This window comes from Diceros bicornis, chromosome 20 (assembly GCF_020826845.1).
Source record: "Diceros bicornis minor isolate mBicDic1 chromosome 20, mDicBic1.mat.cur, whole genome shotgun sequence".
In the NCBI taxonomy this organism is placed as follows: Eukaryota; Metazoa; Chordata; class Mammalia; order Perissodactyla; family Rhinocerotidae; genus Diceros; species Diceros bicornis.
Window position 1 is genome coordinate 48,278,394 of NC_080759.1, and position 288,358 is coordinate 48,566,751.

Sequence of the window (288,358 nt, forward strand, 5' to 3'; positions counted from 1 at the left end):
TGGTTAGTGCCTGGACAGGAGGATCTACGATCAAATTCAGATCTTCCTGACTGTGAAACCCATGCCCTTCCCACTTGAGGAGGGTTTTATCTGGGCTGAGCTGCAGATAGGAGAGCTGGAGTTTGAGAAGATGAACAAAGGCATGGATGTGAGGGTTTGCTTGGAGCGTTGACTCAGTGAAGAGCTAATCTGACTACACCTGAGAGTTCAGATTACGGAGCAGCTAATCTGCCTAAAAAGAAGTACAGCTTTAAGAAAGAGATGAACCTGGGCTTTAGAAGGTGGTTTATGATTATTTAGGTTTGGCTGTGCATCATTGTAGGTGCTTGGGTGGGGGTTACATGTTGAAGGCTGTGTTTTAGAGGAGAAGTGTACAAGATGGGTTGGAAGAGGAGGTGGTACAAGGCTGCTGCAGCTCAGACAGGCACCAAGTGATGAAGCTTGAACAGGGATGGTGGCCCTGAGACTGGAGAACAGGGATATGGGCATGAGAGTATTTAAGAGGAAGGGTTCTCAGTGGCTGTTGACAGACTGGAGATGGATGGGGAGTCCATAAAATTCATCATCCAAGCCAAGACACCTTTGAGAAAGAAAGCGAAGTGCTATTAATAACCATGCCAGACAGCAGGCATAAGCCAGGACTGTCGTGGGCAAACCTGACATATGGTTACTCCAGACAGAGAGAATGAAGGAGAGACCAGAAGCAAAACTTTAATATTTCTTGCCTTGGGGACAGTGGGTTACTGTAGATGACAGGGCAGTTGTAAATGCTACTTCTTATGCCAGAAGAGTCTCTTTGTGATCTCCACCTGTCCTCCCCACAGGACTTGTGGGGACTCAAACAGCCCCACACGGTATGGGTTAAGGAACAGGCTTAACTCACAAGGTGTGTTGCCAGGGCCTGGGCGCTCTCTGGGACCCACTGGGATGGACATTCCTGGAGAAGGAGCCTCTCCCCTCCAAATCTGTCACCTCCTTTCCTTACAGGGCAAGAGCAAGAACAACCTCATCAATGGGAGAACAAGCTGTCTGTAGGTACACTGGCTGCCAGCAGTCGGCAGAGGTTGTCTCAGAAATCCAGCTGCCCAGCACCTGGGGAATTGGAGGACCCAGGGGAAGCTGGCTCTGGAAGCGGAGGCCAGTGAGCCTGTGGGACTCTGGGTTCATGTGCGTCTTCTCCTTGGCCTCCCAGCCAGGCTCTTGTCCAGGCAACCCAGAGTAAGCTCCCAAGGCCGTTTTTGGCGTAGTTCCACCTGTGGCACCAGAGTACCTGGTTTAGGGCAAGGGTGGGGCAGGAGTGAGAGTGCAGATGGGGCAGAGAGAAACCATCAATTTTCAATGAATTAGCCTACAAGCAAATATACTGAACTGTGAATGATATTAAGTACAATCTTAAAATTCCTTTGATGGTTCAGAAGGCCCTTGAGTCTTGTAAAGCTTAAAGGTCTCCAAGAACGCCCCTGGCTGTGCAGTAAACATCCAGCGGTGCCCATTTGTGCACAGTCTAAGAGGACACACGTGACACAGCCTGACTGCACGTTCTCAACATGGCCTGGGCCACTCTCCCAGCCTAAAGGGTTGATAGGTTTTGCATCTAATTTCTAATGAGCTAAAATTAGTAACTGACAAGCCAAATACACACTCTAAGAGGATGTCTGTTGGATGTAACTCTCATAGCTATTCCGTTATACTCCACTTATCTAATTTTAGCTTAGAGAATACCCCTCGAGACTGGAGGCCTGATTTTGAGACCTGGATTTCAAGATAATGATACCACAGTTTGCTTTGATGATGGAAGTCAAGCTGGAAATCTTGGGACCTCAGAGGACTGTTTTGAGTCTATCACTTCCTTGGTAAAAACAAACACATAACAAAGAAACTCACAAACTTCAGGAACTCTTCATTGCTCACAGGACTGCATCTAAACTTGGCGACTGCTACTCAAAACTCTCCTCCATCGGATCTGTTTATCCAAAAGTCTCATCACATTCTCTGCTCCACGCAGTCAATCTGATCCGGCCAGCGCCTCCAAACTCATCTCAGCCTTGCCTTCTGCCAAGTTCTCTCTGCCAAGGCCATTCCCTCTGCCTGGGTCTGTCTCTTGCCCAGGTCCCCTGCTGCTCTCTGAGCTGCAGACCCCTGTATCCAACTGCCTAACTGACATTTCCAAAGATGACCCAAACCTGTCCCTCCTCCCCTCCCCTTTCTCAGTGAATGACAAGGACAAAGTCTCTTCCAGTGTCTCTGCCAGGCTCTAATTTATCCACTTTCCAGGGACACCTTTCCAAAACACAAACCAGGCCACTTCACGCTCCTGCTGAAAGCCCACCAATGGCCCCAAAGCTCAAACTCCTTAGCAGCACACAGGGAGGAGGCCTGTTCATCCTCCGTCCTCCAGCTCAGAACCCCTCATGGTTTTCTCCGGGGGCCAGGCTGGCTTATCTCCTGCCTCTGGGCCATGCATCTCACACTTCTCCATTCCCTTCACCTGGCCACCTTCTCCAGGTTCCTCTTCCCTTGCCAATGACCTAAGCACCACGAGGGAGATAAGCGGTCCTGCTTCTCTTACTGTATGCCCACGATCAGGCTTTAATGAATGTTTAATGACCAGTGAATGAAGAAATAATGAATGAACGGTACAAAAGTGCAGCGAGGCAGAACGAGGACCATACAGGCAAAAAAAAAGAAGAAGAGGCTGCAGACTAGCATATTGGTTTGCAACCTTGGGAGTTCCCCCAGTGAGATCGGAAATTGGCCTGCATACACAGAGGGCAAGGAAAGACCGAAGACAGAGGCAGACCACTCCAGATCGGTAGGTGGCAGGTTAATAAGCAAGGAAACTTACATACCAGGCTTGTCCTGGGTGGCTGTGGGGCGAGTAGATCTCCACACCCACCCGCCAGAATCTTAAGAGTTTGTAAAGAGGGGCCGGCCGGGTGGTGCAGTGGTTAAGTTCACGAGTTCCACTTTGGTGGGCCTGGGTTCGCCGGTTCGGATCCTGGGCACAGACCTACTTAGTGCTCATCAAGCCACGCTGAGGCAGCATCCCACATAGAAGAACTAGAAGGACCTACAACTAGGATACACAACTATGTACTGGGACTTTGGGGAGAAAAAAGGAAAAGAGGAAAAAAAAAAAAACTCGCTTGAAATGGGAATCAATTAGCTGTGCAAAATTCAGTCCCTGAGGTGATCAATTATTAAAAAAAAAAGAGTTTGTATAGACGCCTTAATGGGGTTCAGTCACGTACACAGTCCAGATGGTCTCAACAACACCATACTCCCTTGAGGCTGGGCCCTTCAAACAGCTCCCACTATGGGAATGGTGGGCAGAGTGTACATTTCAAGGACAGGGGAGGGAGTGAGGAGCCTCCGATTGCCCGAGCTCAAGGGTCAACCTGTGGTCATGTCCTCTTGGTGACCTCCTTCAACACAGGACCAGAACAGTGGCTAGTCTGCTGATTTGGTTGTAACTGCCAGCACGGCAGGAAGGGGTTGGAAGTTAATGTCCTGCAGACATCCTTGCTGATTATGTGTGTTTGTGTGTGCTGATATGTGTGCCTGTGGATAGACAGATAGTACCTTTTCAGGATATACTCTTGTTGTAGTGTGACCTCAGTTCTCTTTGATTAACCATTCTGAAGCCCTAAAAGAGCTCTCTTGTGTATTATTAGGGAGCAATACCTAACCTGGGTACCCAAGCTGGTATATGGATGGCCACCATCTTGGTGTGACGTTGTTCATTTCTGGTAAGCACCTCCCTTACAGAATGCTTGTCAAACGTAGACTATTCTAGTTTGGATATTTCAGTTCTTATAAGCACAACAGATAGTCAACCCAAAACAGAAATAGCCAGTTTCTTCTGTGAGCTGGGCCTTGGAATCCAGGCACAATCTTCCTTCCCATTTCCTCCATGTTGCTGTTGTGTGATACTCCTATTTCTCTCTGCATAGAGTGAACTATCTAGGTTCTCTTGGCTCAGTGACAAGAAAATTAGGGAAAGTCAGGAGCAAGAAGTAGAGGATATGGTTAAGAACAGGAGGGTAGAATTGCTTTAATAAAATTATCAGCACAAATATAATCTATTGCAGGACTAATAAAAACACCATGTCTGCATCGCTCTTTTGATTTAAGGAGTCATGGACCTACAGTAGGATTCTAACATGAAACATTTTAGGGAAAAAAAAGTAATACTGGGGCATCTCTCTCTCATTATAAGGCTTCGCTTGATGTTGCCTGTGTGGCCTCCTGGAGTGGGAATTAATTATTCATTATTTCTCTCTCCTATTACAAGCTTTCTAGCTACTTTTGGAAGAGAAAGGTGAGTGGCCTCTTTTAAGAGTTCCTATGTGCATTCTGGCTTTCTTTGCCAGAGCTGTGTTATTTTCTAAACTGTCTCTTAGATTCAGTGGCTACAACTGTTTTCTCTCTTTCTCTTTTTCTTCTGACACACTCCCAGTTTCCTTGTTTCCCCTGGATATACATTGTCAAATCATCTAGCTCATTAGTGTTAATCACTCTGTTTCCAATATACAGAGATGCAAAATTCAGAAGAGAATCTTCAACAGTAAGGTTATCCACATTTAGAAATATGACATCTTCTTGAAATTAGGGGACAAGGTTTATTTTAACCATCATTAGCATTATTTTTATGTAGTCTTAGCACTGAATAAATCACTTAAGGCATCACAAAGATAATTAGACAAAGAAAGAACACCCAGTAACACCCATTTATGTGTCTATACCAGCATCTACTCCTGTAACATTATTTGTCAGTAATTATTAGAGGTCATAGGTGGAAAAGACAGTTTAGAACAATCAGTCCAGCTTTTTATGCAAACCAGTTTTGTGTAGCATTTTTTCCATAGTACAGGAGTCCCCTCTTATCTGTGTTGGATACATTCCATGACCCCCAGTGGATGCCTGAAACTGCAGATAGTACTGAACCCTATATATATATATATATATATATATATTCATATATATACATACATATATATATATATCTTCTATACATACATTCCTTTTTTTTTTTAATTATTTATTTATTTTCCCCCCAAAGCCCCAGTAGACAGTTGTATGTCATAGTTGCACATCCTTCTAGTTGCTGTATGTAGGACGCGGCCTCAGCATGGCCGGAGAAGCGGTGCGTCAGTGCGCGCCCGGGATCCAAACCCCGGCCACCAGCAGCGGAGCATGCGCACCCAACCGCCGAGCCACAGGGCCGGCCCAATACATACATTCTTATGATAAAGTTTAATTTATAAATTAGGCACAGTAAGAGATTAACAACAATAACTAATAATAAAGTAGAATAATTATAACAATATACTGTAATAAAAGTTATGCGAATATGGTCTCTCTCTCTCAATATTTTATTGTACTGTATTCACCCTTCTTCTTTCGATGCTGTGAGATGATACAACGCCTACGTGGTGAGATAAAGTGCAGTGAATGATGTAGGCATTGTGACCTAGTGTTAGACTACTATTGACCTTCTGACCGTATGTCAGAAGGGGGATCATTGACCCATGATGATGCCAATGGTTGGATGTCAGGAGCAGATGATGTAGATGGTTGGGGATCCAACAAAGGGATGATTCACATCCTGCATGGAACGGAGCTGAATGGCATGAGATTTCATCACGCTACTCAGAAGAGCATGCAGTTTAACACTTATGAACTGTTCCTTTCAAGAATTTTCCCTTTAATATTTTTAGACTGCAGGTAACTGAAACCGCACAAAGCGAAACCACAGGTAAGGGGGATTACTGTAATTTTAACAAAGAGAAAGAAAAAATTTCACATAGCTGTGGGTAGGGAGCTTTATCATTAAATAAAGATGTGTTGCAAACCACATATAGCAACTCGAGTTTACCTTTTATGTGTCTTGGTTGTCAACATCTTTCAGATCCTGACAACAATAATTAGAATGCCGGGAGAGAAGGAGAACGTGAAGAATCTTGCAAACATGTTTCTGGAAGCACATCCACACTGGTTTAGACAATGGGGATGTCTGGTTCCTCGTCTCTTCTGCCCTGCCTTCTCTCCTCCAGCCACAGAGTCCAGTGACGAATCTTAGAATATCGCAACCCCTGGGCTGTATCCAGTGCCACACAAAGGCCAGATTACACAATATAGCATCATTTATCTTTCAAAAGCTCCTCCTCTAGTGCTAAGAGGTGGAACCAACACCTGGGAAAAGATAGTCTCTCTTTTGTGGAAAAAAAATACCTGAGTTGTTGCCACCTGACTTTTTCATTGCCTCCATGGCCGCTTTCTATCAGGCTGTCAGAATGACTCTCCTCAAAGGCAAATCAGAAATGCCCGAGAGCCTGCATTGCCTTCAGGTTAAAAACCAAACTTTCTGCCACTAGTGGATCCACCAAGGCCTTGGTGATCTGCTGCAAATACACATAAGGAACTGCGCCTCCACCTGAAACTCCACAACTTCTCCCATGTTCATCTCCCAAAAGAAATTATTGCCACCTCCCCCCAATCCCCACTTTACTTCCCTCCTCCTTACAACTCAGGACACATGCCATCTATTCCAAAAGCCTCCTCCACTCCTTCCCTAATGTTGGATGTACGATTTGAGGAGGGACTCTCAGCCCTGAGTGATTATCTCCAGCACAGCAGTTATAACAATGGCAGTTGGACCCTGCTTGGACTGTGAGCTTCCTGTGGGTGGAAGCCACAACCAGAGAGGTTAGCAAGGCATTGGACACACAGGTGCTCAGCAAACCTTTGGGAAAACTCTAGGAAAATACCCCTTTGAGGGAAGACATACAGTAAAGTGCACACACCTGCAACGTACAGATCAATGAATTTTTACATATGTATACACAGAGGTATACACATGTATAATGACCACCCAGACGAGCATTATAGAACATTCCCCAGAGGCTCCCTTAAAACAAGGGGCTTTAACCGCTCTGGGAATGAGCCCCATTCATCTTGTGAAAGCAGGCTGGCTGCCAGTAGTAAACCCCAAGAGGATACAAGATGCCCTGATGCATCACAGGTAGCACCCTCAGGATGGGGGAAGGGGCATTTTGTTCTAGAGAGAAGTAAGAACGGGGGGGGGGGGGGAGGCGGGGGGGGGAAGGGGAGGGGGGAGGCGGGGCAGGGCGGATTAAAGAATAGAACATTTTAAAAATGCAAATAGTGAAAGCGAGCATGAACAGTTTCCCTTCTTCCCTCCCCCCACACGCACCCAGAAGCCCCAGGGCCAGCAAGGCCGGGTATGGGAGGTCTCAGGATTCCCTGTGTCCCCCTCAAGGCCGCCTTAGCCCTGTCCCAGTGTTGCTGTGACATCGAGACCACAGTGGCTCTGAGGTAACTGCAGTCAAGGCTTGCCAAACCTTGTCTGACACGTGCAAAGCGTCCGGTCTCTGCAGGGGTTCCCCCTCCTCAGCTCCCCGCTCACCTGCACCTCCCACCGACCGCCGTGCGTTTTGAGCCCGATGACCGCCCACGGGTGGAGAGAGGACACGCCTTCGCCCCTCGCTGCGGCCTGGCGTGTCCTCACTTGTAAAAGGAGAGGGCCAGACGCTCCTGAATTGACCCCAAATGTTTTTTAATTCCTTTCTCAGTCCAACATTTACATCATCACGTTATTCCCAGAGTCCTAAAGATCTCTGCTATGGTCGTGCAGCCTGGCCCTGCCAGGGCAGTGGACCGGGGGGCTGGGGGCTGAAATCTGCTGCTGAAATCCACGCCCTCCAAGGTGCAGGATGGGCGAGGGGTGGCCCTGGCTTGAGAAAGCGAAGATGTCCAGTTGATTTTGCCCGTGGCTCTGACTCTCTTTAAATAAGTAACCGGGCGGCGGTCCTCTACTTCGCCCTCCCCATCCCCCGCAGCTGGAAGGGAAGAGGAAAAGGGTCGCACTCCCTGGGTCCCGGGCGAGGCCATCGAGGGGGCCCGCGCTCCCCCGGGACACCGCCCAGCGCGCGCCCACGGCGGGGAGGCCGCCCCGCCCCGCCCCCGCGCGAACTTGGCCGCACCCACTTCCCCCGGGAGGCGCCCCCGCCGCGGCCGGGGCTGACGTCACAAGGCACCCAGCCGCTGGCGCCCCGCGGTGCGCGCCCCGCGCCGGGACCCGCCGCCCTCTCGGCGCCGACACCCAGGCGCGCCCGCGCGCGTGCCCGTCCCCGCCTGGAAGCGCCGCTGAAGATGGCGAGCCCGGCGCCCCCGGAGCACGCCGAGGAAGGATGCGCCGCTCCCGCTGCCGAGGAGCAGGCGCCCCCGCTGCCGCCGCCGCCCCAGGCTCCCCCGGAGGAGCCGGAGGAGGAAGCGCCGGAGGAAGCGGCGGTGGCGGCCGGCGCGGGGCGGCAGGTGGAGGAGGCCGCCGGCGGGGTGGCCGCCGCCGTGACCTGGCTGCTGGGGGAGCCGGTGCTGTGGCTGGGCTGCCGCGCCGACGAGCTCCTGAGCTGGAAGAGGCCGCTGCGCAGCCTGCTCGGCTTCGTCGGGGCCAACCTGCTGTTCTGGTGAGAGCTCGGGGTGGATGGGGACGTCCGGAGCGGCAGGTGACCTTGGGACGCTCGAGGGCAGGCGGAGGGCGCGCCCCGGGCCCGGGGTGGGGGGTGCACGCTGGACACTGCGGAGGAAGAAGTGTCAGCCCTCTCCCACTTTCTCGAACAGGTAGACACACTTCAACTTTCCTCCAGACGCACTGCCCTGTAAACAGTTGCCATCCTGCGGCTGTGTATCCAGCCTCGCATGCGAGGCGGTCGCTGACCCGCCGGCACCTGTACCTACAGGTGTGCCAGGCGTGCTCGGAAACTTCTGCCCTTGCTTTCTAAAACTCTCAGGGCTTGACCTGCTCGCCCGAAGTAGGCGAGCAAACGTGCTTGAACTTGTATTGGTTCTTGCACCCCCAGCAGGCCTAGCTGGACCGGCTTAGGTAGACGCTCAAGACGGCGCCGCCTTCATCAGCCACCTGAGCTGGGCGCTGAATGATTTGTTTTTCCGTTCCCTGAAGGGTCGGGTTTACTGTCTGCTCCCTGATGAGAAGACAAGAGGCAAATAGGTGGATTATGTACATCACCCCGCCCCCTAGGTGTGCACAGTGTGGAAAACAGTCATACTTTTAGGTGAAGTACAGAGAATACACAGGAATGGTCTCTGAAAAGTGCCTGATCAACAGGTTTCTCTCTCCAAAAAGCGCCCTTCACCGGTAAGGGCAGGGGAAGTGTCTGGCTCCTTCATTGAAGGACGAGCCCTGTCATCTGTTACCAGTCTGATGGAGGGTGGAGAAAAGCCTTTGTTTGCAACTGTGTCCTCATAACAAGCCTGACCCACACAGTGCAGAAGGAGCAGAGCTTCGGCAAGAGATACCTCCTTACAGGACATAGATTTCTTACCCTTCAAGTTAGGAAATAAATAAATGCACAAAACATACACAGCCTGCCATTTTCTAGGTTAACTCGAGCAACTTTAAGATTTTTCTGCACATCTGTGCTGGTCCTGGTTTTCTCATAAAACAAACTGTGTCTTATCAGGGTCCCTGAATGTGAATTAACTTTACTTTGGGTCTCTTAGCTATGTATGTTTCTAGAGTTTATTCCAAATTTGTCTGTCCTGTTATGAAGTTGTGATCACTCAAATAAGGAGGGTATATTGTATTATGCTAGATTGGGCAACAGTCCAATAGTCTTAGGGTTGTGTTTCACTCATTTTACCAATGAGGGATATGTTTTTAAACTTCTGTTTCTTAGTTTTAAATTTTATTTATTTAAAAAAATAGCTAAGGGCCGGCCTGGTGGTGTAGTGGTTAAGTTCGCGCTCTCTGCTTTGGCGGCCCGGGGTTCGCAGGTTCAGATCGCGGGTGCAGACCTACACGGGCAGTGTCCCACATACAAAATAGAGGAAGAGAGGCACAGATGTTAGCTCAGAGCTAATCTTCCTCAGCAAAAAGAGGAGGATTGGCATTGGATGTTAGTTCAGAGCCAGTCTTTCTCACACACACACAAAAAACAAAACTAATATAGCCTCATAGTTCAAAAGTTTAAAGGTACAAAAGGCTAAACATTTTGAAAATCTCTTTCCCACGCCTGTCTCTGGCTACCCAGTTTCCTCCCAGAGGCAACCATTGTTACCAGTATCTTTCTTATGTATCTTTCCAGAGAGTGCATATTTCAGCACATACACAATATTCTATGCAAATTGTGGAATACTATCTGGGTTATTCCTCTTCTTAATGTATCTTGGCGATCACTTCCTGGTTCTTTTCCAGCTGCGTAGAATTCCATTGTAAGGATGTCACAAGTTATTTACCTTGTCTCTTACTGATGGACTAAGGTTGTTTCCAAACTTCTGCTATTTCAGTGTTATAGCTAAAGGCCTTGTACCTGCATTATTTTGCGTATATGAAACTATTTCCAGAAGTGAAGTTGTTGGGTCAAAGGGGATGTGCGCTTGTAATTTTGATGGCTGTCACTACGTTATTGCACTTCTTTGGAGTTCTACCAGTTTATACTCCTGCCAGCAATGTGTGTGACTCCCTGTTTCTCTACGCCCTTGCCAACAGTATTTTATCAGGCTTTTTGATCTTGCAAATCTGATATGTGAAAAAAGATATCCCAGTGTGGTTTTAATTTGTATTTCTCTGAGATTGAGCATTCTTTTCTTATATTCAAGAGCCACTGTATCATTTCTTTGCATTATCTGTTTATAAATAACCTTAGTTCATTTTTTTAGTTGAGCCTTTGGTCTTTTTCTTATTGATTTGTAGGAGCTCTTTATATATAAAGAAGTTCAGCGTAATTTCTGTAGTATGAGTTGCAAACATTTCTCTCTTTGATGTATTCTTAATAACATCTATTGAAAATAATGTTTTTTTGCATAAAATAATTGAAAGGCATATTTTGTATTATTCAGGAATGACGTCTTCCATCTAATTTTTTAATGAGTCTGATGGAGAGGTGAACAATGCCCAGGCATTCAATCCAATTATAGCTTTCTTCTTATCTGTTCTATTTCTTCTCCTGCTTGCAGTATCTGCATTCCACACATGTATTTTCTTTGACAGAAAGATAACAGTCCTGCTTTTTAAATTCTGAAATACTTATTAATTGGAATTTCTGATCCATTAATTTTATTAAAATTTTGAAGTGTTTTTCCCCTTTCTTGTTTCTGAGGTTAAAATGCTTTTCAAGGACATTAAGTTTTCTTTAAATAGTGTATTTCTTATCAAGTGATCTTAAATTATGTGACACTCTAACATTCTGTGTCCCAGGAACTCTAAAGCACTGCATTTTCTATGAGAAAAACAAAAAGATCTATGTTAGAAATATGAGGAAACCAAATCTTGTCTTAAGCGATAGTGAAGATGTTTTCATATTAATAAGTATTATTTCTTTTTTGTGGAAATTAACTTTTTTGTGTGTGTGTGAGGAAGATTAGCCCTGAGCTAACATCCGTTGCAATCCTCCTCTTTGTGCTGAGGAAGATTGGCCCTGGGCTAACATCTGTGCCCATCTTCCTCTACTTTATATGGGACGCTGCCACAACATGGCTTGACAAGCGGGGCATCGATGTGCACCTGGGATCCGAACCTGTGAATCCTGGGCAGCTGAAGTGGAGCATGCGCGCTTCACCGCTACACCACCAGGCCAGCCCTGAAATTAACTTTTTAAACATATGTTTTTTAATGACTTAGTACCTTGTACCAGCAATAGCTTTCAAGATTTTGAGTTTGAATTCAAAAGCTCTGACATTTATTACCTGCTCATTATCTGCAAGATTTTAGTGCTGTGCGCCAAAAGGACAAAAATTGAGATGTGGCCATAACAAATGGGTATAACGCAAGGCTTCATAAAGCAAGTGTGGTAGAAGAGAAAGAGAAAGCATGATTTGTTTTGATGTGGTTTTTGGGGAGCAGTGGCATTGTGGATGGAAGAGATTGTGGGGCCTTCGTAAGGAGATATGCTTGAACCAGACCTTGATGGCAGAAATGATTTGGGTAGATCTATGGTTAATAGCATTCCAGCTCTAAGGAATAAAATGAACAAAAGAATAGCATCTTAAAGGTGTACTTAAAATTTTGACTAATGTACTAAACTGATGTGATGGCACGTGTATTAGTAGAGAAAAACAGTGGGAGATGAGACTGGCTGGGTGTTTTGGATGCACGTTTGGGGGCACTGGTTGCCTTGAATGTCATCATGTGTGTTTGGACTTGTTTTTTCTATAGGCGATGGGGACCAAAAAAATGCCTTGTAAAAGTGTCCATGAATATTTTAATGGTTAAGTAAACTGTGGTACATTTATTCCTACGATGGAATTCTATATGACAATGAAAATAAACCACAGCTATAGGCAACAGCATGGATGAATTTTACAAATGTAATTTGGGGCCAAAAACCACACAGTAACATGCAAAATGATTCGGTTTTTAAGAAGTTTTAAAATGTGCAAAACAATATTGATTAGGGATATACACATAGAAGATAACAAAGACATTCTGATCCCTAAAATCAAGAAAGTGGTTATACCCGGGAGAACGAGAAGTGTGATCACAGAGGGGCACATGGAAGGTTCTGGGGTTCAGGCAGTGTTCTGTTTATTGACTTGGGTGGTGGTAACATGGTGTTCAAGTTATAATTATTTTAAAACTCTGTGTGTGTGTGTATGCCTTCTTATCTATGATATATTTTATGAAAAATACTAAAATACTAAATAATGCTAAAAAAATGGTATTCAGTCGGAGCTCAGAGGAGTTTGATAAAACACAGACCACTCATAGTGCCTGTCTCAAGAAGCAGGGTTTTCACAACCTGAAATAGATTGGGCAGCAGTCCAGTAGTCTTAGGGCTGTGTCTCCCTCACTTTACCAATGAGGGACATGTTTTTAAAATTCTTCTTAATTTTAAATTTTATATTTTTATATATATATATATATATATTTTGTGTGTGTGTGTGTGAGGAAGATCAGCCCTGAGCTAACATCCACGCCAATCCTCCACTTTTTTTGCTGAAGAAGACTGGCCCTGGGCTAACATCTGTGCCCATCTTCCTCCACTTTATATGGGACGCTGCCACAGCATGGCCTGACAAGCGGTGCGTCGGTGTGCGCCCAGGATCCGAACCCCGACCGCCAGCAGCAGAGTGCGTGCACTTAACTGCTACGCCGCCACCGGGCTGGCCCCATATTTTATATATTTTTAAAAATAGCTAATACCACCTCACAGTTCAAAAGTTGAAAAGTACAAAACGGTAAACAGTTTGAAGATCTCTTTCCCACTAGCTGTGCAGTTTCCTCCTAGAGGCAATGGCATCAGTTTTAAGTATAAAATACAATGAATCCAGTTAAACAGAAAATGGCCATGTTTTTATTTTTAAAGAATTAACTTTTTTGTGGTATACTGTCAGTAAAATGCATACACTGTAAGTGTACAGTCAAATGTATACACTGATGTAACCACAGCAGCAGTCAAGATCTAGAACATTCCGTCACTCCAACAGGTTTCTTTGAGTCCCTTTCCTGTCAGTACCCGTCCCCGGGGGGGGGGGGGATTGATCTGCTTTCCATCAGTATAGATTAGATTTGTCTTTCCTAAAGTTTCATATAAATGATACCATAGAATATGATGTCTCTTGTGTCTGGCCTTGTTTACTCAGCATGAAGTTTTGAGATCCATCCCTGTTGTGTATATCAATTATTTGTTTCTTTTTATTGTTGACTGATATGCCACTTTATGGATATACCACAATTTGTTTATGCTTTTGCCTGGTCAGGGTTAGCTATTATGAATAAAGCTCTCGAAGAAATTCAAGCACAAACCTTTGTGTGAAATGTCTGTTTTTGGTGAGAGGAATCGTAAGCTCTGACCCATGTTTTGTATGGCCACGTGGCGGTTGGTCTGGATAGGCCAGGGATGAGCAAACTGCCCCTCCTCTTAGTCTCTTTGCTGGTCATAATACATTGTAATGTCTTACAATGCAGCCACCCTTTTGGGGCATACTGCCTCTCCAGCCTAGGAAGCCACTCTGATGTAATTTAGTTTTGAACCCACAGTTGGAGACTATGGCATACAGAAAAGTGTATGCCTAGGCCTTTTACCTCAGAGCATCTGGCATTGCATGACGACATTACCCCCCATTTGTGTAAATAGTAAAACTACAGGAAGGTGATTTGCCTGAGCTGACTACACAGGGGCATACCTGGCAGAAGACCTTGGGTACTCTGACTTTCGAGGTGTCTCAGGCTGGGCATCCATGCATTATGGAATGCCCAGGACCCACTGGAAGTCATCGGAGTGCTGTCCTCTAGAGTTGGTTTGGAAGGTTGCAGGATCCAACCTCCCACTTGGTGTCAAGGCCCCCTCTTTACCATCACTGGCACGTTCCTCCAGCTTGCCTTAGAGCCATGCCCCTCAAAACAGTGGCCCCTGATGGGTAGCATGGGCATCATCATCCAGTTACCTGGGTGCTTGTTAGAGATGCAGATTCATGGGCCCCACCGGACACCTACTGAACTGGAATCCCTGGAGGTGGGGCCAAAACATCTGGATTTCCTCTAGCTCCCCAGGTGATCTGATGCGCACTCAAGTTTGAGAATCACTGCGTTTGAGCACTTGCTGGGATCATGAGCTTTCTTCCCCACGGCAGCATTTCCATTGTTGGACAACTCTAACTAGCACCAACTAGTAAGTATCTTCCTTATACGAGTGGAGCCCACCCGTTGGTTATCTCTGCAGCTGCGCAAGATCTGGGCCCCCTCCCCAGGACAGTCCTTTGTCTGTTTCAAGATTCCTTCTGTTCTCCATTCCTGCTGAGTCTTCTTTCCCCCAGCTGACAACTCCTGGGCTCCTTGCACTGGCTGTTTTCCTGTATGGTTTCCAGACTCTTCTGGACATGCTTCAGTTTATCTGTATTCCCTTGAATGCAGCATTCCTGAGATAGTCTGACCAGTGTGTACTTTGTCCCCTCCTCCTAGACAGCATCCTTCTAGTCACATAGCCCGAGACAGAATTTCTTTATTCTAATTGATAGGAACTCCCTTGACAGTGCTACTATCGATGACTGTTTAGACTCTCGTCAAACTATACCTATATACATATATCAAATGTAGTGAAATATATATATTATATAGTCGAACTGTAACTGTTAAAATTCATAAGGATGTTCACATTAAGCCCCTCATTTAAATCTTACAGCAATCCAGGGAGGCAGATATTGTCCCCTTTGTACACAAGAGGAGACTGAGACCCATAGAAATGAACTAAACTACCAAAGACAACGTCAGCCTGTACTCTTCAATAGATTATTTGCAGTGATGGAAATATTCTACATTTGTGCTGTCTGATATGGTGGCCAGTAGCCTCCTGTGGCTGTTGAGCATATGAAATGGTAGCTAGGGTGACTCAGGAACTGTATTTTTAATTTTATTAAATTTAAATTTAAATAACCACATATGGCTCGTGGCTACTGTTTTGAATAGCACAGCCTCAGACCGTAGTAATGGGGCTGGGTCATGAAGCTGCATCCTCTTTCCACAAATTCACTGTTTTTTTCTATTCCATCACTTTAAAGACCAGTAGGAGACAATTAGGGCTTACGTTTTTCAGTATTGGAGAATTGTACTTAATTCCAGCATCGGGTGAAAATAATTATGTTGGGAGAGGGTTGGTTCTGCATTAAGAGGGATCTTTTTAGCCTATTCACCAGTCTGGTCCCTGTTCCTCACCTTATCTCAGCTCCATCTAGGCAGTCAGCACCATGCATGACTGCCTGTTTCCTGCCCACGTGGTGCTGGGGGTATACCAGAAGCCCAAGATCTGAGCTTGCCTCAGAGAGCTTACTCTCTGGTTTAGGAGACGTGGCTGGTTCAGTGAATTGATTGAAACAGTACACCACAGTTCTAAATTGTATGCCACTGTCTGTAGGGCTTTATAGTTTAGGAATAGTGGAGATCAGGGGGGTTTGGAATAGTTAATGAAAGTTCTGTGCAATTTATTGTATAGGTCTAGAAAAGAGGGTGTAATTGTAAAAGTGAGGTTAGTGGTAAGGACTTTACACGTAGGACGAACCCAGGAATAAACATGGGATGAGCACTGGATGTTGTCAGCATGGGGAAACTCACCTGACTCGCGTCGAGGGTATGTTCTGGGGAGCGGGGAATATGAATTATTAATCTTGGGTGGGTGGCACCAGCACGGGATCTGAAACATTGTAGATGTTTGGAAAGGTTTGATGAACTGAGCTGGACTAGAGGATATTCCCCTAGCCTGGGTAAGGTGTGGCTAGCTTGAGAAGGGTCTTGCAAAATGGAAAGGCTTCAGTTCATTGAAAGTAGTTACGGACATTTTTCATATTCAACACTCGGCAAATGTTTCTTGAGTGTGGCCTCACGTGCTTATTATTAGACACAGGGCTTCCATGCGATCCTATGGAAGGCTGTTCTCTCAGACCTTGGTACCTCACCACCAGGAGCTGGTTGAGGACCTAAGAAATGGGGGCTGTTTTTACCAGATTAATACTCATTCTAGAAACTCATCAGGTTTTTCTCTCTACTGTAATAGCTATAAATCTCATCTTTAGTGATTTTGTACAATTTTATGGTTATGCCGTTTGGGTAATAACTTTACCTTAGCTTCCTTTTGTTCCTCTTTTTTCTTTTTATCCTGTTGTACATGAATGTTTTTTAAGCAGTCTGACTGATCAAAATGAATACAAATAAATGAGGAGTATGGTTATTCCTAGCTGCTGGGGATACAGTGATGACTAAAACACATTCTGATCCCTGGTGAGAGAAACAGATTAGTAAGCAAATAATTCTAATGCAAGGTTGTGCTGCGAGCACTAAATTATCACACATGGGCCAAGAAGAACCAATAGGATTTCCTTAGGCAGCGAATGACTGGTATAGGGTTTGGGGAGGAGACAGGATGATCAGTGCATAAAAAGTGGAAGAGAGCTAATACATATGGAGTAGCCATTATGTACTAGGTGCTCAGTTAATTCATGGAAGCTTGAACAGGGTACACAGTAGCACTCATAAATATTCACTTATGTAGATATAGAGAGAGATGGGGGCAGGGGGAGAGAATGAGATGGGAGGGGAGGGGATGGGAGGGTGGTTTATTTGCTGGAGGAATATCCAGAGTTGAGGTTGAAAGAGAAACATTGGGGCTAATTTATGAAGAGGTTATTATGGGACTGTGCTCAGGAATTTGGACCATATCAAATAAGCAGTCTTTGTCTGTTACCCTAATATAAAGACCATCATATTAGTCCATTTCTTTCAAGACCTCCATTCAGAAATTCAACAAATATTTGTTGAGTGCTCCTACATGCCGACACTGTTCTAGGTGCTAGAGATGTAACAGTGGACAAAACGAGATCCCTTTTCTCATGGAACTTATATTGTAGTGGTGGAAATGGTGGAAGAAAGACAACAGACAAATATACAAAATGCTCGGAGAAGCTGGATGCTAGGGAGAAAACTAAAACAGAGACGGGACAGGGAGTTACAAGGAGGTGCTACTTTGTTGCAGTGGTCAGTGCTGGCCTCTCAGAGCAGTGACCTTGAGCAGACACCTGAAGAGCAAGTCAGGGAATGATCCCAGTAGCTACCTCTGCAGTGGAATGTTCCAGGCGAGGGAATGGTGTGTGCAAAGGCCCCGGGGTGAGAGTGGGCTTGGAGTGTTTGCAGAACAGCAAGGAGTCCAATGTGGCTGGAGCTGGGTGAGCAAGGGGAGATACCGTTAGTTCAGCTTAGAGCTTCATGCAGCAGCTCTGCTGGATTCTGCTTGCTGGCTTTCCATCGGCCCCCCTGGATGAATTAGGGGAGTAAGAGACTGGGGCCGGACACCAGTTAGGACACCTTTTCAGGAGCGTGTGATGGTGAGGAGAGACAGTGGGGATGGAGAAGAGGAGATGGATTCAGGGGAGACTCTGGAGGTAAGATTAGGAGGACTGAGTGATTTCATGGGTTCTAGCAGAGACAGAGGTAGCAGATGACTCAGCCCACGAGGGTAAATGGAGAGAGCCTGGTATTAACCAGTGGGGGTCATTGAGGTTGCAACAGGTTGTGGCAGTGGGGAAGGAGGGTGACATGCCCAATTTTGGGGGTGTTGAATTTGATGCGCCCATGGGCCATCAAGTGAAGTTACCCAAAGAAGTCCCTATGGGTTAGATAGATGGGCCGATGCTCAGGGCACAGGTTGGGTGGAAGTACAGATTTGGATGTGTTGGGGTGAAGGCTTAGGGAGTGCGAAATTTCCTAGGGTACACTTGTTGAGTAATATGAGAGGAGAGCCTGGGGGAGAGTGTGGAGGAAACTGACATTACCAAGGTCGGGGACCAAAAAGAGCATCTCAGAGGGCCGGCCCGGTGGCGCAAGCAGTTAAGTGCGCGCACTCTGCTGCATCGGCCCGAGGTTTGCTGGCCCGGATCCCGGGCGCGCGCCGATGCACCGCTTGTCAGGCCATGCTGTGGCAGCGTCCCATATAAAGTGGAGGAAGATGGGCACGGATGTTAGCCCAGGGCCAGTCTTCCTCAGCAAAAAGAGGAGGATTGGCAGATGTTAGCTCAGGGCCGATCTTCCTCACAAAAGGACATCTTAGAGTCAGAGCATGGTGAGTCCCAGAGAGAAGGGTCCAGAGGAGCCAAGGGAGCCAAGGAGGCTAATGGCCGAAGTCCTCAGCTAGTGTTGGACTTAGCAAGTGCTCCTTCCTGGCCTTCATGAGAGCAGCGTCCGTAGGGCGTGGCTTCCCAATCACACCAGAAGTGAGGGGAGGATTCTCTCTTCCTTCCTCCGCATCACTGCCTCCTCGGTGCACATTGCACCTCAGTCTCTGTGGAGGACAGGACTCTCTACCTGTCCCCTGGGCCCCTGTGTGATTTGGTCCTCAAGCTGGCTCCTAACCTGGCAAACGGGAGTTTGCCAGGCACTTTAGGAAATCCGTTCTCTCTCTAATGGCCAGCTTTCACACCTATTGAGATACCCTATTTTGAATGTCAGAAGCTGCATTTTAGCTGTTTCTATTGCTCCTTCTGGTCCTAACACCCCCCCTGCCCCGCCCTATGCTATCCTCTGTCCACTCTCCAGATACCTGGAGACGCCTTAGTGGGTTCCCTGAGGGACACTGGAATTTGCCGGGATGGGGATGATGGAGAGGATGTTGATGACATGGGGGAGGGAGAAGTGACAGCAGGGGGCTCTGGGAAAGCCTGAAGGGGCTGGGCTTGGACACCTCTTCCTGCAATACCTGAGGACAAGGGGGAAGGTGGGCATGCTTGTAGTGGAAGTGGCCTGGAGTCCTGTGCCTGGACCAATGGCGGCTGAGTTCTCTTTGAAGGAGGATGATGATCTTCTGAGATGGAGGAGGCTGAGGGAGGACGAGACTGGCTATCGCTTTCATGGGGAAAGACGTCAGGAAATCACAAATGATTGAGGGAAAAGGCGCAATTACATTGTTTTCTTGGCTTTTTTAATTTTTGGCCATTTCTTCAGTGAATACCTTTTTATCAGGTTCCTGTATCGTCCTCATAGACCAATTTCTTTTCAAGGTGCTTTTTCTTTCTTTTTTTTTTTTTTTAAAGAGAATAGTACTAAATTTAGTGTTGTGGTCACCCCTCTACTGTATTAGTTTAACAGTAAATATTACATGGGAAATTTCCCATTTGCTAAAGAAGCGAGATCAGATGCATCCATGGTATCCACATATCTTTACAGATATGCTTTTAGAAGCATAAAACTCTTAAGTATTTTCAAAGGTTTTCCAGAGAGATTCTCTACAGTGCTCTTTGTTCTCTGCCAATTTCAGGTTATTTGGGAAGGAAATATTTTTGTCTTGGGATGAAGACGGCACCGCCTTAAGTGAAAACACTTCAGGCGAGATGTGGTGCCTTGCATGCTCCTGATGGAAACTTAGAACTCAAGAAAGAGCTGGAGCCACCCACGGGCCAGGCAGCCTTGTCTCTGCCCAGACACCGACCCAGCCTTTCATTGGAGAGATAAACTCAGCTGATGCAGAGCGCTCACACAAGTGTGGCCACGCAGGGCCACTGGGCTTCTAGATAAACTGATTTGGCTACTGTATAACAAGCCAGTTTTCTTTTGACAAATTTTGGGGCACGCTTTCTGTGGCCTTGTGTGATTTCACTTTGTGATATCTGCAGTGAGCCTTGATTTTAACAGTGACCATTTATTGGGCTCCTACTTTGCTGGGCACTTGACGTAGTTATTCTCTTATTTAATTCTCACACCACCCAGCAGGAGATCATTGCCCCATTTTGCAGAGGACGATGTTGAGGCTCAGGGCATTTAAATCACTTGCCCCAAGATGACAGTATGTAGCAGACCTGGGATTCCAACCAGGCTTCTCTATGTTCTTCCCCTAATAGACTCTGTTACAAGGGGAGGTTGCAATATGAAATGAAAGCATGATTTTTATGGCTTTTCCTCTCTGTCTCCTGGAGGATAAAGTTAATTTACTTCTCAAATTGAAACCTCAGCTGTCTCCCACATAGCTGGTTATCTCTTATCTGCTTTAGGGAAAGAAGTTAATTTATTTTTCCAAGTAAAATTTTGGCACCAAACACAGCATCACTCCTCCATCTCTGTTTTCCGTTTTCGGCATTAATTATCAGGTGTGCATTTCTCTGAGTTGTCAAGTGGTCCACCTCTATCATATTTCAGTTCTCTTCAGTGTTTGCCCTTTTGACCCGGGGACAGCTCTTTCTGTACAGGTAAAATGTTGCGTGGACTCGTGCATCTTCTCAGATGGTTGCACCATGTGGTGGTGTAGAATAGAACCTGAAGTATGTGTAGTTTGGGATGTGAGCCTGGGTGAATTTAGCATTCGAGGAAATGACATCTTGTATTCAGGGAGCATGTCTGCCATACTCTGGGTGGACTTGGGCTGTTGGGCTGGCACGGATGGTGATGTCTTTATTCAAGGAGCACCGGAGGATGTTCAGGAGAACCAGATGGTCCTACTCCTCATCTGCCTCATCTGTTTGCAGCTTCTCTTGGCCGCTGGGCCCATTCCTTCCACCTCTGAGACTCTGCCTGTTCTCAACGTCTCTTCCCCATCCCCTTTCACTGTCAGCAGTCTCATAGTCACCTCCTTGGTGGGTTGCCCTGCCACCCTCTCTGGGTCTCTCTTACCTCTTAATTTCAATTTCAGATCTGCTTATATCCTTCAGGGTACCTGCTACAATCTGAAAGTATTCTATTTTTGTGTGTTTTTCTAATTCTTAGAAATCTGTTAAAGCTCTGTTGAATAGCACTTGGGTCAAAGAAAAAAATTAAAGCTATAATGACAGAATATGTAGTAAATGATGTGGAGAATACTACTTATGAAAATCAATCTCTTTCTCTTCACACACCTTCTCTTTCTCTCTTTTAGATCAATTAATTCCACCAGACTTTTAATAAAAATGCAGCAATCTCTTGCCTTACCTCCACTCACTTCCTAGCCTGTTTCTCAGAGCAACAATAGTTAATTTTCTGCTTTTAGCTCTATTTAGGCTTTTCTAAATAATATCTTGAAAATGCCATTTCTTGGTCTAGCAATCCAAGACATTATTTATTTTTTCCTCTCACTCCGGTTCACATACGCACCCTTCCCCTTCTCCATCCACTGTCATGATGGACGTGGCAATTTGGGGATCAACCCTTAGGACTATGTGAGCATCACTCATACATGAGCTAAGGAGAATTCCACGCTTACAGTTCCGTACTGTACAACTTTATTTTTCTGTTACTCAGCATTTTTGTCTATTTGATATTTTTAACTCTCCAGCATTTCTGGAAATCTCCTTTTGATAAAGGTCAAACATATCAGACCGGGACACTTCCGTCTTTTTTCTCTCCTTTTTTCTTTCCCTTGGAGCCATCCCTCTTGGAGTGCTCAGCCCCCTGTTCTGGTCTCATCTGCCTGTCCCCTGGTCCTGCTGTCCTCTTGGACATCTGCATTGTCATCTGTTACTTCTGGCCTCTGTTACTGGACCCGTGCTGAAAATGGGGCCAGGAGAAAGTTAGCAGCCTGTATGGGGAGGCCCCTGTTTCTTCTCCTTGAGAATATTCATGGTGGTTTATGGTTTCCTTATGTTTGCTCTGAGTTGATCATTTCTGTGTTTTCCCTCTATTGCTGGACTGTCTCTTGGTGAACTCCTCTGCATTGAGGTAGCACATTCTCTGGCTCAGAGAGAGTACATAGGAAATACATGTTTTGAGAACTCGTGTGCAATGTCTTTATCCCACCCTTCCAGTTGATTGCTAGTCTGGCTGGGTTTAGAATTCTGGGTTGGGAATAATTTTCCCTTCAAATTTTGAAGGATGGCCATCCCTGTCTTCTCTCTTGCTTCCAGTGTTCCTTTGAGGCAGACGGATGCTTTCCAGAGCCCCATCTCCTATAGATGGTCTGCACTTGGTCCCACCATCGGTGTATGATTTCTGGGACTTAGGTCAGGAGGGACTTGACCACACTGCTGTGTGATTGTGGCTTGCGCTTTAGAGCTTCAGGCATTAAACGCTTAAAGCATTTCTTTTTGTCTTTTCATACTTCCGGGACCTGGAGTTTGCTTGCCATACAAAAGTGGTGTGTGGCTTTTGTAGCCCCTTGTCTAGGTGGATGGAGTTGAACACAGGGCTTCTCTCTGCCTCCAAAGGCTACTCACACAGAAAACAGCCTGAGTGGTGCCCCCTGGAGTCGTGCAGGGAGGCTGCCTAGCTGGCTCCTGTGGGCTTTGCTGAGTGGTACCCTGGTGGGTGGGTGTCAGGCCTAGCAACCGACCTGGCTTTGTGGGAACACATGTGATCCTAATTGAACCAAAAGGCAGAGAGAATTCATGCCTTGACCTCGTTAGCACAGGGCTCAGAACAGACATCCTAACTTGTCATAGACCAGAATGCGCTGAGTTGAGAGGGTGTAACATTGTAGGTTTGGTTTGTAACATTTACATTGTAGTTTTGGTTTGGAGTTGAATGCCATGTGGGTGCCACTTTCTGCTTATCAGGTTCCAAAAAGCCTCACTGGCACTTTGGCTTGTGTTTTGCTGGTCTGCGTAGCGTTGAAAGAAATGTGCATCCAGAGTAGCAGAACCATAGAACCATAGAATGAATCTATTAAAATCATCTAGGACTCCAAGCTCCCGCGTTCTTTAAAGGGACAGTATTTCATACGACTGATGGAAGGTACTTATTTTTCTGATCAAGTTGCACTAGCTCTGACCTAGTAAACCATGTTATTCATTTTGTTAGCAGCTAAGACCTTTCAAAAGAAGACATCTGTCTGATGAAATAAAAGGTAGGGAATCTTTGCTCCAGTTTAACTCTCTCATTCTATAGATGAAGAAACTGAGTCCCAGCCCTCAGTGAGCTGGTGACAACATGACCTATATGAGAGCCTCCTGATCCCTTTTTGAAACTGTGTGCCGCTGTGTTGAAATGTTGAGCATGATGAAACCTAGGAAGGCAAAACAATAATGTTCCCAAGTGCTGGAATCACCGATCATGTTTTACAGGTCAGGGTGGAGCCTTTGCTGTGTTGATCCAGCCATGCCTTTGGGGGTCTTGAGAGCCTGGAGATTGACAGTTCTCCCCTCTAAAGCTCCTAGCTGTGAGCTTCAGGCATTTGTGTCAGACTTCACCCTCCCTTCTTACCTCCTGTCAAACGAGCCAGTTTGTTCGAAGTCGCTTTTGACAGAAGGAGAATTTTCACTCTCAGTAGTAATGGCTTGCATTTGACCATATCTACTTGAAACAAGATGTTTGACATCCAGCTAGTGGAGTAGAACCTTCTTTCAAATGACGAGGGTAACTCCATCCTGGAAACCCTTTCATAGACAGAATTCTTGTCACTTGAAAATGCGTTAACTATTTAAAGGAGACTTTTTTTTATGTTCCTGAACTACCAGTTGATACCTGTGTTTGCTAAAACAGCAACGAGACCTTTTAAAATGGACACGGTCACTTTAATAGTTGTATTAGTCATCAAACACGACTTAAGGGGTTTTATTTGTTAATAAAGTCTCTTTAAAAGAGCTGTTGACCTCATCACGCTCCCCTATAGCTGGTACTTATAATACAGGGTGTTCACAGACAAAAAACATGCATGTACTCAGTGTTTAAAAAAATTCAAGCTTTCGTGGGATATAAAAACAAAATATAAAAGTAAGGACCAAAGGACAGCACGGTTTAGGGACTGTGGTGCATAAAACTACAACTGCTGTAGATTTGCACATCCCCAGTAGCCTGAGAGGGGGCTTCACCATAAGTCAGTAGACAGCCTCATGGTCTCTCTTCTGGGCTCAGTTGCTCGTGAATTACATAAAATCCAACTCCATCTTTGTGTGTGGAGAAATTGGCTCATAAGTTGGAGGGAGGGGCATTATGTGAAATTCTTCCTGCAGTTGACTTCTTCTGCCCCGAATTGGGTATATCTTGGGGTATTGACTGTGGTATGGAAGCCTTACTTTATCTATTAATTCATCTTTTTAAGAATGAATGTATATTTTTCTTGATACACCTTTTGAATTTAACTTCCAAATACTTTTTGGGTAAATTCAAAGCAACAACTTGCATTGCTATGTTGTTCATAACGTCAGAAAGTTTTAGTGAGAAACTTTAACTAGTTTATTATCATAGTTTATGCAAAATGGTATATTAAATTCTTAACCTTTTTCTTATAAATGTCTAGATATTTAAAGATATTTAACAATAAAGTTTCATTTTGGGCTCCCGTACTAAGTTTATTAGAATGGATTTTTAAATATGATCCAATGGAAATGGAAAATATGACTTAAAAATGGATGTTTTTTCAATTCACTACTATTAGTGAACACTAGCTTTCATTTATCAAAATGGAAACTGATTATTTTCATTAAAAATTTTCACTTTGTAAGAGTGTTTATTTATTTATTTTTTCCCCCAAAGCCCCAGTAGATAGTTATATGTCACAGCTGCGCATCCTTCTAGTTGCTGTACGTGGGACGCGGCCTCAGCATGGCCGGACCAGCGGTACGTTGGTGCGCACCCGGGATCCGAACCCGGGCCACCAGCAGCGGAGCGCGCGCACTTAACCGCCAAGCCACGGGGCCGGCCCAAAAATTTTCACTTCGAATATCACTAAACATCACTGAAAAGTTCACATTTGTACATTTATGCCATGTATGACTAAGACATTGGATTCTGTGTTTTGCCAACTTTTAGCTCCGGTGTTGCCCTTGGAATCTCTGCTGTGTGTGGGTTCTGCCTGGTGGAGACAGGTAGATGTCTTAAGGCTTATGAGCCCGTGACCCAGTAAAGGCTTGCCGTGTGCCTGTGGCATTCAAGAGTGTGACTGTTAGCAAAAGAACCATTCTTGGGCTACAGTCCCCAGAATGCCGTTGCTGATCTTTGGCTTCTGGTTAGAAGAACTCCCAGACGTCTGGAAAGAAGCCCAGACATATATTGTGTATTGGTATGGCTGTCACTGCTTAGACAGGAGGGAGGTCAATCTGCTACCACTCCTGTGGTGATAAGGATGCGTGAGTTGGCCAGGGCACCATCCTCTTTGACCTGACCAACCATATCATTGCAACAGGGCTTTAGCATGGTGGCAAATTAGGAGAGCCAGACTGACTTCCAACAGGTTCTGAGAAGCCAGTTCTTCCCCTAAAGAGATAAAAACTAAGCCAAGATCCAAGGGCCATCCATGTTATCAGTTGCTTCCCAAAAGTTCCTCAAAAATTGTATAGAAGTCTTGATGTTCTGCATACTTTTTTTTTTTTTTTTCCAGTTTTGGCAAGCTGTTCCTGTTATGATAGTGTGCTTTAGGGAGTTCACAATTAGTGATCACATTAATTACCTGCATGATTATTTGATTACGTTAATTGACTCATTCATTCAACAAGTATTGAATGAGCAACAACAATGCAGAAACGAGTTGCTGAGCACCTGCTGTTGGCCAGGCAGTGACCTAGTGCTGGGGTGACATTGGTGAATGGGGGAGGATGGGCCCTTCCCTCATGGGGCTTGCAGTTTGATGTCGGGAAGGGCAAATGATAAACAAATGAACAAGCAAATAAATATACAAATAGGAATCAAGATGAATGCTAGGGAAGGAAAAACTTTACTCTGGAAGGGCAATGGAGGGTGACCTGATTTGATTGTAGGCTGCCAAGGAGAGTGGTTTTCAGCTTTGTTGCTACTGATTGTGACCACTGTCCACGGGGTGGTATCTTCAGTGACTCTTGTGTCTTTGCCAGCTTTTCTTTTCTTTTAAAAAAAATTTTTTTTTAATTTATTTTATTTTTTTCCCCCAAAGCCCCAGTAGATAGTTGTATGTCATAGCTGCACATCCTTCTAGTTGCTGTATGTGGGATGCTGCCTCAGCATGGCGGGACAAGCAGTGCGTTGGTGTGCTCCCGGGATCCGAACCCGGGCCGCCAGTAGCGGAGTGAGCGCACTTAACCGCTAAGCCACTGGGCCGGCCTCAAGCTTTTCAAAACAAGTGACTTTTGCCAAAGAACCCATGTTCTCCATAATTAGAATTGCCAATTCCTTTTGGATGTAGTAGATTTGAAATTCTGATGTCTGACTGCACGGTTGGGGTTATTCTTAAAAGATATGTTAACAACTAACAAAGGGCATTTCTCGGTCATTTGTAAGCAGAGTTTTACCTCTCATTTGCTTCTCATCGGATTGAAATGCAAGCTTATGATTGAAATGTAGATCCTTTTCTATTCCAGGCTCATGGTGCCTGCTGACTGTTTGTGGTGGAACTGAGGGGTTTTCTTTTGTTGTTGGTGTTTAACGTCAAATGTTATAAACACAGAAGCTGAGCCGCTCATTTGGAGAGCTTGATGAGAAACTGTCATCTTTCCTTATCATGTGTTCTTTTATTCTTCACTGCATTGTTTTTCACGGGTGTTGTCTGTCTTGTTTGGAGAGTTAATGTGGTCCTGGAAATCTCAGGTGGAATTATCCAGAGACATATGTTTCCCATTGGAGCTTAGTTAGGGATGCTGAGGGATGGCTTCATCCCCCTTGTTTAATTAGAGAAGGTTGTTAGGGTTGTTTCTAGCACTGTGCACTGCCCGTGTGGGCACACAGAGGGAACCGGGGACGGACAAACCTGTTGGGTAAAGGTAGCACCTTCTAGTGCACCCAGGTGAGTTTTTAAACTGTGTGTGTTGGAGGGGGTGCCTTTGTTGTCTTATAACACATCTAATCACCATTTCTGTTGTCTTCCTATTTTATAGCTCCTTTTTGGCAAACAGTGGGAAGGATTAAAAACAAACCAACATCCCCAGAGATTCACTTCTAACAAATCAGGGTGTATTGCTGTTCAGATCATTACTGTGGCTCTCGGGCTCTCAAAGAGGGCTTGAGGTGGTCGTCTGTGACATCCGCTTATTTCACTCATTCACTTGCTGTGTTTTCTTGATTGGTTCTTTTCATATTAAGAAGATGTGGAAAGGTTCACTGTGTTAGTTTGTCGTTTTCTCTTATCGGGGTGCAAGAAGTTGCCTAATGATGAAGTATCAAGTTCTTACTCTGAAGAGGTCATCTCAGAACCAGCTCCTGGCTTGAATTGTTATGGGCTAACCTTAGACCTGAGTAATCTTTTCTTTGGTTCATTTTCCTTTTACCAATTTCCTTATCTTTTTTACATTTATTCTATGTTATAGTAGATATTTAAGTTCTCTCAATTGCTTTTTGGACTGAGATGTAGAAATAAATGCTCATGGAGGCAGGCAGGAATTTGCACGTGTGTGTGTACCTATGTGTATATGTGGGTGCCTGTGTGTGTGTGCGTGGCTGGAGAGTAGAGGTTCTGGAATGAGGTGAACTGGCTTCTAGCTAGATGAATCCAGTCAAGTGACTTAATCTTTCTGAGCCTCAGTTTCCTCATTTGTAAGAAATAGATACCTCAAAGAATAACAGTAAGGGTTGTGGAAACAGTTGGCTCTAAGACTGTGGTACACAGGCCGTGAATTTGCTCAGGCCAGTGCCCTTGCCCTGTGGTTCTTTTTCAGAATCACAATTTTCCACTTAAAAATGTTCCTTTAGGGGCTGGCCTGGTGGTATAGTGGTTAAGTTCGTGGACTCCACTTCAGTGGCCCGGGGTTTGTGGGTTCGGATCCTGTGCGCAGACCTACACACCACTCGTCATGACATGCTGTGGCAGTGTCCCACATACAAAATAGAGGAAGATGGGCACAGATGTTAGCTCAGGGCAAATCTTCAATCGAAAAGAGGAAGATTGGCAACAGATGTTAGCTCAGGGCCAATCATTCTCACCAAAAAAAAAAATGTTCTATTAAATTTTATGTTACCACTGTTACCACTTATTTGTGCTGTTTACTGAAGGTTATTTTCAAAATCACAAAAGGTAAAAGAAGACATTAAAGTATTGTTTTAAATAAAAATAACTTTATAGCTGAGGGAAGCCTAATTTGTAAATTATCTTGCACTTCAGGGTCCAGGTTCAATTAATTGGGCTGAACGCCTTTGAAGTGGGAGGACATTTTTGTTATAGCGGGATCGTGCTCTCGTGTGTGTGTGTGCACCCTCCCTCTACCTGAGTGGACAGGATAACCTACGTGTTCAAGGGGCTCTGCTTGGCCCGCCCCTCAAACCCTGCTGAGGGATCCTGGAGGTCCCAGGGTCAGGGTCTGAAGTTGGGGGACCCTGAAGAATTGACAGCCATCAAAAGAGATTCATTTTCATCCCAGGTTCACTCTCAGTTTGGACTGTTCTAGAAACAGAGAGTCTAGGGAATTTTGAGGACGGGGGTCTGTGAGGCAGCTGCAAATCCCCTCTCATGCTTGCCACGCTCATATACAGGCATTCCCTCTGTCTCTCTTTCTATCTCTGTCTATTTCTCTATTTGTCTCTGTCTTTGTCTTCTTTTTAAATTGGACCCATAGGAAAGAATCAGAAAGGGCTTTCTTGCCTGGGATGACATAACACAGTCTCTGGCCTTGAGGCAGCCCTGCCAATCAAAATCCAACTGGACAGTGGCCATTGGTGTGCGGGCCAGAGTGGACATTCCTGATATATAATATTGGTGCCCAGATATTTGCCACCGCTTTCTCCTGTCCTCGGGTTTGGGTGCAGCATAACAAGGAGTCATGGCTCCCCATGCGCTGGGGTTGACAGGCCACGATTCACCCGGTGTCATCACTGTTCTGTCACCTGAATGCCTCTGTGGGAACTGTGATGACAAGAGTCCACATCCAGTTCTGGGTATTATGTGGTCTTTTGAACATTTTGGCATTGAATAAGAAAGAAAAGTGGGTGCTGTTTCCTGGGATGGCTACTGGCTCTGGTGTTCCTAATATTAAGGGAATGGCTGGGTGGGGAGCCTCCCTGCCCGTCTTCTTAGACACAGGGGCGTGTTCATAAATGGTGTGACCCTGGGTCAGCCCTGCTGGGCAGTGTAGCTTCAGTCTACTGATGATAAAGAACACTTGATCTTGGCCTTCAGAAAAAAGGCCCTCCCAGGATGACAGAATTACTGATTCAGTGCCCAGTCTGTTTTGTGTTTTGGACATTTAAAACAAATTAGACAGTCGCTTCTCTGTGTCATGTGTTCATTTGGGTCTTTAGTAGGGTGACCATATAACTCATTGTCCAAACCTAAGTATGTCGGGACTAGGTGTAAAGCAGGATACTGTGATCTCTCTGATCTTAAGTTTGTTCTCATCTGCACAGTTTCTTATAGTTTGTTCAGATATTTCAGCCTTGCTCTGTTTTTTTCACTGAGTGTGGCAGCCTGAGGGAATGTCTGTCCTTCTAGCAGGAGTTGAGGAGGAGACAGGGTGCATCCTCAGATCCTTGGTGCTGGCACGGCCAACTGCAGGGCTTGTTAACCTTGACGTAGAAGTAGACCTTGGAGCGGGCAGTTCAGTCCAGACACTTGGCCCAAGGGGTGTAAAAGCCTCCGTCCTAGTTTGGGAACATCATGGACTCAGACTGGGAGGGAGAGGGTGTGAAATCTTTTTGCTGAGCCTAGGATCTTGATTTGGAATGGTCATTCCTAGAGACCCATTTGTATGTGACTATGGTCCTGGTTATTAGGATATGATCTAGATTCATTCACCTGTAAAGGGGTGGGCTGGAGCTAGGGGGTGGAGCCCTGGCAGAGCTTCCCAAGAAGCGAGGAGGAGAGAGAGCAGGGTTGTGATGGGCTGGAGACCCATGCTGACCGACAGGACAGGACCAAGGCAGGGTGGAGGCACAAGGGCTGAAGTTCAGGTCTTTGCATCCTTGGGTTTTCAGAGGGAAGGCAGTCGAAGAACAAGAGGATCATTTACAGCTGTGGCAATGCCATTAGTCTCAGAACTGCAGAGTGACTGAATTCCTTTGGGGGACCCGGGACAGGGTCAAGTCCATTGGAATGGGCTCTTGAATGGAATGTGGACATGAGCTGATGAGTGGTTGACCACAGCTGAATGTGCATTTAAAAGCCAGGAGCTGAAACAGGCTGCAGAGGTTGACTCACCCACCCTGCTTGGAACTCAGCTTCTACTCAGCTGCAGTGACCACCTCGGGTGGAAGGTGCGAGGCAATACGGACGGCAGATGTTATACACTAGGTGGAGCTGAAGAACCCATTGCACTGTCCCGGGTGCTTCTGACTCGATTTGCCTGTGGCTTTTCTCATAGTTCCAATGCAAAGCAGGAGTAGAGCCAGCCAGATTTAGCTTTGCCTTGACCTCACATTGACTTGGTTCCACTCCAGCTGTGCCTTTGGCTTCTCCCACTCTCTGGGCTCAAGAACGCAGACTCCCCACTGTTCCTCCCCACTGTCCTGTGGGTTTCTCCACCGTGCCTTGCTGAGCTGGGCACATTCTCTGAATTCACTGGATTATCACAACCGGTTTCTGCTGGAGCCAGCCTCTTTCCCTCCTCAACTGCAGGGGACCTGTTCTGATCCCTGCGATCCAACATTTGCCTGACTATGAGTGTCTTCCAGAATTTCTCATCTCCCTGTAGAAAGAAGCTCACCCCCTTATTTTTTCTTCATATTTCTCTCCTTTCGTGCTTCTAATTCACTCTTTTGGTTATCACAACTAAAAAAGTACTTCTCTAGAAAAAAAGGCTTGTGAGTTTCATTTACTCAACCATTTGTAGTTAATTGAGTGATTACTTTATCTTGCTCCACTTTCTGATAAGTATCTTCTTCCAAATTATTTAAAACTATATATTTTGTTGATTTTTAGGAAATATATCCCCCTCTCCCCAACATACCTATGTGTTTAAACAGATCTGAAATTGGGATGCATTTTACTCTTCAGAGGGTCATAGTTTATTTGGCAGCTTTTTTCCCCCTTAACGATGCATTATTTAATTTCCCATAGTATCTTTAGTTACTGTTTTTTAAGATCTGTATTAAAAGGCCAGGAAAAATTAAAGCCAACTTTAGTTGAGATTCAGAATTTTGTGATATTACGGTGGATGGCTGCCAGTGTGTCTAACTCTTGAGAAGATAACAGAATTATTTTCCTTGTCAGCAAAATGTGATGGTGTGGACATTGAGTAATACTGGATAAATCATTATGCCTTATGAGGCCCTTCTCTTATGATTAAAGCCACCGTAATATTATAAAGCCAACATACGTAAAGGACTCTATCTAGGCGAAGTCTATGGTTATACTTATTTCAGTAAAGGAAAACAGAACTTGTTTTTGTATCTCTATTTTGAAAGAGTTACAAAGCAAATACTGCAGATTAGTTGCCACATCAGAACTATGGAGGATCCAGTGCTCTTGTCCGTAGACTTTCTTTCTTTGACAAAAAATGTCTATTTTAGCTGTTGACACCATTCAGTTCATAGTACAAAGTGAGTTATGCTTTACCCAAAGTGGGTTAGGTTTTTACACATGGGGTGAACTAAATATTATCCTTTTCATCCATTACCAAAGAAATTTTTCCTGTTTGCTTTTATTAACTATCACTTTCTTTGCGTTGTAAGAAATTTATCCTGTTGAGCCATTTAATTTGGCCTTGCAAAACTCATCATGAGGTAATGGAAGATTTAGTTACGTTTTTGTCAAATGGATATGCAGCTAGTTGAAACCAATTTTTTAGGGATTCGTAGTTAGCTGCTGAGTGGAGTTCCACAGAAGGTTGCTCGTACCTTCACCTTCTTTTCCATCTTGTAAATTGTTCACACATCCCAGTGTCTGTTCTGGTGCTCTGGCCAGCCTGGCCACTTTGCTGTGACTTCCTCCATCGCTGAGCAGGGCCCCACATGCACATGGAATGCTTGAAAATCAATTAAGGGACAAGGAAAAGCTGTGGCCTCAGCAGGGCTTGAATGATCGTGCACAGAAAGCTAAGATGGTAGATTGCCCGAGCGTGGTTTAGTTCCCAGTCTGTCTTTTCTTTGTTGAGTGTCTTCGTGGAGGGAGTGCCCCCCCTCTCACGGACGTGGCTCTGAGCTGTGAATGCAGACTAATTTCATATTAGTTAAAGCCCAGGATTTGATGGAAAAATTTTCTACTTAAAATCATGGTGCATTTCGAAATGGACCTAATTTGGGGATTCCCCTGCCTTTATTTTTTTTACCATTAGTGGAGGGTTGACCCTTAACAGTCTTTTAGGCTTTCTCTGAATCTGCCTGCTTTCCTTACACTCTTTGTCTCTGAGCAGATGGATTTGGTCTTATTTCTTAGCTGACCCAGATAACAGAGGAGAGACTAGTCCTATAAACCATCCCAATAATACCGAGTGGGATGTGGCCATTGGTTACTTGAAAACCAGATTAAAATTTAAAATACTGTTACTGAATCAGAGAAAGAAAGATAAGAAAATGTAGCAGAAATAAAAAACAGGAAGAAAAAAGCAAATAGACAAATTTATCCAATTTAAGAATGAATCAGAAATGATGCTATCCGAGCATGGCTGGAAATCATCCCTGGGCTGTCATAATCACAAGCTGAACCTGAGTCAGCTGGGAGTGCAGTGTTTTTTAAAGCAGTCATCACATTGAGATGGAGAAATTGGACGCAACTTGCTAAAGGAAAGTGCACGTAATGATTTACAGAACTTTACCTGTGCAATAGCAGTTACATCATACAGTATGTCTTTATAAGACAAATGAGTATTTTTATAGACATATAATTTTATAAATTTATAAAATTATACATATGTATAATTTCATATATTTATATGGCATATAATTGTCATACATAATGTTTACCTATCATGATATATATCTGTATATTATAGTTATCATATATAATGTTTGTCTGTCTTGGTTCCCAAAATCTGGATTATCCTTTGTCAGATAAAAGTTATGTTCTAAATGTCAGCTAAAAGAAGTACATATAACTGTTTTAGTAAAAAGAAATGATATTTTCATTTTAACAGAAGCAGTAGTATTTTTTTTCCTTTAATGCGTTGTAAAGAGTCTATCAATCTGTAGGAAGCTGTTTCTGATAGCTGGAGACCTAGGGATTGGTAGTGCTTCTGAATGTTCTCGGTTCTTGTTCATTGATGTGGTTACAAGTCCCTAGGCTAATCTGGATATAAGACAAGGGTCAGTGGCCTTTTTTATTGAACTAAAAACTATTTTAAGGAGAAAAAAAGCCTTTATTGGTCACCGCAATGGGACCTTCCCTCCAAGATGTGATGAGGGCAGGGCCAACTAAATGGGCGATATTGTGTCACACAGAGCCCAGTGTTCAGAAGGCCCCCGCATTTGGGGATGAATGCTCTGCAGTTGCCCTCTTGCTATTCTTAGTACTTTCATCTTTGAATCTGTGTTTTGTAAGTAAAATCCAATGGGACAATGGAGAATGCGCTGGGGCGTGGAGCCTCAGCTCACGTTCAAGGGTTCTTGCCACCGCCTCTCTGCCGCTTGGTGCCATCCTCCTCCTCCCCATCCTCCCGTGTGACTGCCGAGGGACCTCTTCCTAGGGCAGTGGCCAGGTTGCATCAATGGGGGGAGCCTTATTTTCCACTGTGGCCATCTGCCCCTTGTGAGGGGTCCTAGGCACAGGTGTGAGAATAGTCTTCCTCAGGCACATGCCCCGCAGCCGCAAGATAAGGTGGTCGTGGTCCTCTCCCTGGCTGGCAATGCTGCAGTGCATTCAGCAGCAACTGCTCAGGGCCTCATACCCACCTTGGGTCCAGGTCCCAAACATCCCTGGAGTGGAGGTTGCAATATCTTGGGGATCTCCCCTTTGTTGTGGGTTGGGGCTACAGACTGGTGGGAAGGGGATATTGACTTCTCCACCCCCAGTGAGGTCTCTGCATTTTCACCTTGCACTGGATCTCAAAAATTATGTAGCCCCCTGAGTGAGAATGATGTATATCCACAGACCCCCTCTTCAAAGTATGTACTTGATCACTCTGCTTCTCTTGATTCCTTGGACATCCTGCATTTTGACCACAACTCATCTCTTAATAATTGTTCTGCAGCATTCAAGAATTCTCTCACCACCTGTGTGTGGCCATCTTTGCCTCAGAGTTCCTCCATGGGTGAGCTGGTGACCACATGTGAATTCTGTGAATGAGTAGATCAGCAAGGTCACCCTGGAGCTCGGATCTGGCTGTGCCCCATGATGCTCCTTGGCAGGTTCTAATGGTGTTTAGTTCTTCTACTGAGAACTGTTCCATACCTCAAATGGTATGGAGGTATGAGACTTTAGCATCAGCATCAGCTGAGCAAATCAACACTTACAGACGCTTAGACTTTAGGAATGCAGTGGGTTTCAGCCAGAGGTTTAAGAAAATCTGTTATTATGTCTTTGTAAGATGGAGTAATATGGACAAGAATGCAGTGGCAAACTGGCTGGTCTGCCATATTCATAAAGTGCTGATTCATGAATCTAGGTCACTCTGGGAATGGTTGCTGATAGGGAGTGACAGGACTCCGGTACTGATTGACATCTTTGATCAGTGTGGATGAGGACTCATGACACGCAGATATCAAATGTGTGGGTGTCATAAAGCTGGACAAGAGAACAGATGTGATTGATGCCACCATAGAGCCCTGTAGGTTTGAATGATGGGCTGTGTCAAACAAGAACATACTTAGATTCAAAAGTTATATCTGGGAATTAGAATCCTTGGGGGTTTTAGCTGCCTGTAAATGCAGCGTAAGCCAGCATGCTGATAGAGCTGTTAAAAACAAACAAAAAAAGGCTATGCCCAAATGAGTTGAAAACTTACGTTCACACAAAATCCTGCACACGAATTTTTATAGCAGTTTTATTTATTTATTTATTTATTTATTTTTTTTGTGAGGAGATCAGCCCTGAGCTAACATCCGCCAATCCTCCTCTTTTTTTGCTGAGGAAGACAGCCCTGGGCTAACACCTGTGCCCATCTTCCTCCACTTTATATGGGACGCTGCCACAGCATGGCTTACCAAGCAGTGCGTCGGTGCGCGCCCGGGATCCGAACCAGCGAACCCCGGGCCGCCGCAGCGGAGCGCGCGCACTTAACCGCTTGCGCCACCGGGCCGGCCCCAGCAGTTTTATTTTTAATTGCCGAAAATCCGAAGCAACCGAGATGTCCTTCGGTAGGTGAGTGGATAAATAAACTATGATACATCATATAATGGAATATTATTGAGTAATCAAAAGAAATGAGCTTTCAAGCCATGCAAAGACACGGAGGAACCTTAACGACATACTGCTAAGTGCAAGAAGCCAGTCCAAAAAGACTACATACTGTATGATTCCAACTATATGACATTCTGGAAAAGGCAAAACTTTGGAGACAGGAAAAAGATCAGTGGTTGCCAGGGGTTGGGGGAGGAGAGAGGGAGGAATAGGTGGAGCACGGGGATTTTTAGGGTGGTAAAAATACTCTGTATGACACTATAATGGTGGGTACGTGACATTATGAGTTTGTCAAAACCTATAGAATGTAGGTTCACACCAAGAGTGAACCCTAATGTGAACCATGGACGTTAGTTAATAACATACTAATATTGGTTCATCAGTTATAACGATTGTGTCACACTGATGCAAGATGTTAATACTAGGGGAAACTATGCAGAGAAAAGGAGATATATGGGAGCTCTCTGTACTGCCTGCTGAATTTTTCTGTAAACCTAAAACTGCTCTAAAAAATAGTCTCTTAATGTTTTTTAAAAGGCTGTGTAAGTAGAGCTATGGAGTCCAGAACAAAGGGACTTAAGGTGCCTCCTAGTTCCCTCAGTGTGTTGGGACCAGATGCCCAGTGGGATCATTTGGTATGAAGAGCCACCACCTGGAGCCTGGCCAAGGAGGGGTGGGACGCCTCGGGAAGAGGTGAAGGAAGCAGGGAGGTTTGTCCTGAGGAAGACAACACTTCAGGGAGGCAGGAACATGATCCCAGTGTCTGCAGCTCTAGTGGTGACCGCTGGCGTCTCTGAGGAGTGCTTCTAGAACCCTCATGTCAGTTTAGCACACCCTGAGTAGGACACTCTCGCAAATTGGTGTCAGTCCTTCCACCTATTTTCTTGTGATAACAGGTAGACGGAGAGGCAGAAACTCGTGTCTGGGAGATATTTGACAGAGTGCTAAGAGAGCCGGCTGAGAGCTAAGCTGTCTGGATTCACGTCTTGGTCCCACCTCTCCCTAGTCTTGGGGCCTCGGGCAAGTTTCCTAACCTCTGTTTGGTCATCTGTAAGATAGGGGTAAAGGGTAGTACCTTCCTCATGGGATTGTTATAAGGATTAAATGAGTGAATACATACAAAGTTCTTAAAACAGTGCTTGTACTCACTAAACATCAGCTATTTTATTCATCCACAGTTTGGTTCCAGAGCAGCACTCGTGCCACTGGATGGAGGGAGGCACATGTGAAGGGCAGTCCTTCTCCCTCTCAGGTTCTAGTCTCATTGCATTCTTACTGTTCCCTTTGCTTACTCTGTTCCCCAACCTGGAATGCATTTGTCTGTTTCCACCTGGCAAAGTCTGACCTTTCTGGGAAGTCAAAGTTTAAACGCCACCTTCTCTCGAGAACTTTCTCTGGCTTCTTAGGCAATTATCGGCTCTCTTTTCTGCTCCCACAGCATTGTGAATAGTCGTTAGGTTAGACATAGTTGTTTACTTGTCTGCTTCCCCGGATTCACTAGGGCAGGCTGGGGTTTAGTCATCAGTGGATTCCCTGCAGCTAGCCTAGTGTCTGACAGCCACTCGTTATGGAATGAAAACAGAATTTCTCCTTCCCCCAGTAATAGGATACTGCAGGAAATTGGGTGCCGCAAGAAATGTTGAGCTTCCTGATGTGAGATGTATTTCAGCAGAGGTGGGTGATTCTAACTGAGGGAATTCAAGGATCGGTTGAAACTGGAGCATTTCTCTGAGTGGTGCTACAGAGCACCAGCATCAGAATCGCCTAAGGCCAGTAGACGGGGATTTTTTTGATGTCCTAAAAGACAGTTTTCACGTAAAGAAAAGATTGGTTGGAAACGACTTCGTCCAACTACTTTTTATTTATTTTTATTTTATTTTATTTTTAATTTTTTGTTTATTGCAGTAACATTGGTTTATAACATTGTATAAATTTCAGGTGTACATCATTATACTTCTATTTCTGCATAGATTACATCATGTTCACCACCCAAATACTAATTACAACCCATCACCACACACATGTGCTGAATTATCCCTTTCGCCCTCCTCCCTCCCCCCTTCCCCTCTGGTAACCACCAATCCAATCTCTGTCTCTATGTGTTTGTTTATTGTTATTATTATCTACTACTTAATGAAGGAAATCATACGGTATTTGACCTTCTCCCTCTGACTTATTTCACTTTGCATAATACCCTCAGTGTCTATCCATGTTGTCACAAATGGCTGGATTTCATCGTTTCTTATGGCTGAGTAGTATTCCATTGTGTATATATACCACATCTTCTCTATCCATTCGTCCCTTGATGGGCACTTAGGTTGCTTCCAAGTCTTGGCTATTGTGAATAAGGCTGCAATGAACACAGGGGTGCATGTATCTTTATGCAGCGGTGTTTTCAAGTTCTTTGGATAAATACCCAGCAGTGGAATAGCTGGATCATATGGTAGTTCTATCCTTGATTTTTTGAGGAATCTCCATACTGTTTTCCATAGTGGCTGCACCAGTTTGCACTCCCACCAGCAGTGTATGAGAGTTGCCTTCTCTCCACATCCTCTCCAACACATGTTGTTTCCTGTCTTGTTAATTATAGCCATTCTGACGGGCATGAGGTGATATCTCATTGTAGTATTGATTTGCATTTCCCTGATAGTTAATGATTTTGAACATCTTTTCATGTGTCTGTTGGCCATCTGTATATCTTCTTTGGAGAAATGTCTGTTCAGGTCTTTTGCCCATTTTTTAATTGGGTTGGTAGTTTTTTTGTTGTTGAGATGCATGAGTTCTTTATATATTTTGGAGATTAACCCCTTATCAGATGTATGGTTTGTAAATATCTTCTCCCAGTTGTTAGGTTGTCGTTTTGTTTTGTTGATGATTTCCTTTGCTGGGCAGAAGCTTTTTACTTTGATGTAGTCCCATTTGTTTATTTTTTCTATTGTTTCTCTTACCCGGTCAGACATGGTGCTTGAAAATATGTTGCTAAGACCGATGTCGAAGAGTGTACTGCCTATGTTTTCTTCTAGAAGTTTCATAGTTTCAGGTCTTACATTCAAGTCTTTAATCCATTTTGAGTTAATTTTTGTGTATGGTGTAAGGTAAGGGTCTACTTTCATTTTTTTGCATGTGGCTATCCAGTTTTCCCAACACCATTTGTTGAAGAGACTTTCTTTTCTCCATTGTATGTTCTTGGCTCCTTTGTCAAAGATTAGCTGTGCATAGATGTGTGGGTTTATTTCTGGGCTTTTGATTCTATTCCATTGATCTGTGTGTCTGTTTTTGTGCCAGTACCATGCTGTTTTGGTTACTGTGGCTTTGTAGTATATTTTGAAGTCAGGGAGTGTGATATCTCCAGCTTTGTTCTTTTTTCTGAGAATTGCTTTAGCTATTTGGGGTCTTTTGTTGTTCCATATAAATTTTAGGATTCTTTGTTCTACTTCTGTGAAAAATATTGTTGGAACTTTGATAGGGATTGCATTGAATCTATAGATGGCTTTAGGAAGTATGGACATCTTAACTATGTTAATTCTTCCAATCCAAGAGCACGGAATATCTTTCTATTTCTTTTTGTCTTCTTCAGTTTCTTTCAGCAATGTTTTATAGTTTTCGGTATACAGATCTTTCACCTCTTTGGTTAAGTTCATTTCTAGATATTTTATTCTTTTTGTTGCAATTGTAAATGGGATTGTATTCTTAATTTCTCTTTCTGCTACTTCATTGTTAGTGTATAGAAAAGCAACTGATTTTTGTATGTTGATTTTGTATCCTGCAACTTTACCATATTCGTTTATTACTTCTGAAAGTTTTCTGGTGGATTCTTCAGGGTTTTCTATATATAAAATCATGTTATCTGCAAATAGTGACAGTTTCACTTCTTCCTTTCCAATTTGGATCCCTTTTATTTCTTTCTCTTGCCTGATTGCTCTGGCTAGGACTTCCAGTACTATGTTAAATAGGAGTGGTGACAGTGGGCATCCTTGTCTGGTTCCTGTTCTTAGAGGGATAGGTTTCAGTTTTTCACCATTGAGGATGATATTAGCTGTGGGTTTGTCATATATGGCCTTTATTATGTTGAGGTACTTTCCTTCTATACCCGTTTTATTCAGAGTTTTTATCATAAATGGATGCTGTATCTTGTCAAGTGCTTTCTCTGCATCTATTGAGATGATCATGTGATTTTTATTCTTCATTTTATTAATGTGGTGTATTACGTTGATTGATTTGGGAATGTTGAACCATCCCTGCATACCTGGAATAAATCCCGCTTGATCATGGTGTATAATCTTTTTAACGTATTGTTGTATGCGATTTGCTAGTATTTTGTTGAGGATTTTTGCATCAATCTTCATCAGTGATATTGGCCTGTAATTTTCTTTTTTTGTGTTGTCCTTGTCTGGTTTTGGTATCAGGGTAATGTCGGCTTCGTAGAATGAGTTAAGGAGCTTCCCCCCCCCTCAATTTTTTGGAAGAGTTTGAGAAGGATAGGTATTAAGTCTTCTTTGAATGTTTGGTAGAATTCACCAGGGAAGCCCTCTGGTCCTGTACTTTTATTTTTGGGGAGGTTTTTGATTACTGTTTCGATCTCCTTACTGGTGATTGGTCTATTCAAATTCTCTACTTCTTCTTGATCCAGTTTTGGAAGGTTGTATGATTCTAAGAATTTATCCATTTCTTCCAGATTGTCGAATTGGTTTGCATATAGCTTTTCATAGTATTCTCTTATAATCTTTTGTATTTCTGAGGTGTCTGTTGTAATTTCTCCTCTTTCATTTCTGATTTTACTTATTTGTGCCTTCTCTTTTTTTTTCTTGGTGAGTCTAGCTAAAGGTTTGTCAATTTTGTTGATCTTTTCAAAGAACCAGCTCTTGGTTTTATTAATTTTTTGTATTGTTTTTTTAGTCTCTATTTCATTTATTTGTGCTCTGATTTTTATTATTTCCCTTCTTCTACTGATTTTGGGCTTTGTTTGTTCTTCTTTTTCCAGTTCCTTCAGGTGCATTATTAGATTGTTTATTCGAGGTTTTTCTTCTTTGTTGAGATAGGCCTGTATTGCTATAAACTTCCCTCTTAGAATCGCTTTTGCTGTAGCCCATAAATTCTGGCATGTCATATTTTCATTTTCATTTGTCTCCAGGTATTTTTTGATTTCTTCTTTGATTTCTTCGTTGACCCAGTTGTTGTTCAGTAGCATTTTGTTTAATCTCCACGTATTTGTGACTTTTCTGATTTTCTTCCTATAGTTGATTTCTAGTTTCATACCATTGTGGTCAGAAAAGATGCTTGATATTATTTTAGTCTTCTTAAATTTATGGAGACTTATTTTGTGGCCTAACGTGTGATCAGTTCTGGAGAATGTTCCATGTGCATTTGAAAAGAACATGTATTCTTCGGTTTTTGGATGGAATGCTCTGTATATATCTACTAGGTCCATCTGTTCTAGTGTGTCATTTAAGGCCAATGTTTCCTTATTGATCTTCTGTTTGGATGATCTATCCGTTGTTGTAAGTGGAGTGTTAAAGTCCCCTACTATTATTGTATTGCTGTCTATTTCTCTTTTCATGTCTGTTAATAATTGCTTTATATATTTAGGTGCACCTACATTGGGTGCGTAGATATTTACAAGTGTTATATCCTCTTGTTGGATTGTTCCCTTGATCATTATGTAATGCCCTTCTTTGTCTCTTTTTACAGTTTTTGTTTTAAAGTCTATTTTGTCTGATATGAGTACTGCTACCCCAGCTTTCTTTTCATTGCCATTTGCGTGGAGTATCTTTTTCTATCCCTTCACTTTCAGTTTGTGAGTGTCTTTAGGTCTGAAGTGTGTCTCTTGTATGCAGCATGTATATGGGTCTTGTTGTTTTATCCATTCAGCCACTCTATGCCTTTTAATTGGAGCATTTAGTCCATTGACGTTTAAAGTAGCTATTGATAAGTAGGTACTTACTGCCATTTTTTAACTTTTTTTTTTTTCCTCAGTGTTTTAGTAGTCCTTCTTTGTTCCTTTCTCCTTCTGTACAGAATTGATGGTCTCTTTAGTTTGACCTCTGTCTGAAAGCTCTACTCTTTCACTCCCCTCCTCTCTCATTTTATATTTTTGGTATCATATCTAACCTCTTTTTTGTGCATTTGTATCCATTACCCTTTTATCATGGAAATAGATAATTTTTCCTATTTGTGGTCTTATCTTTTCCCCTTAAATCAGTCCCTTTAACATTTCTTGTAACACTTGTTTCTTGGTGACAAACTACTTCAATTTTTGCTTGTCTGGGAAATTTTTGATCTCTCCTTCCATTTTGAATGATAACCTTGCTGGGTAGAGTATTCTTGGCTGTAAGTTTTTTCCTTTTAGCACTTTAAATATATCGTGCCCCTCTCTTTTAGTCTGTAAGGTTTCTGCTGAGAAGTCAGCTGATAGCCTTATGGGGTTTCCTTTGTTTGTAACTTGTCTTTCTCTTGCGGCTTTTAGGATTCTTTCTTTATCTTTAATTCTGGACGTTTTGATTATGATGTGTCTTGGTGTGGGCCTCTTTGGGTTTATCTTGTTTGGGGCTCTCTGTGCTTGTACCTACCTGGATGTCTGTTTCCTTCCTTAGGTTAGGGAAGTTTTCATCTATTATTTCTTGAAATAGACTCTCTGCCGCTTTGTCTCGCTCTTCTCCTTCCGGGACACCTATAACACGGATGTTAGTGCGCTTGATGTTGTCCCAGAGGTCCTTTAGACCGTCCTCACTCTTTTTAATTCTTTTCTCTTTTACCTGTTCACCTTGGGTAATTTCTTCTAATCTTTCGTCCAGCTCACAGATCCGTTCTTCTGTATCCTCTACTCTGCTTTTGAGTTCCTCTAGTGAATTTTCCATTTCCGGTATTGTATTCTTCATTTCTGATTGGTTCTTTTTTATACCTTCCATTTCTTTGTTGACATTCTCACTGAGTTCATCTATTCTTCTCCCCAGATCAGTGAGCATCCTTAACACTCTTAGTTTGAACTCTCTGTTGGGTAGGTTGCTCATTTCTGTTTCACTTAGTTCCTTTTCTGGGGTTTTGTCCTGTTCCCTTACTTGGAATGTATTCCTTTGCCTCCTCATTTTGCCTCTTTCCCTGTGCTTGTGTCTATGTATTAGGTAGGTCAGCTATGTCTCCTGCTCTTGGATAGGTGACCTTATATAAGTGATGCTGTAGGAGGCCTGCAGTTTGCTTTCCTCAGTTCTCAATGTTCCAGGGGTGACCCCTATGTGGGCTACGTGTGTCCTTCTGTTGTGGCCTGTTTGCTCTCCCTGTAGGCGCCCAGGGAGGCCCAGTTATGCTCCTGGCCAGCTGTTGTAATGCTCAGCTGCTTGTAGTTGTTGTAGGCCCTTCAGTCTCTTTATCAGGTGTGGGGAGCCCCAACACAGTTGGCTGCAAGTTCTAATACCACATTTGTATTGCAGTATTTCTTTTAAGTGAGTAGGCCCCCAGTGTGGCAGGTTGTTAGGCTCAGAGGCTTACAATTGCTATAAGCCTCCAGCCTTTAGGTCTCTTGTCGGCTCTCTGAGGATTGCAGCTGGGTGGGGCTGGCCTCAGGCACGGGAGCACCGAATTGTTTCAGGCTTTGGAAGGTGGGGCAAACCCCCTATGTGGGTCTTTGAGAAGCACAAGTCTTCTGCAGCTGACAAGCCCTGCCACCCACAGGTCCACATACAGTCAACACAGTCCTGCCCCGTGTGTGCGCCTCGACCTCCTGAAGTCGACCCAGTCTCTCCATGGCAGGAGCCCCACACTCTCCACCCGCTCCTTGTGCACACCCTGCCCCTCTGAAGTGGGCTCAGTTGCCAGGCTGCAGAGAATCCAGTCACCAATCTATGCAGGCCCACAAGTTGCCTGAGGGCTTGTTGTTGGGTGGGGCCAGTCTCTAGGGTGGGCTGCCTGCCCTGGCTGAGCTGGATTAAGTCGGTGCTCTAGTGGGTGGGGCAGACCTGGGCTAGCAGGCCCCAGGGAGAACTCCAATGGCGTCTGTATCAGCACGCCCACACCAGGCCACAGAAATGGCCGCCGCCAATGTCCCAGTCCCTAGAGAGGTCTCACCTCTCACCGAGATGCACTCAGGGCCTATCAGGTGAGTCTCTTTTCACCACAGCACTGTGCACCTTTCTTTCTGGTGATTTTAGGTTGCTTTCTGAGATGGGTGAGTTTGCGCGCGGGCCCTTTAAGAGCCGGTTTTAATGTCTTTGTGAACCGGGTTTTCTGGGGGTGCTCCCCAATGTTTTAGTAGCAGTTAGATATTCTGCCGCTGGTCTTGATTGTGCTGGGTCCACAAAATGCCCGCAGCGGGGGCGCTCCCCGGCTCAGGGCCCCGCGCCTCCAGGGAGGCTGCGGACCTGTGCGCTGCTCCCCGCGGCCGTGAAGCTGGCGGCTTGTGAAGGCGGCGTTTCTCCTCTCCAGAAGGGAATTTCTGCCTCTTACACCTCAGTTAGGATTGTCCGTTGTTGCAGGAGTTCCTCTCATCCAGTTTTCAGTTCTGTCTCAGGGGTAATTTTTCCACGAGTAGTTGTAAATTGGCTGTGTCCGCGGGAGGAGGTGAGTTCAGAGTCTGCTTACGCCGCCATCTTGACTTCTCTGCCAACTACTTTTTAAAAAATAAATTTCGATTTAGTAAGGTTTCAAATTCAAAACCCTCATTTTTTTTTTTGAGCTTTCAGTTTTAGCTAACGTAACTTACTATTTTGTTTGTAAGTCTAGCAAATTTTTTCAACCATTTTTAAGAGTGAATGATTGGTTTCATTAAAAAGTTTAGTTATACTCCTTTCAACCTTTTAAAATGCATTTGTAAATTTTATATTTTCTCTGTCCCTTTAAAGTACTTCATTATCAATAATTACTAAGGTCGTACCAAAGGGACTTGAGAACCAACCTGAATAAGATGCCACCAGCCGAGATGGGACGCTTGAGGAGCCACGGGGATAATACTGCAGTGGACTGAAGCACATCCAGTATGTTCATAGTAACACACACACACACACACACACACACAAGGAGTGAAGAAAACCAATGTTGTAACCGTTAGAGGATTCTAAGCACTGCCTCATCTTAAAAGCTGGTAAATAAAAAGAAAGAATCAAGTATTGATCCTGCCTTTCCTGTGAGATCCGTCTCTCAGGTTAATCAAACATTGATGAGGGGAAGTTTCTCTTTATAGATGGGATCCAGCTAATACCCAAAGCAAGAATGAAGGGCTCCCCGCCCCGGCCCTGTGCAGCCCCTGAGGAATTAACAGCCAGGCAGTCATTGTCAATGGCTGCTAATATCACAAAAATATAGACACCAGACAGTAAGTGCCTCCTGATGGAAACACACACACCACCTATCATGTAGTTTTACAGGAAAAAAAAATTGAACCTAAATCTGGTCAAGCCTCTAGATCCAAGTACCAGTTTTTATAGTCTGCACAAGGAATAGAGGAAAATGTTAAACTAAACCACAAGGGTACAATGAACGATTGTCAGATTCTGGAAAACTTTACTGGACAAATGTCTATTTCTTCCACAAAAAATTTCAAAAAAAAAAAAAAAGAAAGAGAGCGATGGTGGGAGACCTATAAATTATGGGAAACTTAAAGTACACATCTATCAATTTCAAATGTATGATTTTTTCAGATCCTGTTTCAAACAGTCTTTCAGTGTGTGTGTGTGTGTGTGTGTATGTGTGCATGTAAAAAATGACTGGGGAAATGTGAATCCTGACAGGATATCTGATGACATTAAAGAATTAAAACAATTTTTTAAGGCGTGATAGAGGTATTGTTAGGTTTAAAAAGTCCTCTTTTTGAAGATAAATGGCAATATCTGCAAATTAATTTATATGATATTTGGGATTTGCTTCAAATCATCTTGGAGCCGGGGGAACTTAGTGGGTGGGAATATAGAAAAAACAAGATTGGCCATGAATGGAGAATTGTTGAGGCTTGCTTTGTTATGCTTTGGTCTATGTTTTAAATTTACCAAAGTAGAAGTTTTTTAAAAATTATTTTGTGTAACAGCACAAGTCCTCCCAAATTATTAGGAAATTCCTGTAAGATGAATAAATTAAACTCAAAAGTATTTGTAAGATTTTAATATCAAATCACAAGTCTAAATTATACAACTACATATTTAAATTGGAACCATGAGAAAAATCATCTTAAACAGTATAAATAAAATACCAAATACGTGCAGGTTTTTCTAAATACAAATTATTAATATTAGAGATTCGTTTGTCAAACATTTCCATATTTAATTCTTGGAATTCAAAGACACTACCAAGGAGACAGTTATGTAAGCCCATACAGTTTTGACATCACTTTCTCAAGTGGTTGTTGGGGTTGACTTCTCATCTGGCTGAGGATTCTTAAGCACCAACGAGACCCTTGGCCAAGATGCCAGCTGGACCCTTGCCCAGGATACACAGCATCCCCAGTGCTCTTTGGAGTTGCTATGGCAACACCCTCCAAATGAGGTCTTCTGGCAGCCAGAGCTATGGATCGAAGTCCTCTCATTGCCTAATTTTTCTATTCCTGGAAGTTTGTACTTTCCACTAAGACAATAACTAATGACCTTCACTGCTTCAGTTGATTTTGCATTTCTTTGGGTTTTTTTTTTAAAGATACTTATATGGCTTCCTGGCTAGCTCTAAACTTGGTCTAAAGACCTTTAAACTTGAGAGAACTTTCTCTCTCTCCTAGGGCGGTGCCTGACTCTGCAAAGAAGGCCGTTCTAATGAAATATACTAATCTGACATTGGCAAATTCCCTCTGATGCAGTGTTAAGTTACAACTCGTTTGTAGGCCCTGAGTCACTTTAGTGACCCACAGTCAGCATTTAAACATGTAATAGAATTGAGTGGAAAGTATCAGAAGGTATTAAAAACTGTGAGGATGAATATTATTTTTTGAAACTTTGGTGTCTTTTATATGTATTTAGATGTAAATGAATTTCTTACTGGGGGTCACCATCAAAAATTTTGAAAACTGCCACTTCAGGGTGAGGTGGGGAAAACAGAGAGAGCCTGGCACACAGACAAAAGCAAGAATTAATCATAAACTGATAGTGAGGAGCTAGGCCAAAAAGAGAACAAACACCAAAAATAACCTCGGTTAAAACAAACATAGGAGCGCAAAAAAATAGAGCAGGTAGTGGTCCCATAGTAGAAGAGCAAATTATTGTTACTGAAAACATGGATGTTGGCATTATGGGTTATCTTTCCTGTCTGCTCCTTCCTGTTCACCCTTTTGGTAGCACAGTACCTGGACCAATATAGGCACTCCGTAAATAAATATTTATTGAATATTTGTTGAATGTAAATACTAGTAATTAGACCACCTGTTTCAGAGGACCTCGGGGAGGCACTTGGGGTCTGGGAATCTGTATTTTAACAAGCTTTCCAGGCAGCCGACATGGTGGCAATTGCAGACCAATATTTAAGAAGGTCTGACCCATTCTACCTGCTCATTTACTGGCCCAGGTCACACATGCAGGTAACATTAGAATCAGAGCTTGGGTTGCCCACGTTCTGGTGGTAGAGGGCTTTACCCACAACTTCACCAGCATCTCATGTTGACCTCTGCTCACCAAGCACATTGTGTGATCTTCTGGTAGGTGTCCTGGGCTCCATGCTTCCTCCCTACCCCACCTCGTCCCCTCTGCTGCCCCTAGGCATTTTCCTGAATCAGCCATCATTCCATTTTCCTGCTCTATACCTTTGGCTTTCTCTCTGTTGCTCTAGCGTATCATTCAGGGCCTGCCACAGTCTTCCTCTAGCCTGTCTCCTCAATGTCTTCTCTCTCTATCAGTCTCCCAACTCTCTCCTTTATCCATCTCCTTCTGCAGGGACCACCTCAGACCCCTTGGCATGCCCCAGGCACACCTCACCCTTTTCTGACTCTGATCTTGTGTGCATGTTGTATCCTCCACTTGGAACAGCCTCCATTTTCCTCAGAATTGCATCCATCCTCCCAGACTAAGTTCAAGTGCCACATCTATAAGATCTTCCCTGATTCAGAGGTAATCTTTCCTTCTTTTTTACTTCTCTTGGCTCCTTGCTCATGTTCTGTTACAGCACAGACTGGTTGCCTTGGACTTTGTTAGCTCATCCTGTGTTCATTTCTCTGATGAGGAAGTATGCTCCTGGAAGGCAGTCTTCATGTGTTCTTTACTTCTCTGTGTAGCCTACAGTGCCTTGCAACTGGTATTAAATGACATATCTGTTAATTTGTCTATGAGTGATGATTACATCAAAGCTAATATTAATTGGCAGCTTGACCAATTAACTTGTGTAAAACAGGCTTTGACCTCTGTCTGAAGGCTCAAAGCTCCTTGTGACTTCGCCATTCCATTTCTTTATAAGCCCAATCAAAAAAACGTACTGCAGAGTTTGTGTGCTGTTCATGATAATGAATTCTTTATTTCCCTCTGGAGAGGAGATGGCAGATAGACAAAGAGTAGTGATCTTAAAGAGAAAGGGCTAGCAAATTGGATCCTTAATAACTGCTATTTTTAAGAGATTGGTGGGGTGCGGATAGTAGTTAAAGAAATGAATATGGCATAAAAGAAAAGTGTAAAACAGGGCGGCAAGTGAAGGGCATCTACTAGCTACTCTGTGTGCGTTAGAACACTCTGCCACTCTGCCTTTGTAGCCCATCATGATTCTGTTTCAGATCAGTTCCAGTCTCCATCTGTTAGCAGGGCGATATTTGGGCCATACCCAAGATAGCAAATCCTCTGCCCAAATGAGTGGTTAGAGCAGAAAGCCTAGCACAAAAGTACACATGGCTCAAGAGCTTCTATTTTGCTGACTGCAATGCCTATTAAATAACGTTCATGTGGTCACATTGGGGTGATTTTGAAAAGTGAAAGCATTATTGAGTGTATTTTTGTTTCTATGGTGGAAGCTAAACCTAATTTTACAAAAAAGATAAATATCTGCAAATTGAAATGACGATTTGTCTGTTTTTGGGATTATAGGTTCCTTGCGTTGACTCCATGGAGAGTGTATCACCTGATTTCTGTTATGATGCTTGGACGTGTTATTATGCAAATAATAAAGGATATGGTTTTGTCTAGAACGAGAGGTAAGAAAACTCACAATTCATTTTTATGGCATTTAATTTTCTTAGACTCTGAATGTCTGATCTTTGTGTAAGCGTATTAACCGAGGAGTCCTTTGAAAAGGAACAAGGAAACAGATTATATAGGCGTTGACTTTGCTATTTTTAATGTTTATTAAATATTTATTTATTTAATATGTATTGTGTATTTAACTGATGTTGTCCATAGTCATAGCTACTGCTCCTGGGCAAAGGGTTTGTGTGTGCTGGTTTCTCTTTTGGCTCTAAGCACCATTATTTTAAATACCATTTTGATATTTAAGTAGGCTGCAGTGAGTATAACAGTTAAATATTTATTACATCCCACATGATGAAACTGGACCATTGGAAAATGGACTAGTTTACATAAAAATTTTCTCTGCCTCAATGGAGAAAAACAATTAACTCAGGGCTTAAAAACAATTAAGCAATGGTTAAATAACTTTTAAAAAATGATTGATAAAAACATGAATTAATTTTAAACAGTAGAGTGAGAAATTATTTTAAGTTTATAAAAGTGAAAACTTGAATTATTTAAAAAATTTGGTTAAGGTGTTTTCTGAGTGATTTAACTATATTATAAATCTGAGTCAAACTTTTCTATTCTTGGAGGGGCCTCTTCTGCCAGGATTTGGGTTAGTTTTTATAAATGGGCAAAAATCCCTCCTTGGAACAATTGAGCCCTGTGAACTTAAGTGTGATATTGATTTGATCAAAAATAGCTAAGAGGAGGTTACCATGAGGCATTTGTAACCCCACTAAATGTGACCCCAAACAGAGGGATAATTTTGGGTGGGGCCCATATGGATGGATACATATAAGGACTATCCAGATTTCTAGCCCTGGTGGGGATACCGAGGCCTGCCTGGTGGGAGGCACTTTTTCCTCCCTACGCCAACGCTGAGACCAGGGATGTAAACTGTTATGGATTTACCATCATGATGTTCTACGATGTGCTTTAAATCCAGTTTATATTTTAAGTCTTTACAGTTCTTAAACTAAATCATGTATAAACCATTTTTAGAAAGATTGTTTTACGTTGGTATGTCTCAAAGTTTGAAGGTAATTCCTTCATTCTTGTGTTCTGGGAAGGCAAGTAAATTCTTTTTTGTCCGGTTGTTGCTTTTCATGAATCTGTAGATTTAAATTTATTCTTGTACGCGTTCTTCCTCCTCTCCCTCTCTTCCTCTCTCTCCCTTTCCACCTCCCCCTTTTCTGTTTCAGAGAACAGACACCTAACTCCCTAACTTTTAACCCTAACAGGCACCTGCTCTGATGCTTTCTGTTCATTCTAGATGTGTTAAGGTGGAGCATCTCAGTGCGTAGGGCTTTGTGTAGGGGTCGGTCAGATCAATGTGTTGTGAGTCCCATGTTTCTGCCTTGATTCATAACTCATAGAGGAACGCCCATTTTTCTCAAACAGATTTTGTAACATTTTCACCCTCTAGGATCATTTTAACCCTCTGTTCCCCTCAGGAGAATCTTAGTAGAAATAGCCACTTACAAATTTTATCAGCAGACATTTTAGCTCGATAGAGTAAGCTGACTCTGGGCCAAGCTGAGCATCTCCATATTTTCAGTGGTGTATCAAATTTGGCCCCAGTCTGGGCACAAGTGATAAGGAACACACAAATGTGGAAGGCCAAGGACGAAGTGGAAAGACTTTGTAACTGTCTGTTTCTCACTCTCGGCCCCTCACACAGAGATCATTCCCAGCGTTGACTCATTGGCTTGATGTTCTTGCATGTATGGAACTTTCATACTCACAAATTGCAGGAAGTCTCTACATTGCAAAGATTCAGTCCTTTAAAAAATTAAAGTCGTAGAGTTGGAAGGGTACTAGCCTTCAAGAAGTTGAAGTTGTCTCCATTTCTTAGCTGTGGAGAGGCCCCATCGTAGACTGTATTAGTCTCCTATGGCTGCTGTGACAAATTACCACAAATTTTGTGCCTCAATGAAACAGAAATTTCTTCTCTTATGGTCCAAAATCAGTATCACTGGGCCAAAATCAAGCAGGGCTATACTCCCTCCAGAGGCTCTAGGGAACGGTTCCTTGCCTCTTCCAGCTTCTGGTGGTTGCTGGTGCCCTTGGCTTATAGCCGCATCACTCTAGTCTCTGCCTTCACTGTCACATCACCTTCTCATCTTCTGTCTGTGTCAAATCTCCCTCTGCTTTCCTCTTACGAGGGCACTGGTGATTGTATTGGGGGCCCACTTGGATAATCCAAGATGATCTCCCCATTCCTGACCCTTAACTTCATCCCATGTGGTAAATCCCTTTTTTCATAGAAAGTAACATTTTGCAGGTTTCAGGGATTAAGACCTGATATCTTTGGTGGCTGTTATTGAGCCTACTACGTAATCTGAACCTCTTCATCCTCTAAAATGGGAAAATCATCCTTATGCCACAGAGTTGTGTAAGGGTCGAATAAGAGCGTAAAAGAGAAGTGCCTTGGGCACAGGAGCAGTCTGCTCTGTCCCACTCAGACATAAAATCAGAACAGTGTGGGGTTTGTTCCCTCATCAGTCAGCCTGTGTTGGGCGCCTTTCTGTGCCAGGGCCTGTCACAGGCGCTGGGCTTCCAGTGGGATCCAGATAACACCCCCGGCCTCTCTGCCCAAGTGGAGCTCTCACGCTCCACCCTGTAGGGCAGGCATTTGTCACAGGCCAGTCATTCCGTCAGGGTTTTCACCGGGCGACGTTGCTCTGAATACAGCATTTCTACTGCATGGAGAGAAAAGGAGAAGCATGATTAATTACGGTGCTTTCCCGGCGCTGCCCAGTCTGTGACTGCAGAAACACTGCTGCCTGCTTCGTCCTCTTTAGTGAAGTCTTTTAGGACAAAGACCCATTGGAGCCCTGTAAATAGTTGGCAGGAGCCTGCCTCTGCAGGCCTCTCAGCCCAGGGCCTGCCACGATGAATTGGTCTCTGGGAGGCACAGACTCAGCTTCAAGTTAGATCCAGATGCAGTTACGGTAACTCCATGGCTTCAAGCAGAACTGCCAGCCGCTGTCACTGGATACTTTGGCTTACAGCAACAGCAGCAGCAACAGGGAAAGGGTGACCAAGTCATCAGGGCTCAGGGGAAGTTCTGTCTCTTTCCGTCTCCCTCAACTTCCCCACTTTTCACATTTTTGGCTAAAGATATTAAACTTCTATTGTTAAGAATTTAATTGTATCCCCCTCTCCCTCCATTATTACCTTTAATCCCATCTTAGATGCTTAATATGAAATGGTTGAGCAAAAGTATGGAGATACTTCTTATGAATTACTCATTGTGAGCCCAAGTCCCTGTGTTGAGTCACCAGCATGAGTAACCTCTAGCTGTGATGGACTTCTCTCTCCCACTTATGGTCGTGTGCCTTGATTGTGTGCTCCCTGAGTTAACCCCTTTGTCTGGGCTCTAGGGAGCTCTTCTGCAGTGTGGAAAACTCCTCCTGCAGCCTTAGATGTTTCCTTGACCTCCTTCTCCTTCTCTCTTATTGCAAAAGAACCAGAACTTCCACCCCCAGCTCTCTTTAAGATGCTCTTCAACTACTGCCCTGTGCAGTGGGAGGAGGGCTCAGCAGGTCTCCTCACGACCACCTGTGGAGCATTTTCAATCCCTGTCTCTTTGTGCCTTTCCTCCTAAGGTGAAGGAGGAATCTAAAATCGACACTATCCATTTATGCCACGTTCAGGTCACAGTTGAACATGGACCCACCAGGAATCGTGGCCTATGGACCGAGGGCCTTTATGCACCCTCCATTCTCTGTCATTCTGGCTTGTACTCTGATGGTGTCTGTGACAACCTGGATTTGGTCACGTACTAGTGTGGCCTCATCTTTGACCTTGGCCTTTAGAAGTACTATGTCTCCAGCACCTGCAAAGGCTCAGAGGCAATCCTCAGTGCAGCCTTCTGTCCAGCCCTCCCTGAGCCCTCACTCCTGTTGAAGCAGCTCCTTGCCCTCAGTGTAAGTGTTCCCTGCTCAGCCTCTTGCCACTGCACTGTCCCACAGCTCTGTGGAGCCCCGACTTGCTCTGTGCTCAGTGATTGCAGTGCTGCCGTCCTTACCATTCTAAATGTCTTGTTCCCTTAGCCAGCGATCATACTCATTTCTCCGATTTTTAGTAACAAAACAGGCAAGCAAACAAGCAAACACACCATATTGTTATCTACTTTCTCTGCTCTTGGCTCCAGTGTTGTCAGAGAAATGTCATATGACAGGAAGAGTTGCTGCCTCTAGAATTTAGTGTATCCAGTATTCCAACTTTAGTTGAGACATCGCTAGTGCTCATAATTCCTTGGATTCTTGTGAGTTATTTATTTGCTTTGTTTTGATATGCCATCTAACCCCAAAATATTTGAGGCAGCTTATAAGGAAAATAAAAAACAAGACTAAAAGAGGTCTGGTAGAAGAACAGGAGTCTAACATGGTGACCATAATTGAGCAACTGATTCATCCTTGTGCTTACTGGCAGCCAAGGCAAAAAAGGAAACCAGATCAACTGCACAATTTTATTAAATCTGATGAAAGAATGCAAGCAATTTTGAGAAACTTTTTCCAGGGGCTAATTTTTTTGTTTTTGGTGAGGAAGATTGGCCCTGAGCGAACATCCATTGTCAATCTTTCTCTTTTTGCTGAGAAAGATTAGCCCTGAGCTAACATCCGTTCCCATCTTCCTCTATTTTGTATGTGGGATGCTGCCACAGCATGGCTTGATGAGTGGTGTGTAGGTCCGTACCTGGGATCCAAACCTGCGAACCCCAGGCCGCTGAAGTGGAGTGTGTGAACTTAACCACTATGCCACTGGGCTGGCCCCTCCTGGGGCTAAATTTTAAGCAGAATTTATCACATAGATCTTTGACAGGGGATACTGAAGAACAAAAGGGACAACGTCTTTGGCATTTGTTGGATGGAAAATGCAAAAACCGCCTCACCGCCATTTCTTGTATTAAACTTCATTAAAGCTGGGAGCTGGGAATATAATATCAAGACATAGTCCAATGAAGAAAGTCATTGGGGAATTAAGAAAGCAAGTGAAAGCTAGGTATACATATTTTTCTGTTGATTTCATTTGAGCCTAGATATAAGCTCAAAACACCTAAAGAATGAGTAGCTAAAAATTTCCTTTCTCAAATAACAGTTGCCTTACTTCCTCTTTTGTCCGCACCATTTCAGTGCTCACCTCTGTTATTGGTGCTTTCTTGAGCAGCCACATTTTCTCTCTTCCCTGAACTCTCATTGTTTGTGCTTCTTGGATAGTTCCTCCACTGCCTGCCTTGGTTCGCATTTACTTGAGTGTGTTTTGGCTGCCCCACTGGACAGTACAGTCTCTGTGCAGGACCACGTGTTATATCATGTTCCATCCCCTGTGGTACCTATCCAAGTCTTTTGCGTGTTGGTAGGATCTCAATAAATATTTGTGGACTAATTGCCTGCATTAGTCATGGTACCACAGGTATACGCTGTATGATTGGATAGTGTATAAAATTTAACGATCTGAGCATTCTATTGTAAATAGCTTGGAATATTTTTAAGTTAAGAAATGACTCGGGAGAAAAATACCTCTGTTAAGTTTCACATTTTACTTCTGCTTATTGCAGGTGCACAGCTCTGGAGAAGCCTCACTGAAAGGTAGGGAACTTGCTCTCAGTGTTGTGGCTAATTGTGGGGGGTGAGGGGAGGTGACCGAGCCGCCAAGATGTCTTTATCTCTGAAATAATATTTTAGTGACAGGGACCAGAATCCTACAGTAATTTACAAGAATGGGGAAATAAAAGAAAATACAATCAAATTGAGGACAAGGATAAAATTGGGACTCATTCAAGGAAATAGTTCATATCTTGCTATAATATTGGGCAACATGAATATGTGAATCATAATGTGTGAGGATTGGAAGTGAAGAGAGGGAGGCGTTGTCATTGAGGATTTCCTTCCGGACTTCATTTTGGGGCGTCAGCGACACTGCTGAGTGAGAGAACAGGGCAACACTGAGTTGTGGAACTCTTCTGGAACATTCCTCAAGGGTTAACCATGCTGTCAGTTCAGAGGACTTTGGGGTCGGGGAGACAAAGAGGAGGGGATGAGAGGCTCTTAGGGGTGAGGGTGCAGCAGATAGATGTTGACCGACCTCATGACTCCCGCCCAGCCAGAGGCAAATAGTTCCCTTTTCATTTGCTGTCACCCATCCTGAAGTCAAGGTGCTGATTCCAAATGGAAAAGAAAAGAGCAGGGGCGGTTGATGAGGGGACCATGATTCACTTCACCGCCTGTGCATGTGAAAAGTGGAAAAATGAAGAAAGTATAAGGGTTAAATTCCAGTGAGATGAATTTTATAGGTATTTATTTGTTTTTTAAAATTCTACCTTAAAATATCCTTGTATTACTTAAAGAGAGATGGTTGGGGTACTCAACTTACATCAGAGTGGACCGCATGAAATGAGTGCTCAAAGAGGAAGACAAAATAATGCCATTAAAAATCCTGTGAAAAAATGTAACCTGGTATTTTATATAATGTACCTTTAAAAGCTGTGCTCGTGGAGATGATGCTTATTTCAGGTGAAAAGGCTAAGTTTATAACCAGTTTACAAATGCTTGCTTGTCCCTTCATTTCGGATCCCAGATGTTCATGGGCAGAATGTAAACTTGCCAAGAGACTCAGCAGAGGGAGACATTGGATATAAGAGGAAAAATCTGATCCCTACTGGTTCTCGGGAGGTGGAAGGATGGCCTGGGAGGAAAGATCCCAGGCTCTGACAGTCACTTGTCTTGAGATATTTTCTGGGGCCCGATGTTCTCATCTCTGTGCAAGCATTTCCGGTTCTCTTTATATTTGATAAAAATTTTCTTATGGAATGTAAAGACAAAACTCTAAATTACTATATTTTGAGATGGTTTGGGAAAGAGCCATGTGTTTTGGAATTTGTTGAAGTGTGTTTTGGGTTTTGCTGTTTTCATGCCCCCCTGTGCTTTTCTGCATTGTCATCTTTGAGGAAGATCATTTAAACTGAGAACCATTAAGAGAGTGTCATAGCTGGAAATAGCATCTGAGTTAAGCAGTGTAATTTTGGAAATCAATAGAAGACATCTATGAAGAAAAGAAATTTCATATATAGTTTGACCAGTATGGATTTCTAGAATTATTTTATTTATTTATTTATTTTTTTAATTTTTTGTTTATTGCAGTAACATTGGTTTATAACATTGCAAAAATTTCAGGTTAGAATTATTTTAAATTACAGTTATACCCAGGCAATAATTTTCTTTACTGCCGTAGTTTTATCAGTAGTAAAAGATAAGGAAGAGAGTGGAGCAAACTGAGGATTTAAGACATGGTCTTAAGCAGAACATAAATTCTGACCCAGTGGTTGTATAAATGCAGCAGATGAGAAATATTGCTTATGTTTTAGATTTCTTTTTAAAATGAACAACAAAGTTTGTATTCATGTAAGTGAAGTAATTTGTGAGTTGGAAACAAAAATTTAAGGTATATTGTCAATGGAAATGATGACATAATTTCTAAAATCATAATGAAATATGTTATCGTGACTCATTTAAAATTTTTTTCTGTTTTCTTTTCTAATATTTTAATTTACCCAACAAATAAAGTTTGAAATGCATTTTATATTTGGTTCAAAGCTCCTTAGGACTTAAAAAAAAAGAACTCCATTTTTCAAGCCTTATTGATAGAAATAAAAACTAATGTTTTAACATAGAGACAGAGATCAGATTGGTGGTTACCAGAGGGGAAGGAGGGAGGGAGGAGGGCAAAAAGCACATGTGTGTGGTGATGGATGGTAATTAGTCTTTGGATGGTGCACATGATGTAATCTACACAGAAATCGAAATATAATGATGTACACCTGAAATTTATATAATTTTATAAACCAACGTTACCTCAATAAAAAAACAAAAACAAATTATGCACAATTCAAAAAAAAAACCTCATGTTTTAAAGCGTTTTCCATAATAAAACATTTGCATCTAGCAATACAAATAAGTTTTACCCACACGGGGCAACTTTTAAAATAAAGTCTTCATAAATTAATCAATTAAGTTAGGAATTAATAATTTGATAGGAAAAAAGTAATTTAATAGGGATAGGACTTGGGATAGGATCATTATGGGCCCACATTTTGTTCACCAGCTCCTTGTACAGTAAAGAAATTTACTTAGTTCCTGCAGATACATCTAGGCTCTGAGGAATGATACTTGCTAACCAAAGCCCCCCAAGAGAAGGATATATAAAGGTGAAGGAAATGGATCCATTTCTGCTGAGGAATTAAACTGTCTGGTGGGTTCAGGTACATCAGTTGGTTCTTTCTCTTTTTCTTTAAAGTGGACTTTATTTTTTAGAACAGTTTAGATTTATGGAAAATTGAGAAAATAGTACAGAGTTCCCATATTCAGATAGTATAGAGTCTAGAGTCTCCTCCCACCCGTTTCCCCTATTATTAACATCTTACCTTACTATCATACATTTGTCACAATGAGCCAATAATTGATGTATTCTTATTAACTAAAGTCCATACTTTATTCAGATTGTCCTAGTTTTTGCCTACCATCCTTTTTCTATACCAGGATCCCATCTAGGATACCACATTGCATTTAGTTGTCATGTTTCCTTAGGCACCTCTTGGCTGTGACGGTTTCTCAGACTTTGCTTATTTTTGTTGACTTTGACAGTTTTGAGGAGTACTAGTCAGGGATATTGTAGGATGTGCCTCTGTTGGAATTTGTCTGATGTCTTTCTCATGATTAGACTGGCGTTGTGGGTTTGAGGGAGGAAGACCCCAGAGGTAAAGTTCTCTCCCTCATCCTATCAAGGTACTTACCATCCACATGACTTATCACTGTTGTTAACCTTGATCACCTGGCTGAGGAGTGTTTGTCAGCTTTCTCCAAGAGGGTTATTTTAAGCAGCAGAATTTATTTGGGAAATCAAATTGAGATCAGAAAGCTGTTGATAAGAACAGAACCAGAGGGATTTGAGTGTCTGTTAAAGATGGCGCCCTGTGGCCTGCAGGCCGCTCTAGGCGCCTACCCACCCCTGGCCCACAGTACAGGGCTCGGGTTCTAGTTCTACCCACTGCAGACACACTGGGCCCCTAGTTAAGTGTCTTAGCTTTCTGTAGGGACGGTTCCCCATTTGTCAGGTGAAGAAACTGAGTCTTGCTCCCTAATTCTGGTTGGGGGAAGATTAGACCAAGTGAGTTAGTGTAATTTAAAAGGATTTTTAAAAAGCACTTTGTGCTTTTTGATGCAGTATTCTTTCAGATTTACTGATACTCCCTTCGACTGGTCAAGGCGTCATTGTTCCTTCTTTTCTGGAGCCCTTGCCATCCATGGCCCTTCTAATGCATCTGCAAGTGACTGGTGAGAATTTCTGCTGTGCGCTTTCTCTTAATATAGAAGCTGTTTGAGTGTTGGAGTATGATTTGGAAAAAATCTTAGCCAGCGCAACAGGACCAAGGAGCTCACTTTGCCAACAGTGGGTTTGATCAGGGAGCGAGTAGCTCCTTATAATACGGCTTTTTTAGATTTATAATTTTTCACTACTTTGGGAGAGTGCTCAGGTGCCCCAGAGAAGGCATGATAATGGAAATACCCTTTTTTAGGAAGGGCCTCATTCACTCCAGAATCATCTAGATGTATATTCAGGTGCATCTAACCTTCCATCCTGGTGCCAACCCTGCAAGCAGTGATCTTGCCAAGTTCACTGCTCTCTCAGCCTCAGTTTTCTCATGTGCTGAGTCAGCAGGTAAGAGAGAGAATCATCTTGAATATCCCTTCCAGCCCTAAGAAGTCTATGATGTGATTTGAAGGATTTGGTGTTTGTGATATTGTGACTTATAATAAGAAATATATATTTGGTGTTTGGACTCCTTTCTGGCACAGAGCTCCTAAAACCCTTGGAATTTCCTAAGTGTTGAGAGAGATCAAGGTCTTTTGCTATGTTAATGAGGTGACTTTTGAAAAGCATCTAAGAATGGGGGCTGGTTGCCAGTGGAGACAACCTTGTGACTAGAGGGTTGGAACATTCAGTCCCACTGCCCCCTCCACCTCTGGGGAGGGGAGAGGGGCTGGAGATTGAGTTCAATCACCAATGGCCAATGATTTAATCAATCATGCCTAGTAATGAAGTCTCCATAAAAACCCACAAGGTTCAGCGAGCTTCCTGGTTGGTGAACACGTGGAGATGCGAGGAGAGTGGCAGCAGTGGAGAGGGCATGGAAGCTCTGGGCCCTTTCTCCATACCTTGCCCTATGCATCTCTTCCATCTGGCTGTTCCTGAGTTATATATAGCCTTTTATAATAAACTGGTGATCTCGTAAGTAAAATGTTTCTTTGAGTTCTGTGAGCTGCTCTAGCAAATTAATCGAACCCAAGGAGGGACTTGTTGGAACCTCCCATCTATGGCCAGTTGGTCAAAAGCCTAGGTGACAGCCTGGACTTGCGATTGGTGTCTGAAGTGGGGGGGGGGCAGTCTTGCAGGACTGAAGCCTTAACCTATGGGAACTGACGCTACCTCTGGGTAGCAGAATTCATCAGAACTGGACACCAGCTGGTGTCCGAGAATTGCTTGGTGGTGGCGTGGGGGCAAAAAAACCCCACACATCAAAATTGGTACCAGAATTGCAGTTGGTGATCAGAAGCGGAATCAGAGTCAGAATCATTAGTGTTCCTTTCATGTTGTTATCCTTTTACATTTTTGTTTGGCCAGTGCTTCTTTCAAAGTGATTTAATTCACACTAGAAGGGATATTTTCCGATATTTTTCTACTGCAGTTTGCATTGTGTAATCCATTCTGTTCTGTATTCATCACATCACATTCATAGATGTGAAATTAAAATATTTATTCCTCTAATTTCTTTGATGATTTGGTATATTGTCTACAGTGATTCTTGGCATCTGGTACTGGGTAGTGCTTGTGTTTCTAACATTGAAAAATTCAAAACGACTTTATTTTATGATAAATACAGTGATGGATAAGAGGATCCTTGGAGGCAGAGAGAGGCGCCATTTTGCTCATGTGCGCCGTGTGGGATTAGGGTCTTTCCTCTTCCAAGGTCTCAGGTGCTGAGCTCGGAACCTCACCCTGACTTGACAGTAATTATAAATCAACCCCCCGCACTACCACCACCACCTTGGCCAACCCAACTGGGATTACCAGGGTAGTTAGCTGGAGGTAGTTTTTCCTCTTTCCATCATTGCACTAGTAGTGTATGCTCAGTCTCAAAATGAGCCAGGTCCTCCCTTCATGGGGCTTTAATTGGTTCCTTTAAAGACCATAAGTTCACTATTTAAAAAGGCAAATCAAATAATGGACCATTCTCCCTTCATAATGCCATTTTAAAGATTTTAAATTAAAAAGGAGCTCCTTGAAAAGGGAACTTTTGTGCACCGTTGGTGGGAATGTAAATTGGTGCAGCCACTCTGGAAAACTGTATAGAGAGTCCTCAAAAAATTAAAAATAGAACTACCATATGATCCAGCAATCCCACTTCTGGGTATATATCTGAAGGAAATGAAATCACAGTCCTGAAGAGATAGCTGCACTCCCACGTTCATTGCAGCATTATTCACAATAGCCAAGACATGGAAACAACCTAAGTGTCTGTCAGCAGATGAATGGATAAAAAAAATTGGTATATATACACAGTGGAATATTATTCAGCCGTTAAAAAAGAAAGAAATTCTGCCATTTGTGACAACATGAATGAACCTTAATGAGAGTATTATGCCAAGTGAAATAAGTCAGAGAAAGACAAATACTGTATGATCTCACCTCTATGTGGAATCTAAAAAAGCTGAACTCAAAAAAATAGAGTAGATTGGTAGTTACCAGGGACTGGGGGGTGACAGAAGCGAGGAGATGTTGATCAAAGGGTACAAACTTCCAGTTATAAGGGGAATGAGTTCTGGGGATCTAATGTACAACATTGTGACTATAGTTAAAGATACTGTATTATATAGTCATGTATAACCGTGTTTCGGTCAACAGCAGACCGCATATGTAAGGCGGTCCTGTAAAATTAGTACCATATAGCCTAGGTGTGTAGCAGGCTATACCATCTAGGTTTGTGTAAGTACACTCTATGATGTTTGCACAATGATGAAATTGCCTAATGATGCATTTCTCAGAATGGACCCTTGTCACTAAGCCACACATGACTTTATACTTGAAAGTTGTTAAGAGAGTAGATCTTAAATGTTCTCACCACCACAGCAACAAAATGGTAATTATGTGATGTGAAAAATGTGTTAACTAACCTTATTGTGGTAATCATTTCACAATATATAATCATCATATGATACACCTTAAACTTACACAATGTCATATGTCAGTTATATCTCAGTCAAGTTGAGAGAAAAAAGGAATTCCTCTATTCTTTCTCTATAATCCTGCTGGCTTATTATTTCATAGACTGTTATTTACTCTTCAAGAAAATTTGCTTTTGTCAGTTAAGCTAAACTTAAAGTGTTTCCTTCAAAATGAGCATGAAGATGGTGGTGTATATGTACACTTATGTATGTGTGTAGTCTCTCTGGACATTTAAAGGGTATTCATAAAGTTCACCTGTATTATACTTAACTACTACATAACAGTAAAGCCAGCATCTAATTTCTGAAGTTGTCATCAACCTTAAAAATCAGGTAATTTTAATCAGATGCCATTCACATATTGATTTTTCTGTACCTGGAAAATTCATTTTGTGAAAATGTGATTCTCACATGCGTAAGTTCTGAGACAGGCTCTTGCTTGGCCTGTTTCTTTAATACAATAAACCCCGTCTCTACAATCTGTGAACAGGATTTATACCAAGCAGTCTGTCAACAGAACCAAGTTAATATCTTTTATGACTCATTCCTAGTATTGAAATGAAACCCAATCCGTAGTATCAAAATAGCTCTTTATTTCTGCATGTGACTATGGCAGGACTGAATAAAATCCTCTGTTAACAAAGGAGAAATTGTGCACATTACCTTTTAAAAACACTGTTTTCAGTTTGGCCAGGTTTTTCTAAGTAAGTCTAAATTAGGAAGAAGTAACTTTACTTAGATCTATACCAATCATTCAAAATTTCTTTACCTAGTTCTTTAATAGTTTTGTTTGTACGTTATAACCCAGATTAAGGAGTTATTCTCATCGTAAATCTTGTTTCATTGTTCGGTGCCAATTTATAGAAAATACATTTTTTTTTTTCATGGCAGCTAAAGATTTTGAAAACTATGGCTGACAGTTCTGGGATTTTCTAGCAGGGTGTCCATCGCAGGAAGTAGGGAGTGGCTTTCCCGTGGTGTAACGAGGGCATTGGGTCTCCTGTGCCTTACCTTGAGAGGACTCTTCAGAGGCACAGCAGAGAATTAACAGTCAGTCTTTCTAGAGCCAGCAGGGATTAGCAAGAGTAGCGAGCTTTTTGCCTGTAGTTTGGTCAAATCACAGGACGACTCCCCTTGGCTTGTCTCTCTCTCTCTCTCTTACCTGCTCTAGAGAAGCAGTTGTGTGGCCCCACTTCGTGGGATGAAATGCCCTTTTGTCTTGTCAGCTTCCAGATAACTGCCAGTCAATGCATTCTAACTGGCTCTATTTTTTTGCCTGGGGAAGAGGAGCCAAGAATCTTTGGTTGTAAAACCCAAGTCCTGAACTTGCCAGAGCTCATATGTCCAGAACGAATTGGAGCATTTAAGTAAGAAATATCTAATTAATTAAGTCCTTGAGCACAAGTTATGCCTCCGTTAAAAGTGAAGAGTCATCTAGCGTTTCCCAAAGTGTCTCCTCTGAGGACTAGAATTTAGTGTGAAAATTGTGTTTTCTATATTTATGAATCATCATTACTCGTATCAAAATTGCATGGACAGGGTGAATTACTTTTTGGCATTGAAAAGTCATGTGGTAGCTTAAAAAGTTTACTTTCTTTGCTGTTAGACACAGCAATAATTCTGAGTTGAGCATTGAAACTACTAAATTTTACAGTTTTAGTATTTTCTAATGTGTCTACAAGTCACCTTCCAATTTGTATTTTGTGACCTTGTACTTGTACCTTTCTAAAAAGACATAGTATTTGGAAGCTGTATTTTTTAGTTTAAATTCAGCCAGAAATATAGACAGGGAGCCACATCTCCATGAGTTTTAAAAATAAATCTTGCTATGAAGGATACATTTGATTGGATTAAATGAAAAAAATTTTTCTTCAGAAAAAAATATTCACTTAAATTCAGAATATGCTGAATTTTAGTATAAGTGTATCTGAGCTTGGGTAAATCTTTGGCTGAAGATGCCTGGGTTAGCCTGGGAGCCAAGCACCACTTTTAAAGTCTGTACCCTGCCAAAATAAAAATCCAAATAGGCCTTTTATTCTTTTTTTCACAAATAATAATTGAGCACAATTCTATAGTCATATATTGCACAATGGAGATTCAAAGCCCTTTTCTTCCCCCTCTGAGGAAAGAACGGACCCATTCATTGATTGATAGATGGCGAGCTCTTAGCCAGTGCTGCTGAGGTTGTCTGAAAGTTTCTCAAAGTTCTTCATCCGGATTCCAATCTGTTGTGTTCGTTTTTTAAAGTTGTACTTTGAAAATTAGACCAGCTGAAGACAAGTATGGAACAAAGGACTCCAGGCAGCTTTTGAAGCTGTTTTGGAGGACAGTGCTATGGAGAATTCTGCTTCCTGTCTCCTCACCATCAATGGTGTATCTACATAAAAAATTATTTGGAGTTTTTAAAAATGCCTCATGCTAAGACATATAAGGGCTGCTCTTTTCTCTCAGATGTCTGTCAAACTGAAATGAGTAGATGCCTAGAATGTGAGTTCAAGGGAAAAGCCCTCTATGAAATTGATGGGATCTTTACGACAGCAACTGATATATTTCTTGAGGCATTAAAAATAAAATGAAACAGGAAGTGTATTTCATAGCCCACTGGCTTCATTGACAGGGGTGATCAATTGTTAGACCTGTTCCTGGCTGCATATTCCTTTTATGAGTAACATATTCTCCTTATGTTCAAACAGATTTATCAGGTCAAAACAGGGGCAGGAAACCAGGGGTCGGGCTCTCTGTGAGTCTGGTAGCAGCAGCCCTTAGGTGACCCCTAAATGACTTATTAAGTGAAAAGCACTCAATATTATATTTTATTGTAATTTATTAATTTTGTTTTTGATAATTTTTGACATTCTTTTAGGTTAATGTAATTCCATAATAATCTGATTTAACATGAGTTCAATCTCTCTTTTTCTTCATTATTTTAGAACTACTTTATCTTAATTAAAAGTGTGTGTATGTTACTGTTTCCCATGGCAGCACCTTGGGTCTCTACAGCCACTTGATAGCAAATGGGAATTCCAGCTCTGATCATGTTAATCCATGTTTTCAGATTGTCTTAACCCCATGCTTATTAGGTTTGGTGGGATAGTAGATCCTGAGTTACTAGGGATGTGAAAATGTAGTTCATCTATAAATATACAGAATACTTAAGTTAGACTAATTAAGTGTTACCTAATAGCATTCTTGCTTCAATAAATTTAAATTACTAGAAAAGGAAGAATGATTAGTAGTTAACATTTCTCTTAACTCACCCTGGCCTGTGTTTCAATTATTTGAGTATAAATTAAGACTTCACAGATAATTGGAAGTCTCTCTCTCTCTCTCTCTCTCTCTGTGTTTCTCTCTTTCCCTCTCTGTCTCCCTCTCTGTCTCTCTTTCTTGTTCCCACACAGTTATTTATAGTTATATTTGCCTAGTAGCTTTTAAAAAATAACTTTTTTTCTCATTTTAAAAGTACTACATGCTAATTTAGAAATTTGAAAATATAGAAAACTTATTAGAAATAAAAAAACCCAAATCCCTCGTAAATCCATCACCCAGAAATTAAACTCACTTTCAATTTTCAGTTTTTCTTTGTCTTTTCATAAAATTATATATGTGTGTTTGTTCATTCATCCATCCTTTCAACCAATATTTATTGAGTGCTTTATTGCCAGACCTTCTTCTAGGCATTTGTGGAAGAAAAAAAAAGCAATAACAACCAACCATATCCTTGTGGAGTTCATATTCAGTGAGTGAGCCAGAAAATCAATAAATTACTACAATGCATAATGTATGATGGTGAACGTGTTTAGGGGAAAGTAAAGCAAGAGAGGGGATCGGGGAGTGTGGGGGGGGGCAGGGAGGTTCTAGTTGTAATAGATGCTCAGGAAAGACTTGACTGAAGGAGATTTTTGAGCAAAGACCTGAAGGAGGTGAGGTCGTGAATCACGTCTGGGTGAAGAGCTTCTAAGCAGAGGGAACAGCAAGCACTAAGGCCCTGTGGCAGGAGCTGTGTGTGAGAGTGATTGCTGTTTTATAACTGGAAGTTTTTTTTTTTTTTTTTTTTTAATGCAGCCATAGTAAGTGGAATAAATGGAATATTATGTAGCCAATTAAGATCATGTTGTAAAAGAATATTTAGAGATCTGAAAGTTCACCCTTTATTGTTAATTGTAACAATAATTGTAGATTTAAAGTAAGTGCAGTGAGGTATAATGCAGAGTCACAGTTCTTTGTTGATACATAAGTATGGTCTCTCTCTGTGAGGGGAATACAAGCGGTTTTATTTTCTTGATTTTGTTTGCCTTTCTTGCATTTCTGTAATGAACATGCATATCCTTTATCATGAGGGGAGACAAAGATATTCAGTGAAAGGGGGGTGTCCCACCGGGCGGGGTGAGGCCTGTGACTGCAGATGTGGGGGCGGCACATGGAACTCCTCAGGTAGCACTGCTCCAGGTGTTCAGTTCGCCTGAGTGCAGAAGGGCCCTAGAGATGAGGAGAGACTAGCATGGCCCGGTCATTGGAAACAAAGGTCGGGGCCGAAGTCCAGAGAAGAAACCTGGCTCAGAGGAGGGGATCCAGCCTCAGAAATAAGTCAGAGGCATTACAGCCCGACCAGCTCAAGTGTCGCTTGACACTAAGTCTCACAGGATTGGGGTGGTGTCCGAGGGGTGGGATAAAAGTTCTTATTAAATTCTTCCTTCCTGAGGCTCAGTGACGAGCTCAGAGTTGAGCTCCAGGTACGGGGAAGGGGCCTAAGTGCATATTCTTGTGATGTAGGTAGAACCCAAGAATGTTTTATTTGAGTAAAACTTGGAAACTCTTTGTACCATCTGGAGTAAGAGTTATATCTCTATCCTTATGCTCCAAACTAGAGTCTTTGGACAATTCAAACAAGAATGAATCTGAGAAGACATCATGTTCTCTTCTGAACAACCCACCCCTGGGTTCTGTTGGCCAGCCTGTCTGTCCATCCAGCTCTCCATCTTTCAATCTACCTACTTACACATGTACCTTAATTATATTTTAATGACCGTATTTGATATATTGAAGAATATAGGTAATGTGCATATAAGTTGTAAGACATCATGATAAAATGATGTCTGAACCTTCCCCCCATCAAGACTGATGCTGTTGCATGTCCCCTACCCCTGCCTGCTGCCTCCCTACACCAAAGGCAAGAACAGTCCTGAATTTTATGCTCTTCATTCCTTTGCTTCTTAAAATACATACATATGTGTGTGTGTATATGTATGTATAAATGTACATATAGATTTAAATTGCATATACATGTATTCCTAAACACAATTTTTGTTTTTGAGGTCTATAAAAATGGTACCATGTTTATATAGTCATAGAGAACTCCTGTCTTAACACTAAACATTTTTCAGGAAGATTAATCCATGTTGCTGCATATAGCTGTGGTTCATCCGTTGTTTGTTGCTGTATAATATTCCAGCATGCGAATATACCACAATTTATTTATATGCTCTATTTTCACTGAATTTTGGAGCATTTTTTACCGGACTGTCCACTGCTTCTGTGAGTTTCTGAGTTTACTATATGGCAAAGATCACGAAAAGAAAAAAGGTGAATGCCTAACATATAAAGTGAATAGTTGTATTCACTTTAGCCATAAAGTGGCCATAAAGTTGTATTCACTTTAGCCATAAAGCCATTCACAACAGCCATAATATTGTATATTTGAAAGCTTGTGTAAAATCTGTACCAGTACTTGGGCTCTGAGAACTTTTTTAGAAATATTTCCTTGTACACTCGGCACTGTTCTAGCGCTGGCTGCCACTAGAGGGCGTGTGAGAGACGAGACATGAGCCTGGGGAGAAGCTAATAACAACGTGGCTGCCACTAGAGGGCGTGTGAGAGACGAGACATGAGCCTGGGGAGAAGCTAATAACAACGTGGCTGCCACTAGAGGGCGTGTGAGAGACGAGACATGAGCCTGGGGAGAAGCTAATAACAACGTGGCTGCCACTAGAGGGCGTGTGAGAGACGAGACATGAGCCTGGGGAGAAGCTAATAACAACGTGGCTGCCACTAGAGGGCGTGTGAGAGACGAGACACGAGCCTGGGGAGAAGCTAATAACAACGTGGCTGCCACTAGAGGGCGTGTGAGAGACGAGACACGAGCCTGGGGAGAAGCTAATAACAACGTGGCTGCTGTTGAAACCTAGCTGCCTGGCTCCACAGTGTTATTAGTACCTGGACATTTCAGCAGGGCAAAACATTAATATCGCTCCAGTTACACGAAGAAAATGCAATTAAAGCTTACATCTGTTTCTGTACACATTTATGCGTGGATACAGATATATTTTAACGTAGTAGGAGGAGAGAAAAAACGTACCATGGGATGCATCAAGAGAGAATAAGATAGACTGACAGATCAGGTGGGGAGGAATTTCGCATCAAATGGCCCAAATCAGTGACTAATGGCTGTGCTTCTTAGTTTAGAAAAAGCTGATAATTTTTGAGGCCTCTAAGAACTCCATGGTACTTCCAGTGCGTCACCCTTTTACTGCTTATTTCTATCCCATGTCTTATGGAATCTTCTGAATGTTCTTTGTTGTGTGCTCTCCAAACCTTCCCTCACTGGTTCTTGACTTAGTACTTTTTCCTCTCTTGGAAATGAACGGAAACACATGGATTTCCCCCCCGACAGAGCTCTAAATAAGCTTGAGTCATGAGTCTCAGAAAATCACTTAATTTGCAGTTGCGTGGAGAGAGGACTTCGTGGTGAGTTGGTGGCTTGAATTGACCTGTGAAATATTGAGGGCAAAGGTCCCTGCCTGTTAGAAGAGCGTACAAAAGAAATGGCTGCCGAAGTATGTCCTGGGGACCTTGGAGTATTTGTGGTACGGAATAATCTACCACCACCACCACCACCAAAGGTGTCACCTCCTAATGCCCAGAACCTGGGACTCTGTTCCTTACATGGCAAAAGGGGCTGTACAGATGTGGCTAAGTTAAAGATCCTAAGAAGGGGAGATGATCCTGAGTTACCCAGGTGAGTCAGTGTAATCACAAAGGTCTTTATAAGAGGGAGGCAGGCGGTGAGAGGAGAGAGATGCTCTGCTCCTGGCTTTGAAGGTGGATGAAGAGGGAGTGCGGGGCCATGAGGCAGGGAATGCGGGCAGCTTCTAGAAGGTGGAATAGGCGAGGAAATGTTCTGCCCTAGAGCCTCTAGAAAGAGTGCAGCCTGGCAGACTCATTTTAGACTCTGACTACCGGAACCGTAAGATGATAGATCTGTGTGGTTTTAAGCCACTACATTGGTCATTTGTTACAGCCGCAATAGGAAACTAATATAGTGTTTCTTATGGTGTGAAAAACCGGCTTTGTTTGAAAATGTTGAAGGTAGGTTTGCCGATTCACGTCTTCATCCACTGAAGAAATGCCGTTTGACTCTGATTTGTGGGAGGACTGCATCCTGAAGGAGGGCTAGAGTGAGGCTGGGCAGAGTGGCCAAGCTGACAAAGCAAGGGGAAAGGACAGGAGGCCCAGAATGGGAGAATGTTCCTATTGGGCGAGTAGAAATAAGAGAGCTGGAAACGGGAAAACGGGGGGACACCATGCTTGGAAGCTCGGGGCACACAGTGTTTCCAGGAGGAGCTGTGAATTGTGTTCTGAGCACCGAGGAAGGTCACTGGGTTATATAAACATGTTTGTGGAGACCTTTATAAATAGTTCTCCGTGCTTTTTGTTTATGTGTGTGGAGGAGAACGAGGAGGTCTTTTGGAGTGAAAAACCAATTTCAGGGGCTTAAGGATGAGATGACGGCCAAGAAAATGGAGGGTAGGTGGTGTGAGCCACATGTTAGAAGATATTGGTGGTGCATGAAGGGAGAGAAATTAAACAGTGACCAGGAAAAGCAACAGCTTGTTTTTTGTTATGGTTAATTTTTTTTTATTGTAGTAAAATTTGCCATGAGGGACATTTAGTACATTCACAGTGTTGTGCAACCATCACCACTATCTAGTTCCAGAACATTTTCATCACCCGAAAAGGAAACCCCATAACAATTAAGCAGTCGCTTCGCACTTCCTCTCCCCTCTAGCTCCTGGCAACCACTAATCTGCTTTCTATGGATTTGCCGTCTTCTGGATATTTCATATAAATGGAACCATGCAATATGTGGCATTATTGTGTCTGGCTTCTTTCACTTAGCATAATGTTTTCAAGATTCACCCAGGTGGTAGCATCTATCAGTACTTAATTCCTTTTCATGGCAGAATAATATTCCATTATTTGGATAGACCACACTTTTTCTTATCTAGACATCAATGGATCTAGTCATCAATGGATGGACATTTAGGCTGTTTCCACCTTTTGGTTATGATGAATAGTGAGCAGCGTGGTTTTGTGTTGTTTTGTTTTGTTTTCAGAATAGAGAGATGTGACCTGGTGGGTGAAGCGGAAGAGGTATGCGGCAGGGCTGGGCTGATTTTGTCCAGCAGACACTGCCTTGTGCACACTGCCTGGCTGCTGGGGAGGACTTGCAGGGAGAATCTGGACTGTCACTAGGGGGCAGGACTCTATCTGGGGAAGAGGTGGACATGGGCAGGTGATCGGCTTTGCTCCTCATCCATAAATCTCTACTGGAAAATTGAAGATAGCGTTAAATAACTTGGCAAATGCCGGAATGCCAGCTGGGGAAGTTGAATTCTATGCAGCCTTGGCACCTCCAGCAGCGGGAGTGTTGCTTCTAAAGGAAGAACCGGAGAATGTGCCCTTCACTTGTCATTTTAGTCCTGTTTCCTTTTTAATTTTTTTTTTGAAAGAGGAGGGACTGTGCAGGAAGGAGGGAAATGAAGGAGACAACATTATTATTTAGAGGTATTTGGGAGAAAGAGAAAAAGGTGCGTGATGTAGTAGCCTTATTGGGGTAGATTGCATTACTCATGTGCTGGTTATTAGTTTTTTTTGAAGGCTATTCTTGCTTGTGCCTGTTTTTAATACCTGAACAACTGGGAGAGAGAACTTATAATCCTGCCGTCATTTGGCTTGTATTCTTAGAGAGTATTTTTAAACTATAACTTTCAGAGCCATCTAATGCCATTTAAAGCACAAGAGGTACTCTCAGTCTTCATTTCTCCTGAACTGCAAGCTGCAGATTTTGAAGAGTATTTTCACTTCCACTGAAACACAGTTTTTTAGATCTTTTTCTTGGTGTTTGCCTTAATTATTTTGGGTCAGTCGTTGTTATCTTTGTTAAAATGAATGATGATATTTTCAGTCATGACTCAGGAGTCATCTGCCTTGGAAAGGAAACTGTCTGAATTCCAAAACCTATCAAGCTAAATATTCTCAAGTCAGAAATGGATATTTATTTTGAACAAATTGCACATTTACATCCTTTTTTTTTTCTGAGGCTAAGTTGGAATGAAATCATCTTCTTATAAAGGGCTTTTAATGGATGCACCATGCTTGGAATATATAATAAAAACTCAGTCACTGAGAGGATTTTTAAATGGAAAAGAAACCTGTATTTTTAAATCGAATAATAGATCTGAAACTGATTTGGGGTTAAAATAGGACTGTCACAATCTAGATCCTCATTAAACTGGAATAGGAAAGACTGCCCTTCTGCACAGTCTTGCTTCTACACGAGTTGTTCAATGAATACCCAGGTGACTGAGTCAGACCATTTCTATTTGCGTAATGGAAGGGGAGAGTGATCTTGGTTTGAGGAAGCGCTTTGTGCTCTTTGTGTAGGGCACGTGGAAAATTAGAGATCAACTTATAAGTTTGTCTTTGTTCCTTGTTCAAGGCATGAAAGTCCTCCAACGGTGAAAGAATACACGGCTTATAATAAGTGAATTGTCTCCTGCTGCTTAGAATATGGGGTTAATTTAATCACTAGCAGGAATGTAGTTAGCTAAAAATCCTAGAGAAAGCTTTTCCTCTTGATACTGCCAACTGATTCTAGAATAGAAAAAAAGCTGTTTTCTGCTAAGCAAGTGATTTCGAGAAGCAGAGGGAGGCCAGTGAGAAGCTGATGAGGCTGCTGTGACCGGGCTGGAGGCTCTGACATGGCATCGGTGACGGTGTCTGTGCTCACCACCTAGACTTTGCGTGACCTCTTGGCCTGAGATTCTCTTCCTGCCCATCTCCCCATTTCAGCCTTCTGAATTTAATAATGAGGGTGAGTAGAGGGAATTAATTGGTTGATACAATTCCTAGGAATGCAGAATGAGACAGCAGGATGAAGCTACAGGTAAATAAAGCTTCTGAAAAATCTTTTTTCTTTTTTTTTATCATTTTATGTATTTATTTTTTCCCCCAAAGCCCCAGTAGATAGTTGTATGTCATGGCTGCACATCCTTCTAGTTGCTGTATGTGGGACGCGGCCTCAGCACGGCCGGAGAAGCGGTGTGTCGGTGCGCGCCTGAGGTCCGAACCTGGGCCGCCAGCAGCGGAGCACGTGCACTTAACCGCTAAGCCACGGGTCCGGCTCCCGTTAACCAATTCTGATCACTGTCCCTCCCCTAACCGTGGAGTCTAATAGATCCTGGCTCCTCATTCAAGTCACAGGAGGAGAGAATCCAGGCAAAATATAAAAGTGGATCTATATAAAAATACTTTTTGGTCCAAAAGGCTGTAATACAGCGTTCTTAAGATCCTTTAAAATTTTTCTTAATCAGCAGTTCATGTGAAAACAAACAGAAACAGGATTGATAATGAACACAGGATTGATAATTCTCTGATACACCAGTCTTTTCTCTTTATTGCGTTAAGGACTTATCATAGTCAGGTATTGCTGCGTAACAACCAAGTACAGCAATCTCAGTGGCATACGGTCAGCGTTTACTTCTGGCTCGGGTGTCTGTAGGTCAGTTGGGCTTCATCTGGTTTAGGATGGACATGGATCCAAGTCTGCTCCTCAGTCTTTCAGCCCCGTTGGACCAGAGGCTAGCCACAGCATATTGTTCTCATGGCCAAAAGCTGGAGGAACACAAAAGTGCAAACCCGATCATTCAGGCACATTTCAAGCCTCTGCCTGTTAATATCCAGTCGGCCAAAGGAAGTCCCATGGCCAAGTCCAAAGCCAAGAAGTAGAAAATACATCTGGGCACCATGAGGCCATGGCAAGGGTGTGGGCATATAACACTACTACAGGGAGGGAACAGTTGGGACTCATCAATTAATCTGATGTTAATTTTATACTGTTAGTTTAGAATACTTTTCATATAGTTATATTGGTTTTTATTCTGTGTTCAGAATACTTTTTGATGTGTGTGTATATTTTTTTTTCACTTCTGGGATATAAGCTTTAAGTCTAGTCTCCCCATTTGTTTTTGAAGACGGTGACTTTGACCACCTTTTTCTTAGTATTTTATAGCTGCTTCTTGAATTTTTGACCATAATTATTAGTCTTACCCGGCACTAATTTTAAGGAACTTACTCAATACCTTATTATTATTCTCTCTTTCAAAACCAGAACAGTTTTACCCAGTGATAATTTCAGGACATGAAATTATTGGCGCATTTGACATTATGATGGTATATTGTGTGTATTCATATATTCAGAGTTAAAGGACTTGGTAAAACCTGCCATTACAGGCCTGAACATGCTGTGTACCTTTATGGAAGGGTCTCATTGTATACAATGAAAGGGGAACTTGGAAAAACCAGATATATTATTTGGCAAAATCTTCTACCAATTTCTGTAACCTAAATTAATTCCAAAGAAACACTAGTTATTGTTTTTTGGATCATAAATTCCCATTGTTGGTAATAATCGTGGTTATTCAGCAGAAGTTAACAGATAGCCAGCCATGTGCTGGGCTCTGCAAGAGTATGATCAAAAGTGAATGTGGAATGTATTAAAAATGTTACTTTTAGTCGGAAGAGACCACATTCTCCTGTTACCTGTTCAGGAGTTCATTAGCTATCTGTGTTTTCCTTCAATAAAATATCTTTATCTTGGGCCTGACTCTGAAATCCTGCACTTGAATTTCTTGTGATATTTGTAAAGGAACAAAACACTTGATAAATGTCAATCTTTTTGGTTGGGAACAGAGAAAGGGAGGTGGCGGTTTCCATGGTCACCCTATTGGTCTCTAACAAAGCTGCTGTTGTGGATTCCTGCTTAAACTTTGTGGCCACCTTCCCTGTCGGTGTCTTGAGCTCCAGTCAATGGCTCCATTCTTCTAACATTTAGTAAACACCTGCTGTGTATAAGGCTCTCTACTGGACATCTAGCATAGTACCTCATATTATGTTCACATTTTATTGTATTGCCCTTGATGTTGGAACAAGAGGAGAAGGTCTCAAATGTCAGAGGGGTGGTAGAAATAACGAGAGAGTTGTACGTTGTTGGGCGTAGTTGAAGCTGTGTCAATTCACCTTTCAAATGATTCTAAAGAGATTCCATTGCTACTTGCTCCTCAAAAAGAAAGAGCCTGTGTCACTGGAAGAAAAATAGCAGTAAGTATTATATCATCAGAAAAAGTTTTGCTTGGTACATCATGCCTTGAGGGGAGGAAGTCCCCAGTTATATTTAGATTGATTCTGTTTTGCTCATTGAAATGATAATTCTAAGACAAAGTAAGAAAGAGGTAGAAAAGAGGAGGAATAATTGAGGAAGGCCACCAAATTTATTTTGTATCCATTGATTAATATTTCAAAATTGAGATCTGGTATTAGTTTTTATATATGTTGAATCAGTACCCTATTTTATTTCTGTTTTCCAATCACCTGTTATAATTATGTCTCATATTTAAACTACAAAAACATCTTTGAGGTAACATGTTGCTTCTAACAACTTACCTCTTTTCACATGTTGAATATTTATCTCAAGAATATGAAATTTCAAGGTATGTGCAGTGGGGAAACAAAGGTACCAAAGGAAATTGTTTTCTTTTTAATGTTTTTTTTTTCCCTTGGGATTTCAGTCATTGAATCTCACAGCTTTGCTTTTTAGGATGCAGCGAGACTGGACTTGTTTAAATCCTCTCGTTGAGGGATAAAGGTTTTTGCTCACCACCTGTACCATGCATTTTGTCATAACCCAGCATCTGGGTGCGCTCCTCCTTGACCCCTGGAGTGACAATGTTCCAGATGACCCGGAGCAGCATCGTGGACAGGGAGAACCAGGAATCTGGAGGAGCTAATTTGCCTGTCTTTCTGAGGAAGCTTCCCTGGTAACAACAAACAGAAACCCTTCAATCTAGTATTAATAAAGGAGAAATTATTATTTGGACTCAGAGCATCACATGGAAACTGAGAGCAAGAAATACAGGGAACCAGGAGCTGGAAAGTTACCAGGAACAGAGCATGTTGAAGGCACCCCAGGAATCAGAGAGAGCTGATGGGGATCTTGGAGTACAGACAGGAAAAGGGGAGCCCCCGGATAACGATCAAGATGATGATAAGCTGTTAATAACTGTCATCCATTAGTGCTTAATATTTTCCAGGCACTGCGCTAAATGCTTTCAGCATTACCTAATTTATCCTCAAGACAATTCCAGGAGGAAGGAAGTATTAGCCCCATTTAAAAGACAAAGACACCAAAGCTTGGTTAAGTAACTTGACTAAAGTGATGGAGGGAAGATTTCACTCATGTCCATCTCTCCCCTCCAAAGCCCTTGGGCTTACCTCGACATTCTACCACATCCCGTATCAAACAGCTTGTATTTCCTTTTTTTTTTCTTTTTTTTTTTTTTTTTTGTGAGGGAGATCAGCCCTGAGCTAACATCCATGCTAATCCTCCTCTTTTTGCTGAGGAAGGCCGGCTCTGAGCTAACATCTATTGCCAATCCTCCTCCTTTTTTGCCCCAAAGCCCCAGTAGATAGTTGTATGTCATAGTTGCACATCCTTCTAGTTGCTGTATGTGGGACGCGGCCTCAGCATGGCCGGAGAAGCCGTGCCTCGGTGCGCGCCCGGGATCCGAACCCCGGCCACCACTAGCGGAGCGCGTGTACTTAACCGCTAAGCCATGGGCCGGCCCCCAAACAGCTTGTATTTCCTTTTCCAGGACATAGCTTCTTCAAGTATGTAGACAAGTAAAGGTATAGTTAGGAATTTAAAACAAGAATTTAAAATGTTTTCGTCATATGCCAATAATGAGGAAGCAAACGGAATGTTGGTGTCACCAGTGTGCAAATTAGAGATGGCCAGAGCCCGTGGAGGGACCTGAGCTGGGTAGAAGTGAGCCCTGACCCAGGCAAAGGGGAGGGGCTCTCTAAGTGTTGGAGAGACAAGTTGTGTTTTTTGTGACTGTAATGTGTTTCTTTGCTCTTGTTAAAAGCTTATTTTTAATAAGTTTAAAGCTTAGTTTCATCACAAAAATGAGGCTGTATTTTTAGTAAAAATGTGTTGATCTCTGTCATATTAACTAATTTTTTCTTGGCATAAATTTTCTCCTTACATGAAAAAGAATTAACTCTTAGGAGATAATGTAGCACCGATGGAAGAAACTTTGGATTGTGAGCAAACCAGTTCAACTCCCTAGTCCTCAGTTTCCTTACTGGCTAAACAAAGTGAGTAGGTTTATTTTAAAGGTATGGTAATCAAGACAGTATGGGAAAAAGATCAATAGAACAGAGTAGAGAGTTCAGAAATAGACCCACACGTATATGACAACTAATTTTCAACAAAGGTTCAAAGACAGTTCATTGGAGAAAGAATGACTTTTTATTTATTTTATTTTTTATTATTTATTTATTTATTTTGAGGAAGATTAGCCCTGAGCTAACATCTGTTGCCAGTCCTCCTCTTTTTGCTGAGGAAGATTGGCCTTGGGCTAACATTCGTGCCCATCTTCCTCTACACGTGGTTTGATAAGTGGTGTGCAGGTCTGCGCCTGGGATCCGAACCTGCGAACCCCGGGCTGCCGAAGCTGAGCACTCGAACTTAACCACTACGCCACCGGGCTGGCCCTGAGAAAGGATGACTTTTTAAGAAATAGTGCTGGAAAAGTTGAATATCCGTATGCAAAAATTTAAACTTTGATCCATACCTTGCACTATATACAAAAATTAACTCAAAAAGGCATTAAAATATAGGCCTAAATGTAAACCTAAATCTATAGAACTTCTAGAAGGAAACATTGGAGAAAGTCTTCATAACTCCAGGTTAAGGAAAGTATCCTTAGATACAATACTATAAGCATGATCCATAAAAGAAAAATTTGACAAGTTGGACTTTATCAAGATTGAAAAAATCTTTGCTCTTTAACAGACACTATTGAGGGAATGAAAAGTCAAGGCACAGATTGGGAGAAAATATTTGTAAATCGTATATTTGATAAAGGATTTGTATCCAGAGTATATAAAGAACTAAAACAGGTATTTCAATAAAGAAGATAAACACATGAAAAGGTGCTCATCGTCATTAGTCATTAGAACTGCAAATTAAAACCTCAATAAGATATCACTACACCTGTACGAATGGCCAAAATTTAAAAAGACTGGTCATACCAAGTGTTAGCGAGAGGGTAGAGCAACTGAAACTCGCGTGTTCTGCTGGTGGGAATGAATGTTGGATGGTACCACCATTTTATAAAACAGGCAAGTTCTTAAAAAGAAAAATATACACCTACCGTGTGATTCATCCATTCCAGTCTTAGATATTTACCCAAGAGACGTGAAAGCATGTGTCTACATAAAGTCTTGAGCATGAATGTTCATAGCAGCATTATTTGTAAAAGCCAAAAACTGTGCATCAACAGGTGAATGAATCAATAAATTGTGGTATATCCATACAATGGAATACTGCTCTACAATAAAAGGGAATGAATTATTGGTACATTGATAAATGAAACAACGTGAATGAATCCCAGAATAATTATACTGAATGAAAGAAGCCAGACAAAAAAGAGTACATACTGCATGATTCTATTTGTGTAAAATTTTTAAAATGCAGACTAATCTATGGTTACAGAAAGCAGATAAGTCCTTACTTTGGAAGGGAGCGGGTGATGTAGGCAGGGATAGGAGGGAGGGATGGATTATAAAGGGCACCAGGAAACTTTGGAAGGGTGATGAATTGTTCATTATATTGATTTTGGTGATGGATTCATGGCTGAATACGTGTCAAAAGTTATCAAGGGCGAAAGGGGTAAAGGGGCACATATGTATGGTGACAGATAAAAACTAGACTATTAGTGGTGAGCACGATGCAGTGTACACAGAAACTGATATATAATAATGTACACCTGGAATTACACAATGTTATAAACCAATCTGACCTCATTAAAATTAAAAAATGTTATCAAATCATACACTTTAAATATGCAGTTGATTTTGTGTCAAGTATACATTAAGATGTTTAAAATAAAGCAAGTACAGTATCAACACCAATACATGAATGACAGCAGAGATAGAAGTAGGAGCTGTTCTGCTTAGAGGCCAGTGGGAATTTTATTAAACTTTTACAGATAATTCCGGAACTAGTTCCAACACCCTTTCCTATTGCTGAGATATCCCTTTCAGTGTTGTGCGGCATGTATTTCTTTTGGTCAAAATGATTAAAAGATCCTTTGACTTTTGAGAATAATGTATTACTCATTTAAAAAAAAAGGTGCTTTATGGAGGCGTAGTACAAAGATGGACAAGTGTAGACCTGACTTATGAGCTGAGTTTACTTGGGGGATGGCTTTCGGCCTTCTTGTTTGCGTGTCATAAAAACAAAAACCAAAGAGGGCTCTGGTTGGAGAACAGCAGATTCTGCTGACTCTTAACGTCCCCCTTACCCCTAGGCCTCTCTTCTATTTTGCAAAAGTCACCTGCTGCTGTTGTAAATAGATGAGCAAAATGCAATATATGTGTGCTTTAACCACACCCCAAAAGCCTTCAGGTAGAAGTCAAGTGGGTTCGTGTTTTTTCTTCCTACTACCATTAAAGCTCACACGTTTGTTAATCTGTAGTGACAGAAAGCAGACCGGTGGTTGCCTGGGGCTGGGTTGGATTGGAAAGTGGTGTGACCAGGGTGGGTGGGTGTTGGAAATGTTCTGTATCTTGCTTTTGGTGGTTTCATGGGTGTAAACCTCTGTCAAAACTCACCAGGTTTGGGCCGGCCCAGTGGCTTAGCGGTTAAGTGCGCGTGCTCCGCTACTGGCGGCCCAGGTTCGGATCCCGGGCATGCACTGACGCACGGCTTCTCCGGCCATGCTGAGGCGGCATCCCACATGCAGCAACTAGAAAGATATGCAACTATGACATACAACTATCTACTGGGGCTTTGGAGGGAAGAAAAAAGGAGGAGGATTGGCAATAGATGTTAGCTCAGAGCCGGTCCTCCTCAGCAAAAAAAGAGGAGGATTAGCACGGATGTTACCTCAGGGCTGATCTTCCCCACAAAGAAAAAACAAAAAAACTCACCAGGTTTTATGCCTTAAATGCATACAGTTTTTTCTCTGTAAATTATACCCAAATGAAGTTGCTCCTTTGGAAACTCCATGTTTCTGCCCTCAGCTTGAGAATATAGTGGCCCCTGCACACACATACCCTGATTATGTTTTAATAAAATAATCATATCATTGCCTCCGTGAGTAGTTTTTCTTAGGAAACAAGACTAAAACCTCTCTTTGAGTTGCTGTTTCAACCATAGGCATATAGATTAGTTTTTGTTGTTAAATGTGGATACTATTTCTTTACCTCTGTGTTTCTAAGGGCAAAGTCAAGTGTGAAATTGAGGCAGTTTGTTTTAGCTGATGAAATATGAAAGAAAATGTGATTATTAGTCATGTCTCTTAAAACATGTAAGCTCTGGGGCAGGGACCAGTGTTGTGTTTGTCCTGGAATCTCTCAAGCACAGAGATACAGCATAATAAATACTTGTTTACTTGTCACTTGACTGAACTGATGCTTTTTCCCCTTTAGTTGTTCTGAATTGTCCCTGTTAGGCAACTGCTCTACTCCCTGATCCCCCCAAAAGACATACAGGACATATTAGCCAACCATGAAAAATGGCTTCGCAGTCCCTTAGCATCCCCTCTGTCTATGCTCTAGTCATTTCTGCTTGGTTCCTGGAGCGTGGGTGAGCTGATGGATGCAGAGCGCCCAGCACCCGAGCTTGTCTGGAACAGGCACACTGCCCTCCCTCTCCTTCCTTTCCCTTGTGTATAATCATCAGTTAGTTCCAAATTACTCATTAACAAGCCTAAATCTTTCCCAGATTTGATTTTCCTACAGTGACGAAGTGAATAATTCACCGATATGTGTGTGAATCTCTTGAAGGGATCAGAATCAAAGGGTTTCAGATTCTCAATTTTTAAGATCCTTTCCGTAGTAACTAAATTCGTGGTAGAAGTGAATCTGTTCTTTAACCCTGGCCTGTATCTGCAGAAGGCCGGTATTTCTGTTTGACAGAAACATGAATCCTGACCTGAGTCAATCTCCCCCCGCCATTGGGCAAGCATACTTTGTCCTCTTGAGTTTTATCAATTGACTTCACAAATGACTCTGCTCAATAAACAAGCATAATGAGGTCCTTGACTTGTTTTTAAGAAATTTACAAGTGCTTAAAATGCATCAGTAGGATAGAGATCACTGCCATAGGAAATAAAACTTACTATGTTGATAATATTTAGTTGGGGGATCCAGGTTGGATTGAGAAAGCTGTTCACTTTGGATCCCTAGATCTCCATCAAAAAGGGTTTTCAAAGAAATGATTTTTGTAAAAAATCTACTCACTGAATGTCTGTATTCTTAGCAGCAGCCAAATCCTTTGTCCTAACCAAAGAGCAGTCAAGAATATAAATAAGATGATCTTAAATTTTACATTAAAAATTATTTGAATATGCACTTCCCTTGGGCAGAATTCTTATCTATTCATTTAAAAGTATCATTGACATTTTCTACTCCAAGAAATGTTACTTTAAAAAGAAAAGTTTTTTAAAACATGTCATTTAATTCAGGCATATTTGATAAGCGGAGAATCTGGTACCAGTAATTACTTGACATCTAAATGTCTGGTGAATAAAATACTCATTAAATTTTGACAGTAACTCAAAACATGTTCAAAGCAAGTCAAGGAAGTGATGAGATCTGCCTTCATTGGTAGTGAAGTGACACAGCAGGACACGGGTACCAGGACAGCTGGTTTTCCTGGTGGCTGTTGGGAAGGGACTTGGGGGCTCAGGGCTGGGGCAGCAAGCAGAGGGCAGTTTGTGTGGGGACCCGGCGGGCAGGAGGAGTTGAGGCTGGGCACTGCAGGAGGAGGGGCTGGTTTTGACCTTTCCTGTCTGGCTTGCTAAGTCCCAGCCCGAGATTACGAAACATGTTCTGGAAATTATTTCCAGAGGGCACACGTCTCTTTGGTGACAGCTTATTTCTGGATTCCTGGTGCGAATGCCTGGACTCTGATGACATTCAGGGGTGTGTTTCACGGCCCATCATCTGATTAGTCACTGAATTCTAAGGACTCTCCTCGCTGGCTTCGGGTCAGAGCACGTGAGTGCGGGAGCAAAATAGCTTGTTTATTTCCTCCAGGCTCATCTAACAGACCATGAAGTCAGGACCTGCCTCTTCCTCGGGTCTCCTCCTTTATGGATGTCCCTAGCCGTGTGGAAGCAGGGTGCTCGACCCTTCCCAGGGAAACGATCTCTAAAGCAGAGCTCTGAGGCTCCTTATAGTGATATTTCGAGCTTTCTATCTGAAGACATAATTTCAATCACCTCTGAAAAACCTTGGGATACAAAATGAGTCTGTCACAGATTCTTAAAACAATTCTCAGTCTTGCTTTGGAGCAGAGTGCTTTCATTCCTTTTCAATTCTAAGGCGAGGTCCGGGACCTCGCCGGCAGTGTGTAGGGTGTCTCAGGTCAGAGGTTGGGCTGAGAGGCAGGGCGTCTTGGTTAAGACAGACTTGAGTTCAGTCCTCTCTCTACCTTACTGTGCTCATCTTTAACATGGGTATAATAATGGAAACCTTCTCCCAGAGCTTTGGGAAGACCTGATGAGAACCCATATGCGTGTCATTTAACGCAGAATGGTATGTATTGAGTCCATCCTCGCTGTCATTGATAATGTTGTTATCTTCATTTTATGCTAGAAAGAGAAGAGCCCCTGATTGGAAGCCACTTCCATGCTCAGAACCAGACTCCAAGGGGAGCCGGAGGCCTGCTAATCCTCCAGCTGCCCCGAGCAGTCACCTCGCAGGCTCCTCTCGTGCAGAGCAGTCTCTTCGTGTGTCCACCCCCCCCAACCCTCCCCTGCGGCTGGCGGCTTGGTCTTCAGAGTGGGAGCCAGGCGCCATCTGCTCCCTGTTTTAGTCAGGGCGGGTGGGGTGGGGAGTTAGGTTTCCGAGTCCTCTCCAAGGCTGGGGCTGCGCTGTCGCTCCGGAAATCTTATTCTGATGTGGGGCCCTGCTCAACTCAGTGTTTGCCCTCGCAGATGTCAGTAAAGTGAAGGGGCTCAGCTGCTCTGTGAATATCCTTGAGAGCGGGATTCCTCCGTGTTCTGTACTTGAAGGCTGAGAACTCCCCCTTTTATCTGCCCATTTGCTCTCAAAGCAGGGCCCCCGCCTGGGGCAGAGAGAGCAGTTGGGGCAGGGTGGGCGCCCTCTCCTTCAGGGATGTGAACACACCACGCCGAAGGGCGCAGCCCTTCTTTCTCCTGTTGCCCCACATCCATGCCTCACATGGTCCTTTTCCTCTAAAGAACGAAAGCCTTTGTTTCATCTGTGGTGTATCCACATCCCATGCGCGTCCCACTGCCACTCCCCAGGTTTGAGCTGCTGCAGATGTTGGCAGCTGGCGGCCGTGCTGAGGCCTGGACGCCCTTGCCGGGCCAGCCCCAGGCAGAATAGAGCAGGAGTTTACAGATGGGCTCCGAGGCTCACCACCCGGGGTTCCACCCAGCTATCCCTCTCTTAACAGGTACCAGGCCCTGGGCAAGTTACAAAAACCTCAAAGCTCATTTCTTCACTTTTAATATGTGGGAAGTGCTATATAATTCAGGGGGTCGTGGTGAGGATTAAAGCACACGGAAGCTGCCCGGAGCCTGGCCCCTTGGTGAGGCCTCCGTGAACAAGAGCGGTCCTTTGGTGTGTACAGCTGTGTGGGGCTGGGGGTCAGTCCTGCTCAGGGTTGTTCCCTGGTGTCCTAAGGGAAAGCCAGGCAGAGTGGGATTGGCATGGGGCAGCTCAGAGGAAGAATAGGGAAGAGTCTGGAAGGGCGGCTGGTTGAGATTGGACCTTTTGCCATCTCGGGACTGTTGTGGCGCGAGGCACAATGAAGAGCCCTTTCCTGGGCCACAAATATGCTCTCCCCCACTCAGGGCTCGTCTCGGGTGGCCCTCAAGCAAATCCACATTTGAAAAGCATTCTTTTAGTCTGCCAGAATGCTCCTTCTAAACAAGAGTCTGAGGTGAACGTGGAAGCCCATTAGTTTATAAAACATTCCAACTCTAATTTTAATTTGTAAAAAAACGTGATCTTTGGCTTGCTTTTGCTGTGGTGCCATCCACACTGTGTACTGACCTCCGGTCTCTTGGCAAACAGCTGTACCAGCCCATGATGATTCGGGAGTTTTCCATCCAGTGTGCACTGACACGTCTGTGGCATTAGTGTTTCCTTTTGGGTGGGATGAGGGAATAAATGTCAGAGAGCTGAGAAAATGAAAGGGGAGACATGTTTGTCCTGAGACCTTGTGTGTCTTGGTGGCTCCTTGGGAGAGAAGTAAAATGTGTTGAAGTGTTGACATGTCCCGGTCCCAGGGGTGAACCAGGTTGGCAATTTTATGTTTTGTGGGGTGATCCACTTATGCTGACTAATAATCTTTGTCCCTCTCATTGCCACTGTGGACAATTGGATTCTTCATATTTGAAGACATAAGGAATCACTTTGGGCTTTTATTAACAATGTCCAGCTTCAGGGCATTTTGTGAGAGCTTCTCTCTGGGAGTGAACAGTGGGCCTACTGATTTTAAGGCCACTTCTGGGAAGAGGCAAGTTTCTTCCTACGTGAAAACTGGCCTGAAAATTCTGCTCCATCCCAGCATTTGGATGGTCCATTTCGAGCAAGAGAAGTGAAATGGGTGGGAAGGGGAGGTGGGCTCCAAAGGAGATAGAAGGACTTGTAGAACTCTGGCTTTGTGTATTCCTGTGCGATTTTAGATCAAGTGGACACACATGGTGGATAGCTCTTCTGTCAACCCCAATGCAACGTGCATCCAGAAACCACAGCTCCCGTTGTGTGTTGGGCTCTCTGCACTTGGCACCATTGAGATCAAATAGAGCATCAGATCCTGTAAGGACTGACGCTAACTGAAAATATATTTGTATGTAGTTGAGAGGGAAGGCGAAAGAAAAGAAAACCGATATAGGCATTTTGGTTGAAAATTTACCTCATTAGGACCCAGTGTCTCATAGCTCTTAACAAAAGAGGTCTTTATATGTTTATTTGTGTCTTCAGTTGTTTAACATCCAGCTTCTCCACCACTCTGGGAGCTCCATGAAGCAGAAAACCTGCCTCCCTTATCCACCCCTGAATCCCCAGGGCCTAGCACAGTGCCAGTCACTTCCTAAGTGCTCAATAAAAATGCTTGATGAATGAATGAGTGATCTGGCTCCCATAAGGAGACCATCATTTCCAGAAGAAAAATGGTAGCAGAAGACATTGCCCTTTGGAAGTTTGGCAGGGATATTTTATCGATGTGGCCATCTCTGGTGCAGAGTAGAATTCTGAGGGGTCTTCTACTCTTAGCAAATTGATAAGATAGAGGTTCTGAGTCTCATGCAAAAAGTGGCCAGTAAAAACTCAGAAAAGGAAGATGAGAGCTGGCTGGAATCGAAGTGTGAATGTTGATATGAGTACAGAAATACCCGGGCTACCCCTTCTGAATCATTCACACATTATCACATGATTGCCTTGGCCTTGATAAGGCTGGCCGAAATAAGCAGGGTCATCTCCCTTCTCCACCCGCTCTATACGTCCTCGCTGGCCAGCGGGGCTGGAGGAGTGTGGAGCACCCGGCACTTCAGATGATAACGTTGGGGAGCATCCCTTCACACGGCTTCAAACCGTGAGTAACTCATATCTCGGTTCTTAGAGTGTGTGTAGACAATACAGTTCTCACACGTAATCAAAATCTCAGCTACTCTGACACATACTCTGATGCCCGTTTTTTTGTGTGTTGATAAAATGTTCATGATTGTACATCAGTGGGTGTAGGGAAAATGTGTCATTCTTTCTGGATGCCCACACCTTTTGAAGGACTTCTTGTGAAGTCCTTCAAACCTTCTTGTGAAGGGGAATTTTCTGCCTTATGAGTCCATGCCTTTCCAAAGTAGAAGCTGGAGCCCACTTCCCAGGCTTCCTTGAAGCTAGAGTGTAAGCGTGTAACCGAGGTTCCACCAGCCAGACGCACAGATGCCAGACTTTGAATTAGAAACTGGTGATGAAAGAAGCAGGCTTTAAGGAATCCATTCTGGCAAGGGTGGTGGTCTATACCTCCACTTTTCAAGATAGCAGTGGTGAAGGTTCTAGAGTGCCCAGCATTCTGTGAGCTGCTCATGTCCTCCACTGATTATTTCTGGTGGAGTCATTCTTTGGTGAGTTTGGGGCGGCATTTTGACCTGCCTTTCTAGAGACATCCTAGGCTACTCTTTAGTGAATTCCTTTTTTGTTCAAACCAGCCAGAGTAGGTCAGTCTTATTTGCCACCAGGAACCCTGGCTGATACTATGGGTTGTCAAGTTTTAGAACCCATGAGGGTGAGAAATGTCACCATAATCACTTTGGGGCTCCTTGTTTGACCCCTGCTAGTTACCATATAGAAAATTCTCCTTCATCCCTGAGCATCAGTCAGAAAAGGCTTAGACCTGGAGATGTCTAGGTTGGTCTGCCTTTGGACATAGTTCCTCCCCACTTGAAATTTGACATTTGTCCTGGGAAGTGGGGAGGAATGGGGTAGTAGTCAGACTTTTGGGTTCAGGAGTTAAGGGAATCTTAGTTTACATGAGACTTTTGGTGTTCGTCTCGTCAACTGCTTTAGTATGCATTTCAGTCCTTCGCAAATTCCCTTCAACTCTAAAGTCTAGAATTCAGGATGAGCATCTTCCTAGAAGGGTTTTCTTCTCCTTTTTCCAGATCTTTCCAAAGTGCCACATGCAACGAATTCAGATAGCATATCGTATGAATTCATGTTTATGTCTCTGTTGATATTTGCTATTTATTTTGTGGGATGAAATAATTCTAAATTACCTGTCTTCAAAGCTGTCATTATTGTTCTAAATTTCACCACAGTCTTTACACGAGCTATGTTATATGAGCTCTAACAGTTTACAAAACAAAGGTACTAATAAACAGTGGAGGAACCCAGCTTGCTTTCCCAAGGCTGAGTTGCACTGTAGTCACTGCAACTATAACTTCATGCAGAGAATTCATGCAGTTAGCCACATGTTCCGGCAATTTATAAGAGTTTCTTCAGGGCCGGCCCCGTGGCTTGGCGGTTAGGTGCGCGCACTCTGCTGCTGGCGGCCCAGGTTCCGATCCCGGGCGCGCACCAACACGCGGCTTCTCCGGCCATGCTGAGGCTGCGTCCCACGTGCAGCAACTGGGAGGATGTGCAGCTATGGCATGCAGCTATCTACTGGGGCTTTGGGGGGAAAAAATAAATAAATAAAATCTTTAAAAAAAAAAAAGAGTTTCTTCAGAAATATGCAGATAATACAAGTACACTTTGTAAAAATTTTTAAATGGCATCTAGGTAATTGCTTTAGTCTTTCCCTTTATTGTCTACATGGTGACCCAGCATGAGAAAACTAAAAGGAAAAAAACAAAAAGAAAAACTTTTTGAACATTAATGTGTAAATTGAGATGAAACTTCTGATGTTCTAGAAAACTGTGCACCCCAATACCCAAAGACTTGAGTGACAAGCAAGCTACTAACATTCAGTGTCATTGAGTCTCCATTGGATATCAGAACGCATTGTTTGATCTCAGTGTCTACCTCCCTGTGTGTACTTTTTAAGGAAGATTTCCAAAGCCAAGGAAGACGGGGGTCCATTCCCTCCATCCCAGCATCTAAGTACCTTAAAAGGGCAGTAGGGCCCTGGAAGGTCTGACATGTTCCCTGATGCTCTGCTAACTATTGCCACTTCCTTTGGTGTAAAGGAACCATGTAGTTGACAGAAAGGCATATGGAAGTCCACCTAATCAGTTTGTTTGCTGCGTGTGCTGGGAAAGAGAAGCTCAATTGAGAGCTGTCCCCTGCCTAATTTGTTAAGAGAAGTTCTGTTTAATGCTTGTGGAACCACATATTCCTCCTTCAGTTCTCTCTAAACACTCCCCCTCTCGGTCATCCCACATGCCATGAGTTGTCCTGTTTCCACCTGGAGTTCTCTTCCTGCTCAACCCCAACTCCAACACATCCTTTACCATCACCAAGACATCACTTCCTGCAGAAGCCTTTTCTGCCCGCCCAGCCCCTGTGCTATCTCCTGTGCTCATCTTGTGACTCTCCATATCGCTCAGTACTTTCCCTGCCCTAACAGCCCTGATCACATTGCTTTGTAATTGCTTGTTGGTTCTTCTTATACCCTGGCAGACTTACACTTGGTGATGACAAGAGCCGTTGCTAATCTTTACCCTCCCAGTTCCTGGCCTGCAGTTGGCATCAATAAACAGTTATTAAATGAATCAGTCATTTAACCAAACTATGTAATTCATAAGAATCTGTGATGAGTCTAGCACTGTGCTGTGAGCAACGGGTGATTCAGGAGAAGAAAAACAGAGCCCTGGCTCGGCCCTTTACAAGCTCTTTCTCCTTGGACAAGATCCTTTGCCTCTCAGCCGCACGCAGTCTCCTTATCTGTGAAATGGGGGATGATAACACCTTCCTCACGACATTTTCAGGATTATGTGAATGGTTAACATAAAACATTGGTCCACAGGAACACTCCTGAGCTGCAGCTATTATTATCTATCCTCAGGGGGTGAACTGGCCAGCAGTAACGAGGGAACAACAATGAAAGATTAGGAAATCTAAAAATAGTTTCATTCATTCATTTGTTCCCTATGTTGATATTCTGATGAAAGTCAGAGAAAGGAAAGATCACTGTGATTGGAGAGAGCAATGTGGAAAACGGGATTGATTCTCTTCGTCTCTTCGATATTCTTTTAAAGCAGTCACTTCAGTAGGACAGTCAAAATGCCAGCTCTGTTCTCAGTGTTGTACATATGATTATATTCTCATTCACTTTTATATACTTAATCCAATCCAATCCACTTTATAACATTTGCATATGCATTGTCTTCACAACAACTGTATGGAGTACTAATATTATCTCTATTTTACAGATGAGGAAGCAGGCACAGAGAGGTTAAGAACTTGCCCGAGATCACACAGCTGGTAGGTGGTAGAGCCAGCATCAAAACCCAAGCAGGCTTGTTCCTGGGGTCACTTGGCAGAGTTGCCCCTCGGAGCACATGCCCTCTGTGGGCATAGTGGGAGGACGGGATACCAGAGACTGCCTGTTAGTGGTTTACTGCTCAGGCAAGGAGTTACAGTCCCATTGAGAAGTAAATAAAATTCAAAAATAGAGGAGAGGACTGTAGGCGGGGTGGGTTTCCTGAAGGGTCTGTGAGATGGAGATGAGCGTGCGCGTGTCTATTAGGAGCAACAGCTGGGAAGGGAGGAAGAGGAGGAGTGGGCGGAGGGGAAGAGGAGCTGCCCTGCAGCTTTGGCCTTCTGGGGCAGGGAGGAGGGGATCAAAGGGCCAGGAGAATAAAGGGCGCAGCTCTCTGGGTGCAGGTCAAGCTACATGCGGCTCTGCTAAGACTTGACTCGATGCCGATTGAAACAGAGAGGTTGAAAATGGACCTGGCGGGATTAACGCGAGGGGGAGAGCCTGAGGGTGGTATCTGTGGACTCGAAGGACGTGAGGGTTAAATTTCTCTGTCTGCCCCATCCACGTCCAGGTGGACTGATGACACACAGTGATGCGATTAAGGTGAACAAATTAGCTAAAGTTGCTGAGATAGCTGGGAACTTCTCAAGTTTGATTTACTCCAAGGCTCAGCTCGCTATATTGAACGACGCCACACAGTTACCCTCCCGGTGTCTTTGGTGGGATGGTGATAACATTAAATCAGATGTTGATACGTGAAGGCAGTGTTTCTAGGTTGTTAAATTACCACGTTAACGGGGAGTGCTGCTGGTTTGATTTTCACCTGATACGATAAGAGGCTAATTATATGACAGGACGGCCCACGTGGCAGGACAGTTTCTGTCATAGCAACACAATATTTATCTGGGCAGCAAACAGTCAAGCTGCTAATTCAAGATGCAGTCTTTTCCAGAGACTCAGCCAATGTGGTAAAAAACAGCTTTCCCCATCCCTCACACAGACGCTCTCTGGTTTTAGGAAACACAGTGACAGGTTATTTTCTCATCAACTGCCGGTTTAGAATTTATTTACTGATGACCTTTTTAATAAGTATTTTTATATTAAGTTATCTTCAAAAGTATGATCAGTGACAGTGACACAGACCAGACTTTGTTACGTTGGTAGACTTAAAAGGTAGAATTCCAGACTATATTTTTTTTATTTGTGGGTTTTATCTCATTATAGAAGGAATACATACATGGGGAGATTTTTGAAAACATTTCAAGTGCACAAAAGGAAATAGGAATCATAGAGCTAATCACTAATAATATTGGGGTACTAGGTCCTTCCAGATGGTTTCCTTTAATCAATTACAAATAGACACACATTCTTTTATAATTTGTGGGGGGTGTGTGTATAAAATACAGAGGTTGGCAAACTGTGGCCCACACTTATTCGTTTAGATATCGTCTGTGCTACAACAGTGGAGTTGAGTGACAGAGACCACGTGGCCCACAAAGCTGACAATATTTACTGTCTGGCCATTTACAGAAAAGTTTTCCAACTCTCGTTTAAAATATCAAGCATCCTATACCATTAGATGTTCTTTAAAATTGTGCTTTAAGGACTGCGTGGTGTTCAGGTGAGTAGATTCAAGTCATGTTTGAGTCACCGTGTCCCTATTCCACACATTCAGTCCGTCAGTAAACCCACTTGGCTCCATCTCAGAATGTGTCCTAGACCCTCACTGTCACTGTCATCCCCTTGAACCTGGGCCAGGTCTCACCCCTAACTGCCCCCGTCTCCTTCTCTTGACCCTGAAGAGCTGGTATCCACACCAGCCAGTGCTCCCTATTTCAGTGGCTTCCAATTCCACTCAGTTTTATTGAGATATAATTGACATATAACACTGTGTAAGTTTAAGGTGTACAACATAATAATTTGATATTTGTATATATTGCAAAATGATCACCACGATAAGTTCAGTCAACATCCATCACCTCACATAGTTACAAATTTTTTTCTTGTGATAAGAATTAAGATCTGCTCTCTTAGCAACTTTCAAATATATAATACAGTATCATTAACTGTAGTCACTGTGCTGTACATTACATCTCCATGACTTAGTTATTTTACAACTGGAAGTTTGTACCTTTGACTCCCTTCGCCCAATTCTCCCATCCCCCACCCCCTGCCTCTGGCAACCACCAATCTGTCAATCAGTCTTCATCACTCGACTACTTACTGTATTACTTTTTGAGGAAATTTCTGAAAGGCTTATATACGATAACACTTAGCCCCTTCAATTGTGAGGTCACGCCCCTACACATAATTATCAAATCTGTGATAAATGCCTTGTGCTTTCTCTTTAATTATGTTATTGTTGGTGTTATTATTTTTTACCAATTCTGTCAGGTAACCTCTGTGACATCTAAACGCTCTCAAACTAGCATTGATGGGTGTCATTCGGCCATTTTTCTTCCCCCTGTACTTTTCTATTCAAAATAGAGAAATTGAATGTGCAGCACTGGTATGTGACAGATTTGGTAAGATCACATGCATCCTCTTTTTGAGAGATAATTTCAAGTAAAAGAAAGTAAAGCATGTTTTAAAGGGACGACATTTATCCCTGGAGTGGACTCTGTGAGGCACCGCCTGGTCCTCCTGTGGGAATGAACCCTAACACATACACCTAGGGACCCAGGGTTGGCTCAGGCTCCGTCCCCAGCTTTGCCTTTGTCCGTTGAAGCCTATTTCTCAGGCTGACTTCCCCGAGAGGAGCCTGGCTTTCACCTTTAGAGTGTGTGATTCTGTTGTTGTGAAGACCCGAGAACACCACTTCTTATTGTTGGTGCGACTCCCTGTTTATCTCCTTCCATGACAGCAGTGGCACTTTCATGGGGGAGGCAGGGGACCCAGTCATCCTGGAAGATGGAGGTAAACACAGTGTCCCCTCTTGCACTCCATCCACAGGTGGTATGGAAACATGCGCTTCCTGTCCTCCCTTACGGCTTCTGACACAGCGTGTCTCTTGCGCGTCACTTATATTTAGGACTGAGGTGATGTTTAAATTTTAACTGTTTGTGATGGACACAGAAGCTGGGTCAGGAGGATCTTAAAGAGGTCATTGCCCTCTACACTTTTCAATACAACTTGAGATTTCATTGTCTTATTAAAAAATATAAAGTCATGTTTGATATAAACAGTTCACACTGGTTATAAATAAGCAGATTGAAAGCAGCGTCTGGCCTCATGAATCTGCTGTGAAAACTTATGATGAATTGTGTGTACGACGTTGCCATGGTTTGATGCTAAAAGTAGGTTCAGGTAAAGAAGCCAAGTTTCATTTCCATTTTTAAACCATGGACTTCCTCTAATACTCAAAATAGGAAAGAAACATGAAAGGTAAGGACAAATGGCACACGTGGAAAGGATATTTGAACTTGATTTCAATCCTGGAAATTTTATCAGAGTGAGGAAAAAAATGGCGGGTTCTCATAGCTTTCACAAGAACACGTTGGAAGTAGCTCACGTGTCCACACAGCTTGCCTCTGAGAACACTCCTCATGGCATCTGGCACACCAAGAAGGAGCACATGCATCATCCCATCTCACATATTTCCAGGGAGATGGATGCATGTGTATGGAGGACAGGCTTTTGTTCCTCTGTGACTTCTGGGTTCAGTCCTGTTGTCCCCTTTTGGCTGGTGCTGATGCTGGGTAGGAAGGAAGCAAGATAACCTTGGAGGGGCCTGGGTGCACTGTGGTTAACACAGAGCTCAGCTGGAGAGTGTGGGCCAGTGTTGGGCAAGTCGAGTGGAGCCATGTCGAGAGGACAGAGAGGTGGCCTTTCCAGGTCTCTTAAAGGGTTGGAGGAGGGGTCATCAGAGAGGGCAGGGTGGGCAGAAACAAGTTTGTGGCTGGAACAATTTGAGCCACAAAATCAATAACATAGCACTGGATTATATCCCAAACTCTAAGTCCTTATGAGTCCACATAAGTCCTTCCTGATATACACTGTTGAATAAATAAGTAAGTGAGGGAGGGAGGAGGGACAAATCTTCCTTCCAGAAGAATCCCAAATAATATATGTTGCTACTTCCCCATTCAGGAGGTGGAGCTGTGCCCCTGTGCACCACTCCCTCCCTCCTTGAATGTGGGTTGGACTTAGACTTGCTTTCAAAAACTAGAGTGTAGAAAGGGAAAAACAGTAACTTGGCAATGGAGAAACCTGGCAAACGCTACTTTATGCAAGTGATCAAGTTACCATCACTAGCAAGAAGTCATGTGGACATCATGAACTCCCTGATGGGATGAGAAGGGCCCTTCACCTCTGTAGTTGCCTTCCCCAAGACCCATAACCTCAGTCTAATCATGAGGAAAACATCAGACAAATCCAAACTGAGGGGCATTCCACAAAATACCCGGTATCTACAAAATACTCTTCAAAACTGTCAAGGTCATGAAACCAAAGAAAGACTGAGCAACTCTCATAGACCACAGGAGACTAAAGAGATATGATGATTGAATGTGCTGTGGTTCCCTGGATGGGATCCTAGAAGGGAAAAAGGATGTTAGTGAAAAAAAACTAGTGAAATACTAATAAAGTCTAGGGTTAGTTCATAGTAATGTACTAGCTGGTTTTCAGTTTTGACAAATGGGCTGTGGTAGTGTAAGATGTTAACCCCGGGAAACTAGGTGAGGGGTATATGGGAGCTGTCTGCACTGTCTTTGCAAGTCTTCCGTAAATCTAAAATTATTCCAATATAAAAAGTTTATTAACATAAAACAAGTTTGTCATGCTTATAGGAGAGAGGGGCTGGATGCTGGAGGAAAGCCCTTGTAAGGAATTATTGTGGAGGCAGGAAATCAGAGATTAGCCCCATCGGAGACTTAATGGACCTAGTTTCTCTTCTGAGCCTCTTTAAGCTTCATGTTTTAGATTTGTTTCACTCTATTTTTAAAGCTCATTGCTTTTTGATAGTCATCGATGGAAATGAAGTCACTTATGAGACACCTTCAGCTTGCTATTAGTTATCATTTGGGACCCCGAGGTGGTCTAAAGGAGATAAACCATGCTTCTGAGAGACCAGGTTTAGTGTCAGACAGTGGTTGAGGAGGCCATAAGGAGACGCCAGCCCGTTAGGTTGTTGATGGGATCTGCCCTTCTACAGGAAGCAGTTATGAGGTCTCTTCAGTTAAGGCCCTCTTCTTTCCCACTTATCAAGATGGGCAGATGGCCAGTTTTTCTTGTAGCAAATACTTCTAAAGGGGCTGGTTCCTCTTTGAAAATGCCTGAAGCTGTAGGATGTTAGCCTGGGAGCACGTTCCCCCAAACCCCATTGCCTGGAGGAGAAGTTCTTTCAATATCTGAGGAGATTTCTCATTCCTACCCAAGGCTGGATCAGCAGGTGGAGTTCACCCAGCCAGGGCCGCAGGAGTCAGCTGGTGCATGGCAAAACGGGACTAGAGAAGGAGGCTTTCTGATCACCCAACCCATACCCTCAAAACTAATATGGAAATGATTAACTATTGTAGGGCTGTTGAGCTGGAAAGTCTCCATTTCAGTTTGGCTTCTCCACAAAATACTGGATAAATATGTAGCCAAGAAACATCTTATCAGGTGCTATTTAAGAAATGAAAAATAATTTTCAACAGTGACATAAGCAACATGTGATAAGGAAGATCAACATATAACAAAAGTATTACATAATCCATATTAAGCAGGTTATACTTGCCCTCCCTCTTGCATTGTGTTTTTAAGCTCAAGAGATAAAGTATGTTTTGAGCTGTATGCCACTCTTGTTGAGTCACTGTCTTTACTGTCCAGAAAGACCTCTGTCTTTACGATTTGTGGCCTTGGAAATTTTCCATTTCCTTATGTTTGCTAAGAGCAGTGAGATCTGCCAGAGTTCTTTCTCTCCTATGGCTGTTTGTTCTAAATTTCTTGGAACCAAAGATTATCTATCAAGGACCTTCACCCCTGAAATACACATAGAGCCTTAGAAGAGAGCTTTAAATGAGAAAGCAAGCAAGATTATTCAGGAACAGGTGTGTTCTGTGGAGGGAAGCTTGAACAAATGATAACATTTGGCCCCCTAGGGAATTTGATTTCTACCAGTGACTATACACCTGCTGGAGTTTTATAGGAATTTTTTTTGGGGGGGGGCCGTGGGGAAGGGGTTTGGGAAAGGATGGGAGGAAGAAGAGATAAAGAGAGAAAGAAATTGGCTTGATACAGAGGCATATCAACTGTATTTTGAGGAGAGAAGGGATGAAGTAAGCAGAAACAAAACCAGTCACGAGTGACCAACGGGCCCTTGGAGAAGAGGTCACAGACAAGTTTGTAGAGACTGTGTTTACTGCAGTGAAATGGGTCTCAGTAAATGCAGGACACACAAACAATAAGCCAGTGACGTAGGGTGAGGTGACGCGTGAGGTCCGAGCACCTGCCCTGTTTCGGGTGGTCCTTTTCTTTTCTTTTTCTCAAGAAGTTGTCAAACTGCCTCCTCTTCCTCTCCATGTTTCTCGAGGCTACTCCTGTACTCTGAATTCACCGTCACTTCCTGCTCTTCTCCTCTGTCTGCCATTACGCTGCTCTTCCTGGTGTGAACCCACTGAAAGAGTGAGCAAATGGGTTATTTGCAGTGTTGGCACTTTGCTTCATGGATTCAAATGGTCATTAACTCCTAAATATCACAATTTAAAAATTAACCTGTAATGAACTTTTATTAAGAAACATATTTGATCAGAAAGTTAGGACATTGAATATACCCCCATAGAGATCAGCGTGACCAAGGTGTAGCTGGCACAGGACACAGCTCTTGGAGGCTCTCGGGTCCTTTATGGTGCTTCGGGCTAGCCTGTCTACCACTCGTCTTCTCCCCACTCCTTGACGCCCTTTTCCCTCCTGCCATTTTCTGACTCTTCTCTCCTATGTCTATCCCTCCACTCCTGGCCTTTTCATCTCCACCAGACTGGATTGCTTCTCTAGGATCTCCTTGGGTGGCTGCTGCACTCTGTTCTGTATAAACCACACTTTCCAGACAGCTTCCCTTCAACATATCTCTTTTAGAGGGGACACAGTTTAACCCGTGATGGGGTCAGATGGCAGGTGTTGCATGGACTGGACTGGAAAGTTATGAGAGGCACCTGCTGGCCAAACTCAGTGGTCTGTGGCAAAGAATTGGCTCCAGTTGGGAGTCCCCACCCAGACCATAACAAATTATGTGACAATCAGACATGAAAATGCAGCACAAATTAACAAAAGGAGAGTTCTGACAAATAGGGGTAAGAAAATGGTGAAATGTTGGGTTACCTTACAATTTATGGCCTAAACAAATACACTGCTGAGGGTGAAAGGGATCTGTTATTAATTGCACAAGAGGTGCAGCTGGGAAATAGGGTGAATGAAGTGATACCTCCAGCAAAAGGAAGGAAAAGGTTGACCGGGAAGCCAGGAGGGGTCTTCAGAGGCTCTATGTGTTGGTTTTAGAGTGTCAGCTAATTTTTGGATGAAAAGAAATTTGAGGAAAACACTCCATGCACTAAGTTGAAAAAAAGGTAAAAAGATAAAATGAGTAACTGGGTTGATTCTGTTTTAATTTTTAGGAGAAGAGACTGAGAAAAAAAGTTTCCCACTTTCTCTTCCTGGCTGTCCAGATGATCTAGGGCACAGTTTTCCAACTGTATCTTGAGCAGCTCTGGGTTCCCAAGGACCAGATTCAGGGGCTGCCTTTCTGTGTGGGGGGAGTGAGGCCATGTTTCAGTGCCCTGCCCCCAGATAACTCTTTTTGGTTGTTGTATCTTTTATATACTAAGGTTTGGCATAACATAGCATTTGGGGGAAAAATTTTTTTTATTGCTTTGGAAGCCACTGATCTAGGAAAAGTCTCAGTATGATTCCACCAACCAGTAAGCAAGAGAGAGAGAGGGTACCATCTCTCTCAGTAGTGTGGCATGTCATGATTATTCATCGGCTTGTCGTTATTGAATGGCATCATTCACACCATGTACATATACAGTCATTTCATCCTTTGATTTTTTTTTTTATCCAAGGAATAAAGTGTCCTTTTCCACTTTGTTCCAGAAATATACTGGCTTTGACAGTAGTTCCATACCCTTGTTGCACTTTTGCAAAGTGCGTAATACATCCTCTGAATTTTCATGGGAAACGAGTTCTGGGTTGGCAACTTGGAAAGTCTTTGCTGGGTTATGAAAAAGATGGAGAAAGGGAATTCTGATGCTCTTGAGTCAATGGTTAGAGGGAAGGCTTGCTTTGGTTTTCCTTCTCTCATTCAACCAACACGTGTCTTATACCGAGTAGTCAACTCCTCAAAGGCAGGGACTCTTCCTGGTCTGGCTTGAGCAAAAATCCTATTTTCTATTCTGTCTCTCTCTCTTTTTTTTAACTAAATATATTATGGAAAGATTTTCATAACCATCTCATTCTTTTTAGCAGCAGCATAGGATTTCATTGTACCATAATTTAGTTAATCCCTTATGGATAGGCTTCTAGGTTGTTTTGGTTTTTTTGTGATTATAAAGAATGCTTATGTTTATTTTTACATGTTTATTTTGTGTGATTTATGAAGTACACAAAATATTTACAAGTCATATATGTACATTAAAAAAATATGTGCATAAAATTTATAAATGCACAATATATTTGGAGGGCGTGGACTGTCAAGGGTGCTTGATCAAAAGCATTTGGCTGCCCCTAGCCTAGGCAACAGATGACGCCAGACTGAATTAAGACAATAAGCGTGCAAGCACGGAGTCTGAGAGGTGTTTACAAATATAGCTCAGTGCGTTAGAGTTGATGGCCTGTGGTGAGAGTCTTCTGTCTGGCGAGAGAGAGGGAAGAGTGCATTTAGCACCCATGTTTCTGCCTCAGTTGACCATTGGAACATTCTTCACTTACTTACGTAACTAATATGAACTAATAATATTACCTAAAAATAATACTAGTATGTTCTGCTCTAGAAGCTAGTTCTACCATGCTTTTACTACGGCTGAGATACAACTATGAACAGGAAGATAAACTCCCTGAATACCTTCTAGTGGGAGGGAGGGATTTACATAGCTGACGTTGAAACAAATAGTTAAGATAAAATAGTTAAGTGATAAATTGCGATATTGCTAAATTCTGTGACCAAAATACATCAGAATAATGGGATTGAGAATGATAAGAGGGATTACTTTCCTAAAGAAAGAAATTGAAGAAGAAAAGAAATAGAAAAAGATAAGGGAGAGCAGATTGCAGAGAGATGGTGGGTCCTCTGTGGACTTGTTTTTTGGAGATACTTGTGGGACTTCCAGGTATTAAAAGATAAACTGAGGCATGTTAAAATTTTTAAGAATTTATTTGAGCAATAATCAGTTTGAATCAGGTGGCACCAAACCACAACTGGTTAGGAGCACTCCATGGGAGATGGGGGCCAGACTTCTGTAGAGAAGACGTGGAAGCAGAGTAAGGAAATTATTTGACTGGATGTAGCTTAAGGTTGACTTATTTGGAAATCTTAGTTGGCTGTTTATGATTGGTTGTTCTTATGTTTCAATTTCTTAACCTTGAGACGTTTATAGGCTTAGGTTTTAGTTTGCTTACTTAGGCTCCTAAGGCATGAGGACCACCTCAGTCTAATGGCCTCTGTTTAATTAATTTAACACAGGTTAAGATGTCAAGTAATCAGTGGCGTGTGGGTACATTTTTAATAACTGGCTCAGAGTGGATAGGGGATTGGTGGCTGATTTGTAGCATTTACCAATTTCCATGGTGTAAATACTCCCACCATGACTAATTTCAAACTACATACTTGACATCACTGAACATGGAGTGGGAGGAGATGCTAAAAGTTTTCATGAGCTAGTTAGAGGCAGCTCCAGTGCATCACAGCTAATGGGTGTTAGGATATATGGGTTTGGAATTCTGGAGAGTGTCTGGGTATGAATATAGATTTGGGCATAGAGGTGAGAGTTAAAATTCTGGGAATAGAGAGGTTTCCTAGCGAGATTGTATAGCATGAAAAGGAGGGCAGCCAATGGTAGAATGCTAGGACCATGCTCTCAAAGTGTGGTTACCCCACCAGCAGCATCAGCAGCATCTGGGAGCAAGTTCATGGCCCATCCCAGTCCTATGGAATTAGAGTGGCTGAGGGTGGGGCCCACTACTCTGTACTGTTTCTGATTTGGGAAGCCCTACCCTAGAGATCACCGACATTTAAGAGCCAGTTAGAACAGGGACACCCACCAAATCAGAATGTCGAGAGAAGTTGGAGCTGAGCGCAGAAAGTGGAGTCTTCAAGCCCAGGGTGGAGAGAGCGCCAAGATAAAGGAAAGCAGGCAGCAGTGAAATACTGCAAGGAGGTCCAGTCAGATTAGACGAAGAGTAAGTATCAACTGCGTGTGCAGCTGAATTGCTGCGGTCTCTTGAAGAGCAGTGCCAGGATCATGGTGGAGAGAGAAGGTGGGTTGTAATTGGTGAAGAGTGAGTTGACCGCAGACCGCTGCTTAGGACCTTTGGCTGTAAAGGATGGAAGACGGAAGTTAGTAACTAGAAGCAGATGTGTGGTCAACGGTGGGATTTCTGGAAGAGGCTTGCATATGTTTGTGGGCTGAGGAGAAACAGCCAGTAGAATTTGAGATGGTCGTGAACGGGGAAGAAGAGGATGGGATAATTAGTAGTACAGATTGGAAAAGATAGGAGGGGAGGGAATCAAGAACCTGGGATACAACCTGGCCTTGAAGAAGTTACTTACAGCATCCTGTTGTCTGGAGGCTGGAGGGCCGGAAGGATAGGAGAGGGTTTTAGGTGGAGAAAAGCAGAGACCAAGATGTTGGAGTAAATGCTCAATGGACTTTTCCCGCTACTGTCCTGTTAATTGCCTTTTGTAATCTCTACCCTTTTCCTTTCTGGTTAAAAATAATTCTGGAAGTGTTTTTGAAACAATTAGTATGATTGTGTTAGCCAGTCAGCTCTCACAGTAACTTTTGTTTTGTGCCTAATTTAGACCGATTTTGGCAGAGAATTAGAGAATTAAAGCTCTAGAGCTGTACAGGCCAAGAGAAATATAATGCAATCTACGTATATAATTTAAAATTTCTAGTAACCACGTTAAAAAAGTACAAATTAAGTGAAATTAATTTTAATAATATATTTTATTTAACCGATATACCCAAAATATTATCATTTCAATGTGTAGTCAATATTAAAATTAGTAATGAGATATTTTATATTCTTTTTTTCCTATTCCATTTTAAAATTCTGAACTAGCCACATTTCAATTGCTCTTGGACGGTGTGGCTCTGGAAGGTCCCCACAGTTTGTAGCGCTGAATGCTAATATAAGAAATAAAAATGTGCCTGTTCTTAGGAGGTGACAGACTCTCTCTTTGACCAAACTCTAATCAGGCTCCTCTGAGCTCTTTCTCAATTAGGCCCTGTCCTGGTGTGTCCTCAAGAACCCAATTTTGTCAAGAGTTCTGTTAAGTCAGTGTAGGGAGAATTCCCTACCCTTGATATCTGATCACCCCCCATATCTAACCAAATCCCTCATCTCTCCCCTTGCCCCAGGTAATGTCTGATCACCCTGGCCTGCCTTCAGCAAGAATTCTGTTATGTCAGTTTAGCAAAGAATTACCCTACCCTACTTAATAATTTTCTATCCACCAATGACCTCCCCCACCACTTCTTGGCCATTCATGCTAGTATTGCCCTGTAACTTGCAAGTGAGGGAGGATCCCTCCTATTGTCTCTGATAGAAAGTTCCAGAGCCTTAGTCATTGCTGCTAAGAAACAAAACTCTTAGACTGATGATTATGTGGAGAAAAAGAGGCATTAAGAAAAGTGGAATTTAGCTTTGATATGGCAGTGGTCTTCTTAGGTCATACTGTACAATTAAACTGCAAAGGAAGATGAAAATGCTAATTTAAAGTCTACTACTAAAATTAAAGGCACACAAATTTTAAAGAGTATGAATACAAGAAAACTTCAAGTATGGATGTGTCTGGCCACATAAGCTTTTGCCAGGATGAGTGGGCTCTGCCGTCTCCTCAGCTGGAGAGGTGGAAAGAGCACTCGGCAGTGGAGGCTGCTCCTGGCTGAGTCAACAGCAGGTCACCTCACTCGGTTGCACCCCAGGTCAGCATCTGGAATCTTGGATGGCTTCCCTGGCCCTCAGGGTCTCTCCCATGTTTGTATTCTGTGAGTCCTTAAATTGGGGAAGTCCAGTAGATTTCAGGTCAGCAATGATGAGGGAACCCTTGGCACCCTAATAAACCCCTGAAGGATCGAAGGTGTCGTCGAGGCAAGGAAGCTACCCACTGTGTCAGTCATGTAGCTACACTCTGATTTCTGTTACATGTGCCATGTGTGTTTGCCCTCTTTGTCCTTGTGAATCTCAGAAGTTAACTCAGATATGCCTAAAGGGGAATTCGTGGTTGGAGCAAGTAATTTAAGAATGCATGAAGGAATGCTTAAAGGAAGTGTTTTAGTGAATAGTTCATGGTAGTCAGTCATTGGTAATTCATCTGTAACAGCACTAATCAGTTCATTGTCCTTTAAAATTGAGAGGCAGGTTTCAGGGGTGTATTCAGTTATGTAGTAACTCGGGACAAAGTGCAACAAGAGTTATATTCAGATAGTCAAGAAATAGTTAAATAGGAGCTTAGGAGAACAAAAGGTCAACTTAATGGGATAGAATTCTCAGAACTTCAAGTTAGATCATAGAATTAGCATTTTTTGTTGTTGTTGATAAGTTAAATGAAAGTACTGAAGTATTCTCACCGATAATGTTGTCAGTGTTTCAGTGTTTCAACTTTTCAATTCTTTGAACTGGATTTCCTAACACAGAACATTGCCTCAATTCTGAGAGGCTCCTGTACAACCTGATCCTCAGAACTCTGCTTAGGACTGTTTTCTTTCAAGGTCAATTGTATTTGAGTTATGTCTTTGAGTGTCTGCACCAACTTAACCTTAGACTTTGAAGTCTAAGACTTTTGATCTTGTGTGAAATATTAAAGAACTGTCTAGAATTGTGACATGCGTATATCACTAAATAGCTAACACTATCCAAAAGAAAGCAGGTTAATATGTTGTTTTGATTTTTTTAATGCCTTAGAAATCACTTTGACAAATATAAATATAAAATATACCTTAATATAGATATATTGCTAAGATTAACTATAACATGACAATGGAGCACATATGTTGAAAAGAAAAGTATATTGTTTCTTAATAAGTAGATCTTGCTTACTGCCTTACTTAATGTTCCCAATCAGGAAAAAAAGTGGTTTCAAGTTTTTATGCAAAGCGTTTAGGGTATATTCCTAAAGGAATCTCAGTAATATTTCTTCTAGCCTTTTTTTTTTGTGTGTGTGAGGAAGATCAGCCCTGAGCTAACATCTGCCAATCCTCCTCTTTTTTTTTTTTTTTTTTTTTTTTTTGCTGAGGAAGAGTGGCCCTGGGCTCACATCCGTGCTCATCTTCCTCTACTTTATATGGGGCGCCACCACAGCATGGCTTTGACAAGCAGTGAGTTGGTGCATGGCTGGGATCCGAACCCAGGCCGCCAGCAGTGGAGCGTGCACACTTAACCGCTGTGCCACCGGGCCGGCCCCTAGCCTCTTTTTTTTAATGAGTAAGGAGCTATACTTTTGTTTAAATTGAGATATACTTGACATGTAATATTATAATAGTTTCAGGTATACAACACAATGATTTGATATTTGTATATATTGTGAAATGATCGCAAGTCTAGTTAACATCCATCACTACACAGGGTTACATTTTTTTTTCTTGTGATGAGAACTTTTAAGATCTACTCTTTTAGCGACTTTCAATTATACAATACAATATTATTAACTATAGTCACCATGCTGAACATTACATCTTCGTAACTTATTTATTTTATAACTGGAAATTTGTACCTTTTGACCACCTTGGTACAAACTTTTCTCCTAGCCCTTTTGGAAGCAATTGAAGTGATTTTTGTCCTGCTCTTACACATTGCAGCAAATGAGGGTACATGGTGACTGACGACTCCTATGCAGCGATCAGCCAAGCTATAAAAACATCTCAGGCTCACAGCCAGCCACGTGCCACGGTCAGGCTGCTCCCTGATGACAGAAGGAAGTCCTGCAGGAGAAACCATGTTGCCCAAAGAACATGTGGACTCATATTCGAGCACATACTTGTTCTGAGTTGAGAAATCTAGATGACCTAAAGAAAGATTTTCTTGCAAAACAATATCCCTCAAAACACAATTGTTTATTGGCATTTTTTTTTTTTTTTGGAGTAAGAGATCTTTTGCTGAGTGTCGAAGCATTCTCAGAGCAAACAAAACTCTGAGCTCTTGCACGCACAGCCCATTTCCCTCTCCGCCCTCCAACTCCCTCCAGTGAGTTGGAGAGCTGATAGCCCAGGCTGAGGTTTCAAGCTCCCTGTGGCCACGTAGCCCTTCGGTGGAGTGCCTTGTCATGCCAGGAAACAAAAGGAAAGGGAAAGGAGGGTAGGCAGGCCCAGGCAAAGTCATCCCAATAAAGGTTAATAGCTGGGTGGTGACACCTTCTCACACGACTGGAGAGAAAATGCTGGGCAGCTGTGCAGTGCTTGCTCCCAGCCGCCTGTCACGGTACTGGGAGTAAGAGGTGACCTGTTTATTTTTAGAAGGGGACAGTCATAATAACCCGGCTCGTGGCTTCATTCAAGTCAGGCAGGCTCTTTGGAAGTTTGTAAATACCTAGTTTCTGAGTAAAGGAGGAGTGCTGTATTTCAGAAAGGAAAGAACTGGACTACTGGGTTTTTCCTTCTGATATTCATCGTTCGAGTGGGGAAGAAACCAGAGCACACAGGTGCTGCAGCCTCCCCCTGTATTTTTATTTGTAAAGGGAAGCAATGTCTGAAGGTGAGGACTTCGGGCCAGGCAAGAGGTAATTATGATAGATATTTGCTTTTTCTCGAATCTATTTCATTTGCTAGTTATCTTTTTAAAAACATGATGACTAATTTAAAAAGCAGTTTAGATTAAAATTTTTAAAAATTAGGAATGCAATCCCTTAATTCCAGGAAACTGAATTTTCTTGAGCATGAGCAGAGAGACACAAAATTAACTTCATGTACCCTTAGAAACATATGCAAATATGTGTTCTTCTTGAAGGAGGAAGTGATGGCCTGAAATTTTTAAAAAGTGTTTCCTCCTACACCATTTGAAGTTTACTTGGATTTTTTGATGTTTAATTTTTAACTTTAGAGGATAGTCATTGAAAATCTAAGCTAGTGAACTTTTTGTAAAATGTTTTCATTTTAAAGACTTGTTAAAGATTTTTAAAGGTTAAATATTAGACCAGTATACCAATTTTGATGTTACAACTCTTCTTTTGTTTTTTTACCACAGTCCTTATCTTTGAATCTTTGAAAAAGTGATATGCAGTACATTAATTGTATCAATGTTTTTGTTAATATCTAGCTCTAAGACGGAGGGTTAGAGATGGACAAGGAAGCAGGCAATTATTCCCAGTAATATGAGCATAACTTGTGCCCACGTTGAAAGTGTCCAATTCTAACCCCATTGCTGTGTTGAGAAAACTTGTACGAATCAGTTTCACTGGAATCCTAATTAGGGTCATTGAAATTTGGATATGAGGAAGTAGAAGGAAAGCTATCGAAAAGGAAAAGGGGTTTATTGACTATTTTATTTTCAAAGAAAGTGGAAACTGGTGACTCTCTAGGAAAGGGAGTGCCAAAATATTTTTGCGTCCTTGTGTTAAAGAGAAGCATTCCTGTTCAGCCATGGTTACATGATGTGTGTTGATTATAATCAGTTGTAATTGTGTCCTTAAAAGCTACTTTTCTCCTTAGTTTTCTAGTTTTCACTTTCTTCCAGATTCCTTCCCAGTACATCAAAGGGGACATTAAGTTGACATTTAATTGAATAATGAAAAAACTTTCTTTTTTTTTTTTTTTAAAGATTTTATTTATTTATTCCCCACCTCCAAGCCCCAGTAGATAGTTGTCTGTTATAGCCACACATTTCCAGTTGCTGTATGCGGGACACGGCCCCAGCATGGCTGGAGAAGCGGTGCGTCGGTGCGCGCCCGGGATCCGAGCCCGGGATCCGAACCCGGGCCACCAGCAGCGGAGCGCGTGCACTTAACCGCTAAGCCACGGGGCCGGCCCTGAAACAACTTTCTATATAAAGTGAGACGTTAAATCGAATACTTGAAGATGACACTTATAAAAGTGCTTAGATTTAGGACACGGACTAACTAACTAGTTAAGAAAACATTTTCAGAGAAATTTAAATGTCAGTTTGGGTTTGAGATGATGGGTTGATGTACTGGTATTGTATGTATCCCCCATGACATTTTAACATTTCTGAAAGCAAAACTTTCTCTTTTTCTTTTTGTTTCACGGCATTCCCACCAACTCTCTGCATAGAATTTTCCACAGAATAGGCATTTTTAATAAATACCTGTTGAATGGAATATATTTATAAACCATTTTAGCACTTGCAATAAATATCTAGGGGGCCTGATCATTTTGGAGACTGAAGGGAGAGATTTAGCAGAAATGTAATAAGGGTTGTCTTACTGAAATGTAACATTATCACAATTAAATTAAATAGTAATTAATTGTGGATAATTAGAAATATTTTGAACTAACACTTTGTGATGTAAACTAAACAAACGAGATTTTTTTCTAAGAATATTTTACTGGTTACAAAAAATAGATAAGAAGGAGAATACGTATCTAATAATAATTATTACCAAGGGCTAATAATATATTTGCTGAAAATGGGAAACTCCCCCTCACTCTTTTGAAGTAGTGTCCCCCTGCCTCCGTTTTTTGATTTTGATGAGGTAACTTGCAGCCCTTAACAGTTGGTGGTTTCCTATACAATATGCTTTGCCTCATACATCTGTTTGTTTATTTCCCTATCTGTGCAGAAAATTAGAAAGGGCACCCTGGACAGGGTGGAAGTTTAGAGCTAGGCTAGAAATAAAACATTACACTTGAGGGGGAATTTTACTCTTGCTGAGTTTGAAGTTAAATGCCATTGGACAACTCCTTTGGCGGCACGCCTCAAAGAGAAGTAACTATTATAAGTCGTGTATCTGCTGACAGAACTTGTTCTTACAGCTGGATTGTAGCAGGTTCTGGTTGAATCTCACATTCAGGCTTCTCCAAGTTACTTTAGTCCCCTTTTGGAATTTGGTGATCCATATTGCTCTGTAACTGGCACTGAGCTAAGTCTGAATTTAGTCTTTTAAATCAGTGGACCCCAACTGATAGGAAGTTTCCTTAGTGTATCCGGATGGGTGCTACAGGCACCTCACCTCTGACCGCTTTATGCACTAATGGTCCAGTGGCTCTGAGGCACCGTTTTGTCTTCACCAAAACGGACGAAAGTGAACACAACTGCCTGGGAGGGGAGAGAGGCAGAGGGGAGACACTCCTCCTTGCTGTTTATCTTGTTACAAGTAATAAGCTCTCTGGTAAGAACCTCCGAAGACTCAGTGCCAGTGTCAAGGTCAGGAGATGTAGGGAGAGGGTGTGAAGGAACGCCATTCTGAAGCAGGATAAGGAAGGCAGAAACCCAAGCAGGAAGCTATGGGTGCCAGAGGAGGAAGGAAAAAGTAGGGGCAACGACTAGGGAAGCAGACAGGATCAAGAAACACCGGGAAAATTATACCCTGGCCAGAGGCCTGGTTCTGCGTGGCTCTTTATCCCAGCTCATTTTGGGCCCCACCTTGGAGGCAGGGGTGCAGGCCCTCAGATGTCTTCAGTGGCCTGGGTGGAGAGGTGTGGCTAGGTGAAACCTTCCTTATTCCAGCTGCCAGGAAGGGGGATGGACCCTAGGCTACCAAGGCTGAGCTCTGAATGTGTCTTATAGAAGCACTTCCACACGAGATAATTATGTTCACGCATTCATTGGTTCACTCTGTGTGTGTTTATCCAGTGCCGAGTCTAAACCCGTGGCCATGCCAGTTGACAGGGTGATGAGTGAGGCCCCTGCTTTCATGGAGCATACAGTCTGAATGGGGGAGGCTGACATTTAACAAGTTAAAAAAATAATTAAAGAATATTTCAGATAATAAGGGCTAAAAAATTTTAAATGGTACTGTGGTGAATACCTGGTGTGTATGTGGTATGAAAGAGTGGTTAAGTGGCCTCCCTGAGGTAGTGTCCTTGGAGCTGAGGTTTGAAGAAGCCAGCCATGTGAGGGGTGTAGAGAGTGGACTCCAGGAAGAGGGCCCAGCCTGGGTAAAGATCCTGAGTGGGGTATAGACTGATGTCAGTTAGGAACAGAAAGGCAGGGATAGAGAGCAATAAGTAGGAAAAGAGAGCTGGCCTGGCCCATGGTGCCTCAAAGGCCGTGGTAGGAGGTTGGATGTTATCCAAGGTGGTGAGAAGTCGTTAGAGGGTTTGAAGTAAGGGACTGGGGGGTGTGGGGCCACCTAAATACTTCAGAGTCATCACAAGTGAATATGCTTTTGTGAATTGGCCTGAGGACTTCAGCACCATTTATAACTTCTCATGGAAACATGGATTCTGAGGTGTTAAAATGCTGACTTTTGGAACACAACTGAGTTCATTAAGTTGGGAATTAGCTGGATATACATTTCAGAAATGAGTATAATTTACACATCAAGAAAATCTGAGTATAGAGGCTGATGTACTGGAAGTTCAAAGCAGCACTGTTTATTACAGAGTAGTTTGTGGTCACCCATCTGGTGACAGACAGCTGGGTCCCCTGCATGGTCATGCAGGCCTATCCTAGGTGCTTGGACTCATGGCAGGGGCTTTACCTTCTACAGAAACAGAACAACTTTGACAGTGAGTCTGACCCTTAGGGTGACCCAGTGGGGTGGGCTCTGAGGGTGTGACAGGCTCCAGTGTCTTTTTTTGGGCAGGTATCTCATAGAAACATCGTGAGGAAGGGTGATTTGGTGTCATTCTAACCATGGGACAAGGGAAGGAGCACTGCTGGGATGCCGCCTTGAGAATCAGAGAGAGCAGGTGTTTTTTAGATTGTTCAGAAGCATCTGCTTATGTTTTACCCAGATCTAACATTTAATAAGTAGAATATCACTGAAAGGACAATGTGCAGATTTAGCGATTAAGAAGCAAAATGTTGGCGGCTAATACAGGGCTCTCTGGAGCGTTGTTATTTAACTTGTCATATAACATAGTAAAGACTTAAAGGTTTGTTTGCAAAGGGCCGCTGAGCCTCCGAAACCGTAACTGTGTAGTAGCAATTTCGGCTGCTCACAGGACTTACTGCTCTGCTTTGGAATGGTGAGGTTGCCGTACTAGACACACGAAGGGCTATCGTGTTTAAGAAAACCAAAGCTTTTTAAAAGCACAATGGCCTGTTTAGTATTTGGAAATGGCATTAGCAATTGCACTGAATTTTATTTTTGGAAGGTTTAAAAGAAATTGATTTATATATATTCTTTAATCCAGATGGTTTAATAATTCAGGTTGGCCCAATTCCAGGCTTAATTTTACATTGTTGAGGAAACTTATCCTTTAAGAATACTATTTCTTTAAAATATAAAATGAGGCTAAGAAAAGCCTCACAAACAAATCTGACCAGCGCACCCCATCTCAAGCTTTATGTGCCTCTGACCTCAGTTGAGATGGGTTCATGTGAGCAAGCATATTTCAGCTTTTCTGTGTCTGAACAAGTCCTTATGCTGCCGTTGGTTTTGAAATAGGCACAGAGATGTGAAGTAAATAAAGTTCACACAGCCATTAAATGAAGGTGTTGCTATTTGAAGGCAGGCAGCCAACTCCTGAGCCTGTGCAGTTAGAAACATATATTGTTATGGTGGTGACACACTAGGTGGGTTTGATGCTCAGAAAGGTCAGTATAGTTGGCACACAAGGAGAAAGGAGAGAATGGCTGGAGATGAGTGGGAGAGTCTTTAGGAACCCTTCATTGGGCCTTGTAGACAGTTGTGTGTTGGTAAGTGTTTAACAACCAGCTCTCTGGGAAGGGGAAGCCCTGATCTTTAGCATTTGTTGATTCCTGTGGTGTAAATTCTCCCACTGTGGTCGATTTCAAACCACCCACAGGAGGTCAATGAAAATGGAGTTGGGAAGAGGTGCACAAAATTGGTTCTCGCAGACCCGTGGGGTTGGCTCCAGCACACAAAGTGACCGTGGGCTGATGGAAGAGTTAGCGTTTAATTCTAACTGTGCTACGTCTTCTTCACTTATATATCCCCAAGGCATACTAGACATTCAGTAAAGGTTTGTGGAAGGAATTAATGATTTATTTTTCTTCTACCCTTCAACACAGTCATGGAAAATGTCTCTCAGGCAAAGAAAATGTTTACCACTTTGCAATCCTACTTTGATCCAGCTGGGCTAATATTTGAAATTGATTAAGAACATGGAGAACAATGCAATCTGTCTTTGTTGCAAGATAGTTTGTTTTGTGTGAGATAGCTTAATCTTCAGTTAACAAGCAGCCTGCGCCCCAAACCCTTGCAACTCCCCAGTAAGCCCCTGTTAAAGCTGATTTCTATTTTGTAAACACAAGGTGACTAATTCTTTGCCATCCCTAAAATGTGGTGGAGGTCTCTTTGGTTTCCAGTGCCAAAGGAGGGCTGCAGCTCCAGGTCTGTCCCAGGGCTACAATAGAAGCTGTCCCTGACAGAGGGACGGCCCACCTGTGCAGGCTTTTCTTATTCCCAGCCTTTCATCCCTTCATGGGCAAATCTAAGTCTAGATCCATTCGGTTGTCTTGCTGCTTCTCCTCACTGTGTAAATCCGGGTCCCACAGAGGGTATGTGAGCACACGGGCTTGCTTGAGGGACAAATCACACACACAGTGTTGTTTTCCCACTAAAAGATGTTTTAACTGTTCATCTGGAGAAACAAATAATATAGGGGGGAAAATGCATATAGAAAAGAAAGGATCAACTGTAATCTTACTACCCTAAAAAAAAAAGTACTGTTATATTTTGTCTTCTAGTACTTCTTTGGACAGATTTTCTTGGCAAAGTTACAATAATTATATATGGTACATACAATTTTGTATGCTGCTTCTTTCTTTCATGAGCCTTTCCCAGTGGCATCTAAACATTTTGGAAGCATTTTTTAGTGTCTGCAATATTCTGTCCTTTGGATTTTCCCACATATATTAGTACTACATTATTGGAAATTGTTTTGCCATATAAATGAGAGTGAGATGTACCACTTTAATTTTTCTGATTAGGAGGAAGATTGAATTAAAGAATGTGAAGTATGAACCACCAGTTTCCTAAGGCCTGGGCCCAGAAACTGCCCCAGCAGCATTTCCGCTGTGTCCTGTTGGGCAAGCAACCAGAGTCCAGATTTGAGGGGAGAGGACATGAACTCCACTTTTCCTTAGAAAGAATGTCAAAGAAGTTAGGGGCTTTATTTTAAAACTTCTAGAAAGAGAGAAAAATATTTACTTAATATTTGTTTTTATAAAATTTTATCAGTTATCATTTGAAAGGATATCTAAGGTGAAACTTTCGATCTGGCTCCCTCTCCTGCTCTTAAAAAAATTGCCGACCAGTGACACCTCTTCCTAACAGAGAGAGGAATGCCCCAGTGGTCTAGTTTCTCAACAAGTATGCTTATTTATATAGAGTAACTCTAGTTAGTTGAAGCGCACATCTTTAGGCATAAACACTTAGCTATCTTAACCATTCTGTAGAGTGATTACAGGCATGGTGTTTGGAATGATGTAGAGCTGTTTCCAATCCTGGCTGCAGATCCCAGCCTCACCATTTACTAGCTGGGTGACCTTGGGCAAGTTATTTAACCTCTCTGAATTTCATTTTGTTGTCAGTAAAATGGAGATAATAATACTTACTTTAGAGGTTTGTTTTATAGATTAAATATGGTAATCCACATTAAGTATTTAGTTTAGTGAATGGCTCATTGTAAGTCCTCAAAAATAGTTAATAATAATAATACTTACATAAGTTATACACTGCTTTAATCATTACAAAATAGGTCACTTATTAGTGAAAACACCTCAACCATCTGTGGTCTAATTCTTGTGAATATCCCGATTGCCAGTCATGACATATATGGAGGATACTCAACATGTCAGCCCATCCACTCTCTCTAGATGATGGTCTCAACTGGGGGTGTATACAGAATTGCCCAGTGCATTCCTGGTTAGTCTGGTCTAGCTGGTGTGTGTTCTTTGTGTTTGGAATAGGGTCACGAGGGATGTATGTTTGGTCACATTGTTTTGATTCTTCCTGGGATTGCTTTAACCCAAGTGAGCCTGGGTATTATGCCACAGACCTGTGTTGAATGAAGATATTATTGAATGACCCCCTCTTGGGGGAATCGAGGATGTCTGCCCAGTGCATCTGACTGTGAGCTAAGTATCCGCAGGAGGAAGTTCAGGATGTGCATATGTCTCTTGACTTAAAAAATTGGCTTGTTTTAATCTTCTGGGCATTGTGAATCTTCTAAATGATCATATTTCCATCTCTGATTTAGCCCTTTGGAGGTAGAATTACAGCTCACCTCTAGCAAGTGTATGGGACCCTCTGGAATGCACTTCCGTGTGCTCTTCGTCCCATGGACTTTCTTATTTTCTTTCCCATCAGGTCTTTTAGCCCCATTCCCTTGTAGGGACACCCCCATACCCACCCCCCATGGCTGCATAGGTTGTCTACTAAAGCGTCCAGCTGAGAGAGCAATGGGGGCTGATATCCGCCCCAGGCTCTGACCCCAGGCTTCGTGTCCTGGTGTGGGGCTGCATCTCCTGGATGAAGGGGGCCCATTTTGTACAAATGCATCCTGTGGACTAACAGGCTCTGCTCCCTTAGGAGTTTATCTCTATTTTTATGTACCTTTATAAGCCACCTCAAATCCTTTATGAACTGGAGTGAGATATAATAATTACCAAGAGAATAGCTACTGCCACACACAAATTAAATGTATACATATATATGAAGAAACAGAAACATTCGTCTAGTTTTTATTTTAAGATTAGGGGACAGAAAGCCCTTCAGCTCTAGAGAAGATCAATTAAGGGTTGGAGATAGGGTGCAAGAAATACAATGCCTCGATTTTGTGTTTGAGAAAATAGGGCATCGGCTTGTGATGCTTAAAGAAAGATTGCTTTGAAAAGCAGTAATTTTCTTCAGCAATTAAACTTCTCTTTTAACTAAAATCCAAGGATTTCAGTTTGTTTCTGGGGCTGGTTGGCCATGTTGCAGCCTAGTAAGAATGGATAATAAGAACCAGCAGAAACTGAGACGAAAGACCTTCAGGCCAAAGTGAGTTCAAACTCTGTTTATGTTTTTCTAGCTGTTCTTGTGAAACTACCAGTAAACTCTGAATGGGAAAAGAAAAATGACCCCCTGGGGGGGAGGGAGGGGTGGAATATTGGCTTCTAGCTCTTTGGCCGGAGTAATATTACCTCATCCAGTGTCTTCTGTGAGTGAGATGAAATCAGGCAAGACAGTTCTTTCTTCCCCTGATCTGCTCTTACCTGTATTTTTTCTAGTTTCTCTCTCATACTCTCATTCATCCATTCTGTCTTAATATCCCTCTTTGTTCCCCTTGTACCTTCACACTATGAACTGTCTTCTCTCACCCACGGTCCCTGCCATCTCTGAATCCCAAATTGGCAGAGGCAAGGGGCAAAACCTGGATGTAGCAAGACATGGCAGTACCTCTAGGTCACAGAGTGTCCTGGTACTGAAGTTGGGAAACAGTGGGGCAGGGAGTGTCCCTGGGAGGCAACATAAGTTAGCTGGTGGTCAAGGGGACAGTTGTGTTACCCTGCTTCACAGGGAAGAGCTAATCCCCTCATTGGGGATACAAATGGAATGACAGTCTTGAAAGGATGCTCCTGTGTCTCCCAGTCAGGCCACACTCTCTTCCTCCTTTCAGCCTCATTTTTGCGGGGTTGGCCTGCCTTGGGTGTGATTGTCACCCTCTGGGCCAATGCCACCAAGGGCTATTAAAATGCTGTCAGTGGCTTTAGCAGTATCTGGGGGGGGGGATTGTCACACTGTGGAGTCTTTGTCTTGGAAGGGGGGACTGCAGTTGTGAGTGCCTGATGTGGGAAGAGGTGAGGGAAAGGCTCAAACCCCCAAATGTCCCCTCTCCCTGGGAACTGTGGTTTATGAAGGGTTGCTGTGTTTCAAGGGTGGAGATTGGTGCTCCAGAGTTGGCAGACACCCACATGTGGTGGTGCACAAGGAGTGTCACGTAGTAATTACCATCGTGACGTGGCCTCCTTGCCAGCTGTAAACAGAACAAGCAGCTGTGCACAAATATCACTCTGTGACTCAGGAAGTGACATCTCACGGTGGTGTTTTAGTTGAACTATAAGCAAGTGCTTTATTTTGAAAAGAAAACAAACCCGTCTATCAGTGGAGCATCTTCAAATTATGCCTATAAAAATTTTACCTATAAACTCCATCTTTAGATAAGGCGAGGGGATTACAAATATGTTTATATTTTTTGGAAATTACTAGTGTCTACTACTTAGAGTATTCTATGCAGGACTCACAGATTATGTGGCATATGTGTGTTTAAACATGGCTCTCTTCTCTAAGAAGTTAGCAAAATGTTTCTGCAGTAGCTTGTAACATCAGGGGCGGATAACTTTCCTTCCAAAGTAATTAAACTGAACATGAATTCTACATAATCAAACTTTCTCTGTTTTGAAATATTTTGAAAACTTCCTTTGAGAAGCATATTTGTTTGTGTGAGGGAAGGCTTTGAGATTTAAATTTTGTTATGAAAGGAATACATACGTAGATAAATTCTAAACCTAGAGTTAATCGACTTGCTTGCTGAAACAAGAAGAGATTTGCTCAGTAAACTAAGATACAACAAACATTGGCATTGACGATAAAGAAAGTAACCAATAATCCCTTTTTTGGGAACAGCAGAGGGGAAAATGGGAAGCTGTTGTGTTCCATAAGGCAAGTGTTGAGGGTTTGATGGCAAATGGCTGCATTCTTTCATGCCAACTCCTATAAACTGGAAATGGTGCCTAGAGCTTTGATAAGGATTGTGAGGCCTTGTTGAGAAAGTTCTGGAAAGCATGGTCTGCCATGCTTGAGGAGAGTGGAGCAGTTATGTGAGTGAAGCACACCACACCAGGGTGAGAACTGGGGATGGGCAGGTTGGAGGGGGAAGGGGAGTACCCTTGTTTAGTTAAACTTTGAAAGACCCTAAAAGTTTTCAGTGATATTGATGGCACCTTGACTTTGTCCCCTCCATTAGTTACCAGTGTTCTAAAGCTTGAGACTTAGCAACTTTACCCAGGAAAAAGCTGGAGTTTCGATGTCTCTGCTAAAACCTGGATAAATGTCTAGGGCAAGGGCTATTTCCAGGTCAGAAGGAAACCTTTCTCATTGTAGTACTTTATAAGTCAAATGTGGCATATAACAGCTTTACCAGTAATATGACAAGAAATTGTGTGCTTATTGGTTAGTAGCAGTAGGACTGTTTTTCATCCAACCAAGATAGAACAGGTGTGGGAGGCTGGTGGGTTGGAGCTGGAAAGACCTGGGCTCTGATCCTGGTGCTGCCACTTCTTGGCTGTGTCTGCTTTCTCATCTGGAAAATGGGGGCATTTTACCCACCTTGTCAGATTGTTGTGAGGATTAGAGATAATAAAGCTCCGAATGTAGTTCCAGCACCTGGTACATGCACGGTAAATGGGAGGTGACATTATAGTAGAAGCTCTTGAAATGGTTCCCAGTCAGCTTGCTGGGTTAATCTGTGATCTCCGTCACTGCTTTGTAGCCACATGGCTGAAGCCCAGGACACCTTGAACCTAACAGACTAGTGTAGCCCAGAGGCCAAATCCACCTTGCAGTCTGTTTTTGTGAATCAAATTTTATTGAAACACAAGCATGCTCTTTCATTTGCATACTGTCTGTGGCTGCCCTCATGCTGTAATGCAGAGTTGAGTACAGAGACCACATGGTCAACAAAGTGGAAAATATTGCTGTCTGGCCCTTTACAGAAAGTGTTTGTCTGCTCTTACTCTGGTATATAACTCCTTCCATTATTTGAGGTTTACCAAGTCAGTGTTTAGTCTCAAATGTTTTAATGCCCATTGTTGCTGTTGTAATTGCATAAGTTTAATTATAAATTATGTAAACTGATGAAATAAGACATCAAAAAGAGTATTGTTGTGGGAGATTCTAATTGTTCCCCAATACCCAGCTTCCCTTCCTTTGGTAATAGAATCTCAAGTTTCAGCTGGATGATGGCCACCAACAACTGAATTACATTTCCTAGGCTCCCTGCAGCTAGGCATGGCCCATGTGACTATGATCCAGCCAGTGGGAGGTGGGTGGAAGCTTTGCATGCAGTTTGCAGGCCATGACCCTAAAGGGAAAGGGGTGCCCTTTGCTTCTCTTTTCCCCTGACTGCAATGTGGGTGGGGTGGCAGGAGCTGTAGTAACTATCTTGGACCATGGGATAGAGTGTGATGTTGAGAGTATCTGAGCAACAAAAGAGAAAGAGCCTGGGTCTCCAACCTTATGGAGATCTCGTATCAGCCCTGGATCACTTTCCTCTGCTGTGCATGAGGGAGAAATAAAGTGTTCTCTTGTTTAAACCACTGTCACTTTGCCATTGGGTACAATAGGTAAACTTGTATCTTAACACATATAGCAGTTTACCTCTGTGACAACTAAGTTGAATGCATTGGAGAAAGTCAGTCAAGGCAAGTTGCTGATAAATATTGCTTTATTTATTTATTTGTGAAGAAGACCAGCACTGTGCTAACATCTGTCAATCCTCCTCTTTTTTTTTTTGCTGAGGAAGACCGGCCCTGGGCTGACATCCGTGCCCATCTTCCTCCACTTTATATGGGATGCTGCCACAGCATGGCTTGCCAAGCGGTGCGTCGGTGCACGCCCAGGATCCGAACTGGCGAACCCTGGGCCGCCGCAGCAGAGCGCGCGGACTTAACCGCTTGTGCCACGAGGCCAGCCCCAAATATTGCTTTCTTTAAAAAAGTGGACAAAAGAACTAAGAAGGTTGGTGGGGGGTGAGCATAAAAATTTAGAATGATCCTTTCTGGGGATTGTTTGACTTGTCATTAAATTCTTGCTCCTCTTTAAATAAATGAAACTAGAAATCATAGATAAGTCATGGGGGTGTTTTTTATGCAAGAACACAAATCTTGTTCCAAGCCCTAACTCAGTTGGCAATTTTATAACTCCCTCTGTACTTAATATTTAAGTTAATATTTATAGGATTGAGTTGAAGGCCCCAGCAGTGTACTGCTTTGTTTGTTAGTCCCTGGTCAGCATTCAGGTTATACCCTAAGTCTAAGAATTTTCACACTGATTTCTTACTATATGGTTTGGAATTCATAGATAAGCCAGACCACCCTAGATAAGGGAAGGGGGAAGTTATTCAATATTGAAAAAGTGGCTTAGAAGTGACCATTGTTTGCAATATATAAAGATAGGACATGATAGCCCTTTTAAAGCCCACGATGAAAATCTGAAAGGAAGGTTTAATTACTCCCAGATAATGAGGACCTGACATTTAGAGGTACCATTGTTTTTGGTAATTTTGCCTTTACATTCTAACCTCCATCTCTGGGATCTCCAGCTTCATGTTTCCAGTGAAATCGTAGGTCCCTGCTTTGACCAAACACAAAATTTCTAGTTGTATGTTTTACTGACTTTGCAAAAGAAAGATAGCAAATCAGTGAAGGTTGCAGCATCCAGGCCACCCTCATAGATCAAGCTGGCTGAGCCTGCAGAAGGTGGGCCAGCAGGGCATCCGCTCTGGCCTTGCAGTCACCAAGGGCCTGGAAATCAGCAATCTGTTGTGAAGGAAAGACAAAATTCCTTATATGGCTTCAAGTTTCTCCATTACAGAACCACAAACACTGGCATAACCCAGGTTTGACATTTTACCTTTTAGTATCTCACAGTCTCAGAAAATGGAAGTAGACTGGGCCTTTCTCAGCTTCTTAGGAGCCTGTTTGCTGGGAATCCCTTTTGGCCTGAGATCTGACACTTTGTCATTAGTTCTTGAAGTGTCGTTGATAGCCACTGTCAAAAGATTCTCCTTCTCATCAGTATCACCAGGGATGTTTTAAGGGATGTTGCCAGTTTTAAATATTCCTCTCTCAAGTTAATATCAGTTTCTAAATCTACTCTTTATATGAAAAAGTAAATATTGTTTATTTTGTAGAAGTAGAGAACTTTTCCAAAGTTTTCCTAAATTTAGCTTTTTAAGTAAACACATGAATGGTAAGATATCTTCTGGATTATAAAATCCTGAGCAGAATGTGCCCTTGATTATCCAGTCCAGCAGTACTCAGCCAGGGCCCAGGGACCCTCTGATTTCCTGAAATATTTCAAATGGGGCCATGATCCAAAAACGGTTAATATCCAGTCTGGTCCAGCTCCTTATTTTACAGACCCAAGAAACCCGAGTTCCTCCCGTGGACTAGTCAGAACTCTGAATGGCCTCCCAGTGACTTCTGTGGCAGCTGTGCCACTGATCTGCATGTTATTATATCCCCACATTCTTTTCTTTCTTTCTTTTTTTTTTTGGTGAGGAAGATTAGCCCTGAGCTAACATCTGTGCCCATCTTCCTCCATTTTATGTGGGACACCTGCTACAGCATGGCTTGATAAACAGGGCCATAGGTCTGTGCCTGGGATCTGAACCTGCGATCCCCAGGCTGCCAAAGCACAGCGCACGAACCTAACCACTATGCCACTGGGCATAGTTAGGATATGGGATAGGTTATATCCCCGCATTCTTTAGCATAATTTGTTAAAAGAACATTAATTTCATTTGCTCTTATGATTCCAAAGAATTGATTCATAACAGAATTCAGAGTTGATTCATTCCTGGCCTCGCTGGCTGCATATTCAAAGTGAACTTAATTTTTAAGTACATCTGATGATACACTTAGTGTCTGGGGTGTCTGTGGCTGTGATGTAGAGAGATCACCCAAACCATGTTGGATCTGGATAGTTTTGTTAAACATTACATAGATTAGAAGGTACAAAGCTTTTGTTTATGACAAGAGAAACAGTGGCATATATCTATCTTTAAAAACAATTATCTCTTATAGAACACATTTTGATGAGCTATTTTTTCCATTTCTTGAAAATGTGTTATGGTAGCATGAGTTAGAAAAAAAAAGAGAAGAATGTGCACGATAGATTCAATTCTTTTTTTTGTTTTTAAAGCTTCTTTTTTTAAAATTTTATTTATTTATTATTTTTAAAATATTTATTTATTTATTTATTTATTTAGTGTGTGTGTGTGCGTGCATACGCGCGCGAGGAAGATCAGCCCTGAGCTAACATCCATGCCAATCCCCCTCTTTTTGCTGAGGGAAGACTGGCCCTGAGCTAACATCCGTGCCCATCTCCCTCTGCTTTATATGGGACGCCGCCACAGCATGGCCTGACAAGCGGTGTGTTGGTGCGCGCCCGGGATCCGAAACCGGGCCGCCAGCAGCGGAGCCCACGCACTTAACCGCTATGCCAAGGGGCCGGCCCTATAGATTCAATTCTGATCAAACTACAATTCTAAAGCATAGACTATCTTTCAAAGCAACAATGAAAGGATCTCTCTCTGTCTTTTGATGCATGTTTGTTTAAAATAGTCATTGTGTTGTTTAATAATAGGTGATTTTCTTTGACCATCTGGCTCCATTGGTTCCATTTTGGCTGTGGTCAGTTCCCCCAAGACTCATTACCTTTATGGCTCTCCCCGAGGGTTGAGAGCTCCCACGTAGGTCAGGATAAAATGTTTAGCACCACTTAACTGATGTACTTAGCTGGGGGGACCCTTGGAATGTCCAGGCCCAGTTAAATGCTACTTCACAGTAGTTTTGTCCTTGTGGCTTTGGATGGCTCTCACATAGGAAAAGTAAATGATTGAGGTTGATCAAAGAGCTGTTTCATCTTACTAGAGGATCTTATCAAGTCTATTTCACATAACTAAATTATAGAGTACAAGAAGAAAATGGAATAATAATAAACCGTGTGTGTAACAAACAAGAAGGCATTTAAAATTGTACCCACTGGCGAATCCAGTAAACAGTGACCTAGAGTGAGAGGACTAAGAGATGTGGATGTAACATTGTGCCCGAGGGAACTGTGGGAGGTGTGAACAGGCACATCACTTTCCTGTGGTATCTGATTTACTGAAGGTGACTTTCTAGAAATGGCTAGAACGTTGGGCAAACTAGTGATCTCCAATATGCTGGCTTGTCAGCTTTCGCCCTGCATAAAGCACACGTGGCAGTCATTAGATCCTCCTGAACACCACTGACAGAAACTTACACTCTGGAGGCAGAGATGAGTATCTGCAACAGGTAAAAATGAAGGAGGACAGAGTCGATGGGCAGGCATCTCTCTCACTGGCATAATAAGGTTCAGTCTGGATCATTCAAATTCATTTATTTGCACTGAATTACAGTTCATAAGAAAATACTAATTTTTCAGAATAAAGTTTCCTGAGCAAATTACTATTGTGAATGAAAATGAAATATTGGAGGAACTCTTTAAATAAGTGTTTTTAGGAACTCTTTAAATCTTCATATATAAAATACACAATGACTATTCTTAGAATACATTGAAGGGCAACTCCGCTTCAGTTCATTGTTAGCCAAATTCCTATTGCTATGCTGTGTGTATGAGAAAGTGGGGGGAAATGCATTCCTTTAGAAACTCTCTCTAAATCAGATAGGCTATATTAATTAATTTTTATAATTTTATTTTCCTAAAGAACCTATCACTAGGAGAAATACCTTCTGTTGGAATTTGGCCTCACCCCATAGTATCCACCACTGCAGACCCATCCTACCCACATCCCTTTGCCTCTCAAAAGTTATTTCCGGACTTCTGACAGCACTTCGGGAAGGCAACTTCCATCGTTCCCTTTCTAGTTTGTGCCCTCCACACACCCAAATATATACCCATCTTCCTGGCATGTTGTTGTTGAATATTTCATTGTGCTAATTTACCATGAATTCATGCAATATTCACACAATAGCTTATTCTTAACCTAGGCTTTTAAGGGAGGCTGATGGCAAGTTTAGCAAGCATTAAGACATTATAATGAGATTCTCATTTTTTCTGTGACTGATCAGAGTAATCCTCTTGGTAGGGTGTGTTCCTTTAAAAGCCACTGATGTCATTCAGTGGCTGGCTTATATATGAAGATAAAGGAGAGATGTACTCTTTAAAGGACTAAGGTGGGAATGTGGGCTGTAATTTAACAGTCCAGCCCTCTGAATGAATATCTCAATGACTAAGAGTCACTCACTCCAGGTCTGCTGTATTCCAGGGTATATCCTTTATCCCAAAGACTGAAAACAAATTCTCCAAACAAAATTTTAATTTGAATTGGCCTTCATAATAAAAGCACTTTGGAGGAACTTGATCATTCAGTCTGTTTGGGTTGTATATACCTATTCAGGCCCCATGGGATGGGTAAAGTCTCCAAAAAAACAAAATTAGGAACTATATTGTTAATGAAAATTTTTGCACTGTAAGAAATATTTTCTTTAGTATTTTCACAGATGTTTCGGTTTCATATAACTGGGCCAAAAGTAAACAAACGGGAAGGGGACATTTACTTTTGACTTCAACTACAGTAAATCCTGGATTGTACTTCATTAAAAATTGTGGGTCCCAAGCAGAATGCAAGGAAAGGCTTCTATCCAAATTAGCAAATTTGCTTCATGATAACCGTTTATGTTTTCCTTGAGGAATGTTTCTTGACTCTCAGATGTTATCTGTCCTTCAGGGATAAAGTAGAAACCTTTTCTTCCCTCAGGGATAGTGATTGAAGCAAATATTGACATTCACAAATGAAAGGATGCTTAATCTCCTGTGTGTCTCAAGTAGGTGCTTGTCCTGAGTTGCTAATGGAATTTAAATTGCTCATGCCCTTGGGCTTATGAAAGTCTAGTTGTTGAAAAGTTAAAATTGAAAACGCTGAAAACTAACTTCTAATTGGCGTCTGTTCATAGAAACTAGAATAACATAAGAAGTAACTGGTTTAGTGCCAACCTTCCAGATTATCTCCATGGATTGGATCATTGATGGTTTACGCACCCAGCCAAGTGGATAGAAGGGAGAAAGGGACAATTTCACAAACTGACTGATCTGTAATTCATTTGAAACTTGGTATAAAAAGAAAGAGAGCTCCAAATAAAACACCAAGTTCCCCCCGAGGGAGCTGGGGCTCAGCTTCTCAGAGCAGAAAGAGCCGACACACTCAAGTGGCGCCTCCTGGTCCCTGTCTCCGGCGGAGTTGCTCAAGTACCTATTGGGTCTGAGAAAGTGAAGCCTTCAAATTGAGTGCCATGTAATTTCTTAATCTCGTGTTTGCTTATTTAATCCTCCGGTTGACATCTCTTATTTGCTTTGTCATGGTTCTAATTCTGTGAGTGTTTGTGCAGAGAAACAAATCCCTGTTTTTATTTTGTTTCTCGGCCTACGCACACTCACACACAAATACGCACACATGCGGAGGAACAGATTCTGTGTCCACAGGATTAAAAGAAATTCTAACACATTGCGCTAAGAAATGTTAAAATCTGTAAGTGGATACTCCTGACTGACCTTTCTAAGAAAAATTCGGCAGAGTTACCATCAACAGATCTTCACCAGCACCAGAGAGCATGAGACCATTAGTCACTCGCGGAGAATGAAAGGTCTGCGAGGCTCCGGGCCAAAGCGTATTTATAGGTGTGATGGGTGAAGCAGCTGCTTGTCACAGTTGCTGGGTGACAGCTTAAGTTATAACAAATTTCTTTTTAAAAAAGTTTATCAGTATGGGATGTTGACATAGTTAACTTTCTGAAAAATATTGTTTGGCTTCCATTTCCAATTCCTATAGATTAAAAATAAAATCAAATGGTGTGAAATAATGCATATTCTCTGAAGGTAGTATGACAGAATTCTTCTAAACATCTTTGGAAATGATTATTGCAATATGAATTCTTAGGGATATGAAAAGTCTAAAAAGTGACTAGAAAAGGGTGTGTGTGTGTGTGTGTATGTTTGAGAGGAAACAACAATATCTGAAAATGTCCCCCAGTGGATTGAGGTTGCTCAACAAAAACAAAAAAGGGCCTCATTTTTTCTCTATCCCACATGAAGGCTGGATATTCGTTGATCTTCACCTTCTGGCCTACTCAGCTCAGGGGGCCCAGTCCTGTTCTCCTGGATATCACCAGTGCTCCTGGGTCACGTGAGAGTGGTGTCTGCAGAAGGTGCTCGAGTTTCCAGGGATCCCCGTGGAGAAGTCAAGTCTTAGGACCCAAGTTTTGCCAGAAGGAATTCCACACAAAACACTGATTTCCAGTTCAGGAAACTTTTGGAATAAATGAAGCATATTTCCTAATTACCTAATTTTGAAAACAGTTTAACTCTCCATTTGTGAGGAAAAAAAATTAAAACTATTCCGTATAAATGAATGTTGGTTTCCAAATTTTTAGGACTTTTTGTCTATTGTTTTATACATTTTTATACATAAAAAGGAATACATGCTAATTATTGACCATATGTAACATATAGAAATATTCAAATGAGTGAATAAAAATCATACATCATGTCGCTAAATAACCACTAACTATTTCTGATATTTTTTTCTTCATTGGTTATTCATTCATTGTTTATATTCATTCATTCATTCAATATTTTATGTGCCTCATAGATGTCAAGCTCTGTTAGCTGCTGAAGACAAAGCCATGTCCACAAATTCCTTCATGGAATTTAAAATCTAGTGGGGAGTCAATATCACAAACATAAATTAACTACAATTGATAATGGCTACAAAAGAAAATGGTGTATTGATGGGGCTGGGGAGGGGCCTTATGTGGAGAGGATTCCATGAGAAAATGTATACAGAGTGCATAACACAGCGCCTGGCTCGTGGGGAGAACTCAGCAAGTGATAGCTATGATAATGATTATCATTGGCGTGTGAATTGGAATCACTTTGTGGGTCCTAACTTAGAAAAAGCTGAAGTAGTGGAGAGAGAAAATAGGAATCTAAACTCTTTGGTCCTTAGTTTTACCTGGGAACCAAAGCTTCTTTTTAGCTATTTCTGTTTCTGGAGCTTGGCATTTAGGGATTCCATAATCCTTCTCATGTTACTGCTATAATGCTCTTCCCCGCTCATCTTTGAAGTGATCCCGGTGTTCCAATCCAGAGAGTGTTCTTTCTGTATCCCACCTCAGTTCCATTTATTACATCCCTATTCCATTGTGTATTAGTTCTGTGACCTTGAGCAAGATAGTTAACATACCTGGGCCTCAATTTCCCCATCTGTAAGATAGGAACAATACATAGCACCTCAGGCACAGGTTAGTTGTAGGGATTGAATGAGATAGTAAGTTTACAACATATGGAGCAGTCCCTGGCCCCTGGTAAGTGTTAGCTGTCATTCTTGTCTCATGCTGCCTGAAACTCCCTTTACTTGAATTGTTAATCAACTGCGTTGACTTAAATTATTTACCCTGTCATCTTTCCATTCTACTAAAAATTGTCACCTAGATAAAACTCTGTCATACTAAACTCTGTGTAATCTTATACCATAACTCTTTTTAAATAGTTGTTTCTACCTCATGCTTTTAAATATTATGCAGTTCTCCATTGCTCCCTTGAAAAATGTAGTACTTTATTTTGTGTTGCAAATGGCAGAACCAAACTGAAGCCAGCTTAAGGCTAAAAGGAAATTGGCTTCCACAAAGGGGACATCCATGGATGGCTTTGCCTTGGACCTTGGGCTTCACAGGACCGAAGCACTCAGTCCAGACCATGAGGATTCATCATATTCTCGACTCCCACCCACACACTCCTTGTGCCTTCTCGCTCTTTCTCCATCGACTCCCAGTTGCCTGCCTCTTATTGGTAATATCTCCTCAAATCTAAAGCTCAAGAAAGATGTGAAAGGATTTGGGCTTTGATATATTAAAAAACCTAATTTTTTGCTTTTCAAAAATAACTTTGTTATAAAAATATTTTTTGACATAAGTTCACTAGTATATGCTAAAAAGATTTATTATCTTGTAGAATGTACAATAATGCAACGATAATATCTTTTCTTTAACAAGTTCTCCTTGTATATCCAATCCCCAATTTAGTTTTTGAATTCTTTTTTTCCCCCGATAGCCCTAGATACAATCAGAGGTCATTTTATACAGGTGAGTTTCATGTATAGTGAATGTGTGTGTAATTGTTTTGGGGTCCCAAGTAAACTTTCACTTACTGGTCGGGGGCTGGGCCTTAGTCCTCTCTAAGTGCCTGGAGCCGGGAATGGTGACTGACAGTTAACTGCACTCAGCTCTTGTTTATTGAAATGAATGGAAGGGAAATGATACTGAGAGAGGTTATTTGTTCTATGGCAACATTCATTTGTTTCAGCATTATTTTTTCTTGTGCTCAGACACTTTGGGCAAAAGAGATGAAACAGGCTGCTGGCAAGTTCTCTCTGACAGAATTACAATCTATTTTTAAAGAGCATGAGAGTGTCACATTTCTTAGTCTTGCGGAACCCCCTAATGGAGAATACTGTGTGCTGCATGCAGCAACTCAAGTGTATTCGAATTGCTTTTATGTAGCCATTAAACTGTACAGAGACAAACTTGACTATTAATATAAAATTTAAACTTTTTTTGATAAATACATTTTTTAAAGAAAAAAGGTATACAATAATTTATAAGCTACGTATGAAAGTAAAATTAAAATCATTCAGATCTCAATTTGACCATGTGAGTTATTTGGTTCATAACAAAAGTCACTACTTTGTATTCCTACAAATGACTCAGTTAAGTTACTTAAAATCAGTTTGATCCTTTTGGGGCTTGCTTTTAAGACTTATGAGGACCAGAGCAGCGTTTAGTCTAGGACTAATTATTCTCTGCTACTGAGGCAAGACCCTTCTGAGTAGTTCTCTTGCCAATGTCTGTGAATTTTGAGGTTTTCCGGTCTAGTTGGGGGACCAGGCGTCATTCCTGACCCTGTGTGTGCACAGGACTCTGTTCTCCTCATGCTTTCTGATGGCTTTTCCTGGCCTCTGGTTCCTCACACACATGCACCAGTAGCCCTCAGCTGAAGACTCGGGGGACCCCCGCAGATGGCCAGGGTTCTCTCTGCAGGCTCTACTCTTCCACAGTTTGTCCTGCCAACTTCACCCTCTTTGGTCTTCTCCTTGGACCCTGAGTTCTGTCTCCTCAACTCAGACAGTCGCTGTGATCCACCTGGGTTGCCCCTCCCTTCTCCGTGGCCTGAAAACTCAAGGCACTGAGCTGGACGATCATAGGATGTGCCATCTCTCAGGGATCGTCGTCCTTCCTTGCATAATGTCCAGGGTCTTGAAAATCGTTGTTTCATATATTTTGTTTTTTTCTTTTTTTGGTTGTTTCAGATGGAAGGGCAAATTGAATCCCTGATACATCATCTTGCCTGAAGGAAATTCTCCTCTCGTCTTTATTTTTGACATGGACTTCCATGCAACTTCCTCACAGGGTGTTGCTCACAGTGACTCTTAGGGTGAGAGTCAGCTAGGACACTTATTCAAAATGCAGGTTTCTGAGCTTCATCCCAGGCCTGCTCCATCTCAGTCTCCGGAGTGAGGCTCAGACAGAGCTGCTGTTTACACAGTGCCTTGGGGACTGCCTAAAGGGATGACTTTGCCCAGACCACCTAGTATATATACTTAGTGGTATTCTATAGGGATATGGAGGCAGAAAGAAGGGATGTTGGCTTCAAAATCGATCGGGAAGCCAGAGCTCCCTTCTGTGATAAAGCAAGGCTGCTTGGCTGAGGAGCCATCTTCCTAATTTTTATTCCCTTTGAAGGGGAACAAAATTTGCCACCCCCAAATGAGTCTCTTTAACATGAGGATTATTTTAGGATGATTATTTTTAAGAAACAACCGACTCAGAAAGTTTCTTGTTACCTCTCCCTTAACTGCCTAAAAGAATTCAGACAAATGGCCTGTAACAAGAACAGAGCTATCACCAGAGATATCCACAAAGAATAGGGGCAAAGCGTGGTGGGGGGAGACTGGCAGGGCGTAGAGATCAGAGTCCTCTCCATGTCCCATTGTTTCTGCAGGGCATGGCAAATATTTGTTTACCAAACATTTGGTTTTCCATCTCCATGTGAATTGTCTTCCTCGCCTTTGAAGTCTCAAACCACTACCCCCAACCAATATCCTCCTTTGTCTTTGGCTAAAGATGGTATTTAAGGTGGTGGCTTGGGCCGTTTTGGCAAGTTACTCAGTTTTCCTGGGTTTTTCTCATGTATACATGTTATTAAACTTTGTTTGATTTTCTCCTGTTCATCTGTCTCCTGTCAATTTAATTCTTAGACCAGCCAGAAGAACCTAGAAGAGTAGAGGAAAATTTCTTCCTCCTCTGCACCTTCAGGTTTCATAGGCAGGTGAAACCATAAATTCCTCAGCTGCTGAAAAAGTACTTGGCCCTGGCTTGGCATTCTTTGGCAAAGAATTGCTTACCTTGGGCCGGCCCCGTGGCTTAGCGGTTAAGTGCGTGCGCTCCGCTGCTGGTGGCCCGGGTTCGGATCCCGGGCGCGCACCGACGCACCGCTTCTCCGGCCATGCTGAGGCCACGTCCCACATACAGCAACTAGAAGGATGTGCAGCTATGACATACAACTATCTACTGGGGCTTTGGGGGGAAAATAAATAAATAAAATCTTAAAAAAAAAAAAAAAAAGAATTGCTTACCTTGACCATGCAAAATGTCCTTTGTCAAAAATCTGCCTTTTAGTTTTTCTTAAGAAGGAGAATGTAACTCCTTACATGAAATCTGCCAGGGCCTTAGTTTTGGAACATTATTTTGAAAGCACTGCGCAGCTGCAGATCCTTGGGCAAAAGCCCATTTGAAAGATGGCATAGCCATGAAGGGGCTGGGAGTTGTGACTCACTCGGAACCACTTGAACTGGATTCACCAAGAGTATGGGAATTTGGGAATGATGGTTGTGAGGAAAGGACTCTTTAAGTGGTCCTTATGTTACCCAACCAAAGTGGGTTTGCCTCCTGGCAAGTTAAAATTAGACTCTCCACGAGAAGTAGTTGTCACACAAAGTAGGGTTTATTTGCGGCCAATAGGAGACCACGTGGAATCATTTCCAAAGTCCTGGTTCTCCCTGAACAAAGGGAAGCAGATGCCTTTTATTTTGGGTGGGGAATGAATATTCAAAAGGGAGAGGTGGGTATTTGCTTGCGCAGGCTCAATTGGCATCTCTCGGCTCATCTGCGTGGGCACTGCTTCTTGCAGTGAGGCTCAGTCTGGTTCATGGTGATTGCTGATTGCGTCTCTTAACATAACAACAGAAAAAACCAATTTGGAGAAACAGTTAAATGCTTCCAAAACCTCCCTTGAGTTCCTCTGGGTGATTAGTCAGAGATACCTATCTCATGGCTGGAGTGTGTAGCAGGTTCATCCCTTGGTGAAGGCATGAGTGAAAGAGAAAGCTGGAAGGAAGAAACAAGGTGGTGCAGAAGGGAAGGAAGAAGGAAAGAAGGAAAGAAAGAAAGAAGGATGGATGAACCAAAGAACCTTACTGGAAAATGTATGTTCTCTCAGAAACTAAGGAGGAAAAAAATAAGCCCTGGAATATTATACTGAAGCCATTTGTAACTAATTTTCACTCTTGGATAAGCTTCAATCGTAGAAGACCTATTCTCTTTGTTTAAGAACTTGGTAAATCTTCAAACTGTTTTTAAGCCTCCTTATATGTTAGTTGGGCCTCACATACGTAGTACGTTGGTCAGCGCCAAGGATGGTGGGAAGACCGCCACACACCATGTAAAAGATCTGTTTCCCAAGCACCGTCCAGTATTCACAGGAGATCCTTTCTCTGGTTATGTGTTTTCCAGACAATGCTTTCTAGGAAAACCTAGAGTTTCACTATGGAGCAACGCAGAGTGTCTGTGTGTGTGTGTGTGTGTGTGTGTGTGTGTGTGTAGACATCATCTGTATTAAACGTCAACCAACCACCAAGCATGAATCTGAGTGTTTGGATTCTGCACACGAAGTGCTCTTTTTTCCTGGAAAGCGTGGGTCCTAAATGCTGCTGTGTTGGTATTGGTCAGTCACACCTCATTCTTCCTGACTCTAGAAAGGAGTGAGGAGGAACTTTAAATGTTCCTTCTTGTTCTAAAGAGTGATACATGATATGTAGTCTCTTCAAAGGATGTCATTGAATTTATTCATCCTTTGATGGGGGTACATGTTTTAAAGGAAAAAGAACTGTACTGGAAATCAGGAGTCCTGGCCTCAGGTCGTGGCTCTGCCCCAACTAGCTGAGAAAACTTGGGTTTCATTTTCTTTATCCATAAAATAAGGGAATTTGAAAAGTTGACATCAAATGTTTTGTCTCATTCTAAATTATGTAACAATATTATATATTATTCAATTATACATTGTGTAACTATATTACCTAAATTGAACTGTGGTGACATAAGTTAATGGTAGATTACATATAATGGGAGACAATAGAAATGTATGTTCCATTGGTACTCAGAATTAATCAATGGACAATTGAAAACTGTTATGAAACTCCCAGAGAGTGACTCCTCTGGGTCCGTGTTTCATTTAAAGAAATGTAGAGTGACATCTCTTCTTTGCCCTTGAATTCAGATTTTTTTTTAAATCATACATATTCCCCTTAAATTTTATTCAGCACAATCTGTACATTTATTTTTATCTCAAATGTTTGCTACTCTTTCCAGAACTCATTGGGTTAGATAATATTTTTGCATTTTACACAATGAATTTCTCATTTTTGTTTGTGATTATAACAATAATTCAAATATCAACTAGAATTATTTAAGGTTATTATGTTAATATAAGTATTAGTAACAATGGGATTTATCGTCCCAAAATACTGTCACATGAGGCTTTTTCCAAAGGGAAGAAATTTATATAAATAAGAGTATCATCTTATGGCTATGGAAAAAATCACAAGTTGAATATGCTCTTGTTTCTTCTTCCCACCATAGTATCTATAGATACAGAGAGGAACAGTGCTATAGGTATTCAGTTTTTGTTGGTTTGAAATAATATTAAACACACCAAGTATAATGTAAGACACAGAGGGGGCACTTGATAGCTTTTTCTTGAATAAACGAATAAGATAATGGATGGATGGATACTGAGGTTTCTTCAAGTCCACTATGAAAAGATCCTTAAATGCAAAACAGAAGTTTTAGTCATTTCACTGCAATATGTATTAAGCACCTTTAGTTGTATGAAGACTTTGCTATATAACATTATCTCTATGGAGACAATTTAGGTAATTTTAGGTAATTTAGTATTAGATTGAGCTCCTTTCCAATTTTAGAGCATTTACTACTAGAGTAGTGAAATATGTATGCAGATGTGGTGTCACTTCTGAGACATGTATCCTAAAGGTGGTATTAGAACAAGGTTCCAGTATCTATACAAAGTACCATATATTCAAAAAATTAGGGGCTGGCCCAGTGGCGTAGCAGTTAAGTTCGAGCGCTCCGCTTTGGCAGCCTGGGGTTCACAGGTTCAGATCCCAGGCGTGGACTGACGCACCACTTGTCAAGCCATGCTGTGGCGGCATCCCATATAAAGTGGAGGAAGATGGGCACAGATGTTAGCCCAGGGCCAGTCTTCCTTAGCAAAAAGAGGAGGATTGGCAATGGATGTTAGCTCAGGGCTAACCTTTCTCACATATACACACACACAAAAATTATTTTTCATGACTCTAGCCAGCAGAAATATTTTTACTTCACAAGTAAATAAACTGAGGCAAAAACTTAGAAGTAACATTTGTATTTTGACTATAGGATGTGAAGTGAGATATTCTCTTGTAAGAATGTTATTAATTAAATAAAAAGCATGATTATATATTTAAATATCAACGTATTTTTAAATAAAGGCCATGTGTATATGTGTGTGTGTGTGTGTGTGTGTGTGTGTGTGTGGCTTCAAGAACAGTAATAAGTCACTTCTCGTGTATCCATCACCTGAGTTAAGAAATAGAACATGACCAATACCCAAGAAGCTCCCTCATGACTTGCCACATTCCCTACTTACCCCACCTTAGGTAATCCCTCTCCTGAATCTTGTTTTTTATCATTTTCTTGCTTAAATGATCTGTTAACTTAGGGTGATTTTGAGCTTTATATAAATGAAATCATACTCTATATATTCTTCTGTGATTTTTTCTCTCAATATTATGATTCTGAGGTTCGTACACAGACATGGAGTTGGAGTTTATTCGTTTTCACTGTTGTTTCATCTTTCATTGCTTAAACACAACTCACTATTTGTTCATTCTCCTAATGAAAGTATATTTTGAATTTGTTTCAAAATATGAAATATTCATTCATTCCACTTTAATCATTAAAAAATGATAAATCATTCTAAGTTTTTCGCTGATTTTTGTTAGACTTATATTTGCCAAACCGTTTGACCAAATCCTTAAATACTACTCAATATGCATAGATAACAAATTAAAATCTATATTTCTGTCATCTTTATGGTTCCATTAAACTGAGTAGTGGCCTAGCTTATCCTTGCCAATTTGCAATAAGTCTGTGTTGTTCTGAGAAAGGAAGCCACAGTTTAGTATATTATATTTCCTTTACCATTGCAGCTTTTACTCTCCTGGACAAAATCTTTTCCCATTAAGCAGACATATTTGCAAGATTTTGTTTCAGATAGTGGCTTCCTAGCCATGCACTTAGTGTTTCTTTTAATAGGTCTGGAATCGTTCATAAGGTATGCAAACCTAGTACTAGATTTGGTCACCAATGAAAGCAAGCTTGCTCAGTGATTCGAGAAGGAGTACAGTTAATGGATACATAAACCACTCCCTGACAGCTAAGCATCCCCAAAAGTTCACTTCTTATGACAGGTAGGAAATCATCTGGCAAATGTCTACCTGGAGGAATAGCATCAGCCTGGGCAACTGGTAGCTCAGTGACTCTCTGAAAGAGCATTAGTTGAGGCTGACAGAACAAAGAAGAAGGAAAATGAAATACTTGTTTTTTTTCTTTTTTAATGCTATTGAATACTTGTTTTTTTTCTTTTTTAATGCTATTGCACTCACTTAGACTTGAATTAAAATTTATATTAAGAAAGGGAATTTTAATTATTTACAAATTGTCTTAGTATTCAAAATATGTTAAAAAAAAATAACAGAATCTATATATACACAATTTCTGTGTAGTTGACCATCTAAGGGCCAAGGTAGTTTTGATTTGTCTTCGGGCTACTGAACTTGAATCCAGAAATCAGTCTCACCTTGACACCCTTCCAGTCATAGCTCAGATGATAGGTCACTAATAATCCTTGTCTTCTACTAGAAGCATTAATTTATTGCCGTATCCTTAGCTCTACGGCAGTGGTGGCACTAAAAATTAACTATGAAATGAATGAATTTGGAGGCCCGTAACAGAGCCTGTCTGAACTGGTATATTTTTGTGCTGAGTTAGGATTGCCAGAGTGGGATTTGAACTTGATATCATTGTAATTTTAGGGAAGGCCCTGTATTTGCATGTGTCTTCTTCCTGGAGCAATTGTTACTACTTTTTAGCTCACTGAGCTTCCTGTGGAAAAATGAGGGTGAGAGCACACAGCACATTGCCTGGCCCCTGCATCTCATTCACCACATTCTGTGATGATGGTTGGGAAAAGATGCTATAGAAAAATACGAGATACTGTGAGATCCTGTTGAGTTTAGCAATTTTCTGTCAAGTTGACCCATCATAGTATATGTTGAAAATGCATTGTTGGTGTTGATGATAATGATTATAAGATTAATGCCAAGGTTTCTTTCAAAGTACTGTGGCTTCCCTAACCTTAAGGTTCAAAACGTTTTTAACAAGTCCTACAAGGCCCTGTACGGTCTAGGTCCCTTCCTACCTTCTCAGCTTCGTGCAGTGTTATTCTTCTGGTTCACTTTGGTAGAGCCGCACTAGAGGTCAATAGAGTAGTGCTTCTAGCTCCTTCTTCCTCCTGGACCTCTGCTTACATTGTACATTGTTCTTTCTGGAACTCTCTGAGCCCTTTTGGTAAACATTTGCTAATCCAGATTTTAGCTTAAAGTGACTTCTTCAGAGAAGATGTCCCAAAGCCCCACTCTATACTTCTTCCTTGCTTGTCCCTCATTGTAACTGAGTAATTGTGTAGCTAGTTGTTTGACTCATATCGCTTTTCTTAGCATGAGAGCTTCATTAGGTGGGTATCTGGCTTGTTCACGTCTGAATTCATAAGGCTTTTCCAGAGAGTGTGGTCAACAGTAGGTGCTCAAATAATATTTGCTAAAGCAATGAATGTTGAATGAATCATCCAAAGTTCAGTTAAAAATTTTTGTTTTCTTTTTCTCTCTTTAGCTGGGAAGTTATCAATTCCAAACCAGATGAAAGACCCAGGCTCAGCCACTGTTTTGCAGAGTCATGGATGAATTTCAGCATATTTCTTCAAGAAATGTCTCTTTTTAAACAGCAGAGCCCTGGCAAGGCAAGTTTTCCAGTACAGGAAAATTACTGTATGTGCTTTAGAATGTGCAATAAACTTGGAAACAAATGAATTAACTTATTTTATCAGCTTGTAAGTGTTCTCCAATTCAGAATATAATATATTAATAACACATGCCATAAAAGCTGAATATCAGCAAGGTTCAGAAATGTTAGTGTGTTAACACTATAAAATCCTCAACCTCATATTTTGAGATTGGATTGGTTTCTATTTTATACATATTTATCTAGCTCATTAACTAAAATGAATGGTGATTGGTCTTATCAGCTAGACCAAGGAGAAAAAAAAAAGTCTTATTAAGAATTCCAGTTTATGGTATTTAGGCTGGTACTGAAGTCAAATGGAGATGAACACATAGTCCTTTGAGGGTGCTTTTGGAAATAATTGAGTCTCACTTTCAATCTGAAAAGTGGAGATTCTTACATTATTTATTTAAGAAAAAAAACTTTTGGCAAAAGCATTTATAGTGATTATATAAATGGAATGAGTATTTTTCCAATTAAGATGAAAACCAGTGAGAAGAAGAGTCATAAGTGGTTTGAAAGGGATTACATGGAGAAGTGCACACACTGGTAGTATTTTTATGTGTAGAGGCAGCTTCAGCTGCGATCTTTATAGCATGGGTGAGGAGTTGAGAGCCATCAGCAGACACTTTTCCTTCCAATGTTATGTTCAAGTTTCTGTAGTTGGAAGGAAGAGCCTAGGAATGTCAGCATTTAAAAATCCCTCTCATTGTACTATGTACAGGCAATCTCTTTACTTCGGTAGTATTAAATAATGGAACTATGCTTGGACACATATTAAAGTGGCAACATTGTATATGGATGGGTTTTTTTAATCACTGAAGACAATTTTTAGAATAGATATCTGTATGGTGGGGAGGGGAGGCTGCATTTTTGATGCCTATTTTACTGAAATGATTAAACACATTTTTAGAAGATTCCGAAACTAAAACTTCTGCATTGGATTGCATTAATGTGCCCCAAGTCAATTAGTTTAAGGTGATGATGCTACAAATGTAGTGGATAATATGAAATCCCTTTGCAAAACTGAATTCTGGATATAGTAATGCTTTCATAGACTTATTTATTCTTTCAACTTTTATGGTCTTTCCTCTTCCATTTTACTGCCAGAATTCCATATTCTTCAAGGGCCCCTGGTGTTTCAGAAATAGCTCTTCATTTTGGTCCACAAGTTCGTCTCTTCTCCCTTTGACTATTAACCCTGTGCCAAAGAATGAAAAATCAAAGTTAATCTGAATTTTAGACCCCTTTGCTGTTTCTCTTAATTTATTGATCAGAATTATGTATCCTTTCCTTGTGTGTCTTTCTGAAATTCCCCTAATGAATTTTCTTTGCTTATGAGTTTAATTTAATACTATAATTTAAAGATAAAGCAAGAGCAGTAAGTTGGTTTATTTTTAAGCCTAGAGTGTGGAAAACAAGTGAAGACTTTATGGGAGAATTTATCTGTCTTGATATTTAAATTTCTTAAAACAACCAAGCTGTTTTTGGTCATAACTGGCAGAGGGAAGGAAAATAATCACATTTTACTGTAGGAATTTCATTTCATTCACAGTTGGTTTCTAGGTGACCTAGAAGTGGGGTCAATTTGAGGGATGGTTATGGTTAGGAGGATAGTAATGACCAGTAGATTTATCCCAGCAGCTTATCAGCTCTGCAAATTACCATTATATTTATTTAAATACCCCTAATTTCTATAACACGTTTGCTGTGTTTATGAATTTTGATGGGCTTCTAGAAGTAGTTTGAACTTGTGGATTTAGTTACCGGGATGCATTATTTTCAGTGAGTGATTCTGAGTAAAAGAAGTCCCTGGGGACATATTACTATTTAGTTCTTTTGCATCTGACAGTAATATAGCCACAGGCATGATTAATGGGAGATGTTGTTCTCTGTGCCAGAAATTAACTTCTGGAACCAAAAATGATTGTTACTAAGTGTTTAAGTGGACTAAGGCTGGTTGAACACAGCATCATTAGTCAGATCCAAGTGTAAAAGAACTCTGTTGGAAAAACATTTGCCATAATGTGATAGATTGCATATGGATAAATAATTGTGTCTCCTGTGCTCTAAAGTGTCTTGGTGGTAAGCATAACTGTCACATGTTATTTGTTATTTCTAGTTTTGTCTCCTGGTCTGCAGTGTGTGCACATTTTTTACAGTCTTAGGAAGTTACATTCCTGGGGTTATACTCAGCTATCTACTGTGTAAGTATAGTAGAACATTTGGCTAATTGATGTGATGCATATGGTAATCATTTAATGGCCAACAAGACCTTCCATATTTTGGAAGAGAGAAATGAGTTCTTAATTATGAAGCAGGTTAATTATTCTTTAATTTCCTGCTGTACAAAGTTTTTCCTTTTCCTAGAGACATGTTTATATTTTAAAATTGGAAGAAGAGCTGCCAAAAGGCAGGGTTATGAGTGATTAATTTTATTTTAAATTATGTCAATAAAACTATAAATAAGCTATACGCCCCACCCTCCACAAACACACTAGTACCTTTCTCCTTGTACATGCTCTGTGGCTCAAAAAATAATTAAAACCAGTGAGATACCATTATACCCTCACCAGAATGGTTAAAATTAAAAATGCTGACTATATTAAGTATTAGCAAGGGTATGGAGCAACTGGAATTCTCACATACTGTTGGTGGGTAGGTAGAATGGTACAACCAGTTTGGATAACAGTTCGGCAGTTTCTTAAAAACTACTATATGACCCAGCCATTCCATAGCTAGAGAAATAAAAGCATATGTCTACACAAAGACTTGTAAATGAATGTTCATAGCAGCTTTATTTGTAGTAGCCAAAAATGGAACACAATCCTTATGTCCATCAACAGATGTATGGATAAACAAACTGTGGTATATCCATACAATAGATTACTACTCAGCACGAAAAATTTAATACATGCAACAATCTGGATAAATCTCAAAATAATTAGGTTGAGTGGGAGAAGCTGGATAAAAAAGAGGATATACTGTATGATTCCATTTATATATAATTCAAACTTATCTTTAGTGACAAAACAGATCAATGGGGATCAGGTGGGATCAGGGAAAGGCAGGAGGGAAGGATTAATAGAAACATGAGGAAACTTTTAGAGGTGGTATATGTTCACTATCTTGATTGTGGTGATGTTTTCTTAGTTGTATGCATATGTGGAAACTTATCAAATTGTACACTTTAAATATGTGCAGTTTATGGTATGTCAACTAAAACTCAAAAACGCTGTAAAAAAAAAAAAGTGCAGATTTCCTGCTTCTACTGAAAACTATGAAGATCTAGTGCTGCCACCTATAGATGGGGTGGGCACTCTCCACTTAACTAACCCTCTCATTTCCCTATTTTTCTTATATCAGTTTTTAAAAGTTATATATACTTCCTTGGCTTCTAGACATATTTGAGTTTGCAACTCCTATTTAAAAGGTGAATGGGCACATTTCCTAACAAAAACAAAGAAATAAACATTAGAGAGTACTTTCATTGTGGCAATCTTCATTTCTTTTTGTATTCCTAATACATAACACAAATGGCAAATGGTCTGAGCTCATCCATTCTCCCAAATAGAACTCACATAGAATATCAGCCTCTTGATCTGCCTTGTTTAGAAGGTAAAGGAGAAGAGAGGCAGGGAAGGAGAGTCTAATGTGGTCAAGGCATTATTCAGATGGGTTGCATTCATCTCATTTATTTTTCACATCAACTTCGAGAGATAATGTTGTTATCCCAATATTACTGATGAGAGGCTAATAGATAATAACTTTCCTATGGTGAAATGGCATTTAAGAAATAAGTAGAGGTGAGATTTTAATCCAGGACTGTTGTCTGGAAAGCATGTAATCTTTGTATATACATTTTGAGGGTAAAAGGATTAAAAGGAGGGAGTTGATCTAATTGCACATCTTTGAAAATAATAACTATAAGCATGGGGGTTGTGTGTGTAGGAGAAATGTTTTCATAACAGGGGGAAGAATAGAAATTATGAGCTTATTTCACAGAGGCATTTCCCTAAGAAAAAAACTGTTTGTCAGTAAGGGAACTGAAATATTTTTGTGAAATACTAAGATGTAGCCTTTTCATTTTACCTACACACCCTTCCTTCTTATGTTTCAGTACTGTGTGCATTTTTGTGTCCACTATTTAAGTGTAATGATATTGGACAAAAAATATACAGCAAAATCAAGTCAGTTCTGCTGAAACTAGATTTTGGAATTGGAGAATATATCAGCCAGAAGAAACGTGAGAGATCTGGTAGGTAAAGTTTGAATTTTAGATTCTGTGTGTGAAATAAGACATCAGTGGGCTATTTATTATGAAATCACCTTTCATACATTTCAGGGTATTTTAGCCTTTTACCACATAGTAACATAGCCTTTTCCTATTTAGGCTTTTATTCTTTTCTCAAACATACAATAAATTGACTTTTTAATCCAAATTGTCAGGGGAAGGAGAAAAGGATTCAACAATTTTATATTTGTTATACATTATTTACTTTGTTTAAATTATTTTATTTTGGGGTGGACTATTGCAAATAAAAAATGACACAGGTAGGACTACAAGTGTGGGAGCCATATGAGAGGGGATCGAAAGAATGGGGAAGGAAAAGAAAACAGAGGAAAAACCAATGTGATCATTTTTCACTTTTTAACTTGGCCTATGATCTTATAGATTCTCAAACTATAGCAAGCATCAGAATTGCGTGGAGGGCTTTCTAAAGCATAGATTTCTGGGCCCTACCCCAGAGTTTCTGTAGGTCTAGGGTAGGACCCAATGATTTGCATTTCTAAAAAGTTCCCATTAGCGATGCTGATGCTTGCTGGGGCCTCACTATGAGAACCACTGATATGGACCATTTCCCTTAGAAACCAAACATTTGCAAATATATGAAGCTTGCTGTGTGCAAACATTTAATTATATGGAGGCATTGGAGTTATATAAGGAATGGGGATAAGGATATATAATGGATAAAATTCACTGTGTCTAATCGGGCGAGGAAACTGAAAGCTTCACATTTTTTCTCAACAGAAGCAGATAAAGAAAAAAGTCACAAAGATGACAGTGAATTAGACTTTTCAGCTCTTTGTCCTAAGGTATTTTTGGTTTAGTTTTCAATTTGCTCCTGTGTGGTTTGAGTGTGAATTTATTTACATGCACTAAAGCTCAATGATTTTCCTAAGACGATGACTCCTATTTCTCTAAGATGATTGAACAATTTCTAAAGGAAAATACTCATCTGTTTTTTATTATTCTGACGTTTTTGGTGTTAGTATGGAGTTTTCAAAAGATTTCCCACAGAAGTTAAAACTGTGGCGCCGGTGTTTATATTAACACAGATTAGCCTCACAGTTGCTGCCAAAGAGTTGTCTGTGTCTGACACAGACGTGTCCGAGGTCTCCTGGACTGACAACGGGACCTTCAACCTTTCAGAAGGATACACTCCACAGACAGACACTTCTGACGGTATGCTCACGTTTCTAGATACCTGTATTTTTATTATTATGAGTGCGTGCAAAAATACTTAACTCTGTCAACTGCTGAATGGATAAATACAATAGGGTATATCTATACAATGGAATATCACTTGGCTATAAAAATGAAGTTCTGATACTTGCTACAACATGGGTGAACCTTGAAGACATTCAGCTAAGTGAAAGAAGCCAGACCCACAAGTCCACATAGTGTATAACTCCATTTATATGAAATGTCCAAAGTAGGCAAATCTGTATAGATAGAAAGTAGAATAGTGGCTGCTGGGGGTTGGGGGAAGAGGGAATGGTGAGTGATTGGTAGTTAGTATAAGTTTCCTTTTGGAGTGATGAACATGTTCTAGAATTAGATAGTGGTGATGGTTATACAGCTTTATGAATATATTAAAAACCATTGAATTGTGTGCTTTAAAAGGGTAAATTTTATCATATATGAATTATATCTTAAAAGCTATTTTTTTTTTAAAGTATGAGAGAAAAATCTAAACCAGTCAATGTCTAAATCTGCCTTTATTTTGAAAACAAGTAAATAATTGACTGTCAAAAAAATTACCTTCTGAAATGTCTGGTGGCATTGTTTATGGCAATAATGGGAGGAGGGATGAGAGAAGCTAATCTCACATATCTGGGGCTGATCTTCTTTAAAAGGGACTCAGGCATGGGGGGGCAGGTTCCTTGAATCCAAAGCTGACTCCACAGTTTCTAAAGTTTTTCTTCAAAGTTGCTTTAAAAAAAGAGCTTCCTTGTTTTTTATAATTAGGTTAAATACAATTTAAAATAAATTGAGAGACAACTCTTGTGCAGTAACTTAACTTTTGCTAGTCTCATCAGATTATTTCAAGTCATTTTAGCCATATACTGAAAATATGAGCAGATTATAATGGAGGATTATGAATAAATTGTTGTATATGTATTTTTACAAGCAAGACCCACCTTCTTTTTTTCTAGAGGAAGGAGGGAGGCTGTGGAGTGTTTGAAAGAAGGCAGGTTTGGAGATTGAGAGACCCAAGCATAGTCTTGCCTTTGTCATTAGCTAATTGTGTGACCTTGAACAGGTGACATAATTTCTGTAAACCTCCATTTCCACATCTTTTTATTTATTTATTTATTTTTTTGTGAGGAAGATCAGCCCTGAGCTAACATCCATGCTAATCCTCCTCTTTTTGCTGAGGAAGACTGGCCCTGGGCTAACATCTGTGCCCATCTTCCTCCACTTTATGTGGGATGCCGCCACAGCATGGCCTGACAAGGGGTGCATTGGTGTGCGCCCGGGATCCGAACCCGGGCAGCCAGCAGCAGAGTGCGCGCACTTAACCCCTATGCCACGGGGCCGGCCCCTCCACATCTTTAAAGTGCGTTAGAACAAGAGGATCACTGAGGTCCACTCAAGCACTTCAAGCTCTAAATATCTACAAGACCAGGATAACAAACACTTGACTCTTAAGCATCTCATTTCAGATTTACACAACAAAGGGGGCAACAATAATCATCGAACCCACATATGAGGCTTTTCATTAATTACATTGAAGATTTCAGATCACTGTTGTGAAAAGTTAACTGGTATACTGAAAGATTTTCTATGAAAATTGAAAAACAATAAAACCACTGTCTGCCTGCTAACCTGACATTGCTTTTAAATGTCCCAAATTTTAAAGTGTTCCTATAAGGTATATTCAGGACGTGAATTTGGTTAAAATGGTATGGCCAGTTTCAGCTGTATTTGTGGAAAGCCAAATATTTCCATCAGCTCTTAGACTGAATATGGAATAGGAGGAGTAGCTTCTTTTAACTCATTGCTTTAAACAAACACAGGTTACAGAGACTCTAATAGATCTCCATGGATGAAAATGCTGAGGCTGGGTAATATTCACCATCTGCTATACCAGAATCCATGAAAACCTCCAATTGAAATGTTTTTTATTTTGTGATCATACATATCCACATTGGCTTAAGCTAATTCCCTCCCCAGGGGCAGGATAAAATTTTTGTTTATGGTAAACATTTAAACATTAGTCAAAGCTTCAAGCTAACATTAGACAGGTTGAATATTGTCATTATATACACTGTTTTGTGCCTAAGAAGAAAGCTAAAGACATAGTGGGAGCGCTTGTAGTGTTTGTGTACCTGTGGAGAGAGTGTCCCGGATTTGGGAGGGGTCCAGTATGTGGTTAAATTGATTTAAGCTGAAACAAGAGGCTAGATGAAGGCCAGGGTTGCCCAGAGGGTTCAGATTAAAATCAGATATCTTTTAGACAACTCTTTAATTTCAAATTTATTATGGTGCTTACGCATGAACTTCTGTTACACATTTCACAGATCTTGACCGACCTAGTGAGGAAGTTTTCTCTCGAGACCTTTCAGATTTTCCATCTCTAGAAAATGGCACGGGAACAAATGATGAAGACGAATTAAGCCTTGGCTTGCCTGCTGAGCTCAAGAGAAAAAAGGAACAGTTGGACAGCAGTCTCAGACCAAGCAAAGAGAGGCAGGCAGCAGCTGGGCTCGCCCTTCCTCTGAGCAGTGACCAAACCTTTCACTTGATGAGCAACCTGGCTGGAGACGTCATCACAGCCGCCGTGACTGCTGCTATCAAAGACCAGATAGGGGGCCTGCAGCAAGCACTTGCCCAGGCTGCCCCCAGCCCAGGAGAGGACACAGACACTGAAGAAGGTGATGACTTTGAACTCCTTGACCAGTCAGAGCTCGATCAAATTGAGAGTGAATTGGGACTCTCACGAGACCAGGAAGCGGAAGCACAGCAAAATAAGAAGTCTGCAGGCTTCCTCTCCAACCTCCTCGGAGGCCATTAGCCTGGGAACCAGCTTGTATAACAGAGCACAAACTACCAAAAAATTTCAAACACGCAAAAAAAAAAAAAAGAAAGAAAATGAAAAAAATTTTTTTGAACTGTGAGCTTTACTGATTACTTTAGATTTTTTTGGTCTTATTTTCCCTTCTGCAGTGAATTAATTGGATATGTATCAGCTGACACTGATAGATTGATATTTCTGATAGTTATTTTTATGTAATAAGCATGGAAATGAACTTTATATATATATATATATACATATATACATATATATACACACACACTGTGTTGTCAGAGATGAATATTAGGGGTTGTTTTTAAAGCGAAAAAAAACACCAAATTATTGAGATCCTCCTGTAAGTATTCCTTATTTTTTCTTTACAGTTAATTTTTCAAGCATGCAAAAACAGTTTATTGTAACTCACTGAAATACTAACAATGAATTGTGAATACATGCTGTATCAGCTCCTTTGTTCCTAATACTTGGAAATAGTTCAAAATTTTTGGTAGATTTTGATGTAAAAAGACAAACTATCGAGGTATCTTTAGTTGAAGGACTTGGGAAATACTATCAAAATTAATTTCCTAGGAAAAATTTTAGAAATATGTTTAACTAGTTTGGATAGGCTAATACATTTCCATGTTATTTCTGCAGTTATAGACGTAGGCTTCCTTGTAAATGGCATGCTCCATTGACTGCCAGCTTTAGTCTTGCAATGGGTGGTATTGACTCATAGACAGCAAGTAATTACATATCACATAGGTGGTGATTTTGATGTAAACAGAGATTGGGCTGTGTTATGTTGTTCAACTGTCATATATTTGTAATAGGGATATTTTGAGTGCAGATCTATTCTGCCTGCTCAGACCTAGGCTAAACCCTCATCTTTCATATTATGTCATGTAAAAACTTTCTTAAAATTGTGAAACTAGTTCCTGGCATGTATACGAGTGATATGGTCATCAGCAGTAGAGAAACAGTACCTGTTTCCGTAGTCTGTATAGACTCTCCTACGGGAGAGAAACTTGCTTGGCTTTAAAGTGTATTTATTTGCCATTGAAGTCTAAATATATAATCTGTTTCTTATTGGGAAGCTAGAATATATTTTTCCTTTATTTTAAACTTTTTAGATCACCTTAAAATAACCAAATTTGACTTAAGTTTTTAACAAAGGACTAAAGAGGAGAAATCAAGCTAATTTTGTTTTTGATATAAACTTTTAATAGTGTTGAGGGACCATGTCAGCAACTACCAACAATCTCTTCAATCTTCAGGTACAGCTGGCATTTCTACAGATGCATACAGACATCTGAGACCCTCAGAAAGGAAGGATAATCCAAGAATATAGGAAATCTGTGGTCCCCTCCATTTATTTTATCCCTTTCCTTATATGTCTAAAGACTAACTATAGGTAATCTGACATTTTCATGTAGCATCTCTTATTTATTTTTTCTTTCTGAGGTATTAAAATATCTAGACTGAATTTTGCCAAATGTTAAAGGGAGAGAAGTTATTGAAGACTTTGAACACTTGCTTTTCGTGATTGACTACGCCTGTATGTCATTAGTGCCTCTTGACTGTGTTTGATGTCCTTTATGAATACAAAGTGAGCCTGTGCCTTCATTATCTTGCCCATTTTGGTACAAAAGAAAACCTGGTGTTAGATCTATGAACTTTGTGGGTTTTGAAGGAATATACCTGAATCTATTCAATAAGAGTTTCTGGACATGAAGAAAAATACAGTCACATATTTATAAAAGAGTTGTTACCAGGATTCTTTTTTTTATGTGTATGTTTCTTCATTTAAAAAATATTCTTGGCCATGAAGTCAGAAATTTCAAAAGTTATTTCAATTTCTTCATTGAGGGGAAAACAAGAAGTTAAATAATCGAATAATTAAAGAATGTGTTACAAGTCACTGGAAAACCTTACAAGAATCTAAACCCAAGTGTTGATGGTATGAACAATAGAGCTGGAATCAAATGTTACAAACTATCAATTAAAATGGGTTTGGAGGTGGGGAGGTTGGTAGGGTAGAAAAATGAGTTACCAGCACTCTAGCGGAGACATATCAGCTCTCTGTGGACAGTAGCGTTATCACCATATATGCACTTCAATATTATTTGTTCAAGAATATATGTGATGACAAATTTACACAATGACATAATGGTACTCTTAATTCAAACATACATAGGGATGTTGAGGGTTTTGTGTGTGTGTGTGTGTATGTGTGGTGGTTTTTTTTGGTGGGGGAGGGCATTATATATAGTCCTGTTTCTGCTTTTAAGATATAGTAATAATAAACCCTGTGATTGATCTTGTACAGTAGGAGACTACATATCTCTTATCATGAGAATTTATGCAGTTAACTTAAAATGTTAAGCATGGATTTTTTTAAATTACAGAGGAGCTGTAGAAAAATGTTTTGCTCACTTCCTGTAGAAAATGCTGACCAAAACCATACAGTGGGAATAGCATACATTGATCATGCATTTTGATCTGAAACAATAAAGCAGGGCTCAAGAAGTTCCAACTTGCTGTGGAAGGTCAATCCAGGCTTAAAGCAGTGTTTATATTCTCATTCTGAAACATCTTTTCTTTTTTCTTATCCTAAAAATCTTAAAAAGTTATTTTTAAAAAACTGCCCCAGTTTAGTTGAATAACTAAGAAAAGAAACTTTTATAAAGTTTTGCAACTGGTGAACTTCCTGAACATATTTACATCTCACTCTTATATTTGAAATAAATGCAACTTTCTTCCTTTTTAAAAAATGGCAAATGCCAGCACACTACTGATTTTAGGCAAGAAGCAAATGTACACTAAAGAAAACAGTGATTTAAACATTTTCCTTTCTGTTTATAATTTAGGTTAGTTCTTTACACAGGCTCCAGCTCAGTTACAGGATAGGAAATTATTCTGAAAACCCTTACTAAACTACTGTTGTCATAGGTCATTTGTATCATGATGAATTTCAGTTAGAAAGTTTCAGAACCACATTTTTGTGTATTATTCCTCCATTTCCACTGCAGCATTTAAGTTAGGCTGGAGTGTTGGAAATATGAGTTCTGGTTCTGTTGTTAATATCTTGGCCCTAAGACAATGTCAAAGGCACATAACATCCCGAAACCACCACCTCAGTTTCCCCAAACATAAAATTAAGAAGCTACTTCTTATCCTCTCATACAGGGATGTTTTGAGAATGAATGAAAAAAAAAAGTGAAGCACTTTCAGGGGAAAAAAGCTGTATAAAACCAAGATAGTGATTTTTTTCCTGCCTGTTTCAACTAAGCCATCTTTTTAAACATTAAAACAAAGTCAATCCACAAGAAAACTCTAAGGTTTTTTCAATGGGCCTTGCACTATATTGGCCTCATAATTCAACAAATGCTGTGCAATAAAAGGATGAAAAGTGTTGCAAAAATGTCTATTTCAGTTGACTCTGGACTGTGTGTGAGGTTCTACACTAGTCTTTTTTTTTTTTTTTGTGAGGAAGATCAGCCCTGAGCTAACATTCTTCCTCTTTTTGCTGAGGAAGACCGGCCCTGAGCTAACATCTATTGCCAATCCTCCTCCTTTTTTTTTCCCTTTTTCTCCCCAAAGCCCTAGTAGATAGTTGTACGTCATAGTTGCACATCCTTGTAGTTGCTGTATGTAGGACGCTGCCTCAGCATGGCCAGACAAGGGGTGCGTCGGTGCGTGGCCGGGATCCGAACCCCGGGCCGCCAGTAGCGGAGCGCGAGCACTCAACCACTAAGCCACAGGGCCGGCCCCTACACTAGTCATTTTTAATGGTTCTAACACTTACTGGCGGTGGAACTCTGAGTAAGTCACCTAACATCTCTGTACCTGTCTCCTTCATCTATAAAATTAAGACACAGCACCTACCTTATAGTATGTTGTGAGGATTACATGTCTAAGACTGGGGGTGGCAAGCTATGGCCCGTGGGCCAAATCTGACCTCCCACCTGTTTTTGTATGGAATACCAGCTAAGAATGATTCTTTACATTTTTAAATAGTTGGAAAAAAATCAGAAGAATATTTCATGATATGAAAAATATGTGAAATTCAAAATTCAGCATCCATAAAGTTTTATTAGAACACAGCCACACTCATTTACATACTGTCTGCTTTGATGCTATAACAGAAAAGTTGAATAGCTATGACAGAGACCATAGGCCTACAAAGCCTAAAATATTTACTATCTGGCCCTTTATAGGAAAAGTTTGCCAATCCTTGGTCTAATAATAGTAATCACTCAATTACAGTTAGGATCATGTGCAATCCTCATGACTCTACAATTAAGTGGTGTTAAGAGCATTTTTCAGAAGGATAGGGTTAAATAAATTGTTCAAAGTCACATAGCTAGTAAGGGGAAAATCCAGTTTGACCCCAAAGCCTATTCTCTTTCCAATATGTCATATTATCTAATATTTCCTGGGGTTTTTTAATACATTAAGAATGATCATAATTTTAAATAACTGAACAGAATTTCACTATATATTGATGACTGATTTTTTTTTTTTTATTTATGCTGAAGTATTTTTTTTTTTTATTGATATTTTAATGGTTTCTAACATTGTGAAATTTTGGGTTGTACATTTTTGTTTGTGATGACTGATTTTATGTGATTTAGATTAATTTCTTTTTCAAAGAATCCAGAAACCAGCTGATCTATGTTGTTTTAAATGCTGTAATAACCAGGTTTGCTATAAATCCAAATTTCCTGTTAATTTAAGAACAGAAAACTTTGCATATCTAGATATCCAAAAACCATTTCCATGATGGAGGAGGCAAGGAGGAAATAATGACCTGAAGAAGAACAGATGTTAGAAGAACCATATGAGAATGATAATAGGAAAAAGTAAAACCGGAAGTTCTTTACTTTATCTAGCCATCTTCTGCTTTACTTTTTAGAGAAGATTGAAAATAGACATTGTTTTGCTTATCCCAGTTGATGACTAATACTAGCTGTCTTTCTTAAAGTGGGTATCTGTCTAGAGAACTCAGCTATTTTAAAAGATTTTGATAATCTCAAAGTCAAGTTTTCTGGGATAAAAATCACCATCAGTCTTAACTTTTGTGCTGCAAAAGATTCATTTAACAAATACTGAACAATCTCTGTGCCAGCACTGTTCTAGCACTGGGGTACACAGAAATGAAAGGAGTCCCTGCTCTCACAGAGCCTATAGTTTAGATGTGGATGATTATCTATAATGTGACTAACCATCCTGGTTTGCCCAGGATGGAGGGGTTTCCTGGGATACAGGACTTTCAGTGCTAAAACTGGGAAATCAGTGACAACAAATGCTAGTGGTAGCCGATTTCACAAAATGGTTCCCAAAGATACACCATTCATACCCTTATGTAGTCCTCTCCCACATTAAATATGACTGACCTTTGTAAGTAATACACAATTGTGGGAATGACTGTGTGACTTCCCAAGTTAGGTCAGAAAAGACTAGGCTGGCTCCGTGGCCTAGTGGTTAAGTTTGGCACACCTGGCTTTGGCAGCCTGCCTTCGGTTCCCAGGTGCAGACCTATACCACTCGTCCGTCAGCAGCCGTGCTGTGGCAGCAACCCACATACAAAATAGAGGAAGATTAGCATGGATATTAGCTCAGGGCGAATCTTCTTCAGCAAAAAGAGGAAGATTGGCAACAGATGTTAGTTCAGGGTGACTCTTCCTCAGCCAAAAGAAAAAAAAAAAAGACGTTGTGGCTTCCATTTTGCTCTCTCCAGGGGAAGCCAACTGCTATGTTATGAGGACACTTGAGCAGCCCTATATTGAGAGAAGTCCACTTGGTGAGGAGCCAAAACCTCTTGCTGTCAGCGTGTAAAAGGCATCTTCCAAGGGGATCCTCCAGCCAGTCAAACCTTCACATGACTTGAAGCCCGGGCCCACATATTCACTGCAATTTCATGACACCCTGAGCCACCCAAATTCCTGACTTAGAGAAACTGGGATCATGAAAGTTTGTTGTTTTAAGCTGCTAAATTTGGGGGTAATTTGATACCGATTAATAGATATCTAACACAGTGCTATAGAGAAAAGTTATGCTTAGTAAAAAGACTTAAGAGTTGGGGGTAGGCACTATTTTTGAAAAGAAGGTATAGATAAGCCTCTCTTATAAAGGCATTTGGGCAGAAACCTTAAAAGTAAGGGAGCAAGCCAGCAAAAGAACATTCCAGGCATAAGAATAAAGGATGTCTAAGACTTAGTACCAACAAAAGATGCTTGCTTAGCTTTGTTAGAGGAACATCAAGAGTGTCAATGTGACTGAAGTGGGTGAGCAGAGTGGGGACATGGGTGTGGCAGGAGATCAGAGGTAGGGGTAGAGGTGGCGGCAGAGCGTATAGGACCTCCTAGAATACCAAGTAAGTGTCTTAGTCCAGTCAGGCATAACAAAATTCCACAGACTGGGTGGCTTATAAACAACAAATTTATTTCTCACAGGCTGGAGGCTAGAAGTCTAAGATCAGGGTGCCAGCACAGTCCGGTGAGAGCCCTCTTCCTGGTCACAGACTTATTACATCCTCTCCAGAGTCTCTTTTAGAAGAGCACGGAGCCTGTCATGAGCGCAGAGCCCTAATCACTTCCCAGGGGCCCCACCTCCTAACACCATCACCTTGGGAATTAGGTTTTCCACATATAAATTTGGGGGGGGGGGGGGACACAAACATTCAGACCACAGCAAAAGGTGTTTGAACTTGACTTTTAGTCACAGAAAGCCACTGAAGGGTTTTGAGCAAGAACAACAACGTGACTTGACCTCGATTTTTAAAACCGTCTGCATCTTCTCTGGTGTAAAGGGCCACTTGGATTCTGAACATGCAATGTTCAATTCTGTTAACAGGGCTGACTGGTTCAGGCTGTGCAGATGTGTCTAAAAAGCCCCTAAGCCTTTAACATTCATGTTTCCCACAGAACTGCGCTGCTACTTATGAGGCCCCACAGCTAACCGAGCACATGAAATCAGGCTAGTCCGAATTGAGATGTGCTGTTTACACACTGGAGTTCCAAAATTTAGCACCAACGAACTCTTTTGTATCCATTACATGTTGAGATGGTAATATTTTGGCTATACTGGGTTAAATAAAATATATCAATCTTATCGCTTTCTTCTTGCTTTTTTAAAAACGTGGCTACTATTCGATTTAAGACTGCATACGCGGCTTGGATTCTACCTCTAAGGGCAGCGGCTCGGCTGTGCTCTTTGCTCCCCACTGGCAAATCTGTCCTTCATCAGTTTTGCCCGCGCCCTTCGCCGGAAGGGCCGCCTCAGACAGGCCAAGGCGCTGGCCTGGACCCTCCGGTCTTCCCGTGAATTCCCTCGGTGTCCAGCCCGAGCCTCCGGTTCCCGGGACTCCAGCCGCCCGACGAGGGCTCGACTGGTCTGACTCGCGGGCTACACAGCAGCCCTGGCTTTCGCGACATCCATTCACCGCGCTGCAGGGGCACAGCGCGGTGCTCGGAGAAGCCACGACCATCGCGTAGCCGCTTGGGCGACTCCCCGGAGGCCTCCCGGGGCCGAGGAGCAGCCCACTCCCCTCCTCGCGCAGCGGTCCGCCGAGCCGCGTCACAGCGAGGGACACAACCACGAAGAAAAGTACCGGTGGGCCTGGCGCCCGTCAATCAACACCCACCTCAGGCCGATCCAATCAACACCCACCTCAGGCCGACAGGGCGGGGCCCGGTTAGCCACACCTTTCCTCGCCTTCCGGAGCCGCTACTCGGAGGGGGCGTGGCTACATCTCGAGAGGCGGGACTTCCGGTCCAGGTGGGCATAACTTCCATCGTGCGCCGGAACTTCACAAAGTCGAGTCCGGAAGTCGGTGTTGTGTCTGGTCTGTTGTGGGCGCTGAGGAGGGTTAAGGATTGAGCGTCTTGAGGGGTCGGGGCGCAGGGCGCTGGATTTCTGCTGTGGTCGCGTCTTACTTCCCGCCTGGCGATGGCGACGTACACCTGCATCACCTGCCGGGTGGCGTTCCGCGACGCGGAGCTGCAGCGGGCCCACTACAAGACGGATTGGCACCGCTACAACCTGAAGCGGAAAGTGGCCGACATGGCCCCGGTCACCGCCGAGGGCTTCCAGGAGCGCGTGCGGGCGCAGCGGGCCGTGGCGGAGCAGGAGAGCAAGGGCACGGCCACCTACTGCACCGTCTGCAGTAAGAAGTTTGCCTCGTTCAACGCCTACGAAAACCACCTCAAGTCCCGGCGGCATGTGGAGCTGGAGAAGAAGGCCGTGCGGGCCGTGAGTCGGAAGGTGGAGGTGATGAACGAGAAGAACTTGGAGAAGGGGCTGGGCGTGGACAGTGTGGACAAGGATGCCGTGAACGTGGCCATCCAGCAGGCCATCAAGGCTCAGCCGTCCATGTCTCCCAAGAAGGCGCCCGCGGCGCCCAAGGAGGAGCCCAGGAGTCCCGTGGCCGCGGCAGATGGAGGACGTGGGACCCACGACCGAGACCCGGCCGAGAAGCCTCCCCGGCTCCAGTGGTTTGAACAGCAGGCGAAGAAGCTGGCAAAGCGGCAGTGGGGGGACGAGAGTGAGGAGGAGGAGGAGGACCTGGATGAAGACGGTAGGGTCCTGTCCGGGGGGCGAGGGGGAGACCGGTTCCCTTTAAGGGTCCGGATGTCTACTCGCGATTGGAGGAGGGAAGTGTCAGTTTTTAAGTGAAACTGATGAGTGAGGGCGTTGAGATGCTTTCTGAAGTGACTTGTCTGGCCAGCATCCCCACAGGGAATTTTGTCCGTGTAGTTCACTGTTGTAGATTCTGGGCCTGGAAGCTTACCTGGGGGGCGGGGAACAGGTGCTTAAATAAATATTTGTAGAAGGGATCGATGCCTTCTCTGTTTTGGATGAGGAGACTTTTAACATATGCATGAGAGGACGCCTTAACTGCCACACCATCTGCTGTAGAATTTGTAGTTCTGCTGGGTTTCTAGGTATGATGACTTTGCACTTAATTTAGTTGATTAAAACTGTAAAATTAGAGATTCCGAATCAGCTGGTTAACCTGAAACCTGGGCCTTGAGCCAGCAACCTAGCCTCCTTGACTTTATGAGCTATTTATTCCTTCCTTCCCCCATCAGACATGCTGTTAACGCTGAAGTTTTATGGAAAAGGAAGATTAAGGAATTTCTTAGCCATACAGATTGGTCTGTGGGAAGTGAATAGTTAAAATCGAGATCTTGAAAGAGGGTTTGTCCTCAGACGTGATGGGTGCCTTGTCTCCCCAAATATAGGACTGTACCATTGCATGTTTGTGAACTTTGTGGTTTCTTTGATTACGGTTACCACTTTTCTTAAACTAACTCTGTTTTTCAAATCTCTGGCCTGAAGATTGGGAAGATATTGATTCTGATGAAGAGTTGGAATGTGAGGATGCTGAAGCAGTGGACGAGGTGGAGGAGCAGGATGCAGAGGAGGAAGAGGCTGGGGGAAGCCCCTGCCTTGGTGCCATCCCGGTAACGGACTGCTTATTTTGTGCCCATCATTCAAGCTCCCTCATGAAGAATGTGGCTCATATGACTAAAGTCCACAGCTTCTTTATTCCTGATATTGAATATCTTTCAGATCTTAAGGGACTGATTAAATATTTGGGTAAGTACAATAGTTTTCCTTTTAATGAGGAAATACCACATTATTGGGGGGCAAATCTTAAGGGAACAGTAGTTTGTGTTTCTCATCAATATTTGATTTAATCACCTGCTTATTTTGAGAAGATAAAAAACTTGATGCGTGTTTTTTGAATTGTGCAGATAAATGGTGAGATTTAATCTGGCTGCAGAAAGCTTCTTTCATATTTTTTTCCTCAAATTATTATTCCAGGAGAGAAAGTTGGTGTTGGGAAGATTTGCTTGTGGTGCAATGAGAAAGGGAAATCCTTCTACTCCACGGAAGCTGTGCAGGCACATATGAATGACAAAAGCCACTGTAAGCTCTTCACAGATGGTGATGCTGCTTTGGAATTTGCAGACTTCTATGATTTTAGGTAACTCTGTGGTTTGTAATGTGAAGCGAAGTGAGGTCCTCATATTTGCATTGAATGATATTAGATGTGCCAGTGCCTGAAATGTCTTTATATGATATGCTCTTTATAACTCTTATAACACTTCTATGTGGGTAGTTATTCCCACTCATTTTGTAGATAAGAAACTGAGCCTAACAGAGTTACACACACACATCTAATAAAGAGATCTGATAAAGCGAGGATCTCAGGCCCAACTGAACCTTGTCTGACTTGAAAACTTATTTTTGTTTTTTTGTGGTTTAAATCATCAGGAGTTCAGTTTTGCCAGTTACCTTGTGAACAGAGGCACGGAAATTAGGTTTCACATTTTGGTTTCCCTGAGAATCCTTGAATCACAAGCTGTCTCCTAAGAATTGAGATGGGTTGCTGAACTAGGCCAGTCCCAGGCATTTGATGGTGCGATGATCCCATAGGTGGTTCACCCTTAACTAGAAACTTTGATAATTCATACATCAAGCAACAAATTTATACTGGGCATTTGTGAACAGCTAATTCCTAGTGTCAAGATGCCTATGACCTAGCAAAAGTGTGCTACACAAGCAGGTGTCTGTAATTGCCATGCCAGGGGTGTATAGTCCACGTGACACAAGTGTTCAGAAAAGTCCTGCTCTTTTAAGTCATCGTTTTGCATTTTCCTCCTGATTTCTCATTTCTCTCTTATAGTGAGGGAGAGTTTTTCTTTTTAGCCGCTTCCATGGTTATGTCGTGGATTTTAATTTGCATTTTCCTGATGATGACTAATGTAGTTGAGAACATTTTTATATATTAATTGGCCATTTGAGTATGTCTTATGAAGTGTCTGATCAAGTCTTTCGTTTTTCTATCGGGTTGTCTGTTGTACTATTAACATTTTAGTGTGCATTTCTCCAATTATTTTCTACATGTATTTGAACATTTCTAGGAACATAGAGATTCTTCTAGAACTGCACTGTGCAATATGGTAATTACTAGGTGTACTCGTGGCTATTTAATTAAAAATTAAATTAAAAATTTAAAAATTCATTTCTTCAGTTGCACTACATACATTTCAAAGCTCAGTGCTTAAAAGCACATGTGACTAGTAGCTACCATATTGGACACACAGACATAGGGAATTTCTTTGGAATTCTTTGGAATCAGCGCAGAGTTCTGTTGGCCAGGACCGTTCTAGAACTGGTTTGTATAATGGTTAAATTGACGAGAGCTGCATCTCCAGTTCTACATTCTCTTCCTCTTCCTCTCTGGCAACCTTCCTAGGGAGAAACAAATAGGTAGATTTAGTTATAGGTCATTTGGGCACTTTTCTTTTCTTTTTTTAGAACAATTTTAGATTCACAGCAAAACTGAGCAGAAAGTATAGAGATTTCCCATATATCCCCTGCCCCTACACATGCATAGCCTCCCTCATTATCAGCATTCTTCCTGGTGGTACATTTGTTACAAATTGATGAACTTATGTTGACCCATCATTATCCCTCAAAGTCCAGAGTTTATGTTAGAGTTCAGCCTTGGTGTTGTGTATTTATGAGTTTAGACAAATGTATAATCACATGTATTCACAATTATAGTATCATACAGCGTAGTTTCACTGGCCTAAAAATCCTCTGTGCTCCACCTATTCGTCACTCCCTCCACCTCAAACCCTGGCAACTACTGATCTTTAGTGTCTCCATAGTTTTGCCTTTTCCAGAACATCTTATAGTTAGAATCATATGTATGTATGTAGCCTTTGCAGACTGGCTTCTTTCAGTTAGTAATGTGCATTTAAGGTTCCCACATGTCTTTTTATGGCTTGACAACTTATTTCTTTTTTGTCTGAATAATATTACATTATCTGGATTACTACAGTTTATCCATTCACCTACTGAAGGACATTTTGCTTGCTTCCAAGTTATAGCAATTATGAATAAAGCTGCTGTAAACATCCATGTGCAGGTTTTCACGTGGACATAAGTTTTTGGCTTCTTTGGGTAAATACCAAGCAGCGTGATTGCTGGATTGTATGCTGAGAGTATGTTTAATTTTGCAAGAAATCTCCAAACTCTTCCACAGTGGCTGTACCATTTTTCAGCCATTTTTTGGTAGTGGTATCTCATTGTTTTAATTTGCATTTTCCTGTTGACATATGATGTGGAACATCTTTTTACATGCTTATTGCCAACTGTGTATCTTCTTAGGTGTCTGTTAAGGTCTTTGGCCCATTTTTTAATCGGGTTGTTTTCTTATTGTTGAGTGTTAAGAGTTCTTTGTATATTTTGGATCACAGTCATTTATCAGATTGTCTTCTGCAAATATTTTCTCCCAGTCTATGGCTTGTATTTTAATTCTCTTGACATTGTTGTTCACAGAGCAGAAGTTTTTAATTTTTAATGAAGTTCAGCTTCTCAACTGTTTCTTTCATGGATTTTGCCTTTGGTGTTGTACCTAAAAAGACATCACCAAACCCTAAGTCATCTCGAGTTTCTCCTACGTTATCTTCTAGGAGTTTTTATAGTTTTGCATTTTACATTTAGGGCTGTGATCCATTTTGAGTTCATAGGCCATTTGCACACTTTTACTACGGAGAAAACGCTAACAAGTTGTTTCTCTCCAAAACCTTTCAGCTTGCAGTCCCTACAACTGTTTATCACCACCCCCCAACCCCCTTTTAGGTAGCTAGTGGGTTTGCCACATTTGCAAATACAATTTATGTCTTTCAGTTAAATTTGAGGTGTTTGTCTATTCATTGATGCCACTTCACTGTTACAGGAGTAGCTACCCAGATCACAAGGAAGGGGAGGACCCTGATGAGGCTGAGGAGTTGCCTTCAGAAAAGAGCTTGGAGTATGATGATGATACCATGGAGCTGATTCTACCTTCTGGTAAGTGCATTTGTCAAAAATAAATAGCTTAATGCCAGTGAGATTATTGAAGAGGCGTGTTCCCATCAATTCCTTCCACACTGCGGGAAATAGAACCTAAAACTTAAAGTGTATGTTTGTGTTCTCAGGTACGTGGTAAACTCTGAAGGTTGCCACTTAGCTCTGTGTTGCCTGTTTTGTTTAAATTGGATCAGTGTTTTTACTCACTTCAGTTATGACTCAGAATGCTTTGGTCAGTCGTTTCTTTCCAAATACATAGGCCTGTTCTGTTCTTTATCTATTTTTTTGGCCCCATCTAGGTTTTTCTTGTTAATCTTGACCTTACTGTTATTCTTTGAACTGATTCCTGTTTTCTTGTGTTGCTCAGACTTCCACCTGGTAGCCTGGCCTGGGTGTATCTGACTGACAGCACCCAGGTTGCCTCTCTCTGTTCTGGTTGTAGGGGGAGGCTTGGAGTTTGAATTCTGCCTTCTACTTTGGGGGACAGGATTCATAACGGTGGGAATTTATCCCAGGTATAAAAAGATGAAGAACAGCATCCACTATTGTTTACAGTGTTACGATTAGCTAGTAAGAATGGGGAAGCTGCAGAAGACACATGTGAGAAGGAAAGGGAATGGAATGGTAGATAGTAAGATTCTAGTAATACCTGGTATTTACTGAGCAGTTAGCCTGTTCAGGCAAATATATTTATCTTTACAATAAGTCTGTGAGTTCGGTTGTATTATCTTTATTTGACCTGTGAGTCAGCTGAAGTTTAGACAGGTTGAGTAATTTACCTAAGGTCATAGACCTAGTCAGTGAAGCCTTTTGGCCACTTCCCTACACTGTGTGGGGAGATTTGCAGTAATGGTGGGGGCAGGAGCAGCCACCCTGCCAGTGGAGATGTCTGCGATGAAGAAGCCACTGTCTAGTATTGCTTTCCACATAGAATGTCACTGCTTAGGTACAGACAGCCCTCTTTAACTTTTTTATAACCTTTTAAGGCTAAGGGCAGCTTTAGAGTACGATAGTAGAAGGCAAGGGTGGGTAGAACCTGTCTTGAAGATATAATTCTTCCTATAGTGCGAAGAAAGCTATAGTGCAGTAGAATATTGTGGCCTGTACAACACATAGTAGCAAAACAGGCCTAAATATATCACAGAGAATCTCTTCCCTTCTAGTCTTCCTTTGGTGAAAATACCAATATAGAGCATCAGAAATAAGTTTAATAGCTTGTTTTCTAAGACTGTTTTTTAAGCCCCTTGTCTCAGTAGCTTCCACATCGTTAACTGTAGAATAAGATCACAACAGACCTGGAGTAAGTTGAATAAATAAGATCCCTGTAAAGCAGTGTCTGACATGTGGTAGGGTCACTAAGAATGTTGGCTTCATTTTGCGTCAACTTTAGCACATTATATTATAGAAATGTACACAACAATGAGCATATCCTATTTAAGAAATATAGTCTAATTGAGAGAAAATTTCATCTGGACTTAAGATTTTTGAAACTTAGAAAAACTTCCTAGCTATCTAGAAGTCATTTCCTAGGATGATTGAGTTTACTAACATTAGCCAAAGCCAAAATGGGCATCTTCTTAGGATACTCTCTTCCTCTCCCACACCCAGAGGATTACTAGCTACAGCTCCTAAATGGCTTTTGAATATTTTTCCTTTGTTTTCTCTTTATCCATTTGTCTGTGTCATCATTACAGCTTCCTGTCTGTCCATCTCCAGTCTGGTTTCTACTCAACCACCAGAACTTTCTAAAACAAACACCTGTCTCTTTTCCCTCTGGAATTCCTCCAGGGGGAGCCATTGCCTTCACTGTAATTTAGTTTTGCCAGCTGCTGGTCCCGCAGGTATCTTGTGCGATTCCTTTACCTCCTCACTTGTGGTTCGTCTCCTCTGGGACTTTGCATGTGTGGTGCCTCTGTCTTACTCCTGCTCTTCCTTTAAGACTCGGGTTCACCCCTCTGGAAGCCTGTCTGAACTCAGGCCTGAGTAAGGAGAGTCTCCTCTGCTCCTGTGACACTTGCATACATAACATTCCTCTCACTCCTTTGTGATTGTTGGCTTGCTTGCCTGTCTTCTCCCATTACTTTTGAGAACAGAGATTGCTTCTGTCCTCTCAGCACAGGGTCTAGACACACAAGAGCCGGATAAATGTTTGTTGACTGAGTGGCTGAGAGTTTGGAGACGACTTTTGAAAGGAAAGCAAGGTTGATGCCCTCGGGCCTGCCGTAGTACAGGCAAAGGAGAGCAGAGGGAACCATTCTGGGCTAAGAGGTGACCTCAGGGCTTAGAATCAGATTTGCCTGCAGTGCCGTGCAGCAGATTGCTTTGCCTTTACGTCGTCGTGTAGTCAAAGAAGAAAGTGGCGTGCGAGTAGCCTGAAGGTCCAGTTTCCCTGGTTTTGAAAGCCTGGGTGTCCTTGCTCACAGCTGCAGGTGCACTCACTGAGTCATGTTATTTTCAAGTATTGGATGATAAAGCTCAGGACAGCTCTTTGACCTAGACTTGGAAGTAGAGAGGTAACTGGTTTGGTGTTAGAGTACTGTGAAATACTGTACTTTTAGACAGATTCAGGAAAGATCTAACCAACAGCCAGATACTGCCTTACCCCAGAGGTTTTTAACTAGGCTCGCACATTATTTTTCCTGTGTGAGTATGTGCATTTTCCTGGGGAAAGGCCATAGCGTCTTAAAGTCACCTGTGTAGCCATGCACATTTTTTTACCTAGGTAAAGTGCATATTTTCTGGAGAAAGACTATAGTTTCTTGAAAGCTCTGTGACCTGGAGAGGGTTAAGAGGCACTAATGAAAATATCTAAGTATACACACATCATTTGCTAGCTTTATGGGTCTTCACACATGACTGACTGCTGAGCCCTTATGATAGAATTTTTTGAAATAGCAACAAAACATAGCTTTTTCTTAATGAATCAAAAGCTACCAATATTCTGAAATTTCTTCCAGCTATACTGACACATTGATTTTAATGTCACCCATACTTGTACCGTCTCATTTTAAACCAGTCGTTCTTTAGTCAGTCTTGATGACAATGAGACATCATGGTTTATAGTCCATTCGTTTGCTCCCATGTCTCAATACTGGTTTGGAAGGTTTTTATAATGAACCAAGAAAATGAGAGATCTCTGAAGAAACACCATATAAACATGTAGTGATATTACAGCAGTATAGTCAATCACCTGTTAATGTCTTGCAACAAATTTACCATTCAGAGACCTGTTCAGTTATGCTCAGTTATACAACTGGGTTAGCATGGATGTCAGCATAAAGCTAATTTGAGGAGTGTCATGTAAAGAACTTAGTGATATTTAATCAACCACACTTAGTAGAGTCTACTTTAAACTGGTTTCAAAATCAGTACAGTATTTGTGATACCTTAAATTAAGTAGAAGATACCAGAGCCAATAACAAAGAGCATCCAGTAGAGGGCGCTGTGGGCATTTATTTTGAAGACTGGCCTGGCTCAGTTCCTTGAGTTGACTTCATTGCTCTTCAGTTCCTATGACGTAAGCTGGTGTTCAAGACACATCCAGTTAGCTGCTGACCAGCTAGATGAAACTGTTGGTGGATCTGCGAGAAATACATAATTAATCTTAGGAAATTTACAGTTGGAGATGTTTTCTTTTCCACTATCTAATGTCATTGATTGTAAGGCTATTTGTTGGGTAGGAGTGGACAGTTCTTTAAGTGGTTATTGCTGTGGTGAAAGATAGATGGACAGGTTGTAGCTTCACCTTCACCATAACTCAGACATAACCCATCTGTTATTTATTGAGCAGTCACACTGTGTTCTAAAAATAATTTTTCTTGGTGAGGGCCTTCAAGTTGAGCTATTCTTAGCACGCTATACTTGGTGCTTAATGTCAGGTACTCACTGTCATTGACACAGGGCAGGGGTGGCTCTAACACTGTGTGTTTTCAGTTTCGCTCGCTGTCGGAAACCTCGGCATCAAGTAATGAAACTTTTCCAAGGATGTTTTAAAAAGCAGACCTTCAGTATGTATTTCCAAATGCTGCTTAAGAATATAAATATATTGATTTATTATGTACTAATGACCAGAATTATCATTTAATGATTTTGAAGTAATCATCATTGCAAACCTAAAGCATCCTGACCTAACATTATAAATAGAAAATCACAATAAACAATGCTGGGTTTCCTTCTAGAGCCTCCATTTAAGCTTGAGTCTTGATCCATCAGCTGTGTCTCCCTTATTTCTTGTGGTCTGGGGGCTTTGTTAACTCTTATGCTGCCAGAACAATCAAGTCCAGGGAGACATGTTTTCATCCATATTGGTATCCAGAGACCATATCATTTTGGCATTGAAAGTTTCTTTTTGTCATCTCTTGAGTGATCGCAAACAATCAACTGAAAATAACTACTTTTCCATATCCGTGTAGCAAGCAAACTGTTTTCCAGGTAGCTTGCCAGGTATAGGGACTCAAACAAAATAACCTGACAGAATTTTTTCATGTAAATTAAAGGTATAGATCCTAAAAGCAAATACAGTATCCTGCTTATGGTCTTTCTACACAAAAGATTCTGAAAGAAATGGTTTTATATATGTAAATGTAAAACTTTCCTAGAAACCATATAATGGTACTACCTAGCCATATTTCTTTATTCATTTTCAGTGGAAATAGCTGTTTCATACCTGTGTATATGCTGTTGTTAAATTTCTACATGTTTATGTCTGTCTGGGACGGTATCTGATTGCTTATTTTTTAATATTCTTGTGAAAGCACAGCTTGTATTTAGGAAGGTCTCAGGTGATGCTGATACCACTGGCCCAGGAGCACCTTTTGAGAGCTGTTGCTCTGCTGGAGCCTGGGGTTAGTCATCACTGAAGCCTGCCTCCTTCAGTTTCACTTGCTGTGAATCTAAGATAATAGGGGTCAGCACACTCTTCCTGTAAAGGGACAGATAGTCAATAGAAATTCATTTCTGAAGCATGATTGAGTTGCATAGTTTTACCAGATTCTTCTAAATAAGCAAAAGCTGTAAAGAGAATTCAGCTTAATCATCTTTTAAAACTCTAGTTCATCAGGTGATTTCCATTATTTAGAAGGCAATAGGGCAGGGTTTCTCAGCCTAGGCTCTGTTGACATTTTGGGCAAGATGATTCTTTGTTGTGGAGGGCTGTCCTGTGCACTGTAGGATGTTTAGCAGTATCCTTGACCTCTTCCCACTAGAGGCCATTAACCTCCCTCTAGCTGTAACAACCAAAAATGTCTCTGGTCATTGCCAAATGTAAAACCACCTCTGTTTGAGAACCACTGCTATAGAGAATTTAAGCAAAGGAAAGGTGGGTTGATTTCTCTTCTTGATGCAGACTGTGGCTTGTAGACCTAAACATCAGGATTGTGCTCTGTGCTTAATCTTCTTTCCATAAAAAAAGTTAATCCCTTACCTCCAAGGGCCCTATTATCTGTGTCAGGGGAGCATATTGTGTATAAGTAAGTACAATATGCTGAGGTTTTTGCTCAACAGTGACTTGCCATCTTCTTTTTTTTAATATCTCTGCTTTTTGTTTTCTTTCTTTCATTTTTTTTAATATCCTGATTCATCTTTCTTCACCAGATAGAGCACTGTTTCTTCTGGCATATCCATTTTCCAGCTAGATACCCTTAAAAGTCTGATTTGGAAAGCTCTTGCTTTATAGCTCTGCCTTTGAAAAACTATCCAACTGAGTGTTTAAATATTGCTCTTTTGAAAAACAGGTGCCAGAGTGGGTCATCGCTCCTTGATGCGATATTACAAACAGCGGTTTGGCTTGTCAAGAGCTGTGGCAGTTGCCAAGAATCAGAAGGCTGTGGGCCGGGTACTCCAGCAGTACAGAGCCCTGGGGTGGACTGGCAGCACAGGTATGTTGATGTGGACAGCCGTGGACCAGCCCAGGAGCTTTGCATTACAAGAAGGGGCTTGAGTGGAGTTGTTTCCGTTTATGTTGTCCTTATGGATCCTCTCTAGGGGAAACTTAACTTCTTGGCTCTGGGGGCTTCCATTCCACTTGATATGTTTATGGCAATAAGCCCAAAGCTCCATGACTTAAAAACTTCATACTTGGCACAGTAACTTTCTAAAACTGTACATACACCGTTAACTTTTTCAGAAGATAATAGTTACAAAAATGGTTATTCAGTAATTATCAAAGGTTGAAATTATCCTGGAGGTTACACAGAGGCATTAAATAGTATCCTTGGGGCCGGCCCTGTGGCGTAGCAGTTAAGTGTTCGCGCTCCGCTGTTGGCGGCCTGGGTTTGGATCCCGGGCGCACACCGACGCACCGCTTGTCAAGCCATGCTGTGGTGGCGTCCCACATGAAGTGGAGGAAGATGGGCATGGGTTTTAGCCCAGGGCCACTCTTCCTCAGCAAAAAAAGAGGAGGATTGACATGGATGTTAGCTCAGGGCTGATCATCCTCACAAAAAAATAAATAAAATAAATAGTATCCTTGTGGCAAATAGCTTGAGCTGTGGAGTCAATCATGATTTATCTGATATACTTGTAGGCTCTTATATGACGAGTGAGTAATTTAATTAACCTAAGCCTCTCTTTCCTCATTTATAAAATGTAGATGATAATAATAGGACCTATCTCGTAGAGTTGTACGGGTTGAATGTTGTAATGCATGTACGATTTAGTACATGCATGTAAGAAAGGCTAGCTATCACTCCTTTCGGTAATTTTCCCATGGAAAACTTAGAGGAATAAAGCAGGCCACTAAAATTGTTAAGCTTTGAAACCTTATCAATATGAAATTATTTAAATCTATTCTGATGTGTCTGCTGTGTGAAGCTCTATCCTTAGAGCTTCAGGGAACACTGTGGAGAGGATAAGAGGAGAGCTGCCTTCTGGTGGCTGGAAAGCTCTGGACAACTGCCATCCATTGTAAATGCCACCGTGTTTGTATACATGTGGTTTCCTTCACTCTGGCTTCCTGTGAGCTGTGAGACCACTAAATCTAGCAGACACTGACTTATCTGACTCTTGTCAAGAATTGTCTGACTCGGTTTGGAGTCTCTGCCTTTTCTGACACCTTAGATCACTGGGGCTTTGCCTTTGGGCTCATAGACTCTTTCCAGATGATGAAAACTAAAGAGACTCGTCCCAGAGAATTGTATCTGTATGGGAGTCTGGTATGCAATTCTGGGGTACACATAAACCCTCAGGCTTTTTCATGGAGACCTCAAGTTAGCAACTCTTATTTAAATAAAAGAACCTCAAACTAACTTCGAGATTCTCTGCAAAGATTGGATTTTTCTGATCACAAATAATAGAGCTTTGCCTCATTTCTTATCCCCTTTCCAACCACAGGAGCAGCTCTTATGCGTGAGCGGGACATGCAGTATGTCCAAAGGATGAAGTCAAAGTGGATGCTGAAGACAGGAATGAAGAACAACGCCACCAAGCAGATGCACTTTAGGGTCCAAGTGAGATTCTGAGGGTCCGCGGGGATTGCGTGCTCCATCTCCCACACAGGCGTCCTCCTTGCCTGAGGACCAGTGGGAACCGGATGCACGAAGACCCTTTTTGCTGCTACTTGTCCCTGTATTTCATCTGTTTTGACCTAGTAATAAAAGTCAGAATCACATTGGCTTTCAGAGGTCATTTTCGGGCAGGGTTTAAAGGTTCTTTCACGAAGTGAGAGTTGTATCTGTTGGACTTGGGGACCCGCGCTGCTGGTTGGCAGTTGTTTTACTGCCCCAGCTTGTAACTGATCTATGGCTGTCAAATAATATAGGAAACTCAGGAGTGACTTGTCTGCTCCATACTTAGTTTAACTTTCGAAAGAAGAACGTGTCATGGCACTGGAACGTACATAAGGAGGCTTTGAGGTTTATGTGGGAGCCAAGTTGAGTGTCACTCATTTGAATGTATCATGGCTCATGAGGTAGTGCAAGTCTCTCTGGGCGTGTTCATTCAATCTGGGCAGAGTTAAAGAGCATGTCAATGGCTCGCAGTAAAGATTCTTTATTTCTAAATGTGAACGCGCAAGAACAACAGTGCTGTGCACTCAGACTCAGCTTCCAGTGCTGCCTTTACCTGAGCAGTTAGTTTAGGAAGCAAATAAATGTCACATGTTTAGATCTCATTTTAGAAACAAAATTACCTCAGGGTGAAATGTCTGAAGAGATTCTCAGTTTAGGTGGTTAAGAGGAAGCAGGAATATATGGGAAATGAAGTTAACATGAAGTTCAAATCCATTGAGCTCCTTTTGTGACTTTGGAAAAGTGACTAGGTTTTTAAAATCTGTAAAATGAGGTGTTTATTACCTCACAGGTTGTTGTGGGGGTTAAATAAATCTGCTAAAGGACCTGTCACTCATTCAGTCTCTAGCACAAAGTTAGTGCTTAAAGTTTGCCCTAATAGAGCAAACGGGCCCCGCTGAGGAGGGCCGGTGTTCTAGTGGAGTGGTAGTCTTTCTGAGTAGGGTCCAAGGACTTCAGGAGAACGTTCTTGCCCTTATCATTCACTAGCCTTCGTTTGCTGGAGACATGTCTTTTTCTTCAAACTTTGGATGGAGAGTTGAATTAATTATATTTCCTCAGTACCCAGGTTCACTATCATGCGACAGTGGGGGGGCTCCCTGGTTTTAATTTTGCCCTTTCATCCTGTTTTCTAACATTCTCCCCACTACTCTCTTGTGTGTGACACATCTTTAAATCTGTATCCTGGGAAAATGATGTAGTGCTTCACGTGAGGTGTGTGTTTAATTTATACTTGACTAAATGTACGTGATATTGTGCTATAGCTCTTGTCAGTTTTGTTTTTCCTTTGGCACTTTTTCACTCACCGTAATAGGCCTTGTTCATTGCTTCTGACTGCTGCAAGGTGCTTACCTCCCCCGGAGCTGATACCTGCTTGTCTCCAACCCCCTTACCATCCCGCCCAGCACTGTTTGTGTACCTTGTTTGTATACATAGCTTTTTAATTTTGAGATGTTTTTACCTGTGGGGGCCATGAAGACAGCATGTTTGCTGGCCTGTAAAATGCTCCCTCTGTTTCTTTATTTACTTCTCCCAGGCTTCAGGAGATACCTTCTGAATTCTGATTTGGGGTTTGTGAAACAATCCACTATCTCACCTCTATTTATATTATAATTTTATAAAATTTCAGTTTATTTGCATTTCTGGAGTAAAACTCTATTTGGGAGGGAGAGAGATTTAAACATCGCCTCGTTATAGTTGAATGAACAAGACAAGAAACATGACAAATGATCTTATGTTGAGGGTAGGTCCTTGTGGCAGAGGATAGTGTGGAAATGTCTGTAGCTGGTTTTCTTGTCGTTCTCTCTTTGCTGCGTGTCTGTGGTCCTCACTCTGAGTGGTACTCTCTGTTCCCCACTCTGTCTTCTGCAGTTAGGACTCCTTGGGCTTCCCGGCCCATTCCCACACAGTTATCTGCTACCGGTCCCCCCCTGTTTTGGTCCCTCCGCAGCTGCGTGTTCTTTTCCTGTTGTCGTATGCCTGTCGTGTTGGAGAAGTGGGCCGAACCTGCCAGACAAAACTACAAGCTTAAAACCAGGGATGCTTGTATCCTTAACTTCAAGGTTGATAATTTCCCTGCTTACGTTGTTGTCATAGTGCTTTTCTTTCTTCAAATTTTTATTCTTCACTTTTCTTTTTGATTAAATTTAATCCAGATTAACCCCAAATTAACTTTTTAATTAAATGCAAATTTTTAATTCAATCCTTATTGATATTTCCCCTACACACCCCTTGTCTTTAAGACAGTGTTGTGTAAACTTACAGTGGATACCAGAGTAATCGTATTAAAGTTCATCAATACCAAGTTAGTGCTAGTGGCTGCAGCTGGCTGACCATACCTGGTGTGGAATCTTTCCTCCTGGGAGTAATCTCAGGACCAGATGGCCCTGGTAAGTGGATTCGTCTGTTTTTGGCTTGAGACATCAAGACTGGGATCAAAAGTGAGAGAACATAATCTTGTTCCCTCTCCATGCGTGTTCCCGAAGCCCCTGGCAGCTTCACTGATTGTTTGCACTGCCTGTCTGCAGACTAAATGCAGGCTTGATGTATTCTCTGCTTTGCAGAGTGTGGATTGGTGTTTTACTGAGTATAAAGTGCTTTCATGCATCATTTTTTGTTTCTCCACTGTGAGGTGTAGGTAGCATGCCTATTTTACAGAGGAGGAAATAGACTCAGGGAAAGTCAGTAACTTTTTTAAGGAGACACAGAAGGAAGCCAGAGATGGTGATTTCTGGTACAGCATTCTTAATATTGCAACATACTTGTACAGAATCCTTGGCATTGTCCCATCCTAGGGAGCTCACTCGGGGGGCCGTGAACATTTACTCAAGTCCGTTAAATTTGTAGCAGCTGTGAATCTTGTTCTAAATCTAGAAATACACGGAACCTAATGTTTACATTCCTGTTACATACATGATACATACATAAATAACGTAAATGTTATACACGTGAAAGAAAACATCACCTTTTCTTGCATAGAACGTGAATGAATTTTGCCCCTAACCAATTTTGGTTATTTGTGGATTCTTAATTGTTAAGTTGCTTTCTTCCACCTTAGTTATTTTTAAACTCTGTTAAGATCTCATTGGGCATTATTAATTTGGAATTCACAGTAATTTCATATGCCGAAGACCAGGTAAGAGCTGTGTTAACAACTCAACATGGAGACGTTTTTGCAAGAGAATTGCTGACAGTCTAGAGAAATTTATAAGTGCTTTGAAGAATACATGTCATTTAATTTAGACTTATTTGCAATTGGCATATTAATTATTTGACACAAAATTGATGGAGATTAGAAAGATTTGATTAGCTTGTTAATGCTGCAAACATTTGATTGTTAGAATAATAGTTTATTGATCATTTGTAGGGCAGACTGTTGTCCCCTAGATCTGTTCTTTCCTTCTTCCTGTGCATGTGGCTTCCCAGCCAGACTATCTCCCAGCATCCCATGCAACAAGTTGTGGTCACGTGACTGAATGCAGGCCAGTGGATGTGAGCAGAGGCGATGGACGCAACTTAAGTACAGATTGTCTCCAACTTTGAGACAAGTTGCCTTTTTAGACTCTGCCTCTTTTTCCTCTCATCAACTGGAGGTGAGGTGTTGCCACCCTCACCCGTGCAGATGAGGATAATACGTTAGGGAGCAATAGTGTGAAATGATTCTGGGTTGCTAAATGACATCATGGAGTGGAGCTGCCCTACTGACCCAAGCTGGCTAGACTGTTATGTGAAATAAATTGAAGCCACCGTGTTGTGGAATTTCTCTTAAAGTAGCCTGGTGTATAATCTAATAGAGTAAAACTCCACGATAATGCTGGTGCAACCTGGCATAATCCAAATTTAAGATGCAGTTGGCAATTGCTGTTTCTTATCTTCCCCCTTGTCCCTGTTGAGGACACTGAGGTGGGCTAAATTCTTTTCTTATGCAGTATCGGGGCACAGTTAGGGAAAAAGTGCCTAATGATCATTTGGGACTTTCTCGGGTCAATATTTTCAATATTATCTTTTTTTTTATTCTTTTGGAGACAGTACAGACTGAAAACTAACATTTTAGTTGGCAACTTTGCACCATGCCTGCTAATTCTTTGACGCTTCTCCCGTGGAGAGGTAGGGTGTATCTCCCCTTCCCTTGAAGCTGGGTGGGCCTTAGTGACTTGCTCATAACGAATAAAGTGCAGCAGAAGTGATGCTGCTCACTTCCGAGGACAGTCCTAAAGTGCAGTTCAGCTCCTACCTTGCTTGGACACTTGACCATGTATGAAGTCTGATGTCCCCGAGGAGGTCATGCTGTGCAAAAAACCAGGCCACGTGGAGAGGTCACTAACGGTTCCAGCTGAGCTTCCAGTCAGCAGCCAGCACCAACAGCAAGCATCTGAGGGCACCATCTTGCATGTCCAGCCTTCAGATGACTGCAGCACCCTACTGACATCTGAGTGCAACCATATGACAGATCCCAGGTGGTAACTGCCCAGGTGAGACCTTCCACAACTCCTGACCCACGGAAGCTGTAAGCATAAAAAACAGTTGTCTTACCCACTAAGTATACGCAGCAATAGGAACTGGAACACCTCACCATTACACCATCACACGTTTCGCATGGTGGACCTTTTTGGTTTCCACTTACCACCTTAAGGTGGAGTTCTGTCAATATGGTTTGAAAGGCAAGGGCTTTGCATATATTATATTACCGAATTTATTCTTTACAACACCCTTAAGAGGCAGATACAATTATTTATTCCCATTTCATAGCTGAGAATCTCGGGCATAATAGCCTAAGGTCGTGCTGCTCTTAATCACGATGCTCTCTATCATCTATGCTGAAAAATGAGAGCCTGCTGGAGTCATAGAATTTTAGACTTTAGTGGCACATTTACTTGACCTGGATCAATTCTCATCGTCCTACTCTTCCCTGCTGTCCTGATTACTACAAGAACCTGGGTGCTCAGGATGGTATAATGTGACTCATCGGTGGTGCATATCAGTCATTAACAGAGCAAGGAAAAACCTAATTCTCCACGTTGTGCGTGCTGGTCACTATACTACTCTGCAAAGTCAAACTTTTTCAACTCCTTCAAAAAGCGTTTTAGTATAAACTATTTGCCGAATAAACATGATGCATTTCTTTAGAAGAGAAGATATATTTAGCACATACCTAAAACTATATTAAAAGCAGTAAAACTGTACTAAAAACATTATATTTCTTAAAGAAATCTACAGTTTTGACTTCACTGAATACAGCCTCTAAATCTTGAATTCAAGGTATTTGTTGCTATGTTACTCCCTTATGTTTTATTATTAATCACCACATTTGGTATTCCATCCTCAAGTACCATTTTCACCTGGGGTGATGTGTCTCAGACATATTGCCCTGCCCAAGATTACCCATTTTCTAAACACAGCAACTGCAAATGTGGAAAATAACTCTATTTATAAAAGCGAGGGATTTTAGTTTTTCCAAAGAGATTTTTATAGTGCTTAGTGTCAGAGGATGAGAATATTAAATTGACAGTGAATGGAAACTTGTAACATTTATGCTTGAAACATGACTCTCCTTCCAAGATGTCTTTCCTATTTCTAATCTAAGTGAAGGAAGTCTATTTGGATAATTTCATAGTATATTATTTTTATTCATCTTGAAACTTGGGGGAATTTTTCCTGGAAATAAGCACATAAATATATAATGTAAAAATTCAGTAACAATAAAAGGTAAAACAAAGAGCTTATGTGCCACATATTGTATGCATTTTACATGCATTAACTCATTTCATTCTCACAACAACAACTCTGTGAGGTAGGTAATATCCTCATTTATCCAGTGGGGAAACTGAGGCATGAAGAAGGCTCTAGAGCTAGTAAGTAGCAAAGTTGGGATATGAATCCAGGTAGTCAGCTCCAGAGTCTGCACTCTTTTTTTTTTTTTTTGAGGAAGGTCAGCCCTGTGCTAACATCTGCCAATCCTCCTCTTTTTTTGCTGAGGAAGACTGGCCCTGGGCTAACATCCCTGCCCATCTTCCTCCGCTTTATATGGGAAGCCGCCACAGCATGGCTTTCCAAGTGCTGCGTCAGTGCACGCCTGGGATCCGAACCGGCGAACCCTGGGCCGCCGCGGCGGAGCGCGCACACTTAACCGCTTGTGCCACTGGGCTGCCCCTCAGAGTCTGCACTCTTTACTACATGAGCAGCTCTTAGGTCTTTCTGTCTCGGAAACCCTTTACACTCTTTAAAAGTGCTGAGGACTCTGAAGAGCTTATGTTCTTGTTGGTTGCATCTATCGATATATACCTTATTAGAAATTAAGACTGAGAAAATTTTAAAATGTTAATTAAAAAAAATCTACATGTTAACATTAATATATTTTTATGAAAAATAACTATTTCCTTTAAAAATCTGTACTGAGAACAATGAATTTATTTTACATTTTTTCAAATATCTTTCATATCTAGCTTAACAGAAGACAACTAGATTATCATATCTGTTTCTGCACTCTGTCTATTGCATAATACAGGTACTAGAAACTCCACTGTACCGTAATGGGAGAACAAAGGTGGAAAGGGCAAATAACGTCTTAATGTTGTTATAAAAATAGCTTTGACTTTGCAACCCCCCTGAAAAGGTCTTGGGACACCCAGGGGTTCCTGGATCACACTTCAAGAACCACTGCAGTACACTTTACTGCCTCTTCGCACTCGGTGGAAATGTCTTGGCTGAAGACTAAGTGCTCCTTAAGAAATGGTGTTTTTTCAAGTAAATCCCAGCCCGATGTGTAGACGGAGCAGCGGCTTTGTAGTCGGAGACTGAGGTGCAGTCCTGGTTCTGCCTTGGTAATCTTTGACCTTCACTTAGTGACTTCATTTCCCTCTGTCTCTAATTCCTCATCTACAATAGGGATAGTTAGAAATCCCTTGCAGGGGCATTGTAGGCATTCCAAAAAATATGTGACAGGGTGCCTTACAGATGCTGACACACAGAGGATGCCTGGTCAAGGGTAGCTTTTATTCCAGATTGGCCAGTGATGGCCAGGAAAGGAAGGAGAGGGGTCATGTTCGGCCAAAAGGGAGGAAAAAGAGAACCAACAAGGGCAGATCTACAAAACCTTGTCTGAGAACCAGATAGATCTTAAAAACCAGATGTGTTTAGAGATTCATAAATTTGGGGTTTTAGAAAGTTAATATAGTGCATATACTGTTTATAGTGTTAGACCTCCATAGAGCCTAGAGGACCACCTGATAATCTAACACATTACTAGTTCTAGAAAGGAACAAATTCCATTCACACCAGGGCCTAGAAATAGCCTCGTATCTGTTCAGGCCACTTTTTGATGTCAAATGATCTACAAAAAATCTTTATTGTTCAGAGCTCTGGGGATTTTTGGATTGTGCTAAGGGATTGTGGGCCTTACATAAGCTACTGCGCCAGCACCAAGCTGAGGACTGTACCCATGCAATTTCATTTAATTCTCTCTCTTCCATGAGCAACAAGCAGACATCTCAGAATCCAGAAACATCTTTGCTAGTTTTTGTCTTTAACTAGCTTTACAAGATCCCAGAATTGGAGCAGTGGCCTCTCACTTTCTGTCTATGGCTGCTGCCTGCAATTTCAAGTCCAAACGTTTATTGTACTTGGATGGAGAGATGGAGTTAGACATGTGGATTATGTGTGTATGTATGTTTCAAAATGAACCCAATAGCGTCAACAAATGTCTTAACAAATGCATAAAAAGTTTGTATTTAGTTTATTGAAAGTCACCTAGCCAGGGGCCTAATTTCCTGAAGAATAAAGATAAGGTAAGATGATATATTTTGGAAACCCATAAAACCCATTGCCACTACATTCATAGGGATAGAAATTGAACACATGGCTACATTTAAAAATCTGTAAACAAGAGCCTAAACTGATTGTTTCATGTTCATAATCTTCAACTTACAGAATTTCACAGAGAAATAAGCCCTGAAATTGTTTGAAGATAAAAGTCCTGGCTATGAATTAATGTTGAACAATGTGAAAGGATTACAGGTACCTGGAAGTAAACTTCTGAAGACTTCATCAGAATTTGAAATTACAGAAATATGTGACAATGGCTGGGGAACCTGAGAAACCCCTTCACCTATTGGTTTCTGTGGGATTTTACAGTAATTTGCAGCTTCAAAGGTAAAATAATTTAAAACAATTTTTTCTGCCTTTACCTACACTATTATTCTGACTTTAGGGGGAAATAAGTTACATTATTTGGACATCTATACATGCCACACACGTTAGTAGGTGCTTTATTTTGTTGATTCCAACTTAAAAACATGTATATATTTTTAATCGTAGTGGATCTTTTTAAGTTTGCCATTGTCATGAATTCAGCATCATGGTATTAAAATGTACCCCCCCCAGCCATGCCAAAAAGCAGCAAATGTTATTCATTAGGAGGCAGGAAAGTAGAAAGACTAACTTTTTATAATATTGTTGTTTACTTAAGTAGACATGGCTCCTGCAGTGAGTTGGGAGGACTTTTCTCCTTTTATTTTCCTTCCTTCCTTCCTTCCTTCTTCCCTCCCTCTTCCTACTTCCCTCTCCTGTGTGCTTTTTCTCTCTGACTCTCTCTTGATATACTTTTCCTCCCTCCCTCCCTCCCTTTCTTTCTCTCTGTTTCTTTCTTCTTGTTCTTTTACCCTTCAAAAGTGGATTTTAATGTTTCTATAGACAGTAAACCACTGCTACTTTATTGCCTCATTGTGTAGAATTCCCTTAAGAACTGTAATTACAATCACAACAATTAGCTGAACCCAGGGCTTCTCCCAAGATCCCTAGTAACTACTGGGCTCATGGATGCCTATCTGAACTTACCCTGGATACATGAATTCTACAACTCAATATGCACTGGTAATGGATGCAGTGATATGCCAACGAACCTCCTCTCCAGGACTGAGGCACTCTTTCCCCCAGCTGCCGAGAGTGCTGGCCTTTGATGTCTCCCAGATGAGTCCCTCTCTGGGAATAGCCCTTAGCAGAGGGAAGCTGCCCTGCTGAAGGCCACACTCCCTCTGTGGGGGCAGCCTGCATCCAGTAGCCTGCCCCTTGCCTTGATTAGGACGACTCTGACAGCCTTCCCAGCTCCAGAGCTCTCCATGGGATTGCCTGAGGCCTTTATTGCAACTGCATCATAGTTCAACTTCTCCCATTGTGGAATCCTTTTTCTCTTACTTCCTTATAGGTATAGATCCTAAAGGGATCTATACTCCCCAATATAAGTCCTGCATGTAAATCTCCATCTCAGAGTTTGTGGCTCAGGGAAGCAAAACTAAAACTGTCGGTGCCAGGAATGGTCCAAGGAAGGAGGCTCTTAAATGGGATCTGGAGCAGGATCACCTGCTGGCCTGTGGTCAAGGAGAACACCATCCCCCGGGGGTGGGTGGAGTACCAATAGCCCTGGGCATGCTGTAGCCCTGCAATTGTTAAAACTTTCACTGTGGTGAGGCTGCTGGAGGGCATGCAGGTGCAGTATCTGAGTATTTGAGAGGTTCAAGGGAAGTGGTAATTCTAAGTACAGTGGAATTGGATTGTTGTTGCTGAGAACTATAAAATGAAGTGGAGAAAGGCAATGAAAGGCTGGAGTGATTAATCACCAATTTAAGGCTAAGTGTGAAAGCCAAAGGGCCTATGGTAGTTTATAAAGAGACTCTTATCTCCTGCAGTCAGAGGCAGAAAAAAGCCAGGATTGAGCCTAGGACTTAATTATAAGGCCCGAGGAGCTCCAGAGAAGGTTGAATTCTCAACCCCATCAAGTGTGCTATGCCAAGGTCAGGGCCCTAATTGAGAAGGAGTGAGATGCTGAGACCTGGGATGTGGACATCTGTGTCCATGCACTAAAAGTCTCTAATCCTCAGGTGCCCCTGAACCCTCTGGGCCCTCTCTTCCCTGTGAAAACCTAATGCCCCCCCCCCCCACTTGAGGATGATGCAGAAGCCTCTGCCTTGTAAAGCAGCATGCTCCCAACTCAGGATCTACCCCTAACTCCATCCCTGGACACAAGACCAGTCACTAGAATGGGGATCAACAATTACAGCCTATGAGCCAATTCTAGCCCACAGTCTGTTTTTTGTATATAAAGTTTTATTAACACACAGCCAGCCTATTCCATTATATATTGTCTACGGCTGCTTTTATGCTACAGTGGGAGAGTTGAATAGTTGCAACAGAGCCTAAAATATTTATTATTGGCTCTTTACAGGAAAAATTTGCTGACCTCTGAGCTAGAGTCAAGTCATAATAAAACCTAGCAGGGAAGTGCTGGTCCTGATAAGGGAAGAAAGGAAATACACATCCAGGAAGATGCAGGACCTAGCCAACAAATACTAGCAGGTGTAGAAGAGTATTTATAGGATTGAATTCTGAAGGGTCTAGATTAAGGAGGATTGAATATATAGTCAGCTAATGGAGAGTGTATTCATATGAGAACACTCCTGAGATAGAGAGTTTAACACTCTCTTGGTTGGCTCTTGGAAGCTTAGACAAGCAATGACCACACTAAGTGGAGGAGACATGTGAACAATGCCTTGGCAGACAGTAGAGAAAAAGATCAAAAGGCTCAGAGAAGTGGACATGCTAGAGTGGATATACTCTGTAAAATTGGAAAATCCACCAATTCACTATGTTTCGTAGGGGCACCCAGAGGACCCACCATTTACCAAAACTGTGAGGAATGAGCTGGTGAAAGGGGCATCATCTTCACTGAGAAACTCAATGGGGGCTGTCGTCTGTAGGGCAGGGCTGATGCTGTAGAAGATGCTGTTACAGAACTGAGCTCCCTGAAAATAATGAGAATGATAAGATCCCAGATTGATAGAGGCCAGGTGGCTGAACTTAAACATCAGAAGCAAAGAGGATGCACTTATAATGAGTGGCAAGAGGCCCTCACTCATAGAGAGCTATGGAGATGATTAATAGAACATGATGTTCTTAAGGGCAAGAAAGCAAGATAGCTAACAAAGATAATGTGAACACTCCACTGAAAACTCATGGCCAATTTCCAGATCTGAGCCTGTCCTTCGACCCAGAACTTGTTGCCTGGAGGAAAAGCTGGTTTGAGGAATGATCACACTATACCATGGCAAAGGCGTATGGTAATAATTTTCCCGGTCTTTACCTAATGGGATCTGTGGCCATTTCCTTGAGTAACCACACAATGGGAAAAAGGAAAATCCCAGATATTTCAAGGACTCTGGGGCATGGAAATCTCCATTGATATTCATAGATTTTTATGTTTCGTCATGGTCCTTTGCTGGAGTGGGGACTTATAAGTAGGTAATAAGTCTAGGCCCAGGCAAGTTTACAGTGGGTTCTTTGGCTCCTTCGATCCACCTGATAATTATTTGTTCAATCTCTGAGTGTATAGTTGAAATGGGTATCCTTAGTCATTGGCAGAATCCCCTCATTAACTCCTTGGTTTGTAGAGTGAGCTACTGTAGTGGAGAAGGCCACATGGAAGCTTCTGAAACTTTCCTGCTGGTCAAGAGAGTAGATAAAAAACAGTATCACATCCAGGGGGAATGGCAGAGGTATCTGCCACCCTCAATGCATTCAACACTGCAAGGGTAGTGTCCCCATCATGTTCTTACTTAACTCGTTAATCTACCCTCTTCAAAACCAGGGATCCTGATAATAAAGTCAACTAATTACCTAATATATCTATTGTCCCTGATAAATATCCAAACTGCCAGCATCAGAAACCAAAACTGAGGCCCCAATATAATAATCTCTCCTGACTCCTCAAAGGAGTTACTTTAGACCAAGCAGTTACTTCTTAGCAACTTGATTACATTGGATCCCTTTCGATCTGGAAGTGGCAATGATCTATCTTGACTGGAATTGACACATATTCAAGAAATGGCTTTGCCTTTCCTGCCCACAGCAACTCAGGAACCACCATCCATGAGCTTATAGATTATTTGATAAACTGACACAGGATCCTGCATAATGTGACCCTGGACCAAGGATCCCATTTTATAGCAACTGGATCCCACCCACACCATACCACACCACTCAGAAGCTGCCTGCCTAATAGAGCCTTTTGAAGACACAGCTAAGGTGCCAGCCTGGAGATGATACCCTGTGAGGATGGGGAAGCATTAAGTCAATGCCTATTGTATAGTGTTGGTTCCCAACAGATGAAATTGATGAGTCCATAAAATAAGGATGGGAAGTAGGCCTGGCCCCATTTAGCATTACTCCCAGTGGCCTGCTTGGGGAATTTGTGCATCCTTGTCACTTCACATTTAATCTCTTGGGTCCTGGTACCCAGAGAGAGAATGCTTCTATCAGGGGACACAGCAAGAATTCCATTAAACTTTAAGCTACAGCTGCTGCCTAGATGCAGCCACATCCATCCAGGTGGATGTGATTCACTAAGTTATTCTTTGGAACTCTTTTGCCAAATTTTGATGGTAGATGAGCAAGTGCAGTAGCTATGGTTTGAATTTGGCATTTTCCACCACAGCCGTGTCCTCATGGTAACCTAGGGCTCAGAGCCCTCAGTGGTGAGAATCTGGGTCACCCCATCATGTAAGCCACCCAGACTAGCAGTAATGTTATCTGAGGGTGTGGCTATTTAGAAAGGAAAGTAGAAGAGAAAGATAGTGATACCAGCTGTAGTGGCAGGGGCTGTTGTTTATCCCAATAACTTTCCTCTTATAAGTTTCCCCATAAAAAGATCATTCAGAATCATATGGAGCTTTTCTCAGATGGGACGAAATAACTACATGAAGGAATTGGGTCTGGGAGGCTCAAGGGGTGGACTGTAATGGGTGGGGAGGTATACTCCCTAGATCTCCCCTTCAGGATCAAAGAATTCATTTCCCGAGGAGTTGGCTATGACTCCTCCAGAGGGACTCATCAGTGGGCCCTACTCAGGAATGGCCCTTGGCCAAAGAGAGCTACATCATCCAAGGTTACAGCCCATTTCCAATGGCATCCAGAGATGGAATCATGTGGGGATATAAAGGTCTGGCACCCTTGCTTCAATCAGGAAGACTCTGAAGGGCCGTTTCCACTTCCAGTCTTCCTGTGGTATTTCCTGAGGCTTCTTTTGCAACTGCATCACGGCTCACCTTCTGCTGTGCCCAATCCTGCCCCCCTCACCCCTCACAGATGTGTTTATGAGAGTATTCCCCCAAAAAAGCCCCTCACTGTCACCTTCCATCTCAGAATCTGGTTCCCAGGAACCTAATCTAAGAGCGTGCCCTGGTTTAAACATCTTACAAATGCCTCCCCCCGACCCCCCCAGTTGTTGTAATTCTGGGGTTAAAAACAAACCAGTGATTAAGAGGAAATAATTTTTCCCTCACAAATTGAAAATTAAAATATTTAGTAGCTTCATTCAGTGAAAAACATTTTGTTGAACACAAAGGGCTTTGTTTCTCTGGGAAGGCATCTCCACGTAGCATCTTTCCTTCAATGAGCTTTTGGTGTTTCAATTATTTATTTTTTAATCAAGCCCTAATCCCATTGTTTGGATAGATGTTTCTAAAGTATTTTTAAGATGTAGTGTGTTTTTAAAATTAGATCTCAATCTGTCATTATACAGAATGTGTGTTGGCAGATGGTGAATGGACTTAACTTTAACCCCTGAATACTATTAGCTTGCTTCACTATATCCCTGGGAAAGAGGCACCATTATGGGTGTTCTTTTCCTCCCTCCGCTCACAATTAATCTTGCTTCACTTTGTGATCCACAGCATTAGATTTTTGAAAAACATCAACAACAACAATAAATCATCACCTTACCTGTTTAAAGAGGATCATAGACAATTGATCTACAGAATTTATGTTCTCTTTCCATCTCCAAATTATTTCTTTTTTTTTTTTTTGTGAGGAAGATCAGCCCTGAGCTAACATCCGTGCTAATCCTCCTCTTTTTGCTGAGGAAGACCAGCTCTGAGCTAACATCTATTGCCAATCCTCCTCCCTTTTGTTTTTCCCCAAAGCCCCAGTAGATAATTGTATGTCATAGTTGCACATCCTTCTAGTTGCTGTATGTGGGATGTGGCCTCAGTGTGGCTGGAGAAGCAGTGCGTCGGTGCGCGCCCAGGATCCGAACCCGGGCCGCCAGCAGTGGAGCGCGCGCACTTAACCGCTAAGCCACAGGGCCGGCCCCTCCAAATTATTTCTTTGCAATGGGAAAGAAATGTTTACTGAGCATATCATAGATCTTTTCATTCACTGAATTTCTTTCTTAAGTTGATAGTTTTGATGTTCTTTCTTTTTAAATCAGTGGTAGAATTAGGTACCAAAAATACATAGAAGGTGAGTAATCATTTTTTTTTTTTTTTTTTTGCTGAGGAAGATTGTCCCTGAGCTAACATCTGTGCCAGTCTTCCTCTATTTTGTATGTGGGTTGCTGCCACAACATGGATGCTGACGAGTGGTGTGGGTCCGTGTCTGGGAACTGAGCCCAGGTTGCTGAAGTGGAGTGAGCCGAACTTAACCACTAGGCCACAGGGCCAGCCCATGATTAGTCTTTTTTTTAATCATCAATTTCAAAATTAACCAGATAATATTTGGAGTATTCCATTTTGAATATAGATAAGAAATCAGCATATAGCACATGGAGTAGGCTTTTCTGACAGATATTTTTTTCAGATTATTTATTCCATGCCTTTCCAGTCCTTGCCATGTATGGAATTTCATTTCTGCATTTTTTGATGTCCTCTTAAACATCATTTTTTAATGTTAAAGTTTTTTATTATGGAATTTTTCCAAACATACACAAAGGTAGAGAGAATAGTATAGTTCAAGTACCCATCACTCAACTTAAACAATTATCAACATTTTGCAAATCTTCTTTCATTTATTGATCTCCATGTCCTCCCCCCCGACGACACATACACATGCACACATGTGGACACACACACACACTCAATTTTTCCCTGTAATATTTGAAGAAATACCAGACATTGTGTCATTTCCCTCATAAAGTACTTTATATGCATTGAAGCAGTAAGACTTTCTTTTTTTAACACTCACCTGGGTATTATCAACAAATAAAAATATCTTAAATATTCTAATACTAAATCCATATTCAAATTTCCTCAGTTGCCTCAACGTTGTTCTTTTACAGTTGCCCTATTCAAATAATAAGAACCAATAATGTCCATAAACTGCATGGTCGCCATGTCTCTCAAGTATTTTAGTCTACATAGTCCCTCTTCTCCTCTCATGCCATTAAATTTGTTGGAGAAATTGGATTATTTACTCTTTTTTTTTTTTTGGTGAGGAAGATTGGCCCTCAGCTAACATCTGTTGCCAATCCTCCTCTTTTTGCTTGAGGAAGATTGTCCCTGAGCTAAAATCTGCGCCAATCTTCCTCTACTTTGTATATGGGGCATCACCACAGCATGGCTTGATGAGTGGTGTGTAGGTCCGTGCCCGGGATCTGAACCCGCAAACTCTGGGCCACTGAAGCAGAGCATGGAAACTTAACCCTTATGCCACTGGGCCAGCCCTCTGATTATTTATTCTTTATGTTTCATATTCTAGAATTGCATGCTTGTTTTTCTGTGATGTTTTTAACTTGTTCCTCTGTTTTCTATATTTTGTATAAACTGGTAGTTAGATCTGAGACTTGATCTGACTAAAGCTCAAATTTTTTTTAGGTCATAAGAATTCTTATCCTGTGTACTTCCTGTGGAATCATGCCATGAGCTCATGATGTCCGGTGATGTCACTTTCAGTAATGCCAGTAATAAGTGCAGGCCACGTCACAATGCTCTGTCCTCTACAAGTTTCTTCTGAACATTTCACCTATGCTTTTGGCATTCACAGACAACCATAGATCCAGTGTTTCATTAAGGATTGAAATGGCAATTTTCTTACTGTCATTCCTTCCGCATTAGTTAGCCATAATTCTTCTATAAAAAGAATTCATCCTCATCAATTATTTGGCTCCCCTTAAATACAGTTTGTAAAGGAAAGGCAGGACAAATTCTTTATTCTTTCTATGTAGTAAATTTATCAATTTTCAGAGTAATTGTTGGTGCTTTTTATAACCTCCAATGGTAACTACTAGGTTTTTTTAAAACTATCATCATGATACTCATGAATTTTTATACATTTAATATTTTAAGTAAGTGTGATTTATTATTTTTTTTATAATCATACTGTGCCATTTTGGCTAATGGGATGTCTTTCAAATTGGCTTCCTTTTGACATGACCTATTTAGTCTTTGATAATTTGTTGCTTTTCTGCATTTCGTGATGTCCCAGGCTCATCCTGTATATTTCAGATTCCATAGAGATTCCCAAAGGTGATTTACTGGGTGAAAAGGAATAAGTATTTTTAAGGTAGTTTGACACAGTGGAAAGAATATGAGCTTTGGAGGTGTGTAGGTCAGGGTCAGAATCCAAGCTCTATTGCTTACCAGCTCTGGCGCCTTAGAAAAGGCTTATCTCACAAAATGAGGATAATATGAGCCCTCATATTTTATTTATTTATCATCACAAAATGAGCCCTATAAGGAAGAGGAAGTTATAATAGCATAAGAAATTATTTTATTATAGTGTTAAGTGGAAAGAGCAAGATTCAAAATTGTATAAAAAATGCATAGAGAAACTATTGTGATCAAATATGCTAACATGTTGATAGTGGTGTCTTTTGATGATGGGACTACAGGTCATGTTTTTCTTCTTTATGATTCATATTGTACTTTTCCACATAATCTAGAATGGAAAGAAATAAGATAACTTCATTAAAGGAAAAATAAGCCTCTACCACAAATCCTGTAGTGTTGATTAAAATTCATTTGGGATATGATTCATCCCATACCCTTTTTGTGTCTCTCATGGTCAATTTAATCCACTTGTCCGTTAACAGAATTGAATGCAAATTATATAATAAAGAAAAATACTGATGTAACTATCCTCTGCCATCTGCTTCCTTTCTCTATGCTGTGGCATATTGATTTCAATAGACCAGGTCAAATCTGAGTGTTTCCTGCTTTCAAGGATGGCCTCTGAAGGCCTCATACTATTCTGCCTCCTTGCTCCCAGGGGAGAGCCTCTAAGTTCTGGGTTGACAGCTGAAGGCAGAGCAGTAAAAACAGGAAGTAAAATAAAATCTCCATTGGACATGCTTATAAATTAGTTTTCCTATGGGACAGACCTGCTGGTGTTGGCACTCAGTGAAAATAGTCTTATTGATCAGAAAACCAAACCAATTGGTTCTTCATTCACCTAAGAATTCAGATTGATTCAGATTGACTTGTCAAAGATGGATTCATCTGTAATCCCTTAAAACTATGGCAAATGATAAAAACTTCTGTTGAAGATGCCTGCAGAGGTTTCTAATCTAGGATTCAATCTGATTTTCAGGAATGATGTTTTGATCTTGGAGTCAAGGGTCATAATTTCCTCTAGTAAAATGCGCAATGAAATTCTACAGACATCTGGGGTCTAAAGGAGGGTGATAATCACAGATAGTTTTTTATTTTTCTTTTTAATAATTTCTTTTTAATAATGTTTTTCATTTTTTTATATTTAAATATATCTTATTTCAACAGAATTCTTGGATTTTAATTTTAAAACAGTGTAGGCTAAGTCCTACATTGTGGAAACTTGATGACCGTGGCCAGCTCAATTAATTCTGAACAATGAATTGCCTTTGATAGGTCTTCAGGTGGCTGTGTAAGAAGAAACATAAAATAAATCATCCTAGTGATTGAAAACAACTGGTAAGCGTTGTTTTTCTCTTTACTTTTCTTTCATGCTCCTCTTTATTGATGAGCTGATCTGGATGCTGATCTGTAGATGAGCCAAACCCAAGCGCTTAGTATTGTCATTCAGGACCATTGTCACTAAATGTGCTCCTTCATTCAACACATCCTCAATGAGCACTTGTTCCTGGGGTGGGTTCTCTGTTGAATGTTAGAAATACTGATGATGGAGACAGAGTGACTCCTCACAAAGACCTTACAGCTTCGCTAGCTGGACTGTACATATGCACACCAGTAAATAAGAGATTAGCAGCGGATACGCCAAGTGTGATGTATACTGTGTGATGTGTGGTGACAGGGAGCCATACCTATGAACAGTGTACTAGTCAGGGTTCTCCAGAGAAACAGAACCAATAGTTTTCTTCCTCTCATTATTTTAAGGAATTGGCTCATGCAATTGTGGGAAACTGGCAAGTCTGAAATCTGTAGGGCAGGCCAGCAGGCTAGAGAGCCACGGAAGAGTTGATGTTGCAGTCTTGAGTCTGAAGCCAGGCCTGAGGCAGAATTCTCTCTTCCTTAGGGGGATCTCAATCTTTTTCTTTTAAGGCCTTCAACTGATTGAATGAAGCCCACCCACAGTATGGAGGATAATTACTTTACTCAAAGTCTGCTGGTTTAAATATTAATCTCATCTAAAAAATGCCTTCACAGGAATATCTAGACTGGTGTTTGACCAAACGTCTGTGAACCATAACCTGGCCAAGATGACACATAAATTTAACCATCACAGATGGGGAGACAGTTCCTAAGGGGGGAGGCTGGTTAAGAGACACACCAATATTCAGAGAAGCCTGAAAACTTAGGTCCTTAGGGGCTCTGAAAGTATCTGAACTAACCGCCTGTTAGAAATTAGGAAGCTGTTCAGTGGAAACACCTTTTCCCGAGCAATAAGTATGTGACTATTTGCCACGAGTTGGGCAGAGAGACAGAGCTCCCTCCAGAAGCTCCATAGAATGTGACTGGCTTAGTCCTGGCCTCAACCTCTCCCTTAGAAATGCCAGTTTCTTTCTCTGCGTACTTACTTGGTTATTTTTTCATTATCCTCTGCAAATCCGTGATTTTCAATTGGTTCTTTTCTCTCTCTCTCCTTTTTTAAAAACATGAGCATTTTATCTATTTAAATATCAAAAACTTTTAAGCTTTTAATTACATATTATTTATTTCTTGAATATGTAATTCATTCCTATGGCACAAATTCAAGATTCAAAAGGGTATTTATACAGTGAAAATAAGTGTCCCTCTCACTCCTAACCTCAAGCCACCTTAAGTCCTTCCCCAGAGGCAGCAACTACTACCAGATTATGGATTTCCTTGTAGAGATAGTCTATGCATATATGAGCAAATGAATATTGACACTTTGAAAAAATATACCAATGATAACACCTTGCTTTGTTTCAGTTAGCAAAATATCTTGGAGATTGTTCCACTTGAATTTAGTTAAAGCCATCTTTTTTATGGTTACATAATATTCCACCGTACAAATGTATACCATAATTTATTTAGTCAGTCCCCCATCAAGATTGTTTCCAGCCTTATGCTGGTACAGATAATTTGGCCATAAATATCCTTGTACACACATTTCCCCCCATTCTTTAGGATAAATGCTGGAAGTAGAATTGCTGGGTCAAAAGGTAAGTGCACTGGAAATTTTGACATATTAGCAAATTGTCCTCCATAGAGACCATGCCAATTAACACACCTACAATTGGTTATTTTCAACTCCAACTTACAGATGTACAAACATGACGTAACAGGCACTGTTTTCCAGGGTGGTGATGGATTTTGGCCAATCCATTCTCTCCTTTTTCCTCACATCCCTGGTGGCCAGTCACCAGCATTTGGAAGTGGATGTAGTCTGAGGAAAGGGAACAAAGTGATGGGAACTCACCCACGGAGACATCCACCCCAGAGCTTCACCTTATCACAAGTACAAAACTGTAGGTCTCCTTTTGATGACTTGCCCAAGGTCACACAGCTCACGTCAGGAGTAGAACTTGAACTCTCACTCAAATTTTTGTTCAGCTCTTGGGTTCTTGTGACCCTCAGGGTCATAGATTTGTGACCATGACTAAATGAGCTAATTTATCTGTGTTGTTTGTGAGCTGGTTCATGTGCATTGTTTAGGACAGTGCTTTATACATAATAAGCACTCAACAAACATGAGTTATAACCGTCATTCATATTCTTTAGGGGGTGGGCGTGGAATGGGTGGGGTTGGGGATGGCCTGGAGAGACTAGGAGGAGTCTGGACATTGGCTGGGGGTGGGGACTAAAGCACCAGAGACAGCTAGGATGACCTCCCAGTTCTTCCAGCTGTGTAACTCAAATAGCTTCAGGTTGATTTGAGCGTTTGAGTCATGGGGGCCGGTGAGCATTTCTCTTAATTGAGCAGGAGTTAATGAGAGCTGTATTTCTTTGAATCTGCCCATTGGATGAGAACAAACATTAATTACCACTGGGCTGGAAAGGCCAGATACAATTTACCAAACGAGAGGGCATCTTCCCACATCAGTTATAAAACCGTGTGTAGAGGACCGGTGCGCGCTTTCCAACAGCGAAAGTCCATCACCGGCTGCTGCGTTAAATACAGAGCGAAGGCCCCATAAACCAGCATCCACGCGTGAAGCAATTAGACTTGGCGCTGCCCCCACAGCAGTGCTCCAGCAGCCGCCTCTGTCGGAGCTTTCAAGGCTCAGCAACTTGTAGGAAGACAGAGGAAGTAATAATGCGCTGGTTTTCTTTGTGGACACAAGGAAGGCCGCAGTCGGGGAGCTGGTGTCCTAATTGAAGCAAGATTGGGAAGGCATCCTCACCTGGGTCCCCAGGGAGGGGCAGAGCTGGCTCTCCAGGGTGGTGCCTCCTGCCAGCTCCCTCTGCCAAAACAGACCCTATGGTCTGCTGATGGCCATTATTTGGCACATTTGACACACCTGGCGGGAAACCCAGACTCCAGGGGAAGCAACAGTGATCTGGCTTCTCCTTCTCTTGGATAGTAAATGCAACCTACCACTTCACATTTTACATCTCCCATCCAGCCAAATGCCCAGGTTTCCTACTCTAGTTTGGGAGCCCAGAGAGTGTTTCTAAGTCTTTGGGGCTCAGTGAGGTTGGTGGTTATTCTGGTTATGTTTTTGAGATGGTGTAGTTAGCTCTGTTTATAATAACAGCTTAAGTCCCCCCATTTTCTGCTGATAATTTGGGGCATTGAGGACATTGGCGTTAGTCCATGAAGGACAAGACTGGATGAGGTCTAGGCAGGGGGGTAGCGTGAAGGAGAGTACTATGGGTTTCTCTTTCGCCTCTTGTTGACCAACAGCTTCAAGAACTGGGAGCCTGAGTGGGTCCCACTGACACCAACACGCCTGTCTCGAGAGCACACGCGGGCACCTGCTTGACCCTGGGTGTGTGATACGGGCGTGTCTGGCTGCGGGGCACCTTCTTGGCTCACCCTGTCTGCCCCACACTTCTGGTCAAGGGGCCACTGCAGCCCCCGCTCCAAGGCTTCCGGCAGATCCTGCTCTGCTTTGTTTCCCTGGGTCTCCGAGAAGATGGGGGCAAGTTGTCTTACGTCCCCCAGGCCCCAGAAGCATCAGTGCCCATGTAGCTGAGGCAGTGTCACTCAGTGGTTAAGAGTTTGACCATCTCTGTTAGAATCTTGCTCCACCTCTTACTATGCGTCTTGGGGGAACTGCTTACCCTTTCTGTGACTTGGTTTCCGTGTCTGTAAAATATGGATAATAATAGTACCTGCCTCATAGGATTGTTGTGAAAATTAAATGAGATCATGTATATAAAACAATTAGAACTATGCCTTCTGGATAAGGAGCCCCCAGGCCCTGAACAGAGCTGCCTCATGGTTTGACCTAAGACCTCTTTCTTGGGGCTCAAATCTAGTCTGGGGGTGGGGGTGGGCAGGATGTGGGAGCACACTGCCGTGTTGCCCCAGTCTCACTCTCATCTCATGCCTTTGCACAAGCAACTTTCACCTCCTCAGTCTGGTACAAGGAAATGTAAAAGCTCCCAAGCACGTCCACACCGGGACCTGGATGCCCACAGGGTCACAGTTCTGCAAACTGCATGTGCGAACCCAGCCTGGCCTTTACTAGGCCCTGTGAACGACCCCTGGCTCATTGGGGGCGTCCTCTGTAGGCCTATCCTACACCCTCTGACGGCCCTTTGGGGCTTTCTCGCCCATCTTGCCATCTAAAGCCCATGTGTCACGTTTGAATTTCACTCCTGAGCATGTTGCCGTGATCACCAAAATGACTGCTGAGCTCGGGGTAAAGTCGGGCATTTATAAATATCCTTACCCCCAAATTCGTTTTCTGCCAGACACTGTCAGGGCAAGCTCCATATTTATCAGCTCTGCCTCAAAAAGGCTTTTCCCTTCCAGAAGAACTGCACACCCACGGTAAGATTTTCTCTCAGAGTTGGGTGGTGTTATTATCCCTTCAGTAGCAGGAACTCCTGACTCTCCCTGTGTCTAGGAGAGAATTGTGGGGAGTTTTGTTCTCTCTGTGCTCCTGGCTGGGCCTGAGCTCTTGGATTTTGCCCTCAGACATTTCCTCCTCCTGCTGGGATAGGTGGGGATGATGTTCATGACTTATTTGCCATTATTATTATTATTATTATTTTTTGCATGGATGTCAGTTATAATGATCTACTTTTTAATTAAGCAATCGTGGTTCTTATTCCCCTCCTTTTTATCTTCAAATGACTATTTTAACCCCTCTTTCATCTTTCCTTTTTGATTTAGAATGGCGTCTCCCCATCCTTTTTTTTTAAGCAGTTTTATTGAGGTACAATTGATAAACAAAGAACTATACATGTTTAATGTGGACAAGTTGATGCGTTTGGACACACGGAAACACTTCTTGGGGGAACATATACCATCACCACCATCAAGATAACAGACATAGCCAACACCTCCCAGAGTTTCCTTATGTCCTCTCCACCCATTTTTTTGTGGTAAGAACACTTAATCTTTTTTGTTATAAGGTTCCCTCTCCTTCGACATTAAAATGTTTATTGGGTATTCATTTGATAGTATTGGTACTTTTAGGATTATTCAAAAGAATAAACTGAGGCATATTAAAGATTTTAAGAGTTTATTTGAGGAAAAATCTATTCCAGTCAGGCAGTGCCAAACCAGAAGTGGTTAGAAGTGCTCCACTGACAGGAGCTGGGGGGAGACTCTTATACAGGAAAGGCGGAAGCAAAGTAAGGAAAGGATTGATTGGCTATAGCTTCAAGCCTACGTGGCTGCTTGTCATTGGTTGTCCTTAGGTGTCGATGTCATAACCTTGAGGTGTTCACAGGTTTGGATTTTGGTTTGCTTCTGTAGGCCGCCAAGGCATCAGAGCCACTTCAGTCTAATGTCCTCCTTGCTTAATTAACTTAGTATCAATTGAATGAGACTGTTCACCAAATAAAAAATGGTCAATAATTTAACAATTTACATTTATTTAAAAAATAAAAAATACTTTTTATTTAAAAAATATAAGTTCCTTGACAGGCTAATCATATTATTAATTGAGCACAATTTCCACTTTAAAGTGGTGAGTCCCACAGTTTGGAACCCAATGATTTGAAGTTAAGCACCCCCCCCACCTCTGTTTCTGAGTCTGTCTATCTGTCTCTCTCTTTCTCACTCACACACACACACATATAGTAATTGATAGATTGATGTTAATCTGTGATCTCTTTTTCCAGCCTAACTGGAGTTGTAGGGTAGAGATAAAAACATGGGCTATGGAGATCCCAATCTCTGAACTGGCTGCACTCACTAGCAATATGCCCCTGGGGAATCCGCTTGGTCACTTTGAGCCTAGTTTCCTCGTCTTTAAAGTTAAGAAATTTGACTCCTTATTCTATAAGGTCACTTCCTGTCTTTATATCCCACAACTCTCTGGATTCAGAGGATGTTCAATTTATAGTGACATTTTATCCACAAGCAACAAAGGCAAGTACTTATTTGCATACAAATAGAACGCTAATCATGAAGTACAGATAAAGCTCGTCAGAATCAAGATGGGCTGTCAGGGCATCACCCTTCTGAAGGTGCCCAGAGAGGGCAAGCTCAGGCAAGAGAAATTAAATTTAGCAGGAGCAATGGAGTGCTGTCAGCTATCGGCGGTCCCAGGCGCACTAAATGGCGTCTGGCTCCCCAGTGCTTGTGGGGGGGAAGGCCTTATCACTCTAGTTCTGGAATTTGGAACCATTATCTCCCAGAGCAGAGGGATTAAAACTACTGTTTGGGCCTGATGGACAGCGGCTAGCAGTCAGCCACATGGTGACGTTTATTGCTCACAGAAAGAGGTCTTGGCTAAGAGGAAGTCAGCAGGCCAAAGTAGATGATTTGAGACCACTAGTAGATTACTAGGGTCACCTCTGGGAAAGTGCATCCGACTTCTCTGCAATTTAGTTTTCATTTTGTAAATAGTTTCATTGCATTCCTTCTTATCTCTCTGTGTTGTTGCAAGAATAAAATACAATACGGTGGCAACAGCCCATCAGAAAATTATAAATAAAATCCATATAAAGGGTCAATTTTCAGGCAACCAGTATTCAGCATTTATTATAAGCTCAATACTGTGAATGATAATAACAGCCAACATTTATTAAGTGCTTACCATGTGGCAACATTGCTGTAGGTGTTTTAAATAAATCAATTTAGTTAACTCTTACAACCTAAGAGATAGGTACCACCATTATCCCCATTTAGCAGATTAGAAAATGGAGGCAAAGTAATTTGGTCACAGCTAGTATGTGGCTGAGCTGAGGATCCAGCTGTCTCTAGAATCTTCCCTCTTAACCACAGTGTTATACGCCCTTCAATAATGATCACGGTAATGAGTCTTATTTAGAAATAAATCCAATCTCTTATGTGATATATATTGTATTTATTTGATATAATATTATAATCTTGATATATATTTTAGTTAATATTATATAAGCATATTCCTATATCTTTAAAAACTATGTCTAGATGTAATTGAAGGATGTGTATCATTCTATTGAAAGGAATTACTATAATCCATTTAACTTGTGGTTTGATATTCAGTTTCCTTCCATTATAAATCACCTTGAAATAAACATCTTTGTCTATAATTTGTGTCATTTCTCAAAAGTGAAATTATTATGTAAAAAAAGTATATACGTAATTTTATTAAAAAAATTTTTAATGCAAATTTTCAAGTATATCTAAAAGTAGGGAGAATGATCTAATGAACCCAGTGTTTGTTAACAGTGACATCCAATGAATCTTGTTTCATCTATTTCCTCCCCAACCCCCAATTATTTTGAAGCATGTCCCAAATGTTATTTCAGTATGAATTTCTAAAGGACAAAAACTCTTTTATAAAACACCTGCAATATTGTTGTCATGCCTAAAAATTTTAACAATAATGTTTTAATATTGTCAAATACCCTGTCAGTTTACATTTTCTTTATTGTTTATATATTTGAATCAGTATCCAAATAAGTTCCACACATTGTGATTGGTTAATAGGTTTTTTAGATCTCTTTATGTCTATAGGTTCTCTCTCTATCTCTCTGTTCTGTTTTCTTCTGTTGAGGAAAGTAGGTCATTTTTCCTGTAGAATCACACAATTACTAATTGGTTCCCCAAAATACTTAATATGTTCTTTTCTCCCCCATATTTCTCATGGACTGGTAATTAGCTTTAGAAGTTTGATCAGACTCCTATATTCCCAGGTTGAAGTCTTCTTCCTAGTCCTCCTCTCAAGTTGGAAGATTCACTTTCATTGAACGAATGTAGGTTAGGTACTCATATTGACCAATCAAACATGGTGGCCAAAACGGTGGAATTATTCTGATTGGTTTGCGGGGAGAGGGCACTACTCATCCAAAACACCTGGACTGTCAATGGTGTGTGTGTAGCGGTCCTCAAACAAAATTGGGGCTTTTAAACAGAGAGTATTGAACATAGTGTGAGTGGGTGCTGTGATGGCTAATTTTATGTGTCAACTTGACTGGGCTAAGTGATGCCCAGATAGCTGGGACGCATTATTTCTGGGTGTGTTTGTGAGGGTGTTTCTGGAAGAGATTAGCATTTGAATCAATAGACTGAATAAAGAAGATCAACCTCACCAATGTGGCTGGGGATAATCCAATCTGCTGAGGGCCCAAACAGAACAAAAAGGCAGAAGAAGGGTGAATTTGCTCTCTCTGCTTGAGCTGGGACGTTCATTCTCCTGCCCTTAGACGTCAGAGCTCCTGGTTCTTAGGCCTTTGGACTCCGGGACTTACACCAGCAGCCCCTTGGCCTCAGGCTGAATTATACTACCAGTTTTTCTGGTTCTCCAGTTGCAGACGGCAGATTGTGGGACTTCTTGGCCTCTATAACTGCACAAGCCAATTCCTGTGATGAATTTCCTCTTACGTATATCCTATTGGTTCTATTTCTCTGAAGAACTCCAACTAATATAGATGCTAAAAGGCCAAAACCAACAAATGCTCACTATACTTACCTTGGAACCCAAATTGTAGATCTCATGTCTGAGGGATCACCAACCACAGAAGGCCATACCTATTTCTGATGCAGAGAAGATGCAGGTCATGTGATCATTTGAGCTAGAAGGGATTTTAAAAGCCTTTTGTCCAAATCTTCTGTTAGAGAGCCAAGGACGGTGGAATCCCACAGAGGCTAAGTGACCTGCCCAAGATCATACTCCTAGTCAATTGTGGGACTGGAATGTGGCTTTTTTTTTTTGCTGAGGAAGACTGGCCCTGAGCTAACATCTGTTGCCAATCTTCCTCTTTTTTCACTTGAGGAAGATTAGCCCTGAGCTAACATCTGTGCCAGTCTTCCTCTACTTTGTATGTGGGTCGCTGCCATAACATGGCTGATGAGTGGTGCAGGTCCGTGCCTGGGATCTGAACCTGTGAACCCGGGCCACCGAAACGGAGGACACCGAACTTAACCCCTACGCCACAGGGCTGGCCCCTGGAATGTAGATCTTTTGATTCCTCAGCCAGGGTTCCTTCCTCTGAACCATTGTCGTTCTCATCTTAAGATAAATAACAGTCCTGCCAGGGCTGACCAAGAAGAATGAGGAAAGTCTAGACCAGGAACTTAAAATGTTGCCAAAGCCATATTTCCTACTAACAATTTAGTCTACTGAGTAACCTGATTCCCATGAGGAAATTGTAGGTAATTAAAAAAAAAAAAAATCAAGCAAAGCATGTATATTTGTGTATGTATATGACAGCGGCTTTTAGTTGATTTATTCATTAATTTTCTACACATATAAAGTAACAGCTCAAATATTATTTACCTTCATATCTCCTTCTCCCTTTTACCCCCAAAGGAATAAAGTGTCTCTTAAACATTTTCATTTTGGTTCCATTTTCCTTCAAGGGGACACATATACCTTCCAAATTATTTCTTTACAAAAGAGTTCACCTTGATGCTAATGTAGCCACTGGCCAGTCACCAACTGATGGAAAAACAGGCAGTATTCATTCTGTCTGACTTACTGATGCAATGAGTAGATTAGTGAAGAATTTGATGTGTCTTCATCTCATGGTCATCCTTCTCCTCTTTTGTTCCTTGTTTATTCTTCTTTGATGTCTCCCAGCATTTCTCAAGCATATGAGCATAAAGCAAACAAATCTCAGCATCACTCAGGTATCTCTGGGTGGGGAGGGCTGCAGGGCGTAAGGAGAGGGGGCTAAGAAAGACACTGTGAGGAAGATTTTTCACGTGAATATTTATTCAGCTTATTCACAGAAGCATCCGATTGTACTGAGGAACTCTGAGGGAGCACGTGCTGATTTAAGGATTTGTCTCAAAGTTAAAACACATCTTTTTAAGGGAGGTAAGAAAATAAAAAGCAGCGCCTGGGATCCGGGAGCTGGCCTGATGCTCGCAGCTCGGCCCTGTTGTTTTCCTGGTCACGTAAACAATCTCCCAGAACACACCAATGTCAGACAAGGTCACTCTGAGACCATGATAAAGTGAAACCAAACAAGGCCACTCAGCACCCATAAAATACCAAACACCCTCTCTCAGCTAAAACGAGTGACTGCTGCATCTTCACCAATTATATTTTTATGCTTGCTCTAGTCCGCTTTCCCTATAGATATGCTTATTAATATACCCAACTGTAGAATTTCCCCCACTTTCTGACGGCATCCAATGCAGACCAAATCCCTGCTTCCTTACAATCAGCTTCCCTCCTCTTACCCATGCCCCCTTCTGCCAACTACCCAAGCAAAGCCCAAATCCTAGAATAGGTTCCTTCTAACGCCCTCTTACTGAGATGCTCGAAGGTTCCTCCTGGTGAGAAATCTCCCTCGTGCTACAAATAATAAACCCAAGTTGTTCAATGATGGGGTGTTTCTGAGGTCTTTGGCTGGACGGCATTGACAGAGGGTAAATTTATAAAAGAGATCACTTACTTTTCATTAAATGATTGAAAGAAAGATTGGAGACCATCTATTCCACCATTTTTTGTTTTGTTTTGCTTCATTTTATTATCAACCCCAGAGCTCTTTATTCACACAAAATCTGAGATGGTGTCCTAATATATAAAACAGATCAAAGAGGAGCTGCTCTGGCCGGAATCTAGCAGCTCCTGAGCCCCATCAGCTTGTGTCCCCCATGCCTGCTCCCACAGTGGCCTTAAGGCACTTCCGTGTGTCAGAGGGACCCACATAGAAACCACTTGTCTAGTCTAAATCCCTCATATTATAGAGCACCAGAGTCACACTCCTTGTTAAGGACACATCTTGGACCAAGATTCTGGTTTCCTGACTCCTAGGCCTGAACCAGAATTCCATGGTGGTTCTTTTTTGTTCACGGGAGTTCAATGCTGGCTTACTTTCACTAGTGACCTGTTCTGGACTGTTCTTGTGGACATCATGGTCTGACTCTTTCCCCAAAGACACCCACTATATCAGGACTCTGGCCCCTAGCAAGTGTCCAATACCTCTAGGCTTTCCCTTTTCTATTTTCTTGATCAACAACCACAATGATTATCATGGTGGTGCCATGATTATAATATAAAGAGTCCCTTTAATGCACACTTGCCAGGAAGACCTCTACTTACTGGGAATGAGATTCCCAGTTAAAAGTGTTTGGTCCTTTTTGCTAAATATCCAACTGAACTCTAAATACTTGATTCCTTGAGGTGAGAGCGCCAGTGAGGAGAGGAAGATGAATTTGGGGGGATTGCTGAAAAGAAGACTCAGAATCACGGCCTCCGTGAACAGCGTGGACACCTTCTTTATGCATCGATTAGATGTGGTGTAAGCTTGCTTTACACAGCATCCTCACTCATAAAGTAGAAGAAATAATGCCTCTTCTTGGCTGATACACAGGAATGTTGTAAAGATAGGTGGGTTTGGAAAGTGATTTAAACTCTCTGAAAGCAAAAGGCTGCAGAAAACAGGGTGATCATAGGGAGAAATATTTTTGGAGATGTTTGTCACAATGTCCATCATCTTCAGAATGGACATCTATTGTGAGTGGCTGGTATGTAATATGAAGTGAGAATCTTTTCTGTAGGTCCCAGCTCAGACAGGCAAGGAGTTAGCCCTAATGAGGCAGGTGGGACTCAGAGACCAGAAGGAACATGATGAACTTGTTCTGTATTTAAAACAAGGATTCAGACTCAGATTGATGATTGGGCCAAAGCTTTTCCACCTGAATTTGGGCTGGATCCATTACCACAAGTCATACGTCTTTCTGGGTCAGGCAGTGACACAACTTATGCTATATTCATCACGTTCTGACCTGTCTGTCATTTACAATGTGAAGACTCAGAAACACCAGGAAAGGGATCTGTAAATGGATTTCCTCAGCAGACCAATTAGGAAATAAACCCCAACAAAATTCATTGTAAAAATATCATTAATGAATACACTGCTGTCTTTAAGCTCTGTAAATAACAACTAACAGTCACTGAGTGCTTACTGAGTGTAAGCAGGGCTGGGACTAGGTGAGATGAGTAGGGTGCTTACCTTGGGCATAAAATTTAAGGGAGCATAAACAAGCTCAGTAATCAAAATAATGATATTTAGATGCAATATTTAAAAAAATCAAATCAGAAAACTCTGTTCCTCCTGTTGTTACCAATAAAGCTTTAGCTTCTGACTGATGCCTGAAAGTGCTTTCCATAATCAACTCCTTTCATTCTATTCTATCTCCATACATTGACTCATTGTCTTAGTCAGCTCGGCTGCTGTAACAAAGTACCATAGACTAGGTGCCTTAAACAACAGACATTTACTTCTCATAGTTCTGGAGGCTAAAAGTCCAAGATCAAGGGCCAGTGTGGTTGGGTTCTTGTGAAGACTTTCTTCGTGGCTTGCAGATGGCTGCCTTCTCACTGTGTCCTCACATGGCAAAGAGAGAGTGAGCATGCTCTGGTCTCTCTTCCCCTTCTTATAAGGACACTAATCCTATCATTGGGGTCTCACCTTCATGATCTCATCTAAACCTAATCATCACCCAAAGACCCCCCCCCCTCCAAATACCATTACAATGGGGGTTAGTGCTTCAAGATACGAACTGGTGGGGGTAGGGTGGGGTGGGGACATTCAGTCCATAATACTTATTAAATTTTCACATCAATCCAATGAAGTATTTACTATAATCCTTTTTTCCTTTTCTCTGTCTGTCTCTCTATTTCTTTCTTGTGTGAAAATTGGGGCATAGAGATGCTAAATAACTTACCCGAGTTCACATGTTAACAAGTGGTAGAACCAGGATTTGAACCCCGATGGCCTGACCCAGAGCCTGCACTTTTATCCTCTTGCTATACTGCATCTAGAGCAAAATAATGGTATTTTCTCAAGAGAAATCTTGCCTGAGCGACAGACAGAACAGAGTACTGATTTCAGGAACAGTAGAAATCTTCCCATGTTTTAATTTCTTGCATGTAGACATAGAAGACCTCTGTAAAGTGAAAGTAGCAACTAAGACATGGGAGAAGGAGAGGGCAGGGGGCACTTCTTCACCCTGAATCAACTAGTAGCTCCTTAGCTTGACAGTATTTAGGTGATCTGTCAGTTCCAGATGTAATGGTATGGAGGAGAGGTAAGTTTTGATGAAGCACAAAGAATAGAGGAGATTCAGGGCATAGAATACAGTCCTGAGAAGGTAGAGTCTTTCAAGGGTTGAGGGAGAAAACTTGGGCATCAAGTTGACCCCATAAAGCACCAGATACTTGAGAGATGAAGGGAAGGGAGGGAGAAAGAATAAGTGGAGCATGTAAGGAGGGCTAGAGGGGTGCAGAAGACCCCCCCTCTCCTGTCCACAGAAGCAGCACCACCACGGTAGAATTGTCAAATGGTGTTGTGTCTTGTCCAATATTCACTGGTGTCAATGAGTGTTATAGTTCTAACTTTTGTGCTGCCTGAATTTACCATTGCCCTGTTTGTGAATAATCCCCATTTCCTCTTGCTGCTGACTCAGAACATGTGTCACTTTGTTTAAATGACATTCTGGTGGCCCCACACTGTCTGGAGGGCCTTGTCCAAGGTCATAACGTGATCCATGGCCAGGATTTGGACTCAAGCCCAGATTCAGATTTCTAAGCCCCTGCTTCAGCTGACATTTCTTGTTAATTCTTTTTATCCACAAATTTGCAGGCGTCACAAGCTCTAGAATAAAATTAATTTCTGTAATGGTGCCTTCATTCACTTTCTTTCAATTCAACTTCCCTCTATGGGCGCCTCGGAGATTACTCAGTGTGCTTAGTAGACTCTGCCCACCATTAACTGGAAGTTGAGCTGTGAGTCTAGGCACTAGTGCCATCCATTTTTCCTCTTTTCACTTTGGCCTTGACCGGATGTGTGTGTCCCCCCAAAATTCATATGTTGGTATCCTAACCTTCAATGGGATGGTGTTAGGAAGTGGGGCCTTTGGGAGGTGATTAGGTCATGAGGGTGGAGCCCTTATGAATGGGATTAGTGCCCTTATAAGATGAGACACAGAAGAGCTTATTTCCTCTCTCCCTAGTCTCTGCCATGTGAGGATGTAGCAAGAAGATGGCCATCTGCAAACCTGGAAAAGAGCTCTCACCAGATCTTATAATTTTATTTATTTATTTATTTTCCCCCAAAGCCCCAGTAGATAGTTGTATGTCATAGCTGCACATCCTTCTAGTTGCTATATGTGGAACGCGGCCTCAGCATGGCTGGAGAAGCGGTGCGTCGGTGCGTGCTTGGGATCCGAACCTGGGCTGCCGGCAGCGGAGCACACGCACTTAACCACTAAGCCACAGGGCCGGCCCTCTCACCAGATCTTGACCATGTTGGTACCCTGATCTAGGACTTCCCAGTCTCCAGACTGGGAGAAATAAATTTCCGTTGCTTAAGCCACCCAGTCTATGGCATTTTTGTTATAGCGTCTGACTAAGACAAGGCTTTACAAAATTTGTGGCTGTATGTGGTGTATGCAATTAAGAATATAATGCCTTCCCAGGTTTCTCCTGACACCTAGAAATGTGCAAAATGCTTTCGATATCCTCAAGTAGTGATCAAAAAAGGTGACGCCTGAGTATCTGGACCTTCACCTCTGAGGTATGTCTAGATATGTGGAGACAGTAATTTCCAAAGTGGTAGCAAGAGGGAACATCCAAGGTTCAGGTGGGAAAAACTCTTCCATTCTCCTCATCCAGTCCTGAGCCCCTGGGGACAGCCAGTGTTTGCTGTTTACTCAACAGCCATTCTACCCCCGCCTCTGCCCCATGGCTTCTTATTTCCTGGCAGATCCAGCCTCCCATCGTGGAATACACATGCCCTATCCACTCCTAGATTCTCTTGAATATTCTCTTGTAGCTAGTCTTGGCTTAACAGGACCTAAGAGGAAAGGGTGCTGTAGATAGGTGTATGTGTGAGGGATCTCAAGGAAAGATTGATTCCCTAATAAAAATAGACTCACAGGAGGAAGAACTGATATTTTTCACTGGATGTAGTCATGATTATAGGTGATGCCTGGATCTATGGCAGCCATCTTGCAGCCCCGAGGGTAGACATTACAACACTGTGAAGTGCAGAGTAAGAGATGGGAAGAGCTCTGGATGCTATCATTGAGCTGTTGCACCAATCTGGGAATCACCCTTCCTCTGGTCTTCTTGCTTTATGAGATAAATGTCCTTATTGTTTGAGCTACTTTTAATTGAGTACTTAGGAACCTGCAGTTGAAAACATCCCAACACACTCTTTCCCCCAACTTCCATGGCACATCAGTCTCCTGGAGCCATGCCCATGGCAGGTCCTTCCTCACAAACACTGAGATAGTTCCAAGCTCAGTTCTTTTGGCACCAGGCTTAAGACTAAACACACCCACGCACACACACACACACACACTTGCACGATGCTTTCATTCTCTTCCTTTCAGCTCAGTATGTGTGTGTGTGTGTGTGTGTGTGTGTGTGATGTATTTTGTGTGCCCAGGGAATATTAATGAAAGGAACAAAATACGCCAATGTAAAGTGGCAGCATCGACGACTGGCTCTGAGTCATAGACGGGTCTGGGTAATGAATGAGATGCTCTCAGCTACGTGGGTGGCGGCCTGTTGTCTCTGTTCAGGGACTGCTTATGCTTTTCCAGAGGCACTTGTCAAGGAAACATTTGTATTCCATTGACTCAGCACTAGCAGGAAAATTCAAAACAGGCTGGATTTGCTTTTCAGGGGTAAAGATGCCCCAATAGTGGGCTCCTGATGAGGGACGGAAGGCATTTATAGTGAAGTCAGGAAACAGAACTGCTGCCTTGGATTTGCTTGACTAATTGGAAGGATTGCTTGATGCCGTGCAAAGGAGGAAAGCCTTGGGAGAAAGGAGCCATGTGATCTTGGAGTAAGAACTAAGTATGGAGTCACCAGACATAGTCAGATATGTACTCCAGACTTTAGGACTTCAGATGTCTAAGGCCCAGGGGAAAGAATATGTAAGCAGCTAAGGTCATCTTGGCTTATGGACGAGCTGGGCTTGGGAGAGTTAGTGCTGAGGATGTGAGAGTCTGGGAAGGGCAGGGCTGGGAACAGGTCCGAGAAAGTGCGATGGGAAGAGAAAGACTCAGTCAACTCCAGGGGGAGTTAAAACAACCCAGATGGGCTTCTAGAACATTACTGGTCATCAAAAAGCATGGCCACAGAGAGCAGGCATTGGTCTGGGCTCCTCACAGGGAAATAGAACTTGAATGGGGCCCAAGCCTGAAGACACATCGGAATTATTGGATGGAGAGTTTTGTAAAAAATGCCTGCAGATCCTCTGAGTACCACACTACTTCCACCCCGGGATTCTGATTCAGTAGTTTCAGAGATTCTGATTTAATTGGTTCCTGGCATTTATATTTTGAGAAAGACTTTTGGGTGACTCCCGTGATCAGACAGCTTTGGGAACCTCAGGAATTAGCAACAACAGTGCTGACACAAGGCTTTGGAGCAGGGGGTGGATATATTGAGGGGGAGCGGGCAGCCGTACCGAAGGGATCAGGAGTCAAGGATATAAACCCCACCCTCCGAGACGTGGCAGATTTACACCACAGTGGGCCTGACATCAGCAATCCTGGGGAAAGTATGACATGTCCCTGTTGTCTGAGGGATGTGCTGCTGTCTCTATTTTACTCCTGGTGAAACTGAGGTGCAGAGAGGATAACAGATTTACCCCAGATCACAAGTCCAATAAGTGGTGGAAATGGGAAGTGGGCCCAGGGTTTTTCTTTTAGCCAATGACTGTGGGAGGGTGACTTCAAAAGTGAATGAGGCGGCCGGCCCTATCGTGTAGTGGTTAAGTTCAGCACACTCCGCTTCTGCAGCCTAGGTTCACGGGTTGAGATCCCTGGCACAGACCTACACCACTCGTCAGCCATGCTGTGGTGGTGACTCACGTAAAGTAGACTAAGATTGGCACAGATGTTAGCGCAGGGCTAATCTTCCTCAAGCAAAAAAAATATGTAAATGGGGAACTAACCATGGGCACACAAAAGAAAAAAACTGGAGAGAAGAAAAGAAAGAAAAGAGGAATACACTGGACTCGATTGGAATGAAAGCAAGGAGGGGGGAGGAGAGAAAGGTGTTCAAAATGAGAGAAAAACCTCTTATTTGCTTAAATTGGCTTCATTTTTTCATTATTATTTCCATAGTTACAGCTTACTTCCTTAACTCATAACATTCCTCTGAGTTCTAGCTTCCCAACTGTATGAAATTCCCCCTTTCTCCTTTCCCTCCATCCCTGAATGATTCCTTCTTCTCATGCCCCTTTACCACCACCTTCTTGTTCCGTGTAATATGGCAGCTCCTCAGCCTTCTTTTTACAGAGGCTTCTTTCTTACCTGATCTCTCGGAGCATGGAGAGAGTAGAGTGGGCTGTCTGATTCTAGGAGTTATGAGTCACTTCGTGGGTGTTGGCTTCTTCTATTTTGTAAAGAATGCCTCTTCAGTGGCCAAATACAGAAATGACCCACTTGTCTGAAACTAGGCAAAGCAAATCCATAACTAATTAGTTTTTATGACACTTTTTGGATCTGCTGATACTTTGTACTAAGAACTATGGAAACATTTAGGGCTCTAAAAGAGTAAAATTCAAGATATCAGTATATACTTATAGGAGCCAGTGTAGCTTCTGAAGCATCTGCCTTTCTAACAATGAATAATGAGGACACCACGACACCTGGGCTCACTGAGCTTTCAAAAGGAGGGAAATGCCATTTGCTGTGGATAGTTCACAGAGCACTTTAGAATTCTCTGCCATTCAGCTAGAAGAATAGGAAAAATAAACACTGTGGCTGTTCTTCTTTCTAGGGTTTCCCAGTTAATGGCAAGAACTATGTTCCTTAGGTTTCTGCAATAGGCATTTTGGGCAGCAATGCATTAGACCTTAAATTAAAATAGCCACTAAAATATTACGCAAAGCATTCCCTTATTTATAACATACTAATTTATTGTAAAGCAGTTTACTTTCTTCTATGGTTGAGTTTAATGGGTTTCTTTCAGAAGAACCTTAAAAAATGGTCTTAGAGAAAGGAGACTGTTGTTTTTTAATAAGCGGTGTAGCTGTCACCAGACGTTATGAAGATTGATTACTAATGCATTTTTAATGCAGATAATTTATTAGATAATAGGGCTTTTTCCCCTCTAAATTTCCAGTTGGAGGAAATCACTGAGTTTTTCCATTTTAAATTAAAGGCTTTCCACAATTGGTTTTTCACTAAGTCTTAAAATGGATGATCAAATTCAATTATGTAACAATCACACTTAGGATGAAGCTCACTGCTGATGCTTCTGCTTCATACTTTTATGTCTGCTTGAATTCCAACAAACCCCTCGAGAGCAAGAATGAAATACAACCCACATCCTAACCAATGTGCCTTGTAGAGCGTTATTGGTGTATAGGAAGTTTGGTATATAGGGAAGTTCCATGAATGTTTTTCAGATGAATGAATGTTGTATGCTCTTGTTTTTGTTGGAAACACTAATTCAAAGTTCCTCCTGCTGAGTACACTTGTCCTAAGCTTGTTTATCAGTGATGGATTGCTGTATGTAGGATTCACAATTCGAGTCTCTCTGTGTCGTCTTCAGTAGCCAGAAAAGGAGCAGAGTGCAGGGGCGACCTTGAACTTAGGTCTATGTGCTCAGCAGACACGGTAACTCCTTTGCCTACTTGAGTTAAGAACGAATAAGTCCAGCTGTGTCCCTGTTGTCTTTGCTGAAGGGAGTTCGAAAACTGGTCAGGCTGTGGTTTAGCTTCCTTGATATAGCCAATGGAAAATTTCCTTCTCCAGGTGGCCCAGAGCTCTGAGTTGACCAAGGTGAAGCTCCCATAGCAATTCTTCTTAAACTTTTATATCTAATGGCAAAGAAATGCAAGTTTAAGAAGAATTGTCTCTGGGAGAGACTGGGGCACATAGCCGAATGGAACTTACAAAAAGAAAAACTTTTCCTTGAAGAGTCTCGTTGTATCTGAAAAGTGCATGCAAATTTAGATTGCAAACTGTAATGTACCTGTTTGTTATAATATAATAAAATAAAATAAAACCAAGCAGAAGTTTCCTACCCATCTTTGGTTAGTATTGAACTGAGTATAATTTCTGGAAAAGTAGCCTGAGTTGAAAAGAGCTGACATGGTAAAACTTGGAATGCAGCCAAGGAGCTGTCCTGGTACCACACTTTTAGCCATAGTTCCTAAAACCTTGGGTAAGTGTCCCTTACTGAGAGGTTAAGCTACCCAGGTCATGTGATGGTTCATTTTCTGTGTTAACTTGGCTAGGCCATGTGACTCAGATATTTCATCAAACATTATTCTAGATGTTTCTTTGAAGTTATTTTTTAGAAAACATTAACTTTTAGATCAGTAGACTTTAAGTAAAGCCAATTACCCTCCTTAATGTGGATGGGTGGGCCTCATCTCGTCAGTTGAAGGCCATCTCCCTGGGGGAAGAGGTAATTCTGCCAGCAGACTGCCTTCGGACTCAAATTGCAACTCTTCCCTAGGTCTCCAGGCTGCCAGCCTACGCTGCAGATTTTGGACTTGCCAGTCTCCACAATCACGAAGGCCAGTTCTTTAAAATAAATCTCTCTTTCTCTATATGCATGTATCCCATTGGTTCTGTTTCTCTGGAGAACCCTGATTCATATAGGTCATGTGGTGGACAGAAAGGGTAACTGATTCATTGGTCATCAGTCAAGGAAAGAGTCATCAAGACTTATTTCAGAGAAGAAAAATGACAGCTATGCTATTTTCTACTAATGCTGGAATTTTCAACACATGTGTGAGAACTAAGTCATGAAAGCCTCATTGCCTCCGCCATGATGAACTCTGTCAAACTTTCAGACCACATTTTCACTGTAGCAGTTTCATCATAGGTGAGGGGACACAGCTTTGCCTGTATTAGATGTCTGAGAGAAGTCATTCTAGATGATGTACAATGAAAGTCAATGAACACGGAAGTCATTCTAAATGACGTACAAAGAAAGTCAATGAACACAGAATTCATTTAAGGAATCCAGTTTTTTACCCTTTGTAAAGATGCCTTTTGTTTTCACTTCAAGAAGAAATGGCTATCAATTCAGCCCTGAGTTCCTACATTCTGAACAACCCTTCCTAGTGTTGATACCAAGCAATGGGCTCGCTCTGCTCACTGCAAGCTGAGCCAATTAATCACAAGGAATTAGAGATCGAGAAAGGAACTTTATTTAAATTAGCTGGCAAATTGGAAGACAGGAGGCTAATGTCTCAAAGATCCATCTTCAAAGATTACATAATCTTGAGGCAGTTATATAGGTAAAATGGGCAGTAAGGAGGGGGTCCAAGGATGTTGGTCTCGAGGCATAACGGGCTCCAGGCATCACATTGTTCCGTTCTTCTGTCAGCTGTGATGGATACCTTGTAGGAGTGTTTCCCACCTGTGGTCAGCTTGTTCCCGGACAGAAACTCATAGAACAAAGTTTTTAATTTATCAAGCTACTGGGGAGTATATACATAAGCAGGGGCCATAGATCAAGAGAGCATGTGAATTTTTTGGAGTACATGCAGAGCAGCAAGTAGTCACACAGAGGAGGGGCTTGGGCCATTTAGTGTAACAAGATGACCTCACTTATGCTCACTTACAGTGTGACAACCATCCTGGGTAGGCTGGGGCTGGGATTTCCTGCAATATGGGACTTTTCATGCTGAAACAGGAAAAGTCCCATGCAGACTGAGACTATAATCAGTTTACATCTCTTTGCAGTAGACCAGGCTTCAAAATCTCTTCCCTTTTCATTATAAATTAGTTTGAAATAGTGAGTCTCTAACGCAACAATATTTGCCCTTCTCTTGGTCACCCCATTTAACAAGATAAGAAACTGATGATGTGGACAGTCAGGTAAGGTGGTCTAGGAGAAAGATGCAGTAGCTGCTGGACTTCAGGATGCATGATGGTACACCAAAATTTTTACTGCTGTGACTAGTCTCCATCTCTTATATTGCCTTACTTTTTTTTCTAGTTGACACACCATTAGTGATGATTCACTTTTTCTCTGACTGTGTAATAAGAAATAAAAAGGACTAATTTTTTAATCAAGTGACATAACCGTGAGCTTCTGCACACAAAGAAATCAGACATGCTGGATCCTGCTTCTAGGGGGACCAGCATCAGCCCTGCAGTCCAGGCATATTTGCATAATCCATTCCCTCTCCAGGATGGCTCCTAAACCAGTGATAACCTCCCTCAGTGCCCTGGTAATGCAAGACAACCAAATTACCCAAGCACTCTCAGCACGTTAAGATTTTTTACTCTAGCCTCACAAAAAACATGTTTTCCAACATGGAAAAGTGAGATTCTTCACATTTCTGTTGCGTATGGATGACGACACCTCTGAGGACAAAACTTTCAAAGTTTTCCTTTTAAATAGTTTGTACAATAAGTGTCCCTGGAAATGTGTGATATACTTAAGGAGGTTGGGGGAGGGATTTAGGGTCGTTCTGGAGGACAATGGCCTTTGCTGTCTGTTCTGTTATCCTCAAAGTTAGGGATGGGATGAAACAAAATATCTTTTGAACTCAGAATCAAAAATGACTGTGTTTGTGGCTAAGATTTATGAAGTGGGTGTGTGTAGCACATTAGTGGGTACAGTTAATTAAAGGGCTAAAGGCTAGAGAGACAATAAAGGATGAACAATTCTGGCTATTAGTCTCAATAAACACAACAAAGATTTCAAATATGTACATAGTGCCATTGCAACCAATGGAATTAATTGATGAAGTCAACTCTAGACTACAAGGTTCTTGTTTACACATCTTTATAACCCCCTCAGCTCCTCACCCAGCGCCCTGTACAAGGAGATGATCAATAATAACAGTTGATATACTGCCAGCAGCTTTAATTTGTACAAATTAATGAAAATAAATGTGAGGTCTATTGTCACAGTTCCTCTGTGTGTACTGTATGCACCCAAGAGAATGAGGCTAGTATGATATTGACATCCTGGAAATGTGTGTAAGAAACACAAAAGTTATCTCACTGCTCAGGCTGTTCTTTTACATATGAAAAACCATAGCGAAGATTCTTTAACTAGCAAAATGTGAATAAGAAAATCTTAGTTAAGAAGGTGAACGTAATAATCTGGGAGAGATAATGAGAGACGGAAACAGAGCCATGGAAATGTTGTTGCCACACAAAAATGGGGTTCTCCTACCTGATGCACATAAACAAGCCAATTAATCGTGGCATCAGCTTTTGGGAGGGAAATCAGCTTTATTCTGCAAGATTGATCTACAGGGAGACAGGGGGCATGTACGCTCAGATCTGTCTCCCTGATTCAGGATTTGGGGCAAAATTTAAGAGGTTAGGGAGAGTAGGCTGGCACATGGAAACTCTGGCAGGACAGGTTTTGATTGGTGGGCTTCAAGCATTTGTGGTAATGTTCTAAACATTTACGATAAGGTTCTAAATATTTATGATGATGTGCTAAACATTTATGATAAGGTGGGGTAGGAATTTTAACTCCAGATCTTCCTGAATGATGGACCCCTTGCTTCTGACAAGAATCCAACTTTTAAGTTCCGGTCTTGTCCCAGTCCTTTGGTTCCGTGGGGAGGAGAATCTTTGGTTCCTTGTTCATTTCAGGTCAAGATTTCTTCTTCTGCACATGCTTTGGCTACATGACTTTGCAAATTTCCTGAAAGGCAATTCTTAATCACTCTGTTGATAAGATGGGGTCAACTGAACTGGTACTGTAGTGCCCAAGGTTACAGTGTCTGTTGGAGAGAGGGGACACATTTCCATCATCAAGACAAGACTGGGTAGCCAATAGGATCTGGGAGTAAAGGAGAAGAAGGAGTCTAAGATGACACCAAGGTTTTAAGCAATGATATCAGTTATTACAATGTGGATATGAGGGATTGGAAGGCATTTTGGGAAATGCAATACAGAGGACTTCAAAGACTTGGAAATATTCTCTTTGTTTAGCTGAATCCTGACTGTTATTATTCTTTAAATAATAAATACAATAAATTATAGCATTTATTATATACATTTTTGATTTGATATATTTTGTAATTATAAAATATTTTAAGATTCTACATTAAAATAGCCATTCAAACATTAATTAATTCATTTATTCATAATATATTGTGAGCACATGTTAAGTGAGAGGTGCTGGGCTTAGAGTATGGAAAATAGTCATTGTCTTCAAGGAGAGCAAAACCTAGTGACAGAATTCTTGCCACTAGGATTCTGGGCTCTGCTTGGTGAAACGCGATTTTCTTAGGGCGTAATAGCATTGAAATGTATGAGTGTTTTGTAGTTCCTGGAACTGAACTTTGTCACAGACCAGAGCTTTCCTTATTCACGGTGACGACCCATAGTGCCAAGCATCGCTGGCATATAGTAGATGTATAATGATATTTGTTGAAGGGAGGGTGGGAGAGAGGCAGGAGGGCGAGGGGATGGCTCACCCCTTGGAAATCAAAGAGATGCTTGGGCATCAGCAAGATGCCCCTGTAGACTCATGTCCCCTGCAGCACCAGGGTTTCCTCTGTCCTTGTGTACTTTTTCTTTGCCGCCTTCTCATTTCTCCACCCTAGTGACGTCACTGAGAGCCTGTTTCTTCCCTAGCCGCTCTCTGGGGCTAACCACGTGGGGGAAATGATGGCGCCCTTCTGGGAGACCAGGAAGAGCTGAGCCTTTTTCTCTTCTTCTCCTCTCTGTCCTCAGGCAATATTTTCTTTTCAAAATCCTCTGCTATCCTCCACATTCCAGCGCACTTAAGTTTGCTCAGCGGGCACAGAATGCTCTTTTCTCTCTTAGGGTGTTGTAGCTAATGAATCAATTTAGAAATCAACCAGAGAGTGCAAATGTTTGACAAGTAACAGGTATGGGCTTCATTTTAACAGTTCCCTGAGCCCAAATATGACTTTGAACTTGTAGGTTCATATTTGAATTCATTTAATTCAAATATTCAACATGTTTTTGAGGTGATGTTGCTGACTCAGGAAAAGCAGGTCTGCTCCTTCTGTGAAGGTGACCCAGTGACTAAATTGGTATTAGATTGCAGATTAGGTCACACGTCCTTGAATCAGTCATCAGCCTGGTGGTGACGTAATTCTGATGTGAAAACAAGGTTAGAAATATTGAAGCTTTTCCAGCCGTTTGGAACATCTGTTCATGATCCAGCACGCTTTTGAACTTCAAGTTCTCATCAGCTTGTTTTTACTTGTGTCTGTAGCCAAGTAAGGAGTGACTTAAATAAGAAACTTAGAGGGCACCATCTTATCCCTAAAGGTCTGCACCCTGCCTCAGAAAGGGCAGTTGTAAAGGGCCTAAATTCATTTGACCTGCTCTAAGCACTTGGTTTAATTGAGAATAGAGTTCAATACTTAGAAATCCTTTCCTTTCTGGAACCCTTTCTTGAATGGATGGCCTCCATCTTCCTCTCTTTTCTACTCTGTTCAAATAATGAAATTGGCAGAACACATTTATTTGCATGAAATCCAGTTACTCTCCTGGAGAAACATACCACCTGCTGCCTTCAAGAAAAGAAGTTTCCATGGCATGAAAATATCACTGTTGTTTTTTCTTTTTAATAATTTTATTGCCTGGGCCAGCCTGGTGGCGTAGTGGTTAAGTTCAGCGTGCTCTGCTTCCAAGGCTGGGTTCGCAGATTCAGATCCTGGACATGGACCTACACCCCTCACCAAGCCATGCTGTGGAGGCATCCCACATACAAAATAGAGGAAGATTGGCACAGATGTTAGCTCAGGGACAATGTTCCTCAAGCAAAAAGAGGAAGACTGGCAACAGGTGTTAGCTCAGGGCCAATCTTCCTCACACACACACACAAAATAATAATAATAATTTTATTGCCAAAGTATGTGTTTTCTTAAATTAATAATAAAAATATTTGTTGAGTACTTACTACGTGCCAGATACTGTACTAGGGTTTCATATACTTTAATTTCAATATTTAACTTGTATATTTTTATTTAACCCTCAAAAATATCCTGCAATGTATTATTTACCTTGTTTTACAGAGGATGAAACAGAAACTCAGAGGGTTGGAGTAACTTGCCCAAAATCATGTTGCTATTAAGTGCCCAAACTGGTATTCAAGTTTAGTCTCTGGGTTCACAAGCTGTTCATTCTCCACCATGCTAGTGCCACATCAACTGTTTCCTTGTTCATTTGGCCTCGTTCCTGTTCTGATCACAAATCAAATCAATCCTCAATCATACGATTTAGCCAATTTAGGTAGACATAAGCTATGACCATTTAAGGAGAACAGCTAGCAATATTTGAACATTATGTACTGGGCACTGTGATATGCATTTACACATATCTTCACAACTGGGTGCTACATATGTGGGAGGGCTGGAAAGAGAGAAAAAAAATAAAAGAAGTTTCCAGAAATTTTTAACTGTTGGTAGATGGGCAATAAAAACTTTTTAAGTTATCAAACCGTTTCCTCTGCATTTCTGAGTGTCAGGCATTGCGGAGAGGGGCATCAGTGTAAGAAAGATGCATTCAGTCCTGCTTAGTTGGTTTCTCAGCACCACCCAAAAAAACAATGTGACTCTGATGGTATATGTCAGAGATCTTCAAACAAGAACCGGTTGCTGCTCTGGAATATTCATTTTCTTCCTGACCACTTTCAGTTAATAGAATGAAAGTTAAAAGCATCAAACTCATGCAAAAGCTTTTATGAAAATGAAAGTATCAAACAAATGGATCTTTAGAAAAATCCAAGAGTTGATTCATGCTAATGATATTAGCTCCAATTATATTTAGCCTTTTCAAATAAGGCCCTTGCAAATAGATAAGAGAGGACTGCTTCCATTTCCGTTCCTCTCCCCACCACCCTCCCTCTCTACGAAGAATGACTCATTGATTACTCCGTGGCCCAAACAGCAAGTCAAGGGATCAACAAAAGAACAGAAGAAAGATGGTGCCTTCCTCTCTTCCTCCTTAAGTGCTGACACAGAGGTCTCCCAAGGGAGGCTGAAATTGGTCAGGATGTCGAATTCTCTCTATCGGGCAAATTTCATTCTTTTATACTTATTGTCTTCCTCTCCCATTTGTCTTTCTTTGCGATTAAGTAAAAATAAATGTTAGCACCGTTAGGAGGCTGAGATTATTCCACGGCGCATACTAATTCACCCTGGTCTGTCTGCAATGTGTTTTCAAATGCCAAGCCCAGCTCATTTCATTTCTGGATCTTTAGAAAACACTATTTGTAACTCTAGTTGTCACCCCGTTGGAGACACTTTGTATAAGTGATAATGAACCTTGCCGTGTTTATACAAGAGGACGCGTCTCAGTAAATCACATCCTTCCCTTTGCATAACATTAGTGTTATCCAGCCAGCCTGGAAGATCTGTAGGTTGAGTGGGAGAAGGAAAAAACAGTTTGCAGATATCTGGTAACTAACCATAGAGGCTTCATAGTTTTTTTTTTTTCCTAGCATGAATCACTTGTCAGAGGAAATTATGTTGATAACTTTCATGCAGTTACATGGATAACAAATTAACACACCCAGTCACTGTATGCATTAATTTGTAGGGATGCAAGTCCGCTTTCCTGCTGTTCCTTAATATCCGTCTGGGTAATAACAATTTCCACTATGGAGCAGAAACAATAGGGAGGCCTCTCTCACCTGTCTGGAAACTGACACCTTTATTTCCCTATTTTCTATTTCTATTCCCATCCTGAGATTGCTGGCTGTTTATGACATTATTACTGTTTACAACATAATGATTCTTCATAGATTAAATGCGGTTTACCTGGGGTTGTGAGAGGCAGGTCAGAAGGCATGTAAATAGAAATCGTATCGCTAATGAATGGTAGGCCTACAGCTACCTATCTTGAAGGAAAAGCAGGGTGCAGAGTAGCAATTTAAGTCCTACGTACAGGGCTAACTTATTCATTTTCTAAAATGAATTAGCAGTCAATTCAGTAAAACAACTGGTTTGATGAATTTTAAAGTTCGTCTCAGCTAATCTAATCAACCAAGTCTGCAAATAATCAAGCTTATTCTTTGTATAATCGTAAGCCCAAGAATTTTTTTCAGTGATGTCTTTATCATTTTGGTTTTATGTACAAATCAAAATGGCAGTTACTTTGACAATTGTGAACTCAATTAACAGGTTGGCCAAAAAAACCCTAGTCATTCTATTCATAAGTCTGCAATCATCACCCAGCTTGTAATTGTTTGTATACAAATCAAATGGTACCATCCAGAATATTCCTAGTTAACAGTTAAACTCCAGCCCCCACCCCCTCCCACCATGACTCCATGATGCAGGATGAAGACAAGTCTATTCAAAAAAAATTTTTAGACTCAATATACTTGAAATATCTCATAACAGGAAAAGTTATTTGGGGCAATTTAATATATTAACTAACTCTGAGGGGAGAAAAGGTTTTTGTTTTTATTTTTGTCTTTTAACTTTGTGGAGTTCAGGCTTTTGTGGTAAAAATTCATCAAAGTTTGTCACATGCGTAATGAATTAACATATTGCATTAAACTAAATTATACATTAAGAACATACAGAAAATAACTCACAGTCTAAGGAGTTGGTTCAATTCCTGGAAGACAATTGGTTGTAAATTTATGGGGCAGTCCTCTTGGGGGTGGTGAGAGGGGGTATGAGCAAGGGCAAACAAGAGACAAAGAATGCCCAAGAATTCAATTACCTGATGCAGTAAATATGGAATTCATGATCATTTGGTTAAGAGGTTGGGCTGAACTTTATCTTCATATAATCACAAAATATTTGACTAAGATATGAAACAACATGAAACTGTTTAAGATGTTAAAAAACTTTTTAAATCACTCATTATACATAAATATTTCATATGTCCTAGTTATATGTGATCCTTAAATAGTCCTTAAAGCAAAGTCACCTGACTTTCACTAGCCTATCTTTTGTTGGTCTATTTCAAGTTACTGTATGTTCCTGAAACGCAGAAACTGGACTTCTGAAGTCTTCTGAAATCCAGACTTGCCTTTCTCCCCATTCACGTGTATTATTAAATTTTATTTTAATAATTCTTCTCTGGTCTGTGATTGGAGTGGAGCAGAACTCAGCACATCTGTTTTAGGTCGATTTCCATGGAGTTCGGGTCCCATTGTACGTAGTCTTTCTACAGGACCAAAGGAAGAGTTATGAGGGGATTTCCTTCCAAGGTCACTTCACCAAGTGACCCCTTCACTGTCATTGTAGGAGGTTCCCAGATTTTCTAGGATCACCTTAGACTTTCTGCTTCTCAGTTATTCCTACATGTTGATGCTAAAATCACTCCACCAAACATGCTCATTTATCATCGTATCATAACCAGCATTAAATTTCTCAAGTCACTGCCAGGGACTCCATGCATCCGTCTTCTCGTCTTCACTCCCTGCCCCATCCAGGCAAATTTGCTAGCAGCTCTTCTTGCTTCTTTTCTGCCTCTTCCTAAACCATGCTTTTATTCCAGCTGTCTCTACCTCCCGTTGAAATAGTAAGTCTCTTCTGACAGAGCTTAAAGATTTATATGCAACTGCCTACCACTCCAAGTAAAGAGGTGAGGGCATGTAAAGAGAGGAAGCATGGGTCAAAACTGATCATCTCATGTGATTCAGTGAATCATTGCCTGAAACACAAAATAGCACAGATTGCCCTGGATGAGGCTAAACGAATTATTTTCATTCCTCAAACTACAGTTTACCCATGTGCTATCAAAAAACTACACATAGCTTCTACTCATAATAGAGGATGATGCTTTTTTCCAAGTTTGGAAGCAAGATGAGCCATCCATAGTTAATATTTAAAATCAAATCCAAAATTATGGTCAGAATAATGTTCTGTTCTCACTGACAAAATCTTGATTTTTTAAAATAACAATAAAAATACACAGTAGGTGCACTGACTGAAGAGCAACCAGGCTTTGATCTTAGAGCTGTGGCATATAGTAAGTGGTCAGGAAATATAAGTCACTATCGTTACTTCACATTTATTGATTTATTTTACCCTTGCAACTACTCTATGATGTAGATTCAAAACTATCCCATTTAGCAGATGTTTTAGTTTCCTAACAAAATCCCACAGACTGGGTGGTTTAAACAATGGAAATTTGTTTTCTCATAGTTCTGGAGGCTGGAAGTCCAAGATCAACATGTTGGCGATTGGTTTCTTCTGAGGCAGCTCTCCTTGGCTTGTCGTTGGCTGCCTCCTTGCTGTGTCCTCACACGGTCTTCCCCCTGTGCGTGCCTGTGTCCTAATGTCCTCTTCTTCTTCTTCTTTTTTTTTTTTGAGGAAGATTAGCCCTGAGCTAACATCGGATGCCAATCCTCCTCTTTTTGCTGAGGAAGATTGTCCCTGGGCTAACATCTGTGCCCATCTTCCTCTACTTTATATGGGATGCTGCCACAGCATGGCTTGAAAAGCGGTGCGACGGTGCACACCTGGGATCTGAACCTGGGCACCCCGGGCTGCTGAAGTGGAGCTCGAGCACTTAACCGCTCCCCAGCGGGCCGGCCCCTCATCTCCTCTTCCTATAAGGACAACAAGCCATCTTGGATTGGGGCTCACATTAATGACCTCATTTAACCTTAATTACCCTTATAAAGACCTATCTCCAAAAACATTCTGAGGTACTGGGGGTTAGGAATTCAACATATGAATTTTGAGGGGACACAAGTCAGCCCATAACAGCAGATAAAGTAACTGAGGCACTTCCAGAGGGAAGCCGTGGTTCCAGGAGGTCAGGCTCCGGGGCTGCATTCTCAACCACTGCACTGTCATGTACTGGATGAAATGTAATGCCAAGATAAGTGCTTTCAGATCCCCGATTGGAGATATCTCAATATATTTTAATTTCTATGTAATTGGTGTTAATTAAAATCATCAGGAAATTAGATGTCTGAGTTCACTTTTTTTCTAGTTCATTAAGTATTGAGCATAATATTTTTGACTTCATACTCGTTTAAAAATCTAGGCCACGTGTTTCGTTTCTTCCTTTACTACATAGACTTTGTGACAATGACTGAAATCTTGTTTTGTGATTGAGGACTTTGATGATTTGTGAGCAGGGTGGGTTTTCTGAGTATTCCTTTGAATTGTACAGTGATGATGATAGAAGATGTGAGAGACTGAGTGAACCCAAAGACATAACATCTTCTTGTCACTGCCTCTTTCTCGTAGGATGAATGTGTACATATATACACATATGTGGTTAACTGAGGCTGTTGGTAGGTTAATCCTTATTTGAAGATTTTAGTCCTATCTAAAAATATAGAGGTTTTGTGGGCATCTAGTTCTACAAATTATTGTATATTTTTCTTGATGACATTTTCTTTTGCCAGCAGAAAAATTCCCATACTCACAGGAAACGATTAACTATTCTGTAGCCATGGTAACAAGTAGCCATCAAAATGGATTTTAAAACTGCTTATTAAAAGAAAAGACAATCCCATAGCCATGAAGCTATCAGAACTAGTTTTAGCTATTGAATCAATAAACAACTCATGCCAGTGAACGTGCTTCTGAAAGCCAACTAATCACCGTCAGCCTTTCGCTGTGGAAAGTCAGCCAACAGGGACTATTGGACTCCCTTCAATAAGCAGGCTTCGGAAAGTGAACCCATCAACTGGTCTCACCTGAGTAACTATGCTTCTCCAGCTGACGTCATCCCACTCCTGCCTCTGAAAGCCTGCCAGTCCGGAAGTCCACCCTTCCCAGATACACTAGATCAGATCAGTTACCTACTCTTCTCAGAGGGCTTGTGCCCATCCAGCAGAACTCTCCCTGACTTAAGGAAGTAATAAACTCAGCTTCATGGTTTGTCATTGTTCTTTGTTTAAGACATTGAGCAATGGTCTCATCTTTGACACTTTATTGCTTTCTAATAACATGAAATTATTGACTTTTCTCATGCCCATCTGGCTCTCCTTTAAGTCCCTTTGTGGTAGACCATGTGGAACACATGACAACTTGGCCTCCTTAACTCCTTCATTCCAACTGTCTTCTTTCCTGATTGATCATCTCAAGCATTAGGCATAAGTACATGACTCATCTTCCTGTGGCATTATACAGGACTATATCTCTAACTTCCCATTTCTGCAAAGTGGCAGTTTAGAGAGAACGCTCCCAGTTTGGCACACCTAAAAATGCTGTACAAAAACTCAACCTCTCACATCTTTTATAAAGCATGGTCGAGCTGGGAGAAAGTGAAAGAATTTCTTAGGGTCTTTCTAGAAACCTCATGAAAGTACAAATCCAAAAGAGCAAGATAGTGCTGGAGCCACTTTTTGCCCTGAGGGGATCAGATCAAACTTGGTGCCTATTTCCTGAGTTTTAATGGGACAAATGGACAGGAACAGGAGACAAAGAAGACTGAACCAAACAGGGAAATGCAGTCAAGTCAGAGTTCTTGCATAAAACTAACATCCCTAAAGTGGACAAGTAGGAAAAACTTGCCCTGCTGATGAAGATGTTGCAGACACGTATACCCTGTCTCGAGCTGGGCTTTCAGTGAATTGGAGGAAATTTCCACTTATCGTTTCTAACCACAAGCCTGAAATTACAAGCGTTTGGGACCAAAGTCCGTCTGCCTGTTTGACTGTAGAAAATTTAGTTCACAGTAGTCTTGAGTTGGTAGTGCCCCCAGAAGGCTGGCAGAGGCAAATGCAAACACCCTTTAGAGAAACACAATTTGAACTATGGCTTCAAAGAATTTCCATAAATAAACTTCCAAGAACATGAGTTCATCTTTTTAAAAAAATTAAGCAGAAACAAGCCACCATAAACAAAAGACAGCAGTTAAAACAAAGCACAGAATTGGACTTACAAAGCCAGTATATGTGAAAACGATCAGAAACAGAACATGGAGTGGGTATGTTTGATATATTTTAATAAAAGAAACTATTGAAAGTATGATGAAGAAACGAGAGATCAAAATTTACTAGGTGGATTTGAAAAGAACAAAATGGAACTTCCTGATATGAAAAATACAATAATTGGAAGGCAGGGAGGCCATACTCGGGGGAAGTATTGAGGGCACCTCTCTGCATGAAAGAATGCCGGGTCTCCAGCGCACATTTATACGGCTGGCTTCTCCCCAGGTGAAACAGGGAAATCAGCGAAGCTGATGTGAAAGGAAAAGTCCTGATGCTTCATTTACACTAAGAGTCAGAAACCCACGGCAGTCCATAGCTGTTCCGTGGTTTGGTTTTTATTGTCAGGCACTCATTCTTTTCTCTTATTGTGGGACCCCTCAAGAGTCTAGGTTGTCACAGCTGGGCCCTCTCCTCCCCAATACATAGGGCAGCAAACTGGGCATGCTACAGTGGAAATGATCAATCTCTGAGAGATCCCATGTCTTGCCCTTGGAATACAGGCCACCAGAATGATTTCCTTTACCTGACTCACTATGTTTTACCCTACTACTGGAAAACATGTCTATTGTCTTTTGTTGGCCGTCGCCAAAGTTGCATGAATTATTAATTGACAAATATGTCTTTTCGTCTCTCACCCTGTTGTCCTAGCTCTGGTCCTCATCACCCCATTTGTATCTTCTGCAAGTGTTTTCTAATTGGTCTAACTCTCTGTAGTCTTGTTTTGCTCAAATTCTTCCTGTGTAAAACTGCTAGGATGATCTATATAAAATGCAGATCCGACCACACCACTCTTCTTGACAATAAAAGTCATAGATTTCCCATTGTCTACGGTCTAAGAGACATAACTCCTTAATGTGGACTTCCATGGTTTGGCCCTCCATGGGGGTCCCCGCCTGTTTCTCTAATTCCATGTCCCACAAATCCCTACTTTATTCGTCAACACTCCCAACTTCATTTCCTTACACACTCTGTTCCATTTCTCACCTTCGTGCCTTTTCTCATGCTGTCTCCTCTGGCCTGATTCCCTGGCTGATTCTAAGTTAACATTTAAGACTGAGATTATTCCACTTTTTCCAGGAAGCTTTTCCTGACACCCATCCCATGTCCTACTGGGTTAACAGCTCTCTGCAGTCCTTCTATGTATGGAGCACATATTCCTATCAGTGTACTAGCCAGATAACACTGTAGTCATGTGTTCACATGTTTGATTTCCTCATTGCTGTGTGAGCTCCACATTCATCTAAGGGTCTACAGAACTAGCCTGGTACCTACCATTTAGTAGGAGCTCAATGAATAAATTGTTACCCTTTCTCTGAGACTGTATTACCTGAGAGAGAGACCTTTTTGAATGAATACTCCCGAGGATCTAGTTGATCTCCAAACCCTGGACATTCCCAGTATGGCCTATGATGCAACAGCCAAGTTCAGAAGAGACATACCTTGTCACTTGATACCTTGTGTATTGCTGCTACATACGCTCACTTTTCATGCATTTTGTTTTTCTTCATGATGACACTAGAGAAAGTTATAGGAACTGGGGTAGCCAGTATCCAAATGGCCTCCAACGATCCCCACGCTGTGGTCATTCCTTATGAAGTCGCCTCCTACATTAAAGAGGATGACCCATGTCACTAATAAGGTGTTGTGAAAATGACAGTGTGTGACTCCTAAGGCTCAGTCATAAAAGACATTGTGGTTGCAGCCTCTTGCTCTTGGATCACTCACTCTGGCAGAAGCCAGCTGATGGGTCATGAGGCCACTTATATGAAGACACACAGAGAGGTCCAAGTGGTGAGAAACTGAGGCCTGCTGCTAGCAGTTATATGAGTGAGCCATTTTGGAAGTGGGTACTCCAGCCGCAGTCAAGCCTTCAGATGACTATAGCCCCAGCTACCATCTTGTTTGCAACCTTGTGAGAGATTCTGAACTAGGATATCCACTCCCCACCCCCCTGCAAATTCCTTACCAACAGAAGCTATGTGAGATGATAAATGTCTGCTCTGGTTTTAAGCCACGAAGTTATGGAGTAATTTGTTATGCAACAATAGATAACTGATACAGGGACCACGCATTATGCTTTTTGAATTTCCCTGTATGTCTTCTCAATATATCTTCGTATATAGGAAGTGATTGCTAAATATGATTTTTAATATACAAACATGTATACAATGAGCCAATTACCTGTCAAGTAGCTGAGGTAAAACTTTATTTTCCTTGAATTGTGGCCAGAAAAGAAAAGTACACCGCTTACCATGAGATTGTCTGTGGGCACATGTGAATTTTCCATTAGAAACACTTATTTCTCATTTAAGTGAAGTTACTGAATTTAGGATGAGATGATGTCACTCTGATGGCTGCTCTTACTCTGTCCCAGTATATTATGTTATCCTACCTCTCCTATATATATTCTTGATATAAATAAAGCTCCTAAAGTTCTAAATATAAATAAAGTTCTTAATATAAATGACTTTATAAGCTAGTCATCACTTAAGATCAGAAAAAAACATTCTGCTTGATTTTGAAGAATAATTCACACAGTGGGAAACAATGAAGTGTGGGGATAGTGTTCCACTGATTAGCTTATTCATTCATGAATTCTGTATTCCACAAATATTTATTAGTGAAGGTACGGTCTTGGTGCTGTGAGAAAACACAGAGCAGAAGCAGATTAATGAAGTGGAAAGAACATGGTCCCTGGAATCAAACGGGCCTGAGTTCAGTTTTTTGTAGTATTTGAGGTGGCCCAAGAAACAAGGCTGCTTCCCAGCCTGGCTGCTGAACCACCTGGGGGATAAGACAAAGTAAGATGACATACAGGAGCCAGTATATCACCGCCTTAACTGGTGAAATGATTTGAGAGAACTTGGCTTATATCTGTGAGCAAGTTGACTTCTTATTCAGAACTTCAGAATTAGGTGGACTTTTACGCCACTCACTCAATGGGAGATGGGATAGAATGGAACTTGTGTTCTTTGGGCACTCCCAAGAAAGAAGGAATAGAAGGATCAGCAGAACAGATCCTTACTCCCGAACCCCCAACAGGCATACTCCCTCCTTGAGGCATAGCGAATGCCAGGGTGATGAAAGGCAGGGGCTATGCTAGGACACTCCATGTGCATGAAATGAAGCTCTAGGAGTGAAGGAGGACACACCATTAAAGGTGTGCCCACTCCCCATCCAGGAGCAGATCAGCCGGCTCTCAGGAGAGACTTACTCCCACCCTCCTGATGCTGCTCTCAACACCAACCACTGTCTTTTGAGCACCCCCTGAGATCTCCTGGGCAGTGTAGATTTTGCTCCCAGAATTCTCTGGAATGAATTAGAAAGGGGCATCGATGAAATCAAAACCAAGGCCACTCCGAACCCAAGGCTGAAAATGTAATCCTGCCTCCATTTCCATTCCAAATTGTCGTCAGCCACGTTGTCCAATTCAGCTCATTCCAGTATCTCGAATTCAGAGAGTCTGAGTTGAAATTAAAGGACAACGTTAATAACAAAGTATAATCATATAGTACAACAAATAGATATCCCGAATTTGACTCCAAACCTCTCCTATTATAAATTTCCTAGCAGGAAATTAGAGTCCAAAGATGAAATCCCCTTGCAGGTTAAAGTTCAGACATACACAGGAATTAGGGTCTGAAAGTAAGTTCTGTTTTCCGTGTGAGTTAAAAATTCAAAGATATTACAATCCCCTCATCCCTCAATTTCTTATTCTGGCTGTCTTAGCCAGAGGGTTCTCATTGTCTAGGTTCTCATTGTCTAACTTTTCATCTCAGTACACCTTTAAACTCTGAACAGTTGTTGAGAACACCAAAGTACTCATCAATATTTATTATGTCAGAAATTGACTGAGACCTTTAAAAATACTTTAATTCTTTAAACATTGCAAAATAAACCCATTACAATTTAACAGAGATAACATGTAATTATTAAAAACAATATTTTTCAAAACAAAAAACATAGTGAAAAGGGGGTATTTTTTCTTACGTTTGCCAATTTTTTTCACGTTTGGTTTCATAGAAGACATCTGGATTCTCATATTCGCTTCTGCATTCAATCTGTTGCAATATGTTCTTTTGGTTGAAGAATCTAAAGAAACTCCAGCCTCATACAGATATGCAGTTGGAAAAGGAAGGTGTATTTTCGTACTTAGTTCAGATAATAGTGGATTTTCTTCTTTGATATTACACTGATACTTGATGAGTACTAGTTTCTTAAAGGTTAGTTTCAACGTGGAATCTGAAACCGCATCAGTGCACTCTTTATACTTTGTTACATTAAAATCCATTGGACTATCTTGCATTTTGAAAGGATCTTTTATCCATGCGTAATTTTGTTAATATCATATTTTGGTCATTTGGAAAATGCTGGTTGACTAAGTGAGGCAGATCTCCTGAATGTTGACATATTTCACTATACAATATCAAAAAATCACATTTGTTAATATCACTACCCATCTCATCAGAAAAGTCTTTAAGATTAAGAAAGTATAAAGCTTATGGTGGTGTATACACGTTTTTAAAAATTCTAATTTTTGCTTGAATTTTCCCATTGGTGACAGTTATTGTCAGCTGTTTTCCTTGAACTGACAGGCTCTTTGCTCATTTTTGAGCAAATAGTTGCCAAATACCCAAGTTTGAATAATAGTAATTTCTTTAAATAAAAAAGGTGTCCATAAAAAAAAGGCTAGTTCAGCTCTGAATTCAGACAATTGTACAAGTGCCTGTCCTCAAGACAACCTTTATACTTTCATCCATAGCAAATGTATTCCATGTGGTCTTTCCATTTTGTCACGTAGAATATTAAAAGGATGTGTTCTCAAGGGATGAGACTTAATAAAATTAATAATTTTTACAGTTTTGTCAAGGACATTCTTAAGGAAAAGTGGACTTAAAAAATTTTTTTGTTAGTGTGTGGTGGTGAAGAATTCAATGACTACTTGTACAATTGGGTGCCACACCTTGATTTGTGCTAAAGTGTCAGCAGTTTATACACCCTTGTTTTTGCACCATTACTGCACACGTCAACAAATGAAAAAAGCAAATACCATCTTACTCCTATTAAGAAAATAGTTTTGACCTGGCAGACCCCCTGAAAGGGTTGGAGGCCATCCTTTGATGTCTGAGGTCTGGGGAGATGCCTGGGCTGGTTCTACCTGGAATGGACACCGTTCCTTTTAGGCTTCAGAAGCGGCATTTGTTCAGTGAAAAGTCACCGAGTGCTTTTCTTTTTAAAGAGTTTAAAGAGGGAGTAGGACACACCTAAGTATCACAGCCCTGACCCACACCTACGAAATTGAGAAATGCAGCCACTTTCTAAGTCCAAGGGCAGCTCTTCTCGGCAAAACCAGGTTTCTAGAACCCAGGAAGTAGCAGAGAACCAGACAAATCTGGCAGAAGGTACTTGGAGAAAATTGTCCAGCTTCTGTCTTCTCCAGACTGTGCTAGTCATCTGGAATCCACGAACTCTGAACTTAAATTTGATTGGGAAAAAGTTCTCCTAGCAAGGGCATTTACCACATCTAGAGAACAATCCACACGTGCACATCTCCACTCTCAAAAAGCGGCCTTTGAAGCATTGCTGCCTTCTTGCAAAGTTTAGAGATCTGTAATTATTGTAACTCCATCTAGTAGATCCATAACCTACCAATCTGCACTTCCCGTTTGCTTTGCTGCTGGTGCCTGGCACTAACAATTTAAATCTAGAACCTCCCTCAGTGCTCTGTCATGCAAATGGAATTCTCTAGCACTGTAATTTAAAAACAGTAAACATGTTCTGCACTCTAATGTCTAAGAGGCTCTATTCTCCGTGGTTGAATCATTGCCCTGCTTAGGAAAACCTGCAGCTGTGTGGGTCAAGGGCAAGCTGTACCACCTGCACTCGACGGCCGCCCTCACCTGCTAACGGCCCACACCTTTGCTGAGGCCTGCAAAGCTGGTGTTGGTGTGCAAAGTTCCCACGAGACGCCATCTGTGGAGAGCATCTGCGTGAATCATGTTTAGCTGAGGTGCCCTTGCCACCGCCACTGGAGCCCTTGTGCTCTTTGGTGGTTTTGGTCTCCTGGGCCTTTGTTAATCCCTCACTGTCCTGTTCTTTTGCTGAGGCCTGTGGACCTTATCAGCTTCCAGCCCTGTGCAAGCAACCCTGCTCATCAATGGCTTGTGGACAAAGACGGCAAAAGCCGCAGTCACTTACCAAGGGCGCAATACTATGCAGCCTAAGGCACAAAGCTTTTGCCCAGTCTGCCGTGCTTAAAATCCAACTGCACAATCGTGTTAACTATTGTGGATAAGCCTCTACAAACTTCTGAGGGTCAAAACACCTGCTCGTACACTAAAATTGGAGGCTCAAAGCCACTTCTCTGGCTTGATACTCTACATATATTTTATCCCCTTGAAATTCTACTTCTTGTCTTTTCCCTAAGGTTACTGACTTCTTGTGCCAGATATTGGTACATTTTTGGTTATATCCCCCCAACTACAAGCCCTCATGCCTTTGGCCATAGGAGCTGGGGCTACTTCCAGAAGACTTAGGGTGCATAGGGTCAAAAATCAATGTTCTCTGCGTGGAGGAATGGAAGGGAAAGCAAGGGGAGAAAAGAAGAAAGCATGTTCAGATTCTTCGTCCAAACTAAACCGTCACATTGAGACGCTCCATCTCCCCTGGGGAGAAAGAAGTAAGGAGGCATAGAGAGGCCTGGGGTGTTTCACTAATAGGTTTCCTTCTCTTGAAAGAAAGCACCAGGAGAGGGGCAGAAGTATTACCTTGAAAAAACATCTTAGCTCAGCTTCTTACTCACTATCTATTACTTTAGTCTCTATAAGCTACATTTTTCTGGTTTTTAAAATGGAGATAGTAATATCTCCATGGAATGATCGTTATGTGGATTAGAGATAAGGCATGCAAAGCTGGTACTGGTGTACACGGTTGGCCCAGAGGGGAGAGAAACATGCACAACTTGATAAGACAGAGTATGTGGTAAGTACTACAATAAAGGAGGAAGTGTTCAAATGAAGGAAAACCCAATTGAAGGGAAGTGTAATTCTAACATGGGCTTGGGACGGTGGATGATTTCATGAGAGGGGTGGCTCTGGAGTTGAGTTTTAAGGTTTCATGAGAGTCTCCCCATCATTCAGTTCATTTGATGAGCACATCGTCTTGAGCATCTACTGCCTTAGAGGCCCTAGGCGAGTAGAGATGTAAACATAAGTAATAGAATTCCTGAATCTGTAAACCAAGTTGGAGAAACATCACACACAGAGCGTGTGCACACACAGACACAAGAGAAATTCAGAGTGTGTATCTGCAGTCACAGTGGAGCAAAGCACACATGCTCGATTTGGGAGAGGATGCAGGAGAAGCGCGTCTGGAAGTGCTCATCTGAGATGCTCTTCTAGAAGCTGGAAGCTTTAATGATAAAAATAAATGAGAAAGGGATGGGAGAAATGTTTGGTAGCAAGGTTATTTAAGACCTCTGTGCAAGAAAGTAAAGCAGTGAGTGTGATCAGAATAAGGAAGGCTTATCGGAGGAGGTTCCTTTGGATAGTTTTAGTCCCAGGGAGAGACCCAAGTTAGGTTGAAGAATTTACGTGGGAATCAAAGGGGAGGAGGGAGCATGTGGTTTAGGAACAAGCCATTTCCTAGATCTGGGTAGTCATGTCCTTCCCATCAAGATGTTCCTTTTTATATCCAAGATCTTTAGGAACATAGTTTTATCACAATTAAGTCCATTTAGAAAGTCTGCCAATGATGCAGGATCCATTTCACTTAAGGATCAAAAGAGACGGTGATAGGGGCCGGCACGGTGGCGCAGTCGTTGGGTTCGCAACCTCGCTTTGGCAGCCAGGGGTTCGCAGGTTTGGATCCCAGGCATGGACCTATGCACCTCTTATCAAGCCATGCTGTGGCAGGTGTCCCACATATAAAGTAGAGGAAGATGGGCACAGATGTTAGCCCAGGGCCAATCTTCCTCAGCAAAAAGAAGAGGATTGGCAACAGATGTTAGCTCAGGGCTAATCTTCCTCACACACACACAAAAAAGACCGTGATATGATGTTCCAATAATACGCCATTAATGTTTGAGTATGAACATGTTTTAAAGTAGATAAACTGAAGTTGGAAAAATCAATGTTACTTCATAATCTACACTTATGCCCATTTTGTGAGTATTTCAATTCACGTAGAAAAGTTCCGTGAAAGGAATAAGTAATTTCCTGGCCTACTTAATGGATAGAAATCTATTTAATGGCCTCCAACATCTTGGCTTTTGTCAGGTTTCTTGTCTGAAGGAAAGTAAATTGCATCGTCACGAGGCAACAGACTGTGGACGGTGGTCTTTAAGCTGGTGACCAGAGCCTCGTCCGTGGATTGGGAAAAGAATTCTAGCACAGTGAGAGGGGAGCCTCTCTTCCCAGCTTGGCAATGCTCCCCAGCAGAGAGCTTGCATCTTTTAACAACAATGTCAGTTTATTGACCATCATAAACTTAAGTCTCACAGAAGCACGGATAAATAAATTAGCATCTTGAAAGTACATAACAGGAAAAGGAAATAGAGAATAGCTACAGGATCAAAAGAGCGCTCTAAAGTGCAGTGGTTCAGGTAATGCAAGTGTTGGATCAAATCTTCCCCTGCCCAGTTGTCCCCCTAAAAATGATATGCACACTGCATTCAGACACTGATTCCACTGACCCACTGGCATTTGGGAAGCAGGTAATTGGGAGTTATTTCTGCTACTCTTTTGTATAATTACCTTATGCAATGAAAGTGGAAATTTACAGAGAATTGATTGGGGTATGTGTTACCTCCTGTGGCCTCAGAATAGAGCAAGGCCAAGGGCCCGCCTTGGGGCCTGGTCTTTTTTTTTTTGTGTGAGGAAGATCGGCCCAATCCTTCTCTTTTTGCTGAGGAAGACTGGCCCTGGGCTAACATCCATGCCTATCTTCCTCCACTTTATATGGGACGCCGCCACAGCATGGCTTGACAAGTGGTGCGTCTGGGCGCACCCGGGATCCGAACTGGCGAACCCCAGGCCGCCGCAGCGGAGCGTGCGCGCTTAACCACTTGCACCACCAGGCCGGCCCCGTGGGGCCTGGTCTTGTGTTATTGGCCTTACGGGACCTCCAGAAAGGCTACTCCCATAGATTCTTGGGTGGGATCGTAAATCTGCTAAACCATGTTCACTGCAGTTTGTCCCCCAAAAGTAGTATACGCCTGGGAGTCATTCCATTACTCGGCTCCATTCCCAGTACCTCCAAATTGGCACTGTGTATTTTTGTAAGGATGACATTGAAGCTACTGGACTCTTTTCCTCTCACACTGTGGGAGAAGTAAGTTTCTATTCAATGTTCTAAATGCTACCTGATTAGCTCAACAGGGCTGAGCAACCTCCACGGGTGTTTTAGTGAAGTCCAAAGTGGCCTAGAAAATGCATATTTCTCTCTTTTTTATTAAATGGTGCGTAGAGACAAGTTCATCATAATCCTGATTTGATTGCCAACTGTTCTGTTTAATTCTCCTCTCTTTATCCCTATTTTCCAATCCTACCTCCCGCACCCCCCTACCTCCATGTGGCAAACATTCTGCCCTGAGACAGAAAACAAGCTGATGGGAATGTGGCTAATTGGATGTCCGAGGCAGCGTCTTTTCTATACACTGACTCTCCCTCACTTGAGAAGTTATACCATGAAGCAAATTGGTAATTAAAGTAACCACACAATCCTGTAGATGACACTGTGTTCTAGTTATTTCTGTTATGCAGACATGCAACCAGAGCTCGCAAGGAGACAACCAAGTCAGCTTGGTCCAATTCCTCCTCCACTGGCAAATTCTTCCCAGGTGATTTTGGATAATGTAATAGAGGGATAGACTACACGATTGGAGCTGAGCTTCCTGTCACACGGCATCAGGCTGAGGAGGACTGTAGGGGCTGCTGTCGGGAGCCATCGCTGTACCAACTCTCCTTGGTGGCGGATACTCCCTTATGCTACGGGGTGCACAGATTCTCCCACTAGTACACTTGTCAACAGGTGCGATCAGGAAGGGCTTCCAGCCAGAGGGGTGGAATGCGAAAATGCAATGCCACTGATCTAGCAAATCCGGGTCTTCCTGGGTACCTTATTGGATGCAGTAAACCACTGGCTCATTGTCCCCTGTGGGCAGAGGGCCAGCTTGACAGATGGTGAGGAGGCCCGGCAGCTGCCCAGAGATGGAGACTGTATCTGGAAAGTTGCGCTAGGGAAGGGCAGGCTGCCCTGCTTGATGGACTAAACTGTTATTCAATCTGAGCTCTTCTGTAGAGGTTGGAGGAGGCACAGCTAACCCTAACCCTAACCCTAACCTGTCACTAACCAAACATGTTAATAAAGAGGCTGGAGACATTCCGATTCCATGTTTACTGCGATCCGAATCGCAGTAAAATGATTCTGATCTTCACCGTGATTCTTGTCTTCGTCAAGGGTGGAGGTCTAGCCTGGGGGCCTGGGTGACCCTGGACACGGATGAATAGGGTGAATGTGAATTAAAGCATATTTCAAAACAAGTTGCATCTCCTAGTGGATTAACTGCAATGGAGCATCAGCATCATGTTATGTCGGGTGTTGTGATGTGGGAGAGGACTGGGGAGCACAGGCTGAGAGCAGGAGCCCATCTCTGAGGCTGCGTGCTGTGGAGTGGCCCTTGTCTGTATTTCAGGCCAGGCACAGAGGAAGAGATGAGTGCTGACACGTGTCTCTCAGAACCTGCCGTTGCTGTCAGGTTCGGTTTCTGGAGCTGAGAAGAGCTGGACCAGACTGCAGAGTAGAACTCAGCCTCTCTCCACGATCTTCTCTTTCTCGTCTGGCTTTGGAAAAGAGTCTCGAACCTACTTTGCTTGGCCCGCAACCCAGTTTTGGAATGTGGGGGCCGTTGGCACTTACTGTTGTGTTCTTGGTCTTTGGGGCCTTGGCTGAAAATCAGATAGAAAGAGTTTGGTCCTCACATTCGCTTATGAGTTTCCTCCTTGAGCAGGGCAATGGGCCATATGGTTAGGGAAATGCGCCTTAGGGATCGACTTTACGTTAAGAAACGTTTACTAGGCACTTAGAGTATATGCCGGGATATACCAGGAGATGCAATAGATATTAAAGATGTATATTAATTAACTAAGTAATTAATTAGACAACTATGTATGACACCTACTGTGGCCCAGGCACTGTGCCAAGCACTGGGGATACAGCAGTAAAAAAAAGTCAAATTTTTTGCTTTCACAGAGCTTACCATACAGTGAGAGGAGGCTCAAAATAAACAAAATAAATAGGTAAGTTAGGAAATCATGATGGGAAAAACTGTGGACCCTCCAGCCAGACAGCATGGACCTCACATCCTAACTCCCCGATGTAGTCATTGGATGATGTTGGGCAAGCTACTTAATTTCTCAATGCCTCTGTTTCCTCATCTAGGAAATGGGATCACTAGGGGACCCACTTTGCATTGTTGCTGTGAGTGTTAAATGAGGTAGCATGTATAAGGTTTTTAGAACAGGCCCAGCAGATAATGAGCCCTCTTGAAGGGTGTCGGGGTCAGACAGTGGCAAGTATGCTAGAGAAAAATGAAACTTAAAGGGACAGGGAAGGGAGGGATGGGTTTAAGTTTCAGATAGGGCCTTTTTTTTTTTTTTTTTGCTGCAGGTAAAATTTGCTCAGGCAACACTGAATCACCAGGTTACCCAAGGCTGACCTGGGAAGGCCTCAGCCCCCTCCTGCTCTGGAGTGGGTCTCAGCAGCCCCACCCTCACTCCATCCCTGGGAGGCTGACTTTGCAGACCAGAAGTCCAAGTCCATTAGGTAAAGGCTGATAGCCGGAGGTCTTGATTTAGAAAAGGAGGTGGCTCTAAGAACAATATCCCTGGTTTTTAAGAAGAATAAAAAAGCTTTTTGGAAACTTCTAGAAAAATTTTTTCTGGAAACCTTGCCCTAATGACTGATGGGTTAGGTTCAGAACATGCTTCCTCTAAGTTCAGAGAGGGTGAGGGACCATCAGTTGGGTTAGGTCTCATTGAGAAGGGGATTTAGAACCAAGAGCTGAGGAGTCAGGGATGGAAGCATGAGGCCTACTGGGGGAAGAGTTTGCCAGGGAAAGGACAATGCGGGGGCAAATGTCCTTGCTCAGAGGGAGTCAGGTATATTAAACAACAAACAAACAAAAAACCCCAGCAAGAGGCTAACGTGCTTGGAGTGAGCAAACTAGAGAGTGCGACAATGAACTGAGTGGTAGAGATAGGCCAGGTAGGTCACTGTCAAGGTAAAATATGGAAAGATCTCTTGACCTCAATAAGTTGATTGCTTTCTTGGCAAAGGTGACTGTCTGGAGGTGAGTGTTGACAACAATCATGGTGTTTTATATTCAGAGTCCTGGGGATACAGTTAAAAATTTCTCCTCTATACATTCAATATTTGGTCTACTATTCCGTGAGAGATGGAGTAAGTCCTTGAGTTCTATTCTTTTTTTTTATGAGAAAACAATAATTTAACATCATTAAGGGAAAAAATGAAAGAAAAAAATGACCCATGATTCTGTCATCTTAGCAAAATAACTGTTTTGATTTTACATTTCAAATTGGAAGCTTTTAAATAAAATAGGGATAATAGTATTTCCTTGCAAGGTTGCTGATAGTGGAATAAATATCGTTTGACTGTGAATGGGGGGTGGATCCTGGCAACAACCCCCTTCTCTGAATCTACACCTACAGAGGCTGGGGGCCTTCACGTGGCAAGACAAGCATAAGTCAGGGCCATGCTTGGGATTCAGGACTAGACAGATGTGTTGGAAGTGGAGGAAGATCCAGCTGCAGCCAGGTTTCTAGGAGGGAGGACAAGCCACCCAAGGGAAAAAAGTTACTATAAGATAAAAGGAAATTGGGAATCCCCATTTCATGGAGGAGCAAACTGAGATTGTAAATATGACCCCAAAATTGTCTCCTTACATGCTTGTTTGAGGTCAGCTCCGCCCATATAACACCGAGGAAGGGATTGCTGGGTGCCAGCGGGAGCTAATCAGGACACGGGCCTGAGAAGTGGAGGCAGCCTCCGTAGTGTGGTGTCCATGAGGCTTTGAGCCCCACAGGCCACTAGAGGCCACTTCAACAGACCTGGGAGAGGCTGGGCTGGTATTGATCCACCCCCGGAGGTGATTCCCCAAAAGCCTTGGGTGCAGAGAGTTGACTTTGCAAGGCATTGGAGTGCATGTGCAAGCTGGTGAGGCTTATTCGCTTCAGGATTATTTGGTTGAGACTTGGGAATTCAGATTAAATAATGATTAGAAATAATCCACACCTGTGCCTGGCATAAAACAGATACTCAATAAAATAGAAGCCATTATTCCTATGTTCTGCTTCTTATATTTTAAATTAAACAGAAGCCAATGCCATTGCTGAGGTACTCATTGGATATGAGGGACAACTCACAGCAACAAATATTTACTGTGCGCTAGCTGAGCTCCCCTGAGGGTGGGGATTGACATTTAATGAGATTGATATGTAATTTGTGGGGACAATTAAAAGTGTTCCCTCATAAATACAATGGAAGTCTAGGTTAAATGACAAAAGGGAAGTACAGACAGAGAGCTATGGGGGAACCAAGAGGAAGAGATCACATGATCACGTGATCACATGATGAGGATAAGCTTCACATGATGATATGATCACATGATCAGGATAGGCTTCAGGGAGGAGCTGCCATTTACATCATGACTTTAAAGATCGGGATAGGATTTGAATAGATGGAAGCACATTCCGGGTGAAGGGACAGCAGACCCAAAGGGAAGGTGTAGACCCACTCAGGAGACTGCAACCATCCAGGGAATTCTAGGGTGAGTGAGATGAAGGGGAGGAAATTCTGGGAGGTCCCGCTGGAGACAAAGGAGGGGTTTGAACCTGACCGAGTGGTCACTGGGAAGCCATGGACGTTTTTAGAGAAGAGGAAGTTAGATTAATGCAGATTGACTCCAGAAAAAAGCCATCAAGCAGAAATGAACGTCTGGCATAGACTAGTGCAGGAAGGGACAAAAGGCAGGAAAAGCTGTCTAGAGGCTGTTATGAGTGTGAATACTAACATTTCTGTGCCAGGTGCCTTTACCTGGAGTATGTGCCCATAGGTTAAGTAATTTACTCAAGGTTGCACAGCTGGCAAAGGGCATCGCTGGGATTACAGGCAGTGGCGGCCTCACTTCCAGAGGCTGTGAGAACATCCACTCTGCTGCTCCTGGTAGGAGAAATGATGGTCCAAATTCAGCGGCAACAGTGGAGATGGCAGGCTGGGAAAGGATTGGAGAAACCGTGTGACGTTAAAGCTTCAGGACTTGACAAACAATTGTCTAAAGGAGGATCGGAGAAATCCAAGAGAACTCCAAGGTTTTGGTTTTGAGTGATTGGGAAAGGGTGGCTCTATAACAGAAAGAGGGAAATCAGGAAAAGAACTGATTTGAGGGGAAAGATATTGGACATATAGAGTTTAAGGGACTAGAGTAGTGTTTCTCAAACTCAGGAGCACAAGGAATCCCCTGAGTTGTCAAAAAATTTTGGATGCCCAGGCCCCACCAGACCTGCAAAATCAGAATCTCTGTGGTGTAGTCAGGGTACTGGTATGTTGTAAAAGCTGCCGGTGATTCCTGTGTGCAGTCAGGGTGGAGAACCTCTGCCCTGGAAGAAATCCCAGGGGCTGATGCTCCCAAGAAACTTAAGAACTAGAGAGAAGTATCTGGGAGTCAGTTGCACAGAGGTGCGAGTTGAAGTCATGAGACTAGACAAGAACATTTAGGGATAGTAAACAAGAAGTAAGAGAGGAGAGTCATTGTCCCCATGGAAATTGAGGCAAACAGTGTGAACGGATCTGCACAGATCCTGCATCAATTGTGGGGAAAGGGCTCAAAACCTATGCTTGTTCATAAAAGGAATAGAGGAAGAAGTGCAGGACTGAGATTTGGGAAATCTGGCTTTTACTCATAGTTGATACTGACTAAGGGTGTGATCTTAACTATTCATTCACTCAATAAACATTTATTGAGCACCGATTATATGCCAGCCACTATCCCAGGGAGTGGGGAAATAGCAGTGAACAAAAGTAGACAAAAGTCCTTGCTCTTCTTAAGCTTACATTTTAATTAAAGGGACTGAATTAGATTAACTCTCAGATTCCTTCTTGTGTGTCAAGAGTGGGGAAGTGCAACGGGGATAATGGGGATGAAGGTAATTTGAGGATATCTTCTGTTTGCCCTTCCAGGCCCACTCTACCCTTTTCCACCTTGCTCTGAGTCCTGGAAGGTGATCCGAGTGGGCTGCATCCGCTGGTCTCTTGTTCTCTGGCTTCTGAGTGGCCTTGAGCAATGAGAGTGGGGCATTGCAGGGAGATCAGAGGGTGGGAGGAGAGAGAGATTCAGGCATTTGTTCCTTCAGCTTGCTCCCTGCCAAGTCACCATGGGTTTGTTGTGCCCCTCCACTGAAGGCCACCATGCCTAGCTGGTCACTCTTGTCACTTCCTCTGAGGGATCTTGTAACTACTTCTTCTCTTTGCCCTTTAGGTCTTAGAGAGATACAACACTGGCCCTTGCTGGTTTCCATAAACTCAGCGCATATACTTCCAAACAGACCCTTTGCTAAACTCTTGCACTGCACCAGTTTGAGTATGCTATTTGTTTTCTGTGGGGCCCCTGAAATATGCTTTAATAACTACACCAAACCATAAGCCTGATTCTAAACATTTTTGAGCGACGGTCACATGACTGGAATAAGCGAAAACTCGCTGACATGCTCCAGTGTCAGCTGACAAGCAGCCTCTTTCCTCTGTGGTCCTTTGCTATACGTAGAACGGAATGGCTTACAGACTTCCAACCCGTAAGTTTTGGGGATGCTGACTACAAATATAATGCTCTTGGCTCTTGGAATCCTTCCAGAAGGGTTCGTGTCTGATCATACTTCTAAGTATAGGCATCTATTTTATGTTTGCAGAAAATATTTGTTCCTCATCTCCAGTTCCAGGCAACACAGACAGTGAAAGATCTGTATAGAGATAGTGTCAAAGGAGGACAGAGCGGTTTACATTCCTAAAGCCTGAGCAATAGGCACCAATCACACTGAAGTAACGGGGAGGAACTGCTTGCAGAGCAAGCACACGGTCTCAGTGCCAGCTAGTGGAAGATCAAAGCCATCCTCTCTTCCGCTTCTTTGTTTTCAGAGATTTGAGAGGGTAACACTCAAGCTCTAGCCCAGTGGGAATCCATTGTAACGATGTCTTAGAGACTTTCTATTGAAATCTTTAAGCTGGTGCTGAAGAACCGCCAACATATGGTTCTCATTGCCGTGACATCAGCCACACCTCACAAACATGCTCAGTGTGTAGGGGAGTGCCATGTGTCAGCAAGTCAGCCGTTGCCAGTAATAGTAGAAGTCAGCTGCTTCTAACATACGTTGGGGATAAAGCCACTGAGCGAATGGCGGGTAAGAGTCCAGTTTTCATTTTTTTCCTTTTCCAAGTGCAGAGCAGGAGAAGCCAATGAAATGGATCACCAACCCATCCTGGTTTGCCCAAGACTTTCTTGGTTTTTGCTTCCTGGGAACCCCCTCAGTCCCGGAGAAACCAGGATGGTTGGTCACCAGGGAGATGTGATGTCTGCTAGAAGATTGTATATTGATTGCTCTTAAATATGCAAGGGTGTGAAGGCTGATTTGTTTTCTTTATGATGATGTGTGACTAGATGACTCATACTCTTTCTTAGCATATTTTTACTGTGCAGTAGCTTGTAGAGATCCATATTTTCCAGTGGCAAATTTGAAATTAGATCTTTTAATCTGGATTTGGGGAGTTCCATGACAAGAAAGCAATTTATCTTTCTATTTAATAAAGAAGCAAGATTTAATAAAACACTCTTTAAGAAGATTGATGAAAGTCATGGATGGCCAATACCACTTTTAAACTACTATTACGTAGAATTCTTTTCACTGGTTGATATTATTTTGGTTTATTTACTAGATCTTCATATATGTTGATTAAAAGTTCCTCCTAATACTCTCTCTTTGCTCCTGGGAATCCTTTTCAATTCCAAACCAGAATGTATTTAAAATCCCTTATTTTTTTTCCCCCTTTCGCTCACTTCCAGTGAGTTACACTTTCAGTGGACTCTGGCTTGACTTTCCCGGTGGAAAAAAATCCAAGGGGAAAACATATGCTGCAGCATGATGATGGTGGTGGTAAGGAACAGTAACATTTAAATGAAAAGAGTGGGAATTCCCCCACTAATTGCAGAAAAGAAATCCTTGTGGTCCCATCTCTGTGTATCTCAACCATGGCTGCATGTTGGAATCACTTGTTGCCTGAGCCCCACCACCAGAGATTCTGGTGTAGTTGGTCCAGCAACATTCCCTAAGCAACGTCTGATGAGAAGCCAAGATCAGAAACCTCTGCTCTAGCAACAGAAACACTTGTAGATTTCCAAATTTACCATCACACTCCACGTCTTTATGTCTTTGCTAGTGTTACTCCTGCCTGTCATTTCTACTCAGCTTCTCTTTGGAAGCCTTCCCTGACCTCCTTGGCCAAGACCTCTCCTTTGCTCGTATAGCACTGTCCACTTTGTATTGAATGGATCTATGTATATGACTATATCCAGGTAGTACATATTTATTTAAAAAAAAATTTTTTTCCCCTATAGCATGCATTCCCCTCTCTACTTAGGGAGAATCCTGCACTCTGTAAGTTTGATGAAGCCCGGGGGCAGATACTCACCAGGCTGGACTTGGGACTTTTAATCTTGGGAGACTAACAAAAAGCATAGTGAGAGTTCAGTCGCAATGGCAGTGGCGGTGACCACCACAGCAGTGTCCAGTGGCATGCTGTCACAACTAGTGGCCCAACCAGACTGCTTCTCCACATGCCTTTGGCAGTGGCAACCTCTCTTAGTTCCAGTGTGAGTATCCAGCTAGTGTGGTGATTCTTTGAGCTACCCAGTAATCTTCTTTAAAAATACCTTTTTTTATTGAAAATAGCCAGAGTAGTTTCTGTTGTTGGCAACCAAGAATATCCCACCCTACTAGAATTATCAGCTTCTCAAGGGTACAAACCATGTCTTTTTTATCCCTTTATTGCTCCAGGGCTCAGTGCATGATATGCTCACAATAAATGTTAAACCCAAGTGAACAAAGTGCAGTCTAATTTTCATAACCCTCTAAGAAACCATTTGTGAGAACCCGTGTATACCAGATGTAATGTTTTCCAATGATACATAATACATCTTCTGTTTTACGATATGTGACTCTGTCACATGGGATAAAATGATTAGATAAAATAATTTTTGTGGATGTAGTTGTCTTTTTTCAATCTTTCTCTTTTTGCTTGAGGAAGATTCACCCTGAACTAACATCTGTGTGCCAATACTCCTCTATTTTGTATGTGGGTCACCGCCATATCATGGCCACCGACGAGTGGTATAGGTTCATGCCCAGGAACCAAACGCAGGCCACGGAAGTGGAGCGAGCTGAACTCAACCACTAGGCCATGGGGCTGGCCCCTGTACTTGTCTTTTTAAAGGTGCTGAAGAAAAAAAAATCTTTGAAGTCTGATGTCATCTACTCCCAGACCAAGCTAAGTTTTCCCGGGTGAGATGTACTGAGTTAGATGCAAATACTATTAGAACCAAATGCACACCCTCTCTCTTTTCCTCGTTACTTCCCTCTCTTGCTCTCTCTATCTCACTTCTCCTTTTCCCTGCCCTTCCTCCTCCACTTTCTTTGACAGATTGCTGACTTCACAACAGCCACTGGGAGTCCTAGACTCCTGGCTCTCTGAAGGCACCACACCCTGCTAGACTGCACACTCATTATGGGATGTGCTGAGGCTAGTCATCCACCATCAGCAGCAAGTCTTATGTCATGCCCACAGTGCACATCATCTCAGTGAAAAGTTCTTTGACTGGGAACGAGGGGGGGCAGAGAAAGTAAATATATGACAATCGCTCCCTGCTCGTAATTGTATTTCTCTGTTTCCACTAGACAGTGCCCACCTCTGTTTTTCCCTCTCTCTCTCTCTCTCTCCACTGTCTTTCAGCTCCATTTCAGACAGGGATAATCCCAATTGGTTGGCAGCACAAAAGAAAAAGGAGAGGGAGGTGGGGGAGAGAGAGGAGTGATGAAGATGGAAAGTGGCAAGAAGAAAGTAAAGGCAAAGCATATCCACCAGGTTAAAACTTTTTGACATTAAGGGAAAGGCCTGAAGTCTGGTAGGAGATGCAATAAAAGAACAAGGAGCATCTGGAAGAATCTTGTTTCAGAGAATTCCCTGATGAGCAGTCAAGCTGTAATTTCCCATTCCACTTCATTTTCTCCTTATCTTCTTCCAGTTGTGAACAAGTGCTCCCAATGACTTGGATATGTTATTATGCTAGTGATCAGTGGAAATGCTGCTTCTAACCTAAGCATTGATCTTCACCTACCGCTGCGTGGAGATTTCTCAAATCCTCGTTCAGAGAAGCACTGGACCGCATTGGGGCAAAAAGAATTACTCCAACTCTTAAGTCGTGATATAAAAATGATAAACCATCAGAGCTGACAGGCCATAAAATCATTTAATTCAACTCCTCCCTTTACAGATAAAGAAATGCAACACAAACATTTTGAGTGCACACCTCTTTGACAGAAGAGCCCAGAATAGAGATTTTTCTACTGAGTCATGATAAGAGTGGCGAGGAGGATAAAGCCAAAGAGGAAGAGAAGATGATTAGGTAGGGGAAGCTTGTGTTAATAATTCATTCTGTATTTGTGTTGTTCAGAATTTGAGAATGCTTTTTGATCAATTATTCATGGCGGAAGAAGGTAAAGAAAACATCAGATGCCATAGTACGTCTGCTCTGACCCTTTTGAGAAGAACCATTTCCTGGGTCCAGCATAGTACAGTGAAATTAGTCCATCAAGGGTTTTTGGATATATTCAGTGAGCATCTTCCATAGACTTCCTGAAATACCCTAGAAGGTAAAGAAGGCAGCCGCCTCAAGGGACTATTATGCATCCACTTCCGTAATAAGCCTGAAGAAACATCTGCTTCTCGAAGTTAGGTGATGATCCGTCTTAGAGAGTTCTGCTAGGTGAATGTGAAACACTGGGATTCTGCAAATCACAAAGGCAAGAGGCTGTGCTTCCCAGGGACATAAATGAAAACAAGGCAGGAAATCATTACTGATGATCCGTACTGTTTCAACAGCTAGTACACTTCCATCTCCTTAGAAGGTGCATACAAAGAGGCTTGATGAACAAAGAGTGAATGAATGAGTGAACTAACGAATGAAAGCTGGTGGCCATTTTCAGAGAACAGAAGATAAATTTATCAGCATGTAAAGCAAGATGTCTTAGTGCTAGACACACATTCACCTTCTTTTTGTTCTAATGCCCCTAATCTTGGAAGATCATTGACTGTGTTTGAGAGTAAAACAAGTTAACCTCAAGTTCTATCAGATTAAAATTGTATATGTAGCCCCTCAACTACTTGGGTAAGGTTAGAGCTTTACCACAGGGCTATGTGTTAGGAACACGGATTAAAATCTTGAAAACAAGTTATAAGTCTTTTAAGAAATAGAAATTTTGGAGGGAGGTGGCCAGCCCGGTGGCGCAAGCAGTTAAGTGTGCGCGCTCCGCTGCAGCAGCCCGGGGTTCATCGGTTCAGATCCCAGGCGCGCACCGACACACTGCTTGGCAAGCCATGCTGTGGTGGTGTGCCATATAAAGTGGAGGAAGATGGGCATGGATGTTAGCCCAGGGCCAGTTTTCCTCAGCAAAAAAAAGAGCAGGATTGGTGGATGGTAGCACAGGACTGATCTCCTCACAAAAAAAAAAAAAAAAAAAAGAAATAGAAATTTTTATGAAAGAGTGAAAATGATTTAACTTGGGTAGCTGGTTGGGCAGGATGTCTAAAATGGATATGAATATTTTTTCTTTCTGATTTTTATGAAATTTACCTTTTAGGTTGTCCAAACTAAAGAAAAGATTTCCAGAAGAGCATTTGTGGATTTCTGCTTAATTAAATGCCCAGGGTTCTGGAATAAAAGAACGGAAAAAAATCTTGGGGTAGAGTGAATTATATGTAATATATATTTAACAATAAATAGGCAGACAAATGTCTACATATAATAATATCACTAAGCTAGGAATGTTTCTTACTTTAAAATGGAAAAGTAGCAGGGTGGTGGTGCAATTTCTGAAACTGAGCCTGAGCTGTATTTTATTTGTAGGTCTGCACAACAAATGGAAGTGGCAATTCAGCTAGTTTGCTGCGGCCTCTGTGTCCACCCATCTCCCCACTCCACTCCATCCTCCTCCCTCATTCCCCCAACCAAATCAGTGAATTTGCCAATACTGAGCTGGAATTCAGCCAGGAATATCTGAAAATGCTGTCTCACATTGCCTGAATCTATAAGGAGGAAACTATTCAGACGACTGATGCTCCTCAGGGCAGTACGTTAAATTGATCCTTTGGCAAGGAATACCTCATGTAACTTAACACAGCCATTCCCGTAAATACCAATGTGATTATCAACCAGAAGTAAGACTTACCTATTTCTCAAAACAAGACAAGGAGTTCTACGTACATTTTTTTGTAGTTGTTATGTTTAATATGTGTGTATCTTGATGTGCTCAAACCAATCAGGGCATAAATTACACTATTGAAAGTGCTTTGTCAAGAACACAATGTGCTTGTTGAAACACTCATTATAAGATGTTGTTTGCGAGTACTTACCTTTCAAGTAAAATTATCCTCTAGACTGATATTTCTTTTTTGCTTTTTCTTGGCTAAGTGGAATTTTCTTTTCAACAGAAAGTTTCCTTACATTCCTTTCTGCAACATGACTATATTTTAATGGTTTAAACTTGCAGAAAGTGTAGTTTAAACTGTTGCTTTCTTATTATGAACCTAAAACATTTGTAAAAGTTTTCTCTCCCTAGGATGGCATTTCTTGCATTCATTTGTTCATTCAGACATTCATCTGTTCGTTCATTCCATAAATATTTACTGAGGGACTGCTTTGTTACAGATCCGGTGTTCTAGGCACTGGGTGTCGACTAGTAACTCAAACAGACATGGTCCCAGGTCATGATATAGAAAAATGAAAGAGTTCAATAGGTGAGAGAGGCATTGGATAAGAGTGCCAATTTAGAGAGTGTGGTCAAGCCAGGCTTCTCTGGGGATGTAACGTTTGAACAGAGACCAGAATGAAGTAAGAAATGAGCCAAGCACACATCTGAGGGGAGAAAACTTGAGACCAACAGAACAACACGTGCAAAGACCTTGAAGAGAGAACATGCTGTGCATTTCTATATAACATGCGCATGGTCTCCTCTTTATCTCTTGAGAATGCCTACTTTCAAAAATAACTATCTGAGTTACTGGCCACGTGGAACTCAATGCTTCCTAATTTTGAATAGAATACCTGTTCAATGACCATTAATTTTGGTAAACATGGTGTTTTAGGATGTGAGAAGCAAATATTCCAAATTTGGAGAGAGAAGTGGTGGATGAGAACGTTGGCATGGACTTGCCCTGGCAGAGCCAGTAACTGAGACAAAGAGATGAGTAATTAAAGGCTGTGTGACAGCAATTGCATGAGGAGCTTTTTGAAAATGTTTCATATGAAAATAATTAAAATAACACTTTCCTCTAATCAGTGTCAAGCACTTAGAGATCTGTCTGTGAGAAGCTTCACTGGGTTTTGGGAAAGACGGTCCTCTCCCCTGACCCACTCTGCCCCCAATAATAAATGAGCTAATTGTTCCTTTTGTATATTTGTTTGTGAACTAAACAGAAGGCAACATCATAGCATGCTTTTAGAAATCAGAATTTTACAGGCTTTTGGCAGCTCTCTATGCAGACACGCCACAGGGAAAAATGCTTGGTGGATTTAGATTGTTTCTATCCATGAGACCAAGTTCATATGGAGTGGACAGTTGGCTGCTGTGTGGCCAAATCAAGTGGTTTGTCAGATCCCATCCACCCTAACTCTGACACATGCAGCAGCTGAACCAATCCAAATGTAGTCCTCTTGGGGCAGTTACCTATGTCCCCTTCCCCATCACAACTGTCACTCCTTCCCCATCTTTAAAGATCTTAGCTTCTGACTCCCTCTCTCCAATGCTACTCTAGTCTTAATTCTTGGGACTTTCACTTGCTAACGATTTTATCCTCCTTTATCTCAACATTTTATTCCTTCTTTCTCATTCAATAACTACAAACTCTGCATCTCTCTCACATCGTACATTTAAAACTCTCTCCCTCTAGTATCCTGATTCCAACAATCCAACAACCCTGCTACCCCAAGGGTCTTACCATGTTGTCACTATCCCTTACTTCCCTCAGGTCCCAACTTTGCTCCTTAACTTCCAAGGTCAATCATTAAAATCATTCCTTGCCTGTATTTTCAACTCCATTGTCCCTTTCTTGATTAGCAGCATTTCCCTGTCTCCCTGAACAGTGCTGGAGAAAAATGCACAGCGATGTGGATTGGTCTCACTCTAAATTCACACTTACTAACATCAAGTAGGCCCATGTACACTGCTTGGCAATTGTGCTGTTTCCCAAGATCACCCACTCTCCTGCCCTCATAGATGACAATTTCGTCCTTTCTTTTCTCTTCTCAGACCTCCAAATCTCAGCTGACAACCTTCTTCTTATTTCCCTGAAAAGATTGAAGTAATCAGAAGAGAACTTCCATAAGTTCCCACCACCACACCTACCCATCTATCTGTGTCTGTGCCCGTGTAATCTTACTTCTCTTCTCCTAGTGTGGATGAACCAACTCTCTGTGAATACCTCATCCACAGGTGTCTACTCGTGGACATCGCTTCAGCAATTTCAAACCCTCTCTAATACAGCAGCAATTTCCCCCCATCTATTGGATCATAACCATCAGCACACAAGCATGCTCCTATTTCTCCATTCCTAGAAAAAAGAAAAGACTTCTCTTGATCCCTTTTCACTTTCCAGCTATTGCCCTATTTCTCTCCCTCCTTTTACAGCAAAACTTGAAAATGTTGTCTGTGCTCTCTATCTCCAAGTTTCCTCCTCCAGTAGAATGGATTTCAGCCAGGTTTTCATCCCTGTGAAGGTATCAAAATTAGTCCTACCAAGATCATCACTGACATCAACATTGCCGAGTCCAGTGGTCCCGTCTCGGTAGTTATCTAACTTGATCTTTGGCATTTGACATAGTTGATTTCTCTCTCCTCTTTAAACGCTTTCATAACTTTGCTTCCAGGGCACCCCATTTGCCTGGTTTCCTTTTTCTCAGGTTTCCTTTCTGGTTCTTCTTCATCTCCTGTCTTTTAATATTGAAGTTCCCTCAGGCTCATCTCAATTTGTACTAGTGTTGGATAGCTACATGGGATTAGTGGCTACTGTATTGGACAGTGCAAATCTAGAGGGATGATTATATGGTTAGTGTTGTGATTAAGTAGGCTCTGGGTCAGATTGCCTGGATTTGGATTTAGATCACTCCCCAACCCGCATACACACATGCACACTTACTATTTTTTTACTCTAAGTCAGTTGGAAGTAATATTGGTAGCTACTTCATGGGTATGCTTCTAGGATTAAAGAACTCATTTAGATAAAGAGGTTAGCACATAGTAAGAACTCAATAAACATGAGCTATTATGAATATGGCTGAAATAGTGGATTTTTCAATCTCTTAAACCATTGGAGCTTCAAGTAGGATCTGGTAAACCATATGCTTTGCCTACTTTTGTATGCTACAATAATAAAACAACTGGAACACAATCCCTTTATTGGAATTAGTGAAATGATGAGTGCTGCTTCTGACAGGAAGCTAGTGGAGGCGATTAAATATTATACTTGGATTACCAATTATACTGAAAAGCCCAAATGCAAATGTGGATAAACATAAATGCTACAAAAGATTGTTCTACTGACCACCTGAAAAGATCCTCAGAGTCCTTACTACTGTTCCCTGGATGTCAACCGGAGAAACTCAAGTCTCTCACATGACCAGTTGCTCTGGGCTGTGGCATATGCTTGTTTGCAATCTAGCTAGCTAGAAGGGCATATTCCAAGGAATATTTTGCCAAAGAGTAGTTCTGAGGTATGTTCCTAGGACTTCCATAGTCAAAGATAAATTTGGAAAATTCTTGATTAAGATTGCTTTTAAATGACAAGACTTTTCAAAGCCTGTTCCATTTTTATCTGCTTGATGAATCTTCATGAAGATGTCTAGTCTACAGGGTTTTGCAAACCTACCTGACTATGGAAGTAAGAGTTTAACTTTCTTGAAAGAAATATCTTTGTATTATGCTCCTCGGAACACTTTTTGGAAAAATCCTGGCGTAGGGAACACCATAATTTGCATTCTGTCTGTTTTGCTTTGTCATTTTGTCTTTGAGGCTTAGGCTAGCATGTGACACATAATAGGTGTTTAATAAATATTTGTTAAAAGAATGAAATGTAAGCAATGTTTTCCAATCTTTAAAGCCTTATGTCACGCAATGTATGATTCACAAATAGTCACAATATGATGACTGTTCTTGGGTAGTCACTGATTTGAGCAACTTCTTTGGACCCAAACCTAAGCTAATCATTCTAAAGATATCCCTGCAGGAGGATTCGAGAGTTAAAGGTAGAGAAAAATGAGACTTTAATAATCAATTTGTGTTTTAGAACAAAATTCCTGTACCTTATGCATGAATATTATCATTTTAAATAAGTGGCTTTGAAAAAATGTATACTTCATTCTTCAGAGATTGTTTAGATTACATGGGCATGAGGCATGTTATTTATTCATTCATTGATTCTGCAACTTCGCTCCCACTCTGTGCCAGGCACTATTCCTAGCATTGGTAATCCAGGAGTGAGCAAAGCTGAGGAGGTCTGTCTTCTCAGGTGGCTCACCATCTAGCGGAGGAAAGAGGAGCACGTATATAATAAAAAGATAAACAAATTTGATGGGGCTGGCCCCGTGGTATAGCGCTTATGTTCGAGTGCTCTGCTTCGGCGGTCCGGGGTTTGCAGGTTCAGATCCTGGGCACGGACCTACGTACCACTCATCAAGCCATGCTGTGGCAGGCATCCCACATAGACCAACTAGAGGGACGTACAGCTATGACATACAACTATCTACTGGGGCTTTGGGGAGAAATAAAGGAAATAGGAGGAAGGCTGGCAACAGATATTAGCTCAGGGCCAATCTGCCTCAAAAAAAAAAAAAACAATTTGCAAGTGAATTAATTGTAGACTGAAATAAGTCCTGTTAAGGCAACAACAAGAAATCAAGAGGAAGAGAGCCAGGGGCCAGGAAACTATGTGGGTACCAGAGAAAACACAGGGACCAGGACAGAACTCAGGCAGGACATACGATCAGATATGAAGTAAAAGTCTGAGCCTCACAGCTCCAGTCTGGAGGCCCATGGAGAGCCCAGGAGTGACAGGACTGGAGGTGGATGGGCTGGCACTGCTATACTGAGATGGCCAGAACCTGGGAGCCAGCTGAGATGAGGTGTGGCCGAGCAGGAACAGTAACTCCATGGAGAGATAGAGGATGTGCAAGGAAGAGATGGTGTTATACAAATAAACTAAAGGTGGCCTCTGTATATTGACCCCTAGATTTTTTATTTCTTTACAACAGGATGAGACTTGTTAGGGCAAAAGCCTGTCAGTGCCAAACTCAATTTTTTACACATCCAATTGTTTTAAACATAGCCCAAATAAGCAGATGTTTTTCTTTCTTCTTTTTACCATTTAGAGCCTGACTTGTTTTCATTCCCCAAGAAACTGCCCAACATCTGCTAGCCATGCATAAGACAAACCCCATGGCTATAAAGACCCAGAGACTCCCTGCTGGCCTGCTGAGTGACGTCACTTACACGTGTAAGGCTCCTCTCTGATTCCCTCTCCCCTGGGAGCTCCCTTGCCCTCCTCTTCTTTTGGATGGTGGCCCCTGCGCTGTAGTCTCTGGACAGGCTCATGCTGTGAGGGACTTCCCTGCGTGTAAACTTGTCAAAGCGGCACACAAATAAAGCTTGTGTGTGCTACTGCCACCTTGTGTTCATATCTTTTTCCTTGATCAGCCCTGAAATCCCTCTTATTCTCTACAGATGGGAATGCCAGTCACAACAGGTCTGGTCCAGGAGTGGGAGGGGGCATCTTCCTCCTGAGAGCCACGAAATCAAAGCAGATGAGGGATTTTGAACCGGAGAAATAAACCAGCTTGTTTGTACTCATACACTGTATTCGTGTAAGGGCTGGAGAATCTCTATTTCTGAAAATCATTTTCCATTTCTAATTTTTTGGATAAACTTGGTAGTTATATAAAAATCTACAATCCAGGTATATTTCAGAAATAGGTCATAAGCTTTCTGATCTTGTATAATAAGCCTTTCTTATATCATTGAAAGCTTTAATTTTTGCCATAATTGGAAAAAGTTGTCACTCTTTCTGCTGCAGTGTCAAACAAGTGAATGTCAAATGTGTAAACATAGCTGTGTTAACTGTTCCTTTATTCTAAATTTTGGGCCATTCTTGTATTTTGTAAGATATAACCATTCACACTTCTAATTTAATGGCATGAGAGTTGTTTAATTCTTCTGGGAGCAAGAGGTAAAATGCCTACAGCATTCCAAATATAAAGCAACTTCAACAAAACTGATTTTTCTGGTAGTGTCTTTGAGAAAGAGAGCAGGCTATTAAGTCTAAATGTAGGACACACAGTATGGCACAATAATAACTGAGACCCCCCACCCATTAGAGCCCCATAAATACACTTTAGCCATTTTGAGAATTTCACTTGTGTGGAATAAGACACGGACTGAGTTAGAGAGAGGGCAGGAGCAGAGTAAAATATTCTGTAGAGTGAAGAAGTATGAAAGTCAAAGTCAAGCAATGAACTATTCAGCCAGATGCCTGTGTATTTATCCTTCATCTTATTAAGTAGAGGAATAGCTATTGAATTTTCAGAGTTCAACCTTTGTTTAAATGCCATAATTCTGAAGAATGGCACCACATCCCTGACAAACCGTGAGGCTCCTCTACATAACTCAAGAGTGACAGGAGACTAGAGCTAGATAAGGAGGAGACTGTAGGAAGCTTCTAGAAAGAAACAGTTGCTTGATTTTTACTAGCTTGTCGATTGTTGTACAGGTGTGTAATGATTCTTTTCATAAGACTCAGTTTTATGAAGGCATCAACTAGTATCTCATTGTGCCAGGTGCCAACTGAGTAGCGGAAGTTAGTAAGAGCTTTTAGTTAGTCACTGATGATTCTTAGCACCATCCAGGACAGAGTTTCCCTCTGTCCAGAAAGTGGCATTCAGAGTCAGTGTAATCTGTGCTCAACTGTATGTCTCCTGCAGCCCTCACATTTGTAACTCATAACTTTTGCTACTCTACATGAGATGTGGGGAATCTTCAGATTCAGAAAGACTTGGGTTAAAATCCTGGCTTCATCACTCACCCAGCTAGGTGACCTGGGGAAATTTGTTTAATCTCTCTGAGTTTCAGTTTCCTCACCTGTAAAGTGTAGGTGGTAATGTCTATTTGATGCTGCATCTTCCCCATCTCGCTGAGGCTCCACGGTTACTTAAACAACAGTCTCACCAGACACCAATCCCTTGTCTTGTTCCACACCTGACCTGCCAACCTCCAGTCCTGGAGAAAGGACATCACGCCTTTCTCAGCTTCTGCTCCTGTGTTACAAGCACTCTTGGAGAGAGGCTTACACCTCTGCCAACCAGCGTCACTTCACTTCTAGTCTTTTAAGAGCAGAAGTCAAATATCGAATCAAGAAAGAGCAACGTAGAGAGACCCTCTATATTACTCCACAATCCTTTTTGTCTCTGGCCAGTTTCCTTTGGCATGTCCCTCAATTCTTACCATCCCCTCAAACCCTCACTCCACCTTCATTGACCCCTCAGCTGATGACATGACCTCCTATCAAAGAGATGATGGGCTCTCTGACAAGATGCTATACGTTCTTTCCTTTCCACTTAGAATTAGGAACAGAAATCCAGGGTCCTCTTAAATGCCAGCCTTTCCACTTGGGTGCTAGATTCCATGCTGCCACACCTTGTGCTAAATCCTCTCTGGTCTCTCCTCTCTTCTGCCTATAAGATTACAAAATGGTTTCTCATTAAAAATATCTTTTTAAAAAATTATTATTGAGGTAACCTCGGTTTATGACATTATATAGATTTCAGGTGTACATCATTGTAATTCAGCTTCTGTAAAGACTACATCGTGTTCACCACCAAAAGTCTAGTTTCTATCTGTCGCTATACAAGTCTCCCTCTTTACCCTTTTCACCCTCCTCCAACCCCCCTTCCCTTCTGGTAACTACCAATCTGTTCTCCATATCTACGTGTTTATTTGTTGTTTTACTCTCTCTTGCATTCAAATTTCTATCCTGCTTCTTTGCTTTCTTTTGAGGCCTGCCTTCATGAAAAAGTGTTCCACTCCCTGTCTACTTTCTACACCCTATTCGTTTCTCAGCCTGTTCCAGTGCATCCTCTGACCTCATCCTCCTCAAACTGTTTTTGCCAAATTTGTTGCTATGGTCTGAATGTTTCTGTCCCTCCCAACTCCATATGTTGACGTTCCAATCCCCAATGTGATGGTATTCGGAGATGGGGCCTTTGGGGGGTGATTAGGTTTAGATGAGCTCTTTAGGGTGGAGCCCCTATGATGGGATTAGTGCCCTTATGAGAAGAGAACAGAGCACTCTCTCTCTTTTTCTCTTTCTCTCCCTCTCTTCTCTCTTCTCTCTCCCCACCGTGTGAAGGTACAGCATCTGTAAACCTGGATGAAGGCCCTCATCAAGAACCTGACCATGCTGGCACCCTGATCTCGGACTTCTAGCCTCTAGTCCAGAACTATGAGACATACATATTTGTTGTTTAAGCCACCCAGCCTATGGTATTTTTTGACATAGCAGCTTGAATGGACTAAGAGAGTTGTGTTGACCTCCTAAATATCAATTTCAGTGATCTGTTTGGGCTTCATTCTACATGTCATTAGACACTATTGATCATCTGCTCAAACTCTCCCCCATGGATCATCCAGGACTTCACTCTCCAGGTTTTCCATAGCTCCCTGATTGTTACTTCTCAGTCTCTCTCACCAACTTCTTTTCCTTTACCTGCTCCTTAAACTAACTATGGGTTCCACCATTGGTCTGCTCCTTTTCTTGTTCTATTCATCTTACCAAGTGGTTTATTTTCTTTCATTATTTCAGCTGCTACCTGTATACTCGTGATTCCCAAATCTATATTTATCACCCTAACTTCTTCCACCCCAGACTTATATTTACAACTAGAGATATTTGGCATTTTTTCCTGGATGCCCTTCAAGCATCTTATACCTGCCAATAAAAATTGTACTCATTATTGACCCAAATCCACCGAAAGAATAAATTAAACAAATGAAACAAAATAAAAACATGCGAATATATCTACCTCCTGAAGTTTTCCTCTTGGTGTAGCACTTCAGGGTGCAGTATCCCAGGCAAGAAATTTGTGAGACATCTTTGGCTTCTGTCTTTTCTCATCCTCCAAATCTAACCACCAACCGTTCACCAAAGCGTGCTTATTTGTCCTCAGATGTGTCTCTGCATGTGCCCCTCATGTCCATGCTCATGACTGCCTTAGTTCATCTCTGGTCTGGCTCATTTGACTAGCCTTCCCATTTGCCCCAGTCTCCCTTTCCAGTCCATTGCATATATGGCTTATGAAAATTTCCAAGACTCAAGTCACATCATGTTATTTTCTTGCTTAAAGGACAAGTTCTAATGCCTCAGCAGGATATGGCTCTCTTCATCTTCAGGCTCCAGAGCTTCATATTCAGTTTCCTTCCCAGCGTTCTCTTCCTCTTGTACACAGATTCCAGGTGGTGGGGTTCAGGGCAGGCCACCCCAAGATGTGCCACTCTGGTATGCGGATTATTTCTAGCTGAAGACAACGAAGGCTCAGAATACTCAGAAAGAAACTTTAGGGGCCAGCCCTGTGGCTTAGCGGTTACGTGCGTGTGCTCTGCTACTGGTATCCCAGGTTCGGATCCCGAGTACGCACCGACGCACCACTTGTCTGGCCATGCTGAGGCGGCATCCCACATACAGCAACTAGAAGGATGTGCAACTATGACATACAACTATCTACTGGGGCTTTGGGGAAAAAAAGGGGAAAAAAAAAAAAAGGGAGGAAGATTGGCAATAGATGTTAGCTCAGGGCTGGTCTTCCTCAGCAAAAAGAGGAGGATTGGCATGGATGTTAGCTCAGGGCTGATCTTCCTGACAAAAAAAAAAAAAAGGAAACTTTGATTCCCCCTCCCCCACTAACTGCATAAAAGAATTTAAGATAGAAGTCCTGTCCCCAGGACAGGCCATCACCATAGATAACTCTGGGCATGGATAGGCTGGGAGTGCCCTGGCTTAGCCCATTCTTATCAAAGCTCTGAAAACCAAGTAAAAGTAGAAATTATCCTTTGTAAGAGACATTTACGTTTACAAGGGAAATCTCCATTTGTAAAAGTATCTCCCTTTTTGTACCAGGAAGAAGGGGGGATGACCTTATCTCTAGAAACCCTTATCAATGCAGAAGACAAGGACTTAAATCTGCATATTAACCTTACTCTTGTTTACTTTGCTTTTCTGGTAATCTCCCATAGCTGAGTCCCCCCACCCCCAACATCCTCCTTTGTCTTTAGCTGAAGACAGTATTTAAGATGAGGACCTCCGCCATTTTGTCGAGTTACCCAGTTTTCCTGGGTCTCTCCCATGTATACATGTTATAAAGCTTTGTTTGATTTTTCCTGTTATTCGGTGTCATGTCAATTTAATTCGTAGCCCAGCCAGAAAGGACCCAGAGTGGGTAGAGGATAGTCTTCCTCCCCTACACAGGCCAGTTGAATTTATGTAACTCCTTAGAACATGGTCTTCCATTTCTCCGTGCCCTTTGTTATGGACTGAATTGTGACCCCCCTCAAATTCATATGTTGAACATCTAACCCCCAGTAGCTCTGAATGTGACTGTATAGGGTCTTTAAAGAGGTAAACTAAATTAAAATGAGGCTGTTAGGTTTCCTTATAAAAATAGAAAAGGACACCAGGGATGCACGCACAGAGGAAAGTCCACAAGGGGACACAAGAAGATGGCAATCTCCTAGCCAAGGACAGAAGCCTGAGGAGAAACCAGCCCTGTCAACACCTTGATCTTGGACATCCAGCCTCCAGAACTGTGAGAGAATAAATTTCTGTAGTTTAAGCCACTGAGTCTGTGGTATTTTGTTATAGCAGCCCTAGCAAACTAATATGCTCTTTTTACCTGGGGTATCTTTTTACTTTAGCTTTACCTGAAGTATCTTTCCCTCAGTTCTCAATATGAAAAATTCCTATTTACTTTCCAAGAATCAGTTCAAATGACACCTCAGTGATTATTTTCCTGATTCCCTATGGATAAATGACCCAACTTCTTGCTCCCACAGAACTTTGCCACTGCACCAACTCTGAAATTTATGTTTTCATCATCTTCAGAGGCCAGATTCTTGAAGGCAGTGTTTTTCATTTTTGGCTTCTCCCTTCTTTCAAAAATGCTAATCCAAAGGTCATCGTGTGCTGTATTTGGGTGGAAGACATATTTAGTTTACCCTCTCAGGAATTATCTTCTTAAAAATTGAGGTAACATCTAAAGCCATGAAATTTCACATGAAAATTCTCTTGAAGACTAGGAGAATTTGGAAAAATGGGCTGAAATTTCCATAATGCAACCATTGGATGGAGCTGAACAGCAGCTTGTTCATCTAGACGTTATGTTACCAACCTGAACCCATAGATATAAGCTTGTGACCCTTCTGTGTCACCTTTCCTTACTGTTTTCCTCAAGAACTACTGTGACGATGATCTGCCCCATCATTAATGGCACTCATCTGCTCACCATGTGCCAAACATCAAGAATTCCTCTGAAGTACATTGTGACAACTTCTGGGATTCAGGATTTACTTAAATGTGTTTAAGGAATAAACTAAAAAATAGTGGTTTACCAAAAAAATCTGTTTTTTTTTTTGTGATTGGCAATGGATAAGGGATTCTGCCACTTTGGAATGTTGTTGAGATTCTCAGGTCATTCAACTTTATTTAGGAGATCATGAAGACTGATGAAATCAGACAGCGCTGTCTTCTTCTTTCCCCAAAAATGCCAGCACCTCTCCAAACTCGAGGCTCTTTCTTCATTTTTGTACCCACTACATTTTATCCAATGGAATGCTACCCAAAAATAGCAAAAATGTCTCTCTCTTTCAATATATACTACAGTACATTATCTATGCATATGTTATATGTATACGTCATATAAAATTTATCACATGTATATATTTATATAATTTAGAAGACAATCTAATATCATTATATACTATATATAGTATATTTATATGATTTATAACATTTTATGCACATAATATATAATTTCTCTTTTGTCTCTGAGTATATGTGTATATGTATGCGTATGTGTGTATGTATGTAGGTATGTCTATATAAGACAGACACACTAGGTATTGGTGTGTCTATGTGTATATGTATGCGTATGTGTGTATGTATGTAGGTATGTCTGTATAAGACAGACACACTAGGTATCGGCGAGTCTATGTGTATGTGTATGCGTATGTGTGTATGTATGTAGGTATGTCTATATAAGACAGACACACTAGGTATCAGTGTGTATATGTGTATGTGTATGCGTATGTGTGTATGTATGTAGGTATGTCTATATAAGACAGACACACTATGTATTGGTGTGTCTATGATGCAGCTACATCAGTTGGTTGTTTCAGAATTACAATATACTGGCTGATTCAATTTTTTTTTTTTTTTACAGTTTTATTTATTTATTTATTTTATTTATTTATTTTTTGTGAGGAAGATCAGCCCTGAGCTAACATCCATGCCAATCCTCCTCTTTTTGCTGAGGAAGACCGGCTCTGATCTAATGTCTATTGCCAATCCTCCTCCTTTTTTCCCCCAAAGCCCCAGTAGATAGTTCTATGTCACAGCTGCACATCCTTCTAGTTGCTGTATGTGGGACGTGGCCTCAGCATGGCCGGAGAAGCGGTGTGTTGGTGCGCGCCCGGGATCCGAACCGGGGTCGACAGTAGCGGAGCGCGCGCACTTAACTGCTAAGCCACAGGGCCGGCCCTGATTCAATTTTTTAATATTACTTTTTAAAAATACAAATTCATGTTTTTTGCAGAAAACTTTGGAAAAAAATAAGCAAAAAGGGTAAAACTACTTATAATAGATAATCACTGTTGACATTTTGATATAAGTGCCATATTTTATATAATCTAAAAAGTCATTGATTTTGAGATATTCCACTAAGAAAGATAAAAACCCAAGATGGGGAATTTAATAAGATAATAGGTCCTCTGGCTTCCCAGCCCTCCAAATAAATCTAGGACACAAAAGGTACACACACCATACAGAAAGGAACAGGAAGAAACTTTTTTTATTCTAACTTGGTGCTGGATGGAGGAAGGGAAAAAGCCTCCTTTGAGAATTTGAAGCACAAGTTGTCACCCATATGCAGGTTTGTGGTCTGAAATCACAGCTCCCATGTGGTCCAAATTCCTAAAGAAGAGAATTTAATTAATTAATTATTTTTTTAAAATTTAACTTAATTTAATTTTATTTTTTTGTGAGGAAGATCAGCCCTGAGCTAACATCCATGCCAATCCTCCTCTTTTTTGCTGAGGAAGACTGGCCCTGGGCTAACATCTGTGCCCATCTTCCTTCACTTTATATGGGACGCCGCCACAGCATGGCCTGACAAGCGGTGCATCGGTGTGCACCCGGGATCCGAACCCAGGCCACCAGCAGTGGAGCACGTGCACTCAACCGCTATGCCACAGGGCTGGCCCCAGAAGAGAATTTAATTTAAAAACTGGCAGAAGCAATTCCAAATTCTCTCCGCTAGAATTCAACCTCTTTACTCCAAACTGTCAGCAATTGTAAGACATAATTGATTTTAAGAAGAGCGCATCATAGAGTAGATGAAATAGTTTACTTTGACTATACATTTATGAATTTTTTTCTTAAAAAAGTGAGATCATGCTCTGCATGCTTTTCTATACAGTGATTTAGGGCATGAGTTTTAGAACCAGACGAAGCTATGTTCAAACCACAGCTTTTCTACTTACTGGCTCTATAAGTACTTAATCTAAGTACTAAACTTAAGCAAGTAACTTAACCTAAGAATTAAATTAAATAAGAACGTATTCACACAAAGTGCTTAACCACTGCTAGGCTCAGTTTCCTCATGCGAAATCAGATAGCAATAACGTGTACACCCCAGAGGCTGGGGTTGAGATGAGCTAGGCACAGCAACTAGCACAGAGTAGGGACACATGACATTTAAAAAAATATCATCATTATTCCGATTTCTCACTGGGCAATGGGTCACAGCATCTTCCCATTACAGTACATGCAGATCTACACTTTCATATCTGAGAGCTGCCTAATAAGCTGAGAGAGAAAACAAGATGTTCTTCTTCAACATTTAGGCTGTTTCCAAATTTTCTATGTATAATCACAGCTGCAACAGACATCCTTATACACATATTTTGACATATTGAGACTTTTAAGAGAAATATCTAGAAGAACGCTACCCATTTTTTTTAAGGACTTTATTTCTTTAGAGCAGTTTGAGATTCACAGCAAAATTGAGAGGAAGATATGGAGATTTCCCATGTATCCCCTGCTCGCACATGTGCATAGCCTCCCCCATCATCAACATCCCCCACGAGAATGGTGCATTTGTTAGAGTTGTTGAACGCTCACTGACACATCATAATCACCGGGAGTCCATAGCTTACATTAAAGTTCACTCTTGGTGTTGCACATATCCAAAGATGGGTTTGGATAAACGTATAATGACATGTATCCACCATTATAGTACAGTACAGAGTAGTTTCACTGCCCTAAAAATCCTCTGGGTTCCACCCATTCTTTCCTCCCTCCCTTTTCAGACTGGCTTCTTTCACTTAGTAATATGCATTGAAGTTTCCTCTATGTCTTTTCGTGGCTTGATAGTTCATTTCTTTTTAGCACTGAATAATCCATTCACCTACTGAAAGACATTTGATGGTTTCCAAGTTTGGGCAATTATGAATAAAGCTGCTATAAACATTCACGTGCAGGTTTTTGTGTGGACATAGGTTTTCAACTCCTTTGGGTAAATACCAAGGAGCATGATTGCTAGACTGTGTGGTAAGAGTATGTTTAGTTTTGCAAGAAACTGCCAAACTGTCTTCCAAGTGGCTGTATCATTTTGCATTCCCACCAGCAAGGAATGAGTTCCTGTTGCTCCACATCCTCCTCAACATTTGGTGTTGTCAGTGTTCTGGATTTTGGCCATTCTAATAGGTGTGTAGTGGTATCTCATTGTTTTAACTGCTCACTTTTTAAGTACTCTATTTAAAGTTATCTTCGTAGTCAGAGACTTGCCTGTTCTACTTTTAAAAACTGCAGAGCAGGCAGGTATCTGACTTCTAATATGACCATAGACTCCTCAATTTATTCTTTTATTTGACTTCTTAAAGACTTTCTCTCCAGCTTCCTCCAGGCTCAGTGGCTACATTCACTACCTTCAAACTGTTGTGGTGAAACTCTGTGTTCAATGCTTTCTTTCACTTGCAAATCTTTGTTTTTATCCCTCCTGGTTTTAATTTGCTAGTTCTACCTTCCTGGCATTCTCTGCTAGAAAGGCATCTGCTTCTGGTCCCACCCAATGGCCTTCTTCCTGGCAGTTGGAGTGCCTTTAACAAAAGAATCTTAAATGAAGACTTGAAGCCTCCAGAGGCTCTGTGTGGAAGGACAGTCAATTTTCATCGAGTCCAGATCATCAATCATGAGTCAAGTTTTGTAAGAGACCCTGATGCTCATATTTGGCCGTGACTGAGAAGCAAGCTATGCGTTGCAGAAACAATGATTGCAAAATCCAATAACGCTTTGTGAGGTCACCACTCATCTTTAACTTATTGACACTGCGACCTACCAAGTATCAAAACAAAAGCTAATTTTACAATTAAAATAATAAGTTATGTGAAGAATAAAACTAATTCCACTGATAGTTCAACTAATTCGAAATATCACACTTTGGTTAAAATGAGAGAACCAGAGATATAGGCAACAATTGCCGACAGAATGGAGGAACCAGGCTAACAAAATTTCAAGTGTCCTGAGATAACACAACTAACAATGCATCAGATAATACGGAACATAAAGTGACCCTGAGTCAATGTGTTGCTAATTAATGGTTGATGTTCCAGCACAAGTTAAAAAACAACACTGCCGCAGGAAAGACGTACAAGGTCAATGTAATAAGAAGAGACAACACTGTGTTTTAAATACTGTGACAAGCAGCTCAGTTGGGTGAACCCAATTGAAACATTCCTAACAATAGAAACTGAAGACATTGTTTAGAGACATTTCCCATGACATAGGATGAGTGGGAGTATTCGTCTTTTTATGCTGGCAAAACAAATTACCACAAATGGGTGGCTTAAAACAATACCCATTTATTAATTCACAGTTTATTAATTCACAGAAGTCTGAGTGGGCTTGGCTGAGTTCTCTGCTCCGGGATTTCATAAGGCTAAAATCAAGGTTAGCAATATAGCAGGACTATGTTTTTTAATGGAGGTTCTGGGGGAAGAATCTACCTCCAAGCTCATTCAGGTTGTTGGCAGAATGGAATTCCTTACAGTTGTAGGAGTGAGGTCCCTATTTCTTTGCTGGCATTCTGTATCCTTTTTGTGGTCCCCTCCATCTTCAGCCAGCAAGGGTGTGTTGAGTCCTTCTCATGCTTCAAATCTCTCTGACTTCTCCTTCTGTTGTCTTCTCCTGCCTTCCTCCTATGCCAGCAGCGAAGCACGTTCTCTCCTTTTAAGGGCTAATGTGATGAGATCAGGCCCACCCAGGACTCTCCCCTGTTTAAGGTCAAATGTGCCACATGACATAACACCACCACAGGGGTGATATCTCATCACATTCATAGGTTCTGGGAATTAGGGTGTGAAATCTTGGGGACCCTTCCCAGAAATTCTGCCTACACAGTGAGGTGCTGAAATCACACAGAAATCTCCAGCCTTTATGGACATTGAAATTAGAAACTCCTATAAAAACATATTTGTGGAGAAATTGTGTTGGTGAGCTTCCTTTTGGAGAGCTCTGACTGTGAAATAGCTTCAGTTCAAACTTCTGCATTCTTTTAGCATTTAAAATTTTTTTTCCCTCCCTGAGTAATTCGCCACTGAACTTTTGGAACGGTATTTTTTTATATCAAAGCGACCGTCAAAGTGACTAAAAAAAGAAGTGGCTGGAGTTTTAATGAATACAAACTTCATATGTAATTAAAGCTTGGAAATAATACACACACCTGCAGTAATTATTTTAATGAGCTCTGACTTTATACTGTTTTTGTTTGGGGATAACGTCTCCTTATGAGGTAGCGTGGTCTACCAGAATTTTCTTACATGTAGGCTTTTGTAGATTTGATCTGAGGAATATCTGAATCCATGTAACGTTGTGACTCAGGCTGATTACGTATACGAGATTTTGTTATTTATCCTTTTCTTTTTTTGGTGAGGAAGATTGGCCCTGAGCTAACATCTGTGCCAATCTTCCTCTATTTTGTATATGGGATGCTGCCACAATATGGCTTGATGACTGGTGTATATGTCTGCACCTGGGATACGAACCCCAGGCCACCGAAGTGGAGCATGTGAACTTAACCACTATGCCACCAGGCCGGCCCATTTTTTTTTCCTGACGAAGATTAGCCCTGAGCTAGCATCCATTGCCAATCTTTCTTTTTCTTCACTTGAGGAAGATTAGCCCTGAGCTAACATCTGTGCCAATCTTCCTCTATATTGAATGTGGGTTTCCTCTACAGCATGGCTTGATGAGTGGTGTAGGTCTGCACCTGGGATCCAAACCTGTGAACCCAGGCCACCGAAGTGGAGCGCGTGGAACTTTAATCACTTGGCCATGGGGCAAGCCCTTATTTATCCTTTTGATGTAACTTTGGAAAATATCAAGAATGAAAACTTGTCTTGTACCTGCCTTTATCTTTTGTTGTATATACTCTTTCCTTTATTTGTCTCCTTGGTTCGTTTTTTACTGTATCTCTCTCCTCTGCCCCCACAACTAGAATGTAAGTCCCTGAGGGCAGGACCACTACGTTATTGCTTCTATAATCCCTGACAGTGCCTGACATAGAGTAGGTGCTCAGTACTCTTTGTTGAATGAACGAATAAACAAAAATTAGGTGGGACATCAATTTTCCTAGAGATAGTTCAAGCATGTAGAATTATGTATCTTTGTTTTATTAGAAGCTATTATTAGGAAAAGTGAGATGTTTCAGATGATTTAAATGTCATTTGTAGATGTGTGTGAAGTTTGGATCTTGGTAACCAAAATGAGAAACACCTCTTCAGAGTATTTCAGGGAAAAGTTTTCAGGAAATTGTGACTCCTTTAAACTAACCTGTGGTGCAGCCAGAAGTGGGTGTCACCTGACTGCAAGGACTCATTACCTATGCCACTTTTGGTGACCCAGAGACACAGTTGAGCATCAAGATTAAGAGGACTCTAGAGTCAGACTGTCTAGATTCAAACCCCAGCACTGCCACTTACAGCAGTGTACACTCAGGGAAATTTATTAACCATTTTGTGCCTCAGCTTCTTCGTCTATTAAATGGGGATGATAATAGTATCTCCCACAAAGGGTTGTTGTGAGGATTAAATGTGTTGGCACATTTAAAGTTGTTAGACCAGTGCCTGGCACTGAGCAAGAAATATGCGTTACCTATGGTTGATGTTATTATCTTCTGCTTTACTGGCTCTTGCACCTCCTGTTACTATGTAGACCCTCAGTTTCCTGTAGAGTTCACCCAAAGCATTTCTTAGTGTTCTGAGAAATACTTAATTGTACCCAGGAGCAAGTCTTGCCAATATCTGGTTGTCTATGATGTGTTTTACTCATCTTTTCTTCCATCCTCTCTCTGTTGTGCAAGGCATCTTGTCTTAGTCAGCTCAGGCTGCTATAACAAAATTCCATAGACTAGGTGGCTTGAACAATAGACATTTATTTCTCACAGTTTTGGAGGCTGGGATGTTCGAGATCAAAGTGCCGGCTGATTTGGCTCCTGATGAGAACTCTCTTATTGGCTTGTAGACATCTGTCTTCTCACTGTGTCCTCACATGACAAAGAGAGAAAGTGATCTCTCTCTCTTCCTCTTCCTACAAAGCCACTAATCCCATCATGAGGGCCCCATCCTCATGACCTCATCTAATCCTAATGAGCTTCCAAAATCCCTTTCTCCAAATATAGTCACATTGATGGTTAGGGCTTCAACATATGAATTTTGGAGAGAACACAAGTCCATAGCACACACCCCACGTTAGTGGGATGTTGTGATGCTTCTGCTGGTTCTTGGGCTCCTACTGGTAGGGCTGGTACTTGAGTACTGCTGTCATCTCTGCTGGGAACAGTCACACCTGCCTGGCCATGTTTCTCAGCCAAGAAGCACAATGTAAGGTCTGTGTCTAGATTCATTTTTTTGCATGTGGAGTCTAGTTGTTCCAGCACCACTCGTTGAAAAGATTATCTTTGCTCTATTGTATTGCCTTTGTTCCTCTGTCAAAGATGACTTGGGTCTATTTGTGTAAGTATATTTATGTGGGTCATTTTATGGGCTCTCTATTCTGTCTCATTGATCTATTTATCTATTCTTTCACCAATATCACACTCTCTTGATTACTGTAGCTTTATAGTGTAGTGTCAGTTAGTTCTCCAACCTTATTCTCCTCCTTCAATATGGAGTTGGCTATTCTGGATCTTTTGCCTCTCCATGTACATTTTAGAATCAATTTGTCAATATCTGCATAATAACTTGCTAAGATTTTCATTGGAACTGCAATGAATCTACAGTTCAAGTTAGGAAGAATTGATATCTTGACAATATTGAGTCTTCCTAGTCATGAACATAGAATATCTGCCCATTTATTTAGTTCTTCTTTGATATCTTTCATCAGAGCTTTGTAGTTTTCCTCATATGGATCTTGAACATATTTTATTAGATATATATCTAAGTATTTCATTTTGGGGGTTGCTAATGTAAATGGTAATTTTAAATTTCAAATTCCACTTGTTCATTGCTGGTATATAGAAAAGTGATTGACTTTTGTATATTAACCTTCTATCTTGCAACCTTGCTATAATCACCTATTAGCTCCAGGAGTTTTTTTGTTGATTCATTCAGATTTTCTACATAGATAATCATGTCATCTGCAAGCAAAGACAGTTTTGAATCTTCTTTCCCAATCCATATACCTTTTTTTTTTCCTTTTCTTGTCTTATTGCATTAGCTAGGACTTAACACTACAATTGAAACTGGGGCCAACTTGCTTTAACTATCCTCAGTTAAGTTGTCTGTTTGCAAAAGTAGTCAGATGATGCGTTACTAAAGCCCACCCTATAGATAACATCTCTGATGCTTGGATCATCAGGTAACAAGTGTAACATGTTACAGGTCAACACATAACAGGTAACATGGTAACAGGTTTAAGTTTTTCAGGAATTGAGAGTTGATTTCTTGTCCAGTTCAGGCTGCTTAGGACCACTGACTCATCAATCATGCCTGCACAGATGACTGATAGGTGACCTATTGACATCCAGGAGCTGAAAACTCCACCCTCAGATCATGGTAATGCTGCCATTATGTGAACATGCATCGTATGAAGAGCCACGAAGCTTGACTACGTTTGCACAGATCATCAATTACCTCAATTCTGCTTACTTCCAATCATCTATTCTCGCACTTCAGAGCACCCCACCCTTTATCCCATAAATATGCCCAATCCTCATTTTTGGGGAAGATGAATTTGAGATTGGGTCCCCATCTCCTCACTTGGCTGCCTTGTGAGTTAAAACTTTTCTCTGCTGCAAACTCATCATCTTGGTGATTGGCCTAATCATGTGGTGGGCAAAATGAACCCGGTTCAGTAACACAATGTTGAAAAGCAGTGGTGAGAGAGGGCATCCTTATCTTGTTCCTGATCCTAGCAGGAAAGCTATGAGTTTCTCACCATTAAGAATGATGTTAACTGTAGGTTTTTGTAGATGTTCTTTATCAAGTTGAGGAAGTTCCTTTCTATTCCTACTTTGCTGAGAATTTTTATCATAAATGGGTGTTGGATTTTGTCAAATGCTTTAATTGTGTGATGGTAAGGTGGCTCCATAGTCCTATGATTAGGTCTCAGTCTTTTGGTAAGCCTGGGTTCCTGGACTGTGAACTTTACCAGTTTTTCTTCTCAGTCTTCCTCCTTCGGAGGGAGGACTTGAGTGGGACAGGATGGCTAGAGCTGGCTCTAGTAGGGTATTTCCCTTCCCTCAGGTAGTTTAGGTTCTGGTTAACTAGTTTCTCCTGAGGGCAGGCCTTGTTAGGAACAGAATGCTCTGGAGTATCTCAAACTGGTTACTTTTCACATCCCCCTGCCAGAAGCACAAGGGGTTTCTCTCCAATATTCACTGTGAGAACCTGGTAAGACTCCTGGAGGTAAAACTCACGAAAGTGTGGTGGGCCCCCACCAAGATTGTGTTCTCCTGGAGCTTTTAACTGTTAAGCTTGTCTAAACTGAGTCTCCAGCAATTCTTCGATTACAGATCAGGTTTTATTACCCCAGCACAGTTCCCAAAATGGTTTCTGCTCATGGATTTCTGTTCCAGTAAATTGTGATTCTCTGTTTCTTCCTGTCCATCTCTCCAGTTATGGGGCCAGCGGTTAGCCCTGTGCCCTCACTTCTCTGACAGATCTAAGAACAGTTGCTGATTTTTTAGTTTGTTCAGATTTTTACTTGTTGTTAGGACACAGTGGTAACTTTTAAGCTCCTTACATGCTGGACCAGAAACCCCAAGTCCTCCAAATTTATTTTTAGATATTTGATAATGATATTTCAATATTACTGGTTTCCTCTATAATATTGTTTATTCTATTTTATGATTTAAAAAACTGTTATTCTGAGTGTATAGATTTCATGAAAATGTCAAAGGGATCCACGGCACAAAAAAGTTTAAGAACCCTTGATCTAAGTAAATAGAGAGTGAACAATTTATGTTTGATTCCATTTTGCTGTGCAGTGGGGTCTTTCAAGTTTGGTAGAGATTTTATGGTGTTTTAGGGCAATGGGTGATAATCATATAAGGCAGCTTCTCAAAATGAATTAATCCTGTGACAACAGACACTTGCTAAATGCTTTTGTGCATAGAACTCATCCTTCACCTGTGCTGAGGCCCAGCTCAGAGCTGCTGTAGCCCCACCATGGCTCCTCTCAGATAATAATTGGAACGTTAATGAGAATGGGAAGGAAAATCAGTGAAAGAATCAAAATATGACAAAATCTGTTAAAGAAAATTATCGCCATAGAGGCCTGGTTTGTAAGCCATTCAAGACCAATTTCCGAACAGGACACTGGATCTTCCTGTGGAAGCCACAGAGATTATAATGCAGATTCTCACTTGATATTGTCTCAGATCCAGTGTGTTTTTTCAAGCAGTTTTTAAAAACTCGTTGTCAGATAGGCTTTCAGTTATGTTTCTGGCCTCTCTTTCCCAACAGCTTCTCTCAGCTAACGAAGAAATGAGTGTCTCAGTGCTCACTAGGATCTGGAGAAGGGCACAAGACGGAAAACTCCAGACAGCTGTTCATCATCTGAAAACCAGGTATTCCTTCTGTTTTCAACAACGCCTGCTGCTCCCATTGGCAAACCTGATGGCATGCTACAGGGGCATTACTCCATTCAGGCTGCTGGCAGAACCCAGGGTGATGATGCTTTCCAGAAAGGCCAGAACAAATTGAACATCCAGCAGAGAAGAATGTGTGTTGACAAAATGGCCTGAGCCCCGTCTTCAGTAAAAACTGATGCTGTGTTTTTGGAGGATGTAGACACAGAGCACTGAAAGAAGGTTTAGCTTAAGGGGAAAAAAAGTAATAACAGAACATGCTCTGTTTCTTGCTTCAGCTCCTCTACTTCTAAAAAGACTAATTCAAGAATACAACCTAAGGGAAATGGCTTAGTATCCACCTATCCCAACTACATAAGTTATATAACACTGAGCCTTATAGCTTTTGTCAAAAACAAGCCACCAAAGAATTTCATAATTTCTTTACTCAAATGAGCATTTCATTAAAATAGTTGGGTGAAGAAGAATTTGAGAGTTTGGTGTTTTTAATGGACAACTTAAATAATGTTCAATGATCTTTCAGCTCTTCTTTTCCATTTACCAAAGAGTGATTATTCATCTAGGCAAACAGAGCCAAAAATTTCCAAATAGGTCTCAGGTCTTCTAGCAAATTCTCGCTCTATGATAAAAAGAATGTTTCATAAATAAACCTGCATATGCTAAAGAGAAAGAAGAGAAAAACTCAGGAACTGATATATGCATGACTAAAGAATTGTACTTAGGATTTAGTTTCACGTCTCAGGTGTGTGGCTTAAGCACCTTTGTTGAGGAGGGAAAGACCAAGCAGTTGCTCTAAACATAGAGTAACACTGGGTCATCCTTCTACTCCTCAGCTCCAACACTGTGGCTGATTGGGAGAAAATGAAGAGAAAGGCACAGAGGTTAGGGAACTCGCTAGTTTTGTTTACATCTTACCTGTACAGCGGTATTCTAGCTAGTGTTATCAGTTTGGGGAAAAGGCCATGTAAAATTATTTAAAATTAGTTATTTATGGAGGACATTTAGTTTCAAAATGTTTGGAAGAGTAGGATTATATGCAAGACAAGGGGGAATATATGCAATAAATCTGGCAGATTGTTAAAAAAATGGAATCAGAATCAAGACAGAATAGTGCCTACATTATGGATATAACATACACACTTCAAATTGACTACATTGAGGCTTCTTTACCCGGTGTCCATGTACCATAGTATTTAGGGAAGCTGCAAACACGGAAAAAATTACATTCTTATTTTTTCTAACCTCTAACTGAAATGGACAATAATGCTGGGAAAAGTAGAAGGCAGCAGGAAAAGAGGAAGACCAAATATGAGATGGATTGACAACATAGACAAAGCCATAAGCATGAGTCTACAGTAGATGAGTAGGGCTGTTGAGATCAAGACATTGTGGACATCACTCATCACTAGCGTCACCAGGAGTTGGAGTCGACTTGTGGCACGTAATAACATAATAATAATAATACTAATATAAAACTGAAATTGAGCTTTTCCTTCAATTGCAAATATAGGTTTCATTAGACTGTCAAAGGGATTCATGGCACACACACACACACAAAGGTTAAAACTTCTGCAATAGTAGTATCTTCACCAATAAATGAGAAAATAAGAATTTCTCAGGTTTGAACCAAAATATCAGTATTTTACAACTGGTAAAGATATGAATCTAGTAAGAAATGTTTTAGATCGAAGGATATTGATAATATTACCACACTCTAAATATGTATCATCTTAGTCTGTCTCTACAACTGATATTTTCAATTCAATTCTATTTGTTTATTGAGCATCTACTATGAAGCAGGTATTATCAAGGCTCTGGGGGCTACAAAGATTGCAGAAGCTTTTAGTGTTTTGAAGGAGGCTACTAGGTACATGATGACTATGATAAAAGGGATGATGTGATATTTTTTTTATTGAGAGATGAAAAGCAAGTATTCAATAACTTACTTGGACTCTGTATGTATTGGCAGGGAGCTTAGGCACTCATAGTATTTACATATGCCTTCTTCCGTTCCTTCACAGACTCTGTTTCTTGAGCATCCACCTGTGTCAGGCAGGAAGCCAAAGTAGATGGGTAGTGTTTTGATAGGTAGCTGGAGACACCAATGTCCACACAAAACTAACTTACTCTTCCTGTTAATCTCATGCATCTCTAACCAGGTGAGGTCATTTCTACCTCCATAACTTCCTCATCAAGTCCTCCAGATCACTTGGACCAATGGACAGAAGACTGTAGAGAGATTGTCACAAATTCATTCATTCTTCTAGACCATAAGTGAAAGCTTGTTTCCCAACAATGGTGGTCCAGAAGTATTATTTGAGTCTTCAATATATGCTACTTTGGAATATCAAGACTTTTAACAGGTTTGGGTAAAGTTGACTCATTTGATTTGTTTACTCATCTCTTTATTCAAAAAGAGATAATGGGAAGATACTGGACATTTCAGTCGAAATGCTGAGTCTATTGATGTATTTCTGAGACAGCTACTTTAATTTTCAAGAGAAATTGTAAAAATTGCCTCTTTTAAGTACCAGTTCAACTATAACAATATTTTAAGAATAATCAGCTGAGAAAATAGAAAACTAAGATCAAATACCACTTAAGCCTTATGTAAACTAAGCTAACTTCATGTTACACTTTTAGCAAATGGAATATGTATTTTTAAAAATTCTTAAGGTATTTGTCACTTAGCATCCCTTGTCCAGATGAGGATGTACACCTCTGCCCAATACCATGAGGAAGGTCTCCAAGCATTGGCCCTCACATTCTCTCTCAAGCTAAGAGATGGAACCAGTGGAACCAGGGCTCTCTTTGCCATGGAGTTTCAGTGCTGTGCTGATTATTAGGCTAGTAGCTCTGTACTAGCCACATGATCTTGGGCAAACTAATCTACCCAACCAGCAGTTTTCACATCTGTAAAATAGGCATAATGATAATGGTACCTACTTCACAGGGCTGTTAAGGGGATCTAATGAGATAACTCAGGTAAAATGCTTAGCAGAATGTCTTGCACATAGTGACACCAAATACATGTTATCATGTTGTTATTATGCACTCCAAAAATGAAGCCATTGACATGTACTTCACCAAGTTCCCAGTCTCTTCTGCATCTATAAATTTATTTTCTCCATCCCATACTTGCATTAATCAGTTCAGTCCCAGAATGAGGTGTACTTCCTCTTGATAAGGTTCCATTTTCCACCTGTATACTTGACCTTATTCTCTCACATCTCTCTCTAGATCTTCAATCTTTTCTTCCCTTTGGCTTTTTTCTTCAGTCTATAAACATGGGCAAACCTATTCTAATCTGAACAAAACAAAAACACTTCCTCTGACCCTATAGCCTGTACCCACACCCCCAGCTCCATATTTCTCTCCTCTTCTCATACAAACTTCTTAAGCTTTAGGACACAATCACCATGTCTTAACCATTTCCAGCCTCCCACTTTGCACTCTGAGTATACTATCTATTCCTCACCCTTGAGTCTTTGTGCAAGTTCTTCTCTTGGTTTGGAAAGTCCAGACTTCATTTCTTCATTTGGATATCTTCTCCTCACCAAAAACGATTCATATCAGTGGTTACCTCATCAAGAAGTACTTCCGGACTCTTCTGGGCAGTGGTCACAGATCCTCCTCTATGAGCCTGTGTGAGTCCATCTTTCTCTGCTACAGCACTTATCCAATGTATCATAGCCATTTGTGCCCCTCAAGAAGTGTTTGCTAGCCTGAGCTGACCTAAAATACTATGTTGGACGGCTAACCTTCATGATACCTTTTTAAGGATGTCAGATCAAGTAAACAATGAAGTAAATTAATAGGTAAAATTTCTCTCTCTTTCCTCCCCAAGAGAAAGTAGACATCAGTTAAATATTAAAATATTTAGCTGAGGAATATTAGTATGAGTACATTTCATTAATTTGCTCATCATTAATGAACTTTAGTTATTACATATGTCAATAGATGAACTGATAAATGGATGGATGTAGTAGATATATAATGGTCTAGGAGGCAAGAGACCTGAGTTCTAGTCAGGTCTGTGTGAAGCAACTCTGTGATCTTAGAGAATAAGATCTGAATTCTTATTAATTCTCTGAATCTGGTAATTAATCTCTTAATTTCTCCTTACTAGTTCTTCTTTCTTAATGTCACCATCTATAAATATGGAGATAATAGCATTTGCCCTGTCTATATGACAGAGTTGTGAAGAGATTCAAATGAGACAGTATATGTCAGACTTCTGTATAAATGGTCAAATTGTCCATAATTGTACAGTGTTGTTACTAATACAAACACAACTGTTATTCCCAAATAATTTATACTCTAATAATTTACAATTAATTGGCTAGTTCTTTCCATCTCTACAATGAAATCATACCAAGACCTGCCACTATCTCTGTGTTTGTATTTACCTGTTTATATTAACGTTTCCAAGGTCATTTAAATCCATACTCTTGTATGTCAGAGATATCTAGGGCTATAGATTTATTTCTAGGCCAAAATCCTTGTTATTCTTGTTTAATTATAAGTAAATACCTTGAACATTCTGTCATGTTTTTCAACTTAAAATTAAATTTAAGATTCAACTTATAGTTGTAAATGGCTCTTTTAAACTCATTTTACCTTTAATTTCAGTTGAAGTTCACTTGGTGAGTATGTAGATGTGCTTGGTTGTCTAGCCAACAGCCTTTTCCCTTCTTTCTTCTTCCTTGCTAACAGAATACCAATTTTGTTCAGGAACATGACAGCAATGATTTACTAGCTCCTTCCCCAGGAGATGAATCATGATTGTTCTAAGTCAGTCATAGCAACCTCATTCCTCTTTGCCAGTGATTGGTTTAGGGGTTGGCATGTGACCCAAATCTTGCCCATGAAACCTGACAAGTCTATTGTAGAGGAATGAGAGATGTTCTGAGAAAGATTTTCTCCCTAGAGAAAAAAAAAAGACATGCAAGAAAAAGCCTTCTTCCACTTTCCTTCCTGCTTTTAGATATTGTTATGAGAGGCAGCCATCTTGAAACTGTGGAGGAAAAGTCAGGAGGCCTACAGAAAAGCTGACATTGGTAAGCTACCAAATTATTATTATTATTATTTTTTTAATTTTTTGTTTATTGCAGTAACATTGGTTTATAACATTGTAAAAATTTCAGGTGTACATCATTATACTTCTATTTCTGCATAGATTACATCATGTTCACCACCCAAATACTAATTACAACCCATCACCACACACATGTACCGAATTATCCCTTTCACCTTCCTCCCTCCCCCCTTCCCCTCTGGTAACCACCAAATTAACCAACCTTGGAATTGCTTACCATTAAGAAAGTAAAAAGGCAGGTCAAAGTACTGGAGAAGATATTTCCAACAAAAAATATAGAGAACTTGTAAAAATCAATACGAAAAAAGACAAAAAAAAAGAGGTAGAAGACTTGAATAGATATTTTGCTCAATAACATAGGCAAGTACCCTATAAATATATGAAATAGTGGTCAACACCACTGGTCTTCAGAAAAATGCAAATTAAAACACAATAAGATACCACTGTATACCCACCGGAATGAGTACAATGAGAAAGACTGACAAACCAAGTGGTGGTGAAGATATGGGGAAACTAGGGTTCCCGGAGACTGCTGTTGGAAGGGTAAATTGATAACAACCACTCTGGGAAACTCTTTGACAATATCTAGTAAAACTGGACTTATGCCTCCCTGTTGAGCCAGCCATTCCACTCCTGGGTATCACCCAACGGAAATGTGGACATGTGTTTACCAAGAATATTTATAGCAGTACTCTTTGTAACAACCCCAAATTGGAAATAGCCCATATATCCATCAGCAGTAGGACGGATACATAAATGTGGTATATTCATTTAACAGGGTTCTAAAGAACAATGTGAATATATAAACTACTACTACACACAGCAACATGGCTAAATTTCATAAACATAATATTGAGCAAAGGAAGCCAGGCATACTGTATAATTCCATTTATAGAAAGTTCAAAAAGAAGCAAATCAATCTGTGTTCTTAGAAGGCATGGCCGTGACTGAGAGGGGACACAAAAGGGTTTTTCTGCTGCTGGCAATGCAATATGGGTTTTAATTACGTGTTGTGTTCACTTTATGTATGAGAATTGAGTTAAACGTTAATATCTATATACTTTTTCTGAATGTATGTTTGCTTTAACAAAAGACTATTGAAAAAAATCATTAAAAGAGAAGGAAAATAAAGTAAGAAAAAATATTAGGTTTGAAAAAGGAACAGAAAATAGAGAAGTGTGAAGGGAAAACAGTTCAGGAGGCTAGTGCTTGCCCCACCTGCAACCCCGAGCAAGGCTGTGTGAGGGCTCTGCGGTATCACCTGGTGTCTTAAAAGCCTTTTGTAGATTAAATGCTTCCAGAATCTTCTATCTAGACTTTGATTGTCTCTTGCTGTTGTTGCAAGTAAAAAGTAGCTTTATTTACTCTAAAAAATTAAAATTCACTATTTGGAGCTATTCATCAGCAGAAGCAGTCAGATCCTTACTATTCTGGTTCTTTGATGATTTCATAGTTATGAGTCCATTTCTGTCTCCAGATGGCACACAGTCTTATACGCATACATTTAATTTGTAATATTAGACTAATTTGCTAACAAAGTCAATACATTTTCCTATTAGATAAGAATACTGCTTTAGATACAGCATATATAATCAATTTGGAATTTACGTAAAGACTTTATTAACTAACAAGTTTTTTGAGAATGTTGCCAGATCTCGATGATTTGCTTCTGTTTGGAACTTCTCCAATATTAGCTGCTAATCCGCATTGTTGACCAATGAGTTATATTTTGCCTTGGGTTGTTGGTAGGTTTTTCTTTTTTTTCCGTGTATGGTAGTCTGGGCTCCCTACTTAGACCATAAGCCATTTAAAGTATGGGAGATACTATGTCGTATAATCTTTTTAAAATTTCTCTAACCTTGGGCTTTATTCACCATTAAGTGCTCAGTTTTCACTGAATAATTGTTGGTCACTCACACTTAGATCCAATAAGGAAAGAGCAAGTTCATGGGCAATTGACACGGGATTTTTCTTTTCAGAATAGCATAGGCATTCTTCTGCTTAGAGTCTTACAAGAACTCAAAGAAATGGAGTAGAAAGATCATGACAGTCTCAATCAGTTCTATGGCCTGTGTACATGACAAAAATAACAGGCAAATTATTTTTTGGCCTATCAATACCGAACAACCCATTTGACTTTTTATAAAAAATAGAATTGACTAAATTACCCAATTGTTTCTTCTTTGTGTAGACAGAGCCTGGGATTCTATTGATGAAACCATATTTCATGCTCAAGATCTGATACAGCTGTAGTTCACCGATTTGAAATAACTTAATGAGGTATTGATTTTGCTGCTCTGCATGCTCTGAAACAACTACCAAAATTGTAGAAGCCAACCTCATAAGGAAGGGGGTAGAAAGAAAAGTGAATTTCTAATGAATACACTAGATGAGTTCCTGTCAACTTGATTATTTGAATTGAATGCTTTAGGATTAGAGAAATGAATTATTTAATTTGAGATAAAAAATGTGAGTTCATTTTGCTCATTTGGAATTCGGAATTGGAACTGAATCACGTGCACTTCAGGAAACATAAAAATTAGAAGGAAAAAAACTAGCTCAGAGATGAATTATAGCGGTAAGTTATTTTTCAAGCCAATTTTGAGTTGTTCAAACTAGAAGAAATGGAGAAAACTTTAGGATGGAAAGAAGACTCTAGGGAAAGGAAATAAAGGAACTGTTCCTTTTGCATGTTTCCTAAATACTCCCTGGTGGCTCTTAATGAGCTGCATTATTGCATTTTGGCTCTGGAGCTGGATGGAGCTCTGCCATAAATTAGTGAGATGGAGGGAATTTGAATGAGGGTACTGCACAGGCAGGCATACTGAAAACCTCTTCCCCATATTCTATTTGGCTAGATTCTGATTCTATGGATAAATGGTTGGCATCTTGAGAGCTAGCTCAAAGTTACCCAACTTTGCAAAGAACTTTCTAGAATCACTGGGTCAACAACTATGCTAATAAGGTATATTTACATTGACCAGACACTTTCTAAAGCCACTTCCCCACTGTCTTCCCAGTTGACCCATCTCCTTTTGGTAAGAAAACCCAGCCATTGATTATTTGTCTGAATGAAATAAATTTGGTGTGCCCTACAAACATAGAGTGCTTCTATTACAAAACAGATTAGAACCAGAAAGAATGACATAGTATACCACAAGAGGAAATGGTCCTGAAGCAAAGCAGAGGAGGTTAGAGGGTTATAAGGAAGAATTTCCAGGGAATTTCGTATGGAGAGGCCTCCTGGGTCAAGGAAATCAGTGGAAGAAAATAAGCAGCCTCCTGTGGTGAGGGAGGCGTTCTCTTTGGGCCCTTCAATTCTCAGATGCTTTCTTGAATTTAAATTTGATTTGGCTTCTTGATTTCAAGCAGATTCATTTAAAGCAGTGGTTCTGAACTTGGGGTGAGGATGATTTTGCCTCCCAGGGGACATTTGGTGATGTCTGGAGACATTTTGGTTGTCACAGTTGGGGAGGGGAGAGGTGCTACTGGCATCTAGTGAGTTGAGGCCAGGGGTGCTGCTAAATATGCTAGAATGCACAGGACAGTTCCCTGGCCAACAAAGATTGATCCAGCCCAAAATGTTAAGAGTGACAAGGTTAAGAAACCCTGGAAGGAAGGATCAATTTTTAAGGTCATGAAAGAAGGAAGAACTAATAAAAAATTAGGAAGGATTTAAGTTCTGCTGACTAAGGGTGGGAGAGAAATACCAGCCAGGAGAGGCAGAGATATGACAAGACGATTTAATGCTCTTGTCAGGTGTATGGAGTTACACGATAGTGATGTCTGGACTCTGGCTTAGAATCACTTTGGCTACTTGCCCAGAGTTTCAAGGTTGTAACTGATTTGCATATAATGATATGTTTACATAAAATACGTAGTTGTAATAAAGACAAACAACGGTGGATGGGTTTTTTTTTTTGAAATTTATCTCTTCCATTGCCAGATAATGATCATTTGTTGGGCATATGCTGGGCCCTGGAACCGTGTCAACATATTTTTTTAAGCTATTCACATTTGGTTTCTTTTTGTTTTAAAACAAAAACCTACATGAGCTATCCTCATGAGGATAGATTAATTGTTTCAAAAACAGAAGTAACTTATTTTGCCACGTGTAAAGGAAGTTAGTATGGAGGAAATACAGCTTTGGGATGGAAAGACTTTCAGGGTTTCTGCACAAGGAAAAATAGGCCTCATGCGCTTGAAACATTAGCAATCGTGAAGAGCTTAAAGGGATTTGCATGTCACAACCTTAAACAACGTTGTTCTAGGTCTGTTTCCTGGAGTCTAAAATGAGAGGTTGGCTCTGATGAGCTCTAAAGTCCCTTCGTACCTAAGAGTCTAGGATTCTGTCCTTCTCTGCCAGCCAGTTAGAAGAGAAACCGTTGGGTCATGTGCTCACCTGAGCAGGCTAAAGGATTGGATGCCAAACTTTTTGAATATGTGCATTTTCCTAGGGTGAGTTTCCATATCTACATGATAATCTAAATAGTCTATGATTCTGAAAAATGAAGATCTGCAGTAGGGTGTGATGCTAATAAAGTCAGGATTACAAGCTTCCCCTCTCATGGCTATTAAGAGAGGAAACGCTATCCTATAGCCCTAGACCCCAGAACTGACCCTGGGGAACTACATGCAAATGTGTGCTGTTAGTCACAGAGGACAAGGGAAAACAGCATATATGGGTCAGGACCCCCCTTCTTCTCTACTCAACGTCGTGGTCACTGATGAAGAAGAGTAGTGATGAAACCTCATCAATCAGAGCTACATGTGGGATTTTGGAGGACCAATAAATATCATTCATCTTTCTCTCCAGATTTTGGAGCCAGTAGAAAGGCCAGAGAAGACAGACAGATGGGGAGATAAAAGAAAGTTGGCTTTGTTATTGATGAAGCTGATGGGAAAACATAGCTTTAAATGTGGGCCAAATAGGCTTAGTAATACTTCCCCTGAATTTGAAAGACTTACTCCAGCGGTCCCTGGCCCAGCCAGACAGCCACAGGGGAGCTCCTTTCCCTCAGCCAAACAGAATGCCTGATCTGCAGATGGTATCGTCTCTCTGAAGATGGCATTGCTCAGCTCTGTCTCCTGACCTCACCAGTCTGATATCTCTCTCTTCCCCACAGGAGCAATGAGTGAAGGCTGGAGAGCAGTTTTCCGCAATAACTTTCCCTTCTGGAATGTTGAATGCATATTATCTGTTTTAGAACATCAGAAGTTAGGAATGAAATATTTCTCCCCCAATTTAGGTGCATCTCTGAATCAATCGCAGATTGAAATACAATACCGGTGGGGAGATACCTTAAGTGACTTATTTAAAAACATAGAAATAAAAGCCCTTCAAGGACACATAAAGCAGAAAAAGAACTGATCAGAGAGTTTTTCTGAGAGACTGCCCATAGTAAGTTTCTATCAGTATCTCTTAAGGCCAGCTGATGAGAGTTAGACATTGTTAAGTAGAGGTAAAATGTATGTATTTGAGGAAGTGCTTCAAAGCGAGAAGCGTGGGAGTGGGCATCAGAGGAATGATCCCCTAGGTAGACTGTGAACTGAAGATGTGTCATGTTCTGGGAGAGATTTTTACTTCTGTTTTCCTTGTTTAACTTGACCTTTCTTGACTCTACAAAAAGGTCTCTGACTTTCTATAAACATTCTATAAACTTTAAATGTCTTCAAGTTGTCACTTTTCTCAAATAATAAGAGTAGTTACCCTTGGGGAAGGTCAAACTCTTAGCCTTTGGGAGGAGGCAGGGTGTTCTCAAGGGGCTGCAGGGTTCTTATCTGTATGGTGCCCAATGTCCCAATTTGTCTAGTGGGTCTCGTTTTATACCTGATGTCCTGGGATAACTATTAAATGCACTTCTATTCACCCTCAAGAGTGTCCTAGTTTGGATAATAAATTATATGGTCACTCTACTTTTCTTTAATGTTTAGTTTTTTCCTTTTTGAAAGAGGAATAAATTTATTGCTACTTGTGTAATTAAAATTAGTTTTATAAAAGGCTATGACATGATTTCTGCCTTCAAGGAGAACCAACTGATTGTAATAATAAAGCAGGTATTGATAGGGTGCTTTTTACCTACAGAACACTTTAACAAGTTTATTTAAAGAGTAGAATAATAGGGGTTCGATATATTTTGAGTAGATGAATGAATAGGTGTAGCTGGAGGGATACGTATAGCAGGCACTAATATATTAGTTACACGTAAATTGTCAGCATCATCTTGTACTGGCGTAGTTTTGTTCCTCTCTAACCTAGTGACTCTATTGTATGGAATTTCTTTCTTTCTTTCTTGCCTTTTCTACGTGGTGACTGATACTTGAAATTGTGCTGGTCTTTCAAAACCTTGGCATTTCTTCTCTACTCCTAATTCATACTTTCTTTAACTTCTAATTAGAACTCTTTATTTTTCTAGCCTCCATCAAGCTGCCAATTATTGTAAGTGAGTGGTAATAAAACCGGTAAGTGGGTGAACATCACTGGTCTCAAAACAAAATCCTATGGGGCATTGCTTCCCAGTTTCTTCTGCCTGACGTGGAGTCATTGAAATCCTCTTTGTATATGACCCTCGAGCCACATCTTCTCTATTGTGGTGTGAAACCCAGCCTGTTGTTTCCTATTTATTAATGGCTGTGTCACACAGACGAGAAGGAAGAGCCTAGATAAATCAAGATGGATTGCTTCTCTCTTTTCCTTCCATTCGAGCTTGCTGTCAGGAAGGAGGGTTGGTGCGGTGAGATTGGCAGTATCTAGATTCATACTAATGGTTATTCCCAGGACTGATAGCAATCCGTAGGCTCCTAGTATGGAGGTACTTCTTGTTAAAGTAGGAAAATTTCTGAACGAGTTGATAAATAGCCACTGTTCCAAAGGCTCCCTCTAAGTTGTCCTGCCCCTGGTTTCCTAGACTTCTCTCTCAGGTACCCCTGGGTGCCCCCAGATCCAACAAATAAGGGTCAACCCCTGGCACAGCCAGGGCCTACTGGGGTCTTGCTCCAACACTGTCTGATTAGCTGGTGCATGTGCCATATCGGTTATTGAATACCACCCTGGTCGCACCCCAGTATCTCTTCTTTAAGATACTGAACATGAATTTGGCATGAATTTCCATAATTTTAAAAATTTAAATCAAAATCATACTTTGGAATTGAGCTTAATACTTTCCTGATCGTGCATGTGTGTGCGTGTTTGTATGTGTGTGTGTGTGCATAAAAATGGACCTGACTCATTTTCTATCTTTTAGGGTGTCTCCAATTAACATTGCTGCTCAACAATTTGGCCAAGTGTTTTGTTTTTATAGAAGACACCCTTTAGATGTATTCTCTTCAAACAAAATATGGGACTTTCTTCCAGTACTTATCTGACAGATGGTCATCCGGTTCCTGGATAACTTTTGCGGAGTTTGCTATCCCTGAAGTCATTTTCCCCTCTGAAGTAAATTACACAGGATAACCTACACTCATTTCCCAAATATGTTCTTTGTCATGAAAAGCTGTATCTGATAGTTAGCAACAGGATTATCTCTCTTTGCATAAAAATGTTTCTCTAGATGATCTTCTCTTAGCCATTCTCTCCATGTGCATATTCATGAACATTTCATAATATTTGAGAAATGTCACAAATCTGAAGAAACCACATGGTCCTGATTCCATATTGGCTCAGGGAACTATGCTTTGTACATGTTTAGGTAATCAGTCATTAGGTAATCCATCATTTCTACCAAAGGAACGAATGAACGAACAAATGAAAGACCCCAGGCAGAAAACATTTTTTTAGCCTTTATAGAAAATTCCCCAAGGATAGAAACTGTGATTTCTGATTGTCCTATTTCAATATTTTCTCAAAGCAAATATCAAGAGTTTCCCCTTATGCCCAACTGAAATCTCTTTACCTTTAATTTAAGCTAATTTCTTCTTCTTTAGTACTCCAGGTGGGTTTCCTTTGTCTGGCTTCATTCCCAGATCTCATTCACGTTGACAGGGCAGAGGCAGATGGAAGAAAGACCAAAGATGTATTATAGGAGTCTGGTATTCTAGAGAACTCTATTTATTACCAAATATATCTCCCCATATAGTAATGGGGAGCATTTTCCTTTATTATTCTAGATAGCTGATTATGATGAAAAGTAGAACAAATGCTATTCACTTTGTTGTAGCTAGTGAGGCCAGCTTTTTTTGTATAACAGGTCATATTTCAGCTTTGGATTTTCAGAGAGAAGGAAAAGTCTGTCATTATAAACATGTAGGGGAAAGCAACTCCATCTCTGGCCTAATCTGGTTACTTTAACATAAGCAGTGCGCAGATAACAGTCTGAGAAACTAATATGCAGCAGTGAAACTCAAAGAGACCCATTATAAAATACTTATTTTATTCCATCAGTTTTTTATTTTATATTCCATCAGTTATTATTTTATAATAATACTGATGGAACAATTAATATGTGCCAAAATTCAAATTAAAAAATTTTCTAGAAAAACTCTCTGTTAGAATCTACGTCCAAATCTAAAAGTAAGAATTATGTATTTAATCTCTTGAGATTGATCTTCTGACTTCTAATTAGGCCAATTAAGATATCCTCACTGACCTTCCCAGAGTATGATCAGGAAAGCACAGAAAGAAGTTTTATCATGAGACTCCTAGTTCTAGGACTTTAGTTCTGAATATGCACAGAAATGTATGAATGGATTCTTTAATGGCAAAACTCATGATTTTATTAGACTTTTATTTTCTATGACTTTTGAAAGGATGCTAAGCCTGAAAGAAACTTTAGAAAGCTTAACTTCTTGCTTTGCGGAAGAGGAAGCTGTCACTCACACATTGACTGCAAACAAATATCCTTCCCCAAAGGCTTAAGCACGGAGCAGTAGTATTGAACAACGTTAAACAACAGTGTTTACCTCTTTGGATAAATCTGGATCAGATCAAGCTCCTGCCACTCCACTGCCGTGGCCTACATCAGTTAGAAATATGTAGAAAGGAGGAGTACAATGCATCTCATGTCCCTGGCTTGGTGGAGGGGTCCTTTAAGACCTCTAACCCTTTTTAAATTAATTCTATGGTTATAGGATAACCTGTTGATCTCTGAGCAGGCTTGCCTACTAGGAGGCAGTGCCCTGAGCAAAGAACAGAGGTAGATCATTCTCCTGGTGCAAAATAATAAGTAAATCATCACCATTCTGGTTTTTGAATGTTTCTTATGAGTTTGATTGTTTTGAGGTCTTTTTTTTTAAAGCTTTGTGTGGACTTGAGTTTCCTTCATGGATTCCTTTTTTTAAATCTTGAAAATGACAGGAATTTATTGCTTACACTTCTAGAGGCTAGCAAGTCCACTATCAAGGTACCAGCATCGTCCCATTCTGGTGAAGGCCCTCTTCCTGGTTCATAGCCAGCGCCTACTTGCTGTGTCCTCACGTGGTGGAAACGATACTGAACCTCTTAATCTCAAGTTCACATGCCTGATGCTCAATAAGCCAAACACTGAGATATTGGTGCTTGGAGATGGAGAAAGGGTCATTCAAATTGGCTGAAACAAGAAGGTGGGAGCATAGGTCCACTCAAATCTGCCTTAACAAGAGCAGAAAGCAGGGGGTTTTATAGAGCTAAGTTGGGACTTGGCAGGAGGAGCTTCAGGGAAACAAAAGAGTCGCTCCCAGTAAGCCCCTGGGCAATCTGACTTCTGGGCATCAACAGCTGCTGGGGTGATTGCAACCATCCAGTGATTGCAACCTCCCCAAAGACATTCTCTTTTTTCTGCAAAAGAAGCTCACAAATCCTTGTGACCCCTGAGTCACCCCTCAAGTTAAACAACAAAACAGCAAGTTGACAAGATTCATCTATGTCTGTGTTAGGAACAAGGTTGAAAAGCAATCATGTTCTTATTGAATATCTCTAGTAACCCTCACGTACCTGCCTTCAGAAGAGCCATGGATTCTTTTTTAACAAACATTCATCGAGTGCCTGCTGTTCATTTGTTTATTCAACAAGAATTTAATTTAGTGTCTGCTATTATCAGAACTGCCCTAGATGATGGGGATATAGTGGAAATAAAAGAAATTCCTACACTCATGGAGTTTTTGTTCTCATTACGGACACAGGTGGATAAGCTAGACTCTGTCCTTTCCTCCCTGAGCTTGGAGCTTAGCAGGAAAGGCAAAATTTAAATTGATTGCTACAATTAATATGAGAAATATCCATTACAAGGGTAACAGGAGGCATAGGGTATTAAGTGAGCAGAAAACAAGAGGTTGGAACCAAGTCCTGGGGTCAAGGAAGGCTCCTGGAGAAAGGTGGAGAGAGACATTTAAGCTGATATCTAAAGAGTGAGTGGGATTTGAGGGAACTGGGGGTTTGGGAGAGAGAATGATTCATCAGAGGGAAAAACATGCATGAGTTTTGGAATTGAGAGAAAGAATGGCACATTTGAAAAACTGGAATAAGCTTGGTATGAATAAGCAGAGAATGTGTGTTGGGGAGTGTATGAAATGAGGTTCCATTGTTGAGGGCTTTGCATACCATTTTAAGGAGACTGTACTATATTTGAGGGAGCTGTGGAGGGTTGTAAGGCATATTGCATTTGTTCTAAGGATCACTCTTACAGCAATATTGAAAAAAGAATGGAAGAAAACAAAGCTAGACTAAAGGAGTTATCAGATGATTGACATAATCCAGGCAAGGGATGGTAGTGATCAGAACCAGATGGGGGCAGAGGCAATGAAGTGAAACGGATGGATTTGAGCAACAATGAGGGAGTAGAATGATTAGACATGAATGAGAAGAACAATTTAAGTGAATGATTATATATACATGAGACAATGCAAGAGTGACTTCCAGAATTTTGGTTTCTGGATTGAGGTGACTATAAATCCGAAGGCCAGACCCTGGACCTATACAATTTACCATCTCTCTGTTTCTTTTTCCCTTTTTTTAAGGGCCTACCTGTATATCCAGTTAGCCAGCTAGCCAGACATCTCTTGCAGGCCTTCATACCAAGGAGAGCCCCCATGTCATGGTTTCCAGGGAGACCACTTGTTAAAAAAGCCACTGAACTTCCCAGATAGTTTTTAAGGTGGGCCAACCATCTTCTGAGTTCTATTCAACAGTGAATATTGCTAAACTGAACATCTAAAAATTGTTATGTCAGAACTATCTATGGCTTTGTCCACATCATGCTACCAGTTGATCATTAACTCACTCAACTGTTCCACTTAAATAGCAGGCTTGAGATTCTGTGTTCCTTTTCTGAATTGACTGTTGTTCGAGGCTGAATTGCACAACGCTCATTGCTTTCATACTGTGAAAACTCAATATATCTACTCCCCCGCTGATTCAGAAGGGGACAATTTGGATTAATATTTTATTATTTTAAAATGCCTCCAAGATACGATCTGATTCATTCTCATAACAATTTGGGGAGACAGGAAGGAAGCAGGTAAATGTGCACGTCACATAGTTTTTACTTAATGGCAAATTTAGTGCTGTTTGGTCAAAGATGAAAAATGAAGAAATTATTCATGTGGGATCTAATTTAAGATCATCATTCTTGGTGACATTTATGACTTGCTTCTGGCAGGAATTCTGTTTGTTGTAGTAATGTGAGGAACATTCTGCTCTTCGTATTTGAAGGTGACAGCGCTATCCCTCCATTAGTTTCACATGTGCTTTGAGATGTTTTTTTCCTAACAGAAAGACAGATTTTCATGAAGCCATTTGCACTTTCTCTTGACGTTGTGGTGACTGACACACATTTCTGATGCCTGACTTGGGACAGGTATTACAGCCATCACCACAAGCAGAGGAAAACAAATGGCCTGCCTGGGGATTTGAACTTTTGCCACTGGCCTCATTAGTACGGTGTGCTAACCAACGAGGGTAGCCACGGGCATGCAATTATAAAGCAGCATGAATCAAACCTGGTCTAAGGCCTGAAATTTAACCTTTCAATATAGCTGTAGCCTTGACACATCTCCATGGAAGAATGTGGCTTTCTCTAGAGGCATATACTGCAAAATGGTTTGCTGTTATCTTTCACAGATATTTATTTTTCAAATTTAATAAAGATAGACACATCAGTGAATCTTGAAATAAAATTCAGTGTTTCTATATTTATTTTTGAATGGTATTTATGAATACGTGGTTCGTCAGTACAAGTGCTTTCAATAACTTCTTTTTAATGGTAAGGACATGCTTGATCCACATCTGAGTTTATGTTTATTCACATGTGGGAGGGAATAACATTTTAGAATTAGATTACAATGTCAGTACACTACTCAAAGTGGGAACTTCATAGAAATATTAGAGGGAGGAAGGAGATCCATGAAGGCATTATTTAAAAAAAGAAAAAAGGCAAATTCTTCACAGTCAACAAATTCCTGCAAACTATTTTGAAAATTAAGCACTTTATTACATTGTAATTATTAATAATTTAAAACAAGTGGAGGTTATACGGATATAAAACCATTCAAGGAAGTGAAGATGCTATGGAAATAGATGTTATATTTATGAATTGTCTTAGTTTGCTTGGGCTGATGTAACAAAATGCCATAGAGTGTGTGGCTTGAACAACAGACTATTTCTCACAATTTTAGAGGCTGAGAGACCAAGATCAAGGTTGGACCTGCAGATTCAGTTCCTCATGAGGATCTCTTCCTGGCTTGCAGACTGCTGTTTTCTTGCTATGTCTTCACATGGTGGAGAAAGTAAGCACTCTGGTCTTTTTCTCTGCTTATAAGGATGCTAATCCCATCATGGAGGCCCTATCCGAATGACCTCATCTAAACCTAATTACCACCCTAAGGCTCCACCTGCAAATACCACCGCATTGGGAGTTGGGGCTTCAACATATGGATTTTGGGGGAACATAAACATTCAATCTATAACATAAGCCGAAAGCAACTTGACTCTTTTGATTAGCAAACAAGTTTCTCTGTCTCTCTCACTTCTTTTATTCAGTCAGCCATCAAGTGTCTGCTGATTCTAGCATCCAAATATTTCTCTAATCCCAACCTCGTGCCAGCGCCACTGAGCTGGTCCAGACCACCCCCATTTCTCCAGTAGATTGTGGCCGTAGTCCCACCTGCCTACTGTCTCCAATCCTGCCTCCCTTTAATCCATTTCCCATAATTTATAACATGCAGATGAGATTATTTCACTTCCCTGCTTCAATTCTTTCCAAAGATTCCCATCACTCTTACAATAAAATCCCCAATCCTTATCGTTCTTTACAAGGAAGACTTCTTAAGTGTGTGTTGCATGGGCACTGGGGATTGTGTGTATAGGTTTGTGTGTATGTATGTGAGTGTACCAGCATTTTGGGGGAGGTGGTCTCACACTAATGGAAGACCACAAATTTACACTTCTTGCTTTCCCTCCAAATGAGATTACTTATGCAGTCATCGAAGTTTATATGTTTGTGTTGAAGCATTAATTTAAGGGCAAACATTTAAAATACCTAATTTTTATAATCCCCTTCTGACATTTCTTTATTTTTTAGTATCCTGGGAGCCTAAGGAAAACCAAATTGAGTGGCCCTGACTTCTCTCAATTTAGAGACCTTTCCCACAAGGAACTGCCCTCCAGGCTTAGTTCTCTCTCTGCTCTCCACACATCGGTGCACCTCCTAAGCTCTACCTTCACAAGTGTTTCTCACTTTCTTAACTGTTTGATGCCCTCTCTTGTCTGTGGAACTTTCCACATAGTGTTCTCACTTCTTTTTCATGTTCCTTGACTGAATTGTACTCATATTTTGATCTTTTAGGTCTTAGCTCAAACATCACTTCCTGTTTCTGGAACTTTCTTTGGTAAGGCTAGGTGCTCCCATCACATGCCTTTCATTCAAGCTTTAGAATCCCCTTTCCTACCTCCTTATGGCTGCAGATTGTTCCTGCTAGTTCATTTCTTTCCCCAGCTGGACTGCTAGCTCTGTGAGGTTAGGGACCTCAACGACCTTGCTCATCATGGGATCCTGGAGTCTAGCAGAAAATGAAGCATCACACAGGTGCTGAATAGATGTTTGTTCCGTAGGAGCTCCATGGGAGCTGGGACTTTGTTTAGCCCCTTTGTTTGGTTCATTGCTGGATTCCCCAGCACCAATGACAATGCCTGCACGTAGTGAGTGTGCGAGCGCTCTCTCTCTCTCTTTCTCTCTCTACAATAGTAATACATACTTAGTATATAGTAATATATACATAGTAAGTGCTCAATATATATATATATTTATGAAATAAATATATTTTTGGAGAGGAAGATTGGCCCTGAGCCATTATATGTTGCCAATTCTCTTCTCCTCTCTTGAGGAAGATTGTTCCTGCGCTAACATCTGTGCCCATTTTCCTCTATTTCGTATGTGGGAGGCCACCACAGCATGGCTTGCTGACTGATGTGTAGGTCCATGCCCAGGATCCGAACCTGTGAACCCCATGCCGCTGAAGCAGAGTGTGTGAACTTAACCACTAGATCACAGGGCCAGCCCCTAGGAAATGGATTTTTTTTTTAAAGACTATTTTTTTAACAGCAATTTTAGGTTCACAGTAAAATTAAGAGGAAGGTACAGAGATTTCCCATATATCCTTTGCCCCCACTCATGCATAGCTTGTCCCATTATCAACATCTCCCACCAGAATAGTATAGTTGTTACAACTGATGAACCTACATTGACACATAATCACCCAAAGTCCATAGTTTATATTAGGGCTCACTCTTGGTATTTTACATTCTATGGATTTGGACAAAAGTATAATGACACGTATCCATCCTTGTAGTATCATATGGAATATTTTCACTGCCCTAAAAATCCTCTCTGTGCTCTGCCTATTCATCCTCCCCCAACCACACTCCATATTTTATGAATGAATCTCACTCCCATAGTGGGACTGGTCCAACACCACTGAAGGAGCTTAGATCTTTGTTAAGTGCTATAAATGTACATTGTTCACATCAGGAATCAGAGTACAGATATCATCCCATTGTAAATATGGACACATCAAGGGCCCAGCACGCCATTTCTCTGGCCTACCCCTCTGGCTCATCAGTGGTTTGTCTTCAGAGGGAAAGAAACCATGCTGTCAGCCACTAATCTATTTTTAACAACTTTCTTTTTTTCCTTTTTAGTGAATTCACAGCAACTTGCTTCGGTGGAAAGAAAATAATTGATGATAGTTATTAAGAAAATGGATTATCTTTAACTTTGTTTGGTGAAAACTTAGCTGCATTTTTGCCTAGATAACAAAAGTTCAAATTATTGAAAAGACTGCTGACCCTAATTAGCTAAGAATACCAATATGGCTTCTTGTTGAAATTTTTCTACCATAACTCTGAGTTGATAAACATGAAAAGAGAGAAGGCTAACCACATGGTTTTTAATGCATCAAAAATTCAAATAATAGTTCAATGTTTAACATGGTTTCTGAGGTTCAATTTCCCAAGATCTGTATCCATGATCTACAAAATCAGGAAATAAATCTAAATGATTTTTTATAAATGAATATAAAATAGGCTTTCAATAAAGGTTGACCAAATTCTTAGAAGTTAAGATCCTTTCATTGTTGAGTAAGTACTTAACAGGAATAACAACTTATAATAACTACTAATAATTACATCCCTGTTTTCAATTTACTGTTACTTTTACATACATAAATATAATTTCATCCTCACACTGTTTCTGTAAGCCAAGTATAATTATTTCAGTTTTATAGAAAAGGACACTAAGGATCAGAGTGGTTAAGTGGCTTGCCCGAAGGCACACAGGATGAGGTAGCAGCAGAGTACAATCTCCCCTGCCTGGTTCTGCCTCTTCCTCTGAATGAGTTTGGACGATAATTAATGACTCTCCAAAGAGATGTCTAAATTATTGTTGTTTGAATGTTATTTTGCTGCATCTAATATTCCTGGAAATAAGTGGGCTGTCAGGGAGGATTTCTTAAAGAATAGTCTACACTCAACCATTTCCACTTTCTCCTATTTCCAGCAGTCAGCTTCTATTTCAACGTTCTCACTAGTCTTAGTGAGACATTTGCTAGATTGGCAAATTTGATGGAGTCTTTGTGTTTCTCTCTGGTATTTGAAATTGCCAACTCATCTTCATTTGAAAAACTTTCCCTTCTTATTGGCACAATCCAATCACACCTTTGTGATCTGTTTCAGATCTGTATACTGAATTGCTTCCTCAGCAGCCTGTCTGGTGGTTCCATAGGCGTTTCCAACTCAACATGTCTGAAACAACTCATTTTCCTGCTCAGAAATTTTCCTTCCTGTGTTCTTGAACTTAATGATCAGTGCCACCATCACCCTAGTTGCCCGTGACGGTTAATTTTGTGTCAGTTTGGCTATGCTATTGTGCCCAGGTGTTTGGCCAAACACTAGTCAAGATGCTGCTGTGAAGGTATTTTGTAGATGTGATTAACATTTAAAATCTTTTGGCTTTAAGTAAAGCAGATTACCCTCCATAATGTGAGTGGGCCTCATCTAATCAGTCAAGGGACTCAAGAGTAAAAACTGACATTTTTTGGAGAAGAAGAAATTCTGCCTCAAGACTGTAACACAGAAATCCTGTGTGAGTTTCCAGCCTTGGGCCTACTCAATGAGTTTCCAACTCAAGACTGCAACATCAACTCTTACCTGAATTTCCATCCTGCCAGCCTGCCCTATGAATTTCAGACCTGCCAGACCCCACAATCACTTGAGCCAATTCTTTAAAATCAATCTATCAATCTTTCTCTCTTTCTCTATCTCTCTCTGCTGTTGGTTTTGTGTCTCTGGAGAACCCTGACTGTTATATTGCCTAAGTCAGAAACCAAACACTTTTCATTATCTTCTCATCTCATTGACCCACTCCCCTTGCTATTCAATCAGGCACCAAGTCCTATAGATGCTCCCTCTTAGTGTCTCCCAAATCTGCCTCCTCCACCCAGACCCTCCTCCCTTCTTTGCCTGGAGTTCTGCAGTAGTCTGCTAAAGGGCCTCTCTGCCTCCAATTGGGTCCCTCTCAATCCACTCTGTTGGAAAAGTCATTCTGTCTTTTTAAAATCCTTTGGTGGTCAATTCCCTTCGATTTTGGGAAAACCTGAACTCAAGCATGTGTGAACGGCTTTCCTTGAATCGGTTCTTCTTTATTTCTGTACACTCATTTCCTCTACTGCCCCACATTCACTTTTGGATCCATGCAGAAAGACTCGCCATTTCATACCCCTAGGTTTTCCACATGTCATCGTCACTTCCGAAGGTTCTCTGTCCTCTTCAGACAGCACCTATTCACCTTTCAATACTCAGCTTGGGGCCATCTTTTCTAGGATTCTAGCCTGTTGCCTCATGGCCCTGTGCTCACACTGCATTAAGCACTAATCGTTCTGACCTGGGTTAGTGGGTTTATTTGTTGTCTCCTACACTAGAAAGCAAAGAGCAGAGACCGTACGCTTTTATTGCTAAGCGTCACAAAGCTAGCATTTTGTAGGCACTTAATAAAGGCATGTAGGAAGAATGGATCAATAAACAGATGAATAGGCTGTGGTTTGGAGGCCTTTGCTGTATGAAGATTCCCTCAGACAGTAAGTGGAATAACATAAGTTCGACTGCGAGGCACTAATAAGGATTGGAAACTCTTATTTTGCATATCACCCTACTGCCAGACAGGGCCAGAGGAGCTGCTGGACCTCGAAGCAGAGGCGGGACTGAGGGAGAAAAGTGAAGACGAAAGGAAACAAACATTAAAATACAAGGAGGGAGTTGAGTATCGGAAAAACAAAGGGAAGAGATAGCGGGGAAGGAAGCAAAGAGGAATCCTGTGGAACAGGTGGAGGCCCAGGGAACCGTGATTAGAAGCTTGGGGGTACTCAGCGACAGGAGGAGCAGGATTATTCTGTTATCTGCCCTAGCTGGACCTGTGTCAGTACCTGGGATCACAGCCCCCTTAGACCCTGGTCGCCTGCGTGAGGCCTCCCACACTGACCTTTGTCTGTGTGCATCCCTCCCCCAGGGCGAGGAGTCTGCAGCACCAAGGGGACATGCCCCACTGTGATCCCCATCTGGCCCTGGGACCCTGGAATGCCCTGTCCATGTGGCCCCCAGCCTGCCTCCAGGGCCCACATAGCGCTCCCCATCCATCTTCTGAGGCAGACAGCTGGGCAGGGGAGTTGACCCTTAGACAGAAGGGACACTCTGAACGGGATCACAACCAAACCTCTACATCTGGGTCTTGAAGACCATTTTTGAGGCCCTGGACAGGTAGAGTGGGTCTACGGTGGCCCTGAGGTGTCAGTATATTGATAGAACAGATGAGTCTTAGGATGTCCCAGCTTCACTCTGACTCTCCAAAGTCCCCGTTGAATCTCTCCTAGCCCTGGACCTAACTGGCTCTCCTATAAGTCCTCCAGGTTTTTCTTTTTCTTCTCAGAAATTTGAAAAACATAAAAAATTACAAATAAAATATTTAAAACCCCAATCACCCATACTCCCACCACCAGAATTAACCCTGTCAACATTTTGGTATATTTGCTTCCAGTCTTTTTTTCTATGTAGATACCAAACACAATTATGCTGATAATTACATGAATATATTACCATGTCTTGGTAAATTTTTTGGATAAAATTTCAAACTTAAATGAAAGTTGAAAGAATATACAAAGAACTCCTCTGTATGTTATATCCAGATAAGTTAACTGCTAACATTTTTGCCTCATTTGCTTTATTATTCTATTTTTTCTTTCCTTTCCTTTCCTCCCTTTCTTCATCCTTCTTTCCTGCCTCCCTCCCTTCTTTCCTCCTTTTCTCCCTCCTTCCCTTCTTCCCTCCCTCCCTCCCTTCTCTCCTCTCTCTCTCTCTCTTTCTTTCTAGTTTTCTCACTCTGCAGTTAGTTTTTGAACCATTGGATGGTAATTTCTAGTATTTAGTTTACTCCAAAATACTTCACATGTATTTGCTACAAACAAGGACATTCCAATGATCAGAATCAGAAACTTTAACATTGACGTGATACTATGATTTAAGTCACAGTCCCTTCAAAGTTTTCCAGTTGTCCCAATAATGTCATTTATAGCTATTTTTGTTTCTGGTTCAGAATCCAATTCAGGATTATGCATTGCATCTAGCTGTCATGTCTCTTTAGTCAATTCCTCAGCTCCCTTTTATTTTTCATGACATTAATATTTTGAAGAGTATAGGCCAGTTATTTTGCAGAATGTCACTTAATTTGGGTTTTTCTGATGTTTCTTTGCGAGTAGATTCAGTTAACTTATTTTGGGCAGAAACACAACAGATGTGTTGGTTATTTCCCAGGACATTGTAATAAGCAGCTTGGAACAACCATCCTGATTCCTATTCCTGACTCCTACATCTCCCTTAACCCCCACCCCAACTTGGAGATAACCACTGTTAAGTATGCATCTCCCAGTCCTTTAACAATGTATCTACAGGGGCCATCCCAGTGGCGTAGTGATTAAGTTCGCATGCTCTACTTCGCGGCCTGAGGGTTCGCAGGTTTGATCCCACGCACAGACTTACACACTGCTTGTCAAGCCATGCTGTGGCAGCATCCCATATAAAGTAGAGGAAGATGGGCACAGATGTTAGCCCAGGGCCAATCTTCCTCAGCAAAAAGAGGAGGATTGCAACGGATGTTAGCTCAGGGCTAATCTTCCTCACACACACACACACACACACACACAAATATATGTATATATATCTACAAACTATGTATGTATTGAGACAATCCATAGTATTGTTTTATAGTTTTGAAGTTACACAAGTAGCTATACATGCCAAATGTTTGTAATGTGTTTGAAACCCATCCTTGATGATGCGTGTAGACCCACGTAATTCCTTTTACCATTGTCCAGATTCTTCAGTCTAATGGGCCAGGGAGTTTTTCCAGGTGGCTGGAATATAGATCCCACAAGATCATTTCTATCTTGTTCACTGCTGTGTCCCCAGTCCAGGGCCTTTCCATCATAGTTGCTCAATTAATGTCTGCTGGATGGACTGGAAGAGAGTATGAGGATTAGAATAATTTTCCAGGCCAGCTCCAGGGCGGTTTCCCATACCTGGCTCTTTCAGCACCGAGAGAACTTACTGATCCCCAACACTGCGACACTAGTCCTGGGTCAGAAAGTTCTGGTGCACGAATCTCATCTTTCTGGAAGTTTTCTTAAAAATTTGTTTTTGAATTCACAATAAGTGAGCAGAACTGATAATCAAGATTAATGTCAGCCATTGGATGCCCACACTTCCTTACTGTCATAAAAGAACATTATTAGTATTTGAGAACAGCAAGTCTCCATATATTGCTGCTATTAAAACTTCAACACAAAGCTCTTTCAGGATGTTTTAATGATCAGTGAATGACTTAATGAATGTTGAGCTGCAGGCTATTAACCCTGACTCTGACCTCTATTAGCTATGAATTAAGGCAGAGGTGTAGGCTGCTAAGAAGGGATCAGAGTAAATACGGAGAGTAATTAAGCTTCAGTGCGTCCCTAGATTTTTGCATTTCCCACTGTAGTAACCTGTGTAATTGCCAAAGAGAGTTGATCACTCTGAACCTTAAAAAGGAAAAGATTCCTTACTCTGTGATTCTGAATTTTTATGCAGATGAAATGGTGTACATTCTTCTTTCTCACTTTGTAGAGAGTAGTAGAAAAGAAAGAGGCTTCAGTGGAAGTGAAATTGATGATAGAGGAAACTAACCACCACGGTTTCAACCATATAATGCGATTGTCTGCGGAAATGGCTTAGTATTCATGTTTTCGCCCAAATAGACTTCTGTAATTGGCCAAATGCAAACATAGATGCTTTCATCTTCTAATGAGAATCAAGCAAAGCACAGGATATCTGATTAGGGAGTGAATTGTTCAACTCTGATATATCACATTCGATCTTATTTGAATATTTATGAATCATAAAGAATTCAACTGGTGAACATATTTACTCTGCAAGAGTTTAAATTTGTTTTTAATTTGTAGCTTTTGAACAACAACAAAAAAAATCATTCCTAAAGCTGATGATTTGAAGACAAATTTCCCTGTTTTATGAACGAAATTAGGTCAGCATATATTTCCTTATTTATATTCAGGTTCTCCAGTATAAGACTTTAAAATTTTGGAGATTTTTGTGCCATTTTTCCTTAGAAAAGAAGGAAGATAGGAAGGAAGAGAGAAAGAAAGAAAATAAGCCTTTTCATAAAATCAAATTCTTCTTTTAAAGGGCAACAGAGAGACATAGAGGATATCTTAGGTCCCCTGAACTATAGAGGTGAAAACTCATGTGAGGAGTTGATTGTTAGTGATCAGGGGAGTCCCTAACAAGGAAAAGGGGGCCCTGCAACCTGCTGGCCAATTCATAGAACTTATGACAATGCCTAATTCTCAGACTTAAGTTCCAATGTACATCCGTTATAAAAATAAACTGCAAGGGATTACAAGACAGGCACAGCTCTTTGATAGAAATGCCTAGAGACTCTAATTCTTCTCTACCTCTTCTAGGAAGTAGAAGAATTTCCCTCAAAATATGTGTCATCTGAGACTGACTGCTCCTTGGAGAAGCAAATGGGAAGAGAAACGGAATATATGTGTATTTATGTATTCCTGTTGTATGAATATGTGTACACATACACACACACATATTTTAAAACCTGGGGTGGAGGCTGAATTAATAATGATAATATTGATACTAACTCAAACACGGTTGACATGAGGGAAGCTATATTGTACAAAAGAAACCCTGTTGTAACTTTGAATGACCTCTGACTAACTAGCTGGATGTGCACCCTCCAGGAGATCTAACTGCTCTGTAGATTTTACGACCCCCGCTTGTGCATGTACCTCCTAGCTGTGATAAGATGATAACTTTGCTCTTTTGAGTTCCTTAGGAGTCTGATGACCTCCGAACAGAGAGTCTATGCTGATAGCCATCGTCACTGAAAACTGAAAGATCTGGTGTGGCACTCCTGGTCTGTAACACCTGAGGATCAACATTCCCAACCCCCTCCCCTATAACTCACCAGCCTATATAACTGCTGTAAGATTTTGTGCCCTTTGAAGATGGTTATTTTTGGACATTAGTTGGCCATCTTCCCTCTTGTTAGCAAGCTGTAACAAAAACTCCTTTCTCTCCTACCTCGTTGCCTCTTGACTATTGATATGTCTTGTGGTGGGCAGATGAACTCCCCCCCGAGCCCTTAGGCAGTAACAATACCAACCTTTTCAAAGACTGTGACAATGTTTATTTATTTTTTTTGAGGAAGCAGGACTGTTCCACTATGTTCAGCCCCATTAAGTCAGGCAGAACAATGGCTTCCTGAAGATATCCACATTCTAATTCTTGGAACCCGTGAATATAGTACCTTATATGGAAAAAGGGATTTTGCAGATGTGATTAAGATAATGATCTGAAGACAGAGAGGTTATCCATGATTATCCAGCTGGGCTGTGTAATCACAGAGTTCTTAAAGGATGGAAGAAGGAGGCAGAAGAGAAAGAGGAGATGTGACAACAGAAGCAGGGGCCAGAGTCAGGAGACAGATTTGAAGAGCCTATGCTGCTGGCTTTGAAGATGAAGGAAAATGCCAAGGAACACAGGCAGCCTCTAGAGGCTGGAAAAGGCATAGATTCTCCCCTAGAGCCTCCAGAAGGAATGCAGTCCTATTGACACCTTGATTTTAGACCAGTAAGACCTATTTTGGACTTTTGACCTCTAACACTGTAAGATAATACATTTGCGTTGTCACCGATTTGGTGGGAATTTGTTACAGCAGCAGTAAGAAACTAATACAATGAGGCACTTTATTTCCAGGTGAGAGTCTCTAATGCTCTATTTCCCTGCAGCATTGCCCATGGAGGTCATGTGTTCTAGGTGGTGCGACTGCAGGATGGGGAAGCCTCTGAACGCCTGGATCTCTGAGCCGCCACATGGAAAGCAGTTATTACTCGGACTGGCAGCAGACTCTGCTCAAGTGAAGATAAACCTCTGTTTGGATAACACCTTGAGATTTTAGAATTGTTTGGTTCCACAGGCTAACCTAGCCTCTCTGCAGTAATACCTAAGCTCTGCTTGATTAACTCAGGTCTTCACAAATGAGGTTATATCAGTGGCGTGCTGTTAAATGGTCACAACCAGCTCTCAGAAAAAAGAAAAAAAACCCTGATTTGTAGTGTTACTGATTTCTATGGTGTACATATTCCCACCATGGCTGATTTCAAGCTACTAATATGATGTCACGGAATCTGGAGCTGCAAAGTGATGTGCACACTCAGCTCTTGTATGACTTGGCTCCAGCACACCCCTGGGTGACATCTTGATTGGATCTAAAAGATGGGGCAGAGTTTGCCAATTCTATAAATTTGACGGTGGCCTCTCTGTAGAGGGAGCATGAAGGTAGGAGAGGACATAGCCTGTTTGTGGCAATAATAAATTGGAAAGGTTGTATTTAGTAATATTTTGTATTAAGACTTTCAAACCAAGAATTAAGAAGTAGCAATTGTACATGGTAAAATAAATTTTAGCACTTAAATTTTAATTTAAGATTCGCTTAACACACCCACTCAAGGCAAATCGTTTGACAAATTATTTTGTGAGTTTTGGTTTTAAATGATGGCTATATATCTTATTTTTGTGATAAAGAATAAGTTACTGCCATAGTAAAATAAAGGAAAATAAAAATGAAACATTTTGGTGTTGTTTTTGTACAAAGACTAAAGTAAATGAACGTTCTTACATTTGTTTTATAAGTCAAATACATCATTACTACCTATGTAAATATTGAAGAATATGTAAATATGAATCTGGGAAGATAGCTAAGTTAACTCATTTTTACAAAATGTTTCTTGCGAGACTTAAGCACTATCACAAATTATGTGTTCTTATAAAAATAGTCCACTTAAATTATCTGAGAAAATATTTCATGTCATTTTTTTTAGAAGACTCTTACTATCAAGTGATAGTATTATTCTTTGATGTTAATTTAAATATATTTTTCTAAAGTCTCTAATGAAATTTTGGAACTTTAAACAGATTCAATACTTAAGAAGCGAATAGTCTATATTTATTTAAAGTCTTCCAAGGAATTAAAAGGCACCATACAACTGCTGGTGATAAAAGATAATTAAGTACCATATGATAATTACGACTGTATGTATTATTAAGTATATTCATTTTAAAAATAAAAACTTACACTCAACAGAGAAAGAAAAAGAACCCAAAAGCTTAGAAAAAGGGAGAAAGAAAGGGATATAGTTGTATTGACACAAAGCACAGAAAAGGCAACCCTTGCTCCTTTGCCTTGACTGAGGGACCCATGGGGCGTACAGCCCTGTCCGAATCATTACAGAGCTTCTGCACCACCTTGTCCAAAACCCTCACCTCGTCTTTGAAGGGAATGGGTCCTGTCAACAGGACTCCCAAGAAGAGTTGATCTTGACCTATGCGATATACAGAGACATGTCTATTGTCTACTGTTGACATGAGGAAAGGAAAAATTCTTTACCTTCTGTGTGTTCTGCCCAAACAGCAAGACTTGTTGCCCTCACTCTAGTGTGCAGCCTACTTCTCTAAAACCTAACATTTATATCGACTGTAGACAATTGTGAAAATGGTACTCCCTGGTGTAGCTATTGTAAAACAGTTATTCTGGCTACACGCTCAGCCAAGACTGTGGCCAATCCTCGTTCCTAAACTCCACCTTTGCTCTTGTCTCTAGCAACTGGTCAGTGTCCTCTGAAGATCTTTCAGATGCTGCCCTTATTCACGGTCAGTCCTTAAAGCTGTATACACATGTGTGTGTGTGTGTGTGAGCATGCATGCACACACACAGACACAGGCACGCTCAGACACACACACACAAGTTCTGGAGATTTGCAGGAAGTGCTTTGAATGAGTGAATTATTTTGGGCCTTTCGAGACAGCCACTTGGCAGTCCTCTCCCCTTGCTTTTGTACCCCACAGCTTGACACACATAAATAAAGGGTGGTGGCTGATGGAAATAACGTCACTACGTGTATGCCCTATCTTTCAGTGTGGCTTAACACTACCACCGAAGCTGTCCTGTGAATCAGGTGCACATTTGAGCAAAGCTGTGACAACCAAGCTTATCCTTCCCATTGGGGGCTGTTCGCAAATATTCAGGTTGATTTTATTTATATGGAAGAAATGCTGTCCATAGGAATATATTCTAGTGATTGTATATATATTCTTAGGATGGCAGAAGTGCACATGTGTGCAAAGGTTAAGGGACTCAATTACTTCAAAGATAAGATCAAAGTTTTGGAACAGAGTAATCCAGCAGCTACATAATGATTCAGACAGGCAGGAAAGCCCAGTGGGTCACTCACTCTAACATAAACTTAAGGACTTCTAAAATGCTTTATTTCCAAATTTGGATTATTCTATCTATTAGAGTAATAAGGACAGTTATTCCACAGGTCAGATTGTAAAAGTAATGGTGAAGTCCCTCTAGGTTCAAAAATGCTTTCAATGTTCACATCATCTAGAATCAACAGGGGCAGTAAAACACTGAAAAGAAATTCTGAAAAATAAAGTAGCCAAAATTTGGGCAGAATATGGGCCAAAGTGGCCAGGTGCTCTACCCATTATTACACAACGTACAGCAAATGGAAAAGGGGGCCTGTGCTTGAGCCTGGGTTCCCTGAAAGCAGAGTCTGCCTGAGACAATGGCTTGTAGTGTCCAGATAGTTTATTTGGGAATGTGATTCCAGGGAGAAGGAATGCAGGATGTAGGGAATGAAACAGAGAAGAAAGGAAAGCCAGTACAGCATTATCAAGTTGGCCAATTCTCTGGGCAGCCGGTCCTCTATTCTGCTGGAACTTTGAGGAACCTTATGAAATATGCCTCAGAACTGACTACATGAGGGACAAAAAGGAGGGAAAAATTTTCCATTGACTCCAGTCTACCATTTGTTAAGGTAGTTTCATGGGTGGTAACACCCCTCAGTCTTTATAATTTCTCACGCAGGAGTGTCAAGTGTTCTTGTGGACATCCCATGCTATAGAGACAGAGAAGCCCCGAGGCAGAAATGAAGACATGTGTGCACAGGTACAGGCAAGGCACTGTCAGACTGCACTTGCGTGAAGCTACTGGACATGCACAGAACTGGTAGCCGAGAGCAGAGGCTGGAATGAGACAGCACCAAGCAGATGAAAGTAATGTACAAGAGGGATCTGATACAGACTAATTATGTTAGTCAGTTTTCACTAGGTGTGCTGCAGTAACAAACAGTCCTGAAATCTCTTAAAACAGCAACAGTTTATTTCTCGGGCTTTCAGACTGAAGGAGCAGCCTCTATTTAAGACATTCCATTGTTGTGGCAGAGGAAAAAGAGAAGACAAACCATATGATGACTTTTAAGATGTTTACTTTGACATGACACATATCACTTCTGTTCAAGTTCCACTGGCCAAAGTAAGCCATAGGGTCAAGCAGCATGGGGCAGAGAACTAAAGTCCACAGGGAAGCATTGCAAGTCACATAGCAACAGGCAGGAGAGTATCATCCTCTTACAGGGAGGGCAGAGAATGTGCAGCAGCAATAATATAATCTAACACAGGGGATCTCTCCATAAGAAATGTTTACAGGAAGGCCTATGAGACTTATTACTGCCCCAGTGGTCAACGAGGCAATTAATGTAACTAATGTAATTATTGCAAAGCATTGATAATATGTGATAAAATATTTCATTCACAAATACAGGAAGCCCTACTCGCTGAACTTGACATATATCATATGATGTAAAGCACAGAGACTGAGTTCACCTCAAGATTCATCAAAGACATCACTTATCAATGAGAAACAGTGTTGCTGTCAAGAGCAAGTATTCCTGTTCTCATCCATGCCTGTCACTATAAGAAAACATTGGCCACAAGTTAAAAAATATCTATATTATCATTAATTTCTCTTTTTATTTTAGACTCAAGGACTGAAATGGAAACATCTGACTTGAGATTCAGAACGGTAGTGAAAGTCCACAGGAGTTCTTGGGTGCTTGGAGATGACTTGCCTTCAGCTCGTAGACCTTCTGTTTTAACCATGGCTTGTGCATAAGTAATATCCAATCCAAGTTTCAGAATTGGTCAACTACCATCCAGATCTCCTCTCAACAGTTTCTGTCCTATATACTGAGGATGCTCAAGGAAATCTCAAAGGGAATTGCCTTCTACTTGGATAAGAGATTTCCATTTTTAATTTGCATGCTTTCTTAGTCCAATTGTGCTGCTATAACAAAATACAACAGAGTGAGTAGCTTATAAACAACATAAATTTATTTCTCACAGTTCTGGAAGCTAGAAGTCCAAGATCAATGTACCAGTATGGTTGTGTTCTGGTGAGAGCTCTCTTCCGGGTTCATAGTCAGCACCTTCTCACTGTGTCCTCACATGGTAGAAGGGGCAAGGGATCTCTCTGGAGCCTCTTTTATAAAAGCACTAATCCCATTCATGAGGGCTATGCTTCCGCCTTCTAACACTATCAACTTTGGGGGTTAGGATTTCAACATTTGAATTTAGGGGGGAGACAATCATTCAAACCATAGCACATACTTATTTACCACCAAATTGAAATTTTCCAACCAACTTATGGCTTTGGCTATCTCTCAATTGGATCAAGAGGGCACACACTTTCAAGGTGTATACAGTATTATTTTTCCAGCTTTATTGAGGTATAATTGGTATAAAAAAACTGCACATAATTAACATATACAATTTGGTGAATTTGGACATATAGGTACACTCATGTTACTGTCACCACAATCTAGATAATAAACACACTCATCACCTCCAAAGGACAGATTCAGTATCAATCATCTCTTTTCTGTCCAAAACTGTTGTAATCATTTTCTTATTAAAAAGTGAAAGGTTGTAACTGGAGGTCTTTCTGACTAGTTATTCTATCATCAAAAACATAGCTGGACAGCTGAGGTGCAGATGCAGAAATCCTAAATGGCATAGCCACTAAAAAGAAACTGTTTAAATACAGTTGGAGGCTAGAAATCATTTAGGAGAATAAAACGCTGTTCCGTATGTGATAGCTGTAATAAATTGTCCTTTCAGGGTGCTTTCAACAATGAAAATTGTCACCAAAACTGAACTTCAGGGATTACTACTATGCCCTGTGGAATGTAGCTTTTAATTTCTAAAAACCCTTTCTAATGCTAATTGGTCATCTTTGGTAACAATATTTAAATTAATGTCTGTAATTTTGGAAGAAGTATAAACATTTGTCTTTATTTTCCAGAAGAGCTTTGGAAGTTAGTTCCTATACTTCCACGAATAAAGATATAAGTATTTTGATGACTATGTTAAAACAATTCAAATAAATGGCTGATTATTGTCACATGACTGGGAAGGGCCTTCAGTGTTGTGCTAATGATGTTAGATGAAATAAATAATGTAAGAAGAACCATAATTAAGGGCCAAAATGGTCTTCGTGGTACTTAAGTGATGTAGTAAAAAGTAAGGGTTTATGGGGCCTGGGGGAAGCTGGCTGCAGTTGCGTTTGTTTTGGAGGAAGGTGAAAACCTTTGTCCCCATCAGATGCCTCTCCCTTTATAGGGTCAGTGGGATTATACAAGGACCCAACATCCCATGACATGTGGTTTTGGTTGAATGTGACATGTCTCAAGAATAATAAGGCTGAGTTTTCCTTGTGATTTGGGGAAGCAGGGCAGAGTGATTGTCAAGGCCACTTCCACTTACATTTAAGAGAGCAGCACGTGGCCCCATGGCTGGTCAGTCTGCCAAATTTAAGGGAATGTTTTTCTTTGTCCATGTAAAAGTAATTGCTCAAAGAGCAAAGATTCAATGCCAAATTTTACATGAATTTCAATAAACTAAGGATAAATTATTGGACATAAAGTCTGTAGAGAGAAAGTAATGTTATAATTAGGAATTTATTTTTTTACTGCCATATTGGATTATTATTTATTTATTTACTTTGGTGAGGAAGATTAGCCCTCAGCTAACATCTGTGCCCACTTTCCTCTACTTTATATGTGGGATGCCTGCGACAGCATGGCTTGATAAGTGGTGAGTAGGTTTGTGCCCTGGATCCAAACCTGTGAACCCCGGGCCGCCAAAGCAGAGTGCACGAACTTAACCACTGTGCCACTGGGCCGGGCCCCCATCTTGGTGTTTTAAAAGGCAGGGGAGCACTCCAGTAGCAACGAGCACACCTAGCATCCAGATCTTCATTTTTAGTAACATTTTCAAATAGAAGGAACCAGGGCTTTGGAGCAATGACATCTTCTAGGACTGAGGCAGGAAATATCTAAGATCAGCCTAAAGCAACTAGTAACATCTGGTAACATCATAAAGTATGGAAGTGCCCCCCACAATCGTAGGGTCTGTCCAAGGAGCACAGAAGCCAACTGAAAGAGCTCCCAATGGCCAAAACTGGGATAATTTGAGCAACAAAATAAAGTAGTATTGGATTATAACCCAAAGTATAAAAGAAGCATCCATGAGTCCATACTGATATAAATTAATGATGGAGTAAATTAACAAAAGTGAGAGAGGAGACAAATCTCCTGTGCAGAAGAATTCCAAACAATTTATACAGATACTTCACCCTCCGGAAGAGAGAGCACAACTTCTGGTTCTTTAGGTGTGGGCTACAAATAGTGACTTCCTTCCAGTATGGAAAGTACAGTATGGAAAGGAAGAGGAAAAAAAGAATAAATTTACAGTGGAGAAACCTGATAAACACTACCTTAGCCAGGTGATCAGGGTCACCATCAGCAGTCATGAATCGTGTTGATGGTGTACACCCATGATATAATGCGATGAAAATGGCGCTTCACCTCTGTGCTCTTCCTCCCAATAACCTCTAGCCCCAGTCTCATCCTGAGAAAAACATCAGACAAATTCCAGTAGTGGGCATTCTACAAAATACCTGCCCAATACTCCTCAAAACTGTCAAGGTCATCAAAAACAAACAAAATCTGAGAAACGGCCACAGCCAAGAAGAGCCTTAGAAGACGTCGATGACTAAATGTAATATGGTATCTGGGATGGGATCCTGGAACAGATGGTTAAAATTAAGGAAATCTGAATAAACTATGGACTTGAGTTAATAAGAATGTATCAATAGTGGTTCATTAATTGTGACAAATGTACTACATTAACGTGAGATGTTAATAACAGGGGAAACTGGGTGTGGTATATATGAGAACCCCATGTGCTGTCTTCTGAATTTTCCTATAAATCTAAAACTTAGAAACTAAGTTTTAAAACTTTCAGTATAGTATCTGAAAACCAGTATCTGATTTTCTCTTTTGCCTCAGAATCCACTGTGGGTCAACGTGGCACTGATACTGTCTTTATTTAAAATTTTGATATTTTGTCCATGATAGATTGTTTGCATTCATTTGATTTTAAAGGATACTGCCTTAAAGTATTATTTTCTTGAGTACTGAGTTTTTGGCGTCGCTTAAATTTTGTGCTTGAGATGAGTTGCCTTTTC

At 41.5% G+C, this 288,358-nt stretch overlaps 2 protein-coding genes across 4 annotated transcripts; both read left to right on the forward strand.

Moving 5' to 3' along the window:
• The first annotated feature begins 8,147 nt into the window (after positions 1–8,147).
• RETREG1 (reticulophagy regulator 1) lies at positions 8,148–139,322 on the forward strand. Of its 3 annotated transcripts, none has more exons than XM_058564311.1 (9): positions 8,148–8,489; positions 48,491–48,597; positions 54,201–54,231; positions 130,592–130,718; positions 132,882–132,966; positions 134,880–135,017; positions 135,792–135,856; positions 136,100–136,226; positions 138,569–139,322. In XM_058564311.1, exons 1-9 carry the CDS (start codon positions 8,176–8,178, stop codon positions 139,060–139,062), a joined length of 1,488 nt encoding a protein of 495 aa, XP_058420294.1. In that variant the 5' UTR covers positions 8,148–8,175; the 3' UTR covers positions 139,063–139,322. The 3 variants fall into 3 exon arrangements, with proteins under 3 accessions (XP_058420294.1, XP_058420295.1, XP_058420296.1); XM_058564312.1 differs by lacking the exon at positions 8,148–8,489 and adding an exon at positions 43,487–43,611; XM_058564313.1 differs by lacking the exons at positions 8,148–8,489; positions 48,491–48,597; positions 54,201–54,231 and adding an exon at positions 101,827–102,131.
• A 7,566-nt stretch (positions 139,323–146,888) lies between these two features.
• On the forward strand, positions 146,889–159,541 carry ZNF622 (zinc finger protein 622). Its single transcript, XM_058564314.1, has 6 exons — positions 146,889–147,640; positions 148,405–148,665; positions 148,894–149,056; positions 151,823–151,935; positions 157,668–157,811; positions 159,265–159,541. Exons 1-6 carry the CDS (start codon positions 147,013–147,015, stop codon positions 159,390–159,392), a joined length of 1,437 nt encoding a protein of 478 aa, XP_058420297.1. The 5' UTR covers positions 146,889–147,012; the 3' UTR covers positions 159,393–159,541.
• The last annotated feature ends 128,817 nt before the right edge of the window (positions 159,542–288,358 follow it).

Bases quoted from the DNA above. Each gene is read 5' to 3' on its own strand.
- RETREG1 (XM_058564311.1), top strand. From the start codon at position 8,176: ATGGCGAGCCCGGCGCCCCCGGAGCACGCCGAGGAAGGATGCGCCGCT. The intron at 54,232-130,591 runs GTAGGGAACTTG...TTCTCTCTTTAG, and splicing joins TGGAGAAGCCTCACTGAAAG to CTGGGAAGTTATCAATTCCA. The intron at 135,018-135,791 runs GTAGGTAAAGTT...TTTTCTCAACAG, and splicing joins GAAGAAACGTGAGAGATCTG to AAGCAGATAAAGAAAAAAGT.
- ZNF622 (XM_058564314.1), top strand. From the start codon at position 147,013: ATGGCGACGTACACCTGCATCACCTGCCGGGTGGCGTTCCGCGACGCG. The intron at 148,666-148,893 runs GTAAGTACAATA...TTATTATTCCAG, and splicing joins GGGACTGATTAAATATTTGG to GAGAGAAAGTTGGTGTTGGG. The intron at 151,936-157,667 runs GTAAGTGCATTT...TTTGAAAAACAG, and splicing joins GGAGCTGATTCTACCTTCTG to GTGCCAGAGTGGGTCATCGC.